This window comes from Meles meles, chromosome 1 (assembly GCF_922984935.1).
Source record: "Meles meles chromosome 1, mMelMel3.1 paternal haplotype, whole genome shotgun sequence".
NCBI lineage: Eukaryota > Metazoa > Chordata > Mammalia > Carnivora > Mustelidae > Meles > Meles meles.
Window position 1 is genome coordinate 184,013,553 of NC_060066.1, and position 278,293 is coordinate 184,291,845.

Below are 278,293 nucleotides of genomic sequence, written 5' to 3' on the forward strand. Positions count from 1 at the left end.
TTTTATCCTAGTTTCTACTTTCCAAACCTGTGCCTGACAAATCACCCGTGTTTAGCGAAACAGAAATTCTTACAATTAGAGGACGCATCCTCTTCGGGAAATAGAAGGCAATTATAAATAAATTTTTCTTCTGCAAACATCATTAACACAAAATGACTAAGTGGGGTTTGTCCATGAAGTCTTCCGGAGAAGCTTGTTGGAGTCAGCTTTTCAAGATGACAGCGGACACTGTACTTTGCAAGGCAGAGTATAAAGAAGACATTCAGGAGTTTGCTGATTGCCGGTTGCTGGCTGTCCTGGATGAACTCGGCTCTCAGAGCCAGGTAGAAGTTTATAGTTCTCAAGGGGCTTTCCCTCTCTCTCTCTTGCGACAAGGCTGCATGATTGCTTATCCCGCTGTCCACCAACCCCAGCCTTGTTCAGCTCTCATCATTAAAGACAGACGGGGGTTTTCTCAGCCTTTCCTAGCTCCTTAGCTGTTACTGACTGAATCAGCAATTCTGTTAGAAAACCTAACACCATCTTTCCTTCCTTCTCACATTAGGGTACACACTATGCTGTAGTAAGAGACCCCAAAGACGGTGACTCAATAAGAAATGTATTTCTCTCTCCTTCAGTAGTCCAGCAAAGGGGATGTCTGGGATGAGGTGGGTGCTCTGCTTTACAGGTTCATCCCAGGATCCAGGTTCCTTTCATCTTTAGTGTGCCACCTACCCCAGGGCGTGGCCATTGTTGGCATGTCTGAGGCTGGCTCTCTTGGCCACATCTGTGTTCTAGACCTCTGGAAGGAGACAGAGAGGAAAAAGAAAGTAGAGAAAGAGTGGCTTCCCTTGAATGCTGTAACATGCATGTTAGACTCCTAAATTCCATTCACACAAACTTCCATCCCAGGAACTTGGTGCCATGGTCCCATCTACTGCAAGGGAGGCTGGAGACTGTACTTCCTAACTGGGGGTGTATATTTCAGCTAAAACTCAGTGTGAAGAGAGAAGGGTTTCTATTACTAGAAGGAAGAGGAGAAATAGACATGAACATGGTTAATAGCTCCCACCATCCCTCCCTACCCCCTTGTGGGAAAAACATCTTAGCATGGTACAAGAGACTCTTGCCACTCAAGTAATATCCATTTCTTGAAATGCCCTGAATGTGCTTCTCCATGTCCCACCTCCATGACTGTTCATGGTAAATTGTTCTTACTTTTCCATGCCAGCTAGAATCAGCTCAACTAACATCTTCTCCAGGAAGTCTTCCTAAACCTTTGTTTAGGGTCAGGGACCCTTCTTTGTGCTCCCATAACACAGGATGCATTCCTCTCCTTTGGCACTCATCAAAGTCCTCCAGCATCTGCACACAATTGAGATCATCTTTTTATGCTCTTTCTCGATTTCTAGATTATAAGCAATTTGAAAGCAATTATGCTGTGTCTCAGTCATATTTGCACCCTTACTACCTAAACTGAGCAGAATTCCTTTTGCTTGCCGGTGGGTGAAGTAAGTTGCACCATTGCCTGAACCCCCCCTCCACCCACGCATGCCCACTGAGTTATAGCTCTCATCTTTAATGGCCAGGCTGGATAAGTGAACATTTCTTCTTCCCGTTTGGACAAAGTACTAGCCTGAAACCCCTGCTGGCCCAAGACCCTGATCCTCTTTTAGCTCTTTGCACTCCTGCTTCTGGGGAGCCCAGGACCTGTTCTTGTTACTTTCTAGGGGGTGACTGCCAACCTAGAACCAGGGTATAACTGCCATTTCCTGCCATTGATCTTGGACCCTTCAGGTGCTAGGCTTCACCTGCTATGTACCTCTTTGATACTGAGACCAGCTGGAACCAGTCCTGGCATGTTTTTTTCCTCAGGACATTAACAAATGACCCTTTAGTTAAGTCAGTTTTCCCCAGTTCTGCTCTTAGTGGGTTCTGGCCACTTTCCCCTGACTACTGGTCATCCTGGTAAAGTTCTGTCATGCCTGACCTATAGATGAATCTGTCCATGTTAGAATTAATAAGTACTATTGATACCTTCTGTTTGAAGTGAACTGGTCCAAGACAGGAATGGATTCTTAGCTTTGTGGCATATCGATAACTGGCACAAAATGATACATACTTTTTTCTTTATACAGCCTTTCTTTGGAAGAAAAAATCCCAAGTGTATAATATATTTTTTATTTATTTTATAATTTACATACTTATTATATAATAATTTACATTATAGAATAAATATTTTAATAAGTATATATATGTAGCTTAATATATAAATATTTGAGTATGCAAAACCAATGTATTGAACAGGTTACTCATTTTGCAAACATTTATCAGTAAAATCCTAGGAATTAATATGTCCCTCTTTTGGTCGAACTTTGGTGACTGTTCAGTGAGGAAGAATTCCCAGTTCAGATGGATGAGCTTTTTGTATACCAAAGCTTTTGGCATACCGTCGCTTTTGTATACCAAAGCGATGGGTCAGAAAGCAAGGGGATTGAACCATGAAAAAGTCAGGAATTTGGTCAAATCATCCAAAGACCTTGGTAATATCCAGGGAACAGAGAGGCAGGTAACTCTAGTGTCCTCAAGATGAAGATGCATTGGCAGTTTGATTTGTAATGAACTAAAGGTTCCCAACTCTAAAAGGTCACTTTAGAGTTAGAGATTGGTCTCACCTGTGTAGGTCAGGTGCTCAGAACCCTTCCAAATGTCCCTGCCTATATATGTTAGAAGCCATTCATTTATTAATGACAGAAATTCTATTTAAACTAACATAAGCAAAAAGGGAATGTGCTGGCAGCTTACAACCCCTAGAAGGAGTAGATTTCAGTCATGGCTGGATCTAGGGGACTTAAAAAAATACATTTTCTGGGTTGGTCTTTCTCACTCTTGCAATCCCTTTCCCTTCCTTTTTCTCACTCTCGCCCTGCTTCTTTCTTACATTGACCCCATTCTCTTCTACAAAAGAGATTCCTCTACACTGCAGAGAAGATGGCCCCCATTCACATTCTTTTTTTTTTTTTTTTAATATTTTATTTATTTGACAGAGAGAAATCACAACTAGGCAGAGAGGCAGGCAGAGAGAGAGGAGGAAGCAGGCTCCCTGTGGAGCAGAGAGCCCGATGTGGGGCTCGATCCCAGGACCCTGGGATCATGACCTGAGCCGAAGGCAAAGGCTTTAACCCACTGAGCCACCCAGGTGCCCCCCCCCCCCATTCACATTCTTAACGCTCTTTATCTGGAAAGCCAGATGACTTTTTTTCTACTCTCAATAAAAAAGCAATCCTCGGGAGCCTGGGTGGCTTAGTCTTTAAGTGTCTGCCTTCGGCTCAGGTCATGATCCCAGGGTCCTGGAATCGAGCCCCGTATCGGGATCCCTGCTTGGTGGGAAGTCTGCTTCTCCCTCTCCCAATTCCCTTGCTTGTATTCCCTCTCCTGCTGTCTTTCTCTCTGTCAAATAAATGAATAAAATCTTGAAATTAATTAATTAATTAATAAAAAAAAACAATCCTCCAGAAGAACTTGATTGACTGACCCCTGGGCTAATCATGGCTAAGGCCATTGGGGTTCCTTGGTTGGCTAGGTCCTCTGGCTGTGAAGTGGGGTTGTGGTCCTTGGCAGCCTCACCAGACTCACACAGGGCAAACAAAACAAGAAATACCACCACACTCTTCTTTTTAACACCTAAGAGTCCACTGTAAATATTTCAAGGGTTCCCACCAAACAGTCCAGGCTTCACTTCATACTTCTGACGTTTCTACTCAAAATGTTCCACACTGATCGCTGCTTGCCTGCTGTGTGGATCCCTGCTCCATGGTTCCCTCAGACTGCCTATCCCTTGTGCTGATACCACTTAGCCGGACCGTGGTGGGCCACACTCTGCTGCTCAGGCCAATGCCTGTGCTCTGTTTCTTTCCTGGACCTCCTCGCACTACTCTATTTGGAGATGTGTCCATGAGTTTCCCAGATGATTTGACAGGGGCCAGTGCATAGGGCTGTGCAGTTATGCACCGTTGTCTAAGTTGTTCAGTGCACAAGGGCACCGGTGAAGGCACACATGGGGACCAAAGTCTAGCACAAAATGTAATTCACTCCGGTTGAGCTACCCATCCACTCACATGTGTTCCCCAGGCAGAAGAAGCGCTTCTTCTAATTCTGCGAGGGTCCGGAGCCCTGCATCAGGAGCTGTGACTGCCCCAGGCCAGCACAAGCACAGCTCCACAGGTTTCTGAAAAGCGGAGGAACAGCTCCTTCTCTCTTTTGCCAGCATATCAGAGAGATGCCACTATCTTTATTTATTTATTTATTTATTTATTTATTTGACAGAGAGAGAGATCACAAGTAGGCAGAGAGGCAGGCAGAGAGAGAGGAGGAAGCAGGCTCCCTGCGGAGCAGAGAGCCCGATGCGGGGCTCGATCCCAGGACCCTGAGATCATGACCTGAGCTGAAGGCAGCGGCTTAATCCACTGAGCCACCCAGGCGCCCCGAGATGCCACTATCTTAAACATAATGGGGGTGGGAGGGTCACAGGATCCGCAGGGATCACAGGCTCACTCCACCCTGTCATCCAGCCATAACATCCTCATACGCCCTTCCAATATGCCAGAGTGAAAAATCATGAAAAACCATCACGAACGTGACAAGAGTTGTCAAAAGCACACAGACATCAGCTGCGAAAATTATAAAGCATTTTGGGTTCCATGGTTTCTGAAAAAGGCACACTTCTTATCAAGATAGAAAATAAAACCTAGGGGTGCCTGGGTGGCTCAGTCGATTAAGCATCTGCCTTTGGCTCAGGTCATGATCCCAGGGTCCTTGCTCAGTAGGGAGCCTGCTGCCCCCTCTCCCTCTGCTTTTCCCCCTGCTTGAGCACTTTCTCTCTGTCAAATAATAAATAAACTCTTAAAAAACAAAGGAAGGTAAAGAAAAAAAGAAAAGAAAACCGAAGAAAAGGAAAGAAAAGCCTAAGAAAAGACTGTGAGAACCATCTCAAGGTGATTCCCACCACCACTGCGTCAGAGTAAGCCATGTTCACATCTAGTCACACATTCGCATTGAGTCGGCTCTCCCACGTACCGAGGCAAGCCTTTCCACGTGACATGCAGCTCAAATGTGCCCCTCTCCGGCTCCCCAGAACATATGGAAGACACCTAGGGCGACTGGCTGCATTTGACAAGTGTTGGTAATAGCCGCCCGTTGGTCCCCGAACTCCCGTGCTAACCAGACCTGGAGCCCTGATGTTGCAGTTGGCTGTTGACCCCACACCCTTCCTGTCGTGAAGAAAGCTCTCCTAGGAATCTGGAGTCCCACCTGCTTTCCCCGAGCCCCTCAGACATAGAAAATGTGGCTATGGCTAGAGTTCTTTTCCTGGAAGGCTCCTCTGCAGTCAGGCAGCACGGGAGGCAACAGAAAAGTGGAGAAGGTGCCATCTCCCTGGACCCCAGCAATATCCAGATTTCACTTCTGTCCCAGTGGGCACTCGCTCTGGTTGGAATAGAAGGGGCTGTGGCCACTGTTGGCACCTGGTGTGTTCTTAGAGCAGTGACTCCGTGAATGCAAAGGTGGTCAAACACACGTGTACATTTCTCAACCTGCGTCTCTCTGCCGCTGCCCGAGCACTTTATTTTTTCGGTAGAAGATGCACGAGTGCTTTGTAATCGGCCACTCAGTCATTCTGTTGTTCCTCTTCTGTATTATCCTCAATAAGACGAAATCAGACAGGTCCTAGCCAACGACCGAGGCAGGTGTGGAAGGGAGGTCCTGTATTGTATTCCTGAATACATCAAAGAGAGTTAGAGGACACAACTCCAGAGACAGTGTGCGCAGTAGGAGAGACCCCGAAAACCTCAAGAGCTTCTATCTGACGGCTTAGATTCAGGAAAGTAACAAATCGAGGAGAAAGATCATTTCCGTCATGCGAGTGACACAGCTGTGAATAATTCCTTTTCCAACTGATCTGCCCGCAGAGAGCAGTCCTATGCCTCCTGAACTGAACCCCCAGTGAAAAGCAAAGCGACCTGAGTCACACCCATTACTTGGGAAAACTAAGAGTCATGGCCTCTGTCCCTTCTTGCCTGGGAAGCGGGCAGCTCACTGCGCGGTATTGATTTGGTCGTGTCTTGTGGCAGCCTTTAGATTGTATTATTTTTTTAAATCTTGATGCCAGCGAATGCATCAGATAATTTAGTCATGTTCAGTAGAGGAGAGAGTACTAGACACAGCAGATATGATGTGGAATATATGGGAGGCAGCACCAGGAGGAGGGAAAAAAAACCACTAAATGAGGAGACCCAAGTTCTTGTCCTACCTCACTAGCACTGCTGAGTAGCCAGCAATGGGATGTCAGAAAAGTCACCGCACCCTCACTAGCCTTATGTGCAAGATGAAAAATTTATATTAGAGACCCCTTAATTTAAATTAAATAACCTCTGGGGCACCTGGGTGGCTCTGTCAGTTAAGAGTCCCACTTTTCATTTGGCTCAGGTTGTGATCTCAGGATGGAGGTGGAGTCCCATGCCGGATTCTGGGCTCTGCGGGGAGTCTGCGGAATAGTCTCTCTCTCTCTCTCTCCCTCTGCCCCTCCCCCTCTAAAATAAATAACTAAATCTTTAGAAAAATTAATTAATGGGGAGCCTGGGTGACTCGGTCAGTTAAGCACCTGCCTTGGGCTCAGGTCATGATCCCAGGGTCCTGGGATGGAGCCCTGCGTTGGGTTCCCTGCTCAGCGGAGAGCCTGCTTCTCCCTTTGCCTGCCACTCCCCCTACTTGTGTTCTCTCCTGTGCTCTCTCTCTCTCTCTCCTAAATAAATAACTAATTTTAAATTGTTTAATTAATTAGTAACCTCTAAAGCCAGCTCTAAAATGCTATATTTCTGGGATGCCTGGCTGGCTCAGTCGTTGGAGTTTGGGGCTCTTGATCTCAGGTTGTGAATTTAAGCCCTGTAGTGGGTGTAGAGATGACGTAACATCTTTTTTTTTTTTAAGATTTTATTTATTCATTGGAGACAGAGAGATACAGAGAGAGAAAGAGAGAGAGAGGGAGAGAGAGCACATGAGCAGGGGTAGAGGGAGAGGAAGAAGAAGACTCCTGCTGAGCAGGGAGCCAATATGGGCCTCGATCCCAGAACTTGGAGATCATGGCCTGAACTGAAGGCAGACGCTTAACCATCTGAGCCACCCAGGCACCCCTGACTTAACATCTTTTAAAAATAAAATAAAATATTATAATTGCATAGTGTCATTGGAAGCATCACTAGGTATTCAAGAAACTCATAGATAAACACAAGGAGCCAAGAGTTAATGAACTGAACTGGGCCATCTACCAGGAGAAAACAAGCCCAAGCTGGTGAAGACCAGAGAGACAGCTGCAAAGTCTGCCCTTGTTTTCCTGGGAGGAGTGTGATGGCTGGGCACAGTGGCCATGACAGATGGTACTGGGAAAATACTTAGTCCCGGGTTCACTAAACGTTCCTCTCTGTCTAGGTGTGAGATTAAGATACATCTAAATATTATCTGTGATTTGCTTTTTTTGCCTTTTGTCTCTTATCTCCCCAGAGAAATCTGTCCAAAAAGACATAATCACACAGTCAAGTTCTTCATGTATCTATGGAGGCTGAGGTTGTACACAACATAACAGACCAGTGGTTAACACCAGCATAAAGAATTGTGTATTTGTAGCCATTCTAGATGTACCCAGATGTGGCCCAAAGGTTACTGGTTACCTCCCAGCCTTACTTGATCTATGGTACTATTCCTATTCATAAGATATGATCTGTGCTTTGCACAGATCCTATAGCACAGCTTGGGTTCCAAACGCCCCCACAGTTGTCTACAAGAATAGGAGAAGGATGCCTGGGTGGCTCAGTCGGTCTGACTCTGGATTTCAGCTCAGGTCATGATCTCAGGGTTGTGAGACCGAGCCCCACGTTGGGCTCCGTGCTGGGTGTAGAGCCTGCTTAAGAATTTCTCTCTCGGGGGGCGCCTGGGTGGCTCAGTGGATTAAGCCGCTGCTTTCGGCTCAGGTCATGATCTCAGGGTCCTGGGATCGAGTCCCACATCGGGCTCTCTGTTCAGCAGGGAGCCTGCTTCCTCCTCTCTCTCTGCCTGCCTCTCTGCCTACTTGTGACCTCTCTCTCTGTCAAATAAATAAACAAAATCTTTAAAAAAAAAAAAAAATTTCTCTCTCGGGGTGCCTGAGTGGCTCAGTGGGTTAAAGCCTCTGCCTTCGGTTCAGGTCATGATCCCAGGGTCCTGGGATCGAGCCCCGCATCTGGCTCTCTGCTCCACAGGGAGCCTGCTTCCTCCTCTCTCTCTGCCTGCCTTTCTGACTACTTGTGATCTCTCCCTGTCAAATAAATAAAATGTTTAAAAAAAAAAAAAAAGAATTTCTCTCTCCCTCTCCCAATGCCCCACCCCCTCCAAGCTCTATCTCTTAAAAAAAAAAAAAAAAGACACTTTTTCAGACTTACCTTGTTCTTGATGACCATCATTGTTTTCAGGACAATTGGTCAAGGTTTTTTTTTTGTTTTGTTTTTTGTTTTTTTGTTTTTAAGATTTTATTTTTTTAAGTAATCTTTGGACCCAACATGGGGCTCAGATTTACAACCACAGGATCAAGAGTGACATGCTCTACTAACTGAGCCAGCCAGATTATTGCCTTTTGGGAGGAAGACCACAGAGGTGAGGTTTGTTAAAAAAAAAACACACACACACACAATGCAACTGGGTAAATCTGATGATCTAATTCACTGTATTAACTGATTCATGAGTTGGGCAGCATCCCACCTAACAAGTAGGAGCTGGAAGGAGTGAAGGAGTTGTATGAAAGAGATTTTTGTAGGAAGGAGGGTGGGGCAAGGAAGTTATTAGCAAAAGAAAGAAAAGAGTGTTTCGGGTTAGGTCACTTTCCCTTGGGAGAAGAACAGGTAGTCTTACCAGGCAGGTTACCTCCAGCTTTCTTTGGGTGGTGGGGAGGAGGATGGAGAGGCCCAGGTGACAGATTATCTCGGGGCGCTTATCAGAAAAAAAATTTTAAGCAAGCTCTGTGCCCAACATTGGGCTTGAACTCAAAACCCAAGGATCAAAGAGTCTCATGCTCTACTGACTGAGCCAGCCAGGCACCTCAGAAGATACTTGACTGCATGTTGAGACGACATTTCTGGGGGAGGTTGAAACTGCAATTAGGTAAGGTATTAAGCCTGAGTTTGGTGAGTTGGCCTATTGGATCCACCATTTTGGATCTGTGGCTTTCTTTTTATTTTTTAAGATTTTCCTTATTCAAGAGAGAGAGAGACAGTTGGAGAGGGAACACAAGTAGGGGGAGCAGGAGAGGGAGAAGCAGGATTCCCGGAGAGCAAGGAGCTTAATGTGGTCTTGATCCCAAGACCCTGGGATCATGACCTAAGCCAAAGGCAGACGTTTAACCAACTGAGCCACCCAGGTGCCCCTGTGGTTTTCTTTTTAAACAGATGCCATTTTCCATCACATTAAATCAAGGGAATATACGATCAATATGACTTGTTACTACTGATGTTGACCTTGGTCACATGAGATAGTGTTTGTCAGGTTTTCTACTGTAAAATTACTCTTTACCCTCCCTTTCCATACTGTACTCTTTAGAAGGCTGTTACTCTGTGCAGCACACTCAGGGGGAGTTTAGTTCTACCTCCTGAAGGGCAGAACATCTACATAAATTATTTGGAATTTTTTTTTGCCTAGGACATTTGTCCCTTCTTCCCCTTTAACTTATTTATTCAATCATTGGTATCACTCAGGGACATCTTATATTCAACTGCTGTTCCTATCTGCAAAAGAAATGGAATTGTAGGTTTTTTTTTCTGGTCACATGCTCAGAATTTAAGAGAGAATCACACTGGATTCTCACGGATATTTGTTCTGTGCATGGGTTATAACCCAACACTAATTTGTTTATTTTGTTGCTTAAATTGTTCCAGCTTTGGCCATTAGAAGCTCTTTCAGGTGGTTCCTCTGTCTCTTTGATGTGTCTCCATCATGGTCTTACTGTTTTTTGTTTTGTTTTGTCTGTTAGCACCAAGATGCTTCAGGTTCAGGCTCAGGGTGCCTCGTGGCTCGGTTGGTTAAGCATCTGACCCTTGGTTTTGGTGGAGGTCACGATCTCATGGGTTGTGAGACTGAGCTCAGTGTGGGGCTCAGCACTCTCTAGGAGTCTGCCTGAAGAGTCTCTCTCCCTCCGCCCTTCCCCCTACTGTGTGCATGCGCTTTTCCTCCCTCTCTCTCTCTAAAACAAATAAATCTGATGCTTCAGGCTCATCTTGAATATTTCCTGTCCCAGTCCTAAATGGAATCAACTGTTCATCCAAGGAGCTAGAGTTCATTTCTGATTTGCATGTTTGTATCTAAAATGAACTCATTTGAAAGTGGTGACGGATGGCTCACCTGGGTGGCTCAGGTGGTTAAGTGTCTGCCTTTGGCTCAGGTCATGATCTCAGGGTCCTGCGATTGAGCCCTAAATCAGGTTCTCGGCTCATCAGGGTGTCTATTTCTCCCTCTGTGCTCTCTCTCTCTCTCAAATAAATAGATAAGATCTTTAATTAAAAACAAACAACAGGTTGTGCTGAGGGGGCCGTTGAGCTGTGCTGGGTTGAGGTCCCCGGCTCGTTGGTGACGCCCTTGCTCTGCTTTGTGGAGGCCGAGAAAATTAAGGCCATCCCCACCTCAGGTTTAGCCTTAGCATAAGTACAGCCATCTTAGCTCTGGCAGCCATCTCAGACCCCTGGGCCCAAAGGCTGAACTTTCCCCTACTTTACTTTAGTTCTAAGGACCCCCACCCTGCTTTAGTTCCAGAGACCCCCACCCTGCTTTAGTAACAGGAACCCATAAATACCCCTGCCTTAACTAAGCTCGGGGTCCAAGTCCCTACTCCGCTGTGGTGGGTATACTTGGGCCCAAGCTTAAGCTTGTTAAATAAACCCTCATGTGATTGCATCGCTATTGGCTCCTTGGTGTTCTCTCAGACGCGAAAACTGGGGTATAACATTTGGAGGTTCCACCGAGACCCGGGAGACTCCCAGGACCCCAACCCAGAGGGTCTTGCACCGGCTGGTGAGTGCACCCATTTTTATCTAATTGCGTGCATATTTTGGGAGCTCCAATCTGCATTTTTACCCGTAGGAATTCCAACTTGTATCTGGGTCGACATTGGCTCAAGTGGATGTGTGGCGGGCCGTCGACGGGGGGTCTTGGGAGAGGTCCCTTGCCCCCGCAGGGGGGTCGAGTCCCCCCGCCGTTTCAGGGGGTTAGAGTCCCCCTAAGTGGTCACCAGGGGGTTCGAGTCCCCCACCATTTCAGGGGGTTAGAGTCCCCTTAGGGGGTCACCAGGGGGTTCATGGTCCCCCAAGGCAGCCAGGGGGTTCGAGTCCCCCTAGGTGGTCAGACGTCTTGTTTTTGTTGCCAGTTGTGCTGTTTGTTAAATGTATGGCAATTTTGTCTGTTGTGCTGGTTGTTAAGTTTATGGGAATTTTTGGAAGAGGGGTCCCTTACTCCCACCTGGAAGACAAGATCCTCATCTGTGAGGAGAGCTGGCTGCTGTTGCGGTCGGATTCTCCCTTAACTTCCTTTCAGTTGTCTTCACGGCCGCGCCAGATCATTTGACTATGTGAGTGTGTTCTTGTTAATTGTTCTAAGTGTATGTGCCTTGTTGTGGACTGAAGGCGTGATGGGACAGACACAGACTACCCCTCTGTCCCTGATGATTAACCACTTCTCAGACGTCAGGGAGAGAGCTCATAATCTGAGCACAGATGTATGAAAGGGAAAGTTTCGGACTTTCTCCATGTCTGAGCGGCCAGCTTTTAATGTAAATGGCCCCAGGAGGGAAACTTTCAACTGCCTGTTATCCTACAGGTTTCTTCAGAGAAAAAACACACGGCCACCCTGACCAAATACCTTATATACAGGTCTGGCAAGACATGATAGAGAATCCTCCCTCCTGGCTTAAGCCTTTTCTCCCTCCCGAAGCAGGACCTACACCCAAGATCCTGGCCCCGTGGAAACAACTCCTAAGTCTAACAAGAAAGCAGAGTCCGAACCAAAGACTCCACTTTACCCGGTCTTCCAGGACACTCCCACGGAGGACCTGATTTTTCCACCACCCTACCAGGTCTCCCCCCTCCTCCCACCCCTCCAGCAGAGGCATCAGGGGCTGTCGAGGGAGTGCCACCCCCCTCCCAGATGGAAGGGCCCCCCTGCATGGGCTGGCGGCAGGGACACATGGATGGACCCATTGAGCGGCCCCAGCCTCAAGCCTGGGACCGGCCAATTCCACTGTCCTTCCTTTGCCCATGGGGCCCCCCAATGAAACAGGGGGACAACCAATGTTATATTGACCATTCTCTACTAGTGATTTATACAATTGGAGAACTCAACATGCAAAGTTCTCCGATAACCCTTTGGTCTTTTGGATTGGTGTTTTGGATACTGTTCTTTTCACCCATCAGCCACCTGGGATGACGGTCAGCAGCTCTTGCAGGTTCTCTTTACCACTGAGGAAAGAGCAAATGCAGATGGAAGCCAGGAAGTCCGTCCTGGGTGACAACAGACAGCCAACTCAGAACTCTGATCTCATAAATACAGCTTTCCCCTTGTTTCGCCCCACTTGGGACTACAACTCGGCAGAAGATAAGGAGAGGCTCGGGGTCTACCGCCAGACTCTAATGGCAGGTCTCAAGGCTGCAGCATGCAAGCCTACCAATCTGGCCAAGGTATATGATGTAAAACAGGGTAAAGATGAGAGTCCGGCAGCATTCCTAGAAAGGATCATAGAGGCGTTCAGACACTACACGCCTACGAATCCAGAGGCCCCAGAGACCAAAGCTGCCATAGTCATGGCTTTTGTTAACCAAGACGCTCCAGACATTAAAAGGAAATTACAGAGGGTAGAAAGACTAGGAGAGAAGAGCCTACAGGATCTGATAGTGGTGGCAGAATGACTCTACAATAATAGAGAGACCCTGGAGGAGCAACAGGCTAGGATAAGCGACCGTCAGACTCGGAACCTGGCTAAGATCCTACTGGCCACGACCATGGATGACCCACATGAAAAACAGAGACGTCTCAAGAAGCTGTCTTCAGGAGAAGGTAAGGGGGACGGTCCCTACCGAGAACACCCCAAACTGAATAGAAACCAGTGTGCTTATTGCAGGAAAGAAGGCCACTGGGCAAGGGTCTTCCCCTGGTTAAAGGAATCCCCCGACAAAAGACCAAAGGCCTCCACTACTATCTTGGAGGCCAAAGAGTTAGATGACTAGGGGAGTCAGGGTTCGGCACCCCTCCCCAGGCCCAGGGTAACCCTTAAAGTGGAGGGGCAACCAATTAAATTCCTAGTAGACACCGGGGCACAGCACTCTGTCTTGCTACAACCTCAAGGAAAGTTGGCAAATAAGACCTCATGGGTACAGAGGGCCACAGGCACTAAACAATATTCATGGACTACCCAATGAACAGTGGATCTCAGCATGGGCCAGGTAACCCACTCCTTCATGGTCATTCCTGAGTGCCCCTACTCCCTGTTAGGCCGAGACCTACTCACCAAGATGGGAGCCCAAATTAGTTTCCACCTTGAAGGAGCAAAGGTTCTGGATAAAGAGGGACACCTGATCTAGGTGCTTGTCATGAACCTGGAGGACGAATATCATCTTGACCAAATGCCCCCAGAACCAATGAACAACACTGACCACTGGTTTCAGGAGTTTCCCCAAGCATGGGCAAAAACAGGGGGAATGGGATTGGCCCAACATTGGCCAGCGATATACATTGAACTAAAGCCAGGAGCAGAACCAGTCAGAGTCTGCCAATACCCCATGCCTCTCACAACATGGATGGGGATCACCCCACACATCCAGTGACTGCTAGACTCAGGCATACTGTGGCCTTGTCAGTCGGCATGGAACACTCCCCTGCTGCCGGTACAAAAGCCACACTCTAATGATTATAGACTGGTCCAGGACTTGAGGGAAGTTAACCGACGGGTGATGGATATGCACCCTACGGTCCCAAACCCTACACCCTCCTCTCCACCTTGCCCCCAGACAAGACTTGGTATACAGTGCTAGACCTAAAGGATGCCTTTTTCAGCTTGTCCTTGGCCCCAAAGAGCCAAGACCTCTTCGCTTTTGAATGGGCGGACCCGGAGAAGGGCATCAATGTCCAACTCACCTGGACTCGACTTCCGCAAGGACTCAAGAATTCGCCCACCATCTTCAACGAGGCACTGCACGAAGACTTAGTGAGTTCTGTGCTGAACACCCTAATCTGACGCTATCACAATATGTAAATTATATCCTGTTGGCAGCAGAGGACCAGGAAACATGCCTACAAGGCATCAAGGACTTGCTCCAAATGATAGCAACTCTGGGATACCGGGCTTCAGCTAAGAAGGCCCAGATCTGCAGAGATTGCATCAGTGTTGGCTCCTTGGTGGTCTCTTGGACACGAAAGCTTGGGTATAACATGCTTCTCCTCACTGAGCTGCTGCCTGGTGAAAAAGAAGCCATGGTGCTCCAGGTCACCAGGAACACAAAAGTTAATGTTGAAAATACGGCGAAGATCAGCATGGCAGGCCCAAAACGCATGCCTCTGGCCATGACTGCGGCCTCCAAGCCTGGGCTGAGGCCAAGAACAGCCCTCGGAGACATTGGTAACAAAGTCAGCAAACAACCACAGGCCAAATTGCCTCTGAAAAAGGAAGCAAAAACTTTGGTTCCTGGAAAAGATATTGCTAAAAAAATACCTAAACCTCTGGAGAAGTCGCCCAAGCCTATGCCAGAACCTGGGCCAGAACCTGAGCCCGTTAAAGAAAAAAAAACTTTCTCCTGCGCTTATTTTGGTTGCTACTCCCTCTCCAAGCCCAATGGAAACATCTGGATGTGCTCCTGCAGAAGAATACCAGGGTACCTGGGTGGCTCAGTGGATTAAAGCCTCTGCCTTAGGCTCAGGTCATGATCCCAGGGTCCTGGGATCAAGCCCTGCAACGGGCTCTCTGCTCGGCAGGGATCCTGCTTCCTCCTCTCTCTGCCTACTTGTGATCTCTCTGTCAAATAAATAAATAAAATCTTTAAAAAAAAAAAGAAGAAGAAGAAGAAGAAGAATACCTGTGTCAGGCGTTCTCTGATGTAGTTCTTGCAGTGAATGATGTGAGTGCCGAAGATGGAGCTGATCCAAACCTTTGTAGCGAGTATGTGAAAGATATTTATGCTCATCTGAGACAACCTGAGGAAGAGCAAGCCATCGGACCACAATACCTACTGGGTGGCGAAGTCACTGGAAACGTGGGAGCTGTCCTTATTGACTGGGTAGTACAGGTTCAGATGAAGTTCAAGCTCCTTCAGGAGACCATGTACATGACCGTTTCCATTATTGATCGGTTCATGCAGAATAATCGTGTGCCCAAGAAGATGCTGCAGCTGGTTGGTGTCACTGCCATGTTTATTGCAAGCAAGTATGAAGAAATGTACCCTCCCGAAACTGGTGACTTTGCCTTCGTGACTGACAACACTTAACACTAAGCACCAAATCAAACAGATGGAAACGAAGACTCTAAGATCTTTAAATTTTGGTCTGGGCCAATCTTGCATCTAAGCTTGGAGAGGCTGATGTTGAGCAGTATCCTTTGGCCAAATCCCTGATGGAGCTAACTGTGTTGGGCCACGATATGGGGCACTTTCCTCCTTCTCAGACTGCAGCAGGAGCTTTTAGCTTAGCACTGAAAATTCTCGATAACGGTGAATGGACACCAGCTCTACAGCATTATCTATAATATTCTGAAGAGTCCCTTCTAAGTCTTATGCAACACCTGGCTAAGAAGATAGTCATGGTGAATGGTGGGCTTACAAAGCCCATGACCATCAAGAAAAGTATGCCACAGGTAAGCACGCGAAGGTCGGCACTCTGCCACAGCTAAATTCTGCACTAGTTCAAGATTTAGCCAAGGCTGTGGCAAAGATGTAACTTGTAAACATGCCTTGGAGTACTATAATAACTGCAAATGAAATTGACACCGTGGGCCATCTGTACATACTATATGTTACTTTTACTGACTTTCAATAAAGTTTGTAGTTCTTTTTACTTATATCTTAAACAAACAAACAAACAAAACAACAACAACACAAAAGGGCACCCGGGTGGCTCAGCTGGATGGGCAGCTGCCTTGGGTCAGGTCATGATCTCAGGGTCCTGGGATCAAGTCCCGCATTGGGCTCCCCACTCAGCAAGGAGTCTGCTTCTCCTCCCTCTGCCTTCTGCTCCCCCTGCTTGTACTCTCTCTCTCTGCATCAAATAAATAAATAAAATCTTAAAAAAACAAAAAGAAGAAAGTGCTGAGGGAGGCTGGGAATAGAATGAATGGACTCCACGTCTTCTTGATGCTTAACCCCAAGGAAAGTTTGACACCTATATTGGTTTCCAAATATAGCTATAACATGTAGTATTTCCTGTTGCTGCTGTAACAAATGACCATAAACTTAACATGAACTCTGTGGCTTGAAATAACACAAATTTATTGTTGTTATTATTATTATTATTTTAAGTAATCTCTACACCCAGCGTGGGGCTCAAACTCACAACCCTGAGGTCAAGAGTCGCATGCCCCACCAACTGAGCCAGCTAGGCACCCCACAAATTCATTATCTTATACTCCTACAGGTCAGAAGTCTCAAAATGGGCCTTTATGGTGCCAAAATCAAGTGCTGACAGGGCTTCACTCCTGAAAACTCAAGGGAGAATCAGTCCCTGGCCTGTTTTAGCTTCTAGGGGCAATCCACATTCCTTGCCTCACGGCCTCCACAGTGCCATATTAACAACAACCACTACAACATTTAAACTATTCTTACAGTAAATTTTTTTATTTTTAAAATTTTTTATTTTTTATTAACATATAATGTGTTATTAGCCCCAGGGGTACAGGTCCGTGAATCGCCAGGTTTACACACTTCACAGCACTCACCCTAGCACACACCCTCCCCGATGTCCATAACCCAATACCCCCCCAGCAACCCTCAGTTTGTTTTGTGAGATTAAGAGTCTCTTACGGTTTCTCTCCCTCCCGATCCCATCTTGTTTCATTTATTCCTTTCCTACCCCCCGAAACTATTCTTATTTTTAAACCTTTCATTTAATCACACTTACAAAACCCCTTCTGCCAAGTGAGGCGACATACCCGCAGGTCCCCGGGGTGAGAACATGAACATCTTTGGACGGTCATTCATTATTCCATCTACCACAAACCCCTACGATGAAAAAGTGACATCTGCTGACAAATCACAGTCTTCCTATTTCTTTTATACTACACAGGACATTCTGAATCCAAACATTGTGACAGCCTCAGACAATCATTTCTCCCTTTCTCAAAAGGAGATAGTAAGAAAATTCTCTAGTAAACCCTTTTAAGCAACTTGTGTCAACTTTCTAGTATTTTGCCCATAAAAAGGAGCACAATTTTCCTCACTAATTTTAGTGCTATTATTCCTAGGAGCAATTGGGAGCATGTGGGTTAAATAGTCCAGGTAGTTGATTTCCTAGCCTTTATCCAGGTTCACAGGGCCATAATGGCTCTCATAACATGTTCCTTTTCTGTGCTTTTCCATCCTGACAATATAAGGCCCTTCAGTCAATTATGTCCATCAGAGACTCTCCAACTCTGTGTCCCATAAGGTGGGCCCACCGTATTAGACTTAAAGTTAAATAATTTGGATTTTTTTCCAAATAGGAACAAAAGTTACAGTGATGAATAGATTATTATATATTTCAAAAAATGTTCCCCATTCATCTTCCTTAACACTGGTGCCTCCTACTGCTTGCCTGTCAGCACATGCTAGCTCACAACAAAAGGAATGAACAGGAAGGCAATTAAAATTAATAGAAAAAGTCAGAGATAAGGATAACAGATCATGCCTGGTTCGACAGCTCATGGAGCTCTTCTGTAATTGTATGTTCCATACATCGAACAGAGGAATATTTTGCTAACCAGATGCCTTATCACATCAAGGATTCTAGATGCAAAGGATAAATATCTTTCCCAAAATTATGATGGACCCCACCACTTTTCTTCATTGCATTGCAGAATCTTAACAAAAGCATGCCATTTTGTCTTGTAAAAGACTAATTTAATCCAGGACGGGCAAGAATATGGGCTTTAGAGCTCAGTAAATCTTGAGTGTCAACATCTTCCCAGCTGCATGACCGTGAATACATTCCTTAACTGAACAATTTGAGTTAGTTAAGAATTATATTTGGTGGCTTGTAGGTCATAAAGCAGCTGAAATGTGAAAGAGGCTGGTTTCTCCCTCAAAATAAGGAAGTTAGGTGGCTCAGGATTGAGATGGTGACTCCCTGATCATTACATTTCTAGGTTCTTCCTTTTGGCATGCCGCCATCATCTTTAGTACATTCTAGGTCACTCATGGTCTAATATGGCTTTTGAAGCTCCGGTCACCGGATCTGCTGTCTAACCAGCAGGAAGGACGAAAGGCGGAAGGACAGCAAATGCTTTCCTGGAAGCCCCCCACAGTGACATGTGTGTGCATCTCGTTGGTGGCTCCTATCTGCAGGGTAAGTGCGAAATGTAGTTTCTGCTCTGCACATGCTGCTCGGAATTTGGAAGGAAAGAATCATATTAGGTCCTGTGTAGAGAGCCCTAAACCATCTCCCGTGTCCATGATTCCATTCTTCTAGTGACGGATTCCCCACCATACCTCTCTACCACTAGTTTCCCCTTGGCATGTGGCCACTGAGTAGAGGTTATATTTTTCAGCCCCTCCAGCAGTCAGCTGTGGCCATGTGACGATAATCTTTCTGGACAGCAGGACACACACTGAAGGCTTTGTGTGGACTCTCCTTAAAGGAACTGCCTGTCCTTCATCCTCTCCTCCTCCTTCCCACAGGCTGTGGCGTGTGTGTGTAGTGGCGAGCCAGCTTTTACCAAATAGGTGAGGACAGAGCCTTGGATGATTCAATGGTGGAGGAATGAGACGGAAGGTCCGGGGTCCCTGGATAACTGAGGGAAGCAGAGACGGCTGCCCCCCTGGACTTTCTGCCTGTCTCTGTTGTGTTCTGTGAGAAATAAACCTGTAGCTTGTTCAAACCACTGTATTTTGTTGTCTCTTTGTTTCAGCAAGTTAGCCTGTATCCTAAGGAATACAGGCCATCTTTCTATGCCTCAATTTATTTTTCTGTAAAATGCCAATGGCATTATGTACTCCACTGGGTTGTATAATAAGAATTAAAAGTAATATAAAGGGGCACCTGCATGGCTCAGTTGGTTAAGCAGCTGCCTTTGGCTTAGGTCATGATCCCAGGGTCCTGGGATGGAGCCCCACACGTGGCTTCCTGCTCAGCAGAGAGCCTGCTTCTCTCTCTCCCTCTGCCTGCTGCTCTGCCTACTTGTGCTCTCTCTCTCTGCCAAATAAATAAATAAAATCTTAAAAAAAATGATATAAGGAAGGCACCTGGCAGGGCTTTTAGAAGTAAGGGTTATTAGCACAGGCTTCATGAGAGAATTCTGAGGAGCTGCGGATAGCACTTGGAGGAAATCGGCAGCTTGCTTCCCCACCAGTCTAATTGGGAACTATTCTGCGTGATTGGATTCTTGATTTAGCAACAAAAGCGTAAGAACCATAAATGTCTTGGATTTAAATGCAAGGATGCTAGTTAAAATGTTTAGAAAATACCTCCTGATGCATTTTTCCCTTCTTAATAATTTAGATTATTTCCCTGCCTAGGGAAAGTCCTGGCACAGGGAAGCCCAGAACACAGAGATGCTGGATCTCAGTAGTAGACATCAGAACAGTTCTGTAAAAGATAAGGTAAGACCAGCTGTTCCTCAGCGGGCTTGAATTGTGGGATCAGGGAAGGTCACAGGATAGTGTGGGGTTCCTCCCCTGCTGTCATGAGTGGGGGAAAAACAGCCAGCAGGGAGTATAATTCTGAATTGACTAAATTCAATTTGAACTCATAGAGACATAAACATAATTAAAAGGTTTTTTTCCCATGCTATTAGCAGAAGTAGAGGCTTCAATTTAAGACAGAATTAGTTGTAGAAAATAATGAACATTGTATTCTTTTTCACATCTGAGTCACAGTATGCAAATTTCTATCCTGCCGCATGATACTTACAAGGTCGGTACCAAAAAAGCACAAGTATAGTCAATTTCATTTATGAACAGAGATTCCATAATCTTAAATAAAACATTGACAAATTTAATCCATTAGGACAGTAAAAAGAATAATACATCACATCCAAGTAGCATTTAGCTCACAAATGCAAGTGTTAATAGGATTTTAAATTGGAAGTTTCAGCCAGTAACCCTAAGGCAGTAGATGTTAGATAACAAAGTTGTCAGCAGGCCATCTTGTAGGAGTCTCAAAGTAAACGGTCAAAAATGAGTTGCATATTTTCAGCTCCCTCACCCTCAGGGTATAAAGGTTGCTGTAAAACTTTGTGAAGAGGACTTTCCTGAAGAGAGCTAGGCTGTCTCTCTCCTTCCCTCTCTCAGGGAGCAGGGCTAGGGGATCCTTTCCCCTTCTCAAGTCAGGAGGGAACCATTTCAATGGGACCACCTGGAGACCTTTATCTGTAACTCCTCTAGGTAGTAGGTCAGTGTCTGCCTCGTGTCTACAACATGGGAAGAGTGGAGATGGGCTGGCTGGCTGTTCAGACCACCCGGGAGGAGGGAAAATGATTATGTCAAGAGGTCTGCATTCCAAGAGTTAGTCAGGGTGGAAGATTTCTTTGGAAGGAGAGCTGGCTTAACCCCTGTTAAATCTTGCCCAAGAGAATGACTTGGAAGAGTCATGGGACACCAACAGAAAAAGCCATGATGGGGTGCCTGGATGGCTCAGTGGGTTAAGCCTCTGCCTTTGGCTCAGGTCATGATCTCGGGGTCCTGGAATCGAGCCCTGCATCGGGCGGTCTGCTCAGTGGGGAGGCTGCTCCCCCCCGCCCCCCACCGGCCTCTCTGCCTACTTGTGATCTCTGTCTGTCAAATAAATAAATAAAATCCTTAAAAAAAAAAAAAAGACAGAGCCATGATGAAGTGGACCACCACAAGAGCTGAGATGGGAGCAGCCAATGGAAGAAAATGGTATTGCCTGCACTGTGGCAAGCACAACAGAAGGTATCTATCTACCAGGGACCTCTGCACAACCTGGAAACATAGCCGAGAAGGAAAGGGACAGTTTGACTATTTGCCAGTCCCGAAGAACCTGAAACTATTTAATGAAAGTGTTTCTTTCCCAAACCTGAGAGAAAGTTCTTCCTTGACTGTTCCAAACCCGAGAGAGCCACCTGGAAAAGGAGGTGATAACCTAGACAGAGAAAGAGAGCAGAACCATGCCCCTCCTTACTTCCCTCAGGTCCTGTTGTAAGTGTTCATGCAGAAAGTCCAAGTTAGAGGAGAGGAGTTTTGCCTTTAATAAAGTTTGGCACTTTGATTATTACCGGGAATTGGGCATTCCCATGCCTGAAGTAACACTGTCATTTATTGTGACCATGGGATCTTCTTATTATCTAAGAGTCACGTGAATGTCCGAGATTCCTCAGGACCAGAGCGGAAAGCTTCCCCAATGAATCACTTTTAAAGGCACATTACGAGTGAGATCCAAAATGCATGGAATTTTTAAAAATTGGTAAATTGGATCCCATCAACATTTAAAAATTTGGTGGTGTATCCACACAATGGAATGCTTATCGGCCATAAAAAGGTATGCACTCGTGATATGTACAAAAACACGGATGAATCTTACAAACATTATGCTCAGCAAAAAAAGCCAGAGACAAAGGAATACTTACTATATAATTTTATTGATATGAAAGTCTAGAAGGGGCGCCTGGGTGGCTCAGTGGGTTAAAGCCTCTGCCTTCGGCTCAGGTCATGATCTCAGGGTCCTGGGATCGAGCCCCACATCGGGCTCTCTGCTCAGTGGGGAGCCTGCTTCCTCCTCTCTCTCTGCCTGCCTCTCTGCCTACTTGTGATATCTCTCTCTCTCTCTCTGTCAAATAAATAAATAAAATATTAAAAAAAAAAGTCTAGAAAAGGGAATACTAACCTGCAGTGATGGGTAGCAGATTAGTGATTGCCTGGGGCCGTGATGCACATTGCAGCATTATTCATAATAACCCCAAAATGGAAGAAACCCAAATGTCCATCAACTGATGCGTAGATAAATAAAATGTGGTATTTGGGGGGTAATAAAAAGAAATGAAATACCGATACATTCTACAACTTGGATGATCCTTGAAACATGACGCTAAGTAAAAGCAGTTGGACACAAAGGACCACATGTTCTATGATCCCATTTATACAAACTGTCCAGAATAGGCAAATCTATAGAGATGGAAGGTAGATTAGTAGTTGTCTTGGACTGGGAGAAGGATTGGAGTGAAAAGCGGATGAGGTTTCTTCTGGGGATGATGAAAATGTCCCAAAATTGTATGATGATTGTACTACTCTGTGAATATATTAAAAACCATTGACATGTACATCTTATTTATTTTTAATTAAAATTTTAATTAAATTTATTTTTAATTTTAAATTAAATTTAAATTAGATTAGATTTAAATAATTAATTTTAAATATCAAAAATTTTTTTAAAGATTTTATTTTTAAGTAATCTCTATACCCAAAATGGGGCTTGAATTCACAACCCTGAGATCCAGAGTTGCATCCTCTACCAACTGAGCCAGCCTGGCATCCAAAAAACATACATTTCTGATTAATTAAAAACCTAAATATAAAAAATGCTATGAAATTATTAGAAAAAAACTATAGAAAAATGTTCTTGGCCTTCGGATTAAGGAAAATCTTGGTGAGGGAGATTCAAATAGAAAAAAAAAACCGTCAAAGAGAAGCGATACAGTTGACTATATCACTATTAAAAACTTCTGTAAAACAATAGATACCATAAGTAAAGCTAAAGGCAGCACACTGAGAAAATATATTTGTAGTATATGTATTAGGAAATTAAGGTTCATTGCGTATAAAGAACTCCTATACTTAATAAACAAACAAGAAAATAGGGTACCAACAATTTACAAATGGAAAAACACAAATGGCCAATATACATATTAAAACACACATTTGACCAATTCTCCTAGGAATCAGGGAAATTTGATTTAAAATAAATTTTGGGGGCGCCCAGCCGGCTCCATTAAAAGAGCATGAGCTCAGGATTGTGAATTTGAGCCCCATGTTGGGTGTAGAGATTATTTAAAAGTAAAATCTTTTTTTTTTTAATTTTTTTATTTATTTATTTGACAGAGAGAGATCACAAGTAGGCAGAGAGGCAGGCAGAGAGAGAGCGAGGGAAGCAGGCTCCCCGCTGAGCAGAGAGACCGATGCAGGACTCGATCCCAGGACCCTGAGATCATGACCTGAGCCGAAGGCAGCGGCTTAACCCACTGAGCCACCCAGGCGCCCCTAAAAGTAAAATCTTTTTTAAAAAATTTCACCTATTAGCAGAGTTTAAAAGATTGTTAATATTAAGTATCAGAAGGGATATGAAAAGTATTCACGAAGTTGAAATGCCTAATCCTCATAGAGGCTGCTGATAGGAATGTAAATTGGCACAGCCACTTACTTGGGAGGCCAGGTAGCAGCCATGACTGAAATTTTATTTTTATTTATTTATTTTTTCTTTCTGACTGAAATTTTAAATGTGTGTATACTATGACCTGGGAGCTCCCTCTCTCAGCATTTACCATAATGAAACACTTACAAGTGCACAAACTGGGGGCACATGGGTGGCTCAGTTAGTTAAGCATCTGCCTTTGGCTCAGGTCATGATCTCAGGGTCCTGGGATCGAGCCCCAGGTGTAGCTCCGCAGTCGTCAGTCATCATGGACTCTGCTTGTCCCTCTCTCCCTTCCCATTCCCATCTCTCCCCCTGCCCCTCCCTAGTTTGTACTCTCTCCGTCTCTCAAATAAATGAATAACAACTTTATTTATTTATTTTTAAAGATTTTATTTATTCGACAGAGAGACAGTGAGAGAGGGAACACAAGCAGGGGGAGTGGGAGAGGGAGAAGAAGGCTCCGCCGCTGAGCAAGGAGCCTGATGCTGGGCTCAATCCCAGGACCCTGGTCAAAAACCCTGGTCTTGACCCTGGTCAAGACCCTGAAGCTGAAGGCACATGCTTAAGGACTGAGCCACCCAGATTTTATTAAAGAATAAAATCTTTAAAACAAAACAGGGGCGCATGGGTGGCTCAGTTGGTTAAGCCTCTGCCTTTGGCTTGAGTCATGATCCCAGGGTCTATAGAATCAAGTCCTGCATGGGCCTCCTTGCTCAGCAAGAAGCCTGCTTCTCCCTCTCCTTCCCCTTCTCCCTCTCCTTCTGCTCCTCTTCTGCTTGTGTAATCTTTCTCTCCCTCAAATAAAGAAAATCTTAAAAAAAAAAAAACAAGTGGACAAGCTGCTCATATAAAAATGTTCATTGCAGCATTGCTCATCATAGGACAAATTGGGAAAAAATGTAAAGGTCTTAAGTTTTATCGGAAGCAGACTGCGTATGCACAATTTAAAAGAAAAGTTGATTTTTATGTGCAGAGAATGACTTTCAGGATTTATTCTTGGTGACAAAACAAAGTTGCCGACTAATAGGGTTGGTATGATATCATTTAGTAAAAACAACCTCACACAAAACAATGTTATCTGCAATGTGTATATTTAAGACATAAGAGTAAGAGCTGAGATCCTATCAAACTGAAAATAATAACCAATACTTGCATATTATTGAGTGCTTTCTACAGAACAACAACAACAACGAAACTGCTCTGAGCCCTTTGAAAGATTTTCCTTATTTAATCCTTACAATGACCCTGTAAGATATGTACCACTATCTTCTTCGTGATGGTGAACTGAAGCTGAGAGAGGTTAAATGACTTTTCAAGTCATGAGTAAGTTGCAGAATCAAGATTTGAGTTTGTAAATAATGTCTCTTATATGTAGAATCTAAAGTCGTCAAACCTATAGAAGAAGAGAAGAGTCCAGGATAGCAGGGCTGGGGGGAGAGGGAAACTGGAAGGTGATGGTCACAGAACACAAAATTTCAGTTATTCAAGATAAGTAAGTTCTGAAAATCTGTTCTACAGAATAGTGCCTATAGCTAGCTATATATATATTTTTTTAGATTTTTAAAAAAATTTATTTGACAGAGATCACAAGTAGGCAGAGAGGCAGATGGAGAGAGAGGAGGGAGCAGGCCCCCTGCAGAGCAGAGAGCCTGATGCGGGGCTTGATCCCAGGACCCTGAGATCACAACCGGACCCGAAGGCAGAGGCTTTAACCTACTGAGCCACCCAGGTGCCCCTTTATTTTACTTTTTAAAGAATGATTGGTTGATTGATTTGAGAGCGAGAGCAGAAGGGCAGAGGGAGAAGGAGAGAAGCAGACTTCCTGAGCGTGGAGCCCTACATGGGACTCAGTCCTGGGGACCCAGAGATCATGGGGTCCTGGGGACCTCAGAGAACCACACCAAGAATTGGTTGCTTAACCTCCTGAGCCACCCAGGAGCACCACCATATTGTATTTTACACTTAAATTTTGCTAAGAGGGGGCGCCTGGGTGGCTCAGTCATAAAGCATCTACCTTCGGCTCGGGTCATGATCCCGGGGTCCTGGGTCCCAGCCCTACATCGGGCTCCCTGCTGGGTAGGGAGCCTGCTTCTCCCTCTCTCACTCCCCCTGCTTGTATTTCCTCTCTTGCCGTCTCTCTCTCTGTCAAATAAATAAATAAAATCTTTAAAAAAGAATGTTTTTGGTAAGAGGGTAGATGCTATGTCAAATGTTCTTAACCCACAACAAAAATAATAATAAAGAGGAAGAAAGAGAAAACTTTGGGGGAGGATGGAAACATCTATGGGTTTGATGGTGGCGATGATTTCACAGGCATATATTTAATTCCAAACTCATTGAATTGTATGCATTAAAGATATATCTCTTTTTACATGTTAATCATACATCAATAAAGTGGTTCTTTTTTTTTTTTTAAGAGAAAAAAATCAAAACCCAAACCCAAACCCAAACCAACCAAACAAAAGATTTGAACTTGGACAATCTCGCTCCTTAGCCATAGGTCTTAACTTTGGTTATGTGTGGGGAAGAGGGGGGCACCTGTATTACTGTGGTTATACATGGGTGGTTCAGTCTGTTAGGTAACTGGCTCTTGATTTTCAGCTCAGGTCATGATCTCGGGATTGTGAGGTGGGGCCCTGCATCACATTCCACACTTGGTGGGGAGTCTACTTGAGGTTCTCTCCCCCTCTCCCCCCCCAAATAAATAAACAAATCTTTAAAAATTTTTAAAAATATATGTGGGGGAGAGGGAACTAGCATTGGGATGGTGGTAAAAGAAACCATGGCCTAATTTGTAATGTCTTTATTTTGTTTAAAGGCACATTACTTTTTTTTTTTTAAGATTTTATCTTTTTTACTTGAGGGAGAGCGAACCAGCAATAGAGAGCAGGGAACCCTACACAGAGCTTGCTTCCAAGACCCCAGAATCATAACCTGGGCTGAAGGCAGATACCTAACCGACTGAGCTACCTAGGCACGCTGTAAGAGTGTTTTAATTAAAAAAAAAAAATAAAGGTGCATTTCTTGGTGTCAAAATTTATTAAAAATAAATATAGCAATTTATTAATTATTATAGAAGCTGAAAGAGATAACTCCTATCCCACTGTGTTATTTTTATTTTTTATTTATTTATTTTTTAAATTTCATTTATTTGACAGAGACAGACACTGGGAGAGAGACACAAGCAGGGAGAGAGGGAGAGGGAGAAGCAGGCTTCCCGCTGAGCAGGGAACCCAGTGCGGGGCTCAATCCAAGGACCCTGGGATGACCTGAGCCTAAGGCAGATGCTTACAACTGAGCCACCCAGGTGCCTCTCCACTGTGTTATTTTTAGAAATGACATCAGCATAGGCTTTTCCGGAAGTGCTTAGAAACTACAGATGACCACTCTCTGAGCTGACAACTTAATATATGATGAATAAAATGCATTCAACCTTGAAACTGCAGTATGCTAAATTCGAAATTAAGACAAACTCAAGTACCTCTTTCTTTAGTCTCACCATAACCTATTTCAACTACTTTCCTGCTCCTAAACCTTCCAGAAGAAGAAATCCATGCTCTATTTCCTGGCCATGTTTTGCTAAATTTGCTCCCATTTTATCCTCTGCCCAAGATGCTTGTACCCGCACGTCCTTGGTTCACTCAGTTCTTCAGGGAGTCATCTGTACCTTGTTCCATGCATAGCACGGTGGCCTTTAATATGTGTTAACAGGCCTCGGAGTGATTACCGAAGAAGTCTTCTTATCCAACAGATCAGGAACAGAAAAGGAATAATTCTGTTAAAGAAAGAAAGCACAAAATGGGACCCATACTTACTTTAAATATTTCATTTTAACTTCAAACATATTTAGATATATTCACTCACGAATGTTTGACGTAAAGCAAGGTTGAGAATGAGTCCTCTGTTTGGAGCTCTGCATTATCTTTCTTAAGCAACCTACACCCACAACATGCATTTTGATGATTTCCATTTTGGGTTTCTTTTTTTTTTTTTTTCTGTTTCTTTCTTTCAATTTTTTTTTTTAAATAGGCTCCACACCCAATGTGGGACTTGAACTCAGGACCCTGAGGTCCAGAGTTGCATGCTACACAAACTAAGCCAGTCAGGTGCCCCCACTTTGGGTTTCTTTATAGCGGGGCAAGAACTTCAACGCATGTGATAAGGAAATATGTGTGCAGGACTTGAAATTACTGTGCTGTGAATTATTTACCCAACTTTTTACAATTGTTTGGCCCACACTTGTCTCAATGGTAGTTTTGGTTTTGTTTTTCTGTTTTTCCGTGACTCAGCTTTTACTGGATCTTTTCAAAGCATTCCACTTAGTTTAGGGGAAAAAAAAAACTCTAATGAAGTGTTGCAAACATGCAAGGAGAAAAACAGAAGGAACACCTGTGCCCACATTCAGCTGTATGAATGCTACCATTTTGCTAGAGTTGCTTCAGAGTTTTCAAAAAGGAATAAACATTACAGATAAGAGTTGAAACCTCCAGCAGGCCCTAGGCACTGATTTCATTTCTATTCCGCCCTCCCCATCCAGGACAACTGTCCTGAATTCAGCATTTACCTCACTCATATGTGGTTTTTGTTTGTTTGTTTGTTCACTTACTTGAGAGGGGGAGGGGAGGAAGGAGAGGGAGAGAGAGAATCCACAGCAGACTTCCCACGGACACAACCCTGAAATCAGCACCTGAGCTGAAATCAAGAATTGGACACTCAACCGACTACGCCATCCAGGCACCACCCCATATGGGTTCTTGTATGTATTACATACGTGTGCCAATAAGTACATGGCTTTGTTTGACGTATTTGGAATCTGTATGTAAATGGTGTCACATAGCATGATTCCGCAACTTGATTTTTTTCTTTCATTATCATGTGTTTGCGATTAATCCTGTTGCTATATAGAGCTCTAGTGAGTACATTTGCATTCAATTTATAAGATTTTGTCAATATAGCAAAACTTGTTTTTTTCTCTTGTTGAACATTTGAGTTATGTCCATTTTTTTCCCATTACAAACAATGACTGCAGCAGTCATTCCTTCATAAATCTCCTGGTAGATATATGTGGGAGTTTCTGTAGCCTAGAAAATATAATGGAAATGGAATCTGGGAGTCAAAGGGCACACATATCTTTAGAAGTATATCCTCAAATTCTTTACTTTTTACTTTTTTTTAAAGATTTTATTTATTTTTTTGACGGAGAAAGACACAGCGAGAGAGGGAAAAGAAGCAGGGGGAGTGGGAGAGGGAGAAGCAGGCTTGCCCCTGAGCAGGGAGCCCAATGCAGGGCTCGATCCCAGGACGCTGGGATCATGACCTGAGCCGAAGGCAGATGCTTAAAGACTCAGCCACCCAGGGCCCCTCAAATTATTTTCTAACATGGTTGTAGCCGTTAACACTCTGTCTAGCAGTGTGTGAGACTCCATTGCTCTATACCCAATACTCATCCTATCATTCTTCCGAGTTTTCTCCCAGATAGATAGGTGTGGGATGATATCACAAGTGATTTTAATTTGGCCAATCAGTAATGAGGTTCATTATCTTTTCATACATTTATTGGCCATCCAGAAGTCTTCTAGGAATTGCTTGTTTCTATCCTTTGCTCATTTCTCTGTTATCTTTTCTTCTTTTTTTTTTTTTAAGATTTTATTTATTTTTTGAGAGAGAGAAAGAGAGAGGGAGCATGAGCAGGGGGAGTGGGAGAGGGAGAAGCAGACTCCCCACTGAGTAGGGAGCTCAATGCTGGGCTCAACCCTGGGATCATGACCTGAGCCCCCAGGCACTCCTCTTTTAGTTTTGACTTATAAAAATTTTTGCTAAATTCCGTATATGTAGCCTCGTCGATTAAATGAATTGCAAATATCTTTCTCAGACTGCAGGTTTTAATTTATCTTTGTCCATGTCATCTTTTTTTTTTTTTTTTAAGATTTTTAAATAAAACTCTGCATCCAACATGGGGCTTGAACTCACAACCCCGAGATCAAGAATCACATAGTCCTCCCAACTGAGCCAGCCAGGTGCCCCTGTTCATGTCATCTTTTGTTGAATAAATGTTTCTAAATTATAGGTAATCACATTTATCAGTCTTTTCTGTCATGGTTTATCCTTTCAGATTTTAAGAAATACTTGCTTATTCTGAGAAAAAGTTTCTCCCAACATTCTTTTAAAAATGTTTTAAAGCTTTTTATTTCTAATTTTAGGTCTTTATTCGACTTTGATATGGTTTTCAGTATGGTGTGGGGTGGCTAGGGAGTTAGCTTTCTTTTTTTTGTATATACAACTGTCTTATGCCAGGTTCTCTGAAAAATAGAACTCTGGCACCCCCTCTTGCTAAAGTATTGAGAGGAGCAATCCCAGGGCAGTAAGAGTTAAGAAGGGAAATGGGGAGTAGAAGAAAGAAAACCAACTATCAGTTGATATGTTGCCACGCTGGCCATAACATCCCAAGGAAATCCAGCCTTGGTCCCCTAGGACAGCTTCCTGACATGTTCTATGTATGCACCATGCCTTAGAACAGTCCGTCAGAGAGAGGAAGAAGGGCAAACAATTTATCGGCTGGGTCTTCTTTTCTCCTCCCCGTTCACAGTTGAAATTTACTCCACTGGAATTTAACTCACTTCTGGGTTGAGTTGCACATTTTCTCTGGGTAGCCAGTGGATAAACCAGCGTCCAGCGCTGTTATATGGAGCTTGACGCTGTATCTGAGCCTGATGGTGATGGAAGAGACCTATCCTCCATAAGTCTGGTAAGGTGGGACCTGGGTCCCAGAACCAAGGTGTCTTCTGCGGTGTTGGGAACAAGAGTCCACACCAAAGCCAGTTCTCATTCTATGGTGAGAGTGAGACAACTAGAAGTATTAGAGGAAGAAACGTCAATAGCTTCTGGGGCTTCCCACTTGCTCCACCACTGGAGCAAGTGGATCCAGGTATATTATCTGAATTCTTTACAGCCGATTTTCTCATAATTGAATAGCTCATTCTCCACCCACCCATCCCCCATCATTGTAATGCCACTGTTGAATATATCAAGTCTGCATCTATTCCTAGACCTCTTTCCAGAGTCTCTTTTCTATTCACCAATGTGTCTATCCTCAGCCAGTATCATGCTGTGTTAACTATAACATGAAAATAAGTTGATACCTGGTGCAACGGTCTTCAAAACTGTCATCTTCAAAACTGTCTTATCCTTTTTCTCTCTTATATGAATTTTAAGACCAGTCTGTTTAGTTTCATAAATAGTCATATTTGGATTTTATTTAAACTTATATTGGATGTATGAACTAATTTGGGAAGAATTTACATGTTTTATATTAAATCTAAATTTACATGTTTATGACAGGTCTCTCTCTGTGTGTGTATGCACACGTGTTCTTCAATTTGTAATTTTCTCCACAATGATACTTTTTGTCAGATTAATTCCTGGTAATCTTATTTTTGTCCTTATTGTAGAGGGTATCTTTGTTCTTACCACAAGTTCTGATTATTTACTGATGTCGAAAGACTACTGATTCCTCCCCATTGATCCTGAATACAGCACGTTTGCTAAACTCCCTTATTAGTTTTAATAGATTCTATTCTGTGGATTATCTTGGGATTTTGTGTGTAATCAATCACATTATTTGTAAATAAGGACAATGGCCTTCTAGTCTCTACTCTAAAGATTTTTAGAAATCATTAATGAGTGTTAAATTTTGTGGATTTTTTTTATTGGAATGGTCAGGTTTTCTCCTTTAATCTGTTCACATGGTATCAGTAGATTTTAGGGTGTTGTACTTCCTCCTCTTTTTGGGATAACCAACTCAATCTTCATTGAAACAATTCTCTTTCTTTTGACATCCATATTACATTGCTATACATAACTTTAAATTAAATTATATTTTATAATTTAAGTACATCTGGCATCAACAGGTTATGAAATCAAATACAGCTGACCCTAGATAAGCATAAAATTCATGTGCACAGCAGCCCATTACCTACAAGGATTATACTTGTAAGCAAAGGTTCTTTTTTTTTTTTTAATTTTTTTTTAAAGATTTTATTTATTTATTTGACAGAGAGAGACACACAGAGAGAGGGAACACAGTCAGGGGGAGCAGAAGAGGGAGAAGTAGGCTTCCCTCTGAGTAGGGAGCCCAATGTGGGCCTTGATCTCAGGACCCTGGGATCATGACCCGAGTTGAAGACAGAGGCTTTAACTCACTGAGCCACCCAGATGCCCCTAAAGATTTTAAGTAATCTCTATACTCAACATGGGGCTCAAATTTATAACCCTGAGTCCAAGAGTTACATGCTCCACCAACTGAGCCAGCCCGGTGCCCTGCGCTGATTTTTTTTTTTTTTTTTTAAGATTTTATTTATTCGTTTGAGACAGAGAGATATGGGGAGACAGAGAGAGAGCAAGCATGAGCAGAGGGAGACAGGGGAGAGGGAGAAGTAGAATCATCCTCGCTGAGTTGACCCAGGAGCCCAATGTAAACCTTGATCCAAGGACCTGGAAATGATGACCTGAGCCAAAGGCAGATGCTTAACCATCTGAGCCACCCAGACACCCCAGATGGTTCTTTTGAAACAGAATGGAGAGTATCATTTAAGTGGAAGTCAATTTAGAAAGTGTCACTGGGTGCCTGGGTGACTCAGTTAAGTGTCTGCCTTCGGCTCAGGTCATGATCCCAGGGTCCTGGGATGGATGGAGTCCCATATCAGGCTCCTTGCTCAGCAGGGATCCTGCTTCTCCCTCTCTCTATGCCTACCGCTCCCCCTGCTTGCACACGCTCTCTCTCTCTCTCTCAAATGAATAAATAAAATCCTTTAAAATAAAAAAAGTAAAAAAAAAAGGGTTCACAGGTTAAGGACATCAGTCGTTCTGGTGACAAAGCACATGCTTTACAAGTCAACATGAGTTGTTTCAACTAAATTCAAGAAATCGTCATTGGGAAACTACACTAAGTACCATGTAAGGCATCAGGTGAAACACAAAGATGAAGGATTCCTGGGATGCCTGGCTGGCTTAGTCAGTAGACTGTGTGGCTCTTGATCTTGGGGTTGTGAGTTTAAGCCCCATGTTGGGTGTAGAGTTTACTTAAAAACAAAACAAAAACCCCAATAGTTCCTGTTCACAAAATATTTTCAACGTAGTAGAGGGGTTAAGACCAAGTACCTACATACATAATCATGATACAGAAAGAGTAAGACAGATGTTTAGGATGTACAAACACCGTCATGGAGGGGTGACGGAACTGGGAAAAAGGAGTGATCAGGAAAGGCGCCTTAGAGGAGATAGATTATGCAGTAAACTAAGAAAGGTGTTAGACCATTCATGTCCATACCACTGATGTCTCCATACCATCGATGACCATTGATGTCTGCTCCCTCTGTCAGTGGTTGCCTTGAAAGCCATCAGAGCTATCTGCCCTGATTACCATTTCTTTTCTTGTTAGCCTTGAACAAGATTGTTCCTCTCTGCCCAGCTTTTTTTCAGATGAAAAAAGTCCACACCCTAATCCCTGGAACCCGTATATGTGTCCTGTTACACACTAAGATTGAATATGGAAATAGATTTGCTAATCACCTCACCTCTAAATGGGGAGATTATCTGGATAATCCTGATCGGCCCAGGGTAATCACTAGAGAGCTCGGAAGTGAAAGAAGAAGTGGGAGAGTTAGTGCCAAAGAGATACAGCCTGAGAAAGACTTGACCTCTCATTGTTGGCTTTGAAGATGGAAGGGAGTCAGGAGCCCAAGGACGGAAGCCTCCAGAGGCTGGAAAAGGTAAGGAAATGGATTCTCACTTAGAGCCTCCAGAAGAAAATCCAGCCTGCAGACAACTTGATTTTAGCCCAGTGAATCCCATTTCACACTTTAGACCTACAGAACTTCAAGATGGTAAATCAGTGTTATTTTAAGCCACCAAGTTTGTGGTAATTTGTTACAGCAGCAATAAGAAAATAACACAAATTTTAATAAAGTTAATCAGGAGAAAGAACAGGTTTTGAAGGAAAGCTTCTGGCTTTGTTCTTGCAGAGGTAAGGAGCTGGTGGTTATTTGTGAAAGGGCCAGCAGAATTTCTGGCCATTGGAAATGTGGGTTTGGATCTCAGAAAAGAGGTTGGGATTTCGGATGCTAGAATCATCTCATAGAGGAGACACCTGATACCTAAAGCATGGGTGAGATGGCTGGAAAGAGAAAATTTAGAGCAGTGCTGCGCAGCAGAAAGATAACACAAACCATGAATATGAGCCACATTTGCAATTTAAATTTTTCAGTAACCATGTTAAATACATTAAAAAGAAACAGGTAAAATTAAATTTTAATAGCATATTTAGTTGTACTCAACATATCCAAATGATCATTTCAACATATAATTACTATAAAAATTATTAATGAGATATTCTATATTCTTTTGGTATGAAGTCAATAAAATCTGGTATGCATTTGATACTTTGAGCACATTTCACTTTAGTATATCTATAATTAATTTCAAGGGCTCTATAACCATCACATGGTTGGTGGCTACTCTATTGGGCAGTGCTCTTTAGGGAAAGAACAGACCCAAAGGATGGAGCCTTGAGCGATATCTGCATTTACGAGATCGGAGAAGGAAAAGACCCAGTGAATGAATAGACAGAAGTAGGAGGAGAATCAGGAAGTGCAATGTTTCAAAATCCAAAGGAATTTTACTTAGGGAAATGTGGAGGGTGAGGGGTGGCAAGCGTCATACGCTCTTTTTCTTCACTGTTCTGGCTCATTCAACTCTTTCATTTTAGAGGGTTCCCCTGTCTGTATTGAAACTCCATACTACAAGGCGTTTTCCTTTGCTCTCGCTTTAATGGTCTCATGAATATATCTAGCCATAAATTTAGGGGCTCACACATAAGTGGCTGGGGTAACAAGGTGACTAGGGAAAAAAGAAAGGAGCACTGAGGTGGCATGAGGTTGTTGGAGGATGTGATGATTTGGAACAGGTGCCTGGTGGGAGTAAGATGGAGATCATGTTACCATGACAACTGATTATTTCATTGGTCCAATGACCAGTTGCCATGGTGACAAAATCTTTGTGTCAGTGTGACATGGATCCCAAGGGAGAAGATGCTTGTGCAAAGGACCCTTTGCTCATTGGTAAAGCTTTTGTATTTGCAATAATTCCTGCATTGCTTGATGAAACCTCCCCCAGGAACTTCAATCAACATTGATGGCCCCCCTCCTCCTTCCTGTTCATGTATAGCAATCACTGCTTGCAAACTGCACACATTTTCATTGTTCATGTTCTATATAGTGTTTTCTTATCTGATAGTCTTTAATCGTTTTAGCAATTTATCTCTTTCTCCTACATAGATATAATCCTGTTGAAGGCAGGGATCATTTTTATAATTCAGTGTGTTTTCCAAGGACTGGAGGGGGTTAGTGGAAAAAAGGAGACCTTTGGGCCAGACAGACCTGCATACCACCTTTGTTTCTGTCATTTGCCAACTGTGCAAATGCAAAATGGCCTTAGGAAAGCCATTTTATCTTCTTGAAATTTCGTTTTCTTCTCTCAAATGGGGATAATAACACTTGTATTGCAGGGTTGTTGTGATGATTACAGATAGCCTAAGTAAAGTAGCTGGCCTGCAGTAGGGACTCAACAAAGAGTTCTAATTATTATAACACGACACCCAGCCCAGTCTTGGATGCTGTGTTTAGCACTTAGTAATACCTGATGAATAATGAGACGATGATGACAGATGATAGGATAACAGTAGGACCAGATTTAGTCTTCCGGGTCCTTAAAGATCGGTTGTCCTGTGATGGCCCAACTACACCTCAGCTGTGATTCTTTTCGTTTCTTTTTTTTTCCCCCCAGTTTAAAGGTTTCACATTTGTTACTGAACCAACCTACTGGTATAGAGGCATCACAACAGAAAAATCATTTCCCTGGTAAAAACATGTCTATTGGGGGCGCCTGGGTGGCTCAGTGGGTTTAGCCTCTGCCTTCAGCTCGGGTCATGATCTCAGGGTCCTGGGATCGAGCCCCGAATCGGGCTCTCTGCTCACTGGGGAGCCTGCTTCCCCTTCTCTCTCTGCCTGCCTCTCTGCCTACTTGTGATCTCTCTCTACTTGTGATCTCTCTCTCTCTCTCTGTCAAATAAATTAAAATCTTAAAAAAAACACACACACACACAAGAAAAACAAAACAAAAACGTGTCTATTGGCCAGGCAGGAGGGATGTTTACAGAGTGATAGGATGGGAACATAAGATCTTTATGCAGCTTAAATACATGTGCCAATTAGGTGTGTCGTCTCATGACATCTGATGCCTTAGAGACCCAGCTGGGCTCTTCTCCAGCGTCTCCTCCTGGGGTTGTACCTGATTGCATTACCACTTTTCATCTGAATCCACCAGGGAATGGGACGATTCTGCTTTTGTTTCTTGGCCAGGAATCGCTTGATTCGGAAAGTCTTGTGAGAAGACATGGCAAGGAACAGTCAGCCACGCACACCAGGATGGCGGTGGAAAAGGGAAAGCTCATCCGCAGTCCTTACCTTGAAGTCCAAGTTATGTTGATTTTAATTTCTTAGGAGAAAACCTTTTTAAGTTTTCATTAGAAAAAGGAGAGGAGAGATAACCAGTTATTTTATGCCTCCTTGGTAGGAGAATCTACTATCAATGAAGTAGTTCTGCAAAAAAAAAAAAAAAAAAAAAAAAGGTCACACATGAATACCTGATTCAGCCTCTAGACCCAAGTCCTGATTTATAGGAAACACAAAGGGCAGAGCACATGCTTAAAAAACCACCACAGGAAGGCAATCAACAAGATCCATATGGTGAGAAACACTACAGGAAAAATAGGGTAGTTTCTTCAACAAACACATTGCAAGAAAAAAAGGGGGGAGAAGTAACTTATAAATTAAAAAAGATTTAAGGGACAGATCATCCAATTTTCATATGGATATTACTTGAGCCTTGATTCAAACAAACACAATTTTAAGAAATTCATAGGGGGATTGGAAAGCTAAACATGGACAGGATGGAACAAAGATCTCTCTCTCTTCGTTTTTTTAAGATTTTATTTATTTATTTGTCGGAGAGTGTGCACAAGCAGGGGAGCTGCAGGCAGAGGGAAAAGCAGGCCCCCCACTGAGCAAGAAGTCTGATGTGGGGCTCAATCCCAGGACCCTAGGATCATGACCTAAGCTGAAGGCAAACACTTAACCAACTGAGACACCCAGGCATCCCAAAGATCTGTCTTAATATATGTCTTCATATGTTTATTTTCTGACTTCAGAAATTCCCATTAATTTTTAGATAAGATAGTGGTATGATGTGTGAAAATAGCAGTTCTTATCTTTTGGAGATTCCGTTTTAAGATATGTGTGTATTGATGAAGGACGGTATCTGGAATTTGCTTTAAAATAACACAGAAGGGGCAATGTGAGGGTGAGGGTAGGGACCTATCTAGAGGAAACAAGTTTGGCTACAACTCGATTACTGTCGGAGCTGGATGATGGGGGCGCCTGGGTGGCTCAGTGGGTTAAAGCCTCTGCCTTCGGCTCAGGTCATGATCTCAGGGTCCTGGGATTGAGCCCCATATTGGGCTCTCTGCTCAGCTGGGAGCCTGCTTCCCCCCTCTCTTCCTGTCTCTCTGCCTACTTGCGATCTCTCCCTGTCAAATAAATAAATAAAATCTTAAAAAAAAAAAAAAAGTTCCACGATGGGGAGGGATCAGTGTATTATTTGTCCGTTTGCATATGTTTGAAATTTTCTGCAGAAAATAGTTGGAAAAGATTAAGGAATTGTATTTAAAACAGTTAAGTCCAGGGGCGTGTGGGTGGCATAGTTGGTTGGGCATCTGACTCTTGGTTTTGGCTCAGGTTGTGGTCTCGGGGTGGTGAGACTGAGTCCTGTGTTGGGCTCCATGCTCAGTGTGGAGTCTGCTTGACATTCTCTCTCTCTGTGCCCCTCCCGCTTGTGCTCTCTCTCCTTCTCTCTCTAAATAAATAAATAAATAAATAAAGCTTTAAAAAAATCCAGTAAATCCATTTATCAAGACTGTATGCACAGCAAAGATGCTTCGATGTAAAGAAGTGCAGAATATTCCTTACTAGTGTTGGACGGCTGCATCATGTTGGTTTAACTAATACATTAATGTATACCTCCCCTAGCTGGCTCTCTGTAGTGAGGTTTCTACATTGTGCACACAGATAATACTTTTTCTATTTCAAATCACCATTAGTATCATTCATGATGTTGTAGGTTAAATTCTTTGAATAAACAGAGTCTGATAGGGAGTTTGTGGGCAAGAAGTTTTGGGGGAGGTGAAGTCAACAGGAACAGGCAGAGGAAGGAGTTGACCTGTGATATGGTAGCCAAAGAGATTTCATCTGATCGAGCACCCATACACCTAGCTCCTAAGGAGCTCACGAGATAGAAGGTCCTTCAAATATGTACAGCCAGGAGCACTGGGCCTTTTTACTTGAAATCACCCTCTGGCCTCCCTTGCCCCAACAAACTTGAACTACTCCTTCAAGGCTGATCTCAAATGTTTCTGTGTCTACACACTTCTCTTAAAACATCCAGCACCATGTTGCTGTCCAGTTTTCCCAGCATCATTTGTTGAAGAGCTACTCTTTTTCTCATTGGATAGTCTTTCCTGCTTTGTCGGAGATTAATTGACCATATAATTGTGGGTTCATTTCTGAGTTTTCTATTCTGTTCCATCGATCTGTCTATTTTTGTGCCGATTCCACACTGTTTTGATCATTACAGCTTTGTAATATAACTTGAAGTCTGGAATTGTGATGCTTCTAGATTTTTCTTTTTCAAGGTTGCTTTGGCTATTTGGGGTCTTTTGTGCTGCCACACAAGTTTTAGGATTGTTTGTTCCAGCTCTGTAAAAAAATGCTGTTGGTATTTCGATAGGGTGTGCATTAAATGTATAGATTGCTTTGGGTAGTATAGACATTTTAATCAGTTTCTTACACACTACCCCAAAATAAATTCAAAATGGATTAAAGATCTAAATGTGAGGCCTGAAGCCATAAAAATCCTAGAAGAGAACACAGCCAGTAAGTTCTTTAATATCAGTCATAGAAACTTCTTTCTAGATAGGTCTCCTTTTTTTTTTTTTTTAAAGATTTTATTTTTAAGTAATTTTTACACCCAAAGTGGGGCTTGAACTCACAACCCTGAGATCAAGAGTTGCAAACTCCACCAACTGAGCTGACCAGGCGCCCCTCTAGATATGTCTCCTGAGGCATGGGAAACAAAATCAAAATAAACTATTGAGACTTCATCAAAATAAAAAGTTTCTGCACAGTGAAGGAAACAATCAAAAAGCTAAAAGGCAAAGACAACATATAGATAGTTCATAGACTCATGAAAAAATGCTCAACATCACTCATCAGGCAAATGCAAGTCAAAATTACAATGAGATATCACTTCACACCTGTCAGGATGTCTAAAATTAACGACACAAGAAACAACGGGTGTTGGCAAGAATGTGGAGAAAGGGGAACCCTCTTGCACAGCTGATGGGAATGTAAACTGGTGCAGCCACTGTGGAAAACGGTATGGAGTTTCCTCAAAATGTTAAAAATAGAGCTACCCTATGAGCCAGCCATTGCACTACAGGGTATTTACCTAAGGAATACAAAAATACTAAATCAAAGGGATACATGCACCCTGATGTTTATAGCAGCATTATTTACAACGCCAAAATTCTGGAGACAACCCAAATAGTCATTGATTGGTGAATGGATAAAGAAGATGTGGTATATAGATACAATGGACTATTACTCAGCCATCAAAAAGAATGAAATCAGGGCACCTGGGTGGCTCAGTGGGTTAAAGCCTCTGCCTTCGGCTCAGGTCATGATCCCAGGGTCTTGGGATTGAGTCCCACATCAGGCTCTCTGCCCAGTGGGGAGCCTGCTTCTCCATCTCCCACTCCCCCTGCTTGTGTTCTCTCTCTCGCTGTCTCTCTCTGTCAAATAAATAAATAAATTTTTTTTTAAAAAAAGAATGAAATCTTGTCATTTGCAACAACGTGGATGGAGCTGGAGAGTATTATGCTAAGTGAAATGAGTCGGTCAGAGAAAGACAAACACAGTACAATGTTACTCATATGTAGAATTTAAGAAACAAACAAGCAAAGGGGAAGCAAAAGTGAAAGAGGCAAACCAAGAAACAGACTCTTGATTGTGGTGAACAAACTGGTTACCAGAAGGGAGGTGGGCAGCGGGAAGGAGGGAAATAGGTATGAGGATTAAGGAGTGCACTTGTGATGAGCACTGGATGATGTACGGAAGTGGTAACTCATTGTACGGTACACCTGAAATAATATTACACTGTATGTTAACTAATTGGAATTTAAATAAGAACTTAAAATTAAAAATCCACCCCCAGTCCAATCAACTTTCTTCTTCCACTCTCCTTCCTCTATGAACCCCACAGGGGAATAGAAAGAGCTCACATTTACAACACTTCTCAAGATCTAAGCACCACATCAAACTCTCTACAAGGGCATTGTTTCAGGTAAATTCAGAACAAAGCTATGCAGTCGGTACTATTATTATACCCATTTACAGATGAAGAAATTGAGGCACGGAGCAATTAAGCAATTTGCCCAACCACAGTTATTGAGCTACTTACGGAGTGGCAGGACTGGGATTTCACTCCAGGCAAGGGAGCCCCTACTTTCTTATCACTACTGCTTACTTATCACTACTACTACTCACTTAATCACTATTATGCTGTACTGCCCCCTAGCTATTGTTTTTATCTTTGTACTCTGAACCCTGAGCACAGGACCCAGCCTAGAGTCAGCATTTAATAAATGTTTACTGAACGAGTGGAGAGCCATCACAGCAAACTTTCTAGTAAATTTCATTTTAGAAACAGCTCAAATCCAAATGCAGTGTACAGGCACGAGGATGACAAATGTATTTCACGGTAGCAAGGAACAAACGCCGTTAAAAGGGTTACACTTGGCTCTACCTCACATGGCAGAAAAAGCAATTGGGTAGAGGAAGTGGGCACAGCAGGCCACAGACTAACTGCTAAGTTGTTGAAAAGGAAAAACTGTACTTCAGTACGTAAACATAAAGTTTGTGTTTATGTGTGTATATGTATGTGCTTGTGGACATTGTGGCATCTCTTGCTTTGAGAATCATTGCAAACATTCCCCCCCCCCCCCCGCCAAAAAAAAAACAAACATTCCAGGGCACCTGGGTGTCTCCGTCAGTTAAGTATCTGCTTTCCTCTCAGGTCATGATCCTGGAGTCCTGGGATCGAGCCCCGGCACCACATCAGGAGTCTGCTTCTCTCTCTCCCTCTATGCACCTCCCCACCCCCCACCACTCATGTGCTCTTTCTCTCAAGTAAATAAGATCTTTTTTTTTTTTTTAAATTCCATATTCATTCTGTGCTGAATAGTGGGAGTCAACCGGAGATGGATCATGAACTCAGATGTAATGAGATTCAAGCAACTTCATGAATCAGGATGTAATCAAAATAGCTGCTCAAACATGGAGATAAGGGTGTTGCCTGGCTGGCTCGGTAAAGCATCTGACTTTTGATTTTGAGGTCACAAGTTTGAGCCCCATGTTGGATATAGAGATTACTTATGAAAGAAAAAATGTGGAGATGAGAACTTATAATGAAAAGCGAAAGATATGAGAATTATAAATAAGTTTCCATTATACAGAAAAAACAACTCTTCTCCATTTCCAGTAAAATGTCAGAATCTGCGAAAACATATTTAGACAAGCACTGTGGAATATTAGCAAAAGGAAATATTTCGAAGTCATAAGACTGAGGCTCAAGTTCTTACATTGTCATTCACTAGGAATGTGACCTCAATTTTCTTTGCCTGTAAAGTGGGGACAATGATCTCCAACTTAGCAACTTACTGATTTAGTAAGGCAAACTATTACTTCCTTTTTCCACTCCCTGTGCCTGACAGGGAGCCATTGTTCCCTCCTCTGAACATCTATAGACATGAACATTTTGCCAGTCTCATTTCATGGGTCTCCTACACATTTTTTTTCCTGGAGTATTTAAAAGCAAATCCCAGACATTATTTAAATATTTCAGTTGCAAGGATTTCTGTTGTTTTATTCTATTTTTACCAAAATAAACCTCAATGTAGTCTCCTGGTTAAAAAATAAAATAAAGAGGGACGCCAGGGTGGCTCAGTGGGTTGAGCCTCTGCCTTCGGCTCGGGTCGTGACCTCGGGGTCCTGGGATCAAGCCCCACATCGGCCTCTCTGCTCAGTGGAGAGCCAGCTTCCCCCTCTCTCTCTGCCTGCTGCTCTGCCTACTTCTGATCTCTCTCTCTCTCTGTCAAATAAATAAATTAAATCTTTTTAAAAAATAAAATAAAATAAAGAATCTTGGGGCAGTTGCGTGGCTCAGTGGGCTAAGTGTTCAACTCTGGATTTCAGCTCAGGTCATGATCTCAGGGTTGTGAGATCAAGCCCCCTGTGGAGCCTGCTTAGGATTCCCTCTCTCCCTCTCCCTCTGCCTCTCCTCCCTGCTTTCTCCCTCTCTCTGGAAGGAAGGAAGGAGGAAAGGAAGGAAGAGAGGAAGAAAGAAAGAGAGAGAAAGAAAGAATCTCTTTGCATGTTACTCAATTTGGTTAATCTGCTCAGGTTAACCCAAGTAGGTTCCCTGGATAACTCTTCATTTCTCTGCTTTGCATTAGCCCTTTGAATATTCTAATTATGCTCATACACTGTTATAATTCATACTTCAGAATTAGATGTATATCCTATTTGCAGTGTCTTAGCTTTTTAAGTGAACGGTAGCAACAACAGATTGAATTTCTTCCTGGTTTTGAAGGACTGATCCACAGATCTGGGCAATCCTGATTCATTTTCAGGACTTTCTTCAATGCTTGCTTCTAGATGTTCTAAGAAAAGTTTTTCAGTTACTGCTCTGTTCTCTTTGAAGATACCTCAGGGCCCTGCACCTTTGTTTGTCTGAGTTTGATCCTCACCTGGATAGTCTCTTCGTCTGGTTCCATTAAAGAATTGATCCACAGTGCACTTCAAGCTACATTTCTCATTGCCAAGTCCCCTGGGCTCTTCAAGGTTTTCTATTCTTTGTAATTTACTCAGGGAGGTTTGCATGCCTTTACTGAGTGCCTACAAGGCTCCAGCCCCAAGATGTTAATGTTCTAGACATTTTTTATTTCTGTGGCATTTCAGATAAATGAAGTGCATATAAATTGTGGGGTATTATATAAAAATTTGCTAATAATATTACCATAAATATGATACCTAAAGCACCAACTACAAATAAACTACATCAAATTTCATCAAACTAGAAATTTCTGCACAGCAAAAGAAACCATGAACAAAGTGAAAAAAAAAAAAAAAAACACCTCCAGAGTGGGGAAAAAAAATATTTGCAAACCATCTATCTGATAAGGGGATAATATCCAAAATACACAAAAAACTCATACAAGTCAGTAGCAAAAGCCACAACCCAAGTCAAAAAATGGGCAGAGGACCTGAGTAGCCATTTCTCCAAAGAAGACATATGAAAGGCCAATAGGTATATGAAAAGATGCTTGACATCACTAGTCATCTGGGAAATGCAAATTAGAAACAATGACATATCTCTTCACACCGGTCAGAATGGCCATCATCAAAATGGCAAGAGACAAATGCTGGCATGGATATGAAGAAAAGGGAACCCTTCCACTCCATTGGTGGGATTGGAAATTGGCACAGCCACAGTGGAAAACCGTATGGAGAATCCTCAAAAAACTAAAAATAGAACTACCATATGATCCAGCAATTACACTTCTGGGAATATATCCAAAAAAACCCAAAAACACTAATTCAAAAGATATCTGCAATCCCATGTTCATTATCATATTATGTACAACAGCCAAGACATGGAAACAACCTAACTGCCCACTGATGGATGTATGGATAGAGAAGTTGTGGTATAGGGGGTGCTCGGCTGGCTCAGTCCGCAGAGCCTGTGACTCTGGACCTCAGGGTCGAGAGTTCAAGCCCCATGTTGAGTGTAGAGCTTACGTAAGGAAAAGAAAACAAAAAAGAAGCTGTGGTATCTATACATACAATGGAAAATTATTCAGCCATAAAAAAAATAAAACCAACACAAGGAAATCTACCATTTGGAGAAACATGACTAGATCTTGAAGGCATTATGGTAAGTAAAATAAGTCAGACTGAGAAAGACAAATACTGTATGATCTTACTTCTACAAGGAATCTAAAAATGAAAAAAAACTCATAGGAAAAGATCAGATTTGTTGCTAACAAAGGCAGAGGGTGGAGGGAGTGGGAATTGGAGGAAGGTGGCCCAAAGGTACAAACTTCTAATTATAAGATAAATAATATACAACATGAGTACAATTAACACTGCTGTATGATATATAGGAAGGATGTTAAAAGAATAAATCCTGACAGTTCTCATCACAAGGAAATTTTTTCTTTTTTCTTTTCCTTTTATTGTATGTGTATGAGAAGAAGACTGTTAGCTAAACTTATTGTGGTAATAATTTTACAATATATATAAATCAAACCATCATGCTATACACCTTAAATTTATACAGGGGTATATGTAAATTATTTCTCAGTAAAATTGGAAAAAAAAATATATTACCATAGCCTTCTCCTCCAAGATCCCTTAACCCAAGTGGGCAATACAAAACATAGGAAGAGCCTTTGTGGAAAGTTAAGACACACGAGTTATAATTCCAGATCATTTCACAGCATTAATTCAACAAAATTTTATAAAAATATATTGAGTGTGTAGGGAGAGGGTGGTTGGGTTATGGACATTGGGGAAGGTATGTGCTATGGTGAGTGCTGTAAAGTGTGTAAACCTGGTGATTCACAGACCTGTACCCCTGGGGCTAATAATGCATTATGTGTTAATAAAAAATAGAAAATTAAACTATATATATATATTGAGTGCTTTGTTGGTGCCACACACCTAGGGTGCTAGGTTTAAAAATGAATGTGAGAATAGCCAAACTATGGAAACAGTCCAGATATCCAGAGAAGATGTGGTATATATATACAATGAAATACTACTCAGCCATCAAAAAGGAATGAAATCTTGCCATTTTGAAACAACATGGATGGAACTAGAGGGCATTATGCTAAGTGAAATAAGTTAATCAGAGAAAGGCAATTACCATATGATCTCACTGTTATGTGGAATTTTTTTTTTTAAGATTTTATTTGTTTGACAGACAGAGATCACAAGTAGGCAGAGAGGCAGGCAGAGAGAGAGGGAGAAACAGGCTCCCCACTGAGCAGAGAGCCCGATGCGGGGCTCAATCCCAGGACCCTGAGACCACGACCTGAGCCGAAGGTAGAGGCTTTAAACCACTGAGCCACCCAGGTGCCCCTGTTACGTGGAATTTAAGAAACAAAATGGAAGATCATGAGGGAAAGGAGAGAAAAATAAAACAAGAGGAAATCAGTAACAAACTGAGGGGTACTAAAGGGGAGGGAGGTGGGGGGATAGGGTAACTGGGTGATGGGCATTAAGGAGGGCATGGGATACAATATAAGATTGATGAATCACTGAACTCTACCTCTGAAAATAATAATACATGATATATTAATTAATTGAATTTAAGTAAAAAAATAAAATTGTTTAAAAAAATGAATGTGAGGGGCGCCTGGGTGGCTCAGTGGTTTAAGCCTCTGCCTTCGGCTCAGGTCGTGGTCTCAGGGTCCTGGGATTGAGCCCCGCATCGGGCTCTCTGCTCAGTGGGGAGCCTGTTTCTCCCTCTCTCTCTGCCTGCCTCTCTGCCTACTTGTGACCTCTCTCTCTGTCAAATAAATAAATAAAATCCTCTAAAAAAAATTAAAAAAAAAATGAATGTGAGGGGGCACCTGGGTGGCTCAATGGGTTAAAGCCTCTGCCTTCGGCTTAGGTCATGATCCCAGGGTCCTGGGACTGAGTCCCGCATCGGGCTCTCTGCTCAGCAGGGGGCCTGCTTCCCCCTCGCTCTCTCTCTCTCTGTCTGCCTCTCTGCCTACTTGTGATCTCTGCCTGTCAAATAAATAAATTAAAAAAAAAATGAATGTGAGGATGGCTCTTATCTCAAGCACGAGACCATATCTTCTCAATCTCTGCAACTTCCTGTGGGACATGACATAGTCAGTGGAACTTATCTTATCCTATAAAGTCTTGTCTAAGCCCATAGATGAAGACTGAGTTTCAAGGGGCACCTGGGTGGCTCAGTGGTTGGGCCTCTGCCTTCGGCTTGGGTCATGATCTCAGGGTGCTGGGATCAAGCCCCGCGTCTGGCTCTCTGCTCGGCGGAGAGCCTGCTTCCCTGCTCTCTCTCTCTCTGCCTGCCTCTCTGCTACTTGTGATCTCTGTCTGACAAATAAATAAAGTCTTTTAAAAAACAAACAAAAAAAAAGATTGAGTTTCAAATCTTCTATTTTATGAGGCACCTGGCTGGCTCAGCCAGTGGAGTATGCTATTCTTGATCTCAAGATTGTGAGTTCGAGCCCTATGTTGGGTGTAGAGGTTACCTAAAAAAATTAAAATCTCAAAAAAAAAAAAAACCAAACCCTTCTATTTTAAAGATTTTATTTATTTATTTTGGGGAGGCGAAGGGGAGAGGGAGAGAGAATCTGATAGAGACTCTGCCCTGAGCAGAGAGCCTGATGCGGGGCTCGATCACACCACTGTGAGATCATGACCAGAGCCAAAACCAAGAGTCAGACACTTAACTGACTGAGCCACCCAGGTATTCCAAAAATATTTTATTTTAAACACTTTCACCACATTACATCAATCATTCAACTTCCTATGTTTTCTTTCATTTATTTATTTTTTTGACAGAAAGCTAGAGAACAAGCACAAGTAGGCAGTGTGGGAGGCAAAGGGGGAGAAAGAAGCGGTCTTCCCACTGAGCAGAGAGCCCGACACGGGGCTCAATCCCAGGACCCTGGGATCATGACGGGGCCGAAGGCAGGCACTTAACCAAATGAGCCACCCAGGTGCCCCTTTGCTATATTTTCTCAACCTTCCCAAACTGTCTTTTATACCCAGGGATGACACCAGAAATTTGGATCACCAAAGGGAAAAAATTCAGCAGGAGTCTACATGAGTCAGGATAGGCTCTGTTATACGATGGTAGTGACTCCCAAATTTCAATGACTCAATGAGCAAAAGTTGTTTTTTTTCCCTTAAGCTTTGTGTCTTTTCCAGGTCATCTGTAGCTTTGCTGTTTGTTGTCTTCACTCTGGGATTAGACAGCTCCATTAGCCTTCATCCTGAATGCTGCTGGTCGTCGGGGCAGCAGGGAAGGAAATCATAGCGAAGCACACTGACTCTTAAAGCTTCCATCTGAAGGTGGCTCGTACAGCCACTCACACATTTCATGGGCTAATGCAAGTCACGTAATCAAGCCTGCTGCCCAAGGAGGGAGGGAAGTACAGTCCATTCAGGATCTATCTGTGAGAGGCACAGTAAATGTTTGGGAACAATAAAACAGTCTACAACTGGTCTCTTGACCTTTTTTTTTTTTTTTTTTTTTTGGTTGCAAAACAGATTTTCAGCTACCTGCCCCCTCAGGCAGCAAAAACTATTTGCACTGTGTGCCTATAGAAAAAAATGAAGAGAATTCTTTGGGACTTTCTGTGTAGGTCCCAACCCCAACTGTTTCTAACAACATTTTTTATCTTTTATTTTTTTTTAATTTTAAAGATTTTATTTATGTATTTGAGAGAGAGAGACTGCATGAGCAGGGAGTGGGGGAGAGGGAGAAGCAGACTCCCCACTAAGCAGGAAGACTGATGTGGGGCTTGCTCAATCCCAGGACCCCAGAATCATGACCTGAGCTGAGAGCAGACGTTTAACTGACTGAGCCACCCAGGTGCCCCTCTAACAAGGTTTGAAAGCTTTCTTGAGGTTATACTTGGATGTAATATACTCTTGCGGTGGCTAGCACCCGGAAGTTTACAATTCTCCTATCTATGTAAACTGATGGTTTAGAGGGTCTTTGAAGTTAAGCCTAGAGCCAAGGAGTTCCGGGTTCAAATCCTAACTACCACTCTCACTACAGAGCCTTTATTTCTTCTTCTTTAAAAGGGGCATGGCCTGGTATCTGGCTGGCTCAGTATGTAGAGCATGTAACTCTTGATCTTGAGTTTGTGCGTTCCAGCCCCACGCTGGCTGTAGACATTACTCGAAAAAGTAAAATCTTTAGAAAAACAAATAAATAAAATGGGGATGACCACCTCATAGTTTTGCTCTACAGACTAAACTAAAAAGTATGAGAGGAGTCATCATGTTTCCAATCACACAAGGAACACTCAGTAATTATTAGCCACTCTCCCACCATGCTAGGATTTCTCGATTGTTCTTATTCAGCTCATTACACATGAAAAAGTCAATACTTCACAACTTGAAATCAAACAATTGTTTCTTTTTTTTTTAATTAACATACAATGTATTATTAGCCCCAGGGGTACAGGTCTGTGAATCATCAGGCTTACACACTTCACAGCACTCACCATAGCACATACCCTCCCCAATGTCCATAATCCAACCACGCTTTCCCTACCTCCCAACCCTCAATTTGTTTTGTGAGATTAAGAGTCTCTTACGGTTTGCTTCCCTCCCGATCCCATCTCAAATGATTGTTTCTTAACAACCATATTTGTACCCAGAGTTTCAGGCTCTTTTGAGCTGCAAACCTTGGCTTTCTTTTCTTGCTAACCAGGTTTTTCATTCAATCATTCCAAAAGATACTGCTAGCTAACTGGAAGAGAGGAGATTTCCTCTAATTCCATTCTATTTGAACATCTCCTGACTTACTCTTCCTAGTACCACCCAAATTTCTTCTACACCATTCCTTACACATAATGTAAATACTTTATTTAATCTAAATATGTGTTAATATTTGTTCAGCTGTCTCGATGCCCTTTTGTCTTTCATTCTGGTTTTCATTTTGGTGTTTAATGAGCTTGGTTGATTCTGAGTGGAGGCAAATCAAGGTTTGAGACAGGTGGTTACAAAGGAAGATGGAAGACGGTACCAGCTCAGGGCAGGGGTTACAGAGCAGGGAAGAAAGATGGTATGAGTGCACTTGAGCAAATGCATGGCTAGAACTTGAAATAAGTTTTGACTACTGCCTTCTGCTGGGGAGAAAGAGTCTAAGCTACTCCTTTCTTCTGCTGTACTGATAGAATAATCTGAAGTTAATACCAAGCTCCTAGAGAACAGGAATTCAAATTATAGATGGTTTACATACAATGATATGATATAGCTTTCTGAGCTAGTTATTCCCATCACTCACTCGTGTTTAATGACCACCCACACGACTGTAATTTCCATGACCTCTACTTTTCTCGTATTCACCCAACCTCTGACTTTATGCAAGCTGTCCTCTGCTACCCCAGATTTTCTTCCTCTACTCCAGCCTTACTTCTGTCTGTATACGGCAAACTCCTACTCATTTATTTAGACAGTCTTAACCTTAACATTAAGGGTGCGTTTTTTTGAGGGGGGGTGCCCTCATCCCCATCTAATCCGAGTTAAGCCTTGCTTCTTCTCTGTTTCCATGGCACAAGTACGCATCTCTACCCAATTGCATCGGAATTGTTTACATGTCTGCTTCTCCAGAAGCCTGGAGCACATTGAAAATAGAGAATTTATTTATTCCTTTTGACTCTCTAGTCTTCAGTCCAATGCAAGGTATAGAGTAAGGTCTCAGTAAATGATTCGTGAATGCTAGTTAAGTATGCACAGTGACCAACACCCAACTCCCAGGTGTTGTCTTTAAATAGCGTGTATGGGGGCGCCTGGGTGGCTCAGTGGGTTAAAGCCTCTGCCTTCGGCTCCGGTCATGATCCCAGGGTCCTGGGATGAAGCCCCGCATCGGGCTCTCTGCTCAGCATTGAGCCTGCTTCCTCCTCTCTCTGCCTGCCTCTCTGCCTACTTGTGATCTCTGTCTGTCAAATAAATAAATAAAATCTTAAAAAAAAAAATAGCGTGTGTGGTGCTGAGAGCTTGCCAGTGGCCTTTGTAAATAGGCTTTGCTGTTGTTTATTCAATACACGAAATATAAAGTATTATCTAAAGATATCCAGGGAATCGGGAAGAATCGTCCAGGGCTGGAAATAACAGGAGGGACTCTCTCATGTTTTTCTCTCTTCCTCTTGTAGGTCTTGGCTCATTTTAAATTCATTCCTCGTTTTCTGCTTTCCTCTGACAATACAGGAAGAGAGAGAAAAGAATCAGGTAAAGCCTCATTTGTCTAAGTGGCTGGGGGTCATGGGAAGCCTTGAACATCCTGCTGTTGAACCGCCCAGGCAGGTGAATCAAGGTTTTTGTAGGGCAATTGGAAGCCCAACTCGGGGCTGTATTTCTTTCAAGAAATTTATAATCCACATGAGGCTGGGAAAAGATTACAAGAAACACAAAACAATAAAACCTCTATCTCATTGCTGTGAGCCATCTGTTTCTCTTAAGGCTCTGTCCCCTGAGTTGATCTCGTCTTTGAGGGCGCTCCTGCTTCCCGTCCTGTGGGCCAGCCCACCCCACCTCCCAGGACTGTGTGAACTCCTTTCTTCTGTGCTGACCTCGTCCATCATCATGCCTCTCGGGGCCTTTATTTCTATTCATTTATTAATTATTATTTTAAAAATACATATATTTTTTAAAGATTTATTTATTTGAGAAGGTGGGAAGAAGGGGCAGAGGGAGAAAGAAACCCAAGCAGACTCCACGCTCAGCACACAGCTGGATGCCGGGCTTGATCTCATGATCTTAAGATCAAAGGAAGATGGAAGACTGTACCAGCTCAGGACAGGGGGAACCAGAGAGGAAATCAAGTCAGATACTTAACCCGCTGCGCCACCCAGGCACCCCTGGGGGTTTTTATTTATGGCAGCATGTGCATGGTCTCTTTTGCTAGGTAGCTATGATTCTTGTTTCCATTTAACAGACAAAAAATAGAGACTAAGTGAAACTAAACTGCTTGATACAGGCACACAGAAGTAAAGTATGGAAGACGCGCTTGAACCCAGGTCTGCCTTCCTAGTCTGAGCTTTAAGCTTTTCCTCCCCAGTCCTACCAAGTCCCAGAAGCCCACCATAGACCCTGCTGCTATGGTCATTACAACTTTTTCTGGAAGGGTCGGGGTGTGGGGGGAGCTCTTCCATCTTTGACATTCTGGGACTTGTGTTTCTTTCCTTCTCAAGGGCTGCTAATCCCCAAGCCCCCAACCCCATTCTGGCAGCTGTCCAGGTACAAGTCTTTCTATTCCTTTACACCGTCATCTAGCTGACCCCATCAAGTGACTCAGAAGAGTCTTCTGGTCTGGGACTTTGATGAACTCGATCCTGGTCTCAGGTTAAAACCTGGTGACTATGGGCCATAGTTTCTTCCTCTGACAAATGGGGATAATCTCAGTTTTCCCCATATTCTGAAGTGCGTGACCCAGACTGTTCTTTACAACCCTTCTGTCTCTAGCTCCACTCAGATGATGATGGATTTTGAGATCTGAAGGGGTGGGAAGAAGAAAAATTTTAGCCGTGTCATCAAGGATTCACCCAATGGCCCTAAAAAGAAGTAGAGACTTCCAATTCCCTTGGCAATTGGTAGAAGACCCATCTTCTACCATCTCTCAGAAAAGCTGGCAATAGTAGCTGCTTCTTCGGAATACTCTTTGTGTTATCACCATGTATTGTGATTGTCTAATCTATTTCTTTCCCACTGTACTGTGAGTTGTTAAAATACAGAGACTGTGTCCTATTTTTCCTACTCATTCTATCAGCCTGGTCCAAGTCCTGGTCTTGAACCCGGACAGTGGAGCCTCTGACTTGCGATGTTGTCTGTGCACTCTACTCTTAGCACCGTAGCTAGGGTGGTCTTTTGAATGCAAGAACTGCCTATCGCTCCTCTGTTCAGAGCCCTGTGGTGGTTTTATTTTAGTCAAGATCCTTACAATGGCCTTCAAGACCCCATTCTGACCTTATCTGCCCATTCCTCTTTCAGTTGCTCACCTGGTTCTGTGTGTCCCGGATTCTTCACGGTGTCTAACACTTCCAGGAATGCTTTCGCCTCCAGGCCTTTCTACTAGCTCTTGTTCTGCCTGGGACACTCCCAGACAAAGGCACCGCTCCCTCCCTCACCGTCTCTTCAAGTTTCTCATTAAAGTCACAGGAGGGATTGGGCTCTCCCTGATGGCTTTAAAATCCCAACCCCTGAAACCAGAACTGGGAGATTCTGAGTCTACCTTCATTTTTCTTCCCCTAAATCCTCTTTGCCACCCCTATTACTTTGCTCCACCTGTCTAGATGTTTTGATAAGTCCTCCCTCTCCTCTAAATATTTTCCTTTTCTCCCTCCCCTTTGCCCCAATGCCAGCCTAAGGCCATTCACCTAGATTAACGCATGAGTTTCCGTGATGAAAGAGGTGAGGTATAATGCAACAGAAACATACGACATCCCAGCTGAGGTGAAGCTAGAAAGGGAGTTGGACTCTGAAGACCTCAGATTTGAATCCTGGCTGTTTTTTCTCTCCTGAGACTCAGTTTCATTAGGGGCAAAGATGAGCATAGGAGTCCTTTCTCACAGACTTGCGAAAGCATTGCATGGGACACGGGAATGCACCTGGCACATGGTCTCCGCTAGCTGGGGAGTCCACTGGCTCAGAACTTTGGCTTGTTCTCCAGGAAGCCCCAGCACCTAACGCATGGTTTGGCTGATATTTGTTGAACAAATAAACCCATTATTGGTAAATAGACTGCTGTTGTTAAAAAAAAAAACAAAAAAACCCAAGCCCCACCCTCCTCCAGTTTTCTTCATACGCCTTACCCTACTCTATTTTCCCTCATAACACCAAATACCTTTTAACACACTAAATAATTTTGCTGTTAATCGCCTTTTCCCTCATAATAGATGAAAACTCCAAAAGGGAAGGATATGTTTTCTCCTTTCTTTCTACTGTTTGCTGATATATCCCAAGCACTAAAGTAGTGTCTAACAACCTTAGTAGTGACTGGCAAATATTTGTTGGACAAATGCTTGAATTAATCTTTTTATTTTCAGAATCTTGCTTTTTCTAAGATTTTTATTTATTTATTTGAGAGACAGAGAGAGCATGCGTGTGCCCAAGAGTAGGGGAGATGCAGAGGGAAAAAGAGAAGCAGACTCTGCTGAGCAGGGAGACTGATGTAGAACTTGATCCCAGGACCTGTGGTCATGACCTGAGCCAAAGGCAGAGGCTTTAACCAAACACTGAGCCACCTAGGTGCCCCTCTTGCTAGAGTCTTAAACAGAAAAGGAATAAATGCTTAGCAAATGGCAGGTGTTCAATCTGGGTACTGGGAAATGGGTACTCAGCTCTTTAACTACCTGACATCTTTAATTGATCTCTACCAGACTATGTCAAAAAAGGTTCCCAGGGTCAACTGGTTCAGGTCTCTTCTTTTTTCTTCATCCAGTCAACCTAGTATTCATCTAACATATCCGAGTATCCAAATATTGAACACCTACTGGGGGTTCAAAAGTATGGTTGGTTCTTGCTTATATATATGTGACTAACCTAATGAAGCAATAGCAAATTAGTGGTCTGAATGTAATTAAGTATGAAATTACAGGGCAGATTAGCAGTGCTAATAGTTTAGAGAATCAGTGAAGACTGACGTAGAAGGAAATTCCAAAGTTCACAGGTCTTCCGAACTACTCTTCAAAAGGTTCCACCTGTTGATAAGAAGGACCATAACCTGAACAACTATTTTAAATATTTTATGTATTTATTTGATAGAGATCACAAGTAGGCAGAGAGGCAGGCAGTGAGAGAGGAAGGGAAGCAGGTTCCCTGCTGAGCAGAGAGCCCGATGATCCCAGGACTCTGGAATCATGACCTGAGTCGAAGGGGCAGGCTTTAACACACTGAGCCACCCAGGTGCCCCCTGGGCAACTATTTTATAATCAGAAGGGCCTTTAGAGTCCCAGCAACTCTGTTTTAAAAAGGAAACTAAGGATAGGACCGAGTCAGGCCTCGGCAGATGGGCCTAAAACCCGGGACTTGTAAAGTTCTAAAAGGAAGGTCCCGAAGGGCCAAGGTGCCCTTATTTGGGGCCCGTAGAACCCGCTCTGTGCAAAGTTGGAAAAGGAGTCTGGTTTCCCCCGAGAGACTGGGGTGCCTGCCGCTACCAAAGGGGCGGGGGGTGGGAGGTCACGAAGCGCCATTCCTCCCGGGCGTGGGGCCTGAGGAATCCGTGGGCAGGGTCCAAGGCCAAAGGTCCCTGCTGTCAACTACGGGGTTGTCCCCTCCGTCCCCGCTTCCTAGCCGCCACTCGGAGGCGCAGGGACCCCAAAGCGCTCGGAACTCCAAAATACGGGCTGCGCTGAGGGCGCTACCCCGGAGTCCCCAGGCACTACTTGTCCCAGCGGAGGGATCCCGGGCGCGTAGCCGCGGCCTTGTCAGCGAAGGGGAGGGACGCCGCCGACGCCGTGCCGGTGGCGCAGAGACGTCGCGGGAGGCGGGGGCGACGGCGGGGGCGGGAGGGGAGCGGGTCGGGAAGTAGTTCCGGGTGCGCGGCCCCGGATGTTGGCTGCTCCCGCTGCTGCCGCCGCTTTCGGCGCTGCTCGGGGCCTCGGCCGCTCGCACCAGGCGCCGTTCGGACCTTTCCCGGGGGGCGGAGACGCACGCAGCGGCCGGGGGCTCGGCCGGGCCGTCCCGGCCTGCGCAGCCTGAGGTGAGTGCCTGCCGCCGGGGCGGTGGGGCCGAGGCTGCGGGCGAGGAGGCGGGGCTGGGGCATCTCCCGGGACGGAGGCAGGGGCTGCCCTCCGCGAGACGCCCTCTCCTTTCTCGGCCGCGGCGGCGGTGGGGGGTGGAGGGCGGGCGGGGCAGGGGGCCCGGGTTCCGCCTGGGGCCTGGCGGGAGGCAAGGGCTGGGTCCCTCCCTCCCCCGCGGCGTTTCTCCTCAGCTGCTGCTGCCTCTCAGCCGGGAAGCGGCGGCTCCGCGCCTCCCGCCCCTCCCCCAGGCGGGGCCCCGGGGGAGTCAGACGGGGTTCCCGGGGGCGCCGAGTCCGAGGACAGCGGCGGTCTCCTCCTCTCCGTGACCTGCCCCTTGGCCTGGGCTGGCCCCCTACCTCGGCACGATGCAGCTTCTTCCTTTCAAGCTTGGGGTGTTTTTCGGCCGGCGAGGCGGGCAGTACCTCCGGCCTCGGGGGAGCCCTTCGGGATGAGGCCCGTGCGAGGGGCCTCCGTTCCCACCCACCCTGACGCTGTGTCCTCTGCGGGCATTGGGGCAGAGGCAGCCGTTCCATGCGGACGTGTTGCTGTCCTGTGTGTGTTGCATCCTGCCCACGTGGTAGGGTGTCTCCCCCCTCCCCCCTCCATTTTTTGCAGCTGGTGAGGAGGGAGGTTTACGCGGTGGTTTTTCCTCTGTGATTTCCTCCCGTGGCGTGGAAGGTGTTAGGGGCAGTTTGCTTTGCTGAGACCGATTGTTGGTTAGCTGGGGAGAAGCAGGAGTTGTACTCTCTGAAATTGAGACCAACAGGAGACATGGCAGGGCTTAGTGTCATAGACATCGTTCCTCCTCTGCTTTTAGCTGTTCTCGTTCTTTTCTCTGTTGTTTGATCCAGAAGAGTGTGCCCTAGCTGCCGATGCACTGAGGTGTATAGTTCTCACTTCTCCGTTCTACTTTTCGTGTGTTTGGTTGGCAGAGGTTTTTCTTTTCTGTGTTGTGCGGTTCACGTCTCTGTTGCTTCTAGTGGGATTCCTGAATGAACTGAGTTGGGCCGGCCCGGGAGTTAGCGTCTGGTGGGCATCTTTTTTTTTTTTTTTTTTTTTTTCTGACCTGTGTTTTTTTCCTTCTATTTTGCTTCCCAGTGAAATGAGTGCATGTTATGGAAGTATTACATGCATGGCTCTTTACTTGGAACGCGGTACTAGAGTTTCACTGAGTCACTTATTTTGTGGTAGCTCTTTTATTTCACTTTTCCTCTTTTTCTGTTGAGTATCTTTGCGCTACTCTGTTTTTTAAGCTGGTTTGGAAACGTGTTTTGGGTAGTTTCTTTCCTTAATGTCCGTTCCAGGTTAAGCTTTCCAGCTTCCTGTGTTTCGCTCTTGGGTGACCACAGATTGCTCCCTTAACAGGGAGCAGGCTGCAGTAGCAGTGAGAGAAGGCTTATACCTCCTAGACCATAACAAATATTTATAGAAAAGCAGTAACTCCCTTCATTTTTCTGTTTGGGTGGCGTATATGGATGTGGTTGAATTTTTAAAGTTTTTTTTTTTTTTTAATTGTAAACCTAAGAATTTTTGTTTTCCTTTTGTGTCTCTTGGAGTTGAGGTGGATCTTGTTATTGGTTTTTGTGATACTGGGAACTTTTCCTACTTTTATGAGGTACTTGTTGGATGAGGTCAGGACATGTTTATTTTGTTTCTTTTTGGTTCATTAGTTTGGGTGAAATAAAATCTTACTATTTTGAAGTCACTTTTTAGATTCCAAGTTGGCTAGCATGCTCACTTTTTCTTGATTTGTTTTTTGCATTGTATGTTCTATTTGAGTGTATATATATATTCCTTTTGTGTGGTACAATTGTTCATATATTCTCCCATGCAAAATAAAGATTGAAGTACAGATTCTATCTGTTTTCATCATGCTGAGTATGGGTGGGGCAGTGGAAAATAGAGACTGTTTTTCTGATGTATTCTGAAACATATTTTTTCAGTAAGTCAGTCAGCATTTGTGTACTTTTGCAAAATACTGCGCTGTGTGTGAAGTAGTCTGTATGAGGAGACCCAAGGAATAAAATATGTGGTCTCTACAAATGCTTCAACTTCTTCCGGGAAACAACACATAACATACATATTCATAAATTACCAAGCAACATCAGACTCCTGGTTGGGATAACAATGCAGCCAACCTGAAAGGTGTAAGTGAGATTTGCAAAAGATAGGCATTTTCAGAGGAGCCGAGATGTATTCCAGGAGAATGAAGGAGTATTTACAGAGGTAAAGAAGTGACAGTGTATAAAAAGATACAGCAAGGGATACCTTGGCTCAGGTGCTGAAGCGTCTGCCTTCAGCTCAGGTCATGATCCTAGGGTCCTGGGATTTAGTCCCACATGGGGCTCCTTACTTAGCAGGGAGCCTGCTTCTCCCTCTGCCTGCTGTTCCCCCTGCTTGTACTCTCTTTCTCTCTGACAAGTAAATTAAATCCTTAAAAAAAAGATACAGGAAGTAGGTTGACCTGCACAGAGAATCTATATTGGTGAATAGTAATAAATGAATTCAGGATTGGTGAGTAGATATTGGTAGAGGACCTATCAAGGATGTAGGGTTTAGTTTGATGGGGTACCATATTGGGTTTTAAAGGCTGGTAGTAAGATAATGCATATAGTCTCTGACAAAGGTTTTTGTATTATCTGAGTGTTCTGGAGTGAGGAGACTGACTAGAATGGTCTTGGAGAATTTTATGAGTAAGATGAGAGTCTGGCATAAGGTAATGACTATGAAATTAAATAATAGCTAACATTTAATGAGCATCTCCTGCATACCAGGCATTGTTGTAAGCTCTTTACATGTATTTATCTCAAAATCCCCTCAAAGTTCTTACTATTCCCATGAAGAAACTGAGTTACAGAGAGGTTAAGTGACTTGCCCCAAATCCCACAGAGAGTAAGCTGCAGAGTGAGGATTTGAATCCAGGCAGTCTCATCTTTGAGCTTTTTGCATTAATCTTTAAATTGAACTGTTCTGAGGAAGAAGCATAGGGTATGTAAGAAGATCTATGTGTGAGTAAAGATTATTTTGAGCTTAGTGATGATTGTGGACAAAGGGAAGAAAACAAGCATTAAAAGATAAAAGCCTACAGCCCTGGGAGGATGACTGATAAGAGGAAATTAGGAAAGTATCACTGTGAAGGGAAATGAGCTAAGATTGGTTATGGGCAACATTAGATAGGGTTCAATCAGTTTTTCAATAGTAGGCTAGTTTTCTGCCAGTCCTGACGGCTTTTCTCCTTGCTGGCTTGACTGGAAATGAAGACTAGTATAAGCAAAACAATTAGAAAAACAGATCTATTCAGAAGAAAAAAATGTACCCCACATCGCAAAGCCACATAGAAACAGCAGGAATTATTTTGGTTGAGCCACACTACTGCTTGCCAACCTCAGTGAAGACAATGAAAAATTGACTAGAGTAGGATTGAAGTATCAGTACATTGTTAAAGGATTAAGAGAGATAAAAATGTAGATTGTTCACTGATCAGGGCTGTGTAGATGGTAGTAAAAAACAGGTGAGTAGATGAGTGATAGGAAGTTAGTAGTATGATGGTGAAAGAGCTTTGAGGTTTGGAATATGGGGTGACATTATAGAATAACAGGTAAACATTCTGAGAAGAACCAGGGAGAAGTATATCAGTGCTATAGAAGCCAAGGATAGGAGAGGTACTGGGGTTGATAGTATCAGAGGTAGTCTGGGAGTTCAGAAATAATCATCATGATGGAAAGACTATTTAGGATTGGGAAGTAATTTTTAACCTTAGAATTTTGAAAGGAAGGATAAGAATAGATATCCCATTTGTTTTCCTTTTTTTTTTTTTTTTTAAAGATTTTATTTATTTATTTGACAGAGAGAGGTCACAAGTAGATAGAGAGGCAGGCAGAGAGAGAGAGAGAGAGAGAGAGAGAGAGAGGGAGGCAGGCTCCCTGCTGAGCAGAGAGCCCGACGCGGGACTCGATCCCAGGACCCTGAGATCATGACCTGAGCCTAAGGCAGTGGCTTAACCCACTGAGCCACCCAGGCGCCCCTCCCATTTGTTTTCCACAGAAAGATCTGTAGAGACATTATGGTTCTGGGGTGATCAGTTTTTTTTTTTTTTTATGATTTATTTATTTTAGGGGTTATGGAAAGGGAGAGAAAGTCTTAAGCAGACTCTGCTCAGCGGGGAGACTGATGCAGGGCTCCATCTCCCAACCTGAGATCACGACCTGAGCCGAAACCAAGAATCAGACTCTTAAGCGAATGCACCACCCAGGCACCCCTGGTGTGGTAATTTTAAGTATTTTCTCCTAATTCTTCCACCAGTCTTTTTTGTCTACGTGTCAGAACTACTCAAATATCAGGAAACTCACTTTTTTTCTCTAAGAAAAAAACAAATGTTTTCTAAAGCCAGTGATTTTATACTTTAATGGTTTTCACAAACTTTTACTCTTTTTTCAAGGTTTTTTTGAGGTATAATTTATATACTGTATAGTTCATTCATTTAAAGTATATGGTTCAACAGTTTTTAGTAATTAAGTTGTACATCCATCACCACAATCATCTTTAGTCATTTTATCATCCCCCCAAAAATATACCCTGTTCTGGATATTTCATATAAATGGAATCATACACCATATGATCTTTTGTGTCTTAGCATGGTGTTTCAAGGGTTATCCATCTTGAGGTTTGTATCAGTATCTCATCCTTTTTTTATTGCTGAAGAATATTCCATTGTATGGCTATATTACCTTTTATTTATCCATTCATTAGTTGGATATTTGGGTTTCTTATTCTTGTAAAAAGCCTTTCCCTTACTTCATCTTAGTCCTCACCCTGTGAATTTCACTCCTATGGCTTTTCTTTTAGATTGTAACCTCTGCTATGCATTCCGCTAGGCACTGGGAATTAAAAATGAGTAAGACATGGCCCTTGAACATTCATGTAGTATTTCTGGTTTACATAAATTTTCTCATACATCATCTAATTTTGTATCATAACAGTTCCGTGATGTGGGCAAAGCATTTTTTAAGATGAGCAATTTGAAGTTTGATTAGATGACTTGCCCGAGATTGTACACCTAAATCCGTAATGGAGCTATTGGATCTCCTTAGTCCATGTTCATTGCTATTTCTACTACTCCCTGCTGGTCTTCTAAGTTAAAGAATTCCTATGTGAATTTCTGGGTAATTGGAGGGGCTGGGAAATCTCCTTACTTAGTCAATCAGTAATTTTTAATGTCTAATCTTCAGGACTTGAAGTGTGTGTGTGTGTGTGTGTGTGTGAGGACTTAAAAGGAAGTGTGTGTGTGTGTGTGTGTGTGTTTAACCAGATTCTGTGCTCTGTGATTTAGATAAGTGATTTCATATTCCTGCCTTTTCTTCAGAACATCAGTGGGTATTTATGTGATGATGGTAGTGGCATTTTCTGAAGCTTTAATATGGGTCCAAAAGTATTCTGAGTACTTAACGTTTATTATTCATATACTCCTCATAACAACTCTAACAGGTAGATTTTATTATTATCAATTTTACAGACACAGAGAGGAAACAGGCACAGAGAGATTAAGTAGCTTGTCTGAGGTTCTATAGCTAGGGATGGAAAGAGGCAGGGTTTGAATGCCTGTAGTCTATTTTCAGAACTCAGTGGCTGTTAATCACTACATTGTACTGCTTACTGGGCTATGAGTTAATAGAGGGTAATATTTCAAGTAAGGGCATGACAAGAATATGAAGGTTGGATTTTGAGTCTGTTGGGAAGCAAATAGCAAAATTAAAGTTGACATTGTGTCCACATATTTTAAAACTGAACCGGGTACCACAGTGTACAGAGATACATGTTGTTTGTTTTCGGGTAAACTTTTTGTTTGTCCTTCCTAATAGCCTTTCAACACAGAAATTGCATTTTTTTCGGTGCTTTTCACTGTTGGCTTTGTTACGCACTTAGCTTTCCACATTGCCGGTGTTTAGGAACCTTGGCTTGAGATAGCCAAAGCTCACTTTTACCTTTCCTCGGCCTTCTTATAACTGAATTTTTGTTTTCCATTATCAACAGTGTTTCAGTCCTAGGTAGAGATACTCTACCCTCCTTCACTTGAAAACTCAGAAAACACCACAGTGGCATTTTATAACTGTCAAAAAATTTGATCATCTTAATTGGCATAATTGGATTTTAGTGCACAAATAACAAGAACCAAAGCACAGTGTTTTGGTTAAAGAGATTGACTTATACTGAAATTGGAAAAGGCATCTGCTACACAGGATTTTGGATTTAATAGAATTTGTTATAACCAGATCAGCAAAGCATTATTACTGTGGGCCATCTGTTGGGATATGGAAATAGCTTTGTTATATGGAACCAGATGTTGTATTTATATTTATAACAATGGTATTCTATTTATTTTAAGTAGCCTTTTGTAGTTAGGTACCTTCAGCTTCTATTCTGCTTAACATATCAACTGATAACTTGAGAATGTGATGTCTTTCAAAATGGTTATTACTTTCTTATAGAATTGAGACAAAGCAACTGAAATGGAAAGAAGTGGGACTTATATATGGTGTCAAACTTTTGTACTGTAACAAGATAAAATATAGGATAAATAAGAATGTGATTTAGTTAGGACCATATTCAATAAGAACTCTTAATTTGACACATTTAATAAGCATAGATTCTGATAATTACTAAACCACTCTGGTTGCTTTAAGATTTTAGCATAAATCTGAAATGATTTTGTTTTGGTATAATCAGACCTACATTGGCACTGCCCTGTCAGACTTATTTCCCATCATCAATGGGTGAAGTAGTCTGTAATGGACTCATGCTTATGGAATGCAATAAGAGGAACTGTTGTCAGAACATAATCTTAGAGGTCTCTCTTCTGAATTGAATGCTAATAATTTAGGGGTGGGGAAAATCCTTCTGTGGGAGTTTTCAGAGAGAGTCTCTGTAACTTTGCATGTTGGCTGTCTTAGTTCATTTGGGCTGCTATAACAAAATACCACAGACGGGTAGCTTATAAGTAACAAAAATTTATTGCTCACAATTGTGGAGGCTGGAAAGTCTAGGAACAAGGCACCAGCATTGTTGCCTTTTGGTGAAGGCCTTACAGCTGGCACCTTAACATGTGGAAGGTGCAAGGGATCCTTCTGGAGCCTCTTTATGGGACACTAATCCCATTCATGAGGGCTCTACCCTCATGATCTAAGCACCTCTCAAAGACCTACTTCCTAATACCATCATTTTGGGGGCTTAGGATTTCAACATGTGGGTTTTAGTGGGGGCAGAAACATTCAAACTGTAGCATAGCATTGGCTGTTTTTTCACTCACATGTAGAGAGGATCATGGAGAGTTGGGTCACATATGGGAGAGGGTCACAGAACAGTTGGTCCACTTCCAGGATGATCCTATATTTGAAGGAGACTACCCAGTAAACTTTTAGCTAAACTCTTCTGGATTACAGAGGTAAAAGCTGTAATGGAATTTAACCTACTGGACAGTGTCCTGCCCAGTGGTATAGTGATACCAAGGAAATAAGATGGATCTGAATCATACAGTGCTGATGTTATCTTATTAGAGATCTTAGAAGTTGGGATTGGAATTTTTTTTTAAATATTTTTTTTGTTTGACACAAGACAGCAAGAGAGAGAATACAAGCAGGGGGAGCCAGAGAGGGAAAAGCAGGCCTCCTGCTGAGCAGGGGGGCTCGATTCCAGGACCCTGAGGTCATGACCTGAGCTCAAGGCAGATGCCTAATGACTAAGTCACCCAGGCACCCTGGGTTTGGAATTTTTCTTAAAGTAGAGATCTGTCCTTATTGAATGTTGACACAGATTTGTGAGGGAAATGGATTGGGGGGGGGGGACAGACTGTAAGAATTCACTAATAATTTCATACTGCTTACAGAGAGATTCGACTGAGGGGAGTGCAATATGGTAAAAATAAGTTACTGTTAAGATCCTAGATTTTGGTTGGTGGGTACATGGGTGCTTATTAAATTTGTTAAAAAATGACTAAAGTTTCTGTGGCTTGGCCGTAGAACTTTGGGAAATAGACACAACAGTCAAATATGCTGTAGTCAGGAGCAGGTTAACTGTCATTGTAGAAGATGAATAATGTATAGCATCAGTTTCTGCTAGTGTGGTTGGGTCTGCGAATCTATACTGTGCTCTCCCTGTCTACCCTGTGTAAGGTCTTGATGGTATTGTCCCGCTATGCGTATACATAGTAATCACCATTGGAAAAGGCATTTTGTTTATGTGGGAAGTCGTGTTTTATATTGTTTATTATAGGAGATGTGTGTTTTGGGAAAATAACCATCTTATATTTGAGTAATACTTTTTGAAAAGCATTTTCTCTGATCTGTTCGGTGTTGGAACTTCCCAACAGCCCAGTAATAGATGTGGGGCAAGTAATATGCCTACTGACAAATGGAGAAAATGAGATACAGGCTAAGACTTAGTATTACTCAAGTTGTTCAGTAGCGTAGAAACAGGAACTAAGATCGTGCATTCTGTTTCTGGTCTTGTACTCTTTATAGAAAACTGATTAAGGTTTTATGAAGAATATACTTTGGATTTTTGAGGTAGAAATTAAAGGCTATGGACCCCAAAGGACCTTGGCTGCTTGGAACAGAACTTGTGATAATATCAGACTAAGGTACATAAAACTATCTAGAACAACTTCTTGCCTTGTTAAATTTGGGTTCATTTCCAGTCATTGGATGTATTTTTACTTGAGTCTGCTTTCTTTGCCTTTTTAGAATTCTGGAGGCATGGAGGAGACAGACTCAGAAGGGATACTTTTAAGAATTAGAAAATTGCAGATTTGGTCTTATGTTATGGAAGTACACATCAATAACATGTAGACTCTTAAGAAAATGTACCTGGAACACGAATCTACTGAGGGAGCTAGGGTTACTGTCGTAGTGTGAGTCTATTGTTTCTTGCCCAGTGGATAGGAAGAATGATAGTATATAAAGAAGTTACAACTGCTTCGAAAAAAAGACTGTGAAAGAAAGCATCACAGTGGGTAGTCTTTATTTTCTCCTTTGAACCCATTTTATGTTTTACAGTGAGCTTATACCATTTTTATAATCAGAAAAATTAAACATGTATGAAAATTTAGAATGAGAATTTAGAAAAATGTGAATCATAACACTGGAAGAGCAGTTTAAACACTTGGTGTTGGGACACCTGGGTGGCTCAGTCGCTTAAGCATGGGCCTTGGGCTCAGGTCATGATCTCAGGATTCTGGGATTGAGTCCTGCTTCAGGCTCCTTGCTCAGCAGGGAGCCTGCTTCTCCCTCTCTCTGCTGCTCTCCCTGTTTGTGCTCACTCACTCGCTTGCTCTCTTTGACAAATAAGTAAATAAAATCTTTAAAAAAAAACCCTTGGTGCTATCAAAGTATTTTGCTTTCTAGGCAGTTACAATAATAAATCAGTTTGATAATTGTTTCATTATAATCTGTTGGTCAAATTGTGCGTGTAATAAGTGTTTTGGATTTTTCTTTGCATTTGAATTTGGTCATTTAGCTCTCCTGATTAAGGGATTAATTTTAGTTCCCTAGAAGCAACCAAGACCTTAGGTTTACTTAAGTAACTATTTATCAATAAGTGACCTAAAAATAGCACGCCAGTTTATAAAGAAAACTAGATATAAGATCTACTTTTATGCTGCCGTATCATTGGCAGGTTTCAAATAATAAAAACCATTTTTTAAAAAGATTTTATTTATTTATTTGACAGACAGAGATCACAAGTAGACAGAGAGGCAGACAGAGAGAGAAGAGGAAGCAGGCTCCCTGCCAAGCAGAGAGCCGGATGCGGGACTCGATCCCAGGACCTGGGATCATGACCTGAGCGGAAGGCAGAGGCTTTAGCCCACTGAGCCACCCAGGTGACCCTATTTGTGTGGTTTTTTTTTTTTTTTTTTTTTAAGGTAATTTTCATCCAGGGATTTTGGACTCATTAATTTCTCTCACTTGTTTGCTCATTTATTCACCATTTGCTGTGTCCTGGGCACTGAACTAAAAGCTGGGGACACAAGTAAAAGATAGGGTCCTTGCCAGCGAGGACTCCAACTTTTAGTTTGGGAGAGACACTGCAGAGGTAATCTGTGGCATATGGAGGTGTCCTGGAATTTCTTCTGTTTTCTGGTTGTTAACTAAAAAGGCAGAGGCTACTTTGTTTTTTGAAGAACTTAATGTATTTAGTGGTGTCAGTAGATGGCTTTAAGAGAAGCTAATGGCTTCATAGTTAATTCTCTACCTGCAAAATATTCAAAATCATTTATCTAAAGAATTTCTTTATCTAAGGAGCATTTCTTATTGAGGTAAATGACCTAGGCATTCAGATTTTCTTTGAGAGCAACCTTGTATTTACTCTTTCAGGATAGAGACAGCATCTTCTTGTTATTTATCCTCTATACTTAACACTGTAAATGACATTAACGGGCATATTATATATTCACTGTAGTTGTAAATGAAAGGCTATTTCATGTTTAATTTTAAGAACTTTTTTGGAAAGATTTTTGGAGAGCTTGAGCATGTGCTCAGGAAGGGTAGAAGGGAAGGGAGAAAGATTCTGAAGCAGACTCCACACTGAGTGGGGAGCCGACTTGGGGCTCGGTCCAGTGACCACTGTGAGATCATGGCCTGAACCAAAACCAAGAGTTGGACGCTTAACTGACTGAGCTACTCAGGTTCCCTTAGAATTTTAATATTGTTACAAATACATTGTTTTGAAAATTTCCTTTTGTCTGATATGGTGAGAAGTACAGTGGTTCCTAAATTTTAAGAGTTAATCATTCAGGCCAGCGAGATTTCCCACTAAAGCACTTGATATGCACTTACTTGGCTACTCTTAGAATGCCTATAGTCACAGATACCTATAAAGTAGACTGTCATTAGCTCGAATTGAGGTAAAATTCCTTTAACTTCATCTCCTTCTTCATCCTCTGTGGAACAGTAGAGACCTAGTTTGTGTTCTTTATCAAGATAATACTTCAAATATTTCAGTGATTATTCATTCAGCAAATACTTCTAGAACACCTGTGTGCTAGACACTGTCCTGGACATTGTGAGCGATGTGAAAGTAATTAAGAGGAATAGTCTGTTCATAGAGAACTGATACAGAGAAAGAGCCACCAGCTTGTTGAAAAGCAAGTTTTGCTTATGATCAGAAAAGCTTTGTGGAGATAATGTTTGAATTAAGATTAGTGGTGGACCTTCTAGGCTGGCAGCATAATAAGCCTAGAGATATGGAGCACAGTGCAAGTTTGAGGGGTAGCAAGAAACAGAGGATACTCTGTTTCACAAAGTATCCTCCAGAATATTAAAATATTCATTGTATCCCCAGCACGTGGAGGAATGTTTGGCCAATAATTGGGGCTTGGTGAATTTTTGTTGAATGAATGAATAAATGGTTCCTTTTGGGAAATACTGAATATCCTTCCTCAAGAATCGTGAAGCACATGAGGATATTGAACCCTTTGATAAGTCTGTTAGAGAAAAAATGTTTATCTCAGATTTATCTGACAATGGAATGCCTGTTAATGACTCTTGAAATCCTCTGGAAAGTACTACACCAGGGGTCTCTATGGTTGAGGTGACAAGGAAGGCTGGGAAGTGTTTTCTTCTCCACACTAAACACACCTACTTTTTTCAGACATTCCGCACTTGACATTTGGCTTCTAAACTCGTCACTAGTTTGATATCTCTCCCTGCAAACATTCTAGCTTGTAAGTGTTTTTAAAATGTGATGCTCGAAATAGAGCACAATACTCCAGTTGTGAACTAACTAGTAAAGAGTGCATGGGGCTGTTACCCTCCTTGATCTGGGTGCTATGCTTCTAGTGAAGTTTAAGATTGTATTTTGTTTCTTTTTAGCAGCTGAGTCACTCTCTTGGCTCATATTCAGTTCTCATATTAATTTACAAGAAGTTCTTTGAATAGATTCAGAGAGATTTCTTATTAGTAGAGCTAACAAATGAATGCTGGTTTTCTTCTGATTGAGTCTAGGCTGTTTTCTTCAGAAGTACTAGTCATTCTTAAGCTTCCTGAAATCTGAGAAAGAAAAGAAAAAGAATTAATTGTACGGTGCTAAACTTGACCAAGTAACAGGAAAGTCCACAAGTGCATTGCTGAGTATTTGTAAAAGCAGAGAAAATATAATGAATCCCTACATGCCCATCACAGATTTGACCATCATTAAGCTGTTTGCCACATATGCCTCAACTCTCTTTAAGTATTTAATTTTTAAAATTCAAAAAATAATTTTTTTAAAAAATTTTTACTTATTTGAGGAGAGAGAGAGAGAATGAATGAGCCAGGGAGGAGGAGAAGAGGCTGAGGGACAAGCAGCACTTGATCCCAGGACCTTGGGATCATGACCTGAGTAGAAGGCAGATGCTTAATGTACTGAGCCCTCCCCCGCCCCCCCAAAGGTTAGTTTGACATACCTGGCCCACTAAGAGCCAGTAGTCCAATGTTAGAGACAGACGCATACAAAATAATACAAAGCAGATTTTTTTGCCTTCCCGTGTCATGTCTTGATTGTTCCCCTGTTGTGGTCCCCCCCCAACCCCCCGAAAATGCTGTCAGGGGAATCTTAATTCATTATTGTAGTCATGTATTGATGAGACCCCCAGTTGATTCCCTCTTGAATCAACCTAAATTATACTGTTTTTTGCTTGGTACTCAGTCTTCCCACTACCTCCCACCTTTATCTAATGTGGAACTCAAGGCACAACCTTTTTTTTTTTTAAAGATTTATTTATTTATTTGACACAGAGAGAGAGAGAGAGAAAGAAAACGCAGCAGGGGGAGAGGGAGAAGGAGAAGCAGAAGCAGGCTTCTTGCTGAGAAGGGTGCCTGATGTGGGGCTTGATCCTAGGACCCTGGGTGACCTGAGCAGATGGCAGACACCTAACAACTGAGCCACCCAGGCAATCCCTTCTTTTTTTTTTTTTAACCAAATTTATATAATTGTGCAGAATTTTCATTTTTCAAACAAGATTATTGACATTCTGAGAGTAGAAGTCTTGTCTTTTTCTGTGTAATACTGGGAAGGTTTTTGGTTTTTTTTTTTTTGTTGTTTTTTTTTTTTAAAGATTTAATTTATTTATTTGACAGAGAGAGATCACAAGTAGACAGAGAGGCAGGCAGAGAGAGAGAGAGAGGGAAGCAGGCTCGCCGCTGAGCAGAGAGCCCGATGCGGGACTCGATCCCAGGACCCTGAGATCATGACCTGAGCCGAAGGCAGCGGCTTAACCCACTGAGCCACCCAGGCGCCCCGGTTTTTGTTTGTTTTAAAGATTTTATTTGAGAGAGAGAGGAAGAGAGAGGGAGGGAGAGCACGAGAAGGGAGAAGGTGAGAGGGAGAAGCAGACTCCCCTCGAAGCTGGGAGCTCGATGTGTGGGACTCTGTCCAGGGACTCCAAAATCATGACCTGAGCCGAAGGCAGTTGCTTAACCGACTGAGCCACCCAGGCGCCCTGTTCATTTTTAATTTTTTTTTTTTTTTTAATCTCTTAGAATGAGGGGGAGAGGGAGAGAGCATGAGGGAGGGCAGAGGGAGAGGGAGAAGCAGGCTTGAGCCCGAGACTTATCCCAGAACCCTGAGATTATTACCTGAATTGAAGGAGAATGCCTAACCAACTGGGCCACCCAGGTGCTCTTTTGTTTTGTTTTGTTTCTTTTTGTCTTTCTTTCTTTCTTTCTTTTTTTAAAAAAGATTTTATTTATTTGAGAGAGAAAGAAACTTAATAAGAACTTATGGAGAGTATTGGCACATATGCCAGTGGGCCTATTCTTGCTGCCTTCAGCCTTCTCAGAATCAGCCAAAGCTTTTGCCAGATAAAAGTAAATAATCCAGATCTAAGTCTTTTTTTCTCTTACCTCAGAAGCCTCCTTAAAAAAAAGCCCATTTAGTGGTCTGAATCACAGATGACAGATAACATGGTTTGCATGTGGCCACTTCCCCATCACTTTGTCGATGGCAAACTACTAATTACTGGTTGTTTTTAGACATGACCTCCTCAGTGAGTGTAGCCCTTCAGGTAGCTATTACCTATTGAGCATAGTTGGTAAATGATATGAAACCTTTCTGCTATCCTTGTCCTAAACCAGTAGTTCCTGAATTAAGTTGTGTATCAGAATCACCTGAGATACTTTATTTAGCAGATTCCCTAGGTTTCACCCAAGACTCTTGAGTCAGGATTTTCGGGAACAGGGCAGTTCTAGCAGTGGGAGACTGTAGCCTCCCATCTTTTGCAGTACAGCATGACATTCCTCTGGTAATCAGTACATTCTGATGTGTTCAGTTTACTTTTCAGGGATTTTGCAGGATCTCTTGCTTTGAATTACACCAGGCAAAGCACATGAATCAAATGACCAAGATAAAGATACAGGATCCAGAGAGTGGCATCTTGGCTTTCTAAATATAACTGAGTTTAAATTTAAAGCCTTAAAACCCTTCAGCCCTCTGGAAGCTTATTCTCTCTGTTTAGTGAATGAATACCTTTAAAAGTTTAAAATAGAAGAGTTCAACATTTTTGTAGTGAACAGTCTTTTGAATTTTTCGTATTTCATGTACATTGGGTAGAAGTGACAAGCATATGATATGATTTAATTTCACATATTTTTGTCAGATTTTCCCATAAAAACTAAGCTATGAATTGGGAAAAATTTCTTTATTAGACCACATAATATGATTTTGGGACCAGAAATTGTGGTTAAGTTATTGAGCAAAGTAGGGAGACTGAAGCTTCAGGATTATCCAGTGGGTTAATGACAGACCTAGAAATAGAATCTTGTGTTACTTGCTTAGGTTATGATTTGGTTTGAAGAGGTGGCCTGTGATCTGTTTACATAAATTGCAGGAAGTAAGGTTTGGGGTTTGGAAGAATCTATAGCTCTGTGATGTTTGGCCAAGAATCTCCTCTCCCCCCACATTTACCACCTGTTTGATTGACCCCAGACCTAAACTATGAAGGGGCATATGAAAGAGGCAGTTAGTTTAGACTCTTTAGTCTTAAAACAGTCTTAAAAAGCTAAAGCTGATTGCTTGGCATGCATTTTTCATCTTCTGTTATTAGAGAATAACCTGGGTTTGGTGTTGTTTTAGGAGGAGAGAGGTATAACCTAAGTAGTTGATTTGTAGATACTAGTAGAATGTTCTTCTGTAGAATTTTGTACAGAATTTTTTTAATGACCCATAAGAGTTATTAAATATGTTTAATTAATAGGTGGTGGAAATAGTGGAACTCAAGAAAAGAAACTTTACTGAACCACTAATGGTTCAGGGGGCTTATAGATTTGAAGATCCTGCTGTAGTAGCATAGCTTTCTGGTGAAGTCATTACTTTTACTCTCCCTTTCCTGTTCCAGTTTGGGGGTGGGGGTGGCTCCTGTGGCACTGGTGAGGGAAGAAGCAGGAACTTAACAAGAACATTTGTGTGATGGAGTTGTAAACTTGCTTTTTTTTTTTTAAGCTTTATTGAGATAGAATTCATATGCTGTACAGTTGACCGATTTTAAGTGTGAAATTTAATGTGTTTTAATGTATTCAAAGGGTTGTGTAACTATCACTGCAGTCTAATTTTAGAACATTTTCCTCTCACTGAAAGAAACCCCATCCATACCCAGTCAGTCCCCTTTACTTCCCCACTCCTCAGACTCTAAGAAACTAATCTAATTTAATGTAGCTATTAATCCGTGGTCTAACTACTAATATAAATTTGCCTGTTTTGGACATTTGATGTAAATGGAATCATGTAGTCTTGTGACTGGCTTCTTTCACTTAGCATGTTTTCAGGGGTCATGTTGTAGCATATATCATCCCTTTTTTATTGCTAACTCTTCCACTGTGGATATAGTACAACTTATTTATCCATTCATCAGCTAGTGGCATTTGGATTGTTTTCATTTTTTTCTTTTTTTTAAGATTTTATTTATTTATTTGACAGAGATCACAAGTAGGCTGAGAGGCAGGCGGGGGCGGGGAGAGGGGGGTCCGCAGAAAGCAGGCTCCCTGCTGAGCAGAGAAGCCCGATGCCGGGGCTGGATCCCAGTAACCTGAAATCATGACCTGAACTGAAGGCAGAGGCTTAACCCACTGAGCCACCCAGGTGCTCTTCACTTTTTTTCTATTATTTAATGCCGCTGTGAACATTTGTTTATAGATTTTTGTGTGGATGAATGTTTTCATTTCTTCTGTATATACTCTAGGAGTAGAATGGCTGTGTCATATGGTAACTGTTTAACTCTTTAGTAAACTGCTTAACTTTTTCTGAAGTGGCTACACTGTTTTACATTTCCACTAGCAATATATAAGTTTCAGTTTCTCCATACCTTTGCAACAATTGTTATTGTCAGTTCTTTTTCTTTTTCTTACAGTTATCCTAGTGGGTATGAAGTGATATCTCATTGTGGTTTTGATTTGCATTTCCCTGATGACTAATCTTTTCATGTGCTTATTGGACATATGTAGATCTTAGTAACTTTTATCTTTGCCCATTTTTTGCAGTCAAATGCTGTACCCATGAGCTATATCTCCAGATCTTTCCCCACTTTTAAATTGGGTTATCTTTTTATTATTGAGTTTTAAGAATTCTTCAATATTCTGGATACTTAACTTGCTCTTCTAACTACAGATTGGTTTTAAATTATTTTTGCCTTGAGGTAGGGAGAAGTATTTGATGGGTGCAAAGACTGTATTTAAAAGGTCTGGTGAGGGGGCACCTGGGTGGCTCAGTGGGTTAAAGCCTCTGCCTTCGGCTCAAGTCATGATCTTAGGGTCCTGAGATGGAATCCCGCATCGGGCTCTCTGCTCGGCAGGGACCCTGCTTCCTCCTCTCTCTGCCTGCTTTTCTGCCTACTTGTGATCTCTGTCAAATAAATAAATAAATAATCTTAAAAAAAAAAGAGGTCTGGTGAGTTTTCCATCAAATCTTGTTCTTATTTGAAGTGTACTCTTTTTCAGCTCTTAAGGAACCTGGTTTACTCATATATTGTTTGGGGATGTAACTGAATGAAACAGACTTTTATCTGTATTCCAGTGGAGGAGAACCAGACAGTAAAACAGAAGTCATATTGTTGGTGACAAGAGTTGTGAAGAAGAAATCAGAGTAGTGGGGGGGATACAGTGTAATGAACACTCTTAACATTCTTTACCTTTGATTTCTTAATCTGTTCCTTTCTGCTTGACCTTATTGTACTTCCTATTTATTTTCTTTCTTTTTTTTTTTTACAGAAAACATCTGTAATTTATTAAAAATTGCAAGAGCACCAACATGAAGACAGACTTTTCTCTCTGGTGCCTATGTTTCTTTCACCTGGTGTATGTTTGGGTTCCATCCCGAGAACTAGAGATCTCTCACTGTACCAAAGAAGGCCCAGAAGTTCTAGAGTAGTACAGGTGATCATGAAGTGTCCCTGGCAAAGGCCAGGCAACAATGATCTTGACCACTGTACAGCCTGATGCCACGTTTATAATGAAAAATACCTTTCGTGGGGCGCTGGGGTGGCTCAGTTGGTTAAGCCCTATTTATTTTCATTTTATACAATTTGTAGCTAAATCTCTATTTCTCTCCCCTAGTTCTTATTCCTTTCCAGTCTGGTTTTTTTTTTTTTTTGCTTTTACTAGGACACAAAACACACCCTCTATACTGTTAATGATCTTCTAATAAAAGTCAATATTCTCTTTTCAGTGTGTGTCTATCTTAATCGACATGTTGCCTTTCTGTGCATTAAATCACTTGCAGCCATCTCCAGTACAATTTTCTTAAGTTATTTTTATTTTAAACTAGTTCCTCTTCTCTTAATTATCTATTAGAGTCCTCCAAAGTTTAAGTTTGGCCTCTCATCTTCCATTAATTCTCCCTTGGTGAACTGATCATTCTCACATGATTTTAATTGCTTTGTGAGAGCATAGGACTCTCAGATCTCACCTTTTAGCCCAAGCTGTGTCACTGCCTTTAGGTGTAGCTAGTCGAGGTAAGATGAGTTGGTGATTGCTGCTCACTCAGCAGGATTCTTTTCCCCTTACTCCTTCCTGTGGTAGATTTCTTCTGTTCTGGCTGATTAAGACAGGTCATTTCTTTGACTGCTTTAATAATTACCTGTGACTAATGGTGTAACAAGTCATAGTGCTCAGTTAAGTAACATGAGTCAAAAGGGTTGTTCCTTCATGGATGCTAGTGAATTTTATACTCTCAAGTCTTTTGAAAGACAGGTCTAAGTTCAGAAGTTTAAAAAGGAAAAAAAAAAAAAAAAGGAATAGTTTCTAATCTCTAGTCCTGTAGCCTTTATTTTCAACCAGCTTGTAGTTCTTTTCCTAATATTATGCTGATGCTTTCATTCAAGCTGTGGTCCCTGTAACTGAGGCATGGATGGATCTTCTCTTTTGTGGAAAGGAGGGAATTAAGACTTAGTGAAGTTTAACAGTATACCTAAGGTCATAATTGGGGTTCCAATCTAGGTCTTGACTCAAGGTCATGAATGTTGGTAAGTTCTTTGTAAACTATAAAGCATTATATTCCTGTGTTGGTGGGAGAGGAGAATAAGAATTAATATAAGAATTACTTGGGAGCAGGGCGCCTGGGTGGCTTTGTGGGTTAAAGCCTCTGCCTTTGGCTCAGATCATGATCCCAGGGTCCTGGGATCAAGCCCTGCATCGGACTCTCTGCTCAGCAGAGAACCTGCTTCCCTTCCTCTCTGCCTGCCTCTCTGCCTGCTTGTGATCTCTGTCAAATAAATAAAACCTTAAAAAAAAATCTTACTTGGGAGCTTTTTCAAAATACTTTGTCCCATTTCACCTCCTGCTCCCAAATAATACATTATTATACAACGGTTAGTTTATTAAACATCTGCTTCCTAAATGTAAATAGTTTATAACTCTCTTATTTTATTAAAAATTTCCAAATTTTTCGAGCCTACCATGGGGCTTGAACTTACAACCCTGAGATCAAGAGTCGCATACTTAACTGACTGAGCCAGTCAGGTGCCTCTGTAACTCAGTTTAATATACTCTTGAAGACTGCTTATATTACTAAGAGGAATTCCATATTCTTGTGTTGGTGATGGTGTATAGGACAGTTGCTTCTACTGGAGCATATTCATCAGTGAGTGACTGGTTTTTAGTACCCGTATTCTGGTGCCATTTTACACAAACTTTCTTATATGTTGGGTTTTAAAGGATTTGGAGAAAATTCTTCAAGGTGCTTTTTGCACCAACTCAAACTGTATAAATTATGGATATAATTGAATGAGTTAATATAATTATTCAACTATAGTTGGCTTCAGAAGTGTGAGTTTGTAATTCAGAGGACACTGAGACTTTCCCAACTGAACTGTGAACTTTAGCCTTCTTTTGTGAGATTTCCATGTTGCTGGTCATGTATTTGTTGGGTAGGGAGAAGATTGGCAGATGTTTGTTCTTTCAGTTAACCAGCCTGGGGTTCACCATTTAGGAGCAGTAGTCAAGATTAAAAATGGAGAAAACTGAAACTAAGGCATTGAGGCTAAAGCAGATTAGAAAGATACCTGGGAGCCAGAGTTGGTAGTAAATGGTAAGTAATTGGGGGTCCTAAGGGTTTTGATGTCTGGGGGACTCAAAATATAAAATCCTTTTCCCTTGCCTAAGTTCTGAACTGAAGAATTTAACAAGAACCAACAGATGAAAAAATATTACTACTTTTAAAATTATTTTTTAATTGAGATACAGATCCACATACTGTAAAGTTTACCATTTTAAGGCATGTAATTTGGTTTTATACTGAAGGGTTTTTTTTTTTTTTTTTTTTTTTTTTAACTGAAGGGTTTTTTTTTTTTTTTTTTTTTTTTTTTAAGATTTTTATTTAGGGATTCCTGGGTGGCTCAGTTGGTTTGGTCTTTGGCTCAGGTCATAATCCTAGGGTCCTGGGATCGAGTCCCATATAGGGTTCCTTGCTTGGCAGGGAGCCTGCTTCTCCCTCTGCCTGTCATTCCCCCTGCTTGTGCTTGCTCACTGATTTTCTCTAATACATAAGTGAATAAAATCTTTAAAGAAAAATTGTTTATTTATTTGGGAGAAAGTCAGAGTGAGCACAAGTTGGGGGAAGAGCAGAGGGAGAGGGACAAGCACACTCTGCTGAGTGTGGAGTCAAACGTAGGGCTTGATCCCATGACACGGAGATCATGACTGAGCCGAAACCAAGAGTCGGATGCTCAAGTGACTGAGCCACCCAGGTGCCCCTGTAGTAAGTGTTTTTGTACAACTGTCACTGCTATCTAGTGCCAGAACACTTTAATCATTCCGGAAAAAAACCTCATAGAAATCACTCCCTTTCCCCCCATCTTTTAGTTACTACTAATCAATTTTCCAAATATGTGGTCATTTGTGTCTGACTTTGACTTAGCATGAGGCTTTCAAGGTTCAGCTATGGTATAGCATGTAACAGGACTTCATTCCTTTTTGTGGCTGAATAATAATATTGTATATTATGGATAGTGTGTATATATGCCACATTTTGTGTATCCAGTCATAAGGTTTTCTTTTTTTAAGATTTTATTTATTTGACAGACAGAGATCACAAGTAGGCAGAGAAGCAGGCAGAGGGGGGAGGGGGAAGCAGGCTCCCTGCTGAGCAGAGAGCCCGATGCTGGGCTCCATCTCAGGACCCCAGGATCATGACCTGAGCTGAAGGCAGAGGCTTTAACCCCCTGAGCCACCCAGGTGCCCCTCCATTCATAAGTTTAACATTTGATTTTATTTAACTTTTTGGCCATTTATAAATAATACTGCTGTGAATATTTATGTGCAAGTTTTGTGAACATATGTTTTAAATTATCTTGGGTATGCATACACATGTACCTGTGTGTGTGTGTGTGTCCGTCTCTCCAGAGGATAGAGGAGACACACACACACACACGTATACACATAGACACATGTGTGTAGGATTGAGTTGCTGGATAATATGGTAGATTTTGGAGGAGTTATCTTTGTTTTTGCTGAAGCTGATACTGTAGAATCTAGATTGTGATTTAGATTTAAAAGTCAAATGGGCGGGCGCCTGGGTGGCTCAGTGGTTTAAGCCCTGCCTTCGGCTCAGGTCATGATCTCAGGGTCCTGGGATCGAGTCCCGCGTCGGGCTCTCTGCTCGGCAGGGAGCCTGCTTCCTCTCACTCTCTCTGCCTACCTCTCTGCCTACTTGTGATCTCTCTCTGTCAAGTAAATAAATAAAATCTTAAAAAAAAAAAAAAGTCAAATGGGCTAACTCACTCTCCACATTCTCTTATCCCCACCCTTCCAATCTAGACCATGGGCCAGCCTTCCTGATATGTAGATTGTCAGGGTCAACAGAGCAGGTGCATCCAGATCACTGCCTGTACAGTCCTGATGTAGGTCCCGAGTTAGCTTAGTTATACAGTAACCAATTTACTTACCTCTTTGATGAGGAGTGGCCTAAGAGCCTAGGCGTGTTTAGAGAAGTCATTCCTCATAGAAATCAAGAATTGGAAAGAAGTGTTCTATTTTAACAAGGGCAAAGGAAGGAGTTAGGCTAGAAGACCATTCTTTTTTTTTTTTTTTTTTTTATTTGACAGACAGAGAGCACTATTAGGCAGAGAGGCAGGCAGAGAGAGAGAGGGGGAAGCAGGCTCCCCACCAAAGCAGAGAGCCCGATGCGGGACTCAATCCCAAGACCCTGGGATCACGACCTGAGCCAAAGGCAGCAGATTAACCCACTGAGCCACCCAGGCGCCCCTAGAAGACCATTCTTAGATAAAAGGACTGTGTCATTTTATGATAGTAAATACATTAAGAAGATGATGAATTTTGTTTTGGAATGATAGATTTGGGTTTTCCAGGATGGAATGTTAGATATTTATGTTTGGAGATTGATTGCTGTTAGAGACACAAATTTGAGATTCATACAGGTAATTGAAATAGGAGTAGTTAAATCACCCATAAAGTAAAGCAGTAAAGTGTCTAGTAATTAAGTAATTACCATACCTGGAAATCTTTTTGAGGTTTTGATTCTGCAAACTGATGTTTCAGCTATATCTTTCTCTGAGTGCTTGTTTCCTTCTGGGTTTTGTGATTTTTGATTATGAATTTACTTATTTTTATTTTTAAAATTTATTTTTTAAGATTTTATTAGAAAGTGCTCACGTGAGAGAGCACAAGTAGGAAGGAGAGAAGTAAGCAGGCTCCCCACAAGCAGGGAGCCCACTATGGGGCTCAGTCCCAGGATTCTGGGATCTTAACCTGAGCTAAAGGCAGACGTGTAACTGACTGAGTCACCCAGGCACCCATGAAGTTATTTATTTTGGTACCAGATAAGTGAGAATAATTCTAGGCCTAGATCAAAGGCAGATTCCCCAGAGGATTTGCATTTGCTTTCTCAAGGATGGGTGGGGAATACTACCATTCTAGGACTACCATAAACAGAATTCTAAGTATGAATCTTTTTAAACCGTAGTCTAGGTGAGAGTCAGCTTATGGTTATGAATATTGGGGGGATACTGTTTTACTGCAGTCACTGTCCCATCTCCTTGTTGGCACTCAGTGGCCAAGGTTAAGAAAAATTTTTCCTTGCTATCTCTTGGGTAACACCTGGACTTTGCCTTTTGAACCTTGAGCCCCATTGGTCTTCTGAGCGCAAGCTGAAATTCATAGGGTTTGGCAAAATGCCTTGAAGGTGAATGAAAGCTGGTTTCAGTACCCTGCATACTTATTTAGTTTCTCTGTTATATTTAGTTTTTGGCCTTGATCAGATGTTATTTTCCTTCAGGATTATTGATTAATTTATAAAGACTAAGATTTTATAAGATTTTATCCAGTGTTTGTAATTTACAGTGACATGTTGATTAAGCTATCTATTCTGTCATTCTAGCAGAAGTAGAAGTGTCTTGTCTGTCTCATGTGCTTGCAGGAACAATTAGATGCTGGGAATTCATTCAGCCTCTAGGTTAAAGTTTGTAAACTTAGGACAGAATCTGATGTTTTGTTTGGTCCACATAGTATTTAGAAAAGAAAAATCAGGAGATTTCAAATAAAATTTTGTGTATCTTGCTTCTCCTGAAAAATTGGTTCTTAGAATATTGGGTTTGTAATCCTGCTTAGCAGCAGTTAGCTGGAACCAGACTAGCAGCCAATCCATCCCCTTCAGTATGAACATGTTTTCTTCAGTTGTACAGTCTCCACCATTTGCACAGTATATGCATATGTATGTGCTTATGCCCATTCCAACTTCTCCCATTCATGTTATGTGTAGACAATTGTGGATCATCCTTGTGCCAGGTAGTAGTGCTAATAGACCATTTTACATTTGTTCATTGATTTATTTAATTCTAGTAACAAACCTGCAATTTGTCCCTAATGAGTAAATAAAATTATATAGGCAGTATTTATCGCCAAGTTACAGATGAAGAATTTGAGGTTCAGTGAGGCTACATAAATTCTTCAAGGTCTCGTAGTGTCATAGTTGAATTCGAAGCTAGAGCTTCTTATTCAAAATTCCTTCTGTTTGAATGCTGTTCTTCACATGAAGTCTTAGTGAATTCTGGTATATAAAATCAATAAAGGTAGCACTGTTTTGATTGAAGAGTAGATGAAGTAGGGGACAATTATGTGGGGATGGGAACCTGCATACTCAGCTCTTTAGTCTCCTTTAGGCACTTCTCCCAGATCAGTAGGATTCTGCTAAATAGTTGGGACACACTGTCTCTATAACAAGCATAACAATTTGTTAAATTTTATGAGTTTTCAGCTCCTTTGGATATTACAGTTATAGTGTTAATCTGTTTCTCTTATGCCTCCTGTTATGTCTGTCTTCAGTATAATTCCTCTTACTGTTTAATAGCATTTTTGATTCAGATAGTGGTGAATCTTTTAGCCTTCTATTTCTTTTCAGAGTGTTTTAATTAGAAATGAATCTTATTTATAGTTTAACTTACTTTGGAGCTTCTGATAACTAACTCTTCTTTACTTTTCAGATTTTCTTTGTGGCCAGATGGGTTTGTATGGACAGGCTTGTCCATCTGTAACTTCGTTAAGGTGAGTGCTATTTTTTTTCTTTATTGGGACATGTAACGTTTTAAAAGTTACGCTGGTCAGGTCATATTAGAATGAATTTCAAGGTAAGGCTCATAATAAAATACTTTTGTTTTGTTGGGTGGTGCTGTTTGATGGATTGGGAGATATTTTTGCCTGCAGAGAAATTTGTGGTAGTGGGATTTGGATTTTAATTTCCACTTAGTGAATTTACATATGTTCTTGTATATGGAATAACAAAATTTTTATACTTCATTTCTTTTTAAAAATATTCTGCTTTCTACTTGTTTTAATTAAAAAATACACAGTAAACTTTACTGCTTTTGTAGCAGAATAAGACTCAGTGCTAGTTTTTATCTCTTTCTAAATGATATAAACATGATACCTAGGTTATCCTCATTTACAGTAAATAAGTAAAGCTTAAAAAGTAGGAACTAAATTGTATACAGCCCAGTAGTCTTAGATTTTTTTGAAGTTGCTAAATCTTTTCTACAAATTAAATCTTACGTGAAATCCTATGAATAGAACAGATAAATACAGGACTTTTCTGCTTGCTTATTAGGCTTTCATGTTCTACCCTCAAATTGCCCGTGAGGGATTGTTGCAGTTCCCAGGGCACGGTTTGAAAAAATAACCCAAATTTAATCTGTTAATTGAAATCTTTCAGACTAGAACATGAAATGTTGATGGCAGTATCTACTGATTACATGTAACTGCTGCAGCTAGGTGCATGTTGAGCACCTAATGTGTTGTTAGGCACTATTCTAAATGCTAGGACTGTAGCAGTGAACATAACAGATAAAAATCCTATAATCACGGAGCTATATTCTGGTGAAGGGACAATTAAACAAGAAATATCTGTTAGTCTATATGGTGCCAAAGGGAGCACAAGAAGTATGTTAGTGACAGTGATGAGGGCTAAGGTGAAGAATAAAATAGAGAAGGGGAATGGGAAATATAGGGGTTTATGTTATTTTAGCCAAGGAAAGCTTTACTGAAATGGTGACATTTGAAAACCTGAAAGAGTAATGGACTCTTCCATTTTGGGTTTGTGGACTATGAGCATTCCAGGCAGAAGGAATCTGGGAAACGATAAGGGAGGAGACTTGCCTTATGTATTGGAGGAACAATGAGAAAGTCAATATGGCTAGAACAGAGTAAATGATGAAGAGAGTTGGGATTACCCAGTTTTAGAGGGCAGAAGAAGATCAAGGAGGGATAGAAAGTTGTTAGAGCCATGAATGTGAAGTCAAGGAATTGTAATGCTTGAAAGCAATTCTGGTTGTCTAGAATGCCAGAGAAGAAAAATGAATTTGCATTTTTAAATACTTGAATTTTTAGCAGGCCGAGGCTGGCTATCTTCTGTCCTCAGTAGAAAAGCTTTTACTTTGTGTCATTATGGCACGTCTTTTCCTGAAAATGTGTCTCCAGCTTATTATGGAAATAGATGGAGAGATGGCGTTTCTACTTTGCTAGAGTCCATGTGTCCTCTGTCCCTAACTCCAAACAAGGGACAGCTATATAGCTCTGAAAAGAACCTATTAAAAAAAAGAGAAAGTTAAAAAAAAAAAAAAAAGACTATTATCATTTCTTTAATTCCAAAGCTGCTGTGGAGCTAATTGACTTAATAGTGATTACTGCCCAGTATGATGGGAAGAGTCATTTTACCCTTTTTTAATTTTTTAATATTTAAAGCTTTGGATGTGGTTACATTGGGACATATTGCAGACTTTGATCTACTGATTAGACTTCTTTAAAGATTTTTTAGTTGTGGGATATACTGAAATAATGCTATACTAAAGTCATTGAGATTTTAAACTTTGAGTATTTATGTTTAGATTTAAGCTTATATGTGACATTGGGTTAGGAATCATGTATATCTAGCTTTTGTGCTTGGTAGAAGTTACAGAATTGGAAGGGATGATGAAAGAAAAGAGTTAACCATAACTTATTTGATAATTTGTAACTTATAATTCTTGTACATAATATTCTAGAATCAAAATTTTTTGTGCATAAAGCTATACAGTTAGCATTTAACTAGTACTCTGTGGTGTCTGAGTTGGGTTACTTAGTATTCTTACATACATCTTTTAGTTCTGTAATATTCTATATGGTCCATCTTTATAAAGCAGGTCCATCTTTATTTATTCTTAAATGTGTGGGTAGAAAACCATTGTTTGTCACTGCCTTTTTTTTTTCTTTTCTTTTTTTTTGTAACTGGAAGCAAGCATTGAGTTTGATATAAGAAAGAGGAGAAAAGAATGGCTATTTTTTTGATGGTGGTGGTGGGGGAGAAACCTGGATTACTTGAAACCACAATAAATTTTAGTCTACTTTCCCAGTCTTCCCCAAACCAGAAATGACCTCCCCAACAACACTGTCCAAATAGGAATAGAGCCGGAACTCTTAACTCAAGCCCACTGACAAATGCTTGTTTGCCATACCTCTGCTGTATGTACTGCCTTTATATTTCATGTTACAGTATCTGTATATTCACAAAATGGTTAGATTGAAAATAGGCAGTATATGAGTTGGTGGAGAACTGAATTTGTGGCTGGGAATGAGAAATGGGTAGGCAGGTAGGGACTTGTAGGCCTAGGTAAGAGTGGGAGTGAACATTTTTGAGTAAATGAAGGTGGGGGCGAAATGGAAGTATGTGACATTTAAAACTTTGTTGGGTAGGAAAGAGAGTTAGTAAATTGGATTAAATCCCCCTCCACCCTTAAATATTTAGGCTAATAAACAAGTATTGTTTTTTTGTAAATGATACTAGATATTTAATCAATGTTAGAATTATTTTCAAAATTGCACTTGCTGTATTTTATGTATTGTTAAGACAGCTGTCATTAATGTCTTTATATCATGTAATTCTATACCAGTAGATACTATGTAGAATTAGAAAAAGGCACCCCAGGGGTGCCTGGGTGCCTCAGTGGGTTAAGCCTCTGCCTTCAGCTCAGGTCGTGGTCTCAGGATCCTGGGATTGAGCCCCACATCAGGCTGTCTGCTCAGTGGGGAGCCTGCTTCCCCCCTCTCTCTGCCTACCTCTCTGCCTGCTTGTGATCTCTCTCTGTCAAATAAATAAAATCTTAAAAAAAAGTCACTCCATATTTTCTTTAAAAGCATGATTGCATGCCTGGGTGGCTCAGTAGGTTAAAGCCTCTGCATCCAGCTCAGGTCATGATCCCAGGGTCCTGGGATCGAGCCCTGCATCGGGCTCTCTGCTTGGCAGGGGGCCTGCTTCCTCCTCTCTCTCTCTCTCTCTCTCTCTCTCTGCCGGCTTCTCTGCCTACTTGTGATCTCTCTCTGTCAAATAAATAAATAAAAAATCTTAAAAAAAAAAAAAAGAATGATTGCAAAAGATTTTGTAGTAATAGTAAGATATGCTCTTTAAACAAGTTGCTTTTAATTGACACTTTTTCTTTGCTTGTTAGTATAAATGTCTTTATAACACGTAATTCTATGCCAGTAGATATTATGTGTGAATTAGAAAAAGATACTCCATATTTTCTTTAAAAGAATGATTGCAAAAGATTTCGTAGTGATAGATATACTCTAAGTTACTTTTAATTGACACTTTGTTTTTCTTTGCTTGTTGGTATATGTGGCATTGAATTTTAGCAGAACTTACTGTAACAATATTCTATATAATGAGACTTTTAATTTTTTAATCAGGACCCTGTCAGGGGGCAGAAATCACACCACTTGTTTGAACAGAGATATTTTAATAGAATCATTAATTATGTACTAAGTTGTTAAGTAGGTAGCAGAAGGGAGAAAAATAAAATAAGCATCATGGAGGGAGACACTTCAAGAAGCATCTACCAGCCCCAAGGGCTTAGAGACCAAAGGGAAAACCTAGAGACTTAGGAGGAAGGGTCATATAGAACCAAAACTCAGACTTTGAGGAGAAGGCACTACATGGCTAGTGCTGGTGTCTGAACTCAAAAGAGGGGTCTCATGGGTTTGAGACTCATACCCATGAGGAATGGGTATTGACTGGTCTTTGTGTCTTTCCCTGGGGTAGATGAAGATAGTTCTACAAGTCTAAAAAACTATAAACTGGATTCACTTACTACTATAGAAGGATCTCCTGTTGTGGGGATAGAGAGAGAAATTTTTGCTGGGGTAATGCTCTAATGACGCCCAAAGACTAGACAGGAAGGCACCAGTATCTTTTTCCTTCTTCAGGATTTCAGTCCATCTTTAAATGTTTCCTCTTGGCAGAGTCTTAGAGGAAACCACCTGGCAAAGCACAGATGTGGTTTGCAGAGTCCCAGTTTTCAGCATCATTAAGGCAGATTGGGAAAGTAGGGGTGGGGGTTTGGAGCTGAGAGGCAATGACTTAGTAACTTGTTCCAACAGCCTACTAAGTAGGGTGTAAAAAGATGTTTTTTAAGATCTGTTTTGTATCCAGTGTTTATGTGGTTTTAGTAGAATACTAACATGTTGCTAGAAGAAAAAACAATCCCAAATTTGGTAAATCATGTGAATTTATATTAAAAATTATTATAAGATTCACAGATATTCCTTGCAATCTGAATTTATTGCATTCATATCCTGAGTTTGGATGGTGAGAATCTAGGTAGTGAATAGTCAGTCCTCTAATTTTTTTCAGTTCCTCTGTTTTGAATAATAATGAGAGTTCAGTTAAATGAGTGATATGGTTTCTAGCATATAAGAAAATCTTAAAAATTTAGCAGAACTGCTTGGTTCCTGAGTTTGTATAAGATGAATTTGAATCCCAAGATGTACCTGTATTTTATTTATTTCCATGTACAGATTCAGAAAGAGCAAAAGCTTACCAAAAAAAGTAGAAACTGTCTTTGAACATTTGTTTTCTATCGACAAGTAAACATACATGTCTATATAACCTACTTCTTTCACATGTTGTAGCAATAGACTTGTTATGATTTGGTTTGATTAAAGCAAAATACAATCTTATGTTTCTTTAGACTTGTTCAGATGAGGACTTTTCTGCATTTCTACATTGCCTGATATTTTTAAGAGGATTGATTTTACAGTTCACATGTATATAAACCCTGGGATACTGGAGGTTATCAGTAGCACTATAGGTAGTTTCTGGTGACACTCACTACCTTCTACCTGATATTTCTTTCTTTTGTTGTTGTTGTTTTTCTATTTTTACTCCATTTTGCACTTGCTTTTTCCTTTTTGTTATGCTTCTCCCTTTAAAACTTTATTTATTTATTTATTTTAGAGGGTGCCTGCACACCCCCCCCCAACCATGCCTGTGACCTGGGGGAGGGGCAGAGGGAGAGGAAATCCTCAAGCAGATTCCCCACTGAGCCCAACATGGGGCTCTGTCCCACAACCCTGATACCATGACCAAGCCAAAATCAACTTGGCGTTTTAACTGAATGAGCCACATCGGTGACCCTATTATGCTTCTCCCTTAAAGATACCTTTTATTATTGATCCAGTCTGTCTGTTTAGGATATACTAGGAAACACATAGGGATGTTTAACGCCAGAGAAGCTCATGAGTTAGTGTCCCAGATGAATTTCCTGTCCATCTGTTTCCTCATTTCCCTTTTCATGATAATGATGACCCTGCTATTTGGGATGACCAGAGAAGGGTGGATTTATTTTAAGACCTCTTGTTGCCTTGTTTTGTGTAACAGCCTTGGTATTGTAAAGGCAGCTCTGGTATGTAATCTTAGAATTAGGTAGATACAGGTTTAAATCTCTGCCACATATTACCCATATGATCTTAGAAAGTTACTCACTTTTTCCAATTTTACAGCAATAGGATTGTTAATGCTTACCTCACTGGTCTGTTAGGATTCATGGGATTAAATATATACATAAGTCACCTGGCGTATTTTTTTCCTCTTTTCTCTTTTTCAATGGTAGAAAGCAAAAGGGAATAAAAGAGGACAGATTTGTGTCCTTTGCTCTCAGCTCAAGAGCATGGGGATTTGTTTTCTCACTTCTGTTTCCCTTTCACTCTGAATTCTTAGATTCTAGGTTATCTACCAGTAGTGTTCAGGTTTGCAGCTGGCCTTCAGGCCAAGGATGTTGCTGATGTTGAATATTACATGTTTATTATATTCATAGTTTTATGCTATTAGGTCTCTCCCACACTGTGGCAAAATAGCTTTTGCATTATCATGCCGTAGTTATCATTGTTACCATGTTTATCAAGCTTTTGGGGGGAATTGATAGAATCTATTAATTTGCATGTCTAGGTGTGTCATATTCCGATTAAATAAAGAGTAATGAGAGACCCTCTTAATTTTGACAATTTCAGAACATTTTCTGAACATATTTTGAACTTTTCTGACTTATCTTGTAAAACTTTATTGTCTGATATATTTGCCATTAGCCTCATGTAAATTAATTAAAAATAAAAACAAAAATTCAGTTTCTTAGTTACACTAGCCACATTTTAAGTGCTCAGTAGCCACACATGGCTAATGGCAATCATACCGTATATCACACATACATTTCCATTGTTGCAGAAAGTTCTGGGCAGTGCTGGCTTAGAGCATCCTAAATGTCATTTAATTTTTTGATTTTGGATGACCAAATGCCCTAGCACTTCCATTTCAGAATATTAGGTATTGAAGAGTAATGTTGATTAGTCATTGACTTAAGGACATGTTATTAAAAGTCACTTTGTGACTAAATACTGACTTTGATATCTACCGTTTATGGTGTTCTCACTACTAGACCAGACATTATTTAAACATTTTAAAGTATATTAATTAAATCCCTTCAATAGCTTCATAACTTTGGTACCATTGTTATCTTCATTTCATGAATGAGGAAATAGGTACAAAAATTAAGCTTAGCTGAAGGACATACAGTGAATAAAGGGACAGAGCTGGTGTTTATATGTAGGCCTTTCTCCAGTGCCCATGCTCTTAATCACGAAGTTCTTCTTGACTGTCAGTAGTCATCATAATCTGAGGTGTTTTCTTAAAATGAGGGATGTCGAAAATATTCCACTTAATTGAGGACATTATAGAAAATAATTAGAAAAGGGAAATAATGCTGGAAACAGGAAAAAGGGGATAGAAAACTAGTGATTTACTTCTGAAATATGTTCTCTAAAATTGGAAAAAATCTTACTATGCAAGAAAGCAGCTTTTTTTATGGGGAGATGGTAGAGAAATTTGAGTTGCCATGAATTCATATATGTGGGGGAAATAATATCAGGTAATAGGGAATAAAAAGCATCACTGGGTGTGTTGGCAAAGTAAAAGAGGAGTTAAATATAAAATCTGTGCCTGTCAGCAGTGTATAAGGTATAAAATAATACTGAAAAGTAAAAAAGTGTTATGATTTGATTTAGTTAAACTTATTTTAGTCAAGCTTTACTTGGCTCCAAGTAAAGGAAATGTATGTATGTACAAGGAAATGGATGTATCAAACAAAACAGAAAAGGAATTTATTTGTGGCGAATACTGGGGTATTTCACAGAACTGAGAGATGGCTGGATCTCTTGAGGGGATAGAACTTAGGTTCTTAGGAACCTAGGCAGTATACTCCTCTGTTGATTTTCTCTGATTATAATTTATTTCTTCATTTCTACAAACCAGCTTTCTTTACCTTTCTGACACATGGCCATCCAGTACCTCTTGGGTTCATAGCTTCTTCATTCAGGAGACCAGCCCAAACCATTTCATTCTTAATTCTGAATTCCTAATGAACAATTTAGGTCAGGTGTCAGCCCTGGTTCTCATCCTTTAATTTGTTGTAGTACTCGCATAGCTGGTATAATAAGACTTTCAAGGCCCTGGGGATGGAGACAACTCTGAGAAAGGGCATGGTCAGCTAGTCAGAAGTTCTGATAAAATCAGCATGTACCCAGTGTTGGGTGAGAAGAGTTAGGATTTTAAGAGAGGATATTTCTTTAGGATTCAGACCCTTTCCTTGTAGTCATATGGGTAGTGCATGGGAGACTTGATTCTCACCTTCCTTTTGGAATTGTGGATTTGGAATCGGACTCTTGTTCCAGTCATTTTTAGTTTGACAGATAGATAATACATACCCATTATGTCCTTACTAGCCTTCAAGATTCTCATAGAAACAACAAAAGAAAAGGACAACAGAGAGCGCCGAATCCTAACCACTAGACCACCAGGGAGGTTGAAAAGGACAACAGAAAGATTATTTTGCCCCATACCACTGATGCTTGAGAGCCTAAAGGGTAGGTCTTATGGACAGGTCCCTGTTGAAGGTTATGCTGAATGGAGATTTTTAAGGATAGGAACAGCGCTCTTTGCAATTAAGACTCTTTTCTACCATCTCCCTACGTATATTTGGAACTTGGAAAGTGATCTATTAGCTATGTAAAAAAGTAGAATTGGAGGTTATGGGACAATGAGACTTCGAATTAGTAGAGCCTGAGAAAAAGATAATGCTTCTTTATTACAAGTAGGCCTATAGATAATTTAAAAAATAAAACCCCAAGAAGCCCATGCAATGCAATCAGAGGATCACGGGATTGGAAGCCATATAAAATGGGGATAATCATTCATGCTTTTCCTTATAGCACAAATGTAGTTATTTTTGTCATTGATACCAAGACAAAACTATGGAGTTTAAATTCATAAAGGAAGATATTGCTGGTTTTCAGATTGATTTGAACATTTTAATGGGTATCACTGTGATTTTAATTTGTCTTTCCCTGTTGACTAATGATGTTGTACTTCTTTTCATGTGCTTATTGACTACCTATATGTCTTTATTCAAATCTTTTGTGCATTTTGAAACCCCGACCCCCGCCTGCCTCTCTGCCTACTTGTGATCTCTCTCTCTCTTTCAAATAAATAAAATCTAAAAAAAAAAATTATTTATTTATATGACAGCGAGATACACAGTGAGAGAGGGAGCACAAGCAGGGGGAGTGGAGAGGGAGAAGCAGGCTTCCTTCTGAGCAGGGAGCCGGATGCAGGGGCTCTATCCGAATTGGGGGTCTAACTGGAGCCAAAGGCAGATGCTTAATGACTGAGCTACCCAGGCACCCCCAGTTTTTTGTTAGAGCAAAAAAGTTTAAAAATATTTGGTTTCAATTTCTTTTTTCTTTTTATGTCTTAGCTGAGAAATCCTAACTACTCCAAATCCCCCCCCATATTTAAAACAGCTTAAAAAAAACTTTATTGAGATGTAATTGACATGGTTTGATGTGGTAAGTCCCCCCACCCCCATGAAATTACTACCACAATATATCCATCATTCTCAAAAGTTTCCTGGTGTTGCTGTGTGATTCTTCCCTCTCGTTACTTTCTGCAAGGAATCAACTGATCTGCTTTTTTGCCTCTGAATGTATGTTTGCATTTTCTCAAGCTGTATAGAACTGGAACTGTACAGTATGTATTCTTTGTCCAGCTTCTTTCATTTAGCATAATTACCTTGAGGGTCACTGATGCATCAATAGTTAATACTTTTTTGTTCCATTAGGTATATGTGCAACATTTACCTGCTGGTGCATTTTTGGATTGTTCTCTTGTGTTACCTCTTACAAGTAAAAATGCAATGAACATTTATATGTATGTCTTTGTGTGGACATATGATTTATTTTGGGTGAATACTCGGGAATGAAATGATTGGATCATATGGTAGGTTTATGTTTAACTTTTTAAAAAAAGTGTCAAAATGTTTTTGAAAGTGGTGTACCATTTTACGTTCCCATTAGCAGTATGTGAGAGTTCTAGTTGCTCCATATTTTTGACAATGCTGGGTCCAGTTAGTTCTGGTAGGTATGTAGCATTACCTCTGTATAATTTTAATTTGTGATTTTTTTTTTAAATATTTTATTTATTTGACAGAAATCACAACTAGGCAGAGAGGCAGGCAGAGAGAGAGGAGGAAGCAGGCTCCCCGCGGAGCAGAGAGCCCGATGTGGGGCTCGATCCCAGGACCCTGAGATCATGACCTGAGCCGAAGGCAGAGGCTTTAACCCACTGAGCCACCCAGGCGCCCCTAATTTGTGATTTTTTAAAATCACTAATGATCTTGAGCATCTTTTCATGTGCTTCTTTAGCATCATATATTTTCTTGTTGAAGTATCTGTTCAGATCTTTTGCCCATTTTAAAAAATTGGGTGTTTTTTATTATTAAGTTTTGGGAATACAAAGGACTTGAGATACAAGTCCTTCTTAAAATACCCTCTTTGCATCCACTTTTCTTCCAGTCGGTGACTTGTCCTTTCATTCTCCTAGTGGTGTCTTTTGAAGGGCAGAAGTTTTTAATTTTGTTAAAGTCCAGCTTACCAATTGTTTTCTTTTATGAACTGTGATTTTTTTTTTTTTTTTTTAATGTCCTATCTGGGAAATATTTGCTTAACCAAATGTTACAAAGATTTTCTCTTATGATTTCTTCTAGATGTCTTCTAGTTTTAGCTTTTACTTTCTGTAATTCACTTTGCAGGGTTTGTATATGATATGAGATAAGGGATATTGTTTATGTTTTTCTCATATAGATAGCCAGTTGTTTCAGCATCATTTTTTGGAAGGTCTTTCCTAACATGGCACCTTTATCAAAAGTCAGTTGACCAGTGAAGTAAGTGAAAAGGATTAAGAGGTGTAGAATTCCAGTTATAAAATAAGTAAGTCATAGAAATGAAAAGTATAGCATAGGAAATATAGATAGTAATATTGCAGTAATGTTATTACTGGTGACTGTATTTATTGTGGTGAGCATTGAATAACATTGAATTGTGGAATCAGTATGTTGTACATCTGAAACTAATAAAACATTGTATGTCAATGATGCTTTAATAAGAATAATTATAATAATAAATCAGTTGACTATACATGGGTGGGTTCATTTTTGGACCCTGTCCTGTTGATTTATATGTCTATCCTTGTACTAAAACCACTTGTGTTGGTTATCGTAAGTCTTAAAATCTGGTGGGCACAAGTACTCTGTTCTCTTCAAGTTGAGAAAAGAACCTGATAATCAAGTATCTGTTTAGTGGCGGGTTGAAAGTTGAAGTAAAAAAAAACTCATAAACTGCAAAGTAAATTTTTGGAAGATAGTAAAGAATGTGAGCACTGGGAGGAAATAGGTCATTTCATTAAGAAAAGATAGTGATGATTTATAGAAGAAGTTGCTGTGCTTGATGAGAAGAAAAAGGGTAAAGTCTGATAAAAACAGCAAAGCTGAGAAACTTTGAAGTGATGAAGACAAGAAACAAGAAATAGAAGCAAAAATGTGGGGTCTTTAGGAGCCAACAGTAGAACGAGCAGAATAAATCTCTAGGCTGAGAGACTTCCTTAGGGTCTGCTAAGTTTAAGCTGAGCAGCTTTTTATAGATTACTAGTAAATGTTCTATCCTAAATAGCACTGGGATTTCTATGGAAGTTAGTCTTCTTCAGACCTTTTCACACCATGGAATGATAATCAGTATTGATGTGTTATGTAAACTGATAATGAGTGATGTGCTTTTAGAACGGAAGGTCTGTTCATTTAGATTTTGATCGTATGGTCAGTTGACTCATGGTGAAATTCCTTCAGAGTCTGAGAATGAGACTCAGAGTCAGAGAATGAGTTTAACTCATTCCCACTTATTTTTTTGGGATTAATGAATATACCTTTGGAATAGTTCTGTAGTTTTTCTCTCTTTCAGTGATTACCGTTTTAAAGTTTAGAATTGAGTGTCTAATTCTAGACACTCAATTACTGAGTGTCCACCCAGATCCCTCCCTCCCTACTCACTCTTTAAAATTTTTGGTCCATTTCTTATGAAAACTTAAAGTCTATTTAGTGTAATAGACTGAATTCGGTCTAATTTTTTTTTTTAACTTAGCCATACTTGAAATTGTAACAAGGAATCTAAGAGTAGACGTTATATGAAACTTTGAGAACAACTGTGACTCAAGTAATTTATACATATTACAGACATTCTGTATTATTAAATAGCTGTATATCAGATTGCCTATTTAAGATGACTTAAAGGAAATTAAGAGGTTGATTTTTGGCCTTTTCAGATTCTGTGCACCTCATGAAAAGCCTGATGTTAGTTATCTACTTCTTGTGGCCAGGGAAACGTAAATGATACCGAATTTTATTTATTTATTTATTTTTAAAGATTTTAGTTATTACCCGAGAGAGAGTGAGAAAGAGCAAGCATGAGCTGGGGGAGAGGAAAAAGGAGGCTTTTGGGGGTGGTGGGGGCTTGATCCCAGGGTCCCGGGATCACAACCTGAGCCAACGGCAGACACTTAACTGAGCCACATAGGTGTTCCACAATGTGGAACCCATTTTGTTGTATGCTCTATACTGTGGAGACTTCATTGACAAAGGAGAAAACAAGCAAGCATATCTTTTTTTTTTGGTAAGATTTTTATTTATTTGACAGAGACACAGTGAGAGAGGGAACACAAGCAGGTGGAGTGGGAGAGGGAGAAGCAGGCTTCCCGATGAGCAGGGAGCCGAATGTGGGTCTCGATTCCAGGACCCTGTGCTTATGACCTAAGCCCAAGGCAGACACTTAACAACTGAGCCATCCAGGCACCCTATTTTTTTTTTTTAAAGGTGTCTAATAGTTGTAATTTTTGAATGTCTACTCTGTGCCAGACATTAACTCTGTATTATGGTGTTCCACATTTACTACTCACAGCAGATCTGTTTGTTAGCCTTGTCTAGGGATGCATTTAATAAGTGGGAGAGTGAGAATTCAAGCTTTTTGAGTGACTCAGAAGCCCTTACTCTTCATTACTTGTACTGTACTGGAAACTGTAATCTTTGGCCTTTGAGTTGATGAGTTATTGTAACATGGTTCTTAAATTTTTTGGTCTCAAAAATTACTTAGTATCCAAGGAGCTTTTGTTTATGTGTTGTATCTATTAAAATGTATTGCATTAGTAATTAAAACTAAGAAGAAATTAAAATACTTATTAATTTACATAGAAATGACAGCAAACCCATAATATGTTAACAAAGACATGTTTTATGAAACATTAGCTATATTTTCCAAAACAAAACAAAGTAAGATTAGCATTGCTTTACATTTTTGCAAATTAAAAAAATTTTTTTTTTATTTTTTAAAGATTTTATTTATTTGCCAGAGAGAGAGAGAGAGAATGCAAACAGGTGAGTGGCAGGCAGAGGGAGAAATAGGCTCCATGCTGAGCCAGGATCCTGATGTGCGACTCGATACCAGGACCCTGGAATCATGACCTGAACCGAAGACAGATGCTTAACTGACTGAGCCACCAGGGATCCCAACATTTTTGCAAATTTTAAAAAATGATTTAATAGAGCTGGATTCTCACTCTGCCTCTGCATTCAGTCTGATGTGATAACACCCATCACATAGCATGTGCAGAGCTCCACTGTACACTTAACAGAGGAGTAGAGTGGAAAAGGCAGATAACATCTTACTATGAAAATTGTTTTGACCCTTGGGATTCCCTGAAAGAGTTTCTGGATCACATTTTGAGGACAACTGAATCCTAGACATCACATGTAGAGTTTAAGCTGTTTAGCATTTTCTGTGCATCATACTTAACCCTAAAAAGACAGGATTACCTTCAATGAATGTTAGCTTCTGCCAGCACTGATGCCAGACTACTGGTATAATGTGTAGTGAGTAGGATTGTAGAGAGGTTAGTATAGACACTTTAATGAGATAGGATGAACCAGTGGCTATGTGTTACTCAGAGGACTTTTATTATATGTATATTATACATACCTGTATTTTAAACTAGGTATAAGGCGTATTAATAGCAGATTCTGGGTTTTTAACCTTGTTTTTGAAGATTTTTATTTATTTATTTGAGAGAGAGCAGCCCAGAGAGAAAGCAGGAGGAGAGAAGCAGACTCCCCACTGAGCAGGGAACCCGACATGGCACTCAGTCCCAGAAGCCTGGAATCATGACCTGAGCAGAAGGTAGAATTTAACCAACCAAGCCACCCAGGTGCCCCAGGGTTTTTAACTTTTTGTTTAAGAGAGAGTGAGCACACCCACGGTGCACATGAGTGGGGTGAGGGAGGGTGGGGGGGGTGGGCAGAGGCAGAGAAAGAATCCTGAGAAGGCTCAAAGCTCAGCAGCACAGAGCCCAACACAGGGTTTAATCCCAGGACCCTGAGCCAAAATCAAGAGTCGAACACACACACAAAAAAAGAGTCAAACGCTTAGCTGTCTGAGCCACTTAGGTACCCCTCTGTGTTTTTAAGTAACAGCTACAAAGATGGCTTTGAGTGTTCTTGTGTTAAAGGAACTAGTGTTCATCAGTTTTTCCAGCTACTCAGAGACAGATTCCAGTAGGTGAGATTTAAATGTAAAGTACAGTATTTACGGGCGCCTGGGTGACTCAGTGGGTTAAAGCCTCTGCCTTCGGCTCAGGTCATGATCCCAGGATCCTGGGATCGAGCCCCGCATCGGGCTCTCTGCTCAGCAGGGAGCCTGCTTCCCTTCCTCTCTCTCTGCCTGCCTCTCTGCCTACTTGTGATCTCTGTCTGTCAAATAAATAAATAAAATCTTTAAAAAAAAAAAGTATAGTATTTACTTGATGACAGAATACAGTTGAGTGGTTAATGCCCCAGAGATGTTTATTTTTTCCTTCCAACATTATGGAACAAAAGATACCTAAGATGAGAATTACACATACAGGTGTGAAAATATCTTTTGACCACATGATCCCTAAGTTTGTAGCCTGAATGGAGTTTTAAGTAGGAATATGGCTTGTATGAACTTAGAATACAGTTTTATGAATCTAAGATTATATGTAGAGTAATTTGGAGAGAATCTAGAAAAGAGCAGTTAATATATTAGGGTTCCAAATTCAGATCCTGTTGGAGAAGTTCTGGACTTTAAACTTACAGAAAACAGAATCCAAGCTGTGTTAATATTGTAAAATATGTGAAGCATCATTATGAATAGAACTCTGACCAGTTCTCATTTTCAAAGAGAGAATTTAAAGAAATTTTCTTCATAGCAAGGGAGATCTAGATTAGCCAGTTAAAACTTTTAATCTTGAGGCATCTGGGTGGCTCAGTGGGTTAAGCCTCTGCCTTCGGCTCAGGTCATGATCTCAGGGTCCTGGGATCGAGGCCCGCATTAGGCTCTCTGCTTGGCAGGGAGCCTGCTTCCTCCTCTCTCTCTCTGTTTGCCTCTCTGCCTACTTGTGATCTCTTGTCTGTCAAATAAATATATAAAATTAAAAAAAAAAGCACCAAACTTTTAATCTTTTAAAAAATTATTTATTTTAAAAATAATCTCTGTGCCCAAGATGGGGCTCAAATTCATGACCCCAAGATCAAGAGTTGTGTGCTTTATCAGCTGAGCCAGCCAGGTGTCCCCCTGGCCAGTTAAACCTTTTTTTAAAAAAAAACACATACCTTAGGGGCTCCTGGGTGGCACAGACGCAAAAGCGTCTGCCTTTGGCTCAGGTCATGATCCCAGGGTCCTGGGATCAAGCCCCGCATTGGGCTCACTGCTCCCTAGGAAGCCTGCTTTTCCTTCTCTACTCTGCCTGCTATGTTCCCTCTCTCGCTGTGTTTCTCCCTGTCAGATAAATAAAATCTTAAAAAAAACCAAAAACCGAAAACCAAACAAAAAACCCCAACACATACCTTAGAGTTATATACCTTAGAACAGATTCAGTAAGTTGTGAACTTTTCTTCACTTGGAGATCTTAAAGAATATTGTTAGTCTTCAAAATAGGTAATACCAGGACTTTAGAAAATGACTGAATGAGGTTCTTTTTCATCTCTGATTTTATGATAAATAGCTCTGCTATCACAGTAGTTTTATAAATGATTTCTCACTAAATCTCCCAGATTTTTCTGTTTTTATTTTTTTGAAAGATTCATATTTATTTGAGAGAGAGAGAGAGAGTATGAGAGAGGCGAGGGTTGAGGGAGAAGCAGACTGTCTGCTGAGCAGGGAAGCTGGATGGGGACTTGATCCCAGGACTGTGGGATCATAACCTAAACTGAAGGCAGTTGCTTAACCAACTGAGCCACCCAGGTGCCCTAAATCTGCCAGATTTTTGCATTAGCTGTGTTATGACTATTCTTGGAATTTTAGGGGGGAAGAGAACTTGTGAAAGTCAAAAGGTTTGAAGAGTGACCTACTATCTGTGTATTGGATTTCTTCTCCTAAATTACGATTCTTCTACCTTTTTTTTTTCACTTCAAACCAGTGAGGATTTTTCAGGTTATTTTTTTAAAAGTTCGTTGCTTATAGGAAGTTTAAAAGGCTCAGTTATTCATACCTTCGTGGAGATTAGTTTGATGCTACTTCAGGAATCATCATATCATCTCACTCTATGGGGAAAGGCATGTTCTTAGTTCTCATATATAGTCTACAAACAAAATCTTAAAACCTAATCCTTTCTCGGTCACTTTAGTCATTACCATTGAGGCTGCTAAACAGTTACTGTGTCATTTAGGACATGAAAGTTTAAAGCCACTTAGAGTGACAGCCATTTAAAATTTGGAAAATTCTGGGAGCCTGGCTGGCTCATTTGGTAGAGTGCAGCAACTCTTCATCTTTTCCCAAGGGAGACAACCCAAAGTTTCATCCAGTTATGATAATTAGCTGAAAATCTCAGCTCTTGAGGTAGTGTCTCTTTCATCAGATGCTGGTGTGGCTTCTTGTGGTTCAAAGATCTATAAACCAAAACTGAGTTATTTACATTCTACCTAATATATAGTGGTGGAGAAAGAATTAGGATAACAGCAATAAAAGGTAATATTCAGAAAAGGGGATAATGGGAAACACTCAATAGTCATTAACTCATTATAGAATCTTACTGGGTAGGAGTGACAGTGACTCCTTGACAATGAAGTAAGTTCCTTAATTTTGCTCTTTGGTAGGCCTTCCATTGTCTCCTATGCCTTCTGAAAGGTCTACCTTGTCCATTATCTTTCATGGCCACATCTGAGATGGATATTAGTGAAGATGCCCTTTCTGGGAAATGTACAGCTTTTATAGCTCACTTCTTGTTGATGAGCTTGGGTATTACTTTGGAAACTTAAGAAGCCTTTGCAGTGTAGTCTCTTTCTCTCCCCCCACCTTCCATACAATTATCTTAAAATACTTAGTTTCTAGACTTTTTGCTGCTTTGATCCGGAATGCCTGCCCAGACAGAATTTTTCAGTGTGAAGACTGTGCCCTTTGTGCTCCATTTACCCCAGGAATTTCCAGTCTTGTTTTGGTGCCATGGAAGTCCTTCCACAGTCCGGTGAAACCTGTGGATCCGTCTCAGGATAATGTCTCAAAATTCACAAAATAAAGTACTTAGGATTACAAAGGAAACCAATTATATTGAAATATGGTTAGCAAAATATTAACTTTGAAACACAGTAATGTTAAACATTAAATAACATTAAATAAAAGATCTAGTGGCAAATCTAATACACTAGCATAATTTTTAAGTAGTTAAGTTTAAAAGTTGAGATTCTGTAACATCTGCATGTGAGAAGACTACATTTGTGATTTTTATTGCTGGCAAAGTCGCAAGTTCTGTTAGTGCTATGATGTGTTGTCTAGTTTCATAATTAAAGGAAATGCTAAATTTCGGTTACAAGTTAGTGGAAATAAAGAGTATTTTTTCCCCATCCAAGTTCATTGACCTCTTCTGGCTTCTAAGGGAAAGATGGTTCTGATGAGGCCATTTGAAACAATGGTGGAAAACATGGGTGGAAAGAAAGCAACGTTATGACATTGCTTTGTGTGGCAAGGTACCAGTCAGTCTTTTCTACTGCCAAGGCTGCAGTTTTGCAGCTACCATTTAGTTACTTCAGTTTGCTGCTTCAGAAGCAGTTGGTGTTTTTTCAGCTATGCAAGGCTTTAAATTATAGGACTGTTAGCTTAAATTGCAGGCCATAGGCAGAGAGTTACCACCCTTAGCAAATCTGCATTTTCTCCCTCTGCTTGCAGCTCTAATCGCAGTTTGTTTTTCTCTCAGGACTTTGTTTTAAGTGACAAGAAGGAGCCAACGCATGCCAACATTCTAAATTTTTTCTGTATTTCTCTTCTTGGGATAGCTTTAGCTGGCCGGTGGTTTGCTTTCACGTATGTAGATGGCCAGATTTGACCAAATACTGTCACTCTTTGTCAGTCTTTGTCACTGCAGTATCTGAGTTATCAACCTCTCCTTTAAGAGTGTCTTACTTTAGGTTTTCTTGTATTACCCCACTTCCATATTGCCAGATTTGACTTTTGTTAAGAATTGCATTCACCCGCTGGTGATATCTTTTTATGGTAGTTAAGCACATAAGTCTGGAAGGTGAGCAATTCAGGGCTCAGATGGCAGCTTCACAATTGCTTCACAAAAGACTCAGGGACCCAGATTCCTTCTCTCTGCTCCTCTATTCTCAGTGTATGGCTTCCATTTTCAAAGATCACCTTATGATGCAAGATGATGCTGAGCAGTAGCTATTGTGTCTTCAGAGAGCCAGAACGGAAAGAGGCACAATGCCATCCAGAATGAAATTGAGATTGTATTCCTCAGGAAGAAGGTAAAAACGGATGTTAGGTGGCAGTTAGTGGTTTCTGCCATAGACCTACTTCTGGTTGCCTTGGGTGCTAAGATTCTGTAACAGAAGTTATATATTTAAAAAAGTGTGTGTGTATATATATATATATATATGGGTGCCTTGGTGGCTCAGTCAGTTAAGCGTCCAACTCTTTGTTTTGGCTCAGATCATGTGAGATGGAGTCCAGTATCAGTCTCGCACTGGGCATGGACCCTGCCTAAGATTCTTCTCTTTTCTTCTGGTCCTACCCCCTCCCTCTCAAGAAAAAAAAAAAAGTGGGGTGTGTGTATGTGTTTCCTTGGGATGCATGCGATCAGAATTACTGCTGTGGTAATTATAAGGATTTCTTTTTGAGTTTTCAGTTGCTCAGTTTTTCTTACGAGTCTTACGATGAATCTTTCTTGTGATGAATTTTTCTTAAGTCTTCTAAGGTGCCAAAATTTTAAAATGCCAAATGCCAGGAATAGAGTGGGAGGATTCAGGAATACCTTGGTCACAACATCATTATCCTCATTATTCTTATTTTCCTTGATGTTTTCTTCTTACCTTTATTTAGGAAGCCAACAGTATCTCAGCAGTATCTCCCCCCCACCCCCTTTGATACCTGTTGAAAACTCAAAAACTTTCTGAGTAATCTTGGTTACTTGTTGGGAGTCAAGGAGGTTGCAGAGGGAGGCCCAAGCAATGTGTTAAAGTATGTAGAAAGCTTATTTGGGGTCCTGTTAGTGGCACTGTTCCAAAAAGTGGGATTAGAACCCCCGACCCTCTCCCCATCTCATGCCTTAAGGTTGAGTTCTTATATCTTGGTGCTGTTTACATTTTCATGTTATACAGAGAAGATTCCTCATGAAACTTTTTTTTAGCAGTAAATATCATCATAGATTTAAGACGTGAGTTTCCAATCCCTGTTTTCTACCATAAGTAATGTTATCTTTTTATCTTTGCTTCTATCTTCCAGTTTTTCTCTGCTATTCCAAACTGTTTCTGTTCCCGGGTAGTGCTACTTGTCAGTCTGAGTCATACTTTTTTCTATTTCATAAAGGACTTCAATCCTGTGATTATCCTTACCTCATGCTGTTGAGTCCTTTTTTCTTTTGCCTCTTCCTTTTAGCTTGTCAGTGTGTATAGTTTCACTTGTTTGGGAAGGATCACACCCACACCTTCATTGGCTAGTAACTGTTTCAGTCATTTAACCATTATTTATTGACCCTTCACCTACTATGTTCTTAGGCATTAGAGAAAAGAATAAGAAAGTTTCTTTTTCCAAAGAGCTCATGCTCTCTGGAGAGATAGATAAAGATAGTTATAAGCCTGTATAAATCTTGGGATAGAGGTGTTTATATGCTACTGTGGGATTGGGACCTAGTTTAGTTTAGGAGATGGAAGATAAGAGTGGATTGATGGGGCTTTCTGGAGGGGGAAGTATTTGGTCTGAGTCTTGGAAAAAAGTAGAAGCCAGCTAGGCAGTGTTAAGACATTCCAGAACGGAGTGTTTTTAAACCAAATACTGTGTTGTTTTTCAGATAACATGTACCTGGCACGGTGTTTGGTAGGATCTGAAATATTAGTTTTATGGTCACTGTTCTCAATGGGAAGGTGGGGTAAGAGGGAGTGAGGTAAGCTTAGGTGTATGATGCAATTATACTTATGCAACAGCATTGTAAATGCCAAATTGAGGTTATAATTGCTCCAGGAATTTAGAGAAGGATTAAAAAAGATTAATAAAAATTAAAGTAGTTGAAAATGAGTTTAGATTTAGTATAATAGGAGAAAGGGAACCGTTGAAAGTTATGGGGCACAATGACATGAAAACAATGGTGACATATTTCTCTTGGGGTGTATGCATGTACTCAGGAGGTGATTAGCAGAGAGGAGTGGTAAGAAATCAGAGGCTAGGAGGCCAGCTAGGAAGCTTTTGGAATGAGGTGAGGTAATGAGGGCCTGACATTTCTTAACCAGATTTCCACAACCAGATTCCTCAGAGCCTCCCATGCTGTTTTTAAATTTACCACCATCTGTTCTCTTATACAAGTGGACTTCTGTCATCACCATTCCATTAAGAGGTTTCTTTCTAAAGTTACTGATGATCTGGTCATATCTAATGGTCATTTTTTGTGTTCTTCATGCTTAATGGAGAACCTCTGTGGTGTCCAGGTGACACCCCCAACGATGGAAGCACTTTTTACCTTATTACCAAGAATATATAAAATTTCATAAATAGCAAACAGAAGCCCCGCTTTTTCAGAGTTTAAATTTAAGATAGATATTTTATAGTTAGTTTAAATTTGATCTAGCAGAACTGATGAAGATAAGCACAGCAGTGGAGTGATTTTTACTCATGGTGTCTTTGATGACTAGGGACCATTTTCTTTCTAGCCTGTTGAGATCTTCACTTTCTTCAGATCTTAATGGAAGTTCTTCCTTCTCTGCCTCTGAAGGCTGCAGTCCATGTGGTCCTCTCCCTTCAGCCTTCCTTTCTTCTTCAGTTCTTCCTTATTTTTGACCTTCCTAATTGGACTGCAGTTTCCTGGAGGACAGGAATTTTATCATACTTTGTTGTGCGTGTGTACACAAAGTTTTATAGCCCTGTACATGTGTAGTTATAAATTCTTAACTGATATATTAAGTACTTAATTATATTTTTACATTATATTGCTGAGACTCTCATAGTCTCAGTTAATGGCAAAGTGGTGAAGGAAATAGAAATTAAAGTTGGTTCTCAGTAGGGGCATCTGCAGTATCAGTTATGTTCCAGTTTGGAATGTGCATTTTTTTTTTTTTTTTTAAGATTTTATTTATTTATTTGACAGAGAGAGAATACAAGTAGAGAGAGTAGCAGGCAGAAGGAGAGGGCAAAGCAAGCTCCCCACCGAGCAGGGAGCCTGATGCAGGGCTTGATCCCAGGACTCTGGGGTCATGACCTGAGCCGAAGGCCAGTGGCTCAACCGACTGAGCCACCCAGGCATCCCTGGAATGTGTATTTATTTTAACTTTGAAAATGTGTGTGCCTGGCTCCTTTGGGAATTTGAACAAAATAAAGCTACTTAGTCGAGCCTTAATTGAGATAAATAGGATGACAGCATGGAATAATAATTGCCAGTGGTTTTAGAATGAAATATGAGTAATAATAATAGCAACTACTATTTAGCATAACCACCACCACCAGTAGCTAACATTTTTTGAATGGTTACTATTTGCGAGTCACTGTTCTCAGTACTTTACATCAGTGAGGTAGGTACTGTTATGCTCATTTTACAGATGATGTATGGTAAAAAACAAAACAAAACAAACCAAAAAAAAAAAAAAAACCTGGTAGTTTGAGAGCATTGGGAGACCTGGTTTTACTTCTACTGTTAACTGCCTTTTGTGAATTTGGACAAATCTTTAACTTCAGTAGACCTTAGTTTTTCATCTTTAAATTGAAATGATTGGCTCCTGATCTCGAGGGTACTTTACCCACTCATTTGACAACAGGTGATGTGTAAATTACATTGTTTTCTTGAATTTAAAAAAAAATTTCTTTCAGAGAGAGAGAGAAGACATGAAAAGGGGGAGGGGCATAGGGGGCGGGAGAAGCAGGTTTCCTGTTGAGCAAGGAGCCCACGCAGGGTTCCATCCCAGGATCTTGGGATCATAACCTGCGTGGAAGGCAGCCGCTTAACCAACTGAGCCACCCAGGTGCCCCTACATTGTTTTCTTTATTCCATAAGTTCCTGTAACTTACTTCATGCTAGCAATGAGCATTTAATCTAATGCTGAGATTATAGAGCACAATAGTAAGGGTTTTGTTTGTTTGTTTTGTTTTTGTTTTTGTTTTTTAAAGATTTTATTTATTTATTTGACAGACAGAGATCACAGGTAGGCAGAGAGGCAGGCAGAGAGAGAGGAAAGGAACCAGGCTCCCCGCTGGGCAGAGAGCCCGATGTGGGGCTCAATCCCAGGACCCTGGGATCATGACCTGAGCCAAAGGCAGAGGCTTTAACCCACTGAACCACCCAGACGCCCCGTTGTTTTTGTTTTTTGATCTCTGAAGCTACTGTATAGAGAATGTAAAGTTCAGATTTCAGAGAAATTATGAAGTAGAGATGGAGGGAATTTGAGAAAGTGAAAAAGGTAAAACTGGATCAAAATAGATCTAAGAGGAAGATAATAGGACTCTACTGGCATTGTAGATAAAATCCTCATGGCTGTCTCTTGATCTATAATTGCTGTTGCTTAATCTGGTTTACTTTATAGTGCTTTAGTACCCTTGCCAGATAATCCTGGAGTAATATTATTAACTAATACTTAACGGATCTTTCTTCTGTATATATACTACCATATTTAATTCTCAAAGTAATATTCTAATTTTTAAAAAATTTATCTGAGAGTGCTTGCGAGAGCGAACATGCTGTGGTGGGAATGAGGGGGTTTGGGGGAAGGGAGAAGCAGATTCTCTGCTGAGCAGATAGCCTGATGCAGAGCTCCATCCTAAGATCCTGATTGAGATCATGACCTGAGCTGAAGTCAGATGCTTAGCTGACTGAGCACCGAGGTGGCGCCCTCAAATTAATATTTATTTATTTATTTTAAAAACTTATTTTACTTATTTATTTGAGAGAGAGAAAACGAGAGAGCGAGAGGAGGGAGATCAGAGGGAGAAGCAGACTCTCTGCCAAGCATAGAGCCCGATGTGGGACTCTGTCCAAGGACTCCAGGATCATGACCTGAGCCGAAGGCAGTTGCTTAACCAACTGAGCCACCCAGGCACCCTCAAATTAATATTTTAACTCTAGGAACTATTATTGTTTCATTTTACAGATGAGAAAGCTGGAGTTTATTTATTTATTTAAAAGGTTTTATTTATTTGTCAGAGAGAAAGAGTGTGTGTGTGTGTGTGTGCGCGTGCGCGCACACACACGCTACAGAGCACAAGCCAGAGGGGAGCAGCAGGCAGAGGGAGAAGTAGGCTCCCTGCTGAGCCAGAAGCCTGATGCGGGGGCTCAATTTCAGGTCCCTGGGATCATAACCTGAGCCAAAGGCAGACACTCAATGGACTGAGCCCCCAAGGCGTCCCTAGAGAAAACTAGAGTTTAGATAATTAATAATAATTAACATTTTCATTTCCTGCAGCTAGTAACTAGAGAATCAGTGCTTGAACTCTTGATCTGCCTGACTTGAGAGCCTATGTTCTTATCAGTCTTGTATTGCCTCCCAGAAGTTCATATCCAAAGCACGAATTGCAGGCTGCTCTTTGCCTGTAGCCGTTTGGGATGAGGGCCTATATTGGATTTTATTTGCCCCAAGTTTTTTCTTTTCACTGAAGTACTTTAGGTTTTTCGTTTTCTTTTTTCTCGTTAGTTTGATATCACTTAGAAGTCTTCATTCTTCTCTGCTTTATTGTTGGGGTCATTGTTCCTGTTTCTTTGATCCCATGGTAGGAAAAGTTTATATCCTCAGCTGGAAGCTAGCAATTCCAGTATGAAGTGTCAAGCTTTGTTTCTATATTTTTATCTTCAATTCTTTGAGCAGCTTTTCCCTTCTCCAGAAAATGTGTTAACCTGGCAGATTTTGTTTTTCTTTTTTCTTTCTCTGGGTTGTAACAGTCTGAATTTTTCAGCCTTGGAGAGAAATATGTTACAGAATCCAGATCACTGGATGTTTGCATTAGACTGCCCTGAGTTTTTACTGCTTCTTGCTGTCAGTTTATATGATTTAATCTCATCTATCCTACACTCCCAGATTTTTAGTTTTCTTAAGCTTGTTCCTTGTGGATTTTGTGGATTTTTATTATTTTTTTAACTGCCTGGGTGCTGCCTATCTTCCTCTTGTTCATCAGTATCCTTGAGTTTGCATTCTTCTTTTGGGTCAGGTCCCCCAGCTAGCTTGTCTACTTACTGTTCTTGTCTACCCTGCTTGTTTTTCCTACCTCCCACCTGCTCAGCTCTACCTTCTTTCCTCCTTGCAAATTCCTGTGCCTGTTTCTCAGTCACTTCTTTGACCTCTTCACTTTGGGTATTCTTTGGCTTGTATGACTCCCCTAAAATTTGTGTAAAAGAAATGCCAGTCTTAAGTTTTAAAGGGCCTATGGTGTTGGTGAGTAAAGAGCTGGACTGCAGACTTATTTTTCATACTATGATCCTGTTGCCCTATTTAAAGTGATAGTCTTTTTAAGAAACATTGGCATTGGGATCACTTTGTATGTATGTATTGTTCTGTATCTTAAACATTTTAAAACATTATTTGTTGTGTTTAGGAGAGGAAAAAATTTAAAAAGATTGGAAATGTTGAGCCCTTAAATATTTGGTTTGGTCATTAACATACTCAATCTTTTTCCTCCAGATTTAACTCAGGCTTTCCCTCACTTTGGAACTCCTAGATTTGTGAATATTGGATATTTTGAGAAGCAGGGGTTCTTTCCTTGATACTGACTAAGGAGTCTATTTACCTTCAGGATGACATCTGAACTGGAGAGCAGCCTAACATCTATGGACTGGTTACCACAGCTCACCATGAGAGCAGCCATCCAAAAATCTGATGCTACACAAAATGCACATGGAACAGGAATTTCCAAGAAGAATGCACTCCTTGACCCAAATACAACACTGGACCAGGAAGAAGTCCAACAGCACAAAGATGGGAAACCTCCATACAGTTATGCCAGCCTCATTACATTTGCAATTAATAGCTCACCCAAAAAGAAAATGACTCTAAGTGAGATATACCAGTGGATTTGTGATAACTTCCCATATTATAGAGAGGCTGGCAGTGGTTGGAAGGTAAGGATTTTATTTAAATTATTGTTTGTATGCTATAAACAAAAAATAATAGTAGCTTCTTTGAAGATAAAGCTTTGTGGGGCTTCTATATTTAAAAAGTGAAATTCTGATTATCAGTCATTTTTAAGATGTCAGAAAAGGAAATTAAATGTTTTTATTTAGTGATTAATTTTATTTTTGGTAGAATACCAATTTGTTAAAGCTTTATTATGTTACATGACTGATGGAACATAAGAACAGAGATAATGTACCATTCACTGGAAAATAATACCTGCAGTTCAGGTAAGTTGATAGTAAGTCTTTGGTTAAAAAAAGTATTAAACTAGTATTGTTCTCATCATCTAAGTTTTTTTTTTTTTAAAGATTTTATTTATTTATTTATTTGAGAGACAGAGATCACAAGTAGGCAGAGAGGCAGACAGAGAGAGAGGAAGGGAAGCAGGCTCCCTGCTGAGCAGAGAGCCCGATCTGGGGCTCGATCCCAGGACCCTGGGATCATGACCTGAGCTGAAGGCAGAGGCTTTAACCCACTGAGCCACCCAGGTGCCCCACCATCTAAGATTTTTAACTTTTATTTTGAAAGATTTTAGATTTATAGAAGAGTTATATAAATAGTCCAAAGGGTTCCCTTATGTCCTTTATTCACTTCTTCTCTGTTAACGTCTTATTAAGCATAGTACAGTGATTAAAAACTGAGAAATTTATGTTATAAAGTACTTTTTGAGTAAGTAGTACAGATTAGTTTCTCTTTTAGTGTCAGGATCTAGTCCAGGATCCTGCATTTACATTTAGTTGTCATGTCTCTTTAGTCTCCTCTCATCTGTGGTAGTTCCTCAGTCTTTTCTTGTCTTTTATGACCTTGACACTTTGGAAGAGTACTTGTCAGGTATTTTGTAGAATGGTATTGTATGGTATGTTTTATAGTTAGGTATGTCTGATATTTTCTTATGGTTAGACTGAGGCAATGCATTTTGGGGAAGCATAATGCAGAGATGATGTGCCCATCTCTGTATGTCATATCGAGAGGTACTTGATGTTACTGTGTCTTTTAACTGGTAGCATTAACCTGGTTCTTTGGTTAAGGGGATGTCTTCCAGGTTTCTCCATTATAAAATTACAGTGTACCACTTTGTAAATTATAAAACATTTTGGGGAGCTACTTTGAGGGTATGTAAGTACCCTGTTCTTAAACTTTCGTTCATTAATTTTAGCATTTGTATAGCAGTTTTTATTGTTTTCTAGTGGTGATCTTTTTTCTTTTCTTCATTACCTCTCTATTAATTGGGATTCTTCAGTGCGGAAGTCTTATTCTTTCTTCCCCTTTATTTATTTTTTCCGTCATTTATTTGTGTTGGGTGGACTCATGGACATTTATTCTTTGTGCTGTCATTAGTTGTTAATCACATTGTTGCAGCTTTGGCCATCAGGAGCTCTTACAAGTTGGCTCCCTTGCCCTTTTGTCATGGCCCTATTATTTTGTTTGTTTAGCAGTTTTTAACTTTCTGGCATAACAAGATGTTCCAGGCTCATCTTGTATCATTCCTGTCCAGTCCTAGAATCAACCAGATCTTTAAGAAGCCCTAGTTCCTTAACTAAGCTTTTTGATGAACAGCTAGATTACTTTCCTACCTATGTTCTACAACAAATAATTCAGTTTAACTTTCTTTTGTGTCTGTACCTGTTATGTTTTTATTCTCATACAGGAATTACCCAGTCGTATGCTATGGAGGGTGTGTGCATGTACATGTGGAAGAAGGGAATTCAGAGAGCTTTAGATGGTAGTTACTCTTGTTTCTCTTAAGCCTTCATGTCTTAACACCTTTGTCTTTTGTGTTTGTTTAGATTATTAAAGATGTTTACCGACTCAGTATACATTGATGATGTGCTATACACCATGCCAAATGGTCAAGTGTCTCAAGGGAAGGGATTTTTTTTTTTTGAAGATTTTATTTTTTTATTTGTCAGAGAGAGAGCGTGCATATAAGCAGGGGAAGAGGTAAGCAGAGGGAGAAGCAGGCTCCCCGCTGAGCAAGGAGCCCAATGCAGGACTTGATCCCAGGACGCTGGGATCATGGCCTGAGCTGAAGGCAGATGCTTTACTGCCTGAGCCACGCAGGTGTCCCAAGGAATTTTTTTTTAAAAGATTTTATTTATTTGAGAGTGAAAGAGAGTGTATTTGAGCCAGGGGAGTGGTGGAGAAGCAGACTCCCCGCTGAGCAGGGAACTTGATGTGGGACTCATCCTAGGACTCTGGGATCATGATCTGAGCCAAAGGCAAACGTTTAACCAGCTGAACCATCCAGGCACCTGGGAAAGATTTTCTATATATCCACCTCTTTTCCATGTCCTAGCACAGTGCTTCCATTTAGTAAATCTAGTAAATGTGGTTTGGGTGAATCTCCCCGCTGCTTAAACCCCCCCCCCCCCCCCCCCCCCCAGTTCAGCCTACTACCTGTCCCTGGAAGTAAAATCTGTGATTTTATTCTTGCTTTTGTTTGTCTCTTACTTGTCCTTGAACTTTCTCTCTTCTGCCTTTTCTCTAGTTGGCATTATCCTATTTTTCTTTCAGCTCGTATGTTACCTCTCTCCTCCCTATAGAACTAATCTCTTTGTGTTTCCATATGCTTGATTAATAATAGTATCTAGACTTTTAGATTTTTATCCAGATATCTATCTTGTTTCATTAGTTTTTTATTTCTATACTCAAATACTTAAATGATAGTTGCTTTTATTATTTTCTGTGTGTTAGGTGCTATATGCCTAAGTGCCTTCTTATGTTTTTGTCTTTTTCAGTCACACAACAGTCTTAGGAAATAAGTACCGTTACTGTCCAGATTAGAAGAAAACTGAAGTATAGAGAAGTAACTTTGCAGTTTCTCAGAGAATGGAGGAGCTAAGATTTGGTATCAGACTCGGTAGATTTGGAGATTTCAAATCTTGTGCCTTAACCATTACATAAGGCCTATAATTTTGCAAACACTATAAATATTTATTGAATTTAATTTACCAGGATGAACTGTTTCTTAGCTGGCCAACTCAGTATGAGAAGTGATTGTTAACAGTATAATATGAATAAGAATCTACTCTAACAATATTTCAGTGGAGGAAGTGTATAATAAAATTTGATTCATGAATAAAAAAAAAAACCTCATTCTAACCAAGTAGTAGTGATCCATCTGAGCTGTGTGTTTTGGCATTACCACTAGGCACTGCTATTCAGTAGAATCCTTTGGTCAAGATTTAGGATGAGGGAAGGCTAGCAGGTTCTGATAAACATGGTTAGCATTGGAAAAACATGGTGGCTATGGACTAGACATGCTCCAGATTTGATTAAGTGTCTTGGAAAGCCCATCAGGGATTCATGGGTCTGTATCACTGATTGTAAACGTACATATTTGCACAGACCAGACAGGTGACGTAAATGAGTAAAGCAAAAATGATGACTACCTCAAGAGTGCATGTCCAATGTAGAGCAGCTGTGCTCTAGGCACTTGTAGTGTTTTAGGGCATATGGCAGATCTTACAATCCCCCCCACCCCCAAGAAAATTCATATGTCTGGATTTTATGTGCTGTTCCCCGATTTTTAAATGTTAATTTCGGTTTTCTTAAATGCAGTGCAGGTCAAACATAAGTCTGTTGGCCGAATTCATTCTGTGGACCACAAATTTCCAGTCTCTGATTTAGATTACATCCTCTTGTTTTCAGCCAATTTAGTCTTCCATTCATTAATTTGAAAAAGATTTTATTTACTGTATATTCTTATGAGCAGTATATTTGGCTTTGGCAGTACTAAGAAACTTAGGACAGGGCCCCTAAGGAAGCTTATAATCTTTAGTGGTTAAGGGAGATACTCATAAATAAGTAATTATGATGTTATATCAACAGGTCTGTAATACAGAAATACAGAGTGCTATGCTATGATGGGTTGGCTAGTTGGGCACACCCTGTGTGTGTAAGCCATAATAATATTCAGCATATATGTAACTTAGTAAAGAGTGTTAAATGAAGGGTGAAGTTAATAAGTGCTGTGAGAATTTAGAAGAGCTTATAGGAAGTGTGAAGAGGTTCTAAGGTGAGTGACAAAAAGATAGTGCTAGGAGAGTACAGGAAGGGTGAATCAATAGAAACTATTGAAGAAGTGTAATTGAGCTTTATTTTGAAGATGAGTAAGATTTAGGAGGGTGTTTTTTTATAACAAACACTTAGGAAATAGTTTCTTGTAGGAGTTCTTGGTAGAGAGCAGCGATAGTTGGGATAGGGCCATAATGCAGAGATTTCATGAATATATGAATGCGAAGATGAAGAAGAGCTTCTTCCAGATTTGGTAGTGAATAGTACATGAAGGTCAATTATATACCTCATTTACTTTCTGAGCTCAGCTCAAGTAAGTCCACCTGAGGGTACCTGATCCATTCTGCTGAATTTCATGCCACTGGCCAGCCCAGCTCATGGTCTGAAACTGGTTTGGAAGTAATTGATAACAGTTTCAACTGGAAGATACAATGGTTTAGATATCATGAGGAAAGAAGGGGAAAGGGGAGAAATGGGAATAGGTGGAGGATTATATTGCTCTTAGAACCCAAGAGATTATGTGTTCCAGTCTCTTGCTTTAGGCAGATCTTTAATATTTCGAGGGATTGCTGTCTCACGTTTATTCTTTTCTTTCTTTTTTTCCTAAGTTTGATTTTATTTATTTTATTTTTAAAGATTTTACTTATTTATTGTAAGATTGATAGAGACACAGCGAGAGAGGGGGAGTAGGAGAGGGAGAAGCAGGCTTCCCGCCGAGCAGGGATTCCAGGACCCTAGGATCATGATCATGACCTGAGCCGAAGGCAGACGGTTAACTACTGAGTCATCCAGGTGCCCCTCATGTTTATTCTTTTTTTTTTTTTTTAGATTTTATTTATTTGTTTGATAGAGACGCAGCGAGTGGGATTGGGAGAGGGAGAAGCAGGCTTCCCGCAGAGCAGGAAGCCCCATGCAGGGCTCTATCCCAGGACCCTGGGACCATGACCTGAGCCGAAGGCAGACGCCCAACGTCTGAGCCACCCAGGCACCCCATTTTATTCTTCTAAAAAGGTCTCTTCCTCCTAATTTTAGGTGCTTAAAACTTGTCAGGATTGTTTCTAATTTTTATTTTTGTAAACTGAGAAATAGTTTAAACATTGCAAATGGAGACAAACGGTAACTGGTTTATCTTCTCCTTTGCTCAGGTCTTAACTCTGTTTTACAATTTGCTGTCCTTAGATTTGTTTTGCACACTTCTACCATCTGCTACTCACTATTTCTTCTGTCACCCAGAGGAGAAAATGTTGCCGTGGTCATATGAAAGGTTCAAATTGAACTTTAATTTTTAGGTAAAACTCCCTTTCATTTTGTGCTAAGGTGTAGAAAGGAGATTACATACTAAAAATAACTCTTTGAATATTCCAGAAAAGTTTAAAAAACACTCTTTAAATTTCTATGATGGGATGATTTTGTAATCTGAAGTAGAGGAAAAGGAATTAAAATTTTTGTGCTATTCATTTTACTAAAGAGAATTAACCTTTACTAGGGTTTAGGGTAGTAAAAAGAAAAATACAGAAGAATTCTATGTGTATATTGGCGTGTATTACACTACTTTTTATGTGGGCAGAAAAAGAAAAATATATATTTATTATTTTAAAAACAAACTTAGGAATAATAAATTAGAAATGTAGTGAACATAGTTACCTATAGGGGTTGGATGGAACTGAAGCAGAAGGAATATAGGAGAGAATAAGATTTTGAGTATACTTTTTAAAGTAAGTGTTTTACACATTCAGTACACACACACACACACACAGGATGGGAAAAGGAAACTTTAGAACTGAATATAAGCAGAAACAAATAAGTCATATATCATATCAAATGGATAACATAATCACACAGAAAAAAATTCAAACTTTGAAAAGAGCATTCTCTTATTTTCATGGGATACATACTAAGATAGAAAAGAAATGCAAAGAAGTTATGACCTTTACTTAATAGATTTGTCTAGTGGTTTTTCACTAGAGACAGCCTCTACCTCCAGTAACACCAAGAAGAGAAGTTAGGAAGTTGGGAGTATTCTGAAACTATTTTATGTGCATGATAGGGTAGAACACATGAATACATATATTGATGTGGGGTAACCAAGGATCTCACAGTGGGAAAAGAGATGCAGGTAGGATTGTGGTGGTTAATTTGAATTGGAGGTGCCAGTTTAAACTCAAGTTTAAAATAAAAATCACTTAGAATGTTTTTAAAATTTAGACTCCTGGGTCACAATTCCAGAGATTTTGAATTAGTCATCTTGGATGGAGCCAAGAAATTGGCATTAAAATGCATTTTAATTGATTCTAATCCAAGTAGATTGTACTTTTGAGAAACCACTTTTGGGGCTGGGGTTTCTAAGGCCAAGCAATATGCCTTGATCAGTTATTTAACTTGGTTCATTTTTCTCCAGGGGAACCTAGACCATTTAAAATTATGTCTACCCCTCTATTCTCCTAACTTCTTTTCTTAGAGTTATTAGAGGTAAGGTCTGGCCAAAATGTGAGGTGTGAAGTTACCTCTTTTCTTAATTTTGTGTATGTGTGTATATATATATTCATGTTTTGACTTTTGTATCTCTCTAGGTATTTAGAAAACTTAAAAAAAATATTTATTTATTTGAGAGAGAGAGATTGTGCATGCACACATGCAGGAGGAGGGGGAGAGAGAGACGGAGAGGGAGATTCTTAAGCAAGCTACACATGGAGCCTGATGCAGGACCTTGAGATGATGACCTAAGCTGAAACCAACAGTTGGATGCTTAACCTACTGTGCCACTCAGGCACCCCTTTCTCTGGGTATTTTAATTTTCTAAATATGCTTTTGGTATTTTTTTCAACAGAATAATGATTACTGTATGAAAAGCATTCTATTCTAGGTTCTGAGTTGATAGGGGCCCCCACCTCACTGAAATTTTGGTATAGGATGCAATATATGGGAAGAACACCGTTAAACAAATAATTACAAATGTAGTAAGAAATCCAGGGTGATAAGGAAGTTTATTACAATGAGACCTAGCCTATGGAGAAGCCAGAAAGGACTTCCCTAAAGGACTGATGTTTAAGCCAAGAATGAATTGAAAGTTGAGTAGACTCAGTTCTGTTAAAGGAATCGAGTAACGTGGGGGACAATTATATTTGCAGAGGGAGCAACACAGGGAAGGCCTAGAGGTGAGAAAGAAAATTGGAGGGCTTGAGTATAGACAATAAGGGAGGTTGGGTCAGATCATGAAGGGTCTTTGGAAGCTTTGTTAAGAATTTTGGATTTTCATTGGGGAGGGTATGTGCTATCGTGAGTGCTGTGAAGTGTGTAAACCTGGCGATTCACAGACCTGTACCCCTGGGGATAAAAATACATTATATGTTTATACAAAAAAAAAAAAAATTGGTAGGGGAGGCGAACCATAAGAGACTATGGACTCTGAAAAACAACCTGAGGGTTTTGAAGGGTCGGGGGTGGGAGGTTGGGGGAACAGGTGGTGGGTAATAGGGAGGGCATGTATTGCATGGAGCACTGGGTGTTGTGCAAAAACAATGAATACTGTTACGCTGAAAAAAATAAATAAATTTAAACTATTAAAAAAAAAGAATTTTGGATTTTATCCTAAGTAAAATAGGACATCATTGAAAAATTTTAAGTGAGGGGGGTAATAATGAATTTACCTTGTGAAGAGATCACTGCCCTCAGGGTAGAGCATGGTGGAGGAGGGACAAAGAGAGCAAGGTGGTGGGTGACACCAGTTAGGAAGCTGTTGTACTATTTTTGGTGAGAATGATGTCCTGTACTGAGATAGTGACAGAAGAGAAGGAATAAAGTAAGTAGATCAAAGGTAGACTTAGGATCTGGTTTAACAGATTTATTTTAGATGGTAAAGAAGAGAGAAGAATTAAGGATGTCTTAAAGCTTTCTGGTTGGAGCTGTTAACATGAATAATTGTCTTTAACCTGAGAAGAAAAAACTGGAAGATCACACTGGGGATAAAGATTGAGCTTAACTTTAAACATAATTGGGGTTAAGGTGTTTCTGGAGATGTCTAGTAGATTGTTGAAAATATATGTTAGAAACTCAGGAGACAGGTGTAGTTTGGGGTCTAGATTGTTACAGATTGTCATTGAAGCTATGGCTGTAGATGAGATTACATAGGCAGCAAATGTGTAAATGAAAAAGGGGCTTAGGGCATAATCTTTATGATTTCCAACATTAAAGCTTTTTGTAGAGGAGGAAGCCCCAAGGAGAGATGTGTCCTTCCCCTGAGGCCACTTAGAAAAAAAAGTGACCATCTCGATCCCCACCTTTTCTCCCCGTCTTTAACTTTTAAGGTGGGTAGATGAACTCCGGTTTATTAGTTCTTTGTTCCCTTGTGTTTTTTTTAGATTTGGGCTATTTCTGGATTCCATTCTATCTCTGCTGTTATTTTCTTAGTTATACCGCTTTCTAAATTTTAGTGACTGCACGGAGGGTTTATCACATGTATCTTTATCTTATCACAGTATGCCTTCAAATATACCATTTTATGGGGGGCGCCTGGGTGGCTCAGTGGTTTAGGCCACTGCCTTCGGCTCAGGTCGTGATCTCAGGGTCCTGGGATCGAGTCCCGCGTCGGAGAGCCTGCTTCCCTCTCACTCTCTCTGCTTGCCTCTCTGCCTACTTGTGATCTCTCTCTGTCAAATAAATAAATAAAATCTTTAAAAAAAATATATACCATTTTATGTATAGTAAAAGAACTTGATATATCTTAAATTTCTAATTCTTTTGACCCATCCTTTGTGCTGTTGTTGTCAGTTTTCCTTTATATGTTATAAACCACATAATTGATATATATTCTTTAGTCTATTATATTTTAAAGGTGTTATAAATAAATATTTTTAAAATTTACCTTTTTTTTTTTTTTTTAAAGATTTTACTTATTTATTTGACAGAGATCACAAGTAGGCAGAGAGGCAGGCAGAGAGAGGGGGAAGCAGGCTCCCTGCTGAGCAGAGAGCCCGATGCGCTTGATCCCAGGACCCTGGGACCATGACCTGAGCCAAAGGCAGAGGCTTTAACCCACGGAGCCACCTAGGCACCCCAGAATTTACCTTCATTTTTATAATTTCTGGAACTCTGTTTCCTTTTGTAGATCCAAGTTTCTGTTTGTTATACTTTTGCCTGAAGAACTTCCGTATAATATTAAGCCAACTGGCACTACAAGGAATAAATTCTTTTAGCCTTTGCTTTCCTGGAAGTCTTTATTTTGTCTTAATTTTTGAGAGATATTTTCACTGCATATAGAATACTTTTTTTTCTTTTAGTATTTTGGAGATGTCATTCTTTTGTCTTCTAACTTGCAGTTTTTGAGATGTCTGCTATAATTTATATCTTTATTCCACTGTTCATAATTTTTTTCCTCTTGCTGCTTTCATGATATTCTCTTCATTTTGATTTTCACCATTTTGACCTATAATGAGTATAGTGTGTGAATTTTTAATTTCTTCTGTTTTGTGTTCTCTGAAATTTTTGCATCTGTGATTTGATGTCTTGCATTATTTTCATAAGATTCTTTGCTGTTCCTTCTTCACATTTTTCTTCTCCATGCCTTTTCTCTTTTCCTTGTGGGACTCCCATTACATATATTGTTCTACGGTTCTTGAGTGATAGTGTGTGTGTGTATTTTTAAAGTATTTGTGCATGCTTGTGTGTCAGTTTGGATAATTTCCGTTGATCTGTCCTCAGAATATCTGAGGCTTTTCCTGGTTGTGTCCAGTCTACTGATGAACCCATTTAGGGAGTTCTTTATCTTTGATCATGTTTTTAAATTCTGTCATTTACATTTGACTCTTAGAGTTTCCATATTACTGTTGAAGTTCCCCATCTCTCTATGCAAGTTTCCACTTTTTCTACTTGGTACTTGAACATATTAGCCATAGTTACTTCAAAGTTCTGGTCTGATAGTTCTAACACCTTTCATTTGGATATTGATAATTTTATCTCTTGACGGATTTTTTTTGGGCATTTCTAATATGTCTTGCAGTTTTTGTCTGAGTGTTAGATATATGTGTAGAAGAATGTTAGAGATTGTGATAAATGGTATCAAGCTACTGAGTGTGGTTGGGGGTGGGGGCTGGGCAGGGGAGATAGAGGGAAAAGGGAGAAAGAGGATTTTAGGCAGGTTCCATGACCAGCGTGGATCTCACAACACTGAGATTATGATGTGAAAGAGTCAATGCTTAAGCAACTGAGCCAGCCAGGCACCCCAAGATAAATGGTATTTATACACGTAGATAGATAAGCATCTTTTTTCCCCAGTCCATTTGTTTGCCAATTATTGACAATAAATTTGTCAATAATTAAGTTGGATTTGGGTTTTGTTGTTGGTATCTTTTCCTTCAGTATACCACAGAGTTTTTATTCCTCCAGTCGTAGGCTCTTATTACCTGTTCTTGGAAATGAGGTGTTTGGGGACTGTAGAATTTCTCAGGTTTTTTTTTGTTTTGTTTTGTTTTCCTTTAGATTTTAGTTGTCTCTGCTTACCTTGCTACAGATGGGGCTCTCTCCATGTTCCTGCCCTTCCTTTCTCAGGAGGCTGTTAATGCTTGTTACTCGCTGCTAGGCTGTGGGTTTTCTCTGTTTTCTTTCCTCCTTCATTTTATTTTTATTTTTAAGTAATACTATGGCCAGCATGGGGCTCGAACTATACGACTTTTAAGATAAAGAGTCACAGGCTCTACCCACTGAGCCAGCCAGGTATCCCTCTGTTTTCCTGAGTGAGCCTCAGTCTTACTCAGGCCGTTGTACTTAGGGTTGGGCTTTTTCAGTGTTTCTTTCCTTCAGCCATACTAGCCTGTTTCTGTAGTTGCTTTTGATGTAGGGTTCTGGGTCCAACGTAGTTTCTAGCAGTTGTCCCAGAGGTAAAGGAGTTTTGCTTCTACTCTTCCTCTACCAGCCAGCAGTAGATCTTTGCTTGTATTTTGGGAAGGGTTTTTGTTTCCATTCTTCCCTCAGAATCAGTCTTTGCCAGAGTCCTGTGGGTGAGAAGTTTTGCTGCTCCTACCTCACTGTTAAAGTTGCTTTGTGAGGTCTGTTTAAGGTGGTAGGGCTTTGTTTACCACTATAGCTATCTATTACCTCCTTTCTGCTTATGCTACAAAGGAGACTCTGTTTTCCTTTCCCATCCCCATTCTTTTTTGTGAGTATATAGTAAAGGCTCATGGAGAAGAGCTTGAAGAGCGAGTGGGAACTTCCCTTTCTTATGTTTGGGGGCCTTGCTATTCTAAACTGACACACCAACCCATGCTTGACCTTAAAAATTTTAGCTAGTTTCTTGGATGCTTGGATGATGGCCACTTCTTTCTTCCATACTCTGCCAAAAAGGTGAGACAGTTTGTCTGCTTTGTCCTTGAATGGGCTTGTCATTCTTAGGAATTTAATTTGTTGGGCTGCCTTGCAGCTTCAGCTCTCTGATGTGGCTCAAAAATAGTTTTGTTTTGTTTTGTTTTGGCTTACTCATTGTTTTCTCATTGTTTGGGAGGGATTGTTAGTCTCTGTAGCTATTTATATCCTAGGCAGAGGTAGAACTCCCATTCATAAGTTTATAATTGATGTTTGGTAATAAGATAGGCTTGACTTTATATTCTGTTGTCATTTTTATAAAAAAAGATTTTATTTATTTATTTGACAGAGAGATCACAAGTAGGCAGAGAGGCAGTCAGAGAGAGAAGGGGAAGCAGGCTCCCTGCGAAGTGGGGCTCAATCCCAGGACTCTGGGATCATGACCTGAGCTGAAGGCAGAGGCTTAACCCACTGAGCCACCCAGGTGTTCCTCCAAGTGCATTTTTCTTGCAATTTAGGATGGTTTTCTTTATTGCTACATTGATAAACCTAGATGTTCTTGCTAGTCCTCTGTAGCCAGTGTCTTTTCATGTGTTTTCTTACAGATTGAAGTAACCTAATTGGCTTCTATATATTCTTGTAATGGAGCAGTGAAATTTTTTTTGTTTAAACATTCTTTTATCTCATTAGAAAAAGATAATACATGTGCCTTGTAGATCATTTAAACATTACAGGAAAGAAAAGTTATCACCTATAATTCAGAAAAATAACTGTTAGCATTTTGCATTCTGGCTTATTCTGGGATTGAATGAATGGGGGTCACCTGGTTGGCTCAGTGGTAGAGCATGCAGTCTTGATCTCAGAGTCGTGGTTTAAGCCCTACCTTGGGCATAGAGCCTACTTTAATGAATTAATAAATTCATTTATTGATATAAATTCATTTAATGAATTAATTAAAAAGTACATACCACAATTAAAGTCGTAATGTGTATACAATTTTATATTTGGTATATATTTAAATCAGTCATAGACATCTTCCTATGATTCGATCTTCCTTAATCTTAATAAACATTTAAAATAGGATATATATTTCATTATTTGGAGTTTGTAAAGTCTACTAGAAGCTGTCTTTCCCAATAGCTTCTTTTCTTTGCAATATTCATAATTTGAAAATCAGAAAGGTTTAAATTTGAAGTTCATTTAAAAACCTTATTCCTTGGAATTGTATTCTAGCGCATAGACATATTTAGGCTTCTGATTCTGTTTCTAAAGGTGAGTTTTGTTTTTTGGATTCCAAATGACCTTGTGGCTTTTCTTCTTTAATTTCAGAATTCCATACGACATAATCTGTCACTGAACAAGTGTTTCCTTAAAGTGCCTCGATCAAAGGATGACCCTGGAAAGGTAGGATTCATTATCTTAAGATAAAATAATTGGATTCTTCATTTTATCTGTTGTTATGTTTGTATCTGAGTAATTTCTGTTATATATAAAGAAAATTGGGATGAGAGCACTCAGAACTTGTCTAGTTCATTGTTCAGGAACCTTCCTGATCCTCCTTCACCTCACCCCATCTTATCCCCATTTTAGTTGGTAATCTTCAAGGACCAACCAGGCAGAGAGCTTCCTTTTAAAGCTTTGGGAAGTTAGCTAGTATAGAGCTTGTCCTTTGTAATAGTTTGCTGCTTTTAATAAATATAAATAATTAATATAAAAACCAAATTTTTATATTCGGTTATTTTCTTAAGTACTGTGTATTAAGTTAAATTTGGTTTTTGAACTGCGTGTCAGGAGCCACAATTTATTAGTTATTGCATATAAGAGGTAGCTTTGGTAGATCTTGACACAAGTGCAAGTAATTCTTCCCCTGAAATAAAATTCCCTATTATTTCCCTATTTTCTTAGTCACTATGTTTTCTCTTTTCACCATTTACCTGCTGCCACCGTTACACTTTTAGTATTTTATCTACAGAGACTTCCCTTCTTTTTTGTTTTAATAGCCACATCAATTGTAGTGTGGCCTGCACTTGGTCCTAGTTACTTGGTTTCTAAAGCTCATAGTAATTTTTTGGACCATAATTTGATTGTCATGATGAATTATTAGATTAGGACTTTGAGATAGTGTATCTGTTGGCAAATGTGTTGTTGTTTAGCTGGTTAGACTTTTAACCACCCAGAAGAGACTTTTAAGCTCACCATCCCTGGAAGAACGTTATAAAAGGAAAGCTGGTTATGTCATTACCCTGCTTAAAAGTACTCCCCAGTGTCTTGGAAATGTTTCCATGTATTATCAAATACTCTTCTTTGCTTTTCCTCAATCTACCTTTCTAGCTGTGATTCACATTCAAGACCCACTGTGAGGATCTACTTGAAGTTTCCCAAGTATGCCTTTCATATGATTTTCTCTTACTGCACAAACTCCCTTTCTCTACTTGTCTGGCCTACTCTTTGGGTCTTTTAAGGTTGAGCTGCAACATTACTTCTCTGAAGCTTTTTTGTTTCCACATACTTTAGCTGAGTTTGTTGTTCCCTCTTTTGATTTCCTCTTACTTTGTCATCATTGCAGTGGCTCCTAACTGGTCTATCCTTGGGTTACTACCTCCAATTTATAGTAACTTTCATGTAGAAGCCAGTGCTGTCTTTCAAAAATGTTAACCTAATTACACATTCTCCTTGTTTAAAATCTTTATTATCTACTGTCCTTAGATTAAAGTCTAAACTTAAGAGGGTGGGATTATATATATATAGTTCACTTTTTAGTTCTAGTTGCTTGCACAGTGGCTGGTGTCACTGAGGAGACACTCTTGTTGCATGAATGAATGAATTGTATCCTCTGCTAGATGGATAACTTCTTGAGGTTAGAGATGGAGAGTTACTCATTTCCATTGTAAAGAAGGCACTCTTAAATAATGGATATTTTATACTACCTTCTGTGATGTGCCCCATCAAGTTGGTTCTCAATAAGATTGAATAGATTTTTATTATAGTCTTCTTATTTGACCCAGTTTATTGTTTGTCTATGTTCATAATTCTCCAAGGTTGTGTTTCTTTTCTTTAAAGCAGGCTTATTAAAAAAAAAAAAAAAAGAAATAGAACTTTTTATATTTGCTTCACTACAGTTTCTGATAGGCAGTGAGTGTATATGAACCTGACTGAAAATGTTCTTCAATGGATCGAAAGATTATTAGAGTTCTTTGAGAGCACTAATTGAATACTATAAATAGTTGGTTTAATTTTTAAAATTTTTACATGAGTTTTAAATCATTAAAAAAATAAACCAACATACCTGAATGTTTTTTTTTTTTTTTTTTTTTTTTTACCTGAATGTTTTAATGTTAACCAATTGGAGATCTATTTAAAAAAATTTGTGCTGTCAGGTTTTCTTTAGTGCAGAACCCAAAACTTTTCTCCACCTTTAATTAAATAGTATCTGGGATAAGGCATATGTGGAAAACATATGCTACTCTTTGCAGCTATCCTTTTTGAATCAGGATTGTCTTAACTAATGTGCAAACAAAACAAAATACAGAAATAAATAGAATCCTGAGGTTAATAACAGATTTCAACTTTTACCATTAGTTTCCTGTTTTAAAATTTTGTTTTAATCGAAGTACATCATTGTTATCATTAATTTTGGTCATAATAGTAAATACCGTACATTTAAAGTACATTATACTAATAGAGACATTTTTATTTCCAGTCTCAGGGTTAGATTTAAGTATCCATTGTTCTTATTTATTTTAGTCAGAATTAAATGTAAATCGAATCTTAATGAAATACATTTATGTGAATAAAGCCATTTTTTGATATCATAATACGACTTTTATTTTAAAAACCCCATTGCCTAAAAAACACGTTGAAAAACTCTCAGATCCATTTGATAAAAAAGGAAACTAAAGCCAGTAAATGAGGAATGACTTGTCCAGGTTCAGTGTGGAATTAGAACCCAAGTATATTGGCGAGACTTAGTTGCAGTCACAGAAACCCATTACAGACCAACTTAAGGGAGAAAATACCTATAGGAAAAACTGGAGCCTGATTCTTAAATTATGTGACCAGGAATGTCTCTCTTTAGTCTACTAAAGTCCCTTAGTTCTACTAGCTTCTCTAATGGCTTCTTTTTTCAGCCTACTTAATGGCAGAGATGACCATCATCAGCTTCTGGCTTAGGTTTTACTAGTTTACTAACCCTTAGCAGAAAGGGAGTGTTTGATGTCCTCCCCTACCAAGTAACCTGGAATATAGCAAACATCTTAGAATGAATGCTGAACAAGCAGAATACACTTGATTTCTTGGTTCCTTGGTTTCTAGACTAATGCTTTTTCCACTATACCAATCTTCCTTAAGAGGGAGGCCAAAATGTTAGTTAAGTTTTGGTACTTATGAATTGTTTTTTCTTTTTGTATTACAGTGTTTCCTGGCATTTGAGGAGCTTTTCCAAAACCACCCTCACCACAGTGGGAGAAAACCATTGAGCCAAGGTGGGGTGGGAGTAGTTTTTGGTCTTGGGTATGGGGTGGACTTTTAACCCCTTAGGATTTTACTAGCTGCTGCCATGACTCACATGGGTCCAGGAGATAGAGGTAGAAGTAGCACATCCAGTATTTTCTTCCCTGTATTTTTGTTTGTATAGCTTCCTGTTGACTGTGTCACCAGAGAGGTATGAAGGCCAGCCTAAACTTGGAAGAGTATTGTTGAATTACAGTTGTATTTATATGACTATTTATTCCTGACTCAATCCTTAATTTTCTAGAAGTCTTTGTCATAAAATCCCTTAGTATTTTAATCCCTCCGATGTACATTAATGGGCTGAAATCAGTCTTCTTATGTTTCTGAAACTAGTTTCAAATAGCCACGTTATTGCTTTCTTTAAAAAGAAACACAAAATGAAATTCATTTTGGATCCATAACTCTGCTTCCTGTTTTGGGGCAGATTTTTTTTTTCTTTTCCTGATTATAACTCTGTTTCTGCATATTACAGTCTATCTCCATTTCTTTTTATTACTGTCTTTTATCTTTTCTCTTATTAGCTTTATTTTCTGTATTTCTGTTTTGTGATCTAATTGTTGTTGTTAAAGTTTCTTATCCCACCTTTTATTCACACATGCCTCTTAGTTATCTTAAAGGAAGGTATACTTTCACATTACGGAAAAACAAATCCTGTCAGCTAAATTCACTGAAAAAAAAATAGAGTTCTCTTTCTTTACTTTCTTTCTTCGTGTTTCCTCAACTCTTTTCCCTCTTCTTGAGCTTAGAAAAATGAATCTTTGATTTTAAAGGAAAGAAAAGATTATAGGAAGTTATTTCCTATTGTATAATTAGCAGCAGTAGGTTCTAATAGAACTGAGGTGGCAGCTAAGAAAACCCCACGATAGCCCCACGATAGCCACCTGGGAGAGATAACTTCAGTGAATTCATAGTAAGAAGAGCTTTTTGGGGCAGAGGGTGAGGAATGCTTTTTCTTGCCTAGGGATGGGTAGGTGGTAAAGGCTTGGTGGCTGTGAAAATCAGAGTGGTTTGTAAGGAAACAAAAAATCCCACCCCTAGGGAATTAACTTTTGGAATATATGAGACTGTAATTTTTTTTCAGTTCTTGTCCTCTGTCGTAGTATGGGGACCATAGCATAGTTGACTGATCTCTGTTTTTAGGGTTTTCTTTTTGGCCATGTTAGTATTGTGTTATATTTATTTATAAATTGTTTTTTATTCATTGGTATCCTGTTTTGGTCACTTTGTTAGAAGATGTAGAAAAGCTGGAGAGGTTTGAAAGTACATAAAATATAACATTAAGTGATTAACAGTGTTGCAGAAATCACAGTATGTACCCTGAAGAAGGAAGATAAGAGTGTAGTTTTAATAGTAGTCTTAAAGTAGATGCATGATTCTTTTTTTTTTTTTTTTAAAGATTTTATTTGTTTACTTGACACAGAGAGAATGAGCACAAGGATGGGGAGCAGTAGAGAGAGAGAGAAGCAGGCTCCCCCCTGAACAGGGAGCCCAATGCGGGACCCGATCCCAGGATCCTGGGATTATGACCCGAGCCAAAGGCAGACACCTAATGACTGAGCCGCCCAGTTGCCCCTAGATGCATGATTCTTGTGAAGAATTTGACCTCTTTGTCTTTGTGTAAAACCAAATAGGAAATGAGATTTAAAGACAAGAGCAAGAGTTTGGTTAGGCAAAAATAAGGACATCTTATTTACTTGATTGAAGAAACACTGGTTGGGTTCCGAGGGATGTTTTAGAGTTTGCCACTTCTGAAGCACCCTAAGGATAGAGAAAATTAATAACCTTTGTGGTATTAACTCATGGTAGGTGAGAGACCCACTTGAAGGCTGAGAAGAAGACATGATCAAGTTGAGCTGGGGGACCAATGAGAACAAAATTGGGATAGAATCAGGAATTGCTTTGTGGGTTATGTTAAATATAGGTGAGCATTCTGCTCTCTTGGAAATCAGTCCTGATAAAGTAAAGCCTTATTTTTCTCCAACTTAAAAATAATTTCCAAAAGGACTAAGCTAAGGCACTGATGATTTAAAAACAAGATATGGCCAACTGTTAATCACTTAATAGAATGTACTGCTTTTAAGTATCCTTAACATTGAAGGACTTGTTTACTACAATCAATGTGTTAATTATGTATGACTTTTAATCCAGTGATTAAGAGTAGATTCCTTAACAGTCTTTCCTGAGTAACACTTAGCTTAATTTGATAATCAGAATGTTTAAATATAAGTAATACAAGCCTGCATTTGTTTAAGAAGAATGCTCCAAGGACCTGAGTTGGCATTGGGATAGTTTTGTCCAAACATTTCATTGAGCCAGCTACACAGCCAAGCTGTCTGCCTTTGAGTATATTTGACTGTTCCTGACTATTTTTATGGTCTGAGTAGAGTGACTGTTTAACTTTCCTAATTATGCTTAGGCAATAGGTATAAACTAAGAGTAAAACTGGGACATATGTTCACTCTATATAGTACATGCAAATGCTCTATCATCGAGCTGTGGGCAGTTACCAGCATCCTAAGATGTTGGAAGGTTAAAAAACAAACAAAACAAAACAAACAAAACAAACCTTTTAAATTGGATTGGCACATCTAAACTGGGAGAGAAATCAAACAATGAGACATGATATGAAGCCAAAGAAGTCAGGGACAGAAAGGATTCAGTATTGTATCTGAGGCTCCTGATGATGTGCACTGAGAATTAAGGATGAGCAGGGAATAGTCTATGATGATTCACTTTACCAGTAAACATGTGTATTTGGCAGTAGGGTTAGTTAAAACCAAAAACATAAAATTCACAGATTTAGCCATTTAGAATGGTTAGTAATTTATGATAGGCACTGCTTTACCTTGAAATGTGAAATAAATAGTAACTTCTTGGGTTTATATTTAGTCAGATAGTGTTTTTTTTTTTTTTAATTATTTATTCATTTGAGATAGAGAGCATGAGTTGGGGGTAATGCAGAAGGAGAGGGAGAAGCAGGCTCCCAGCTGAGCAGGGAGCTCCATGTGGGGCTTGATACCAGGACCTCAGGATCATGACCAGAGCCGAAGCATGACCAGAGCCGAAGGCAGACGATCAACCCACTGAGCCATTCAGGCACCCCAGTGGCTTTTTTTTTTTTTTTAAATTAGTCTTTATATAGAGTGTGGGGCTCAAACTTACAACCTGAGATCATAAATCTCAATACTGCCCAACTGAGCCAGCAAGATGCCCCAGATCATGGCATTTTTATTAGGCTGTTTTTAATTTGAAGGCTATGAAAGAAAGGTCAAATTAGTGTTTGATAGAGCAGGGTACTTCTTATTTGACATAAAATTTCAATCATAAATAATTAGGACAGTTGTACTTTAAGTGATAATTATTTTGTAATGAGGAAAATAAAGGTTAAGTCCGTTGCTGGTCTTTGATGTACCTTTATTTCTAATGTCACTCCCGTGCCCCCCCCCCCCCCCAGAGTTAATCTTTGTTTTAGGATGGATATATGTACATTTTAAGTTTATTATTATGTTTTAGTAATCTCTACACCCAACATGGGGCTTAAACTTCAGCACCGAGATCAGAAGAGTTGCACACTTTTCCAACAGAGCCAGCCAGGGGCCTTATGTTTTAGGATATCTTGAAGTTGGCAGTTAATTCATTTTTGGAAGATGTGTTCAAAGCTGTAAAATTCTAATTTGTGATCTTTGGGATTGTGCACCCTAGGACATTGCAGTCTTCTCCCCTGGGAGGACATTAACATGCTGTATCAGAATTGTTGATATGAATTAATAATGTCTACATTTGTACACTGCTTTACATATTAGGGAGTTATTTTACATGTATTATCTCAATCTTTACAACAAGCTCCAATTTTAGATTGTGATCTTTAAGTGCATAATAGAGTGTCCATAGTAGCTTAGTTTGCATAAAACTCACATAATAGAACTTCACATAAGTAGAATCATTAAGTATACAGTTTTTTGACCCTTAAAAATAAGGTTTCAACTGCATAGATCTACTTATTTTTCCCTCTAGCTTACTCTGTTGTAAGAATACAATGTATATGCAATAGCCAAACTGTGGAAAGAATCTAGATGTCCATCAGCAGATGAATGGATAAAGAAGATGTTGTGTATATATACAGTGGAATACCATGCAGCCATCAGAAGAAATGAAATCTTGCCATTTGCAACAACATGGATGGAACTAGAGGGTATTATGCTGAATGAGTCAAGTCAGTCAGAGAAAGACAATTATTATATGATCTCTCTGATATGAAGAATTTGAGAGGCAGGGTAGGGGTTGTGGGGGGTAGGGAAGGAAAAAATGAAATAAAATGGGATCAGGAGGGAGACAAACCATAAGGGACTCTTAATCTCATGAAACAAACTGAGGGTTGCTGAGGGGTGTAAGGGTAAGGATAGGGTGGCTGGGTGATGGACATTGGGGAGGGTATGTGTTGTGGTGAGTGTTGTGAAATGTGTAAGCCTGATAATTCACAGACCTGTACCCTTGGGGCTAATAATAATACATTATATGTTAATAATAATAATACAGTGTATAATACATATAACACAAAGTATGTATTAATTGACTTTTTATGCTATCAGTAAGGCTTCTGGTCTCTAGTAGGCTAGTAGTAATTAAGGTTTGGGGTAGTAAAAGATTACATGTAGATTTTACCAGGGGGAGAGGGTGTCACTGCCCCCAAGCATGTTCTTGGGTCAGCTGTACCCTCTGTTTATATCTGACTTCTTTCAGTATGATGTTTGTGATGCTTTGTATATGTCAGTGGTTTGTTTCTTCTTATCGTTAAGTAGTATTCCATTTATTCATTGATCTGTTGATAGACATTTGGGTTGTTTTAATATGGGGACTATTAGAAACAAGCTACTACGGAATTCTCATATACGCTTTCTATGGACATATGCCTTCATTTTTCTAGAATAACATAGCATTTGCACTGTCAGAGGGTAGGTGGAAGATTATAAGAAACTGCCAAATCTTTTTCCAGAGTCGTCGTGTATTTTAAATTTCTGATAGCAGTGCATGAGAATTCCAGTAGCTCCACATCTTGGTCAACAGTTGATATCTCCTATCTTTGATTAAGTCACTTTAGTGGGTATAGATTGGTATCTCATTACGTTTTTATCTAGAATTTTCCATGGTGAGCATCTTTCCATATGTTTACTAGTCATTTGTATATACTCTCTTCTGGAGTTTCTTATAAAGTCCTTTGCCCCTTTTTTCTTTTTAAAAATTGGTTGTCATTATTACTGAGTTGTAAGGTTTTTTTGGTTTAATGAGCCCAACAGGCTTTTTTTTCCCCTCTGAGATAGAGAGCACGTGTGAGTGTGGTTGGGAGAGAGGGAGAGAATCTTTTAAATTTCACTTATTTGACAGAGAAATATCACAAGTAGGCGGGGGGGGGGGGGGGGCGGGGAGCAGGCTCTCTGTTGAGTAGAGAGCCCGATGTGGGGCTCGATCCCAGGACCCTGAGATCATGACCTGAGCTGAAGGCAGAGGCTTAACCCACTGAGCCACCCAGACACCCCAAGGGAGAGAATCTTAAGCAGGCTCCACATTCAGCATAGAACCTGAAACAGGGCTTGATCTCAACAACCCTTATTACATCATGACCTGAGCCATAATCACAAGTTGACTTGATTGACTTAATTGACTGAGCCACCCAGGCTCCCTGTAGGTTTTTATTTTTATTTATATTAGTATTTTTTCAGACTGAGGTTTGCCTTTTTAAAATAAGAGTGTCTTTTTTTCACATTTTTATATCTTTATTGCTGAATGTATTAATAGGTACTCAATTTTTTTTTTTTTTTTTTTTTTTGGTTTCAGATGTAGAGTTTCGTGATTCATCAGTTTCATATAACCCCCAGTGTTCCTTACATCATGTGTCCTTCTTAATGCCCATCCCCCAGTTAGCCCTTTCCCCCACCTACCTCCTTTCCAGCAACCCTCTATTTTCTAGGTTTCACTGTTTCTTATGGTTTGCCTCTCTGTTTTTAACTTATTTTTTCCTTCCCTTCCCCTGTGTTCATCTGTTTTGTTTCTTAAATTCCTTATATGAGTGAAATCATATGGTATTTGTCTTTCTCTATTTTGCTTAGCATAATACCCTCTAGTTCTATCCACATTGTTGCAAATGGTGAGCTTTTTTTTGATGGCTGAGTAATATTCCACTGTGTGTGCACGCCTGCATGCGCACACACCTACACACCACTTTTCTTTATCCATTCATCTGTTGATGGGCATCTGGGCTCTTAACCATATTTTGGCTCTTGTGGATATTGTTGCTTAAACATTGGGTTACACGTGCCCCTTCGAATCACTGTGTTTGTATCCTTTGAATAAATACCTTGTAGTGCAGTTGCTGAGTCATTGGGTAGTTCTAGTTTTACCTTTTGAGGAACTTCCATTCTGTCTTCCGGAGTGGCTGCACCAGTTTGCATTTCCACCAACAGTGTAAGAGGGTTACCGTTCCTCTGCATCCTTGTGGAGACATCTGTTGTTTCCTGGGTTGTTAATTTTAGCCATTCTTACAGTGTGAGGTGGTACATCATTGTAGTTTTGATATAATAGTGTCTTAAAATGAGTAGACATTTTGGATTTTGATGAAGTCTAATGAATAGGAACTTCTGTGTCCTGTCCAGGAAATCAGCCAAGGTCATAATGATTTTCTCCTCTGTTTTCTTCTGTAGATCTTAATGTTTCATTTATTTTTATTTATTAATTTTTTAAAGTAGTCTTTATGCCCATTGTGGGACTTGAACTAAGGACCCCAAGATCAGGAGTTGCATAGTCTTCTGACTTTTCCAGCAAGGTGCAACAGATTCTGTAGTTTCAGATTTCAGAGAGGTCTGTGTGACCTAAATATAAAATATAAAGTAATTTCAAATTAATATTTGTGCATATGCAGCCTTCCTGTTGACTTGTTCTTTTTATTCTTTTATCTTTATGAAATGTTCTTCTTAAAATATTCTTTGTTTTGAAGCTACTTTTTCTTCTTCTAAGATAGCCACTACAGCTTTAAGTAGCTTCATAGTATATATCTTCTAGTATTTTGATGTTAGTCTTATACATGCTTTTATAAAGTATGTCTCTTATAAACAGCATAGAGCCAATGGCTATATTTAAATTCACTCTAACAATCTGTGCCTTCTAATTGGGTTGCTTAGTCCATATTTAATATGATTATTCATATGGTTACAACTTGTTTTTCTTTTGTTCCTTTGTTGCTTCATTTCTGCAAACTTTGGGATTAATCAGATAGTTTAAAGTACTTTTATTTCCTCGATTGACTTCTTAGCTGTGCCCCTTTTATTTTTTAGTTGTCATGCAAGAGCTTAATATGTAATACTACCTTATCAAAGTTTATTTAGAGGTAATGTACCACCTTTCACTTCATATGTCACACTTCCTACCACTTACCACGTTTACCTTTTCCCACCCATTTCACGAATGTAATAATCTTAAAATAGTACAGTTCTGTTTATCTACCCATCCCTTTTTTTGTGCTGTGGTCCTATCTTATATATACTTCTATTTGTATCACAAATCTCACTTTAGGATTGGTTTCTTTGCTTTAGACAGTTGTGTTTTAAGGCAATTATGTTGAAGAAGATGTTTTCCCTAATGATTTACCTTTTCCAATGTTCTTTTCTTTAAATCTAAGTTTCAAACTGGTATCTTTCCCCTTTAGCTCCTAAAGAATGTTTGCTTTGGCATTTCTTATAGTGCAGGTCTGCAGAAAACAACATTTTGTTGGGGTCTTATTTACCTGAAAATGTTTTTATTTCATCCTTTGAAAACTTTTTTTCTGGATGTGGAATCTTGAGTTTGCATGGTTTTCCCCCACCTTTCAGAACTTCGAAGATGTTCTTTTGTCTTTGGCCTCCATTATTTCTGGTGAAAAGTCAGCTGTTCTTATTCCCTTGTTCTTAGAGTTTATTCCCCTGTCCTTAGAGTGGAACTGTCTTATCTGTGGATTTGCTTTCAACAGTTTGAGTTACCTGTGGTTAGCTGTGATTCCAAAGCAGAAGATCTTCCTTCTGACATTATGTCAGAAGGTCAGTAGTAACCTAATGCTGTTGTCATAATGCTTACATCATCCACCTCACTTCATTTCATCACACAGGCATTTTACGATCTCAGAAGCTTTTTATCATTTCACATCATCATAGGAAGAAGGGTGAGTACAATAAGATATTTCAAGAGAGACCATGTTCATGTAACTTCGTAGTGTTATAATTGTTCTATTTTATTATGAGCTTATTGTTAATCTCTTATTATGCCTAATTTTTAAATTAAGCTTTATCATAGGTATGTGTATATAGGAAAAAACATACTACGTATAGGGTTTGGTACTATCCACAGTTTCAGGCATCCACTGTAGGGTCTTAGAACGTATGTCATGTGGATAAGGAGGACTACTGTAATGTGCCCCCTTGCTCCCTCTCTCCCTCTTTTGTGGTTTCTAAGATTTTTCTCTTTAATTTTAAATTGAGGGAGTTTGTGCCTCAGTGTAGTTTTCTTTGTATTCATTCTGCTTGGAATTTGCTAATCATCTAGGATCTGTAGAGAGAGGTTTTCATTCATAATTTGGGATATTTTGGTCATTAATTCTTTTTAAAAAATTAGGGTTCCATTTTCTCTCTTCTTAGCATCCCATTAAAGCATAGACTGACATTGTTTCACAGGTCATTGAGGCTTTAGTTTCACTTTTTTTCCTTTTGATTCCTCGTATTTGGTAATTTTTACTGATCTGTCTCCAAGATTTCTCTTTCACTCTGTCCTATCTGTTGTTAAGCATGTTTGGTGAACTTTTTATTTCAGTTACTGGATTTTTTTATTTGTAGAATTTCCATTGGTCTTTTTTGTGTATATTAAGAGATAATTGGTGAAAGGAGTTCAACCAAGTGCTCTGATGCTGAAACATTAGGACATTTTTGTTAGTCTCAGCCAGTTCCTGGACACGAGATATGCCCAGGAGTCTCTGCTTCACTGTTTTTTGTTTGTTTGGTTGGTTTTTGTTTTTGTGTTTTAAATAATAAGAAGGTATGTAGTACCATCCTGATCTGTGTAGGGTTTAGGAAATCCATAAACCTAATTTTTTTTTTTAAGATTTTATTCATCTGTTTATTTGCAAGAGTAAGAGAGCATGAGTGGGAGCAGGGAGAGTGAGAGGGAGAAGCAGGCTCCCTACTGAGCAGGGACTCCTGCCCCCCCCCACCCCCACCCCACGGGACTTGATCCCAGGACCCCAGGATCATTACCTGAGCCGAAGGCAAATGCATAATTGACTGAGCCATCCAGGCATCCCAAGCTTAATTTATTTTTTCGTCTGATTCCTTCTATCATCATTAATGTTTTGAGATCCTGGGTTTTTATATTTAAAACCGTTATTAGAAGAAATAGATTTTTTTTTTAAGATTTTATTTATTTATTTGACAGACAGATCACAGGTAGGCAGAGAGGCAGGTAGAGAGAGAGGGGGAAGCAGGCTCCCTGCTAAGCAGAGATCCCGATGCAGGGCTCGATCCCAGGACCCCGAGATCATGACCTGAGCCGAAGACAGAGGCTTAACCCCACTGAACCACCTAAGTGCCCCAAAGAGATAAAATGTTTAAGAAATAAATTTATTCTTCTTTATTTAGACAACTTGGATTACTATGTCATCTCTAACTGGTCTCCTTCCTCTGTGTTTCCCTTTGCTCTGTCTTCTACAGTGCTGCCTTTAGGTATGATAAACAAAACCACAAACCTGTCTCTCTTGCCATATTTTCATTTCTAGCCCTCATCTTCATGCCCTAAACTATTTATTCAAGCTGTACTGCATTATTTTTCTTGCATTTATGATGCAGTTTTATATCTTATTTTTGAAGATCTTCATTGTATTTAAAATAGTCTTATATCTTATTCATCCTTTGGTGGCTAGCCCAAATATCAGCATTACTCTGAAAGAAGGTATAGTCCTTTTTCTCCCTCCTTTACTTTTTCTTTCCTTTTCCCCTATTTTCACCTCTCTTTTTATTACCATAGCTCTTTGAGCATATCACTATTACTGTTCTTGAATGATGTAGCCATCCATGTTATGATCTGTTCTAAATCTCTTGTGAGTGTTTTTTGTCGAACAGGATTGGGTCTTTGAGGGCCTCCTGATTGGCTCAGTTGGAGGAGCATGGGACTCTTGATTTCGGGGTCATGAGTTCGAGCTCTGCATTGGGTATGAAGATTGCTTAAATAAAACTTAAGAAGAAAAAAAGATTGGGTCTTTGATATCTTCATACTTTCATAGCAGCTAGCATAGTAACTGTACATAGTAGATGCTTAAATGTTTATCACAAGAATCTTTGTCTTTTCATGGTTAAGAAGTTGCTGTTGTATTCTGTCTTTCTTTTTTTTTTTTTTAAAGATTTACTTATTTTTAGAGAGAGAGATTGAGAGTGTATGCAAGCAGGAGGAGGGGCAAAGGCAAAGAATCTCAAGTAGGTTCCCTGCTGAGTGTGGAGCATGGAAAGAGGGCTCAGTCTCACCACACTGCAATTATGACCTGAGCTGAAATCAGGTTGGATGTTTAGTTGACTGAGCCACCCAGGTGCCCTGCTGTTGTGTTCTTCTTCTTCTTTTTTTTTTTTTTTTAAGATTTTATTTATTTATTTGACAGAGAGAGAGATCACAAGTAGGCAGAGAGGGAGGCAGAGAGGCAGGCAGAGAGAGAGGAGGAAGCAGGCTCTCTGCGGAGCAGAGAGCCCGATGCGGGGCTCGATCCCAGGACCCTGAGATCATGACCTGATCCGAAGGCCAGCGGCTTAATCCACTGAGCCACCCAGGCGCCCCGCTGTTGTGTTCTTCTTAAGGAAACTTTTCTAATTATACACTAATTCTTTTTCCATTTTCAATTAAGGCTGTTTAGGAATTGTCACTTTGGGATGCCTGGATGGCTCGGTCAGTTAAGCGTCTGTCTGTCTTTGGCTCAGGTCATGATCCTGGGATTCTGGAATCGAGTCCTGCATGGGGCTTCTTGCTCCGTGGGGAGCCTGTTTCTCCCTCCGCCTGCTGTTCCCCCTGCTTGTGTGCACATGCGCTCTCTCTGACAAATAAGAAAATAAAATCTTTAAAAAAAAAAAAAAAAAGAAAGAATTGTCACTATGCTTCTTTTTTACTCTTTTGATCAGTAAGGCAGGGTCAAGACAATTTATTTCACTTAACATTAATTCACTTTGAATTTGAGAGAACCTGGAGTTCTTATTCTTTAAGTAGGTGAACTGCTTGACTTTCTGTGACATTAATGACTGTTTAGAACTTTTATCAAAGACTGACATGGTCCAAAGGAAAGCCACATAAGAGCTACAAATCGAGATTTCAGTTCTTTCTGGGCAATACCCCTGACTTTGTTTCTTAAAGTGTCTTTTGGCTGTGCTGGGCATACTGCTGTATTAGATTAGAGTTCTTTGACTCCTGTTTTTTCTTAATTAAGAAAATATATTTTTTTAAATTCACATACCATAAAATTTACCCTTTAAACACATATGATTCAGTGGTTTTTTAGTATATTTGCAGAGTTGTGGGACCATTACCACTGTCTAATTCCAGGACATACATACATACATTTATTTATTTATTTATTTATTTATTTTTAATGAAAATATTCTATATTTATTTTATTTTATTTTATTTTTTATTTGTTTATTTTCAGCGTAACAGTGTTCATTGTTTTTGCACCACACCCAGTGCTCCATGCAGTACGTGCCCTCCCTATTACCCACCACCTGGTTCCTCAACCTCCCACCCCCAGGACATTTTTTATTTTATTACCTCAGAAGAAACCTTGTCCTCATTAGTAGTCATTTCCCTTTCACTCTCCATTTCTATGGATTTGCCTGTTTTGGACATTTTATATAAATGGAGTCATATAATTTGTGGCCTTTTGTGTCTGACTTCTTTAATTTAGTGTAAGATTTTCTTTGTTGTAGCATGTAGCAGTATTTCATCTCTTTTTTGTGGCTGAATGATAACTCCATTTTTTGGAATTTTATTTATATTTTTTATCTGTTTTTATCTATTCATCAGTTGATGGATATTTCGGTTGTTTCCATTTTGGCTACTATGAAAATTCTGTTGTGATCATTTTTGCAAGCTTTTGTATGAACATAATGTTTTCATTTTTATAGGAGTGCAATTGCTGGGTCATATGTTTAATCTTTTGAGTAACTGCCATACCTTTCCATAGGAGCTACACTATTTTACATTCTTAAAATTGTAAGACTTCCATTTTTTTTTTTTTTACACCCATGCCAACCCTTTTTAATTTTTTTTTATTATAACCATCCCAGTGGGTGTGAAGTGGTATCTCATTCTGAGTTTGATTTGCATTGCTCTAATGGGAAATGATGATGATCATTTTTCATGTGTGTATTGGCTATTTATATATCTCTTTGGGGGAAATGCCTGTTCAGATTCTTTGGCCATTTTTTAATGAAGTTGTCTTTTTGAGTGAGCTTTATATGTTCTTTATATATTTTATTTTATTTTTTATTTTTTTTTAAAGATTTTATTTATTTGACAGAGAGAAATCACAAGAGAGGCAGGCAGAGAGAGAGGAAGGGAAGCAGGCTCTCCGCTGAGCAGAGAGCCCGATGCGGGACTCGATCCCAGGACCCTGAGATCATGACCTGAGCTGAAGGCAGCGGCTTAACCCACTGAGCCACCCAGGCGCCCCTGTTCTTTATATATTTTAGATACAAGTCCTGTATCTCATGTTTTGTGGATTTCCTTCCATTGTGCAGGCTGTGTTTTCACTTTCTTGAGAAGGTCCATTGATGAAATAGGTTTTAGATTTTGATAAATTTATCAATTTTTCTTTGGTTGCTTGTGCTTTTGGTGTCATATATAAGAAGTCATTGACTAATCCGAGGTCATGAAGATTTACAGCTATTTTCTAAGGGTTTTATAGTTTTATTCCTTACATTTAGGTCTCTGGTCCACTTTGGATTTTTTTTAATGTATGGTATGAAGAGGCCCAATTCATACTTTTGCATGGGGGTATCCAGTTTTGCCAGGACCATTTATTAGAAGGACTATTCTTTCCCCGTTGGGGAAAGTCTGTGAAAAACCACTTGACCATAAAATATACTTATTTTATTTCTAGACTCTTAATTCAAATTACCATAATTTCATAGTAAGTTTTTAAATTAAGAGATGTGAATATTCCAACTTTGTTCTTCTTTTTCAAGATTGTTTTGACTATGCTAGGTCAAATGCGTATTTATTTTAAGATCAACTTGTCAGTTTCTACAAATAAACTAATTTTTTAAAAAGGTTTTTATTTATTTATTTGGGAGAGGGAGAGAGAGAACATAGAGGGAGAGGTAGAAACAGACTCCCCATTGAGCAGAGAGCCTGATGTGGGTCTTGATCCCAGGACCCTGAGATGACCTGAGCTGAAGGCAGATGCTTAACTGACTGAGCCAGCCAGGCACCCCTGACTGCAAGTTTAATAAATCTTCCAGTCCGTGAGCACAGGATATCTTTACATCCTTTATTACCTTTAACTTAAAGAGTAAAATGTTGGGTATGTATAAAAGCAAGTTAGAGCTTCGGTATCTCAGTCCCATGTGGCTCTGGATGTTCTGAATATTTTCATTATTTTAATAATTTCAGTGTATCTTCAAATAAGACATTTATTGGAGTTAAGTATGGAAGTCATTTGTATATATTAAATATATATAATTATAACTTTATGCTATTAAGTTTGGCTTTATAGATATAAGGATGAATAAGAGATCACTACCATTAAAACTTCTGGTCTAGGGAAGAAATCACTTATAAACTGAGAATTTCATAGGTTCAGAGATAAAGATTTTTTTGAAAGTTGTTGGCCAGTCTTCACTGTGTAAAGATTTCACTACATAAAAAAGTGATTATAGGGGCTCCTGGATGGCTCAGTGGATTAAGCCGCTGCCTTTGGCTCAGGTCATGATTTCAGGGTCCTGGGATCGAGTCCTGCATCGGGCTTCACCTTCTTTCTCTGCCTGACTCTCTGCCTACTTGTGATCTCTCTATCATCATTCTTTTTCTTAAAAAAAAAAAAAAAGTGATTATAAATTGTGTATTAGCACTTTTTTCAGTGTTGCCTACTTGTGATAGCTTATGGAAAAGTTAAAAAATAAGTACTTTAAAGGCTCTTAAGACTTTGAGTTTTGGATGAGTTAATATCAGTAATACATTTTTAATGAATTTTCAGCATTTATGAATTAATAACTACAAGAAAACTTAGAATCAGCATGCCGTATAAATACTGAAGGGAATAAATAGCATTCAAGTAAAGCAAAAGAAAAATTTAAAAAAATTCTCTTCAGCTATCTGAACTCATACTTTACCAAGGCCTTTTTTCTTTTTTTAACCTAATCAAACGAACAGATTCTTCAGTTTCTTATTCACTCTTACAGATCTGTGACTTTTACCAGAATTCTCTGCATGGTTTATGCCATGGTTTCATTGGGGAGTTCTTTTGAAGCCTGGAAACTCACTTTCAGAATAGTTTTAAATGTTTAAGTTAGAATATACCGGCTTAAAAAGATACCCAGTTATATTAAAATAGTTACAAAAAATATAACAAATTTATGATACAATAATCTACATGGTTCCTTAGTAACATTAAACAACAAAATTGAATGTGATAGCATATTACTATTTTTCAATGTGGTAGCATATTAAATAACAAAAGAAGAAAGAAGTAATGAGTAGTAATGACATTTTTAGACAAAAACTATTAATGTGACAGGAATCAAAGTGATTTTTAGATATTCCTAATATTGTCATTTGTTCCTTATATCCATAGTAGAAGGAAATACTGAATTTCAGCATTTTCACCTTACCGGATTTTATAAAGTCCCTGAGTCCTATGCATAGACCCTCTGGAAGTTCACGAATACCAGGTTAAAAATGCTAATTGAGGTATTTCCTCTGCATAAAATTGTTTTTGCCCCCACCCCCCCTTCCTTCTACCACAGCTGAACTTGATTATTCTGAGTTTCAGCTTAGTTCTCTCACTTAGCACTTGCTAATTATTTACTTGCCTTCTATGTGCTAGTTATGATTCTAAGTATTTGGAATACATAAGGAAACAAAAGACAAAAATCTAGTGCTCATAAGGAACTTACAGCCTTATGGGAGAATAACAAATAACAAATTATATAGAATAATAAGCAAGGTAAGTCCATTGGGAGAGTGACTTTTGAGCAAGGACATGAAAGTGGTAGGAGTTAATTATCCAGGTATCTTTTCTGTCCCCTTCCCCACAGTTGAGGACTAAGACTTCTTTTTATTTCTATTCCTGATACTAGCATTGTGACTAACATGATCAACCCTTCATGAACTGTCATTAAGAGAAAGGTGGTTTACCTTTCTGGTATCTGCCCGTAGTTTGAGAAGTTTAGCAAGTTTGGGTGATTCAATATGTGTTATTTTCCCAGTGGTGGGTTAGATAAATATTCAGGTTATGTCCAGGTAAGCTTGTTCTTATATTTACTTTCTGATACTAAGCTTCACTAAATATATTTTGGCTGTTGTTATTAATATTTTGTCTTTTGTGCGAAGCAGGAATAAAATAAATATTAAGTGAAACTTGGGTGCTTAGTCCGTTAAGTATCAACTCTTGATTTCAGCTCTGGTCCTTATCCCAGGTCCTGAGATTGAGCCTGGTGTCAGGGTCCACGCTCAGTGGGAGTCTGCTTTTCCCTTCCCTCCCCAGCTAAATAAAGTGGAAAATAATTTTTTTTTAGAATTTAACTTTTGTAAGCATAACTCTCTTTGGCAGTCAAATAAAAGTTGTAGTAGAAAAGCCCTGAAAATTTAAGATTTGACAAATATTTTTGTGCATCTCTCTTAAGTTGAAATTGTAGGAGATGAAGAGTATTAGAAAATTAATACGAAACAGTATGTGATCAAATGCTGGAGGAAGAAATTCTTCATATATATTTTATTTAGTCCTTGATATACCCTCAGGTCCATTGGATCCAATTCAGTTTTCGAGTATCTATTTTGAGCATTGCTAATTTGTAAAGATGATTATTTTATTACTTTTATTCTTTCTTAGATATCTTCTAAAGAACAAATAGGAAATTTATGTGTTTTATTTATTTTTTTTTTAAAGATTTATTTATTTATTTGACAGACATCAAAAGTAGATAGAGAGGCAGGCAGAGAGAGAGGAGGAAGCAGACTCCCTGCTGAGCAAAGGGCCCGATGGGGGGCTCGATCCTAGGACCCTGGGATCATGACCTGAGCCGAAAGCTGAGGCTTTAACCCACTGAGCCACCCAGGTGCCCTGGAAATTTATGTATTTTTAAAAAAGAATAAAACTTACTCTATCTTGCAATTACCATATGATTCCTTTATAAATCTAACATGCATTATGGGATTTTGTTAATCTTATTTTTCTTAAATCTTGACATGATTATATCACCTTCTTTCATCATTGCCCATCAGTTTTTCTCCATGATGTACAAACATTAAAATCACAAGAATACAAAAGAATGATTGAATAACCTAGAAGGATGATATAGTAATGAAATCATCATAGTTATACTTCACTTTTTTTGCTATTGTCAAAAACACTTTCCAGAATGTATAATGAAAGTATGTAGAAGCCTTTTTAAATCTTTTTTTTTTTCTTTTAACTTTCATTGAATAAAGTTGAGAGTGGGGGGTTTTTTCCTACCCATAAGGACGAAGGTGAAAAATGACAGAGGAAAATGGTTTACTTTTATCTGTAGAATCAGAAAATGAATACAAAGACAGCAACACTTTAGACTCTAATTGTCATGTTGATAATCATCATCTAATGATGATATCTTAGATTAATCTTCCCAAATCCAAGAAATACTGAGTTACTGATATATTTCTAAGGACAAAAAGATAATTCAATATTCTTATCCCTTTAGTCATTCAAGAAGAAAGTCTTCATCATGTAGTGTTTTGCGACTAGTATCAAAATCAAGCTGTTTTTTCTGGAAAATCTTGTGACGTATTTTTCATCTTTTATAATATTTCTGCACCAGAATTCACTTGATATCCTAAGAGGACAAATCCTGAATTCTTTTTTTTTTTTTTTAAGATTTTATTTAAAGATTAAAAAAAAATAATAAAGATTAACAGAGAGAGTGAGCATGAGCCAGGGGAGAGGCAGAGGGAGAAGCGTACTCCCTGCTGAGCATGGAGCTGGACTCAGGGCCCTGTGATCATGACATGAGCTGAAGGCAGACGTCCAATCCGCTGAGCCACCTGGGTGTCCCCAAATCCTGAATTCTGATATGTATACAAAAGTGCTTGTGAGGAAATAGATGATACAGAAATGAAAAAGCTAATCAGGGTCCTCATTTGGTTTGGTGTTTATAAACCAAGTATGAGAATGTGTTTTACAGTTTTGGAGTAGAGATGGCCATCCTTCACCAAAATTCTGAGCCATCAAAAATTTCAAAAGTACTGGACTTTGTAAGTGCAAGAAGAACCAGAAGTGATAATATGTTAGTCTATTAAATATGTATTTGAAATCTTAATTGTCTTCTGGTAGTAAAATACAAGTTAAAGAACCAGAAGTAATAAAAAGAACATTTGAGAGATTGGAAGATGTTTGTTTTAGTTCTGTGCATGACAGTTGATGAGTAATTAGTTGTATTCAGGAGATGTTGACCATTTTGGTGTGTAATTTTCAAAACCAGGAAAACCTGAATATAATAAATACAGTATGTATTGCACACATTTTAGAAAATCTGGGATTACTAACTTAAATTCCTATTAAAACAGCTCATAAATTTGTTTGCCACTGTTCTTTTTATTATTTATCCTATAAGTTATAACATCTCTGTCCCATGGACACTTCTTATTTATAGTTAAATAGTAATAACTAGATTTCCTAGTATATATTTAGTGCTAATTGTCACAGTAACTCTATGAAATAGATATGAGGAAAGTAGATCAAAGGTTTGGTAACTTGTTCAGATTCTTGAACCAGATCTGGGGTTTGAATCCAGGTATGTGGATTGATAGATGTTCTCTTTAGGGTATCGGGTGATCTTTTAAATATTGTAGTACTTATGTTGGAATTCAGCTTTGTGCATTACTCGGAAAAATTCATGGAGAACTTGCCTAAAAGGGTAGGAAATAAAAGAGACTGGTGTCAGTATGTCAGAAAGAGTTGGAGTTATCTCAGCTCTTCAGTCAGGGGAACAAGTGGCCCAGAGAGTGGATTTAGTAGACACAAATTTCAAAGCAGCTACTGTAAGTATGTTGAAAGAATCAAAATAACGTATATTCAAATAATGAATGGATGAACAGATTGGGAATTTCAGTACAGAGATGGAAACTATGAAAAGAACCAAATGAAAAGGTATAGCTGAAAAGAACTCTAACTAAATGGATAATTCGCTGAGTAGCCTTAACAGCATATTATATAGATAGCAGAAGGAAAGACCTATGTCTCAGGAGTACCTAAGAATTGTAAATGTGTGTACCTCAAAAAACAGCTTCTTGGGGTGCCTGGCTAGCTCAGTTGGTGGAGCATGGGACTCTTGATATCGAGGTTGTGAGTTCAATCCTGCACTGGGTGGAGATTACTTAAAGATAAAATCTTTAAAAAAAAAAAAAAATCGGAAACTAAATCCCACAAAACTAGAACTTCCAAAAAAAAAAAAAATAAAGAAAAACTGTCAACAACCAAAAAGAAATAGAGCCGTAATTATAGAAAAGGATTTTTGACGCATTTCTCTCAGCAAATAATAGACCAATTAGACAAGTATTTAAGGATCTGAATTCTACATTCCTCAAAAGCAGAATTACATTCTTTTCAAAGGCACAGTAAATATTCACCAGGATATACCACGTGCTGGGCCAGAAAACAAGTTATAGTAGATCACTAGAGGGTGGATTTTTTTTTTTTTTAAGATTTTATTTACTTATTTGACAGAGAGAGTGCAAGAGAGCATAGCAGAGGAAGGGGCAGAGAGAGAGGGAGAGGGAGAAGCAGATTCCCCATTGAGCAGGGAACCAGATTCAGGAGCTAGATCCCAGGATCCCGGGATCATGACCTGAGCTCAAGACAGGTGCTTAACCCACTGAGCCAGCTAGGCGCCCCTAGAGGGTGAAATTTTACAGAGTATGTTTTCTGACTAGTAGAATTAAATTTGAAATTAGTAACAAAATAAATATTTTTAAAAACCCCAAATGTCTAGAAATGAAATGATGCATTTTTAAAGTACCTTTGGGGTCAAAGGCAAAATCGTAGGGGTATTAGAAAGTATTTTGAATTGAGTGGTAATGAGAGTGGAATATATAAAAATCTGTGACATGTAGCCTGTGCATTGTTTAGGAAGAAGCTTACAGGTTTAAATTAGAAAAATTAGAAGAGTCTGAAATCAGTTATGTAAGCATTTACCTTAAGTTAGGAAAATAAGAGCAAATTGAATCCAAAGTAAGTGGAAGGAAACAATAAAAGTAAGATTAGAAATCAGTAAACTAGAAAATGAACAAACAAAAGCAATGAAACCAGAAGCTGAAATACTTTAAGGAAAAAGCAATGCCAATTTTCCAGAAAGTTAAAAAAAAAAAGTGGATGAAGAAGTAGTTTACATAGCTCATTTCATGAGTTCAGCATCACTGTGGTACCAAAGTCAGGCAAAGAAATAATCAGAAAACTACAGACCAATATCCTTTGTGAACATAGGCCCAAAGATCTTTAACAAAATATTACCGAATTAAATTCATTGATATATAAAAAGGAGACTATATCGTGATCAGGTAGGATTTGTTCCAGGAATGCACTGCAGGTTAAAATTAGAAAACCAATTGATATATATAATTCACTAAGGAGTAGAAGAAAACAGAAAAATCATATATTAAGTGTAGAAAAAAATTGAAACTCATTCAGCACGCTAGGAATAAAAAGGAATTTCCTTAATTTGATTAACAAGTCACCTATTGAAAAGAATTTACGGGAGCGCCTGCGTGACTCAGTGGGTTAAGCCTCTGCCTTTGGCTCAGGTTGTGATCTAGGGGTCCTGGGATCCAGCCCTGCGTTGGCCCTCTGCTCAGCGGGGAGCTTGCTTCCCCACCACCCCCGCTTGCCTCTCTGCCAACTTGTGATCTCTGTCAAATAAATAAATAAAATCTTAAATTAAATAAAAAGAATTTACATTGTATTTAATGATGAGAAAGTGGATGCTTTCCTCTCTGAGATTGAGAACAAACAAGGGTGCTTGCACTCACTTTTACGAAACATTCCATTAGAGGGCCAAGCCAGTGGAATAAGGGAAGAAGAAGAAAAGCCATCCAGGTTGAAAAATACTAACTGAAACTTGTCTTGTTTTGCAAACAACAATATTGCGTATGTAGAAAATCCTAAAGAAGCTATGGAAAAGCCCCTAGAACTAATAAATGAGTTTAGTAAAGTCACAAGATACAAGGACCGTGTAATTTTTTTAAACTACCAAGGAACAACCATGGTTAACAAAAGCAGTTCTATTTGCAGTTGCATGCAAAACAGTGAAATACTTTAGGGATACATTTTAACAAAATAAATACAGATGTCTTCCCTGAAAACTGTAAAACATTACCAAGAAGAATAAAAGACTCAAGTAAATGGAGAGCTATATAGCATGTTTATGGGTTTGTGGAATAGAGGACTCATGCTGGATGTCAGTCTTCTCCAAATTGATTTATAGAGTTAATGCAATCAAAAGAAAAATCCTAACAGATTTTTTTTTTAAAAGAAACTGACAAGGGGGGCGCCTGGGTGGCTCAGTGGGTTAAGCCGCTGCCTTTGGCTCAGGTCATGATCTCAGGTCCTGGGATCGAGTCCCACATCAGGTTCTCTGCTCAGCAGGGAGCCTGCTTCCCTTTCTCTCTCTCTCTCTCTCTCTGCCTGCCTCTCTGTCTACTTGTGATCTCTCTCTGTCAAATAAATAAAATTAAAAAAAAAAAAAAAGAAACTGACAAGCTGGTTCTCATAGTTATGTGGAAATGCAAAGGACCTAGAATAGGCAAAACAATTTTGAAAAAACTGAAGTTGTAGGACTTGTGGTGCCTGATTTCAAGGCGTTTTATACAACAAGAGTAATCAAGACACAGTGTTACTGGTATAAGGATAGACAAGTAGATCAATGGAACAGAATAGAGTTCAGAAATAGAGCCATGTATATATTCAGCTGACTTTTGAGAGAGTTAACCCTAAGTGAATCAGAGACCTTAATATAAAGGTTAAGACTATTTTATGAAACATCTAGAAGAAAACATGGGTGAGAAGATAGGGGTGCCTGGGTGGTTGGTTGGACATCTGCCTTTGGCTCAGGTCATGATCCCAGAGTCCTGGGATCAAGCCCCACAGGGAGCCCATTTCTGCCCCTCCCCCCTTCTAATATGCGCATGCTCTCTCTGTCTCTTGGTCTGTCATAAATAAATAAATAAATTCTTGAATTTGGGCATCTGAGGTTTTTTGAGTACTTCCTGAAGAGTTAAGTTTATGAACAATTTTTTTCTTTGTTGTTGATGTATTTGTAAAAAGCCACAGCCAATCATATTTTGTGTGGAAGAATGGATAATTTTTATGGTTTTATTAAATGTTTAATAAATCAGTCTGATGTCTGGACAGTGAACTGTTTCCCCAGATTAACACACAAATACACACACACACCCATGAAAACAACACTAAACACTGGAATTTGTCATTTCCATGAACGGAGGATTTTAAACTATTATCTGATGAGTGTTGGTATTTTTCTTCCCACTTTATTTTTCAATTTGTGTATTAACTGAGTATAAGACCTTTTTCCTTCTTCATTTATTTTGAAACTTGGTAGCTGAACCTACTCATAAAATCATTGTTTTTATTTTTAGTGCTTAATTTCTGCAGCATGTATATTTTACATGGTTCTTGGGAAGTTTACATCAGGTCCGGTAGTCTAATTAGCTGAAACTGCAATGACTACTTAGAAAAGATACCATGGAAGAATCCTTCAATAATGGCTGGGTGATGAAATGAGTGCTAAGTTCAGATACCTGCATAAACTAGGATCTGGGAAGGCCTGGTATCATACCCTGTACTCAACATTGTTGGCACAGTTTGTTCAAATGCTTTTCTTCCCATTTCAAGAAGTATTTATTGAATACTTGCTATGTGTCTGATATTGTGCCGGGTACAGTGGATATATGAATGAGTTTCTGCTATTAAGGAACTCAGCCCAGAAAAGATTCAGGCCTATAAATATGTTTATAAATGTTAAGTGCAGTCAATAGCCTGGATGTATAAAATGCATGGAGATCTTACAGAGGGATAGAGTGATGAATTCTTAAGGACAGTGGGAGGATCAGAGGAAGGATTCCTTTAGATAAGATCTGAGCTAAATTTTGAAGGTGGAATGTGAGATTGTCAGTGGTAGGGTGAATATTATAGGCAGGAGATCACCACGTAGGGCAAGGGATAGCTGTGTGAAAGGACATGGTATGCTTAAAGAACTCTAAGCAGATAATTCATGTTGGATGCAAGTTTGAGGATTGATAGTTGAGTGCTTTATTTCCCCTTACTGTTAAATACTACTTGAAAAGGAGCCAGGGAAGCTGAAATGTGTATCTTTCTCCCTTCTTTTCCTTTTCTCTATCCTTCATTCCTTGCCCCCCTCCCTAAATATATGTGTGTGTGTGTGTGTGTGTGTGTGTGTGTGTGTGTGTGTGTAAACAAGTTGAGGAAGAAGGGAAGCAAGACCTTGATTCTGGTCCTAGTTCTCATACCCTTGGTTGAACAAATCACTTCTCTTTTTGAGCTTTGGTTTTTTCATCTGTATAATAATCTGTAAATGGTATGATCTATACTTTTCAGATATTTTTTAAAGGAGTCACAGTTTTTGAGTGCCTGGAACACAGTAGGTACTAAATATGTATTTTCAAATGAGTGGTGAGAGAACTTGTGTCTGAGAGAGGATAAATGGTTAAAAAGTTGTGACAGAATAAGCAATAAAATACTTGTTTACAGACTACTGCTTCCCAGGACGTATTTATTATATAGAATGCGTTCAAGCAGTTTCTTTCTAAAGTGTTTCGCTTAACCATTTAGATTTGTGAGGTCCTAGAGTATAGAAATTATAGTATCTTTATACATAAAACCCTATTAGACTTTAAAAGTCCTGTGCTGTTGTAGTTACCATTTATGTCCGATTAAGAACCAGTATATGTTTTGAAAGTGTGTTCAGTTGAACACTGCACTTTACTTTGGCTGTGGCAGAAGTTCTTGGACCTTATACTACTTCAGATTGTGATTTTTTTTCTTTTTTAATAATCTAGTTGTAAATGAACTTTGCTTCTAATATAAACTTTACTTTTCTCAGTGCAGAGCTAGTGTATCTTCTCATGCTGTTTTTCCACTGTTGTATCTGCAGAATGTTTGCTTTTGGAGCAGAGGATTATAAAAATCCATTCTTGATGGTATAGAGTTGCTGTAATATACTCTAATATAATTTCTTTCTTCACTTTTAGGGGTCCTATTGGGCAATAGACACCAATCCGAAAGAAGATGCGCTGCCTACTCGGCCAAAGAAGAGAGCACGATCTGTAGAACGGGTAAAAAGCTCTTTATTGCAAATTTAGTATGAGAGTTTATGTCAGCAATACAGATTTTTAAAGTTTATTTCTAATATAAGTACAAGCTTAATGAAGGTAGTATTTTATTTGTATAGCATTTCTGTTTTTTCACAGCACTTTCAGACTCATTTTATTTGATCTTAATAACCCTTGAATGAGGTAAGCAGTTTAGGAATTAAGTAAAAAGTTTGTTGTGTAATTAGGGTATAGCTACTGTCTGAGACTTGAATCCAAGTCTCCTGGATTTTAATTTGGTCTTCATTCCTCTGTATCTACAGCATTGAAGACTGGTTTTATGTAACAGAGCTCTTCCCTTTCACTGCAGATAATCAGTCTGATGACATTGAATTTTCCTGATTGTCTTCGCAATGCTTTTTCCTGCTTCCAACCATGTAGTAATAATTTCGTATACCAAATCCTGTGTGTATGTGTTGTTTATAAGATCATTCTTATGAATTTACGGTTAAAATTAATTTATAAGAATGAAAGAGAAATGGAGCTCTAGTTGATGTCCTGTTATTTGTTGGAATATACTTTTAGTCAACACTTTGGCTGTCATCAGACAGTAACTTTACCTTTTAGCTTTCCCCATTCTGTATTTTCATTATCTCAACTAAAACACACATATACACACCATTATACCCTATTCTTCTTTAAGGCTCATTTCATATGTTAACTACATTATGAAACTTTCCCTCACTTTGTGTTCATATAGAATGTTTACAAAGTTCTTTTATAGTATTTCTCACATTTTATAGAAATTATTTTTCTCTATATTTGACTCCTTTGCTGGACTGTGATCCCTTAAGAACTGAGAAATATATTTGTATCTCTAGAGCTAGTATTTTTCACAGCTTATAGTAAGTATCATTAAATGTTTGCAGAAAAAAGCAGGGCAAAGGGAATAAGATAAGAGAAGCTGGGTAATTGTTTGGTCAAATAAATTTTTTTATGGCGGTTCCTGGTAGAGAGATAAAACTTCTTCCTGGTGGAGCGATAAAACTTCTGATTCTCAAAGATAAGGACATTAAGCTCTGTTTAAGTTGGGGTCAGGTAAGCTATGAAGTGTAGCAGCAACGGGATTTAGTGAGGCAGATTTATGGAGCCAGCAGAGGGAATTCAGTATTCCATTTCCCAAGCTATATAGAGTTAGAGGTGAACTCTTGGGCCAGAACACATTTTAGTTCTACACATACCAAAGTTTAAGAAATAAAGGAAATGAAAGAAATGAAAGTTTAGGGGCACCTGGGTGGCTCACTTGGGTAAGCATCTGCCTTCAGCTCAGGTCATGAGCCCAGGGTCCTAGGATTAAGCCCGACGTTGGGCTCCCTGTTCAGTGGAGAGCCTGCTTCTCCCTCCTGCTGCTCTCCCTGCTTGTAGTGTGCTCTCTCTCCCTCTCTCTCAAATAAATAAAATTTTTAAAAAGAAGGTTTAGTATTGGTGGGATGGCCTTCTGGTAAGTTTTAAGACAGATGATGGTGAGAGCTATGTATGTAATGTATGTATGTAAACCATATGTAATGGTTTGAGAAGGAATGAACCTCAGTTCCTGCCCTCCACCTTCTTTTAAAAGAGACTTAGCAATTGGACTTTAATTGTGTGAGGATATGGAATACAGAACATTTAGCATTTATTGCCAGAATTTGAAGGAAGGGGAGAGCTATCCACATTGTTAACCCAGAGCATCAGCAAGGATATATATCTTGGAAGGCTGAGGAATCGTGATCTTCTCTCCCATTTGTTCTCTACTGAAGTTTCTGGAACTTAAATTATTTCTGGAAATTTACATCGGTAGTTGGTTTGACAGCTGTGCATTCCTTTGGATATCAACCCTGAATTTTATTGTTACCTTGTTGCATAGTCTTAGAGCAGTCACTCTTTATTTTTGAGAGTCTTGTTTTTTTCCTGAAGACCACATTGTCTGTTTTACAGTGGAAGTTTGTAGAAATAAAGGATTCATATTACAGATTATGTATGTTTTACATACAAAGCATATGTTCTTCGGTGTGTATTTTGGGCACGTATTTTCTATATTTTCTACTATTTATCCTTTTTTTTAAAATTAATAATTTATTTGACAGAGAGAGAGAGATCACAAGTAGGCAGAGAGGCAGGCAGAGAGAGAGGAGGAAGCAGGCTCCCTGCAGAGCAGAGAGCCGGATGTGGGGCTTGATCCCAGGACCCTGATGAGATCATGACCTGAGCCGAAGGCAGCGGCTTAATCCACTGAGCCATCCAGGCGCCCCTATTTATCCTTTTATCTTCATTTTAAGTTAATTTAAGTTAAAAAGCATGTAAAAGCTTCAGCAACTTAACTTTGTAGTGTAGTTCCATAAAAGAGCCAGAGTCTTTTGGTTAATACTATTGATAATTATTTTGGCCTGAGCTATGTGTTGGTTGCTACTGTAGGAGAGGAACTATATAGAAAGATTCTAGCTGTAAGAAGACTACATATAATCAGGAGACAGATACTGTTTTAACAAATACTCTGAAAGATAGTCTTCATACAAAATATAATTTCTTGCTCTGAGAAACTAGTTATGTCTCTTTTTCATTTAGAGGTTTTTTGGGGGGAGTTGAAGGGAGGTAGTATTTTTATTAGAACAGTTTGTATTTTTTTAAAATTTTTAAAAATATTTTATTTATTTGACAGACAGAGATCACAAGTAGGCAGAGAGAGAGGGGGAAACAGGTTCCCTGCTGAACAGAGAGCCCGATATGGGGTTCGACCCAGGACCCTGAGATCATGACCTGAGACAAAGGCAGAGGCTTAACCCACTGAGCCACCCAGGAGCCCCAACAGTTTGTATTTTAAATGACCATTGGGTTCTCTCTAAGGAAACACATAAGATAGTCAAATAGCGATGGTTCTGAATATGATATTTATATGTTTAAAGTTTTCTCAAAAACTAAACATGACCCATAAATTAAAACTTTTAAAAAGATTTGAGCAATTAATTAATTAACATTGTGAACTTAGGTAGTCTGCCTTTACAGTTCACACTGTTTACAACTATCCTTTCCTGCCACTAGTATTTATTATGTTGAAGACCACAACACTGAATCATATTTCTTTTTATATATGCATATCTTGTGTGAGCTAATGGTCCATGATTTTAGAAGAGAACCTCCACATTGAACATAAGTATATATAAAGTTTACATATATATATATATATATATATATATATACATACACACACACACACAAAGAGAGAGAGACACACACATACATGATTAGGGACATAAATATGATTATAAGTGACAGCACACGTACTAACTAATAAGTCTGTTAGACCAGGTAAGGATGACTAAAGTGACTCAAAATAGATAATGCTGCCCTCAGAAGGCCTCTGGGCAGAGTAATGAAGCTTTGCATGTAACTTTTTTTAATTGAAATGGTAAAGGATGTTGTTCCACTTGGAGAAAACAGTGTGCATGGTTAACAGGGCAAGAAATACAGGTGGGCATACTGTAGAACCTTTTTAACTGTAGTGAAGAGTTTAGACTAGAGTGTGGACATTTAGATAAGGAGTGGAATCAAAACAGTTGAGAAAGATACTTCTCTTTATATAATACTCCTTGTAAGAGGAAAATGCTATAGGGGAGAAAAGCAGTTTTCCCTCTACCTTCTAGGTTCTTGGGTGAGGACCCCCTCCCCCCCAAATAATAAAAAGGCATATTAATAGGAGAAAAACAAATTTAATTACATATGTACATATGGGAGTCCCACAAAGATATGAGACTCAGTGGCAGCCAGCCATTTGAGGTTTGTATTACCATCATGAGCTGAGGAAGGGGGTGTGGGTCTGGGGCTTCAGAGAGGAAGAAGGCAGTTCACAAGAAGGTGGGAGAAGAGCAAATGTTTGGTAAATAAATGTTTGTCCTGCCATGCAGATGAGTCAGATATAATCGACATGCCAAAGTGGCATGTTCTGGCATGGCTTGTTCCGAACCCCATCAGTGCTGAGTAGGTGGAGCTGCCATTGTGAAATGATGGTTACCTGAGCTAGGGATATATGCATGAATAAGTAAGTTCTCTAGAAAATCAGCATGGTATCTGGTCTCTTAATATGTACTCATAGTTGTGTGAAATGATGCCATTTTACCAGTTTCATTTGACGTATCTTAGTTTTCTAGATACTGTGTGTCAGGCATTGTGCTAAAATGTTATGTGTATACCAAGTACAATGACACATAGTGAAACATAATTCTAGCACAAGGACAAAGTGTGTAAAGTATTATAAGAAAGATATGACACATTACTGTGTGCAGAAGAAGGAGACATTGTTTTACTGGGACTATCTGGAATGGCTTCATGTGGGTTTTGTGACTTAGCTTTCAGGTGGAGATAGGCAAGGCAAGATGAAAGGCAGCATTCACTGAGCACACAGTTCTCAAGTGCTGCATGCCAGCTTTAGGCAGCGCTTTAGGTGCTGGGGAAACATTTAACGAAACAGACATTCTCTGCTCTCCCGAAGTTTATATTCTGATTGGAGGGGCTTTAGATAGGGAGGCAAGAGATAAGAGGTCGTGATCAAAGATACCATATGGCCTGGAATAGTATCAGGATTTGGGAGAGTACAGAGCAGTTCATTTTATCTGGATGAGTTTTTCCTCTTTTACATTAATTTGCATTATTCATGCCATTCATTGAGAGAGAGGTGGGGAGAGGCCCTGCACCAGCAGAAGAAACCTTTTACACATACCTTTTACATTTTAAGCCTAGAGCTACAAGAACTGGAGGAATAGTGGTAGGCAAGACAGACTCCTCATGAAGCTCTTACTTAAGTAGGAAATCTAAACTGATAATTCATAATATTGCTTGCTGTCTCAGCATAATTAATAGTACCCTATTTGTTCTCAAAGCAGCATTTGGATGATATATTATGTGGTCACTCTAAAGATGAGGGTCTTGAGAACTTTGGGCCCATATAGCAGAGAACTGGTGTTTCAGTGAAGCCTGTTGAATGAACAGAAATAAGGCAAATGGGGGGTGATTGGCAGTGTGAAAGAGTGAAGGGGAATTACATGTACAAGCCTAGTCATTTAAAAAAAAAAAGTACCCTTGGGGCACCTGGGTGGCTCAGTGGGTTAAGTCTCTGCCTTCGGCTCAGGTCATGATCTCAGGGTCCTGGGATCAAGCCCCACATCGGGCTCTCTGCTCAACAGGGAGCCTGCTTCCCCCTCTCTCTCTCTGCCTGCCTCTCTGCCTACTTGTGATCTCTGTCTGTCCAATAGATAAATAAAATCTTAAAAAAAAAAAAAAAAAAAAAAGTACCCAAAGGGACACCTGGGTGGCTCATGTGGTTGAGCAACTGACTCTTAATTTCATGATCTCAGGATCATGAGGATGAGCCCTGCCTTGGGCTCAGGTGGAGTCATTTTATTCCTCTCTCTCTCCAACACCCCCACCCCCTACTCACAAGTGTGTGCACCTCCCCCCATTTCATTTTTCCTGTCCTATTAGTTTCTGTTTTTTTATTGATCAATTTCTCTTTCAACCTTTTGCATATATTTTGCTTTTTAATTTGGCTTTGCTGTTCAGTTCAACCAAAGGGTAAATTGAAAAGCACCCTGTCTACTGGAAGCTGCTTAGGGTAGAAAAAAGCAAAAATAGCTGGATATTACCTATGGAGATTTTTTTGAAGACTAGAAAACTGAAACTATTTCAAGGGAACTGAATGTTATAGGAATAGAAAAGGGAACTCTGGTTTTAAGCAGTTCTTTGTTGAAAAAAAGTGCTTGAGAGAATGAGTGCTTCAGATTAGTATAGTTTATCTCTTTTATCAAGTTGATAATCACAGAAATATATTCTTCTCTATTCATTCTTCGATTGGTCCCTCCCCACCCCAGCTTAAATCATGTATCTTGGTTATTTTGTAGTGTTATTCTTTGCTTATTGGAATCTATTAAAAACAGTGTGAGGCCCATTCAGGGGCGTCCATGGGGTCAAAATTGTGTTCATAATACTAAAGTGTTCTTTACCTTTTTTACTTGTAATTTTTCAGAGGTTATATGGCCTGTGAATTTGCCATAGATTGAATCTAGAGGTCTTCTATTAAGCAGAGCATTAAAGCAGTTTGTTTAAAACTGTAAAACAATGCCACTCTTCTTATTATTTCTTTTTTCTTTTGGAGACTATATTTTTCATACAAAACAGTATTTATGTTAACATGCAATGTTTCATTGTTTTAAATAAATTTTGTCTCAGTTTAAAATTCTAATAGATAAATATAAATAGATATGTCACATAAATAAAAGCTCTTTGGAAACCTCAGTAACTTTTAGTATAAGTGCAGAGGAGATTAAAATTTTGAGGACTGTTGTGCTAAAGGAAGATTTCCTGTCTTTTCCAGGAGACGTTATTTTTGAGAAAAGAAGATCCCTGTCATTTGAGTTCTACTATAAATAGACAAAGAACTGAGTGCAGGTAGTTTGAGGGGGGATACTAGGAAAGTGGGGCAATTATCAAGTCAGTTACCACTGTATGGACTGGCTCAGTCAAACTAGGAAATGCTGGGAGGTGGTTTAGAACTCTGGGCAGCAAGCTTTCTGTCTGTCAGCTCTTCACCTTCATTGGGGTGATGCTGCTGCTGGGGACATTACGTTTTCTGCACTTCTGGCCAGATCTACACAAAGCCAAATCATGCTCCTCGACTGGGGGAAGAAAATGCTCAGGTGGAGACGTAGAGGTGTTTGTAGGAAACAGGGTAGAGACTAACACAGATGGTAATGTGGTTGCTACGTGTCTTCTCTTCTGTTGGTGGACTGTGTTTGTGTGTTTTCAGATCTGTGCACCTTTTGTTTGTTTTTTATAGCCTCTTGCATTTTCAGTCTTTATTTCTTAAATTGGATCCAATCCAGGAAATCCTTTAAAAAATATTTTGTCTCTTCAAGATGTGTATGGGTACAGCTGTTAAATCAGTAGACTGAAGGTGTTTCTTTTTGAGTATATTGTTTCTTGTAATTGAAAGAGACTCTTCCTGGTCACTGGTTAGTGTTTGCCTCAGTGCCTCTTTCAGGGTTTTGAAATAAGTGGACAAATTCAGTATTGTTATAGAAAAAGTTGAAATGGTTGTATGTAACTTTTATGGATAGTGAGGACACAGTTTACTGTGTTTTCTCTTGTATGCTTGGCACAGGTAAGGTGCTTTGAAAACATGTTTACTGTGTTTCTGTTGTATGCTTGGCACAGGTAAGATGCTTTGAAAGAATTCTGCATAGGAAATAATGCCCCTAGGGTGATGCCAGTGGTAGGAAATAGAAATTCTAAAAACAAAAACTCTAAAAATTCTAAAAACAAAAAAACTCCTATAGTTTGTGTTATATTTTAGCAGCATTTAATCATCCAGAGTTCTTCTGTTTAAGAACATAGTAAAATTATGAGCAAAATCAAGTCATGTTACAAAGTCATGAAGGGTCACCTTTTTTTTTTTTTTTTTTTAAATGAAGGGTCACTTTTATTAATTACAAGATTTAGGGGAAGTAGAACTCTGCCAGGAAGTTAGGAGACCTAGTTTTAAAGTTATTGTTTTATAACTTAGGTGTTTAATTTTTCTGACTGTAGTTTCTTTATATATAAATGTAAGTAGATTGTCAGCTCTATAGTCCCTGAAAATCCCACAAGTGCAAAGGCTCCAAGGCAGAAACATGCCTGGGATTTTGAGAAACAACAAGGAGGTCCCTGTGGCTCTTCTAGTGTGTGGAAGAGGGAAGAGTAATAGTGATGTGGTTTGGAATATAGGTGAGTTCGGTGGGGTGAGGTCCGGAGCCGACCACCAAGAAAGAATTCTTGAGATGTCTTTGGTGCAAAATGATAATTTATTAAAGCACGAGGACAGGACACGTGGGCGGACATAGCTGCTGTACTGGGGTTGTGAGGAGTGACTGATTATATACCTGCGAGTTTGGGAGGTAAGGAAAAGGGATGTTTCAAAAGGATTTTCATGTTAAAGAAGACTCACTGGATATGGGTACTTGAGGCCTTGCTATTGTCAAGCTAAGATGGTTTTTTCTCCTGGCAAGGCGTTAACATTAAGATTAACATTAAGATAGTTGGGAGCTTCCTGGAGTAACATTACACTTTGCCTGCTTCAAGTTATCTGTCAATGGGCTGCAGGTTGTAAGGACATTTAAGTACCTGCATTTTATTCTGGAAGGTAGGTTATTTATAGAAGTACTTTTGTTCTTGTAAATTGCTAAGACATTTGTAAACTGAGGGAGGCTCATGTCTTGCAGGATTGTGATCTCTGTAAGTTAACATTTATTTTTCCTTTCTTTAGTTTTAGGGCAGCTAGGAGTGCCAGAGGAATGTCACATATATCCCATGGAGGGTGTTTTGGGGTGTCACTTTCTGCTTTGTCCTCAGCTTGCCTTCTATTTCCTGGTCAGTAGGACTTGACATCAGAGAAGTAAATGGTGGGAGCAGGATGTACATTATGTAGAGCCTTGTGTGCCTTTATAAAGACTTGGGTTTTACTCTAAGGGAGGAGTAGAAAGCCATTGGAGGGCTAAGCAAAGTAGTGACATAATGTGACTTATATTTTAGCAGGAACCTTGTAGCGGCTATAGAACAATGGTAGAAGCAGGGAGATAGGAAATTGCTATGGATAGTTTTGCTAAAAGCTTCTGATGCATTGCTGTGGAAATTATTTGATACATAGAATACATAAACTCACTATCTTAAACATGTTGGCCTTTGCAACAACAACAACAAAACTCAAAAGAACCCTACTACTCTGCAGTTATCCACATTGGATATTGGAACAGAAATGAGGGCATACACATTACTTTTACTTGAAGTTGTGTGTGACAGTTTGAGGTTGATTACAGGTTTAATTAGGAAGATAATGAGGGTGGATGGATAAATAGAAAAGAGGACATTCTTCTATGCAGAATATTCTACATTTACTGCATATCTGAGGTTATTGTCATTTTGTGACTTGGATTTTGTCATTGTTATGCTGTGTGGTTTTATTAAGTGTTCCCCCGTTGTGTGCTTTTTTGGGGGTGGGGTGGGGGTATCTCTAAGCCTGAGTTTGAGTAAGGGGGATTCAGTTAAAGGTCTAAGTGAGCAGAGAAAGGAGGGTAGTCTACATTCCTACTCTTAGAACTCCTAGAACTGGGGAGAAAAAAAAACCCCAAAAGCCATTTATTTCATTTATTTCAATTGGGTGAACATGTACTGAGTGTACATTATGTAGGAGGAACGGTATGTTGCCTCCAAGAGGTAGGTATGAATAGAATTTTCTGGGGGTCATAAAGTTAGAGAAATCGTATCCAGTGAGGGATTGTAAACCAGGAAGTCTTGTTATGAGGATTCATTTGGATGAATGGGTAGGATTTAGGTGTTTGTTTGTTGTGTTTTTTTTTTAAATAGTACTATTGAGAGATTGTTTATTTACAATTCATCAAATAAAGTTTGCAATTTGAGAAGTTTTTACAGGTGAAATTACCAGCAGTGTCAAACGAACATTTTAGTCACCACCAAAAGTTTCCTCATGCCCCCTTTGTTATTCATGCCTTGCTCCTTTCTCATTTCCAGGCAGCCCTGATCTGGGGGCAGGAATTGATATCTTAATGGTATTGATTATTCCATGCCATGAAAATGTTGTATCTTTTCATTTATTAGGTCTCTAATTTCTGTCAGGAATGTTTTTTAGTTTTCTGTGTAGGGGACTTGGATATTTCCAGTTAGATTTAATCCTGAATATTTTGTTTTTGGAAGCTGTGTATTTTAAAATCAGTTTTCCAGTTGCTTGCTGCTAGTATATAAAAACTTAATTTTTATATATTAACTTTGTATCCTATAATTTGTTAGATTTGGAAGTTATTTTATAGTGCCTTGGGATTTTCCATATAAACAGTTATTTGACAGTTTTCCTCTCCCTCTTACTCTTCTATCCCCCCCCCCCCCATTATAGTAAACTAGAATCTCCAGTATAGTGTTAAATAGAAGTGGTCATCTTTCCCTTATTTCCATTTTTAGGAGGAAAGTGTTCAGTGTTTTACCCCTAAATGTGACATATCTAAAGGGCTCTTTGTAGGTATCCTTTATTAGATTGAGGAAGTTCTTTAGTACGCCTAGTTTGCTGAGTTTTAAATCATGAATAAGTGTAGGATTTTATCAGATGGTTTTTCTGTGCCTACTGAAATGATCATACGGCTTTTCTTTACTCTGTTAGCATGTTGAAATATACTGTTTGCAATTAGAATGTTAAACCTTGCATTCCTTGGATAAACCTTACGAGTCATGATATAGTATCCCTTTCATATATTGTTGGATTCAGTTTGCTCTGCTTTGTTACAAGATTTCTACATCTGTGTTCATTAAGGATATGGATTTATAATTTTCTTCTTTTGTAATGTCTGTCAGGTTTTGGTGTTAGGATTATTTTGGCCTCCTATTGGTAGTATCTTTCCTCTGTTTTCGGAAAAAGTTTTTGTAGATTGGTATATCTTTCTTTAATGTTTGAGCAAATTCATTAGTGAAGCCATTGGCCTTGTACGTTTTTTTGTGGGTATGTTTTTGATGTTTAATTTACTTGATACGGGACTATCCAAATTTACTTTTTTTAATGCCACTTTGGACAAATTATATTCTTAAAGGAATTTGTCGCTTTCATCTGAGTTGTTGAATTTGTTGTATAAAGTGGTTCATCATATTCTCTTTTAATATTTATAGAATCTATAGTAATAACTCCTCTTTCATTCTTGAAATTGAGGATATATATTTTCTTTTTTTCCATTATTGCTGTTTTTTATTAGTCTTTTCAAAGAAAGAGGTTTTGTCTTTGCTAATTTTTTTCTGTTGTCTGTTTTCTATTTGTTTATTTCTGTATTTATCTTTATCAGTTACTTCCTTCTACTTATTAATTTGTTCACTTACTGATATTTCTAGTTTTTTGTTTCCAGCTTGGGTAATTAATTGGTTTGAAACCTTTCCCCCTTGTGATATAAGAATTTAAAGCCATAGGTTTACCTCTAAGGCTGTGTTAACTGTATCTAACAAATTTTGGTATGTTGCATTTTTTTAATCATTTAGTTCAAAATATTTTAAAAATTCTTTTGTGAGTCTTACCTGACCCATGAATTATTTATATAAATGTGTTAATTTCCATGTATTCCACATGTTGGGTTTTCCTAGATATCTTATTTTTTTATAATACAATTTTTTTTGTTTCAGTCTTTATATATTTATTAAGACTTGTTTTGTGACTCAACATGTGCTATATCTTTGTAAATATATGTGCACTTGAATATGTATTTTACAGTTTGGTATGGTGTTCTTTTATTTTTTTTTTTTAATAAAGATTTTATTTATTTATTTGACAAAGACAGAGATAGGCAGAGAGACAAGTAGGCAGAGAGGCAGGCAGAGAGAGAGAGAGAGGAGGAAGCAGGCTCCCTGCCAAGCAGAGAGCCGGATGCGGGGCTTGATCCCAGGACCCTGGGATCATGACCTGAGCCGAAGGCAGAGGCTTTAACTTACTGAGCCACCCAGGCGCCCCTGGCATAGTGTTCTTTAATATCAGTTAGATCAAGGCATTTGGTAATATAGCCCAGTGTTCTTTTTTTTTTTTAACTGATTTTTAATTGTCAGTTTTTTGTTTCATGTATTTTGAAACTCTGTTATTCGTCACATTTACAATTGTTATGTCTTCATCAATTCTTTTATCAGATGTTTTTTAAATGTCTTATATACTCTGTCTTAACATCTGTTTTTATCTGATATTAATATAGTCATTTTATCCTTATGCTTACTGTTTGCAATGTATACATCTTCCCATGTATTACTTTCAACTCATCTGTGTCTATATGTTTGAAGTTGTGATTATTGTAGGCTGCAGTTTGCTGAGTCTTTTTTAGTATCTCTCACAATCTGTCTTTTTATTGAAGGGTTTAGATTATTAACATTAATGTTAACTAACATTAATGTAATTACATTATTATATTATGTAGTTAATTACATTAATGTTAACTAAATTAACATTAGTTAATGATCTTGTTAGATTTAGGTCTGTACTTTATTTTCTGTTTGACTTCTGTGTTTTTAGTTCCTTTCTTTCCCCCTTTCTTGGCACCTTTTAGATTACTTAGATACATTTTATTTTTATTTATTTATTTATTTATTTGTCAAAGAGAGAGAGGGAGAAAGAGAGCACACAGGCAGGCAGAGTGGTAGGCAGAGGTGAAGAGAGAAGCAGGTTCCCCACTGAGCAAGGAGCCTGATGCAGGACTCGATCCCAGGACTCCGGGATTATGACCTGAGCCGAAGGCAGCGGCTCAACCAACTGAGCTATCCAGGCATCCCTACTTAGATACATTTTAGGATTCTATTTTATCTGTTGGCTTTTTTTTTTTTTTTTCTTTTTTTAATTTGACAGAGAGAAATCAACTAGGCAGAGAGGCAGAGAGAGAGGAGGAAGCAGGCTCCCTGCCGAGCAGAGAGCCGGATGCAGGCCTCGATCCCAGGACCCTGGGATCATGACCTGAGCCAAAGGCAGAGGTTTTAACCCACTGAGCCACCCAGGCGCCCCTGTTGGCTTTTTAACTATAGATTGGGATTTGCAGTCTTCTCAGAGTGAATATTTTACCATTTCACATAAAATGCAGAAATCTTCCAACAATATGTGTCCCTTTTGCCTCTTTCCTCATCATTCCTTCTAGTTGTAATATGTGTGCTAATCTGCATGTATTGGAAGTCTTGGCAAGGCAGTGTTACAAGTTTTGCCTTAAATAATCATATGTGGCTCTTAAAACCTAAGAGGAAAGCAGCAGTCTTTTATATTTACCCAGATGTTTACCATTTCTAGTGCTTTATTTAACTCATTCGTTAAGGTCCAAGTTTCCCTGTGCTATAATTTCCCTTTAGCTTAATGAACTTTCTGTAATATGTGCAGGTCTCCTGGCACCAGATTCTCTTAGTTTTTCTTTCTCTGAAAATGTCTTTCTTTTAGGAATGAAGATTCCTAAAGAATATTTTCATTTGATACACAGTCTAGACTGGAAGTTTTTTTTCTAAGATGTTTACTGTCTAATGACCTCCATCATTTTTTTTTAAAGATTTATTTATTTATTTGAGAGAGAGAGAATGAGCAAGAGGAGGGGCAGTGGGGGAGAGAGATGGAATCCACAAGCACACTCCCCACTGAGCACTGATCCCAACTTGGTGCCTGACCCCAAGCTCTGAGATCATGACCTAAGCCTAAATGAAGAGTCATCCCCTTAACTAACTAAGCCACCTAGGCATCCTGGGCCTCCATCATTTTTATGAGAAATCTGATCATTTCCAATCAGTGTTCTTCTGTAGGTGAAATGCCATTTTTCTTTGGCTGCTTTCTGTCTTCATTTTTTAACAGTTCAGTAATGATGTATACAAGTGGGATTTCTTTTTAATTGATCCTGATGTAGGTTCACTGTGAGATTCTCAAATCTGTACATTTGTCTTTAAATAAATTTCTGAAGTTTTCAGTCATCAGTCCTTTCATATTTTTTCTGCTATTGTTTCTCTTTCCTCTCCTTTTGGAACTCTAAATATGTTAGACTGTTTGAGTTTATCCCATAACTTTCTGATGCTCTGATACTTTCTTTGCCCAGAATGCCTTTTGGATGCAATAATAACAGTTTGAGGATACGTTTTGGGATACCTAGATCCTCTGGCTTTTCTAATCAGAAAATTTATTGTCTATTAATAATGTAGAATCAGGGCACCTGGGTGGCTCACTTGGTTGGGCGACTGCCTTCGGCTCAGGTCATGATCCTGGAGTCCTGGGATTGAGTGTCACATCAGGCTCCCAGCTCCACAGAGAGTCGTCTTCTCCCTCTGACCTTTTCCCTTCTCATGCTCTCTTTCTCTCTTAAATGGATAAATAAAATCTTTAAAAAAAAAAAATCAGTGTGCCTATAACTAAAAATATGTACCATATTATTGAGCACATCAAAGCATGTAAAGAGAATGTTGTTTATTCTTTTGATTGAACCAGACTGAAGTATCCGTAAAGAATATCTAATTAAAAGATTTTAAAAATTTACCATCTAATTTATAATAGCAGAAGCTATGAATCTGGCTTTGTAGGAAAATAGTGTCTCATATCAAATCTGTGTCTTTTCTCATTACTCACTATTAAATGTCCCTCTGTATCAGAGATCCTCAGCATCGATAACAGGTATGTTCTAGTAGTCGTCATAGCAGCTAGCTCTCACTGTGCATTTCAGGTACCATGCTGAGAGCTTTGCGTAAATCATTTCATTAATGCTCTTGATAGACCTCTAAAGAAAGTGACATAATCCTCATTTTTATTGGGTAAAAGAGCATAAAGGTTGAGTAATTTACATACCATCACACAACACAGGCTTTCCTCTTCCTACTAGTGGGGAGGAGTGAGAAATAGTGAAGTGAGTGAGAAATAGTAGTTGGGATGGAGATGACTCAGTTGAGTTAGAGGAACATGAGATTTGCAGGTTTGTTTGTTTTTTTATATATATATATATATAAAGATTTAATCATTTACTTGACAGAGATCACAGGTAAGCAGAGGCAGGCAGCAAGAGAGGGGGAAGCAGGCTCCCAGTTGAACAGAGAGCCCAATGCGGGGTTTGATCTCAGGGCCCTGAGACTATGACCTGAGCTGAAGGCAGAAGTTTAACCCTCTGAGCCACCCAGGCGCCCGAGATTTGCAGTGTTCTAAAGCAATCTTGTGTGTTAATTTAGGTTTAGCTAAGTTGGACTGGCACCAAAATTGAGGCATAGACAAAGTTGTCTTTGTAGTTCTTCCATTTGAATTTCTGAAGCCCTTTGCCACTTTTGCCTTACTCTCAATGTGTACCTAGTACATAAGTGCTAGATTCTATCTTTCAGGGGGTAGGGTGGGGAGGTGACCCTTGTCTTTTTCTCTTTTTACATTTCAATCAAGCTGCCTGTTCCTTACCTTTGTAGGTTATCTGATGAAAGAAATTCATGGTGAGGATTAAGTGATAAATAGATCAATCTTAGAAATGGGTCTCATTGAAATTACTCTCTTTTTCATTCAGTGTGATCTTTTAAAAATGCATCTTCACTTGGGACCGTATGGCACAGGTTAGGTTGTTTTTGCTAGAAGAGGAATATACATGGAACTAGTATCATAGCCACAAATTATTCCTATCTGTCCTTTGTTAGTTTTCAGCATTTGAAGTTGAACATTCTTGAGTTCTCAACAAAGCCATAAACACCATCTCTTATGAACCAAGGAGGAGTTATCACTATTTATATCCCTGATTATAATACAGAATTTTGACTCCCATATTAGCTCTATAAACTGTGTGTGTGAAGTTGTGTTATTCAGTACTGTTCAGTTGCACTAATAGACGAAGGAAGAAAACCTTAAATCAGATTTATTTCTCTTTCAAGTAGAAGTTTGAGCTGTTAAATTTAACAGATAGCCAGGTGTGTTCCACAGGTTCATTCAGATGTCCATGTTCCTTCTTATCTTGTCTTTTCAGTGTTCCCTAGAGTATTACCCTTGATTTTTTGGTTAAGCAAGATTACCACCACTGTGTCTGTGTCCCAGCCTGCCATAATAGGGAAAGACAGAGTAGAGGACAAGCAGGTTCTTTTCAAAGACATGATCCAGAAGTTGCACATATCTTGCTCACATCTCCTTGACACAAGTTAGTTACATGGCCACATACACCTAGTCACATGGCCACAGCTACTTTCAGATGAAGCTGGAAAAGGTAGTATTTAGCTGGGCTGTCATAAGTCGATAACTATAGGGTTTTCTTACTAAAAGGGAGAAGAGAGGAAATGGATATTAGTGGACCGTTAACAGTCTCTGTTTTTGCTCGACTGTCCCGTAGTCATTTAAAAGAACTGGTAAGAAGTAGCCAAACCAAGGGACTTTGTGATACCAAGTCAGTGCCATATTAAAATATAGTATAAGAGATTTCAGTAGGAATTTAAATTCATGTTTTCAGAAACAAAACACAAAACTGGATGTTGGAAAATTTGATGAAATACCTTCAAATTATGTTAAAGTTGCTGGATATATGAGCTAATAATTATTATTTTGTTCTTGTATTTTAGGCCTCAACTCCATATAGCATAGATTCAGATTCTTTGGGAATGGAGTGTATTATTTCGGGAAGTGCCTCTCCAACTCTGGCAATCAACACTGTGACTAACAAAGTAATTCCGTTTTTTTTTTTAAAACACTTTTTGAAATGTTATTGAATAATACATTTAATTTGTCTTTATGATAACAATAGCGTTCTATATGATTGAGTTTAAAGATGACATACATTTGGCTAGCCTATAATGGCAGCTTGAAAGCTTGAATCCACAATGTTTTGAGGTATACACAAATTAGAAGAAAATATTTCTCTAAAGAAGTTGGAGGATGTTTATTGGGAAGCTCTATTTAATTTAAATTCTTTTTTTTTTTTTTTTTTTTAATCTTTTTTTTTTTTTTTAAGATTTTTTATTTATTTATTTGACAGAGAGAGAGATCACAAGTAGACAGAGAGGCAGGCAGAGAGAGAGAGAGAGAAGCAGGCTTGCCGCTGAGCAGAAAGCCTGATGTGGGGCTCGATCCCAGGACCCTGAGATCATGACCCGAGCCGAAGGCAGCGGCTTAACCCACTGAGCCACCCAGGCGCCCCTTAATTTAAATTCTTGACAGTGCCAGTTCCCATTGATGGAATTTTTGAGTTAGTATTTTATTGAATCAGTTTGTTTCAAAAACCATTGATTATCCCTCTAAATATATGCTTGAAAAAAAATTTTCAGATTCCCAAGGGGTAAACAGAATCTAGTAAAATGAATAATTTGGACAAACTCATAGAGTTCTTTGAATGATGGTCAACCTGTTTCATAATATTCAAGTGTAGGTGCATATCGAGAAATAGTATGTAGTAGTCTGCTTTCTTATCCTTCCCTTCCTTCCTTCCACTTCCTTTTCTCCTCTTACCCCTTCCCATCCCTTCCCCTTTTCTTTCTTTTTTAAGCAAGGGTCAGAACTTCAAAATTTCATGCCAAGTCATTAGATACCAGTGGAATACAAGTGTTTTTTTCTCTACAACGTTATTTCTTAAGCTCATATCTCAAAACCCTAAAAAGTCTCTGGGAGATTCATGAAGTAACTAAGTTCTGTGAATGTATTTCCTCCCTTACTAGACCATGAGCACTTGAAGCCTTGTGCTGCTACTCTCTTTCAGTCTCACTTTGAGATCTTGCTTTTTTACCCTCTTCTCCTTTCTCCCTTGCTTTCACTTGTTCTTGCTTTATTTCTTCTACTTTATCATGCACACACATAAACACACACTTATATACATATAATTATACTGATATATATAGGATCTTTTTATTTGTAGAAAGATAATAAACCAATAGAAGCAGACTATCATTGGTGACTGATCAGATTTACAATTTAGAAAGGCAACTGGTAGCTGAGGTATAGAGTACTGATTTTTCCCAGATACTAATCCATGGAATGTTTCCATCAGAATCACTTAGGGGAGGTGTATGTGGGTGCATGTGTGCAAGTGTGTATTTAGTGGTGTTGGTGATAATTCCAAGGTATTATTGCAGGCCTGCCAAATCATTTATTTTATACTTACAGATAAGGTTCAGAAATCTGTACTTTAAGAAGTCATCCCTGTGTGCCTGGGTGGCTCGGTTAGTTAAGCATCTACCTTCTGCTCAGGTTGTGATCCAAGGTCCAGGGATCGAGCCCCACATTGGGCTTCCTGCTCAGTGGGGAGCCTGCCTCTCCCTCTCCCTCTGCCATTCCCCTGACTTGTGCTCTCTCTCTCTGTCAAATAAATAAATAAAATCTTTATATAAAAAAAGAAAAGATACTATCCCTCTTCGTGCCCAACTAAACTTGAGAATTTCTAGTGAGGCATGTGATCTAGAATCAGAAATATCCAGTACTGTTCTTTGCAGTAGTCCAAGTAGGAGATACTAAGGCCTAAATTTAGATAGTTGTAGCTTTTAGGAAACAGGAAATAGTAATGCTGGACTTCATGATGAAATAATATGGGGGTCAAAGAAGCTGGAGTTCTTGGACTTACGCTTCTAGATGTGATGGAATAGCTAGTATTAGATTAATCCTTCTTTCTATATAAAATATCACCATCCCCGACTAACAATAAAAAAGAGGGAAGAGGCATTTGAGCACAGAAAAGACAGGAATTCAGGGCTAAAGATTACAGGAAAAACAGAAATATATTGAGATAAACCATGAATATTTCCCTTGGGACATTTCTCAGTTCTCAATGCATGGCATAGAGGCTAAACAAAAACCAGAAGAATTTCTTGAGAACTTCAAGAAGAATTAATGAAAAATCCTTATTAGCTACCCTCCCCCCAAATCGAGCTGCTAAAAACAAGGATGAACAAATCTTAAAATCAGAGCAAAACCAGGCAACTTCAAAGGAATAATAGTAAGCCAGGCACTGACTTCTGAGTAGAAATGATAAAAACCAGACACGAGAATGAAACCTGTATACTGCTGAAAGGTAATAACTGCTAATCCAGATTTCTACAGTTAAAATTTCTATGAAAAATGAAGGTTAAATCATTAGGTTTCTACAGAAACAAAATCAGAGAGAATATGTTACTAGTACACCAGTATTATAGAGGGAATTTTTCAGATAGAAGGAAATTATCTAAATTATCTTGTGCAGGAAAGAATGAAGAACACCAAAAGAGTATGTCTGTTGGTAAATCTAAGTGTGTATTGAGTGTTTACAAAAATACAACAATAGCAGTTCTGTTATGTAACACAATGCCTTTGAGTCTAAAATACTATAGAAGTTAAAAGACATGACAGTATAAGGATAAGGCAGGAAGAAATATGGTTGACCCTAGAACAGTGTGTAGTTTAGGGGTGCCGATGCTGCTGCTTCCCGCACAGTTGAAAATCTCTGTCTCTGCCTTTGACTTCCCCAAAATCTAACCAATAATCTGCTGTTGACCAGAAGCCTTACTGATATCCTAAATAGTTCATTAATACATGTTGTGTTATGTTACATGCATTATATACTATTTTCTCCAGAAAAAAGCTAGAGAAAAGAAAATGTTAAGAAAATCTTAAGGAAGAGAAAAATACTTTTACAGTACCGTACTGTATGTTTATTTATTTTTAAAGATTTTTATTAATTTGAGAGAGAGAGAACATGCATGAGTGTGATATAGGGAGAAGCAGAGGGAGGGGGACAAGCAGACTCCCAGCCTGATGGTGGGGTTCAGTCCCAGGATCCCAATCATGACCCAAGCTGAAGTCAGACACTCAAATGACCAAGCTACCCAATCACACCTATTTATATATATTTTTAAATCAAACTCTCTGCCCAACATGGGGCTTGAACTCAAAATACTGAGATTGAGTTGCATGCTCTACCTACTGAACCAGCCAGGCACCCCAGTAACTGTGCTATGTTTATCTTTTTTTCTTAGGTTTTTTTTTTTTTTTTTTTAGTGGGAGGAGAGGCTGGGGGAGAGGGAGAGAGAGAATCTTTAAGCAGGGTTCATGCCCAACCCTGAGATCATGGCCTGAAACTGACTGAGCCATCTAGGTGTCCCTGTGCTGTGTTTATTGAAAAAATTCTATATATAAGTGGATCCATGTGGTTCAAAGCCATGATGTGAAGGACCAACTATATATACAGTTAAAGTCTTTGCATTGCACTGGAAGTGGTGAAAGTACTAAGTCAAGAACATATTATAATATTTAGGGCAGTGGTTCTTTTTATACATCAGCATTTGTCACAATAAGTAGGAGGTCTTGTTAAAACCCAAATTGCTGGGCCTCACCTGAGAATTTCCGGTTTTAGTACGTTGAATTGGGGTCTGAAAATTTGAATTTCTTTGTTTTTGTTTTGTTTTGTTTTGGGTTTTTCTTAAGGATTTAAAATAATCTCCACACCAGTGTAGGGCTTGAGCTCAACCCTGAGATCAAGTCCCATGCTCCACTGACTGAGCCAGCCAGGTGCCCCAAAGATTTTATTTTTTTGAGTAATCTCTACACCCAGCATGGGGCTTGAATTCCTAACTCTAGGATGAAGAGTCACACACTCTACCAACTGAGCCAGCCAGGCACCCCTGAAAATTTTCTAACAATACTCAAGATACTGGTAATATTATTATTTCCTACAAGAATAGTAAAAGAATATAAAGTAAATAAGGAGGGGTGTCTGGGTGGCTCAGTTGGTTAAGTGGCTGCCATCACCTCAGGTCATGATTCCAGGGTCCTTGGATCAAGCCTCACATCGGGCTCCCTGCTCGGCAGAGGGCCTGCATCTCCCTCTCCCTTTGCCTGCTGCTCTGCCTACTTCTGGTCTCTCTCCATCTCTCTAATAAATAAATAGAATCTTTAAAAAAAAAAAAGTAAATAAGGAAAAATAATATATCCAAAAGTAGACAAGAAAGGAGGAAAGAAATGAATAAAGAAGTGAGAGGGAAAACAGGAAAACAAATATGTACTTAAATTGGGTTATATTGGTCTCCTGGGTGGTTCAGTTGGTTAACCTCCCTTTGGTTCAGGTCATGATCCCAGGGTCCTGGGATGAAGTTCCACATCAAGCTTCTCTGCTTCTTCCTCTCCCTCTTTCTGTCTCTTTCTCTCTCTCTCAAATAAATAAATAAATTAAAAAAAAAAAAAAAGATTGAGTTCTGTTAGGAAATAAATGTAAATGTACAGAATTTTCCATTTAAAAATCAAAGATTATCAGACTGGATGAAAAATAAAATTCAGCCGTGTGCCGCTTACAAGAGATATATCTTAAAGAATTAGACACGCACACACTTAAAGATTTTATTTATTTATTTTAGAGACAGAGAGTTGTGGAGGGGAGCAGAGGAGAGGGAGAGAGAGCCAGAAAGAACCTCAAGCAGACTCTGGGAGCCCAATGTGAGGCTCGATCTCACAACCCTGAGATCATGACCTGAGCCAAGAGTCAGACACTTAACCAACTGAGCCACCCAGGCACCCCACCCCACCAGAGATACAGCTTAAAGCACAAGACATGTTACTGAAAACAAAGATATTTTATTATGCAAAAGGATCATTTCAATAAGAAATAATACTAAATTTATATATGCTTCAAGTGCTGACAAAACTCAAAGGAGAAATGGACAAGTCCTCAACCAAAGAGGAAGATTTTAACAAATATGTCTCTTTATAACTCATAGAAGCAAATCAGAATCAAAACATAATTATACAAATCCCATTAAATATATAGAAGATTTGAACCAGGAAATTAGGAAGTTTGTTCTACTTGAGACATATATGTACATACACATACATATACATACATACACATACTTAACAATTGCAGAATATGCTTTTTTAAAACAGGATTTATTTTAGAGAGCGAGCGGGAGAGTGTGGGGGAGAGGGGCAGAGGAGGGAGAGTCTAAAGCAGACTGCTGAGTGTGGAGCCTTTCTTGGTTCAATCTCTTGACCTTGAGATCATGATTTGAGCCAAAACCAAGAGTTGGACACTCAACTGACTGTACACCCAGGCATCCCCCGAATATACCCTTTTTATGTGCACATGGCATATTTACCAAAATTGATCATGTAATACTGATTTATGCTAGACCATAAAGGAAGTCTCAGCAAACTTTGGAAGACCAACACCATATAGTATATATTTTCCAGCACAGTGGAATTAAGGTAGAAATAATAGCATATAGATGATCAGATAATTACCCAAAGTTTGCATATTAAGCAGTATAGTTATAAATAACCCAGGGATCAAGAAGAAATCCTAATAGAAAATACTTTGAATTGATGACAAATAGAAATATGAATTATGAAAGCCTGTAGAAGGCGTACAGTTGAAGTATTTTTTTAAAAGATTTTATTTATTTACTTGACAGAGATCACAAGTAGGCAGAGAAGCAGGCAGAGAGAGAGGAGGAAGCAGGCTCCCCACCGAGCAGAGAGCCCGATGCGGGACTCGATCCCAGGACCCTGGGATCATGACCTGAGCCAAAGTCAGAGGCTTTAACCCACTGAGCCACCCAGGCACCCACAGTTGAAGTATTAACCTTAAATGTGTATACTAGAATAGAAGAAGAATTGAGTATTAATGATTTAAGCATCTAGATAAAGAGCAAGACAAATCTGAAGAAGACAAAGGTAGTAAAAAAAATAAGTCAACAAAAAGAAGCTGGTTCTTTGTAAAGATTTGTTGGTTCTGGCCAACATGGAATAACAGGGCCTAAATTTACTCCACTACCCGAAACAACTGACAAAGTAGACAAAATATATGAAACAGTGGTTTTCAAGAGATTGGGCCATAACACAGACCTCCCTGAGAAATTGTGAACAAATAAGGTCAACCCTATGATTGTCCTAGCTTACTGTTTAGAGAAAGTTTCTAAAGCCCAGAGGTCTCACTGAGTGGAGCCAGGTTGGGAGATCATGGAATCGCCGAGGTGGCTAGAGTTCACAGGGCACCATATTAGAGAGGAGAAAGCTACACCAAGAGAGAATTCCAGGGATATACTGAGGATGCCCCCTGAGTCTTCAGTTGGTATTTATAGTGCATGAGTAAGGAAGGCTAGGGAAAGAACCACCTGCAAGGATTAGTGTAGAAAATTACTGATACTTCTGGAGGGCCAGGCATACTTACTGTTCAAAAGTGAAGGTCTTCATAATTCACAGGTCATTAAGTAAAGTACTCGGGATTTTGATTCAGTAGTGGAATAAAATTAACTCTAGACTAAAATTGTGCTCTGGTCCTATCTACATACCTTCAAAGCAAAACTCAAAAGGATTGGTCTGTTTTCAAGTAATTCTAATTTTTAAATTTGATTTGAAGTTTCTTAGATGTAATTCAGAGACCATTATAAAATTTCCCCTTTTAAAGTTACAGTTAGTGGTTTTGGTATATTTACAAGGGTGTGCAACCATGAACCACCATGTAATTCCGGAATATTTTCATCACCCACCCTGGAAAGAAAAGCCTGTACCCATTACCATTGATTTCCTATTCATCCATTTCTTGTAACCGTTAATTTACTTTTTAATTCTGTGGATTTTCCTATTCTGGACATTTCATATAAATGGGATCATATAATATGTAACTTGTTATGTCTGACTTCTTTCACTAAGCACATTTTTCAAGGTTCAGCCATGTTACAGCATGTATCAGTATTTTATGCCTGTTATCAAATAATTTAACTGTTGTTCCAGAATAAAGCTCAAGAAGGTTTATAGAAATACAAAAATATCTAGCACTTATCAGTGTAAAATTAACAATGGTCTGGCACCCAATAAAAAATTACCAGGCTGGCAAAGAAGTAGTTAAAAAAAAAAAGTTAAAAAAAAGAACAAAAAACAACCGTAATGAGGAGAAAATTAATCAAAACTGACCCAGAAATAACACAGATGATAGAATTAGTATAAAGCAACATAAACAATTATCATAAGCCAAGATATAGAAATAACCTATCATTGGATGAATGGGTAATGAAACTGGGGGGTACGTGTGTGCGTGCATGCATGTGCACGCACACACAGAATGGAATATTATTTAGCCATGAGAAGAAAACCCTGCCATTCGAGACAATGTTGAATGGACCTTGAGGGTATTATGCCAAGTGAAATGTCAGGCAGGAAAAGACAAATACTGTATGATATCTTTTATATATGGAATCTTAAAAGGCCTAATTCATAGAAAGTAGAATGGTAGTTACCAGGGGCTATGGGACAGGAAAAATGGAGAAATGTTAGTCTCAAAAGGTATAAACTTTTCAGTTATAAGATGATTAAGTTTGGGGAATCTTTTGTATAGCATGGTGATTATTGTTAACAATATTGTATACATGTATACATGAAAGTTATTAGGTAAGTAGATCTTAAAAGGAAATGGTAATTATGTGAGGTGATGGAGGTGTTAAAGCTATGGTGATATTTAATTTGCAGTGTATAAGTGTATCAAATGAACACATTGTATACCTTAAACTTACATGTTAATTATATTTTAGTAAAGTTGGGAAAAGCCCAGTTTTTATAACTGTATTCCATAGAGGAGTAAAAGGATATGTTGAACATTTATGTAGACATATGAAAGATACTCTTTTAAAATCCAAATCACACTTCTTGGAGATACAAATTATGTCTGATTTGAAAAATACGGTGGGTGGAATGAACAACAGATTAGACATTGTAGAAGGAAAGACTATTGAAGATAAAAAGTTAGACAAAATGAAACATGGAAAGACTAAAAAAGTTATGTAGAATATTCGTGTGCTGTGGTAACAACTAGAAATCTGGATCTACAGAAAAGAATTAGGGACCAGAAATGGTAACTATGTAGGTAAATATAAAGCATTTTTAAAAAAATTTAAATCTCTTTAAAAGATAATATACTGCTTAAAGCAAAAATAACAAACATATTGTGGGTGTATAACATTTAGAAGTAAAATACAGGACAACAATAGTATTCAGGCAGGTAGAGGAGAAATGGAAGTATTACCAAACAAATGTTAAACATAAACTTTAAGAAAGAAACCTAGCTATCATTCATAAGTGATAGGATTTTTTATGTGGAAAATTCAAAAGAAATCTACAGATAAACTCTTAGAATTCATGAATGAACTTAAGTTCTTAATAGAAGATCAGTGTTTGACTTTAGAAATCAATAGCATTTCTGTGTATAAGTCAGACAATTAGAAAATAAGAATAAAGAGATAATAAAACTTACGTTAGCATTCAAAAACATTAAATACCTAGGATTAAGTGGAAGATGAACTCTACACATAAAATTATAAAAAGTTACTGAGAGAAAATGAATATATAAATAAATAGATACATAATTTTTCATAGGGAAGATTATTGTAAAGAAGTCAGTTTTTCCTCAGTTTATCTACAGATTTAATATCCCAGTCAGAGGTCCACAATGCTTTTTTGGGGGAAGAGACGGGAATAGAAAATGACCAGGTTTTCTTAAAATATAAATGAGAATATGGGGCCCCTGGGTGGCTCAGTGGTTTAAGCCGCTGCCTTCGGCTCGGGTCATGATCTCAGGGTCCTGGGATCGAGCCCCGCATCGGGCTCTCTGCTTGGCAGGGAGCCTGCTTCCCTCTCACTCTCTCTGCCTGTCTCTCTGCCTACTTGTGATCTCTCTCTGTCAAACAAATAAATAAAATCTTTAAAAAATATATATATATAAATGAGAATCCAAGTGGCAGATGGTAGTTGAAGATAATGTTGAAAGAAAAGGTACCGTAGCAGGGTGCCTGGGTGGCGTAGTCGTTAGGTGGCTGCTTTAGCTCCAGTCATGATCCCAGAGTCCTGGGATCAAGCCCAGCATCGGGCTCCCTGCTCAGCGGGAAACCTGCTCCTCCTTCTCCCACTCCCCCTGCTTATGTTCCCTCTCTTGCTGTGTCTTTCTCTCTGTTAAATAAGTAAATAAAATCTTTAAAAAAAGAAAAGGTATGGTAGAGGATTTATACTTCTAGTTATCAAGAGTAAACCTACAATAATTGAAAGAGTGGTATTGGCATAAGACCAATAGACTTCCGGAACACAACTCAGTGGTGTCTCTCAACAAATAGTGCTGCATTACAAAGGAATTAAAGATGTAAGAGCAGATATTAGTGTAAAGCTTTGTGTAATCTTTTAGCTGATTTTACTGTAAAAGGACAGAAAAGGATATACATTGTATGATTCCATTTATTTATTTTTTTAAAAAAGATTTTATTTATTTATTTGACAGAGAGAGATGACAAGCAGACAGAGAGGCAGGCAGAGAGAGAGGGGGAAGCAGGTTTCCTGCTGAGCAGAGAGCCCGATGTGGGGCTAGATCGCAGGACCCTGAGACCATGACCTGAGCTGAAGGCAGAGGCTTAACCCACTGAGCCACCCAAGCACCCTGTATGATTCCATTTATACTTAGTTCAGAAAACAGATAAACTAACCAATAGTGGCGGAAGTTTGGTATAATGGGTGCCTATGTCTGAGAGGGGGATGGGTAATGACTAGCTGGTTAATGATTGGGAGAGCACATGAACTGGCCTAAGGAGTGCTGGTTGTGTTGTGTATCAGAGGTTCTGTGGTCTGTGGACACCTAGGTAACTAAGACCCTTTTTAGGGATTCCATGAGGTCAGACTATTTTAATGATAATACTAAAATATTATTTGACTTTTCCTTTATTTTTATATTTTCGTTGATGCAGCATAAGCAGTAGTAAATGTTAGCACAAATCAAGGCAGTGACCCTGAAGTGTCACTAATGACAGTATAATATACTGTCATTATATTCTTCACTGCCAACATGCCTCAGGATGAAAAAAAATACTAGTTGTTAAACTTAATGATATCCTTGGTGAAGCAGGAAAAATAGTTTCATCAAGTTGTGACCTTTGAATACATGTCTTTTTAATATTCTCTGTGATGAAATGGGAAGTATGCATAAAACACTTAGACTACATGCTGAACTACATTGGTTGCTTCAAGGAAGAACAGCCTTCTTCATGTGGTGTTTAAGTTGGATGTGGAGCTAGCTGCTTGGATCATTGTTTTTACGTGAAAGAAAAACTGACACTGATTATTCAGATTTGGCAGATGTTTTCTTGATAATAAACAAAGGGAGTTTGTCACCTCAAGGAAAACAATTGTCAGTATCCTTTGCCAGTGATAAAATTTGAACTTTTAAGCAAAAATGGAAGTTTGGAAAACTTTTATCCACCACAGCGAATATGATAGGAGATTTTAAAGACTACTTCTTTAAAGAGATCATTGGTGATATTAACAAGTATGGTGTTTTAATGTTGTATAATGAAATGTGTCAGTATTTGGAAGATCTGTATAATTTAGTGAACCAGTATTTTCCAGATGTCCAGTGCATGTTATAAAATCATGCTTGGATGAATGATCCCTTCACAGTACAAGGTGGAACAGAGGATTTCAATGTGACAGTATGAAAAATTTATTGGTATGTTTTTTCAGATCCACATTGCAACTAATCTTTAAAAAAATTTTTCACTTGTCATGTTTTGGTGTAGTATCAAAAAAGACCATCCACAATAATCTGAAAGTCTGTTAAAATATTCTTCCCTTTTCCAAATACATATATGTGTGATGCTGGGTTTTCTTTGTATTGTTCCACCTAAACACTGTACTACAGCAGATGGAATACAGAAGTAGATAAGAAAATCCAGCTGTTTCTGTTAAGCCAGGCATTGAGATTTACAAGAATGTAAAATAAGGGAACTCTAATTGTGTTTATTGGGAGAAAATATTTCTTATGTTACCATTTTAGCTGGGTTTATAATTGTTATTTTTAAATTAATAATACATTTTAATATATATTCCAATTATTATTTGGGGGGACATAATATGCCAATTATTAATAGATGTATCAGCACAAACAAGCTCCTTGACTCTTTGGTTTTTAAGACTGCGAAAGTGTTCTAGGATCAAAGTTTGAGAATAGGTCTATACTTTGTTCTAGATGGTGATTACATAAGTATGCCCATTGTAATAAACTAGTAATTTTTATTAAGATGTTTATCCTCTTTCCAGATAAAAATAGGGTATTAAGATTTTGTTCAAGATTTCTGACTTGAGTGGTACGTAACTGAGCATGGACAGGAGAGAGTGTGAGTGGCTAAGAAAATTACCATAGGGTGCTTGTAATTTGTTGGCTAGGAGCCCATAAGCTTGATTTTTTAAATTATTTTTATTAACATATAATACATTATTTGCCCCAGGGGTTCAGGTCTGTGAATCATCAGGCTTACACATGATTTTTTTTTTTTTAATGAAATTTATGTTGGAAATGTTTGCCAGAGTTTCCTTTATTTCCTCTTAGATTATCTTTTATTCTTTTCCCTGATTAGTTCCTAGGCATGTTACTGTTTCTAGCTGATGTGAATGGGGGACAGTTTGGTTTTGCCCTCAGTATAGAGGGATACATGCTTAGTTTTCTACATGTTTGGCCTCTTTTGGCAGATGTTTGTAGCCTTTAGCATGATCCCATTCTTAGCACAAACAGAAGGATGGTGATAGCTCAATTGGTTATTCAGTCAGCAAATATTAATTGTGTACTGAGTAGAAAGCACTATGTTGGTTATGATTACTTACTGGGGACTCAAGGAGCTAACAGTCTAGTAGTGGGTAAAAATTAGTTTTACCATAAAGCTAAATGTATTGTGCCATGGAAGTAGCAGCATTGAAAGGAAAGTTGGTTGTACCATCTGAATAGAAGCTTGAGGGATAATAAGGCTAGTTATCTGTTTTAAAAATATTCTTTGTTTCTAATTAAAAATTATAAGTCTTCAGAAATGCCTAGCCTCCTACTGGTTAATAGTTGTTAACAGTTTGATTTATAGTCCTTAGCATCCGATGTGTGTGTGTTAGCATCTTATTTTTGTTTAAAAGATTTGTTTAGAGAGAAAGAGCGTGGTGGGGGAAGGGCAGAGGGAGAGAAAGAGAGAATCTCAAATAGACTCTGTGCTGAGCTTGGAGCCTGATGTGGGACTTGATTCCACAACCCTGAGATCATGACCTGAGCTGATACCATGGGTCGGATATTTAACCAACTAAGCCACCTAGGTGCCCTATAATTGTTGCTATTTTTTTTTTTTTAAAGATTTCATTTATTTATTTGACAGAGAGAAATCACAACAAGGCAGAGAGGCAGGCAGAGAGAGAGAGAGGGAAGCAGGCTCCCCGCTGAGCAGAGAGCCCGATGCGGGACTCGATCCCAGGACCCTGAGATCATAACCTGAGCCGAAGGCAGCGGCTTAACCCACTGAGCCACCCAGGCGCCCAATTGTTGCTATTTTTAAAAATTAGATCACATACATATGATTTTGCAAGTACATTGTGGACAATTGAGTGTCCATTTTCAATAATATAACTACTATGATGCCTGTGATTTTTAAAAATTCCTTTTTTGTGTTCTTTTCAATGCCTAGTATTTTGATAGAAGAGAATAACAGTTTTCTTTAAAGCTTGAGTAAAAATAAATTTATACATTGTAGAAATACCTGTAATCTCCTTATTAAATGTTGATGAAAAAATTACACCTGATAGTATATTGAAGTTATGAACCTCTGGATAGGATATTTTTCAGTTTGAGAGTAATTTATTTCATAGTAAACGTGGAGTTAGCAGTTAAGGTCATGGAGTTGGGGTAGGAAAGACTACTAACATTTTGTCTTTCTGCTATATACCAACCCAATTTTTTTTTTTTTTTTTTTTTTTTGGTAGAGTTGCTTAGAAAGTACTCTTTACAGTGAGAACTTCTTATGCAGTATTTTTCTTTTCTAGGTAACACTGTACAACACTGATCAGGATGGTAGTGATAGCCCACGCAGCAGCCTTAACAACAGTCTCTCAGACCAGAGTTTGGCATCTGTTAATTTGAACAGTGTTGGAAGTGTGCATAGTTATACACCGGTAAGTCTTGATGAAGTTAACTTCTTTATTGAGTATTCCATTAGTGCTTAAAACTAAGACAGATATCATTGAAGTGTAAATAAAAAGTGAAGATGTGTATTTTTCACTAATCAATTCATTTAGCTTAGATAAGTAGAGCAGATTCCTACCTTGATAGTGTTTTAATTGGGTACTTATATTTTAATAGCTTAGCTACAGATAGGTGGTTATACTGTGTTTTATTATTTTGGTCTACTTTATCTGTTTTCTGTTCAAGTGAAAAGTAATTGGAATAGGGAAAAAAAAGTTGTATTTTAGTCTAGCAAAGCTATATTTGATGATACTTCACAGTCCTTGGTAAGAGTTTACAGAATGTGTATATCACCTTGTTTTCCATCTGTAGATCTGAGAAAGGAGTTCTACAAACCTCAAAGGTTAGGGTGACTTGGTACCCAATTGTTAACCAGTCTTGTGTTTTTAATTTTGGTGTGGTAAACAAAGCTATACTATAAAGGGACCTGTGTGTGCTGATTTCGTTACCTATTATAAGAACATGACCCTTGTGTTATCTGATACCTCTTTTCAAATCATCTGGCAACTGTCCTCCCTAGAAGACTTAGAGGCCAGGAGCCATATACTGCCACTGTACATTGGTTTAAATTTGATCCCACCAGATCACTCCCTGTTGCAGGATGAGTAAATAGGTAAAACCTTACACAGGACAAAGATATGTAAGGGAAGGGAATCTTAAATAAGAAAATAACACAAGGGAAACCAAAACTTAGGGAGCAGAATTAAAATTCACATTGAATGTAGGAAAACAAAAGGTGGCTCTTCAAAACTGTTATCAGTGCTCTGGGGGAAAAGACCTACTATATTCTTTCAGAATGCAGAAGTATCAGATAGAGCAATAACAGTTAATGTCAGAGAAGAAAATAGATCTGGAGAATTAAGAATTACAGGTTTCCCTGAAGAAGAAGCTAGAACAGTTGGTACAGAAGCAGTTTTCAAAGAAATAGAGATTATAAAAGTGTTACTGAGTTATAGGAAAAGTTGATGGGGGGGGAAACCTATATTTAGACCCATCACAATAAATTTTAAAATTTCAAAAGTAATCATCTATATAAATACTCTTGTAGAAGAAATTAGATGCATTCAAAGAAACACAGATCATACTTCTCTTCTATAATGCTAAATACCAGAGGATAATGGAATGATACTGCACATAGAGTTTTGAGAGAATAGATTTGGATTTATAAATATTATGTCCAGCCAAATTTGCATTCATATGTGAAATAAAGAGAAAGACGTTCCTTGATACACAGAGCTTAAAAAGCTTGCTACCTTTGTTTTCATGTGCCCTTCTGAAAAGCTTACCTTGTGGATCAAGAGGTAAACTAAAAGTACTCAGAAATGATGAAATCGTAATATAAAAGGACTAGTTGGAGCCATTGAAGCAAACTAAGCAGAGATTTAATGATTTTAAGTCATTTTTAAAATAATGCGAATGTAGAAAATCTTAACACCAAGAGTCCTGTATCACAAAATATAATACAAAGGAAAAAATTTGTAGAACTAGGTAACAGAAGAAAGAACAAAAATGTCTCTAATGCCAGTATGTGTAGGAAGGTTAAACTACTTTGAAAAGCTGGACATCACATACTGTGCTTTGTCCTTTAATGATGTCAAGTGGTCATCGAAGACTCTGTGAGCAGCAGGACAACACCAGCTGCTGTTCGGGCTTGCCACATGTGTATAGGTTGATCCTATCAGGACACATTGAGCCCAAATGTACAGAGACATTGTTTTTACTTATGTATAAGCCAGATGGATATGGTGCCTGCTCCCCACATCCCACAGGATGACACTGAACTGGAGAAGCCAGATGACAGACTTCACAAGTGGTGGGTCACTATAGTGAAGGGACAAATTCCATATTGCAGCTAAGCAGTTGTGACTCCCAGCTGTACCCTAAGAGAAAAAAGTAGAAAGTCCCCTGCCTCTCTGGAAATAGGGAGACAGTTAAGAAACTGACTCTTGGCAACTTCCTGTGGGTTAGACAGGTAGATGAGAAGCTGCCCCATGGCTGCCCCCTACAGAATAGAAAGGCAGATGAGAAATGGATGAGAATTTACTCCTCATAAGACCACTCACATTCCATGTTCCAGGATAATCACCAAGGCTTAGGTCATTCTGCCATTGAGCCTGGCCTGCAATGGCCTGTGTGGAGATGTGTAAGGTGCTGTGGTGGAGCCCTTTCCCTACACAAAATTCATTTATTTCTGTTACTGCAGATTTCTTATAAGCATCATTTTGAATGGCTGCATAAATTTTATACTGAGTATTCATATTTTAATTTTTCAAAGCACTAAATAAATGGCAGTTTACCACCCCTTGATATAATCTTTAAGATAGATACTGCTTATCTTTTTTTTTATTTCTAGTTGTGCTGCCTTCAGTGATAATTCTTATTTTTTAGGTATTTAGGGTGCTTTTTTTTTTCCTTCGCATAGTTCAAAGCCATGCTTTCTTGTTTTTCTCTGAATCTTCTTAATCTGTTACCCTCATTCCTCATTTCCCCTCAGTTTCATTAAAAAGTTTTGTGTGTTTTTTTTCCCTCTAGAAATGAAGAGTTAGGTGTATTGAAGCTCCTTGCGGCTTTGGACAGCACCATGCAACCTGACTCACAATACTCAGCAGTATTTGAGTTTAAATACTTAAAGATTAATTGAATAAATGAATGAGAAATGTTAGTAATATCACAGTAGAGTGGAGTTTGAGATGAAATTGCTTCAGTAGAAATCAAGATGCAGATTCTGCAGAAACTGGGAGGGTTCCACACCTAGCCTACCATTTATTTGTATGATCTTGGAAAGGTCATTTAAATTCTTTGAACTCTTTACCTCTTCTGTGAAATGTGGAGGTTGGGTTAGAGTTCTGTGGTTCTTCAGAATCCAAGTTAACACTTTTGTGGTCTTGTCTGTCATGTGTGCCTATCTTAACAGAAGATGGGAAAGCCAAGGGCAGGGACATTATTTCCCTTGGATTCTAGAAACTATTCTAATATTTTCAGTTATATATTTTATATAACAGACCAATTCTGATATATACAGCTAGTAAATTAGTAGTATTTTCTTTTAATGTTAGGTGACAAACCATCCAGAACCAGTCTCTCAGTCATTAACTCCTCAACAGCAGCCACAGTACAACCTTCCAGAACGAGACAAACAGCTGCTTTTCTCAGAATATAATTTTGAAGATCTCAGTGCCTCATTTCGGAGCCTTTATAAGTCAGTTTTTGAGCAGTCACTTAGTCAACAAGGTGAGTATTTTCTTGGGGGTGGGGGATTGTTTTTGTTTAATTGTAGTGTAATTGACATATATATTCTATTAATTTCAACTGGAGTTTTTAAAATACTGTTTTGAAAAGTAAATTTTTATTGAAAAATTTTTAAGAATTATTTTCACATAGCAGCTGTTTATTTCTTGAATTGAACAGCATCATTGTGGTGAGGATTGAATACTCTTTGTGCCTTCACTATACCCTGTATATATTCATATAATAATACAAAAATGCAGATAAATTTCATCTTGCGTACCCTATTCACTTACTAGTGGTGTCCTGGAGGAGTATGTATTGAAGAATTCTGACACTGCATCTGTGCCATGTAGGAAATACTGCCATGGTTAATTAGTAATGTCTGGCATGTGAAGTGTTTGAGTGGCAAATGTTGCACTACAGGAACAGATGTGCCTTTTCTGTCTGAATGGACTGTTACTAGCAAAGAGATAGCTGGTGGAATATGGTAGCACCAGATTTGCAATTTCATGCATGGTGCTTGTAAGTGAACATACTGGTTAGTGGGAAGCTCTTGGTCACTGTTACATACAACATAGTTAAAACAGATTTTAACAACTAAAAGTGATTTTGGTTGAGATGCCCTGTTACATCTCAATCAGATGCCAGATTGTTGCTATTATGTGTTACTGTCCTTAAGCTGCTGGTTTTATTTTAGTCAGAGTCTTATGATAGGATTAAGATGTTGTATTGTCCTTCCCCCATAAAATACTAATCAGAAATTGTTGGGAACTCTACTATTAAAGCACTTCCTGATTGCTTTGTTTGGCAGACTTTTTCTACCCCAACTCAAGGGAGTTTATCTGTTCACAGTAGTGATAAAAATTCTGTGTTTATAGAGTTTACATTTTAATACTTATTGTCAGATAATACAAAAGTTAATGTTATATACAAGTGTTATATTATATACATTTACTCATATTATATATATATTGTATATATATATCAAATGACTATCAGTAACTTGTACAGGAAGTTGGTTTTTCTGGTTAAAGTAAGATTCATGTATTATTCTCAAATTTATTTTGGATTTTCCATCTATGGAAGTACAAAAAGGACTAATGCAGGACTTTGCTAAAGAGATCCAGATGTGATCAAAATAGAAAAATACTGGCTTTGAAATAGAAATGACAACAATTTCTGAAGCTCTTAATGATTTATCATCACACATTAAAGTTTTTAAAGATTTATTTACTTATTTGAGAGCAGGGAGGGGCAGAGGGAGGGAGAGAATCCCTAGCACAATCTCTGCCAAGTGCAGAGCCTGACAATAGGGATCAGTCCCATAACCCTGAGATCATGAGATGAGCCAAAACCAAGAGTTGGATGCCCAACCAGTTGAGCCACCCAGGCACCCCTTAATTTTTATTCTAAAAACAGCTTGAGATGGGGGATGCCTGGGTGGCTTAGTTGGTTGAGTTGTCCAACTCTTGATTTCTGCTCAGATCTTGATATTAGGGTTGTGAGTTTGGGTCCTATGTTACGCTCTGTGCTGGACATGGAGTCTACTTTAAAAAAAAAAGTGGGATTGAAAAGGTTTGTTTAGATCATGTCTGGGTTTCCTTTTAAAATGCTAGGACTTTACTGGAAATAGACAATGAAATAACTGCTTTTTTTCATCTTACTGAAAAAACCTTATAGATTCTCTCCAAGTGACAGTTTTCCAGGGCCAAGGCAAGAACTTTTATTAAGCCTTCTACCTAAAAAAATACCTTAACTTACTAGGTTTTATGATTATCTTACAATGTACTTGAATACAGTTTTGCTGTTAATAGGCAGTGTGAGAATATTTTCATTTAAAAGGTTTGATTCTTTTATTAACTGATACTATGCTACAGGATTTTATTTTTCATTTAATAAAATTTGCTGTGTTTTGGTTCAGTAAAACATGGTATGTGCCATCCTTTGGGATATGAAAATAGCCTAGTTATGTCTAACCAAATATTGCAGTAAGATTTATTAAAGTGAGCATTTACCTGCAAACCAAGAGTACATTATTTTTAACATTAGGTACTTCTGGTCGAATCATTATTACCATCATAGCAGCTCATTCACATCCTGTACTTGCACCACGGCATTTAATCCTCACAACAGTTCTGCAAAATAGATATATCCATACCCATCTATAATTGAGGTAATTTTGACTTGCAGAGGTTAATCACTTCCCCAAGTTACCAGGTGTGCAGATGGTAGTACAGAGATTTTAATCCTTACATTCTAGTCCTGTAAATTATGCAGTCTTAACCCCTAAAGTGTATGTGTCTCAAGAATATCCTGTAAGTCGAACGAAAAGGCAGTGGAGGTGGCTATTCTGTTTTGTTTAGTCTTTTTTTTTTTTTTTTTTTTTTTAATTTTTATTTGAGGGAGAACAGCAGTGTGTTGGGGGAGAGAGGGAGGACAGGAGAGAGAGAGAGAGAGGGAGAAAGAGAGCACAGATGGAGAAGTGGACTCCTGCTGAGCAGAGAGCCCAATGCAGGGCTCTATCCCACCAGGACCCTGAGATCATGATCTGAGCCAAAGGCAGACACTTAACCAACTGAACCACCCAGGCGCCAATGTTGTGTTAGTCTTAAGAATTCTTGGCACCTTTGACTTAAAAGTTTTTGGAGTTGTCAAAGAAAGAGTTCAGAAATAACTGGACCTTACTTCTCTTCTCCACCTGTCAAATCCTTGGTCTTTAGGCCTATAGCGAAGCATCTGGAATGTGACCCAGCATTCACACACTTTCTCCCCTTAACGTTTACTCAGTCTTTCAAGACTTCTTCAGATACTGCCTTTTCTCTATTTTTTCTTTTCTTTTTCTTTTTCTTTTCATTTCTTTCTTTTTCTTTTTTTCTTTTTTCCTTTTCTCTTTCCCTTTCCTTTTGTCTGTGAGAGGGAGGAGAGCAGAGAGAGAGGGAGAGGGAGAGAATCTTAAGCAGGCTCTATGCTGAGACATGGGGTTCAGTCTCACAACCCTGAGATCATGACCTGAGCCAAAAATCAAGTCAGATGCTTAACTCATTGAGCCACTTAGGCACTGCAGATAACTGCCTTTCAGTGATGGCTTTTCCAAATTCTAGCCCCTTCCTAGCTGAATAGGCAGTAAGCATTGTTCCTGAATGCCCCCGTATACTTTCTGCCTTAGTACTTACATTACTGGACATAATCTCCTTAAGTGTCTGTCCCTTCTACTAGACCATGAGCTACTGGAGGGCAAAGGGTGGTGTTTCTTACTCTTCTCAGTGATCCCAGAGACTGGTGTGTGGTGGATATTCCGTGGACACTTTTTCAGCTGAGTTAGTGTTGCTTCCTGACAATGTATACCTCTGCTCCATTAATAATTTTGTAAGTGTGTTATAAAATATAACTGAAATCTGACTCTGAGTGCTCTTGCTTCTCTGACTGTGTCTAGGTTTGATGACCATCCCTTCTGAATCTTCCCAGCCGTCCCACACCTCGTGTTCGTATCAGCACTCTCCTAGCAGCACAGTGAGCTCTCACCCACACAGCAACCAAAGCAGCCTGTCCAACAATCATGGCGGTGGCCTCAGCACCACAGGCAGTAATTCGGTTGCACAGGTCTCACTGCCCCACTCCCAGATGCACACACAGCCGTCTCCACATCCGTCCCATCGACCGCATGGTTTACCACAGCATCCGCAGCGTCCCCAGCACCCAGCATCGCACCCACAGCAACACAGCCAGCTCCAGCCTCCTCACCCCCAGCACCCTTCTCCACATCAGCACATACAGCATCATCCGAACCATCAGCATCAGACGTTAACACATCAGGCACCCCCACCCCCACAACAGGTATCCTGTAATTCTGGTAAGTTTGTGTCTCCTGACTTGCATTTAGCTGTGGATTATTATCTGTTCTTTGTTATCTGAGGCTTGTGTATATTTACTACCGAAACCCTTCTCATCTGTCTCCCTTTTGTGTTTCCTTGTTGTAATCCTATACTTGTAACTCATTCAGTCTATACATTGATCTGGATTTTTTTTTTTTTTTTTAAGATTTTCTTTATTGGGGGGAAGAGAGAGAGAGAGCACAAGAGGGGAAAGGGTCAGAGGGAGAAGCAGACTCTCCACTGAACAGGGAGCCTGATGCAGGACTCAATCCTGGGACTCCAGGAACATGACCTGAGCTGAAGGCAGTTGCTTAACCAACTGAGCCACCCAGATGCACTGGAGATTTTCCTGATTAAAATTTATTGTTAATAGCATAGGCAAACTCAACAGCCTTTGTAGGTTTTGGTGTCAACTCTCATTTTGTCTTTCTGGAAAACCAGTGTTTTGTGAGCATTTGAAAGAAGAGTGAGATGCACAGTCTGTTTGCAATCTATTATGATTGTGTGGTATAGAAGAAAGAGTACATAGGTTATGTCAGAAAAACCTGTATTTGAATCCTCATTATGATTCATATGACCTTTCATGCATTATTTCTTTTAGTCTTATTATTTTCTCATCTATAAAAATGGAACTAAAATGCGCTAGTATACAGTGTTGTTATGAGGATTGCACTGAAAATGCAAATAGGAAATGCCTCATCCGGTATCCTTTAAGTATTCAGAAAATGTTCCCACTCTTCCTTCCTTCCTTCCCACTCTTCTTTTCATTTCTCATTTTAGAAAGATAGATTGCAAAGGAAGAAAACATTCTTCATATCCTGGTTTTTAAAAAAAAATCTGTTGCTCTTAAGTTAGATCTTGATGGTTTCTGGTGAGATGCTTAATTGACGTTGCTCACAGACCAGGTATCTGCACTGCAGAACTCCCATGGGTGCCCCTAACACAGACTGCAAGGTGAATGTGTCCCTTTGAAGTTGTGCAGATACAGATCCTTCCCTTAGCTTACCTGGCTGTCCACTTACCAACCAAATCACTGACGAGATTTTTATCCTGGAGGGACAGTTTCTAAATGCTAAATGATACTAGTTCTTACCAATTAAAATTGATCCTCATTTCAGGCAATTAAACTACTGTCAGGGAAATGACTTTAGAGAGTGCATACTGTCTCTTGTATTCTGACTGCTATAAAGCTTACGTTTTTCTGAAACGATTTACTGTTTTGCAAAGTGGAAAAAGAATATATTTTGGGGAGAATTACACAAGGTACAGAAATGCAGAGTAGGGTACTTGAAATTTTAGTAAGTTCCTTTTCACAATTGATTTTGTTTTCCCAGTTAATAATTCTAAGTACTTTCCAGAATAAATTTGAAAATTGGGTGTAGTTCTTTTTTTTTTTTTTTTTTTAAGATTTTATTTATTTGACAGAGGGAGAGAGATCACAAGTAGGCAGAGCAGCAGGCAGAGAGAGAGGGGGAAACAGATTCCTTGATGAACAGAGAGCCCGATGCGGGGCTCGATCCCAGGACCCTGAGATCATGACCTGGGTTGAGGGCAGAGGCTTAACCCACTGAGCCAACCAGGCACCCCAGAAAATTGGGTATAGTTCTTGATGGACTGTCTCCTAAAACATCTTGAAATTATTTTTAGGTTTATGCCTAGAGAAAAAGGTGTGAGTATAGCCCCCTTTTCCTATTCTTCGCGTTATTCACTGAAGTTATTCACTTCGCGTTATTCACCTTTAAAAAAATGTTTTTAAATTTTTTTTAATTTAAGTGTAGTTGATGTGTAATGTTATGTTAGTTTCAGATGTACAACACAGTGATCCAGCAGCTCTATACTTTATGCTGTGTAGCTACTATCTGTCACCATAATACCACTGACTCTATTTCTTATGCTATACCTTCCATACCGGTGACTTACTAATTCCATCACTAGAGGCCTGTACTTCCCATTCCCCTTCACCCATTTGCCTGTCTCCTCCTGCCTCCAACTTGCTTGTTCTGTGTATTTAAAAATGGGATTGTTTCTTTTTTTTGTTTTGTTTTCAGATTCCACATATAAGTGAGATCATATGATGTTTGGCTTTCTCTGACTTAGATCACTTACACTACTGCCTACCTTTTAATGTCAATACATTCTTCAGAAAGTTAAACTTGTTCTTAATATGATTTTAAGGACTGACTGATGTTTGTAGATTTGGTGTCAGTAGAAGTCTGTGATGCTTGGGTCATACTTTTCTATTTACTCTAATGATTGCCGGGGAGAAAAAAGTACTATTACAGCTGAAAACAGTCCATCATGTGCTCTTAGTGGCCTGTTGTTATACCAGTGGTAGCTTGCCAGAGAAGGAAAATGGCTTTTTACCTGGGGGGATTAGGAATAATCATTGTGGCTGTGATAATCTGTTTGAGTTAAAGTTTCTAAGATGAGACTAAGCAAGTTGTCTTTAATAGGGAAGGAATGGAAGAAACTAAGAGTTTTTTGAGTTCTGATTATGTGATAGGTAATTAGATATATTATTTCATATTATTCTACCAGATCAACTATAAATTACCACATTTAATAGATAGGAAAAGTGTAACTCAAAGAAGTTAAGCTGTTTGCTCAAGATCAGAGCTAATAAGTAGTATTAGAATTTATATCCTGGCCTGTCAGAACTTCAAAGCCTGTAACACCAGTAATTCCAAAAGGACTAAAATCAGTAAACATTTACTGAGTGGGTCTTGCAGATTGCTTTGTATTGCCAAGTCAACATTTATTATAAGTGATGGACTTGAAAGTTTCATAGACTTCAGTGTGGCTCACTGGAGCATTATGTATTTTTCCCCAACAGATTTCTCCTAGATTATGAGTTGCCTGGGGGCAGAGTCAAGTTGTCTCTGTCTGGTTCATTGTTTATTTGAAAAATATCCTAAATTGGCAGATTTTTGTAAATCGGGTAACCAGTAGTTAATACAGAGTTATCTGTGATGTAGCAAAAAATCGTTTTTATTAGTTCTTACCTTCATCCATCCAGGGCTGATTCTGATAACAGAATAATTTGTGCAGCAGTCACTGAATGGGGGATTTTCTTCTCTGCTCAGCACTGTCTCTTTGAATACAGCTCAAGCCCCATGCCCCTGAATGGTGACCACTTTGCTGACATACAGACTCTGGAGTCTTAACCCTCCTGATGATACCACATCAGAGGATACTATTCCTGACTAGAAATGCCCTGGTTTGGATTCAGCAGCATTTCTTAGAGATGTCTCAGCCCTTTGTTTTGCTACTTTGCCAGGAGGACTGTGCTAAGGCATTTCTCTTTCTTAAGGTTGTCTTGTAAGACATTTGTCCTCTTGCTGTACAGTCTAATTTATCTCTTAAGTCAGTGCTTTAAATTCTACTGTGTGTTACATCTAAATGTGAACCTGCCTCTGAGTTATAAAGAACATACCTCTTTATGTCATAACAGGACAGGAAAATGAACAGGATGTGTTGATTTGCCTGACTTGCGCTGCCTGGTCATTCATTTGTACTGTACAAATGTAAAACACGGTAATCAAGTGTGATGTTTATAAGGTGATAGGGCAGTTTGTAAGCTGTCAGACTAGACCTTAGAAATACAAGTTCAAGGTTTAGATATATCGTAGTGACCTTGCTAAGTTTTGCCACCTCTCTGGTGTTTAGTTTCTTTTTATTTATGAAATGAAGAGAAATACGACCCCTCTTCCTGTTTCACAGCACATGAAATGATGGGTGTGAATCCATTTGTAAAACTGGTTGGGGATCTACCAATGTTAGGAATAAGCCCAGCCCATTGTCTTTCCCCTAGTATATACTTCAAACTTTCACTATCCAAGATTTATAGTATTGTCGACATTATTTTTATAGGTGTTTCAAATGATTGGTATGCAACACTTGATATGTTAAAAGAAAGTTGTCGAATTGCCAGCAGTGTTAATTGGTCAGATGTAGACCTTTCACAGTTCCAAGGTGAGTATGGCTTCTTTCTGATAAACAACCAGAAATATATGATCTTGTTTTCTCTCACAGATAGTTTTCTTTGTAGTAGAAATAAGTATCTCCTTATGTAGTGTTTCTTTTGCCTTTGGTAGTACACTTAAAAACAACACTGCAACATTTCATGATTAAGCCTTTCAGTCAGTTGATATAGCGGAGGATCAGAGACAGGAGTTTTGAAAGACGTTTGGCCACATTTGGAAATAATTAGGCTTTGAATAATTTTTAACTGTCATTCTTCATTGCATGGTAAATCATTACCAGTGGGAATTTTGAGGGCTGGAAAAAAACTCGTGTCTTGCTATTTTCCTTGCAGTGTTTGCAGAACAAACTATGCTAACTGTATTTCTAATGCTTTCTTCATAGGTTTGATGGAGAGTATGAGACAGGCAGATCTCAAGAACTGGTCTTTGGATCAGGTTCAGTTTGCTGATCTCTGTTCTTCTCTTAATCAGTTCTTTACACAAACTGGCCTTATCCACTCACAGAGTAATGTTCAACAAAATGTCTGTCACAGTGCCATGCATCCAACAAAACCTTCCCAACACATTGGAACAGGTATGGGTTTAATTATCTTCTCAATTTTCTCTTTCTCATTTGTGTGAAATTTAATGCAGTTTGGTATGTTGTTAATGGTGACTGATCTGTTTCTTTTATTTCTAAGAAATGAAGTAAAGTAATTTATATATATAAAAGGTGTAGTTTCGAGAAATTGAGGTAAAGAGACTGTTTTTCTATCATTTATAGGATTATTTTATTGTTTACAATTAACTTTCCTTTGTGATCTTTATTTAACCTTCTAAGTTGTCAAGGATTAAGTGTTTCAAAGATACATTTTTGTAAGAACATCGTTATGAAATGATATCAGTTTACATTTGTGTAGATTTGCAGTGAAAATCATTATGTCTTATTTTATATATCTTCTAAGAATGTTAAGATTAAAATTCAAAGTTTACTTGATGAGTACAGTAATGGTAAATAGTCTTGATGGTGTTTTTTACTCTGGACTTTTGAGATTCGTTGTCTATATTTTTCATCTCACTTTCTTCCTTTCATCTTTACCCTTGTAGCCATCTCATTTTCTCTGATTGCAGCGCCTTTTCATTCTGGAGGTGTTTAATATCCAAGTGCTTTCTTCATTTAATTTCTTGCAACCTTTTATCTCCAAGTTGACTTCGTTTCTGTTCATTATTTTGGCTTTACATTTTGATGCATTTTTAAAAAGTCTTTTCAATCCTGAGTGGCTTTCTTCAACCATTATTCTAGCTTACTTCACATATTTGGTCTTTCCATATTCTCAGGATCCCCAGCCAGACTGTATCTTTCTTTTTGTGAAATCTTTATTTCTCTGTCTTTGTTTCTTTGTTTTGTTTTTTTTTTTAAGATCTATTTATTTATTTTAGAGTAAGAGTGTGCAAGCAGAGGGGAGGGGCAGGGAAGAGGGAGAATCTCAAGCAGACACCCTGCTGAGCATGGAGCTTGACTCAGGGCTCAATCCCACAACCCTGAGATCATGACCCGAGCCAAAGTCAAGAGTTAGGCACTTAACTGGCTGAACCACTTCTGTGTCTTTTGATAGAAATCTTCCATCATTTTTGCTTCTTCTATTTGAATAGTTTATGTAACTTGAAACCCTCGGTGGCTGTTTGAATTTGATGACTTACTCATTTCATAAATTATATCCTTGCAAGAACCTCATTCATTGCTTCATGTATAGGAGGTACTTAATAGTATTAGACGAATTTGTTGAGTGCTTGGAATGTGCCTGACAACTAAGCTTTATTTTTTGATGACTCTTTAACTCCTGTCTCCCTCCCTCTCTCTCTCTTTCACTTCCTTTTTGATATCTTTCGGATATATACCCTTTGAAAAAAATTTTTCAAAGGCTATATATCCTTAAGTATATAGTTCAGTGGCAATTAAATATATTCATAATGTGCAGCTGTCATCATCATCCATCTCCATAACTCTTTTCATCTTGTAAAGTGGATATTCTGTATTCATTAAATAATACCTCCTCTCAATCCCCCTGACCCTCCACCAAGCCCCTGGCCACCACCAGTCTACTTTCTGTTTCTGATTTTTGACTACTCCTAAGTATCGCATGTAATTGAAATCCTACAGTATTTGTCTTTTTGTGGCTGACTGGCTTCATTTAGCATGTCTTCATCCATGTCGTGGCATATGTTAGAATTTCCTTCCTTTTTATGGCTGTGTACTAGCCCTTTGTATATATGTATCATATTTGCTTATCTACTCATCTGTTGATGAACACTTGGGATGATTTCATGTTTTAGCTATTGTGGATAATATTGCTATGAACATGGGTGTACCAATATTTTTTCAAGGCCCTGCTTTCAGTTCTTTTGGATATATACCCAGAACTGGAATTGCTGGATCATATGGTAATTCTGTGTTTCATTTTTTGAGGACCCACCATACTGTTTTTGATGGTGTCTTATACCATTTTACATCCCCACTAACAGTGCATAAGGGTTCTAGTTTTTTGACATCCTTGCCAACATTTTTTTTTCTTTTCTTTCTTTAAAAAAAAAAGTAGCTATTTTACTGGGTGTGAGATGGTATCTCATTTTAGTTTTTATTTGCATTCCTTGATGATTAGTGATATTGAATATCTTTTCATCTACTTACTGGCCATTTTCTTATCATCTTTGGAGAAATGTGTGTTCAGGTCCTTTGCCCAGTTTTTAATCTGGTTTGGTTTATTGCTGAGTTTTAGGAGTTCTCTGTTTTTTTTTTTGAATATTAACCCTTTCATCAGATTCATGATTTGTGAACATTTTCTTTAATTCTCTTGTTTTCTTTTTTACTGTGTTGTGTCTTTTGATGCACAATTTTTTAATTTTTCAGGAAGTCTAATTCTTCCATTCTTTTGTTGCCTAGGAGTTCTGTATCCTACCCAAGAAATCATTGCCAAATCCAGTGTCATGAAGCTCTTGCCATGTGTTTTCATCTAAGAATTTTATAGTTTACATTTTAGTCTTTAACCCATCTTAAGTTACTTTTTGTATATGGTGTTAGATACAGGTCCAATTTCATGGTTTTGCATATGGAATCCAGTTTTCCCAGCACCATTTGCTGAAAAGACTGTCCATTCCCCCACAGAATGGTTTTGACACCCTTGTCAAGAGTCACTTAATCAGGGGCGCCTGGGTGGCTCAGTGGATTAAGCCGCTGCCTTCGACTCAGGTCATGATCTCAGGGTCCTGGGATCGAGTCCCATAGGTCATGATCTCAGGGTCCTGGGATCGAGTCCCATATCGGGCTCTCAGCTCAGCAAGGAGCCTGCTTCCTCCTCTCTCTCTCTCTGTCTGCCTCTCTGCCTACTTGTGATCTCTGTCTGTCAAATAAATAAAATCTTAAAAAAAAAAAAAAAAAAGTCACTTAATCAGGGGCACCTGTGGGTTAAAGCCTCTGCCTTCGGCTCAGGTCATGATCTCAGGGTCCTGGGATTGAACGCTGAATCGGGCTCTCTGTTCAGCAGGAAAACTATTTCCCGCCCCGACACCTCTGCCTGACTCTCTGCCTACTTGTGATCTCTGTCTGTCAAATAAATAAATAAAATCTTTAAAAAAAAAAAGTCATTTGATCATAAATGCAAAATTTCATTCCTGGGTCCTCTGTTCCATTGCAGTGTTCATAGTATATTTGTCTTTATGCCATTAGCACACTGTTTTAAATACTGTAATTTTTGTAGTAAGTTTTAAAATCAAGATGTGTGAGTCTCCCTGCTTTGTTGTTCTTGTTCAAGATAATTTTAGCTCTTCAGGGCCTCTTGAGATTCCCTATACATTTTAGGATGGGATTTTCTGTTTTGCCCCCCCCCCCCTTAACTGGAATTTTTTAAATGGATTACATTGAATCTGTAGATCACTTTGGAGAGTATTGACATTTCAACAATAATTGTCTTTCAGTCCCTGAACATGAGATGTATTTCCATGTATTTATGTTGTCTTAAATTTCTTTCAGCAGTGTTTTGGTAGTTTTAACTATACAAGTCTTTCACCTCTGTAGTTAGTTCCTAAGTATTTTTTATTGCCATTGTAAATGGAATTGTTGTTGTAATTTCCTTTTCAGATTATTCATTATGTAAAATGACTTTGTATCCTTCTACTTTGCTGAATTTACTTACTCTAATAATTTGTGTATGTTTGGGGTGGAGTTTTTGGAACTTTCTTCATATAAGATGATATCTGTGAACAGAGATAAATATACTTTTTTCTTTCTGATTTGGATGCCTTTTATTTCTTTTTCTTGCCTAATTGCTCTGGCTAGAACTTGCAGTATGTTGAATAGAAATGGAGATCCTTTCTTTGTTCATGATCATAGAAAAGCTTTCAAGTTTTTCACCATTGAGCATGATGTTTGCCACAGGATCTTAATAAATGGCTCTTTATGTTTAAGTAGTTTTCTTCTATTCCTAATTTATTGAGTGTTTTTAATTATGAAAGGGTGTTGACTTTGTCAGTTACTTTTTCTTCATCGGTTGAGATGAACATGTAGGTTTTTTTCCCTTTCCTTCTGTTAATGTGGTGTATTACATTGATCATATTTCATATGTTGAACCACCTTTTTATATTCCAGGAGTAAATCTCACTTGATCATCATGTTTAATCCTTTTAATACAGTATTGAATTAATTTTGCTAGTATTTTGTTTGGGATTTTTGGATTGGTGTTCATAAGGGGAATTGGTCTCTAGTTTCCTTTTAGATGCCGGTGTCTTCTTTGGTATCGGGCTGATTTTGGCCTCATAGGATGAGTTAGGAAGTGCTTTCTCTCTTTCAGTTTTTTGAAAAAGTTTGAGAAGATTGGTGTTCTCAAACTTTGTCTTCTTTGGTATCGGGCTGATTTTGGCCTCATAGGATGAGTTAGGAAGTGCTTTCTCTCTTTCAGTTTTTTGAAAAAGTTTGAGAAGATTGGTGTTAGTTCTTTAAATTCACCAGTGAAGCCATCAGGTCCTGCAGGGGCTTTTCTTAGTTGGGAGATTTTTGATTACTGATTCAATCTTACTAGTTTTAGGTGTATTCAGATTTTCCACTTTGCAAATTTCTCTCGGTGGCTTTATGTTTCTAGGAATTTGTTCATTTCATCTAGGTTATCTAGTATGTTGGTGTGCAGTTGCTCATAGTACTCCTATGATCCTGTTTCCTTCCTTTTTGGGGGAGGTCCTGTTTTTTTGTAGACTCAGTTATAGCATGCTCACTTTCATTTCAATTTTAGTTATTCTCTACTTCATTTATCTCAGCCCTAATCTTTATAATGTCCTTCTTTCTGCTAGCTTTGGATTGTTCTTTTTGTAGGTCTTTAAGTTGTAAAGTTAGGTTGTTGATTGAGATATTTCTTGTTTTTTTTTTAATGTATTTATAGCTATAAATTTCCCCCGTGACACTGCTTTTGCTGTTTTCCCTATGTTTTCATATGTTACGTTTTGATTACTTCTGTCTCTAAGTATTTTCTAAATTTCTTTGTGATTTTTTTTTTTCTTTGACCCATTGGCTGTTTGTATTTAATTTCCACAAATTTGAGAACCTTCCAGTTTTACTTCTGTTACTGATTTCTGACTTCATCCTCTTGTGATCAGAGAAGATATTTTGTGTATCTATCATTTAAAATCTGTTAAGACTTAAATTTGGAACCTGACATACATGGTCTATCCTGGGAAATATCCTCTGTGCATTTGAGAAGAATGTGTATTTTGTTGTTGGGTAGAATGTTCTGTATTTGTCTGTTAGATGTAGTTGGTTTATTCTGTTAAATCCTGTTTCCTTACTTCTCTCTGGTGGTTCTTTCCATTTTTGAGTGTCAGGTATTTATATCACCAGCTATCATTGTAGAGTTGTTCGTTTCTTTCAGTTCTGTTGGTTTGTGTTTCTTGTTTTGCTGCAATTTGTTATTAAATGTATAAGTGTTTATAAGTATCTTTTTTCTGTATTGAACCTTTTATTGATATGTAGTGTCTTTCTTTGTCTTTGTAACCTTTTGATTTAAAGTCTATTTTGTCTGATATTAGTATAGCAGTCCCTACTCCCTTTGGGTTACTTTTTCCATTCTTTCACTTCTCATTCTATTTGTGTCTTTGGATCTAAAGTGAGGGTCTTACAGATATGTGTTCTTACTCATTCTGTCAATCTCTTTTGATTGGAGAATTTAATCTGTTTACATGTAAAGTAGTTACAGATAAGGAGTGATTTCTGTCATTTTGCTGTTTTTTTTTCTGTCTAGTTTTTGTCCCTTATTTTTTGCATTGCTGTTGTCTTTTGTGTTTTGTTGACTTTCTGTAGTGAAATGTTTGAATTCCTTTTGTCTATATTGCATAGCTCTTTGTAGTTACCATGGGGATTGGGTTTACCATAACATTCTAATTTGAATTTATATCAGTACAACTTTTATAACATAAAGAAGCTCTCCTGCTTTACAGCTCCATCTCTACCCCTTTTGATTGTTGATGTCACAAAATCACATCTTTATGCACAGTGTGCCCCAAAACGTATATTAATAATGCCTTTAAATGCATTAGTCTCTTAAATTATATAAAAAACATGTGGAGTTACAAGTGGAAGTTATAATACTTGTGTCTAAACTAATCACTTTTAGAAAATATATTAGTCTTTCTAGTCCTGTATAAAAGAAAAAGTGGAGTTCTGAATTGTTGCCACAGTAATATTAGCTCTTTTGATTGCTTTTATAATAACCTTTATTGATATCTTTATTTCTCCATAAAGCTTTGAGTTACTGTCTAGTGTCCTTTTATTTCATCCTGCAGGACTCCTTTAAGGATTTCTTGAAGGGCAGGGCTAATGGTAACAAACTCCTTTAGCTTTTGCTTATCTGGAACCATCTTAATTTCTCCCTCACTCTTGAAAAGGACAGTTTTGTTGGGTATAGCAGTTCTTGGTTGATACTTTTTCTTTTTAGCATTTTGAATAGCTTGGCCCATTGTCTTCTAACTCCTAGAGTCTACCATGAGAAATCTGCTGATAATCTTATTGGGGTTCCCTTGTGTGTGACAAGTCACTTATCTTGCTCCTTTCAAAATAGTCTGTTTATCTTTGGCTTTTGAAAACTTGATTATAATATGTTCCTCGGTGTGGGTCTCTTGTGGATCTCATCTTACTAAAGTCTGTTGAACTTCTTGGATGTTCTCATTCTTTGTTCAACCATTATTTTTTCAAATATTCTCTCTGTCCCATTCCTCCTCCTTCTGGGACTCCCACAATGCATAGTTGGTTTGCTTGTTAGTGTCCCCCAGGTGCCTTAGTCTCTGTTTTTTTTCAGTCTTTTCTTTCTGTTACTTACCCTTGATAATTTTCATTTTCCTATTTTCACATTCACTGATTCTTTCTTCTGCCCACTCAAATTTTTCTTTGAATCCTATAGTGAATTTTTCATTTCAATTGTAATTTTTAGTTCTAGAATTTCTTTTTTATTTCTTTTTAGGTTTTCTCTCTCTTTATTGATATTTCCAGTTTATTCATACATTGTGATTATGAATTTTTTCACATCTTCCTTTAGTCTTTGAGCATCTTTAAGACACTTGTTTTAAAGTCTTTGTAGTGGATGTGCCATCAGATCTTTTTCAAGGACAAGTTTTGTTGATTTGTTTTTGCTTTGAATAGGGCATACTTATCTGTTTATTTGTATGCTTTGTGATTTTGTAGTTGAAAACTAGACACTTGAATCTAAGAATATGCTACCTATGGAAACTAGATTCTGTTCCTTCCCTGGGTTTGCTGTTTTCAATTATTTTGTCTTCTGTTTTTGTTTTCTTGATGGCTGCAAGGTATCCTTATGCTAAGGTTCGTCCTAAGGTCTTCTCATGTCTTCTCTGTGTCTGTACTTTTCTCTTGGCAGAGGTGGTCACTTTCTAATTTTCCCAGTATATGTGGTTGTTTTTCAGTGTCCTGGCTTTTAATGTCTGCCTCCTCAAAGAGTAAAAAGAGAAAAATGAAAGAGGGGGAAAGGAGGTTAGTAGCCCCCTTATAACCCCTGGAAATTAGTTCATTTGGAGGGGAGGTGCTTTGCATCATTGGTAGAATGTGCAACCGTGGCCACCCTCCTTTATATCTGCATCTCTGTAATCAGAGTACAGATCTGCAGTATTTGGGGAACAGAGGACTCTTTGCCTACAGTGATTCTTGCAAGCTGTGTGAGTTGTTCCAAGAACACATGCACAACTACCTGCCATCAGGTAGGGATGAGAGATAGGTAGCTGCTGTTGGGCTAAGAGCTGGAATTGACCAAAAATAACTGCAATTAATTATATAAGCCTTCCTCTATGCGTTGCAAACTCAGTAGACTTCAGAGTTCCAAATTCTCCAGTGTTTTCTGTGGTATCAGACAGTCTACCAGTGTAATTTTATCTAGGTTGGAAGACAGATTCCTGGTGCTTCCCACTCCACCATCTTCTCAGAATCCTCCCTTTATTCCTTTTTAATTGTCAAGATCTGTATAATTTGGCATGCATTTTCACTTATTTGCCTTCTTCCATTTCATCTTTTTATCTCTTCTTGTAGATGGACAGCTCATCTTCTTTGATCCTCTGGTAGGTTTCAGACCCATAGTTTTTCCCTTCCAGGATACATCACTTTTACCTTTCCATCTTGCATTAAATCCCAGAGGTGTACCATCCCTTTTGTTCTCTGTCCCTTGGTTTTTCTTTCCTTTTTTATTTCCTGTCTAACCAAAATAAATCATGAAGTTAGCTCTTCCAAGTGCTGCCATACTCTCTGCCAAATACTCTCAAATCATTTCAGCCAGCTTTAAAATGCTAAGGGTGGGGGTGGGTACCTATATTGCTTACAAATTATTGCCTGCGGCAGATTAGAAAGTTCTAGGAAGATAAGTAGAAGAAGGTGTGGTCAGTCTTAAAGAGAGAACTGTTTGAAGGGCCATTGTGCATGTAAGCCAGTAGCTCCCCTCTTCTGGAATTTCAAAGTTTATATGGTGAAACAAGATTTTCTTCAGTTTTGTGACCTAAATTTCTAAGTAAGGTCCAAGTGTACCTTCTGGTTTGGGAACTTGGCACTCTTGGTCATGGAAAAAGTACTAACTGTCTGCTGCTGCTGTCCCATGTGAGAGTGGCCAAGCACCACTTCTGTATTCTTTATAGACTGAGATCATGGGTTATTTCTCAGAGCCCTTTGTTACGCCATGGTCATTTCTTCTTGACCTTTGACCTGGATTTATTTGGATCTGGTACTCTGATTGTTTTAATTTTTTCTGCCATCTTTCCTTTTTATTGCCATCACCTTCCTTCTCTAAGGTCCCCACAACTCACTTGATTCTCAGTGCTACTCCACTCACAGCCTATTAAAAAAGCAGAAGATCTATCATTTTTTCTCATTTTTTTCCTTTCCCAACTCCCCTTCCCCTTTGTCTTTTCCTTCTGAGTCAAAAGAACTTTATCCAGCCTTGGCCTGCCAAGCCATGTTGGCTTTTGTCAACACTTCTCTGATCAGTGCTAGATCTCCAGGTGTTTGTCACCTTGTACCCATTGATGTCTTCTCATAGACACTCAGGTTTTTTACATGCCCAGCCTGCTTCCTTTTTAAGTCTAAGCCTTTTTCTATCATTATTTTATTCTCCTTCTCACAGCCCTCTGTATCAGATCCATTCAGATATTATCCCACTTCCTGTCTTTCTACCCCCCAGCACAACTTTGCCACAAATTCAAAATGGAATGTAAGAGGGGACTTAAGAGAGCTGTTAATTTTATCCTTTTATCTAACAGATAAAAACTGTTAACTGAAACTGAGACCAGAGAGATAAAAAGCAACTTGCCTAAAATTACAAAGTTCATTTGGGTATAGATCTTGACTCCCTGAATATAGTCTGTCCATATCCTTCAAACTTTCCCTTTCACTTCTCCCTTCAAGATTCACCTTCTGGTAAATACCTCTTTGGGCTCCCTAGAGATGCTGTAATGTGTTAGCGTGGAAGAGAGAAGGTAAGGAGAAAAGGATGTTATAGTACACAGTGTCTCTCCTTTCTAAATCATTTTACCTGTGTTTACAATTTGTCTTGTCCAGTAATGTTTAAGTCCTCTAGCTGTGCTGTTCTTAATGAGGGCTCAGCTTAAAGGTCATTAAATAAGGGTAGGTGTACATTTCATACAGATATTTACTTAAACTTTTTCTGTGCCTGACTGTGTATCAGGCAGTAGGGATGAAAAATATGAGTCCGGACATCCCCTAATCTCAAGGAGATCATAGTCTGGTATGATGAAGACTGCACTTCTGCCATAGAACAGTGGGAGTAAGAAAACGGGGCTTAACTGTCTTGGAGATAGAAAAACTTCCCAGAGGAAAACAGCTTGAAGCTGGCTTTGCAGGATAAATGGGATTTTTATAAGACACAGATATCTGATCACTTCTGTGCTCAAAATCTTTCATTGGTGCCCAGTTTTCTTAGTAAAAAACAAAGTCTTTTTGTGGCCTATCTAATGTCACTCAATCTGGTCCCCCATTACTCTCTGACCTTGTATCCTAATGCCCTCCCCTCAGCTCTCTGCTCCCATACCCATGGCCTCCTTTGTATTCTTTGAACATACCAGGCACACTCCACCTACCTCAGAGCCTTTTTTGTAGCTGTTTTTTCCTTTGTGTGGTCTTCTCCCAGATAGATACATGGCTCACTCATGTCCTTAATCTTGTTCCTTTTTTTTTCTTTATAAACACCTCCTCAAGTGGTGCCTTCCCTGACCATTCTATTTAAATGGCACTTATGTCCAGCACTCCTTGTCCCCTCTCCCTGCTTTATTTTTTTCTGTAGTGTGCATAACATATTAAGTTACTTTGTTTGCTGCCTTCAGCCTGAGAATATGCTTCAAAAAGAAGGAGTTTATTGGGGCACCAGATTGGCTCTGTTGGTAGAGCATGCAACTCTTGATCTTGGGGTCGATGAGTTCAAACCCCAGGTTAAGTGTGGAGCTTACTTAAAAAAAAAAAAAAAGGAAAAGGAAAAAAGATAGGAAGTTTGTTTATTCATTTCTACATACCCAGTGCCTAGAGCAAGCCTATAACATAAATAACTTCTTGAATGAATGAATGGTCATTCAACAAGAGTCTACTTCCAATAAATGTGATTAGATTTTTAAATTCTCCTATGTTCTAAATGTTGTAGGATCTCAGAAGTCCTTGAAAAAAGTACAGTGGAAGTTATTTTTTTGTTTAGCAGGTCCAGGTTGACTCATTATTTAGAATAGAATGAGAACATGAGAAAAAAAGAGGAATAATGAGAATTTCTTTATGAAAATAAAAGTGTTAGGAATGTGACAATTTCAAAAAGTCTATTTAATGTGGGTGACATGTTTATTCCTGTGGTCCTTGTTTATTCCTCTAATTCTTTTCTCGTTGTTACCTCACTCCCCTTTTAAGTTAAGAATTACTAAGCCAAAAACAATACATACACAGAATTTCCATAAAAATCAGTTGTCTTTTGATTGTGATTTGAGCTCTTGCGGATGAGTAGAAAGAGAACTAAGATTTTATAACACAGGCTGAGAAGTCACTGATGAACCAGTGAGTGAGTTACTGAGAGTGGCGTGGCCTCTCCAGCCTGCTGCAGTTTTAGGTGTGCTGGCCACTCATGTGAAAGCTGATCAGCACTTGGGGGTGGGTTTTTTTCCTCTAAGAATATCCCAGAGCTACAGGTTAGTGTAACTCTTCTATCTTTCCTTCCTAAATCTTCAGTATGGTAAATTGGTCAGAGAGCTTAGTTCTGACTGTAAACTTCACCTATTAAAAGGCATGTCGTCTTGGGAGGCAATGGCTGGAAGTCAGAAGCACTGGGTTCTGTTCCTGGTTCTGTCTCATTTTCTCTCTAGTTTTATGTCCTCATATGCATGAACAGAGGTAGGCCTGAATTAGGCTGTCTCAGAGGCTGTTCTAAGCGTGGACAGTCTTGACATTCTGGTGACAGGTAAAAACTTGTGAGTAGCCAAATAGTGTTTTCCTGCCTTGAGTCTCTTTTTAGTTGCCTCTGGGAGAATGGTTGCTGTTTACTAGTTTGATTACAGTATTGTTAGATGCAGTTATAATTTGTGTGATACAAGGGATACCTAAAGGAGAAATAGCCTTTCCAGTATTCCAGATGTTCCATACAGTGTGAGCCAGTGTTATGCTGCTTCTTCCCCAGGAGCAGTTGGGGGTAGGCATGTGATGTTTGCTCTCTTCCCTTTGACTTTGCATTAGGATGCAGTGTAATTGACATTTTAGAGCTGTTCTATTTAATGGCTCCTGTCGACAAAAATACATTAATTTAAGAATCTTCAGAAAAGCCATTCAAATGAGATGTTTCCCATCTTCTCACTTTTTTTTTTTTTTTAAGATTTTATTTATTTATTTGACAGACAGAGATCACAGGTAGGCAGAGAGACAGGCAGAGAGAGAGAGGGAGAAACAGGCTTCATGCTGAGCAGAGAGCCTGATGTGGGGCTCAATCCCAGGATCCTGGGAGCATGACCTGAGCAGAAGGCAGAGGCTTAACCCACTGAGCCACCCAGGCACCTTGCCACCTTCTCACTTCTAAATAATACTTTTTTCATCACCTTTACTTGGTATAGCTCTTTTAAATTTGTGCAAATCTTTCCTGTCACTTTGTGCCTCCGTTCATTTTGTTAATCAGCTAGGGTACACAGAGGTAAGTCTATTTTGAAAGTGAGAAAATCAGGGAGAGAGGTACAGTGGTTAGTAGAAAGAGCCTATGATCTAGCAGAACTGAATGCTAGTGCTAACCCTGTCAAACTGATGTGCCTTTGGGCACATCAGCTTAGTCTTTCTGAGCCTCAGTTGCCTCATCCATAAAATGGGGATAATCCCTGTCTTGCCCTCATTTTGGACTTAGTGGGAGGCTCAGATGATAAAACCATTATGAAAATGCTTTTGAACTGTTATGAAGTGTGTAACAGCAACAGTAAAGATGACTGGAGGCTTCCAGACAGAAAGAGGCAGTGCCAGAATTAGCATCAGTGTACTCACACTCAGCATGGTACCACCTTTGGTGTTAGCATCTGAAAGGAGTAATTTTTCTTTTCCTTTTCTTGCCTTACCTGCTTAATTTAGTTCTAGGTAATAATTTTATTAAGGTTTTAATGTTTGACTTGTTTTATTTATGTAAGTATGTTTTCCTTCATTCTGCTTTTCATTCTGATTAGGAAATTTGTATATAGACTCCAGGCAAAATCTCCCTCCTTCAGTGATGCCGCCCCCTGGTTACCCTCACATCCCACAGGCACTCAGCACTCCAGGAACGACAATTGCAGGTAATTTGGGGTGTGTTGCAGTTGGTACTCAGAGAGTAATATTAAAAAGACTTTAGCTGTCCCATTGTGAGCGAGTCTGTTCAGGAGGGAGTGAACTCCTGGGTAAGGGAGGATAGGGTGACAATCTTACAGTTACTTGGCTTCAGTGACAGGTGAAGGGATTCAAGTGTCATTTGGTGTTTGGACCATATGACCTGAGTCTCTCTGATGTTGTGATTCTCATTATTATCCTGCCTCTCTAAAGTGGTCCAGGGGCATTAGAGCTTGTCCTGGGGTCTTAGGGATCTCTGTGGCTTTTTGACTCTGACGCAGCTTGAGTAGGCTTAAGAACCCGCTTTGGTTAGCTTCTGTATATTCTGCTCCATTCCTTCTGATATCCCCCCAGCTCTCATTTCTGAGGAAGTCTCTTACAGAGGAGTAAGTTGCAGGAGTTGCTGCTAGTTCATAAACTGTTCCCCCTGGGTTTCTGAATGCAGGATAAGTTATATTTTCAGGACAGCAAAGGCAGGCACATGGTTAGAGATAGAAGGTAGCTTAAGGATGATCTAGATGAGGAAGTGCCAGCTCAGGAGTAGAGATACCTTGCCCAGAGCTGCCAGTTTGCTATAACCAAACCAAGACTCAAGTCTTGATATCTGGATTTAGAGTTCGTTGTTGATTTTTCTTATGTACCATGCTGCCCTTCACGTGGGCTGCTCAGGGAACAGAAAGGTCATGTGCAGATGTGAATTTAAAACCTCCAGAGAAGTGTGTGCCAGGTAGTATGGAGGAAGACTTGTGACCAAGTAACCTGTTCTTTGTTGGCCAAGGAGGAATAAGTATTATCTGTCCTCAGCACTCACCAGGAACTTGTAGGTGGCAAGATCTGGTAGTTCAGACTCTGGAACCAGATTCTCAGGGTTTGCCTTCTGGTGCTTTGCCACTTGATAGCTGCCTTAACCCTCCTGGCTCATGAGGCCTCTTTGTCTGTTAATGGGAACTTACAACATTGCCTAACTCCTAGGGTTGTTAAGAGAATTAAATGAGGATTAGATGTAGGACACTTAAATTTAGCACCTGGTGCATAGCAAGGAATTTATAAGTTAAAAAATAAATATAGGCATTTCTTCTATACTGCAATATATTGAAAATCTTAGCATTTTATAAAATGATGCATTAAAAATTACAGGGCTTATAAGAAAAATGAAATTAGCAGCAGATTGCTTGAAACTTTGTAATCGGATCAAGCAAATCAAAGAAAACTGTAATAATCCAATGAAAATTCCACATTAAAAGGATATGTTTAATTCCTAATAGAAGAATGAATTCTGCAAATAAATAGAGGTTATTACTTGAGAAAAAAGTCTGGTTTGGAAGGGGGTTTGTCAAAGCTGTGGAGACAAGGGCACAATGCACCAAAATTGGGGAGCATGAGCTGTACACGACCACAGTAACCTAAGGAGAGTGTGGAGAGGGTGGGCAACCTGTTCTCCACTCTGATCTACCGTGGCTTCCCTGCACTCAGCTGTTTTGATGTTCTCTGTGTTCACCCACTATTACTTGACTGCCCAAAAGTTAACTTGCTAGTGAGAATTCAGGATGACCCAGTGTGACTTCACTGGTACACTACATCATTCTCCCTTTACCATTCTCATGGGAGCCAGTTCTTGTTACTGAAACGTACTGATGCAGGACAGACAAAGGGCTGCATCAGCGTTTGGGCACCCTAGTATTCTTTCTGTGCCCTCCTTGCTACCTCCTGGTGGAATCAAAACGGGTGTGGATTTTGGAATCAAGGGAACTGAATTCAAATCTCTTCCCCTTACTAATTGTATGACCTTGGGTAACTTGCTCCATTCTCTTTAACCTCTGCCCTGTTGTTCATAAAATGAGGGTCATAAGAGCTACATCGGTGAAGGCTTCTGGGTAGATTAGGAAGATAATAGGCACCGAGTGCCTGGCACAAAGGAAGTGCTCAGTAGGCGTTCATTTGTTCCTTTCTTCATTACCCAAGTCACTGCTGACATTGCTTCCTTCTTCCAGGCCATCACGGAGCCATGAACCAGCAGCACATGATGCCTTCCCAAGCCTTCCAGATGCGGCGCTCTCTGCCTCCGGATGACATCCAGGATGACTTTGATTGGGATTCAATTGTGTAGAGCTTGTTTCTGCAAGGCACCAGACCCCAGCATCACCTTTCTGTGCAGTGAAGGGGAAAGGTTTAAGAGAATCCAGTTGAGAAAACAAAGTTGCTAATCACTTTACCGATGTTATCAAAATTTCTTTTGAAGACAATCAAAAAGATTTTAGCTGGATAACTTACTGCTTTTATCTGACCCAAACAAGTACTACATGTTTGTCTCCCTGCCAGCTGCCCTACGTAGCTCCTAACTGTTGTGTGATTTGAACGGCTTTTGCATATTTGTGTCAGTTTGATGTTGACCACAAGTGCCAGACTGATTTTTCAGACGGAGCCTATTTTGCTGCAAGCAGTTTATAGATACAAATGTGTAAATACATGTACAAAAATTACTGAAAGGCTTCAGTTTTTCTAATTGGATTACTATGTCTTGAAAAGAAAGTTACTGTGAGTTTTTATTCCTTGTTAGGCTATTTTCTGCAGGATGCATTTAACTGATAGAGGGAACTGAAAGGAAATAGATTTTTTTCAAAGCCCCGTTCCCCTTATTTAATCTTTTTCAGAAATGTGGGTATTGAGTTCTATTCAGTAAGTCAAAGAACCCAGAGTTTGATACTCTCCAAACAATCCAGAGGGGCATGTTGTTCCTGAGCAGCATAAAGGACTGACCAAATTTGTTTTGATGTTTGGGGAATTACAGAATTTATGTTGTACCTTGTCAATGTCTGTTTTCCTAAATCTGCATTAACAGTTCTGAAATGTATTGGATCGGTTAGCAGCTGGGTATTGCTTGGCTCTTTAACAAAATCATTGCCTCCATATTCACTCATGTATTTATTATTCAAAAGTGTTATTTTAATATTTATTGCTACCTTCTGTGAATGCTCAGCTCCTGTATGGTTCATTAAGGAGAAGTGTGGTGTCTGAAAGCACAGAATTGTTTTACTTAAGAGTTTACAGACAAGACAATCAGAGATTGTGTCGTTCTCTTTATCGTCGTTCCTTTTACCATGTGAGTATATTTCTCTATCTTAGCATTCCTGCTGATTGAGATGTATAAGCGATATAGAATTTTTCTGGAATTCGAATCAGTTCATTTGGGCAATAGAACAGCAGGGCACTGTTGATAACGCGAGTTTCCTCACTCATTCTGTTTCCATTTAGGAAGCACTGAAAGGAGGATAGAGCCACACACAGATTTTATTTGCCTCAGTCTTCAGTGCAGATACCCTTAAGCCGTCTGCTGTTTCTGTTGTCCTGTGTCTGTGTACGTATGACGTTGGGTTACTTTGAAATACAGCGTGCCTCCTTGGGGTTTTTATTAGTTGTTTCTTGTTTTGTTTCATATTGTATCATAGTTACTTTGCATAGATTGATTGTCTTAGTTTTATAATAAAAGTAACAGAAATGAGATTTTTTTTAAATGAATAGATTTTAAATTGGTTCTTTAGACCATAAAAAAGGCAGAATTTCTTTCAGTTATAATGGGGGAATGATATGTTCCATCAAATCAAGTAGTAACTGTTCACTGGTTGCTTTTTAGCATCTCTCATCTCTGTCAGCCATGCTTTAAGTCACTTTAATTAGCCATAGTGATAATGTGGTTGAGTGTTCTCTACTTGAACTAAACAGATAGACATCTTTGTTTCTGTATGTGTGTATGTGAGAGTGTTTGTCAGCGTGTGTGGATTTTTTTTTAATGGAATGTTGCCTTTAATGAATCACTGGGAAGCCAGTCATAGTAAAGGCTGGTGAGGTTGGGGAGAAAGGAAGGGCTTTATGTTCTTTTGTTTGGACCCTGCTTGGAATGAGAAAAGAAGCTCAGTTCCAGCCCCTTGGATCAGTGAAAATCGGGAGGATTCTGGCAAGGCAGCCAACAGGCCCCTTAAACAGATCAGAGGCAAGATGAGATAGCAGCCTGCAGAGCAAAAACTTGAAAAAATTGGGGGGGGGGGAGGTTGGATTTTCAATAGCCTGCTCAAGTCACTGTTTTCTGGATACCAAAATAGCTGTTTTGAAACTTTAAATTGCTTGGGTAGCAATGTGCACTTTAAACAATTTGGGTATTGGAATGCAGTCTTACCTTGAATGATTTGAATAGAAACCACTGATGAAGATTTTACAAATTTTGTGAAGCGAATTTCCTATTTGGCAATCATTTACTGATTTGCAGTGATCAATATTTCTATGAGAATTTAAACTTACCACAAATGGCCCTGGAGGCAGAGCCTCCACTCAGACCCATCACACTTTTGATTCTGGGGGCCCAAGAGCCTAAGACAGGCCTTCTGATGGGCTCCAGCCAGCCCAAGCCATCTGGTGGGGTGCAGAGCATCCCCTCTAGTGGCTGTTTCAGTTGGTGGTTGTTCATGCAGAGCAAGTTCTGTTTTGGGTCTAAATTGACTGAAGACTTTTGGGGAAAAGAATAATAAATGCATATAATCAAATGGGGGTACTCTGTCCAGGAAAATAATCCGACTGGCATTTGTGGCAGTTTTTGAAATGTAAATGTATTCATGTGTGTTCTTGTAAATACATGTCTCTCAGATGTCCTTTGAAGTGGGAGGGAATCAATCCGGGGATTATTTCAAATGGAATAGAGTATTTTGATATTGTTCATTCAGAGGGTGATGTGTACATATCTATATTGTATATATGTGATGAAAATGCATTGGCTTTTTGTGCAAACACAATCTGCTCTCTGTACTGCTGTTGGACAGTCAGTGTTTTAATGTTTCTACAGTTTTGCTATTGCACGATTTCATATTTTGCCTCTATGATGAACGGCACCCATTCTTTGTAACTGTTTAGTGCTGTAAAGAAATACCCAAGTGTCATTAGGATTGTTGCTGCCAGAACTGATATGCATGAATGGCACTTAAAATAAATATATTATGTTAACTCTATCTACAACACCAGTTGGTCTGTGTCATTTGCTACAATTGAGGGAACAAGATTGGAGCCAGATCCGATGCAGAAACTTGCAGACAGTCCTTGTGGTCTTGGAGATCGTGTCCCGTGTGTTGTTGCCTTTAGGAGTATCTCACTAGCTCTGTGAACTTTTCAGTGCCTTCAAAACGAGCATAATACCTATCTCCTAGAGTTGTAGTGGGAGTAAATTAATTCATGCATTTAAACATTTAAAATAGTACCTGGAACATGAAGAAATACTCAGCATGTGCCAGGTGCTGTGCTAAGTAGATACTGTTATCCTCATTTTACAGTGTGGTTACAACTCGGAGGTACCGTGGCTTACCCAGATCCTTTATTGGGAGTGACAGAACTGAGTTTGAACCAGGTCGTTTGATTCCAGTGCCATGTTCTTTTACACCAGCCTCTGTTAGTTTCAGGAAATTCCCTGCCCTACCCATATGCTTGACCCCATTCTTGCCCCCACATCAGCCTTCCCAGGAGAAAGCCACAACTCCTGCCCCTTTAGCGAGTGCAGACTTACCCAGGACAGCCAACAGACACCAGCTCATGCGGACAGCACAGGGGAGCCGCTCTGAAGGTATACCCTGGCAAGGCAAGGTTCTGGCGGTGAGGAGTCGGGTTATGCTGAGGGCTGAGGCAGTGGTCGCAGGAGGGCCTCAGCCTGGCATGGGCTACTTAAGTTGAGTGTTGAAAGGGTCCTGGACAGACAGGAGGTTTTTCCATTTATACCACTGCTCTGAGCCAGGCACAGAAGCTAGATTAGCATAGGAGTGGGGATCACAGCGGAAGTGATGGTTTTGCTGGTAAAGACCCAAGCACAGCAATCCTGTGATAAGTGGTGGGGTTCCAACTTGACTGATAGGGAAACAGGTTCAGAGGCTAAGTACTGAACAGACCAACAATACTGCTGGAAGTAGATGTGAAGCTGCAGTCTGCCTAATTCAAGAATGGGAGGGCTTCCTACCAATCCCATAATCCTGCTCAGAGCCTCTTCCTGCTTCTAACTGTGAACCTGTATTATCATTTCCAGGAAAAGCTATTTATTGCAATTTACCACTGGGGAAACTGAGGCTCAGAAAGTTTAACTTGCTTAAGTTCTCATAGCCAATAGAGGACTTGGGATAATTCAGTCTGGCTCCAAGTCTCCTTTCTTTCTTTTTTTTTTTTTTCTTTTTTTTTTAAAGATTTTTATTTATTTTAGAGAGGGACAGTGAGAGAGCATGAGAGGGGGGAAGGTCAGAGGGAGAAGCAGACTCTCCATGGAGTTGGGCCAAGGCTCATTTCTTTTTACCTCATTGCCTTCCAAAAGGGAATTTTCCCAAAGCCAGAGATAATGTCTACCCACCAGTGTCTGTGTGTCTCTGGGAGGGAGGAGCTCTGTTTTCCTCCCATTATAGGTAAATCGTGGTCATTAGCAATGCCTCGGAAAGGCTGTAGTAGGGGCTCTAGTAGGGGCTCGGTTATATCTAGTCACTTTGTGCTGATTCAGGCACAGCTGAAGTGCAACTTTGGGCTAATGAAATGAAAAAAGTAAACAAGATCATTAAGATGCATGTTTAGTTCTCAAGGCTTTGACATGTTCCAGTGTGCAAAGGGCTGCTATTTATAGATGTGCACTTACCAGCTGGATGAAGCAGTCCCATGAAAGCCACGGAAGCATCGTTCGCATTCACGTAAGGCTTGACTGCATCTAAACACCCTAGAGTCATAAGTATCTTGAAGGCCTCAAGCTAGAAGCAGCCTTTGAAATCATTTAAGACAGTCCCTGCATTTTGCTGTTGAGAACACAGACCCAGAGAGGGAAGTGGCTTGCTCAACGTCACATATCCAGAGGAAACTTTGGGGAAGGGAGGAGTCACCTACTTGGCAGGAATTTAAAACTCCTACGCACGTCGTCTTACTTGACCTATGCAGGGACCCGACTTGGTGTTACTAACCCCATTTTACAGAAGAGAGGCGGGCACCGCACTGCTGCCTCCTGAGCATTCGTTTGAAGCTCTCCAAGGCAGTTGTGCACAGCCGGCCAACAAGAGAGACTGGGAACACTGACTATCCACTGCAGTGAGTGTGGGGCCCTCTGTGGATGTGAGGTGGCCGCCGAACCTGAGACTGTAACCCATAGCTGCTTCCCTGTCCTCCTGCCCGCGTGAGCACTGCATCCGCACCAAGCACAATCCATCCGCCAGTGGGTTCTGTGTGACCGGGCCTTTGGATGCAAGTCAGCCACCTCAAAGGCAGACTTGAACCAAGAATTAGAAAAACTGGCCATGTTGGCCTTATTCAGACTTGGCGTCTTCATCCCCAAACTGCCAAGGGCATTTTCTAGAGCGATTTTGAACTTCCCTCCCTTTGGGTCTCCCTCCGTGTATGATGTGTAACTGGCCAGCACGTGCAGAGCGCAGACCTGGTGGGCGGCTGCGGCAGAGCCAGAATGCAGCCCCGACTCAGGGCCGTCTCCAGCCTCCCACTCACAAGCAGTGTCCCTAAGTAATGCTGACCCTGTAGTACAGAATAGGACAGCTACCTCTACTTGTTAGTTAATATCATTTCTCCCAAGCCCCGTGGAGATGGTATTTACTCTCTGAAACAGCTGTGTGGTAGTTAGTATTCTCAACCTCAAGTTGTAAATAAATCTGAACCATAAAGTGAGTAAGTCACTTTGGCTAGGGTCATCCAGCTCGTAAGCAGTAGAAATGATGGTGGTAATAATAATAATAGCAGTAGTAGTAGTAGTGGCAGCAGCAGCAGTGACAGAGCTGGGATTTCATACGTAGGGCTCCCAGCCACCCTCTTCACCACAGTGTGTTGTCAGTTACCCGCTGTCCTGTCCTTCCCCGCTGTGCCCGCTGCTGCGGGGGCAGAGCACGGGAGCCTTAGAACAAAGCAGTCAGGCTGCAGTGAGCACGGAGGCCACCAGAGGGCGCAGGGCTGACAGCTGTGTGCCTTTTCCGTTTCTGAAGGTCGCCTTTCCCACTGGGGGCTCTGCTCTCTTTCTCCACAACCCCCAGGGCCGGGGCCTCCCAAAGACAGGTAGGGAGCCCAGTGGCGAGCCCCCAGAATCTCCTCCCACATCAGAGGTTGCTAGAGGGAGCCAAGGAGCCCCTATAGTTCTCATCACTAAACATACTGGTGGGGCTCACTGCAGAGCTCAACTGCCGAGCTGCCTCTGAGCCTGCTGCCCTCCTCCAGGCTCCCAGGGCAGAGTGGGAGAGGTCACCCCACCTCCAACTACAAACTCTGAGTGTCCTGAGGCTCTGCCTTTCTGGGAGCCGCCGACGCTGGAGGCTGGCAGTGTTTTGGCCGGTGCAGAGAGGGCTGTGGCCTGGCCAGCCACATACCTTGCCCTCTCAGCCCTGCCTCAGCCTAAGCTGGCTTTGGCGTCCCCACACACTCACGCTCTCCTGCGGCTGGCACAAACATTGTGGGTATCGCCCGCCATTTGCCAGGCCCCCTACCTGTATTTGAGCCATTATCTGAGTTAACAACCCCCGCTACTTTGGAGGCCAAGTCTTTGTCTCCCTTTTACGGCAGGATGGTGCTGTTGAGAGACATGAAGTCATCTGCCCAAGGTCACAGCCCAGTGAGACAGGCCGGTGACAGAACAGGAAGCCAGCTCCTCCTCCTTCCAGTCTGTTCTTCCCACTGAGGTATGCTCTCTCTTCCACAAAACTCGCCTGGTGCCCTTGACCTCTCTCAAGGCTAGTCACCACACCCATCCCGCCCCACCCTACCCCAGCACAGGATCCAAGCTGACGTCATGGAGGGTGAAGATGCCCCTCTCTTAACGCAGCCCCAAAAGGTCAGAGGGGCAACTTCCTGTCCTGGACAATGGCAATAAAGACATCTGAGGACACTTCCCACCCTTCCCGGGCTTGATGACGTTCACAGGCAGAGGCTTCCCTGGGAACAGTCCTCTGGTTCCGTGTGAGTGAAAGCACACAAACTGTGTGACTCTGGCCTCCTTGTAAGTCCCGTACCTGGGTGACTAAGGTGACCAGATGGCCATGTGACAGATGGTGCCCACGGGGCCTTATGTGTGTGTGAGACTACTCATGAGCAAGTCCTTCCTTGCGTGTGTGTGCTCGTGTGTGATTGTGTGACTGTGTGCTCTGTGTATCCGCATGCTCATCGGGGCAGATAGAGAAAGCATGCTGGGGGCGGGGAGATAACACCTTGCTCAAATTCTGCCTCCCTCCTCCCTTCTGAGCCTTCTTAGCCACTTGAGTGCCTCCAGGGGCCCAGGTCCCAGGGGACACTTGCCTGGGAGAGAGCTGGGTTCCCAGGCACTGTCAGGGTTGGGGACTGTGGGTGCGGTGCTGGTGAATTTTCCCCTTCCCTCAGCTCTACCTTGCCCCTGTGGCGGCTCCTCCCTACTGATCTGAGCTGGATTTCCGATCTAGCTCTACCTGCCCTACCCCACCCAGAGCTACCAGGCCAGGCCGGAACCTGGTTCCTCCCGAGCTGCTGGCCTGTGGCTGAGCATGTTCCCTGTAGGCCCCAAAGGCCAGAAAAATACAGCAGTCAATGGAAAGAACATAGATTCTGCAATCAGAAGAAGCTGGAATTCCATCTGGGCAACACGTCCTTTCTGAGCCTCAGTTTACTTATTTGTAAAATGGAGATGAAATGTCTTACCTCGAAGTGTTGAGGAGAAGTCAGATGGAAGGCAGCCAGCCCGGGCCCTGGCACACCACCGTCCCCAAGACCACTCTGCCCGGTCTGCCTCCCTCCTCTCCCACATGCAGTCTCTCGCTGCACTGCCCGACCGGCTGCCTCTCCGGCACACGTCCTCACCCTCCGGGAGCACGGGCAGGAGTGGAATGCTTTCCTTTGCAGGACTGGTACCGCACCATACCTAGGCAGCCCGCTCCCACCCCTAGTGCCGCGACAGTCGTTTGAAAGTGATACTCTTCCCACGGTCTTACCCTGCTCTGATAGGCTTCCCACTGTCTCAAGGTGAAGGGCAAATGTCTCAGCCTGGTGTTTAAAGCCTCCTTCCCTGGCTGTCGCCCGCAGCACCTCTTGACACATTTTCTGCTTCAGCACCCCCTCCCCCAACTCCCTTCCCCTCCATGCTTCCCGCTGCCCTCCCTTTGCCCCACAGCCCCCATCTCTGTGGGTCCAAATCTGCCCATTGATCAAGGCTCAGTTCAAATGCCACCTCGGCTGGCAAGCATTCTCATACCTGGCCCCACGGGAACTTCTCTCATGGCTCTCAGTCCGCTTCCCACAGGTCCTGTCCTCTCTCTAGCCTGGGGCCTCGGGGGAATGTGGCCAGCGCTCCAGCTGTGCCTCTTTCCTTCCTGACAGTCTTCGGGGAGGTGGGGTGTTTCTGTGGCCGACACCCAGAGTAGACTGAGGGCTGAGGGGACAGGAGGCAGCTGCGGGTGCCACCGTGGCCTCATTCTGGCCAGGCTACAGGGATGTGACATGAAAAGCCAACAGCCGCCTGGAGCCTGGAGGAAAGAGCCTGCCTCCCAGGGCCTGGGGGAGGGGAGGGCGCCCTCCAGCCCAACCCCGCAAGGCTCAAAAGATTGAGCATCCTTGGGGGAGGGGAGGGCGCCCTCCAGCCCAACCCAGCAAGGCTCAAAAGATTGAGCATCCTTCAAGGCAGTCCCACACCTCATGCAGGTCCACTCTAAGGAGGGAATGTGGAGGTATGCAATGCACGCCTCCTGAGGTGTCAGGAAGGCCATGGGTGATGGCAAGGCTGCCGGCATTGGGGTTGCATTATGGGAGGGCTTCATTTAAAAGGAAAGGGTGGTGGTGCCCTGGGGGATTTGGGGCACCAATTTTCAGCTTTGTGATTCTAGCTGCTGCCAAGTGCACCTGGCAATGAATGTGAAAAGTTGTGCCTTCCCCTAGGCCTAGGTAGCCACATGGCTTGTGTCCACAGTGATCCTCTTGTTGGCTGGGTGCCCTGTGCAGTGTGCTACCAATACAACTGTACCTGGCTCCTGTGTATTACACACCCTTGGGAAAGTCATGGCCTCTCAACCTCTCTGGGCTTCTGAACTTCAGTTTAGCCATCGATAAAATGGGCTTCTCTAGTTATTTCTGACGTAAATAGTAAAAATGAATGTTAGAGGCGGGTGGAACCCAGAGGAGGTGGAGATGGTCTTAAGCCAGACTTGCTGGAGCTGGGCATCAGGGAGGCAACTTTTCTAGACAGTATGAAATTCACAAAGTAGTTCTTGTCTCCATCTTTCAGATGTGGAAACAGATTCTGGGAAAGGCCACACAGCTGTTCCCTGAAGGAGCTGGGACTCTGACCCAGGGCTGCCTCACTTCAAAGCTGGAGCTCTGTCACCTCAGCAGGTCTGGGCCCTTCTTCCCAGTTTACTCCTAGGAGCACTTTTGGGATCCTGGTGGAAGGGTGGGCAGAGGCTGACCATGAAGGGCCTTGAATGCCAGGCCAGGGCGTCTGGGCTTTCTTCTGAAGGTCTGGGGCAGCCGATGGTGGATTTTCAGGTGGGGTGGCAGGTCGTAGTGGTGGCACAGCTTGGAAGGCTACAGAGGAGCCAGAGTTTGCCAGAAGGGGTGGCCTTGGATGTGGGCAGCCCCGCAATCCCAGCCCCACCTGCAGCCGATAAGGAATGAAGAGGGCTATGGGATCCTGGGGACCAATGCCCCAGAACTCAGGTGGGGACCTAGGGTTCTAGAAGGGCCCCAGCTGCTCACAGGAGCACATCGAGGGGGCCTGCATGCACACCTGGGCTGGGGCTGGGCTGGGAACTGAGAGGGTACGGGAAGGGGAGTTGGTTCCCATTTCCCAGGGCAGACGTCAGAGGTGGTTAGTAGGGCAGGGCCCAAAGATCTGAGGCCTAGGAGCCATTTCCTCTTTCCCACAGCATGAACCATGTCACTCCCGCAAACCCCCAACCCATTCGTTCCAGTTCTGCCTCACACCAGGTAGGCCCTGACTAGGGGGCTGGGGAGAAAGAGGCTTTAGGAAGCAAAGCCACCCCCACCCCCCGCGCCCAGTCCCTCTGTAGCTGGGGAGGGGAAAGACTGAAGACCAAAGTCAGCCAGATACAGGGCTCTTCCAGGCCACAGCAGCCCTGCCCAAGCCCCATCCTTAATGTTGAACTCTATTTCATTTCACTTGAGCCCCACACTGACCAGCCTTGATCCTAAACCTGACCCTAACCAGCCTCCACGTCATTTGCAATCCCAACATCAACCCAGTCACAGCGGCTCCCCGATTCCAGACCCAGCTCTGACATCCCATCCTGCCCTCAGCTCCATTCTAACCCTGCCTCGGACTCAAACCCCACTTCGAGTCCCGATTTGACCTCCTGCCACTAACTGCTCCTCCATCTTGCCCCAGCTTAGCCCCAACCCCAATCCAGAACCTCAGGCTGACCCTAAGCAGCTTTCACCCTAACCCAGCTCCACTGCACCCACCCCAGTTCAGTCCTAGGACCAGCCTCAGCTGTACTCCAGATTGGTACCTGGTGGTTCACCTCCATCCCCATCACAGCAAACTCTACCCTTCAGCCTGGACTCCATAACCCCACCAGAGCCTGTCCCATCCCTCCCCCTTCCCATGCACACTCCCACTCAGTGGTCAGCGAATGGAGGCCACCATGCAGCTGGACCAGACGAGCAGACCCCGGTGTGGGCACGTGCATGGGCGCACGCGCGCACACACACACAGGAGAGGGGAGGGAAGTCCAGTCCAGCTGTGAGGACTGGCCTGGGAGAGCAGGTAGGGCAAGTGTTTCCTCCTCCCTTAGGCAGAAACCCTTTGCAGTTCCCTCCCTGCCAGGTTCTGCTCCTCCAGTTCCTTCTTCAGTACTAACTCTCTCCACCCAGGGATTCTGGCCTCTGTTCCCTACCTGAAAGCTGTCCTGGCTTCTGGCCTGGTTTGTTTGTAGATTAGAGCGATGGAGTGCCCAGGGCTTTCCTTCTTCTGTGTCCTGGGGGCCTTGCTCACAACAGAAGCAAGGGCCATGCACTGAGCTGGAGGGTCCAAGCCTAGAGGGGCAGAAACACACACTCAGGTAATCCTACCCAACAAGACCCCAGGGAGGGGAATGCATCTGGTTCTGTGGGAACTAAAAGGGGTTATTTAGCTGGGGATACAGTGGGGGGATAGTCGGTCTGGGCCTTCAAGTCTGAGCAGGAGTTCACCTACTGACGAGGATGGAAAGGCCTTCCAGACAGATAAAACAGCATGTTCAAAGGCAGGGACGCATGTTCAGGAAGGTTGGGGGAGGTGAACCAGTTAAGAAAAGTCAGGTTGGGGAGATTAGGTTGGTCTAGTTCGGGAAGAAGGGGAGAAGAGGAGGGAACATGTGGTGGGGATGGTAGTTGGAACGCAGCAACAGCAGAACTCAGGAGGTTAGGAAGCATGGGCAAGGGTGTGGGGAGGAGTTCATTCTGGGACACTCTGAGGTTGAAGGACAGGCAAGTCAGTGCCGAATGAGGACAGGCTGTGGCTCAGGTGGTCACCAGAGAGGTCAAGAGGAACCAGAGCTGCTGCTATTGGTGAAAATAATAATAATGGGATGAACCCTTCACTGAGTGATTCCTGTGTGCCAGGCGCTGAGCTAAGCATTTTTACATCATCTAATCCTCAGAATAAGTCTACAAGGTAGGTGTTAGTAGTGGCCTTGATCCACAAGGGGTGCTGAGGCTCAGAGAGGAGAAACAATTCGCTCAAGTTCATAGATATTAAAATCATGTGGTAGGTAGCCCTTGAACCCAGGCCCATGGGACAGCAGAGCTGAGTCCTTCCTCAAAGTCACAGTGGCCAAACCTAGTACCTGCCTTGGTCTACAACTCATCTCTTGTCCTTTGAAGCTCCCTTGTAACCCCCCTCTCCACCCAGGCTGAACTACTCACACTTCCCTGAATATTCCAGACCTGTTTACCTCCCACTTGTTCCACAGGTAGCATCTCTGCAAGAAATGGCCTACTCCTGGCCCCCTTTTCTTTTTTTAAGATTTTATTATTTATTTGACAGACGGAGATCACAAGTAGGCAGAGAAGCAGGCACAGAGAGAGGAGGAAGCAGGCTCCCTGCTGAGCAGAGAGCCCAGATTGGGGGCTCGATCCCAAGACCCTGGGATCATGACCTGAGCGGAAGGCAGAGGCTTTAACCCACTGAGCCACCCAGGTGCCCCCCCCCCCCCCCCGCCCCCGGCCCCTTTTCTAAGAAAATTCCACTTTCTCCAGAACTCAGTGCTGACACAAGCTCCTTTGGGAAATGTTCCTGAACTCCCCACCCCTGGGCTGGATGGGAAAGCTCCTCCATCCATCCACACCCCCCCCCCACAACGCCCACTCCCCTAATCACCTCCCATTACCACTGTTTGTGCCTGCCTCCTTCAGGGCTGGGCTGGGTCTGCAGCCCCACCCCATCACCCCACCTGGCGGGGAGACCAGGTGTCAGGGAGTGTGTGTGGCTGGTGAATGAATGCAGGACCCAGCCTGGCTGGGGGGGGGGGGGGGAGGGGGATGTTAAAGTGGGAGCCCAGGGAGGGGTCAGAGTTCTGCAGAGCTGCTTGGGGGGACTGATCTTTCTCTTATCTGCCAGGGCTGTCGGGTGCCTTATCTGATTAGCCCAAAGTTGACAAGCAAGCCGAAGAGATGCTGATAAGGCTTCCTAGTTACTCAGTAACCATGCCCTCGTTAAAAGTCTCACTGTTTCCCTTTGGCATCCAGAACCAACCATTCCTCCCCTGTGGCAGCTGCTGCCATGGACACCTTCCTGCTCTCTGCACTGTGCCTCCTTGGGACCTGGGCTGTCCTGGCAGGGGGAGTCACCGTGCAGGTAAATTCTTTGGCCCCGCAGGCTCTCTGCCCCCAGTGCCCAGGGCCTGTCCTCTGAGACAGCACTCTCCTTGGGCCTGGAGCAGAGGGTGCATCTCGGGTGTGGCTCTTTCTCAGGAGCGGGTCTCAGCCCTGCCTCCTACCCTTTCCCCTTCAAACTTCCAGAGAGAAGAGAAATCACCATCAGGGAAAGGGAGGTGATGAGCCAGTTTACTGAGTGCCTGCCTGGAGTCAGGTTCCTCCCACCGTCGCCCTGCGAAAATGGGATTATTAGGCCCGTTCTCCGAGGAGAACAGCCTCAGAGAAGTTTTTAACTGGCCCTAGGGACGTGGCTGGGAAGTGAAGGTGCTAGATTCAATTCTAGACCTTCCACCTCAGTCCGGTCTGTAGCCAGAGCCCCGGCCTGGGTCTTGGGAGTCCTGCGGACATCCTGGAGGGATCTGCAGGCTGACCTCACACTCTGTGCATGTCCCTCTCAGGATGGAAAGTTGTCTTTTCCTCTGGAGTCAGTGAAGAAGCTCAAGGACCTCCGGGAGCTCCAGGAGCCCCGCACCAGGAAGAGTGGTGGGCTCGCAGTTCCCCAAGTCTGCAGCCACCAGAAGTTTCCAGAAGAACTCAAACCCCTCTGCAAGGAGACCAACGCCCGGGAGATCCTCCATAGGCTGGGTGAGTAGCTTCCTTTCTGGTGGGTGGGGCCTGGAAAGTCCCTGATTGGTGGCCCCGGAGGGAGAGATGTGCTCTGATTGGTGAGTCCGCGGAACCCTTTCTAAGTTGTAATTGGCGAAGCTTACTTTTGAAAGATCCTCGCTCTGGCCGGTGATTGGTTGGTGTTCTGGGTCTCCGCCCTCTGGCCTTCGCTATTGCTCCTCCTGGGTGGAATCCCCACTCTGACTGGCTGGCTTGAGTGGTACCAGTTTGGGGAGGAAAGACCAGTGGGTGGGCGGGGACAGGCCTGGGTTTCTCCTGGGGACTCCGGCGCAAAGGAAGTTGGAGGTTCTGACCCTTCAGCACCCCATCTCTTCTGCTCAGAGGCCATCGCGGAGGACCCGAGTTCGTGCGAGATCTGTGCCTTCGCAGCCTGTGCGGGGTGCTAGGACAGCCGGCTCGTGGCCCCCTGGCCCTCCCCCGGAGGATGCTCCCACTCCTGCAGCAGCTGCCTCCAGGGGAAGAGTGAAGAGTGGGTGGCCGGGGGCGGCCTGGGGAGGTCCAGCCCGTGACCCATCCGAGTTGCTGGTGCTTCCCAAGATCCACTGCTTCCCTCCGCTAATAAACCAGTTCCCAGAGTCATCCTGGTGTCGCTTCCTTCCTGCCTTCATTTGCCAGTGGACTTGGAAGCCAGCTTTCTAAGAGTGCCTACCCTGCCCGGCAAGCTCCGGGTTTAGTGTGCGCCTCCCCCCCCCCCCCCCCCATGAAGCTGCCCCCCGCCCAGGGGTTGTCACCACACACAGGCACTGAGGGGACCTCACCCCCCAGACCACCCGTGGTGCAGATGGAATTTGTGCTTTTCTTCCACATCTCCTGGGACACTGCAGACGCTGGGCCCTGAGTGAGTGCAGGAGTCTGCCAGCGTGGATGTCCCACACAGCTTGTGGGGTGGTGAGACTGGCCCCGGGCTCTGGAGTGTTCAAGGTCCCGCAGGCCCTGGCCCCCATGGACCACAGCAGTGTAGCGTTCTCCGCAGGGACCACACCTCAAGACCGGCCCTCACCCCTTCTTCTCTGCTCCCCTCACCTGTGCTCTGCTCCTCTTCCCACACTCCTAGCCAGATAAAGTCCTCCCTGAGGCCCCAAGGCTGTGCTCCCATGGCCTCTTCTCCTCAGATGCCCCTCCCAGGAGGGGCTTTGTGTTCCCACTCTGTCCCTGGTGCCCTGTGGGCACTTTGATCAGCTGTACCCCTTGTATTGCTCTGGCCCACCGTGCTAGAGTGGCTTCTGTGCCTGGGGAGGTCTTTCTGTCCCCCAGGGCAGGTGGAACCCACCACACTGATGACTGTGGGAGGACACAGCCGAGGGCAGGGGGAAAGCCAGAGCGACACAGGCCGGCTTCAGGTCTTGCATATACTGTGTGATGCTAGGAAAGTCGCTTTCCCTCTCTGTGCCTCAGTGTCTTACCCTATAAAACTGGGACTGTGATAGAACCTGCCTCCCAGGCTGGGTGAAATACTGTAAATGTGTATGTCATGCAGGTAAAGTTCAGGCCATGTACAAACAGAGAACCAATAAATGATAAAAACAAACAAACAGAAAATGGGGAACCAGGGCCAGGCTGAGACTGGTTCAGAGAAGGGTGAGGAGGTGAGGCACAGAGGGCCGCTTGTTAGCAAAGTTAGAGGGAAGGGGGAAAGAGGAGTGACCAGGGCATTTCTTGGGGAGTTGGTTGGAGGGGAAGAGACATAGGGTGATTCAGGTAGAATTTCCTGGGCTGCAGAATTGGAATTCGCAGGGTGCGGTGTCTTCAGGTCAGAAGAGGCTTTGTGAAGGGGGCCGGGAGGCAGGCATTTACATGAGTGCTTGGAATATGCACTGGGGTAGATGGACATTGAAAACCAATCTGGAGGTAGGAAGGCGGAGGGCATTCTAGAAGGTGGAGTAGGTGTGGGCACAGCATGGGGAAGGTCCGAGGCACTGGAAGGGTCCGGTAGGGACAGGGTGGGTCCTGGGAGGCACATGGGGCTGGGTTTGAACCTGCCGGTGTCACTTACACGTTGTGAAGCCCTCTCTGAGACTTGGTTTCTTCATCCGAAAATGGGAATGTTAGCAGACCCCAGCGCCCAGCGTTGCAGGGGGATTTGAGGAGGCGCAGGGTGGGGCAGGGTCATTTAATGCTCCTACTCTGGACCTGGATTCGGGCGGGGTCGGGGGGTGGATCCTGGCTCTGCTGTTAGCAGCTGCGTGACTGTGGCCAGGACTCAGCCTCTTCTCCTCTCAGGCTCCTCATCCGTAAAATAGGGATGACAAGAATCCCTACTTTGTGAGGTTGAGCGAAGATTAAATGAGGTGACACAGGAAAAGCTCTTATAGCCCCACTGGGCGCACAGTGGGCCCTCTGCTGGTGCCGCCTGCATTGTCTGCGTGGTGGCTCAGCCTGAGCCTGGCACGTAGTAGTAGCCCCGTGAGTGGCCGTTCCCTTCACCGCCTCCTCCCCAGGCAGGTGGGGACTCAGCATAGCTGAGGGGAGCAGTGAGAGCCGAGGCCAGACGGTGCTTGGGCTCAGTTTAGATGTGAGAGTGGGTACTAGGGAGCCACAGAAGGTTAAGGGACCCCATCAGAGCAGTTCCTCTGGCATGCTGGGCACCAGAGACACAGCAGGTGCTTCGAAGGGCCCAGCTGTGGAGAAGGGAGAGGAAAGAACTAGAGCTCTGGGGTTTGTGGCCTGGTGGAGGGGGAGACTGCAGGGCTCATGAGCAGAACTGGGCCGTCGGGAGGGGCAGCTGGTCTGGGGGGAGTTCGCCATGGCCTTGGCTCTGGGTGAACTGAGCTCAGAGACCACGGCCCCCTCTGTGTTTGGCTCTCCTCTCTGGTTGACAGGACAGGGGCTGTGGAGGAGCCCAGCATGTGGAAAGGCTCAGAAGTTGGTGGCAGCTGTGAGAACACAGGGGCCCCTCTGTGAGGCAGCATCAGTGTGGCCCCGGGCCACAGGGAGCCGCTAATGTGGTGGTTGAGAGCATGGGGTCTGTCCCGGCCTGCCATTCTGCCACTTCGCTGAGCCAGTCATCCTGGATGAGCCTGTCACCCTGGACTAGTTGGGTCTCTCTCTGTACGTGGGTCTCTTTATTTGTAAAGCAGAGTGGTTATTGAACAGTACCCGCTTCATTAGACTGTTTCCAGGACTCCGTGAGTTTAGAATAGGGCCTAGGGTACAGCAAATGATCAACAGACTGTTCATTTTTCAAAAAATTTTATTTATTTGAGAGAGGGAGAGATAGCGAGAAGGAGCACACAAGCAGAAGGAGAGGGAAAGGGAGAAGCAGGCTTCCTGCCGAGCAGGGAGCCCGATGTGGGGCTCAATCCCAGGACCCCGGGATCATGACCTGAGCCAGAGGGGAATGGTTAACAACTGAGCCATCAGGTCACCCAGGCACCGTGACATTGGTTATTATTATTATTATTATTATTCCTTAGGGTCGCCAGGATGGAGGGAAGGAGGAAAGGTCTCCCTTCTGGAGCTGGCCAGATGGTACTAGCGAGCCTGAGAAGGGAGGGAGCTCAGGAAGGTAAGGGTGAAGGTCAAGGCCCATCTTCTCAGGAGCCCCAGGGCAGAGGCAGCCCAGACGCCTGGCCTGAGGAGGGGACACCGTGTGATTTTTCCCTGTATCCCCCCAGTCGGTACAGCCCCACCTCCAGGGGAAGCTCTCTGCCCCCTCCAACTCCCCTGCATCCCGGGCTGGAGCACAGTTTGGGCTCTGCAGCTGGGCCGGGCCTGGAGCTCAACTTGTGGGGTCAGATGGGTCTAGACACTCTGCAGCGTCTAAGCTCTGTGATTTTGGGGGACTCATTCTACACCCCAGCCCCGCCAGCCTCCCTCTTCCTGTGTGAAACAGGGCTCACTGATCCAACTCCTCAGGCGCTGGAAACTGAGAAACCTCTGCCTGTGTCCTGAGATCAGCACACTCAGCTTCCCAAGCAGCTCCGCTGGGGGCTCTGAGGGATGGACACATGGACGCCAGACTCAGGGTGTAGGTAGTTGGGCATCTTTATTAGGCAGCAAGGCTGCCTTGGGCCAGACTCCTCTCCAACCATGTGTCCAACCGCCTTGTGCCATGTCCAACCACTCGGGCCTCGGACCGGTGATGGTGATGCGTGCAGGGGCCTCGAACCGGGGGTGTGGGCTGGGAAGGCAGCAGGCTGGGGGCAGCGTGTGCGCGGGCTCAGGGCAGCCAGCCCCGTCAGAGGCAGCCAGTGCAGGCGACATTCACACACAGCTCGCAGTCGTCGTTAGCAATGCTCTCTGGGCAGGGGACAAGACCAGTGAGCAGCTGCCCACGAGGCACGGGGGCCGGGGCAGCCGGAGAAGGCCGGCTCTGGAGAGGGCCTGACCTTGTCACCAGCGTCTCTCTCAGGGGTCCGGAGCCTCAAGTTTCAACAGCAGAGAGTGGCCTGGGGCCGAGTCCCAGGCCTCCCCTGCCTCCTGGTGCCTGGGCCAGCCCCTTACACCCTTGGGGCTGGGGATATCCCTGTTGGGGGCCGGGCACAGGGCCGGGCACGGGCCTGACGCTTCATGGGTGTCACACTCGCTGGCCAGCTCTGCTCCCTCACATTTTGGCTTAGATGTCACCTCCTCTTGGAAGCCTTTTAGACCCCTTATGGGACCCCAGACGTGAGCCATCTCCCCTCGGTCCCCTGTGCTTCCCCCATTGCCCCCCGGCACCCTCCCCCCCACCCCCCCACCCCCCGTATTGCGGTCCTTGCTTACAGCTGGCCCAGGCCTCCCTTCCTTCCCACCTGTGAAGTCCTCTAGGACCATCAGCGGTCCGGGGTGTTGGGGACCGAGAGGTTCCTGGTGTGTCTGACTTGTGGTGCCCAGAAAGGGAAGGCCAGAGGCTGAGCTTGACTCTCCCTGTCCCAGGCACTGGGTGCTTACTAGAAAGAACAGGAAGTGGCAGGGGTGGGGAGGGGTGGGGCAGGAAGCTCCGCGGGGGTGAGGATACTCACTCAAGGCCTGGAAGACGCGGACAGCTTCCTTGGATGCGCAGACGGGCTGGAGGTCCGGCGGCAGGGCCGGGTGGTGACACACGGAAGGCACAAGGCTCTGGGCCTGGAGTCTGGAGACACTGGAGGGGTTGGGCCCCCTCTGCTCCTCGAGGTCCCTCAGCTTCTTCACTGATTCCAACTGGACCTGGAAGCCTTGGTACTGGAGGGCCCGAGGGGACAGGAGGTGAGAGGGTATCAAAACCCGGGCCGGGATGCCAGAGCTCCTCAGACCCCGCAGAGCCTTCCCTGTTCTCATGGGGGGTGCTGGGAGCAGGGACTGCCTGGGAGGTGGGGAGCTGGTGCCTGATACATCACACCCCACCATGTTACAGGCCCCCCATTACTGTACATGAGGTCACAGCGAGGCTGGGGAGCAAGTGATTCAAGGTATGGGCTTTGGGGACCCGCGGAACCCCAGTTCAAATCCCGGTTCTTCACAACTGGCCTCCTGTCTCTTCCGGACTTGGGGCCTCAGCAGATGCATGCAAATCCCTAGTGCCTGGCACCTGGGCCACACTCGGTAACAGGGTGATCTCCCCTGAACGGACATGGCACAGTGACACCCCCCAGCTGGCCGGTTCTAAGGCCAGAGCTGCAGGGGGAAGCTGCCTCCCCCCCGCCCCCAAAAAGGAGGCCCCACCAGAAGTCACGAATGTGTTGGACTCCCAGGGCCACAGATGTCCCCCTCCTTGCTGGCCCCTGGCATCCTGGCACCCCATGGGCAGGCCCTGGAAGGAGCCCCGGGCCCCCTGCTGACTTCGCTCTGAGCCTTTGTGTATACTGAGCCCTCTGCCCCCAGCGGTCCACATCCTCTGTGCCCTGCTGCCTCCTGCTCAGCCTGCAAGGTCAGCTGTCACCTGCCAGGGAACCTTTTTCTGGTGACTCTCTCCCACCCACCCGTACATGAGCGACCAGAGAGACTCCTCTCCTCTGGGGCTCCTTAAGGGCGGGGACCACATCTTGTTCCAGCTTCTGACCTCTGACCAGGATGTGCCTTCTGAGAGAGCAGGGGTGACTAGCGGTGGTTTATTATTGCTGTCATCACCATGTCATTGCCATCGGCCCTCCGGCTGCCCCCACCCACCTGCTATCTTGGTCCCTGGGTTGTGATTAAGTGTTGGGGTGAGCCCTGGGCGCTTGCTTCCCCGTATCCCATGAATTTCCTAGCGTCCCCTCGTCATCCCAGCCCCTCCCCTTGGGGACCTTTCGGCGAAGGGCACAGTGGCCAGAGGGACTCACCTGAATGGAGACTGAGTGTGTGTCCTGCAGCAGCAGGAGGAAGACCACAGCCACCCCGGGCAGGAGCCCCAACACCATCCTGCCACTCATCTCACCCTGTCTGTATCCCACTGCCCCAGTCCGCCGACTCCCATCCGCTTCCCCGGTGAGGAGCTCTTTATAGGCCGGGCTCCAGGTCCCTGGTCACTTATTAACTGGCTGGCTGGGGTGGGGCTGACAGCTGAATGGCTCTCCGACAAGCCTGAACCCATTCCCAGGAAGGGGGCTGCGCGCGATAAGGGCAGGGAGGCCCAGAGCTCCTAGGAGGAGGCACCTGGGGTGGGGGGAGGGGGCTCTGTGGGAGGGCCTTGGACACACCACTTACCTTAGCTCCAGAAGACACCTAGTCAAGCGCAATGATGGAGAGACCATGCTACAGACTGAGAAAGTGAGGCTCAAGAGGTGACGTAACATGCCCCAGGTCACCCAGCCAGTCGATGGCAAGAGCAGGGACTCAAGTGTCTTTGACTCAGGTCCGCCGATGGTTCTTTCTTCACAGCCTTGGAGACAGAAGGACTTGGTCTCAAATCCTGGTCCTGCTGCTGCTGTGGGAGTTTGGACAAGTCACACCAGCTCTGACGAGCCCGTTTGGCTCTCCCATCAAGTGGGCATAGTGACAAAATCTGCTGCACGAGGTCCCTGTGGGGATGACGGGGCCAGGCCCTCTTGAGTCCCCGGGGAACAGGAGCTCCTTAACCTCCCTCTAGGCAGTGCCTAACCCCCTAGCCCAAGGGCTGATCGTTGGTCAGACAGAGGAGGGCAAAGTCCCCAAGGGTGTCATCGCTGCTTCCACCCGGCAGCTGTTGCCAGTGCTCGAGTGTTACCACCTCTGCTGGGCAGGGAGCCCGGCACGGGACGGGCACCCCACTCACGACACTCCGTTGAGGCCCAGGTGGCCCAGCTAGGCTCACTCTCCAACCTGTAGCTAAAATTTGACCTCATCACGCCCTGATACCCTGCTTGCCCACAGCTTTGCTGATGAATTTCACCTGCCTGAAATGCCCGTCTCCCCCTTTTCCTTATCTTGGGATGGAATGGGAAAGGGCCCGGGTGAGCTCTGGCACTTCCTATGTCTGGCTTTGAATCCAGACTTCAGCCTTTACTCTTCAGAGTGTGAAGGAATGAATGGACTCTGACATGCTTTTTCAGCTGAAAACAGAGAATAATCACCCGTAACCATAGCTTTGTTTCTTGAACGGGCACCACGAGCGAGCTAAGCACAGTGCTGGTTTATGAGAGTGATTCCATCCGATCCTGTAGGAGAGGGGTAATGGTGGTCTCCATTTTCCAGATGAGTAACCCAAGGCCCAACAAGGTCAAGGACTGTGTGGGTAAACAGGGACAGCCAGCCTTCGCTCTGTTCAGCTGACTGTTCTAGAAAAAGGAGCATAGACCTTGGAGGCAAGAAGATCTCTGTGCTTCTCAGCCATGTGACTTTGGGTACCTTACTTAGCTTCTCTGAGCCTCTGTTTCTTCATCAGTAAGTGGAGGACATTGTGAATAATTTCACAGCGGCTGTCATGAGCAAACACAGAGCAGGGCCGTCCCAGAGGAGCCCAGGACTCTCTCCCTGTCCCCAAGCTGACCGTTTCCCCAGCTGGCAGCCACGCAGTCTGCGGAGGCCCCTTCCCTGCCTTCTGGCTCCTCCAGCCACGGCCCATCATATGTTACTCTTTTCCTGGGAATGAGCTGTGACTTCCCTATCTGCCTACCGTGACTCAAATTCCCATCTCGGCCCAGGTCCTCCTAATCACGTCACGAATGACCCTCCATCCATCAAAAGTAACTGAGTCACAGTTGCAAACCCATGCTGCCGCCCGCGATCAGCCGGAGTGCTCTGACATTTCCCAGGGTGCTCTGATCTTCCTCGGACCATCACACCAGCCTGGACTCTGGTCTCTGTGTGGAAGCTTCAGACCGCCACAGCGGAGTGAGTGACGGTTCGCCTGTGTGTGTGTGTGTGTGTGTGTGTGTGTTCAGGCTCTCCTCTCTCCAAACTGGGTTTCCAGCCCAGGGCCCACCTCCGCGGAGCCCTGGCACCTGTGACCCACCCTGCCCCTAAAGGGACCACTTCCCGAGCAGCACTTACCACCACTGACCACTCTGTCTCTCTTAGAATAAAGCATTTTCTCCACTTGCCTTCTGGGATGTACGTTCTCCAATCTCATGGGCCCATCTCCTCGGGCTTCTTTGTTGGTGGTTCCTTCTCTTTTTGACCTCTGATCCCTTCTCTTTGACCTCTGGACTTCAGAATGCTCCAGGGGCTCCAGCACTCAATCCTGGGACCACTCTTCTGGTCTGATCACCAGTGAGCTTATCTTGTCTCAGTAACTTCAGCCATGGTTCCCGATTCTCCCCCTAACCTGACCTCTCCCCTCAGTTCCAGACTCCTTTGTTTACTGGCTCAGCCTCTCCCATAACAGCCCATGGTACTGCCAGTCCCTGGTTGCTCAGGCTGAAAATCTGAGAGTCATTCTTGATGCTGCTTTTTTCTTTTTTCTTTTCTTCCTTTCCTTCCCTTCCCTTCCCTTTCCTTTTCCTTCCTTCCTTCCTTCCTTGCTTTCTTTTTTTTCCCCACAATTCAATCCATCAGCAAATCCAGTTGGCTCTACCTTTAAAATATTTCTAGACACTAACCATGACTCACTGTCTCCACCGCTACTCAAGGTCCAAGCTATTGATCATTGGTCCAAGCTATTGATCAAGGTCCAAGAGTTGATCATTGATCTCATGGATTATTGCAACAGCCTTTTATTAGTCAGAGTTCCAGAGAAACAGAACCAATTAGAATATATATATATATAACATCGGCTACTTTCCCAAAGTTGATCCTCTCAAGGTCACCAGCCACTTCCATGTTGCCATGCTGAGGACAGTACTCAGTCTTCATCTTACCAGAGCTCACTACAGCATCTGACCCAGGGAATTACGCACTGGTGTCTGAAACACTTTCTTCATTTGACTTTGAAGACACCACTCTCGTGCTGGTCTCTCTACTACTGCTCCTTCGCCTTCGCTGGGCTGCTGTGCTGGTTCCTGCCTCTCTGCCTTACTTCCAAATGTCGCAATGTCCTCTTAGGGTTCCATCTTGGGGCCTCTCCCCTTCTCCATCCAGTCACTCCCCCAATCCAGCGTCAGAAATCAACGAATCACATACTCCCTCATGATTTTACATACATATATATTTTTCTCTCCTTTTTTTTTTTTTTTTAAGATTTTATTTATTTATTTGACAGGCAGAGATCACAAGTAGGCAGAGAGGCAGGCAGAGAGAGAGGAGGGAGCAGGCTTCCTGCGGAGCAGAGAGCCTAATGCGGGGCTCGATCCCAGAACCCTGGGATCATGACCTGAGCTGAAGGCAGAGGCTTTAACCCACTGAGACACCCAGGCGCCCCTCCTCTCTTTCTTCTACCTACCTATCATCTATCAATCATCTCATCTATGCCTGTCTATCTAATCTAGATTTATTTTAAGAAACTGGCTTATTTAATTGTGGAGCTGGCAAGTCTGAAATCTGTAGGGCAGAGTGCAGACCGGTGGGCTGGAAATTCAGGTAAGAGTTGATGTTGCGGTCTTGAATCTGAGACCTATGAGGCAGGCAAGCAAGTGCCAAGGGCAGATTGGGCCTTTATGTTGCAGTCTTGGGGCAGAATTCCCTCTTCTTCGGGAAATCTCAGTCTTCGCTCTTAAGGCCTTCAGCTCAGTGGGAGAAGCCCATTCCCATTATTCACTCCAGGTCTGCTGACTGCAAATGTTAATCACATCTGAAAAATTATCTTCACAGCAACATCCAGGCTGTTGTTTGAACAAACAGCTGTGCACCACAGCCTGGCCAAGAGAGGCCTTCAACCAGATCTCTCTGTATCCATCCTTGCCCCTCGTCAGGAGCCTTCTCCACAAGGCAGCCAGAGTGATCCTTTCACAGTCTAAGTCAGACTATGCCCCTCCTTGGCTCTCATCTGCTAACAGCTTCCCATTTTACTCAGGGGAAACCCAAAGGCTTCCAATGTTCTACAAAGTCCCTTTGGCACCCCTCCAAAGATTTTGATCTTATCTCCAAAGAGTCTGCCCTTCACTCTGTAAGTTCTGGCCACACTGGCTTCCTTGCTGTCACCCAAACTCACCAAAGGCTGCTCACTTCGGGGTCTTTGCTCTTCTCCCACACATTAACATGGCTCACCTGTCATTTCACCCGGGTATCTGCTCAAATGCCACTTCCCCAGAGAGCTCTTTCCTGCCCGTCCTCCCTTGTTTCCTTGCTTTCTTATAGCACCGGTCCTATGTATACATTTCGTTTCTCCCATTTCCCTCCCTCCTAGATGGTAAGCTCTATTCGAGTAAGGAATTTGTCTGTTTTGTTCTCCCAAAACAATATCTGGCACATGGCTGTGCCCAACCAATAGCTGATGAGTTGAGTGAATGAATGTGTTGGAAATACCGACTCCAGGAACCACCAGATGTTTGGCGTGGATGGTTTCCTACTCTCTGAGCCTCATCCATCACATCTAGCACCTTCTGGACACAAGGAAGGGGCCTGGCCCATGCCGTGTGTTCATAAAAAATGCTGGTTATTATTTTTTTCATAGTTGTGAAATTATTTATCAAGAAACAATCCTTTTGTGTCTTAGGTATATAGCAAACTCTAAGGCATTCAATCATGTAACCAATATTTACTGATGGCCTACCATATGACGAGCACCGTTCTAGGCACAAGAGATAAAACAGTCAACATAATGAGCGAAGTCACTGCCCATCATGCGTGCTGGTGGCTTGCACAGGGAGTCAGAATCGAGATGTGAGCAGGTGTTGGATTCTAGAGATTCTTCGAAGTGGGAGCCACAGGATTATTTTCCGTTACCTTGGAGGTCAAGCATGAAGGAAGAGAGGAGTCAAAGTCAACTCTAAGGTTGTCCCAAGTCAAGCAGTGCTGCCCTCTGTTGAGACGGGAAACAAATGAGCAGTTCCAGTGAGGGTATCAAGAGTTCTGATTGGACTTGTTAACTTTGAGATGCCTGTTTGACATCTGTAAAGATGAGGCCACAGACATACAAGCTGTGGTCATGAGGGAGTGTATGATCGATTCGTTGAGTTCTGACACTGAATTGGGGGAGTGACTGAATGGAGGAGAGGAGAGGTCCCAAGATGGAACCCTAAGAGGACATTGCAACATTTGGAGGTAGGGCAGAGAGGCAGGAACCAGCACAGCAGAAGGAGAAGGAGCAGTAGTAGGAGAAGGAGAAGGAGCAGTAGTAGATAGAGACCAGCAAGAGAGTGGTGTCTTCAAAGCCAAATGAAGAAAGTGTTTCAGACACCAGTGAGTAATTCCCTGGGTCAGATGCTGTGGTGAGCTCTGGTAAGATGAAGACTGAGAACTGCTCTCTGGGTTTGGCAGAGTTGAGAGGATCAACTTTGGGAAAATAGTGGCTATAAAGTTGAGTGGAGTGGGATGGAGAAAGGAAGGTAGGGAGTGGACCTAGTGGGGGTACAGTACGGCTCCAGAGCTAGAGTTTTTAGCTGTCACTTTCAATTAAAGGTTGAAATGGAAAGATGACAGATTTAAAGAAGGATCAGCATAATGGGTTCCACACATGAGCAGAGTTGATCTGGAAGGCCCTGATCGGGGAGCTCATTAAACCAGGGTGCAGTGGATTTCCCAGCAGACTCCCAAATGAAATTTTGGCCTGTCCCTGGAAAAGTGGGTGACCTAGCGAGTGGTTCTATTTTTGCTGTAGCCAGCAAGAAACTTAGAACCAAATGTGTACCCCAATATTAGTAACCAACTGAATCTCATTCTGTCTATGTCTTCTCCTTTGGCTCTTTCCCAGCCTATTCATATGGTACGGATTGCTCTGCACACCCCCACCCACATCCCCACTCACATACAATACCCCACTGATCCGTGCACACACACCCCCACCCTCCCACACACACCCACGCGCCCACCCCCACCCCATCCACATCCACACACCCCACCCCACCCCCACACACGCACCCATATCCACCCTCCATCCCCTCCTCTCCCCCGCACCCCTATCGGGTTTGTTTATAGTTTGGCCAGCTTCATTGTTTTTATGGACTGGGGGTTGGGTTGTGTTTAAACACAAATAAGTGAATCAGGGTTGCCCCCTGGTGGTGGGCAGCTGACACTGCAGGCAGAGAAAACCGAGTGGCTCTTAGCCTCCTCTTTCTGAGCCAGTTCTTGAGAGTTAATGGGAGAGCAAATAGGTGAACATTTATTCTCTCTGATTTGAGGGGCAGTGGGAAGCCTCTGTCCCCATGTCCACGCCTGGGGCGGGGGGGTATCCTATCAGGGTGATCACGATGGTCACCGTCAGTGATGCTCCTTGGAGATGCCAGAAAGGGAAATGCGTGAGGTTGTTTTAGAAGAGTCCCTGCTTGCTGGCTGTTGCCCGAGTCCTGTGGTCTCCATACAGTAGAGGCTGAGGTGAACAAAGAGGCTGAAATGGAGGGGAGAGGCCGGAGAAGTTCAGGCCATGGGGGTGGGGCGGTGGCACTGAAATCAGGTCTCGGGGGCCGCCAAGGGGCAGCTGAAGCTGCAAGAGAAATGGAGGATGAGACGTGGCTTCCAGAGACCGGCATGGCCGAGCTGGGCTGCTCTGGGAGGAGGACATGGTGTGTGCTTCTGACCCTGGCTTCTTTTTTTCTTAAAGAGTTTATTTATTTATTTGACAGAAAGAGACACAGTGAGAGAGGGAAGACAAGCAGGGGGAGTGGGAGAGGGGGAAACATACTTCCTGCTGAGCAGAGAGCCTGATGCAGGGCTTGATCCCAGGACCCTGAGATCATGACCTGAGCCGTAGGCAGACACTGAACCGACTGAGCTGCCTAGGCGCCCTCTGACCCTAACTTCTGCTGGCATTTCTGACTTCTGCCCCTGCAGTCAAAGGCAGGCACAGCAAGGGTGTGTGTGTACACGTGCACATCCACACCCTTGTACGTGCATGTGTGCAAGCGTGCACACATGTGTGTGTTGTGCATCTGCGCGTGGATGGGTGAGTGTTGTAAGTGTGCACGTATGAGTGTGTTTGTGCATGTGCGTGCATGTGTGAGAGTAGTGTTTGGTAGTGGGTGCTCTATGTGTCTGTGTATTGGCAGGTGTGAGAGGTGGCTGTGTGTGTATATAAGTGCGTGTGTCCAAGTGTGAGTAGGCATGTGCCTGTGAGCATAAGTGTGAGCAGATGTGCGTGTGAGTGCAGTAATGGAGCATGAGTCTGTGTGAGTATGTGCAGGGGGTGTGTGTGAGTGTGTGTTGGGTGTTGGAAGGGAGGCCTGGTGTTTGGCTCTGGAGAGTGGCTGGAAGGTTCTGTCTGATGCAGATGGGCCCTGGGGAGCCAGCAGGTGCGGAGGACTCCAGGCGAGGCGCAGGGGGTGGGGGGGGGGGGCGCGGGCGGGCTGGAGCCAGGGGAGGCGGTCGATAGCAGCTGCCTCGAAGCTGGGGAGTGAATGGAGGAGCCGGGAAGGTGTCCAGCCCTCGGCAACCATAGCAGAACGTTTTCGCCTCTTCCACTCCCCGCTCCCACCAGCAGCCAGCAGAATGCTGTGGCTCTGAAGTCAGGCAGAGTGCGGTCTGGGGCTCACCCACATTCCTGAGGGTCTGCCCTCAGCTGGGAGGCGGGACCAGTACCCTGGGGGACCGAGTGGGGGCCCGGAGGGCAAAGGAGAGCTGCGGTGCCTGGAGCGCTCCAGGGAGCCAAGGAGGGCCCAGGCCCGCAGGGAAGAGCCTTGCACCTGCAAACACGTGGCTTCCTCACATGACCCTGCACCCACCTTTTAAGGGGCAGAGCCCCCAAGCTGACCTAGCACCATGCACCCAGCCCGCGGGGGCAGCACGGGGTTCTAGAGCATGCCTACCCATGCTGGGCCGTGCCTCGTCCCCTCCACTCTCTGTCCCCTCCACTCTCTGCCCCCTCCACCCTCTGTCCTTCCAGAGGTTCAAGGGAATGACACAGGGAAAGAAGGTATCCTCATCATGTCCCTGGGGAGCACTACCTCGTGGCAGATGTTCTTGGGTTCCTGGAATTCTGGTCACTCAAAGAACAGACACGGATGTCAGTTCATGTACCAGCGTCATTGGCAGCAAGACAGCAACGACATAGGGCGAGTGTACGGCAGAGTCAGGCGTGAGTCTTCATCTGACCAACAAACATTTATTAGGCACCAACCAGGGCCTGGAAATGGCCAAGACAGCTGGTGTCTGCAAAGGGCCCACAGTCAGTAAGAACAGAGGAGGACCATGTGTCAGATGCAGGGAGCGGGGAGGCTCAGGGGGAGGGGGGCACCCCCTGCCTCCAGGGAGGAAGTGGGGGAAGTGGTCAGGCTTCACCAGCCCTTTGCTCCCATTCATGCCCGGGGTGCCCCTCTGCCCTCTCCTACCCTGCTAGGTCACCAGCCCAGATCCCAGCCCTCCCTCCTCTCCTCTTCTGAGGGATTCCTGCAGCCCTTGTCTCCCTGCCATGGAATCGAGTGTCTGCTGGCTTTATCATTTGGTTTCTAGTGCAAGGGACTCCACCGTCAGACTGTGTCTCCTCCAGGGCACAGGCTCAATTTCACATTCCTCAGACACGTATGGCCTAGGCTGGGACATACTCATCTTTGTGATGCTTAAGCTGGGGTGAGGGGGAGTCCTTTGTCTGCGCCCCGACCCCACCCCATCCCCACCCCCTCCCGGGCTAAACCACAGAGGAAATCCTAAGTGCTGAGTCAGGTCCCAGCCTTGGCAAGCAGGATGGCATCTCATTAAATGGGGACGGGACACAGACTCCCCGCAGCATTCATGGGATCGATGTCCAAGGCGCAGCTGCCATGTAGGTTCCAAAAATTTGCAGTTGGGATCATTGTGAAACTTGATTGCTCTGTCTTGGGGACTTCTTGAAGTCCAACTCCACAATAAAGCCAATCAGACTCAACCATCAAATGTCAAATAGGAGCTAATGAACCATTCACGGGCTTGGGAGAGAAATCAGGCAATCTCTTATTTCACGATCATCCCTTCCAAATATTGAATCTGAACTGTAAGCAGAATTCGCCGTAATTGCATCCCCCTCCTGTCGGGCGTGGGGGATCGTTGGCATTCAGGGCATGTCCCCGCTTTCTGGAGAGAGGCTTGACGAGCCAACCCACTGCCTTCCAGAGGCACGTGCTTCTGGGGCATCGCGCTGACAGGCAGCAGGCAGGGAGCGCCGGGATTCCTCTGAGCCTTGTGGTTGAGCTTGTCAAGCTTGGTGTTGGCTAGGCGGGCGTCCCGAGTACTCACAAGGCATCCTCTTCGTGGGGAAGGACATCTGCGTGGAGGGAGGGGGACCCCCTCACAGAAGCCCCTCTGGGAGCTTGGGTGAACTTCAAGAGGGTGGGTGGGGCCAGGGACAATGTCATGTGTCTGGTCCCTGTCTCTCTGTCAGCTGCGTCAGGGTCTGCAAAGACTGGCGTCTTGGCCCACCTGATGGCCCAGTACGTTCGCTGTTCCTGTGCCCGTCTCAAACATCCGGCTGGGTGATGAGGGTATGTTGTCTCCTTTACTTGGAGCAGTGCTATGATGCAGGACGTGATCCCTCTCACTGTCATTCCCGCAGGAAGTCACGGTAGCACAGCGGCGAGTCATTCCCTGTATTGGAGACGGCTGGTTGCGCACCGAAGTTCACTCTCCCCTCCCAAACCGTACAGTCATGGCTGGAAAGCCGCTGCGGAGCGGGGGACAGGCAGCCAGGCTTGGTCAGGTAACTAGCTCCCATCACTGGAATGTGTGAGGATGTGACGTGGGCCACTTGTTGTTCAAGGCTCTGGAGAGGCAACGTGCCTCCTCCCACGTTGTTTTCCTCTTTTGCTGTTTAGTTGCCAATGATGACAAGCCTTTCCAAGATGGCGGAGTCCCAAGATGGAAGGGGTGAGGGTCCTTCCACGGACACCTTCAGGATAAGGGCTGTGGTGGACAGAGTGCCCTGAAGAGTTCCACTTCTTGTCCCTCCGAGCATCTTCCTGTGATGTGAACTCACAATTCCCCCCCACAAAGGTGGAGCGTACTGCTCCCATTGGTGGAATGAGGGAGCGGTAAAATGGGGCAAAAGTCCCAAGTCGAAATGTCAGAAGACCCTGCATGTTTCTCTGTGTTTGTTTGTCTCTCTGCCATCTGCACCTGAGCATTCCTGGCTCGTCTGCCGCTGGAGTTTTGGGGTTGCTTGTTACGCAGCGTTAGGACGATAGGTAACAGACACAGCGGTCTACTAACTGGGAAGGACTCTACCTCGGACTGTGATGGGAGAGAGGAATTTCTGTGCTCCATTTTGGGGTTGACTTGTCCTAGCCGTTTGGCTTACCCTGATTAAAAGGCCCCACTACTTCTCTGCACCCCCCGCCATCACCTCAGGGTGAAGGGTCCAGAAAAATCTGGCTGCTGAATGCCTCTCCAGCTCCACCGAGCACATCTCTCCCCTCCCCTTCTACACACTACCTGCACTGGCTTTTCCCCGGGAGCCCAGATGCTGCAGACAACCTCCAACATTATGACCTTATCTTGTGTTTTTCCCTCTGCTTGAAACACCCCTCCTCCCGACTTGGAGTAACGCTCAGCTACAACCGGCCTCCTTCTGGCAAACTTGTCCTTCTTCTCAGAGGAGGTTGGTCCCTGGTAAGATGGTCCCCAATCTCTCGGTACTTCCTCACGGGCACTCGGTGCCTTGATGACTCCCACCTGGGTGTGTCTTCTCGAACTTCTCCATCTTCTCCATCTCTTCTCCATCTCCCGTGTGGTGTGCCTCCCATGTGCACGTACCTGACGCATCGCACCTGCTTACTGAGTATTTCTTGAATCTATGGGCGACACAAGCGGTGGAGGTGACATTCTCTAGACTAGGGTTACCCAGCTTTTCTAGCAGACACCTCTAGCCTGGGAGAACGTATTAGGGACCCCCTTCTGCACCTGTTGCCCAGCTGGATGTTCATTTCCTTCTGAACCTTATTCCCCAGCTGAAGCTTTCCAGTGGCTGTTCAGTGGGGCGGATGGGCTCTGCTGCCAGTCCGCCTGGGTCCAAGGCCGGGCTCTACTCCTTAGTGACTGTGACATCTCCAGCAAGCTTCTTGATACCTCCCTGCCTCAGTTTCCTCATCTGTAAAGTGGGGATCGTGAGAGTACCCTTCTCATAGGATTGCTCGGAGGAATACACCAGCACATTAGGTACAAGTTATAAAAGCGTACGCGATGATGGTTCAAAGGCAAGGACTGTCTTTTATCATTATCGTATCTCCCTCATGCTGGCAGAAAGAATGTGCTCAATAAATACCTTAAAAAAAAAATCCCAGAGGTCTTTAAACACACACACACACACACTTTTTTTTAAAGAGCAGTTTTAGGTTTGCAACACAACTGAGGCCCCCCACGTGTGCACCGCCTCCCGTCACCAACACCGCTCACCACCATAGTGTTTTTTATTAACCAAGGACGAACTCATAATGGCACATCATAACCACCCAAAGTTAAAGTTTATAGTTTATCTTAGGGTTCACTCTTGGCGCGGAATATTCCGTGGGTTTGGACAAATGTAGAATGATGTAGATCCATCATTTTTAACGTCACACAAAGTCCCTTCCCTGCCCTCCTCCTCCTTCTTTTCCTTTTTTTTTTTGCCCCCATCATGCCCTGAACCTGGGCTCCTTTCCACTGGGTCTCGTAAGCGTGCCTCTCTGGGTGGAGAGGCTGGTGTCGGTTGAACGGTCTTTTTCTGATCGTTTTCCTCCAGGCCTTTCAGGAAGCCAGCTCGGTTCTTAGAGTGCTCGATGCGGTCGATATACACACGAGTCCTCTTGGCAAGAGCCTTGCCGTCACTTGTGGACGACAACGCCAGCGGCAGCGTACCAGGCAACACGGACCCTTCCGGTTTTGCTGTAGTGACGCTGACAGGACGTTCTTTTCCTGTGTGAACAGTGCCCCATTGCCTGCACTCCTCGACATACCTTCTTTGCAGACTTGCACGGAACAACTCTGTGTTTTCCAGAAGGCCTGCCTCCCCTCTTCCCCTTGGTGTTTGTCATTTTGGCAGATTACCGGGAGGCGGTGGTTCCCAGAGAAAGGCGGTAAACGCCTTTTGAGTGAGAGAATCAGAAGAAGTCGTGGAAATAGTATGGAGAAGAAAAGATCAGAATGTAGACCTTGAAACGGCCATTCAGCTCCAGACCCGGCTCCTATCCTGTGATGACCACCGTGTTTCCCTTGCTCAGTCTGGGCTGGAAACAATCATCAGAGAGAATGAATTTCAGGGTGTTCCTTTTGCACTTTATTTGGACTCCACATGGCACCCCAGCTTGGTCCCCTACTTCCTTCCCTTGTCACTTGCTACTCCCAGGGCTCCTGAAGAAATGGCACAGGAATCGTCAGTGATTGGAATTCTCTGAGCTTCGCTGAACACCCAGAGTGGTGCATTTGAATGACAGCGTTCATTGCTCTATGTTCTGACCCGTTCAATCAAAAATCCATCGTGTTATTTTTTAAAACTATTTTATTTATTTGTCAGAGAGAGAGAGGGAGAGAGAGCACAAGCAGGGGAGAAGCAGGTTCTCTGCTGAGCAAGGGGCCCGAAATGGGGCTCAATCCCAGGACCCTGGGATCATGACCTGAGCCGAAGGCAGACGCTTAATGACTGAGTGGCCCAGGCGCCCCTCCACGGTGTTATTGATACCGACATCTCCCACTGTCATTCTTCTTTCTCCCATGATTCGGGAAAGACTTGGCAGCAATTTGGGAGGTTGTGACCTTCCTGGAAACTGTCACCATCACATCAACTCTCGGCAGCGAAGGAATGCTTCGTTTCTGCCCAGTGGTCTGTGTTTTACCTGCATTCTCTCACTGATTCCTCACAACACCTCCGTGAGGTGGTTCCGCCCCATGTCGAGATGCAGAAAGGGAGGCTCTGAGAGATGATGTGCCCAGGGTGGCAGAGACAGGATCCCTGACTGCAGAACACACCTGGGACAGGTGTGGGACCTCCCCGGGGGTCACAGGTGTCATCCTGAACAGGCTTGGCACACAGTGCCCTGGGAGACCTGCATGACAGCCCGTTCCTTCAAAAACAGTTGTGCAGATGTTTTGCCCCGTGATGGTATATTTGGCTCACGTGGACGTCCTTAGCAGGAAGTCGTGGTGCCAGGTGACACGTCGGTAGCACTTACTAAGTGTGGGGCGTGGTTGTAAGACCTTGGCAGGTGTGAGCCAGTTTAATGCTGACATCAACCTTATGACGTGGTATTAATGACCGTCTCCATGGTGCAGATGAGAAAACGGAGGCACAGAGAGGTCTCCCCCAGACATCTCTCGGGGGCCCCAGATGGCTGCAGGCTGCTTCTCAAGAGGAGGCTTTGGTTTCAGACGGAGAGTACTCTACACGCTCTGCGAAAGAGCCCTGACGGATCCCCCAGCATCCATGAAACGTCTTCACAATCAGGTGAGTCTTTTTTTTTTTTTTAAATAAAAAAATAAGAACTCTTGTCCTTCAAAAGACACTGTTAAGAGAGTGAAAAGGTGATTACTGGCCTGGAAGAAGATATCTGCAAATCACATATCCATAGAAGGTTTGAAACCAGACGATATGAAAAACTCTCAAAAGCAACAACAAGAAAATAAACAACCCAATTTTTCCCAAATAACCCAATTTTTAAAAATGGGCAAAGTTTGGGGTGCCTGGGTGGCTCAGTGGGTTGAGCCTCTGCCTTCAGCTCAGGTCATGATCTCAGGGTCGGGATCGAGCCCCACATCGGGCTCTCTGCTCAGCAGGGAGCCTGCTTCCCCCTCTCTCTCTGTCTCTCTGTCTACTTGTGATCTCTGTCTATCAAATAAATAAATAAAATCTTTAAAAAAATGGGCAAAGTTTGACGCCTAGATTCCTTTCTTCCTTCCTTCCTCCCTCCTTCGCTCCCTCCCTCTTCTTCCTTCCTTCCTTTCTTTTCTTTCTTTCTTTCTTTTTCTTTTTCCCTTTCCTTCCTTCCTTCCTTCCTCTCCCACTCCTTCCTTCCTTCCTTCCTTTTCTTTCTTTCTTTCTCATTATGTTCAGTTAGCCAACTTGGCTAGCACTTGGTTTAGCACTTGGCTCTAAGGTAAACTAGATGAGTGATTATTCTTAAGCTTGTTATCTGTAAAAGAAGGACAATGTGACCAAATTCCCCGAGTTGCTAAAAAAGAAAATATTACAATACAAATGGAACTATACTCTGAAAAAAAAAATGAAAAATGGGCAAAAGAGTTAAACAGACACTTCAACCAAGAAGTTCAATGGACGGCAAATAAACAAGTGAAAACGTGCTCAACTGTCATGGTTTGAGGCAGATTCCGTCCATGTGGAGCTAATCGGCACTGATCCGAAGAGCGGCAGTGTAGGAGACGGGGCTCCCACGTGTTAGCAAGAATGGGGAGGAATCGGACCCTCCTCCACTGCTGGCGGGAACACGAAGCAGTAAACCCATTTTGGAAGACAATTTGGCAGTTTTGGAAAAAGCTAGACTTACATGTATCTTAGGATCCCAGCTATTGCTAGGTAAATCCTCCTTGGTGTTTATCCAAGAGAAATGGAAGTGCATCTCCGTGGGAAAACTTGAACGTGAATGTTCAGAGGAGCTTTATTTGTAAGAGCCCATCCAATGCATGGATAAGCAACTTTTGGGATATAAAATAGATGAAATTAGAGGAAATGCAGTCACATCCCTATCGACAGAAAGCAGATGGGCTGTTGCCTGGGGATGACGGATGAGGAGTGAAGGGGGCAGACTTCAAAGGGGCGTGAGGAAATTTGAGGAGGGATGGAGAAGTTTACTCTCTGGGGTGGCGGTGGCTTCACAGGTGTGAACATTCCCCCAGACTTACCCATTGCAGGCTTTAGAGATCTTCAATTTTTGTCTGTCAGTTACACCTCAATAGAACCATGGAAAATGAGATTCATAGGTGAAGGCGGGGTTTGTGAGAGCTGTTGGAGGCCCTGAGTGGTTCAACTCTGGCTCCCTCTAGGTTATTGCTTAATAAAAAACTATTTTTAAAAATGAAATCTCCAATAGAGGCCTGGCCCTCCCCGTTCTAAGCACTTGCATTTCATCTTCTCGGGATTTGGGAGGAGCGTGGGCAAGCAGGTGTCCCCCAAAAGAGCATGGGGTGGAGCAGGGCTTCGGAAAACCCCTTCCCATCTCCATTCAGCTTTCAGCTTTACAGGTGTGTTGTCCTGGCCCTTTTAGAAAGCGAGTTCCGTGGAGTATTTCCCTAGACCTCCTTCTAGATGCTGGGGTTGGGGGGGAGGTGAAGATCAGTGTGTTTGAGGGAGGCCGGCAGCTGGCTGTGCCAGCCTCCTGGCTGAGAGCTAAGCTGGGGATAGGGGTCTCGGGGGGGCAAGTCCCTGGGTGTTTGCTCTGTGTGTTCGTCATCTTCCAGCTCCCTGGGGAGGTGGGGCTGTCTCATGCATATCGCAGCCTGTCTCCGGTGAAGGCAGAGTCGCAGGCAGACAGGGCTCGGCAGAGACAATGCGTCTGTTCACGGTCTGGTGCTCCTGCCCTCCCTGCACCAACTCAAGTGAGGATTTTTAATGATGCTCAGACATGGTTTGAAATGGAAATCACCACCGGATCCCACCCCCAGCCTCTTGGGGTGTGTGTGTGTGTGTGTGTGTGCGCGCGTGCGTGTAGGATACAAACCCAAGGCAGATACCACTTGGCTCCCAACCCACCTCTAAGGGCAGCTGGGTAAGTTCCCCTCTTCTGGCTCGCCAGTCCTTGGAATTTCCTGCCGGACGGATGGACAAAGGCAGGCTCAGCAGGAGCTGAGTTGTGAGTCTCCAGCCGGACCAGCTGACAGTGTAGACAGTAGAAGGAATGGGCTCTGAAGGCAGGAGGGAATGAGGGACTGACGAAATGAGCATGTGTGTCCTTGGCCTTCCTTGGCCTCCACCTCACGGACGCCAGCAGCATTGACCACCCTGCTCCCCCCACCAAAGTCAGGACAACCAAAACTGTCCCCAGGCATTGCCAAATGTCCCCTGGGGGAGGGATCATCCCGGTTGAGAGCCACTGGACTAACCACTTTGGACCCCAGCTGCATCGCCTGTGAAATGGCCACAGTGAACCTCCTTGAGGGCAGAAGGTTGGGCTAGACCTGCGCTGTCCAATATGGCAGCCATGAGTCACAGGGGGCTCCCGAACACTTGAAATGTGGCTCGTGTGGCAGAGATGTCCTACGTGGGTAAAACACAGGCTGCATTTGGAAGACTGGGTATGATGAAAATCATGCAAAAAATCTCATTCATAATTTTCACATGGCTTCCATGTTGAAATGATATTTTGGATGTTAAATATATATAAACTAAAATATATTAAAATGAATTTCACCAGTTCCTTTTTACTTTTTAAAATGTGGCCCCGAGGAAATCTACGATGACTTACGTGTCTCACACCACACGTCTCTCAGGCAGTGTTGGTGTAGAGAAGAGACAAATGTGAATCAAGGAGTCACCAGGGAGAGCTGCCAAGAGGACGTGTTGCTCATAAGGGCGGGGAGGACACCGTGCTGGGAGTGGTGGAAGACACTGATAAGGAACGCGTGTGGTAGAAGGGAGCGCTGACTGGGGGATGCCGAGGGTCAGGGGCCTGGGCTCAGGGAAGGCTCTTCTGAGGAACTGAGGCCACAGAGGAGCTCTGAGGGAGGAGGAGGAGGAGGAGGAAAAGCAGCTGGTGCAGATGGACAGCTAACCCCAAAGCGCCGAGCTGGGTCGGAACACGGCACAGCTGGGACAGCATGGTAGGGAGCAGGGCAGACCATGCAGGGCTTCCTGGGCTGGGGCGGGAGCCGGTCTCCAACCTGAAAACAGTGGGAAACTGCCAAAGGGATTTTAAACAGTGGGCAGACCTGATCTGATTTGCATTTTATTTATTTATTTATTTATTTTTAATTTATTTGAGAGAGAGAGATCATAAGTAGGCAGAGAGGCAGGCAGAGAGAGAGGAGGAAGCAGGCTCCCTGCGGAGCAGAGAGCCCTATGCGGGGCTCGATCCCAGGACCCTGAGATCATGACCTGGGCCGAAGGCAGAGGCTTAACCCACTGAGCCACCCAGGCGCCCCTGATTTGTATTTTAAATACACACTCTATCTTTGCCATTTTACCTCCTCTCCTAAGAGGTCACAGAAGGTTCTGGAACAGGCTGCTGGGTCCAAATCTGAGTTCCGTCACTTGCTGCCTCTGTAATTGTGGGTAAGTAACTTAAACTCCCAATGCCTCATTTCCACATCTGTAAAATGAGGCTGATGATGATAACAGCATTTACTTCGTGAGGCTGGGATGTTTAAATTATTATGTGGAGAACACGTAGAGCAGGGCTGGGCACCATAACCACTTGGTGTTATTTGATAGTAAATTTCTGAGGGGAAACCCTCAACCTTAGAAGACTTGACTTTCCTTGTTCTGAGCACACAGTGAGAGAGAACTCCACCAAAGACCGTGATCCCACGTTCTCTCCCATGGCGGAATTCCTTGCAGTTCCTCCTGGCACTGCTTCCTTTTAAAGCCAGTCTGAATAGAGAGGAGGAAGGAGAAGAAAAATGAGCTTCTCTTGGCTCTTGCCCTCCCCCCCCCCCCCGCCCCCGCAAAGTGCCCCAAGCTGCCAGCCCAAGGCGGGGAGAAGGCACAGCTTTCACAACTTCATGCACGTATTTGGAAAAGTCCTTGATTGGTAAGTTCTTGGACCACATTCAAGAACCCAGCAGTACCTCCTCGGAGGGGGACCCCTGGGAGCCAAGACCAGTCTAGGATACGTTGAGAATTGCCCAAGTCTTTACAGCAACTTTGGCAGCATGACATGTATACGTAAGAGTTCAAAATCTTGAAAATCCATCTGGGTACTGAGCTGAGGACCTCCAGATCTCCGCATGCTAATTCAAGCAGAAGCTTCATAGCCATGTCTTAGCCTGACTTGCCATAAGTGGAGAGCTTTGGGCAACTCTCCTTTGTGCCCGTCCCCTGGGAGGATAAAGTTCATGCTGTGTGCGCCAGTGGCGGGGGAAGAGAGGCTCCTGTCAGCGCTGACCCAGGGAGACCCGGACTTGTCCATTCATCTTCTCATTCCCTGTACAACCAAGAACTAAATTTGGTCTAGCTTGCTTAGGAATTTTGCTCACCCTGAGATGGACCTTGGGAGCTTAGTCCTTTGGGGTCCCAAGGGATTCTGGATCAACTTCTTTCTCTCTAAAGGATAGCCTGGGGGTGGCATGATGCTGTGTGCTGGGGCAGCTCTGGGCACAGGCTCCCTATATGACTGTTTCCCAAGCAGAGGGGAAAGGGTTGTGGACAGACCTCTTTGCGTGCTGTGATAGGATAAAAAATAGATTACCTTCTCTGCTCCTGTCACAGAGTTCTTCAAACCATTGTAACTTCCTAAGGGGTGCTAGGTCTGTGACCCTGGGTCCTGACATAAGAGCTTCTAATACGCTTGGAATCTCCAGGGTGATAAGAGTGTCTTTTTGGGCGCGCCTGGGTGGCTCAGTGGGTTAAAGCCTCTGCCTTCGGTTCAGGTCATGATCCCAGGCTCATGGGATCGAGCCTCCCGGGGATCTCTGCTCTGCGGGGAGCCTGCTTCCCTCCCTCTCTCTCTCTCTGCCCACCTCTCTGCCTACTTGTGATCTCTCTCTGTCAAACAAATAAAACCTTTAAAAAAAAAAGAGTGTCTTTTTGTATGTTAATGAGATGACTGGTGTCTGGGGGCCCCCAGATAGCGCAGGGATGGGGGCTGGTCCCTGGACGGGTGGGCCGGCCACCAGAAAGACCCAGCCATGATTAGAAGCTGGGAATTTTCAGCCCCGCCTCTAACCTCCAGGGAGGGACAAGGGGCTGCTGATGGAGTTAATAATAGATTATGGCTACGTGATGAGGGCCCCATAGCAATCTCTAACCTACAGAGTTCAGAGAGCACCTGGGCTGGAGAGCGGGTGAGGTGTGGGCAGGATGGCACACCTGGAGAATGAACGGAAACCCCACGCTTCCTCCCCACACCTTGTTCTGTGCATCTCTTCCTCTGGCTGGTCACCTGTATCCATCGTAATGTTCTTTGTAAGAAATCCGTAAACATCAGTAAATGTGTCCCTGAATTCTGTGAGCCATTCTAGCAAATTATGAAACTCAGAGAGGGTTCTAGAACATTTTCTAGCCAGCCAGTCAGAAGGACGGGTGACAACCTGAGACTTGCAAGTGAATCCGGACTGGGGGGCAGCCCTGTAGGACTGAGCCCTAATTCCAGGCAAACAGTGTCAGATCGGAGTTCAGCTGCAGGATGCCCATCTCAGCGTCCACTGAGAACGGGAGAATTGCTTGACGTGGGGAGGCCGGTGCATCTGGTGTCGGAAGTGTTCTGAGAGCAGGCAGCTTTCTTTTTTCCCTGTGCTCCGTCATCAGAGAACTTTCCCTAAAGTGCCCGGCAGACCTTGTCTTGTGTCTGTTGGTCAGAGCTGTGTCACCAGCACACCCTAAAGCAATCCCTGGTGTTAGGATGCCGTGGCTGGGTTAGACCAGCCATGACCCAGGCCCTGGGGCCAGCCGAGCTCTGGTGGCAAGGAGGATGTGGAGAATGGATGCTGGTAGGAAGTCTGTTGTCCGCAGAGCCTTTATCCTGAGAGCAACGGGGAGCCATTGTAGGGTTGGGAGCAGCAGCATGACACGATCAGATTTGGAGAGCGGAGAATGGGTTGAAAGGAGGCAAGAACAGAAGTGGGAAGATTAGATCCAAGCTGTCTCCAGGCTTTTATAACAATGAATAAAGTCAGATAGGATTTCATTCTATATGCTATAAATATTTTTTGTTAAGACTTTACTATGTCGCAGGATAATGCTTGGAAGAACCTCCTGATAGGTTTTCCCTTCTTGGCATTCTACTTTTTGCTCTCTTGCTGCCCTTAAAACTGGGATAGAAGACCAAGCTCACTGCCCAGGAAAGAGGAGAGAGTCCACTACCTACGGCAAAGAAATCACGGCTTGTCCTAAGTTTCAAACTAGACTTTCTAAGTCTGGAAGAACAATGATCTAGAACGGGGGTCAGCAAACTATGGTGTGCAGGTCAAATCCTAAAAGATTTACCCTCTGGCCCTTTACGGAAATACTTTTGTCGTCCTTGTAGAAAGGCAGACTTTGGAGAGAGGAGGCATTTTCTTGGAACATCTAAAGCTGACTTTTTTACATCAAGAGCCACAGCTTGGCAGGCTTACCACAGAGCAGGAGGAACAAGGATCTATATATTTTTTCTTTTTAATTAATTAATTTGAGAGAGAGACACATACACATAGAGGACAAGCAGAGGGAGCAGCAGGCAGAGGGAGAAGCAGGCTCCGGGCTGAGCAAGGAGCCCGATGTGGGACACTAGATCCCACCTGGGCACGTATCTGGGGAAACATCAAGGCATCCATTCGCATGTTTGTGGTGCGGCTCAGTGTGGCTCAGAGATAGCAGAGGTAAGTGGCTGGGGGAGACTCCTTGGAAAGGCAGGCCTCCAAGCAGCCTCACCTAATCCCACACACTCTGGTCTCTGGACAACTTCCACGTTTCAGGAAGGCCTTGTCCGATCCGCCCTCTTTTATTCCACGAAGCTAGCTCCCCGTTACAGACTTACAAAGAGCTCCAGGCTCCCACTTTCATGATGCTCGTCACACCTGTAATTATTCACTCTCCATTTAGCCGAGCAGACCTTTAGTCCTATGAGACGGGCAGTGTGACTTGTTTGTGGTTTTATCCTTTTCCTGTAACTCAGTGATATCTGACATGGTGTGCGAAGGAAGGAAGGAAGGAAGGAAGGAATGACAGGTTAAAAAATACAAAAAGGAAAAGACAATAATCTTGACAAGTTTTTACTCAAATCAGTGAATAATAGTAAACAACAGCACTTGTTTCGTGTTCCATGAGGGCCGGGTGCTCAGCCGAATGCTTGGCCTGCATTTTCTTGTTGAATCTTGAGAATGGCCCTGTGAGTTATTGATCCCTGATTGGAAAACTAGGTGATGAACACTGCTTGTAGGAAACATTGTCCAGGCCCTGAGACAGAGCAGCAAGCAAGGGAAACAAGGGTCTGTCCCCAGGCAGCTCACACACCAGTGGATAGGCACCCATATCAGCCCCAAACTGTAATTAAAAAACAAAACAAAACACAGAGGTTCTGTGTAAGTCCTGTTTCCGGTAATCGATCAGGACAGGATTCATTTCCAGAAGTCTCTGACTCCAAAACTCCTAACCACTGGGACGTGCTTCTTCCGTCGCGTTGACTCTCCACAAGAGTCATGCAAACAACTCTCTAGACCCACTCAGGAGTTCTTCTGGCTGTTGTAAGACGGACAGGTTATTTTTAGTTATTTTTAAAGCAGTAAAGTTTCGTGTCACGGCAGAGTTTGAGGCTGGGTGGATTGAGGGACTCTGACGTTGTTATGAGGACGTCCCTCAGCGCCCTGCTATCCTTGGTGTCAGCACCCACCTCTGGCAGGAGCTCCCCACGGCAGCCCCAGACTTGCATGACCCCTAGGGCTGGCATACCTCTTTCCTCGGCTCTGGCACAAATCAGGACCGTGTCTGGCTTGGGACATGTACCTTGCCTAGAATGAACTACTCAAAAGACCAAGGGTATGAGTATTCTTTTTATAATTTTATTTGTTCTTTGAATATGTTATATAGTCATATGGCACAAAATTCAAGGTAAAAAGGAAAAGGCCACAATGGAAAGGCACCCCCCCCCAACCCTGTCCCCTCAGCACCCAGCTTTCCTTCCTGGAGGTCCTTGTTCTTTGTGTACACAGATGGAAAACACTCGAAGACAGAGGGAGTGGAGGCTTCCCTGGCTGGCCCTGATTTGTAGAGAAAGAAAGGTGGTGGGGCTTAGCCTGAGCCTCCAACACTGCGCTGTTCAAGTGTGATGTGTACTTGCCCATCAGACTGAGGCCACCTTTCTGTGAGCTGCCTTCTGTGCCATGAGGCCTTCATTCCAGAACCTCGGAGAAGCCAGGCCAGTGATTGGAAATAGTCCCCTCAGGAGACAAGTACATTGATGTTCTGGGTCAAGTTCTTGGGTCTTGTGATTTGGTTTCCTGAAAGCCCACTGTGGGGCTGGTGCTGAGACAAGAGTGTCCCTGAAAGGCACAAGACAAGCACTATGTTCCCTCAGCTCCTATGAGTTCTCCTCACGCTTGGTGCCTGTTTCTCTCTAATGATTTTTTTTCCCCAAAAGATTATTTATTTATTTATTTATTTATTTGTCAGAGAGAGAGACAGAGTGAGCACACAAGCAGGAGGAGCAGTATGCAGACTCCCCGCTGATCAAGGAGCCTGATGCGGGACTCGATCTCAGGACCCTGGGATCATGACCTGAGCTGAAGGCAGATGCCCAACTGACTGAGCCACCCGAGCATCCCTCTAATGACGTTTTCAATGACTTTTCAAAATACCCTAGTTCTCTCCTATCCAGTTCCTATGCAGGTAAGAGACATTTGAAACATTGAGCTATCGGTTTTAAGAACAGGCAGAGTGATTAGTCCGAATCTTCGGTGAGAAGAAGCAGATCGACTCTGGTCACCAGCAATAGGCCATGTTCTGGAGATGAGTGGGCCAGTGTGCCTTCCACAAGCTCACTACGGGGGCTGACTTAGTGTGACGGTCCAGGCATTTGGCAGGTCAAGATCATTATTTCCAACGTCTGCTGAATGTATCTCTTCCCCCAGCTTCAAAAGGACCAAGAATATATTAGAATTAGATACTTCTTGACTGTCCTTTTGAGATCATGCCTAGTATTTTTAACTCCAACATACAATGAAATAGATATTCAAGGTCATAAAGTTAGCATGCTGTTTTGTTTTCTCTTTTATTTAAGTGGATGTTTTCCTTTGCAATGAAACATTTTGTTGCCAAAGACCTTTTGGCTCGGTTTCCATGCTGGCCCCAGTCAAGTTCTCCAGACTCTTGCTAACCCAGAATCTTTTTAAATAAATCACAAGCATATTGGCATTCTATGGGAACTGGGGTCACAAAAAAAGCTGCCCATTTTCTTCTTGTGTCAATCCTTCAAACACTCTAAATTCTCTGCCCATGGCTATAAGCTGTTAACAAAAGAGCGTGAGGGTTGGCACATAGCAAGAGTGGGTGACAGGTCAGATGCTGACCTATTCCAGCATTCGCCAGGCAAGAACCAATCAATGTCTGAGATCAGAATTATTCAGAGACTGGCTAGAGAGCACGGACTCTTACAGGGTTGGCTGAAGAGTGCCGGCAGTGGAGCATGGAGAAAATTCAACACGTTGCGTTCAGAACGGAACACAAAGATGGTTGACGTGTGGTCCCATATGGGGACCCTATGGTCTAGGATGGGAGATGGAGGTTCATTGAGGAAATGTTTACGGCACATCTACGATGTACCAAGGACTGAGGAGACAGAGATAAGATGGAGGCCCATGGGCTTGTAGCCCATAACTTGGAGGGAGACAGAAATGGAAACAGAGATCTGTGACCCCAAATGGGAAGTGAGTACCAAGGGCTCTTGGGAGAACGGATGGGGGGCATGAAGGATCAGAGGTTCACGGAGGAGGTGACAGAAACTTTGATAGAGGAAAAGGAATTTGCCAGGCACATGAGATAGGAAGGGCATGGGATAGACAGAAGACGCTGGGAGGGGAAAGCATGGGGAAATAGTGATTGGGAATGTTCAGGAATAAGAGTAATAATGAAAATACTAGCCGACATTTATGGAGCGCCAACACCGGGCACCTTAGATTTCAGGGATACTGGCCCCCTCCGTCCTCACGCCCAGATGAGGCTGGGCCACGTGCCTGTGATCACAGAGTTTACTACACAGAGTTTCCTGGGACTCAGACTCTAGCAGGCTGGCTCTGGAGTCCATGCTCTGCTCCACCACGCTCTGTCACCAAGGGCCCTGAGCCCGTGACATGGGGGCAGAGGGAAGCCATGGTGGTGAGATCAGCACGTACATCAGAGCTGTACGGTGGTGAGCGTTGTCTGCCATCTGCCAGAGCTGAGACTTTGCTCTGTAGCATAGAAGGCGTCCGCATGGGAGAGCTTACAACCAGAGCTGTGCTGGGGACCCGTCACCCTGGCGTCTGGGATGGTGACCGAGAGCCGAGGAACCTGCAGATTGGCTTGAGGCAGCTGGGCAGGGTCAGACCGGTGATAGCTGAAGGGCAAGAGCTTCTTGAGGAATAAAATGTCCAGGTTTAGGGGAACAACTGGATACAGAGAGGGGACAGGCGGTGTCCCAGGCTGAGGCTTAGAGCTCAGGAGCCATTTTCAGCTGCCCGCTCTGAGCTGCTTCTCTGGGCTGCAGCCATGTGGGGATTCCATTCTGCCACTGACATGCTGCTCCCCCTCAACCCCCCCAGACTGTCCCAGTGTGGACCAGTTAGCTCCCTTTAGCTAGTAACAAAGGAGCGGAGACCTGCGTGTCACGGAGGAATCAGAGCCCAGGGTAAGCTGTGTCCTCTCAGGGGGTCTGAAGCTCTTCCCACTGCAGAGTCTGCTAAACCCAGATCCTCTCTCCCCCACCCCGAGTCTTGGGGCCCCAAATCCCCACTTCCTCCCACCCGAGAAAGCAAAAATACAGTTGGCATCATTCTAACTTCAGCACCCCAGGAACACGCAGCATTTTCTGGCAACACAAGTGTCTCTTTGCTGTTTTGACATCTCCTTCCAGACTAATTCCTTAGCCTCACCTCTGCATACCCAAGAGGCACATTAAAGCATTTCCCAAACAAGAAAGCGAATCTCTCCCAAAGACGGATTTCGCGGGCTCCCCTAGAATGCAAAAAAAGCCACAGGCATCTCTGAAAACGGCGATGGTTTCATTCCTCCCCTAATATTAAATATTACAAAAAAGCCAAGGACAGAGACCATCTGATTGATGGCGTGTCTCAGCCAACAAACACTTACCGAGGGAGAATTTCCACCTCTCGTAATAGAGAGGCAATCTTCTTGCTAAAGACGGTGAGAAACACTGGACAAACCAGAAAAAGCTCTGTTGTATTGAGAGCTCGGCCAGCTCTGGTCCAGGCTGCAGCCCAGCTCCAGACCACGTGGGTGCCCCAGAGAAATCTCACTTCCTGTAGCTGATTTGAGATGGTTCTGGATTGCTAGTGCCCCCGCCCTTCCGCCTCCACGCCCGGAGCACCGGCAATAGCCAACACAAATCTTCTCTGGTGGAAGAGGGTCATCCTCTGAAGCCTCAAGTTGTGCGTACAGACGATATCTTTTTTTTAAAGATTATATTTATTTGTTTGAGAGAGAGACACCGAGAGAGAGAGCATGAGAGGGGAGAAGGTCAGAGGGAGAACCTGACTCCCCGCAGAGCTGGAAGCCCGATGCGGAACACGATCCCGGGACTCCGGGCACCCCAGACGATTTTTCAAATACATCATCCAACATTCAAATCAAAGTAAACCAGGCATATTGTGGAGTAAACATGGTAATATGGCCGACATCCGTCAGAAAGAAAGACAAGAGCAATACAGAAGTTCAGATATAAAAATGATCAGAAACAAATCTAAAATGGTTTTTGAGGGAGCACCTGTGTGGTGTAGGCAGTTAGGCATCCAACTCTTGGTTTCAGCTCAGGTCTTGATCTCAGGGTCACTGGGCTCCACTCTCAACGTGGAGTCTTCTTGAGACTCTCTCTCTCCCTCTCCTCTTGCCCCTCCCCCCCAATAAAAATCAACCTTAAAAAAAATAGTTTTTTTTTCAGTATTTAAATTTATTTATTTTTTCAGCGTAACAGTATTCATTGTTTTTGCACAACACCCAGTGCTCCATGCAATACGTGCCCTCCCTATTACCCACCACCTGTTCCCCCAACCTCCCACCCCCGACCCTTCAAAACCCTCAGGTTGTTTTTCAGAGTCCATAGTCTCTTATGGTTTGCCTCCCCTTCCAATTTTTTTTTTATAAACATATAATGTATTTTTATCCCCAGGGGTACAGGTCTGTGAATCACCAGGTTCACAGCACTCACGATAACACATACCCTCCCCAATGTCCATAACCCCCTCCCCCTCTCCCAACCCCACCTCCCCCCAGCAACCCCCAGTTTGTTTTGTGAGATTAAGAGTCATTTATGGTTTTTCTCCCTCCCAATCCCATCTTGTTTCATTTATTCATCTCCTATCCCCCTAACCCCCCATGTTGGATCTCCATGTCCTCATATCAGGGAGATCATATGATAGTTGTCTTTCTCCGATTGACTTATTTCACTAAGCATGATACACTCTAGTTCCACCCACGTCGTCGCAAATGGCAAGATTTCATTTCTTTTGATGGCTGCATAGTATTCCATTGTGTATATATACCACATCTTCTTTATCCATTCATCTGTGGATGGACATCTAGGTTCTTTCCATAGTTTGGCTATTGTAGACATTGCTGCTATAAACATTCGGGTACACGTGCCCCTTTGGATCACTGCGTTTGTATCTTTAGGGTAAATACCCAGTAGTGCAATTGCTGGGTCATAGGGTAGTTCTATTTTCAACATTTTGAGGAACTTCCATGCTGTTTTCCAGAGTGGTTTCACCAGCTTGCATTCCCACCAACAGTGTAGGAGGGTTCCCCTTTCTCCGCATCCTCGCCAGCATCTCTCATTTCCTGACTTGTTAATTTTAGCCATTCTGACTGGTGTGAGGTGATATCTCATTGTGGTTTTGATTTGTATTTCCCTGATGCTGAGTGATGTGGAGCACTTTTTCATGTGTCCGTTGGCCATCTGGATGTCTTCTTTGCAGAAATGTCTGTTCATGTACTCTGCCCATTTCTTGATTGGATTGTTTGTTCTTTGGGTGTTGAGTTTGCTAAGTTCCTTATTTGGATTAGATTTTGGATACTAGCCCTTTATCTGATATGTCATTTGCAAATATCTTCTCCCATTCTGTCAGTTGTCTTTTGGTTTTGTTAACTGTTTCCTTTGCTGTGCAAAAGCTTTTGATCTTGATGAAATCCCAATAGTTCATTTTTGCCCTTGCTTCCCTTGCCTTTGCCGTTGTTCCTAGGAAGATGTTGCTGCGGCTGAGGTCGAAGAGGTTGCTGCCTGCGTTCTCCTCAAGGATTTTGATGGATTCCTTTCTCACATTGAGGTCCTTCATCCATTTTGAGTCTATTTTCGTGTGTGGCGTAAGGAAGTGGTCCAATTTCATTTTTCTGCACGTGGCTGTCCAATTTTCCCAGCACCATTTATTGAAGAGGCTGTCTTTTTTCCACTGGACATTCTTTCCTGCTTTGTCGAAGATTAGTTGACCATAGAGTTGAGGGTCTATTTCTGGGCTCTCTATTCTGTTCCATTGATCTATGTGTCTGTTTTTGTGCCAGTACCATGCTGTCTTGATGATGACAGCTTTGTAATAGAGCTTGAAGTCCGGAACTGTGATGCCACCCACTTTGGCTTTCTTTTTCAATATTCCTTTGGCTATTCAAGGTCTTTTCTGGTTCCATATAAATTTGAGGATTATTTGTTCCATTTCTTTGAAAAAAATGGATGGTATTTTGATAGGGATTGCATTAAATGTGTAGATTGCTTTAGGTAGCATAGATATTTTCACAATATTTATTCTTCCAATCCAGGAGCATGGAACATTTTTCCATTTCTTTGTGTCTTCCTCAATTTCTTTCATGAGTACTTTATAGTTTTCTGCATGTAGATTCTTAGCCTCTTTAGTTAGGTTTATTCCTAGGTATTGTATAGTTTTGGGTGCAATTGTAAATGGGATTGACTCCTTAATTTCTCTTTCTTCTGTCTTCTTGTTGGTGTACAGAAATGCAACTGATTTTTGTGCATTGATTTTATATCCTGACACTTTACTGAATTCCTGTACAAGTTCTAGCAGTTTTGGAGTGGAGTCTTTTGGGTTTTCCACATATAGTATCATATCATCTGCGAAGAGTGATAGTTTGACTTCTTCTTTACCAATTTGGATGCCTTTAATTTCTTTTTGTTGTCTGATTGCTAAGGCTAGGACTTCTAGTACTATGTTGAATAGCAGTGGTGATAATGGACATCCCTGCCATGTTCCTGACCTTAACGGAAAAGCTTTCAGTTTTTCTCCATTGAGAATGAAATTTGCGGTGGGTTTTTCATAGATGGCTTTGATAATATTGAGGTATGTGCCCTCTATCCCTACACTTTGAAGAGTTTTGATCAGGAAGGGATGCTGTACTTTGTCAAATGCTTTTTCAGCATCTATTGGGAGTATCATTTGGTTCTTGTTCTTTCTTTTATTAATGTGTTGTATCACATTGATTGATTTGCGGATGTTGAACCAACCCTGCAACCCTGGAATAAATCCCACTTGATCATGGTGAATAATCCTTTTAATGTACTGTTGAATCCTATTGGCTAGTATTTTGGTGAGAATTTTTGCATTTGTGTTCATCAAGGATATTGGTCTGTAGTTCTCTTTTTTGGCGGGATCCTTGTCTGGTTTTGGGATCAAGGTGATGCTGGCCTCATAAAATGAGTTTGGAAGTTTTCCTTCCATTTCTATTTTTTGGAACAGTTTCAGGAGAATAGGAATGAGTTCTTCTTTAAATGTTTGGTAGAATTCCCCTGGGAAGCCGTCTGGCCCTGGGCTTTTGTTTGTTTGGAGATTTTTGATGACTGTTTCAATCTCCTTACTGGTTATGGGCCTGTTCAGGTTTTCTATTTCTTCCTGGTTCAGTTGTGGTAGTTTATATGTCTCTAGGAATGCATCCATTTCTTCCAGATTGTCAAATTTGTTGGCTTAGAGTTGCACATAGTATGTTCTTATAATTGTCTGTATTTCTTTGATGTTAGTTGTGATCTCTCCTCTTTCATTCATGATTTTATTTATTTGGGTCCTTTCTCTTTTCTTTTTGATGAGTCTGGCCAGGAGTTTATCAATCTTATTGATTCTTTCAAAGAACCAGCTCCTAGTTTCATTGATTTTTTCTATTGTTTTTTTGGTTTCTATTTCATTGATTTCTGCTCTGATCTTTATAATTTCTCTTCTCCTGCTGGGTTTAGGGTTTCTTTCTTGTTCTTTCTCCAGCTCCTTTACGTGTAGGGTTAGGTTGTGTACTTGAGACCTTTCTTGTTTCTTGAGAAAGGCTTGTACCACTATATATTTTCCTCTCAGGACTGCCTTTGCTGTGTCCCACGATTTTGAACCGTTGTGTTTTCATTATCATTTGTTTCCATGAATTTTTTCAATTCTTCTTTAATTTCCTGGTTGACCCATTCATTCTTTAGAAGGATGCTCTTTAGTCTCCATGTATTTGGGTTCTTTCCAGCTTTCCTCTTGTGATTGAGTTCTAGCTTCAGAGCATTGTGGTCTGAAAATATGCAGGGAATGATCCTAATCTTTTGATACTGGTTGAGACCTGATTTGTGACCCAGGATGTGATCTATTCTGGAGAAGGTTCTATGTGCACTAGAAAAGAATGTGTATTCTGTTGCTTTGGGATGAAATGTTCTGAATATATCTGTGATGTCCATCTGGTCCAGTGTGTCATTTAAGGCCTTTATTTCCTTGTTGATCTTTTGCTTGGATGATCTGTCCATTTCAGTGAGGGGAGTGTTAAAGTCCCCTACTATTATTTTATTATTATTGATGTGTTTCTTTGATTTTGTTATTAATTGGTTTACATAGTTGGCTGCTCCCACGTTAGGGGCATAGATATTTAAAATTGTTAGATCTTCTTGTTGGACAGACCCTTTGAGTAGGATATAGTGTCCTTCCTCATCTCTTATTATAGTCTTTGGCTTAAAATCTAATTGATCTGATATAAGGATTGCACCCCAGCTTTCTTCTGATGCCCATTAGCATGGTAAATTGTTTTCCACCCCCTCACTTTAAATCTGGAGGTGTCTTCGTGTCTAAAATGAGTTTCTTGTAGGCAACATACTGATGGGTTTTGTTTTTTTATCCATTCTGATACCCTGTGTCTTTTGATTGGGGCATTTAGCCCATTAACATTCAGGGCAACTATTGAGAGATATGAATTTAGTGCCATTATTAGTCTGTAAGGTGACTGTTACTGTATATTGTCTCTGTACCTTTCTGATCTACTACTTTTAGGCTCTCTCTTTGCTTAGAGGACCCCTTTCAATATTTCCTGTAGAGCTGGTTTGGTGTTTGCAAATTCTTTCAGTTTTTGTTTGTCCTGGAAGCTTTTTATCTCTCCTTCTATTTTCAATGATAGCCTAGCTGGATAGAGTATTCTTGGCTGCATGTTTTTCTCGTTCAGTGCTCTGAATATATCATGCCAGCTCTTTCTGGCCTGCCAGGTCTCTGTGGATAAGTCTGCTACCAATCTAATATTTTTACCATTGTATGTTATAGACTTCTTTTCCCGGGCTGCTTTCAGGATTTTCTCTTTGTCACTAAGACTTGTAAATTTTACTATTAGGTGACGGGGTGTGGACCTATTCTTGTTGACTTTGAGGGGGGTTCTCTGCATCTCCTGGATTTTGATGCTTGTTCCCTTTGCCATATTAGGGAAATTCTCTCCAATAATTCTCTTGAATAGACCTTCTGCTCCCCTCTCTCTTTCTTCTTCTTCTGGAATCCCAATTATTCTAATGTTGTTTTGTCTTATGGTGTCACTTATCTCTCGAATTCTCCCCTCGTGGTCCAGTAGCTGTTTGTCCCTCTTTTGCTCGGCTTCTTTAGTCTCTGTCATTTGGTCTTCTATATCACTAATTCTTTCTTCTGCCTCGTTTATCCTAGCAGTGAGAGCCTCCATTTTTGATTACACCTCATTAATAGCTTTTTTGATTTCTACTTGGTTAGATTTTAGTTCTTTAATTTCTCCAGAAAGGGCTTTTATATCTCCAGAGAGGGTTTCTCTAATATCTTCCATGCCTTTTTCGAGCCCAGCTAGAATGTTCAGAGTCGTCATTCTGAACTCTTGATCTGACATATTACCAATGTCTGTGTTGATTAGGTCCCTAGTCTTCGGTACTACCTCTTGTTCTTTTGTTTGTGGTGATTTTTTCCGCCTTGTCATTTTGTCCAGATAAGAGGATATGAAGGAGCAAATAAAATACTAAAAGGCTGGCAAAGACCCCAGAAAAATGCGCTGTAACCAAATCAGAAGAGACCCCAAATTTTGGGGGGGATAAAGGGGATAAAAAGAGGTTCAGAAAAAAAATTTTTTTTAAATAAAACAAATAAAGAAAAAATACAAAAAAGAAAGAAAAATATATATATTTAGATAAACTAGACAAAAAACGTTAAAAAAGAAAAGGGTAAAAGTTTTAAAAAATGTAGCAGAAGAAGAAAAAAAATTGAAGAAAGAAAAAAAAATTGAATTAACCGCAAGACTAAAGAATCATGGGGAGAAAGCCATGAGTTCTGTGCTTTGCTTTCTCTTCCTCTGGAATTCTGCTGCTGTCTTAGGAATTGAACCTGCTTTCCTTGATAGATGAACTTCGTCCTGGCTGGATATTTTGTTGATCTTCTGGGGGAGGGGCCTGTTGTAGTGACTCTCAAGTGTCTTTGCCCGAGGCGGGATTGCACCGCCCTTACCGGGGGCCGGACTAAGTAATCGGCTCGGGTTCGCTTTTGGGAGCTTCTGTTCCCTGAACGCTTTCCGTAGAGTTCCGGAGGACGGGAATGAAAATGGCGGCCTCCTAGTCTCCGGCCTGGAGGAGCCGAGAGCCCGGGGCCCCACTCCTCAGTGCGCCCCCAGAGGACAGCACCCAATCACTCCCGTATCCCCAGCCTCTAGCCCCGCTCCGAGCTCACCCAGCCCGTGACCGGTTCAAGGTAACCCCGAGCTGAGAGCTCAGTCCTCGGCTCTGTCTCTGCAGCTGGCTTCTCCGTTCTAATACCTGCGAGCTCTGCGACACTCTGACACCCCCGATCCTTCTGTGACCCTGCGGGACCTGGGGCCACACTGACCCCGTGTGGGCTTCACCCCAGTTTAGCCTCTGGAGCAATGTCCCTCAGTGGAACAGACTTTTAAAAGTCCTGATTTTGTGCTCCATTGCTCCGTCGCTTGCCAGGAGCCGGCCCCTCCCCCCGCAGTCTATCTTCCCGTTGCTTTGGATTCACTTCTCCGCCAGTCCTACCTTCCAGAAAGTGGTTGATTTTCTGTTTCTAGAATTGCTGTTCTTCTCTTCGATCTCCCGTTGGATTTGTAGGTGTTTGCAATGTTTAGATAAGCTATTGAGCTGATCTCCTGCTACCTGATGTAGTCTCAGCCTGCTACTTCTCCGCCATCTTGACTCCTCAGAATAGTTTTTAAGTAATTATTTTATGTGAGGTTTTCATGCTAGGCATAGGGGATAAAATAGGGAGCAAACAAAACATAATTCTTGCCCTTATAGTGCTTCATGGCCTCCTCGGGGAGACAGACGTTTATCAAATAAATCAACCTGTGGTGGATTGATGGCAAAGCTGGGTCCAGTTCTGAATGCACAGTGGTGACTGTGGTTACTGTGGAAAACCATGTGGGAGGTTCCTCAAAAAATTAAAAATAGAAACACTATATGACCCAGCCATTCCACTTCTGGGTGTATACCCCAAATAATGGAAAGCAGGGTCTCAAAGAAATATTTCCACATCCATATTCTAGTGGCTTTACTCACAATAGCTAAAATGTGGAAGCCATCCAACTGTCCATTGGCAGGTGGACGAATACACAAAATGGGGTAGATACGTGAAGTGGAATATTATTCAGCCTTAAAGAGGAAGGAAACTGGGGCAGCTGGGTGGCTCAGTGGGTTGAGCCTCTGCCTTTGGCTCAGGTCGTGATCTCAGGGTCCTGGGATTGAGTCCCACATCAGCGGGGAGCCTGCTTCCCCCTTTCTCTCTGCCTGCCTCTCTGCCTGCTTGTGATCTTTCTCTGTGTGTCAAATAAATAAATAAAATCTTTAAAGAAAAAAAGGGAGGAAACTCTAACATGCTATAACGTGGATGAAACTCGAAGACATTTTGCTATGTGAAATAAGGCAGTCACAAAAAGACAAACACCATATGATTCCACTTGCATGAGGTACATAGATAGATAGAAGTACACAGATAGAAAGGAGAAGGGTGTTTGGCCAGGGCAGTGGGAGGGAAGAATGAGAGGTGTTGTTTAATAGGTGTAGACTTTCTGCTTTACGGATGAAGTGAGTTCTGGAGACAAATGGTAGTGATGGTTGCACAACAATAGTAATATATTTAATACCCCTGAGCTGTATGTACTCTTAATAACGGTTAAGATGGTACATTTTATGTTAGGTGTCTATTTTTAAAAGATTTTATTTATTTGAGGGAAAGGGGGGGGGGGGGAGAGAAGCAGACTCCCTGCTGAGCAGGCTCCCCGACCCAACCAGGCTCGATCCCAGGACCCTGGGATCATGACCTGAGTGGAAGGCAGATGCTTGACGTACTGAGCCAGCCAGGTGCCCCATATATTAAGTGTGTTTTAACACAGTAAAAAAGAAAAAAGAAGACAATGGACCCATCCCACTCTTCCTGCCTCCATGCCTTTTGTGATATGAGTCTGCAGCTCTCCCAAGAGGTAAAGAGTTTCCCCTTCCTCCATTCTGAGCTAGCAATGCATTTGCTTCAGCAATAGAATGAGGCCAAAGTTCTTAGAGTTTTCTGATCATTTCAATTCCAGAAGTATTTGTGGGTTTTGTTCTGATGGTATCTGTTGGTTTGACTCACTGATTTTTGTTTATGCTCTTATTTATCTATGATTATGTGCTGCTCAATGTCCTCAGGCATGGGCAAAGATTGGCAAAATGCTTCCGTAAAGAACTTTATAAGTATTTTAGGCTTTGCCGGTGATATACTGTCTCTGCCACTTCTTTTCTTTCTCTTCCTCCTCCTCATCCTCCTCTTCCTCCTTGTAACAACTGTTAAACATATAAAAACTATTTTAGTTTGTGAGTCTTACAAAAACAGGCTGCAGCTCAGATTGGCAGATTGGCCTAAGGGCTATAGTTTGCAAATGTGTGGCCTAGGAAATCTTTCTCCAGAGAGTTTTGTGTTTCTTTCAAGTGTGTAGGGGCATTATCAGTCTGGAACTACTTTAATTAAATTGATGGCTTTTTTTTTTTAACCCTAGTATAGTTAATGTACAGTGTTATATTAGTTTTAGTTGTACAATATAGTGATTCAACAGTTCTGTACATTACTCAGTGCTCATCATGATACATGTACTCTTTTTAAAAAAAAAGATTTTATTTGTTCATTTTAAAGAGAAACAGCATGAGCAGGGAAAGAGCAGAGGGGGAAGGAGAGAGTCCCCAGGAGACCCTGCACTGAGCATGGAGCCCAATGCGGGCCTCCATCCCAGGACCCTGAGATCATGACCTGAGCTGAAACCAAGAGTTGAATGCTTGACCAATTGAGCCATCCAGGTGCCCCATGATAAGTGTACTCTTAATCCCCTTCATCTAATTCACCCATCCTCTTACCTCCTCTCTGGTAACCATCAGTTTGTTCTCTGTATTTTTTTAAGGGTTTTTATTTATTTATTTATTTATTTATTTGACAGAGAGAGTGAGATCACAAGTAGGCAGAGAGGCAGGCAGAGAGAAAGAGAGAGAGAGAGAGAAGCAGACTCCCTGCTGAGCAGAGAGCCCGATGTGGGGCTTGATCCCAGGACCCTGAGATCATGACCTTAGCCAAAGGCACAGGCTTAACCCACTGAGCCACCCAAATGCTCTGTTCTCTGTATTTAAGAATCTATTTTATTGTCTTTTTATATTGTTGTTCATTTTGTTTCTTAAATTCCACATATGAGTGAAATCATTTGGTATTTATCTTTCTCTGTCTATTTTACTTAGCATTGTACCTTCTAGGTCCCTCCATACTGTTGCAAATGGCAAGATCTCATTCTTTTTTATGACTGAGTAGTATTCCATTCTATGTATACCATGTCTTTATCCATTCATCTATGGATGGACACAGGCTACTTCCATATATTGGCTATTACAAATAATGCTGTAATAAACATAGGGGTGCACATTTTTTTTGAGTTAGTGTTTTTATTTTCTTTGAGCACACACCCAATAGTAGAATTACTGAATCCTATGGTTGTTCTATTTTTAATTTCTTGAGGAACATCCATATGTTTTCCACACTGGCGGCACCAATTTACATTCCAACCACTAGTGCATGAGGGTTCCTTTTTCTCCACACCCTCACCAACACTTGTTTCTTGTGTTTTTGATTTTAGCCATTCTGACAGGTGTGAGGTGATATCTCATCATGGTTTTGATTTGCATTTCCCTGATGATGAGTGATGGTGAGCATCTTTTCATGTGTCTGTTGGGCATCTGTAGGTCTTCTTTGGAAAAACGTCTATTTACATCCTCAGGGGAAGTTTACTTTGGTTCAGCCTTACCTTGAGGATGTAGTCCTTTGAGAGTCCTGCCAGGTATGTAAAGGATCTCTGATCAGACACCCTGCCTCAGGTGTGTTTGGTTTCTGACCTCTTGCCCTCAAAGCTGTCAAAACCAAAATTCAAGTTTGCAAGGATTTGAAATAGTCTGGGAAACTTAGTTACTTCCCTGGGTGCCTGCATTCACTCTCATTTTGGCCTGATAATTCCTTAGTCTTGCTGGCTCTATAGTCCTTTAAGGAAGTTTTAAGAAATCTTTTACTCATTACTTTTGGTTGTTTGTAGCCAGAAGGACAGTCCAAATAACCTATCCTGCTATAATGAAAACAGAAGTGTTTATTTTTTATTTATTTGACAGAGAGAAATCACAACTAGGCAGAGAGGCAGGCAGAGAGAGAGGAGGAAGCAGGCTCCCCGCGGAGCAGAGAGCCTGATGTGGGGCTCGATCCCAGGACCCTGGGATCATGACCTGAGCTGAAGGCAGAGGCTTTAACCCACTGAGCCACCCAGGCGCCCCTATGTTAGTAAGTCTTAATGGAGAATGAAACACGGTGTCATTAGGAGAGGGGTGCACAGTGAATGAATGCTGAAAAAAAATCAATCTGAATTTATGACCTTAAAAAAGAATCTTTCAAGCTCTGTTACTAAAAGTGACCTAACAGTAGCAGAAGCACAGGGCCATGAAGTATGGTTTTGCATATTTGAAACCTACTAAGGGAGTAGATTTTTAAGAATTCTCATCACAGGGAAGAAAATTGTAGCTCTGTGTGGTGACGGGTGTGAACTAGACTTATTGTGATCATCTCGCCATGTATACAAATATCCAGTCCTTACACTGCACACCTGAAACTGACATGCTGTTATATGTCTGTTATACCTCAAGAAAACGAACGGACAAACCAGGGAAATCTCAACCTAGCATCCAGATTTTGGTGAACGAGCATCATTCTCTGCTTGAAGAAGTGGGAAAGATCAGAATGATTCTGGAAAATTCCAGAAGCAAGGATAATTTCTGATATGTTTGGGTCGAAAGGACTTAAAGATGCTCTTTCTCAAGAAGTTGTGACGATCTGAGCATAAAGAACAGAAATAATTATGACTGTAACTGTTGGGAAAAAATTCAATACGCGGAAGTCCGCAAGTTCCTCGTGACACTCAAAAGACAAAAGTTAATATAAAATGTACAGGAAAGTAGTCATAGTACAAAAGAAAGGATGGGTGTAAGCAAATACACTTTATTTTCATTCCTAACAGGAGCATGGGAATCTTAATATTTAGAGTTTTGGGTGCTTTTTAACTACATGTTGGGTTATTAAACAAGTACATTTAGTGTTTTAATCTATGTAAGTAAGAAAGAATGAACACAAACATGCAGATGAACCAAGAATCCTGGAAATAAATCAGAAGGGGACCAAGACCAAGAAGGAATGTTTGAAATCATGGCCCCATCAAAAGAACCAAGTTGATAAGGGCTCAGCAATTTTTCCACATCAGTGGTCATTTCCAGTAGAACCGACAAGAGCTCCAGGCTGATAAATTGGCCAAGTTTCCCCAGGAGGAGAAATGATTGCACAGACAGATGCTGTCATGTAGGTGTTCTTGCTAATTATACGGAGAATCTGACGAGGCCCACTTAAATATTTCAATAATCCCAACAGAGTAGGTCATTAGATCACAATGATAATCATTTAATTAGGTAACTCTGAACTTGTGAAACTTAAGGAGTGTATCATATCTGGGAAAGAGAGGAAGTGTCACAAGTCTGAATTTTTCATGAAATCAATTCCCATTGATGTAGGGAGTGAAATTTTATTCTGAAAGAAGCCCAGGCCAAAGACTAGGGACCCAGGTTTGAATCTCCTTAGACCATGCAACCAGGTTCCATGTTTCAACCAAAAGCTAATAGGTTGATTTGCACACCCCAGACTGTGTAAATTTAGCTTCTCTGAAGCAGTATTTGTTTCCTTATTTGAGTCTAATAAAAGAGGACTAAAACCCAAAGAAAGTATGGACCAGTTGTATCCAAAAGAAACATCTAAAGTGGTGGAAATATTCTGTATCAATGCTCCCCACGTACTAGCCACCAGCTCCACGTAGCTACTGAGCACCTGACATGTGGCTAATGAGAACTGAATTTTAAATTAAATTAAATTTAAATTAAATTAAAGTTAACAGCCATATGTGGTTACTGGCTCCTATATTGGACAAAGCAGGTAAAGATATTATATCCTGCAAAATTATTAAAGTCATAGGCTGTGACCACAGGAAAGGGGCACATTATTAAAATTTAAATCAGTGGTATTAGTATTTTAAAAATGTGTTTCAATATACCAGTAAAAGTCAGATTGTGCACGCACATGATAATTTGGGGGTGTTTCAGATTGTTCAGAAAATCTGATAGGAGAGCTACCATCTTAAACTCTTAGAAGAAAGATTAAATGAGGCAGCGATCCGTTTTTTCATGTTTGTGTAAACCTCATTTTGATAAATCCATCTGTTGTGATTTGTGTTTTGTGCAAGTCCTGTGTGATTGAGAGGAATGCCAATGGTTTCAATGTATTAAAAGATCCTAAGTGCTTTGCAGAATTGGAAGATCAATAAGCTGGATATTAAACAAAGTTCAGGGAGTAGTGAGTGTTCCTCTAAAAACTCCTGGACATGTTTCTTCCTTCGGATTTTCCTATCCCAACCCTTACTTTTTGTGTTTCTAAATATAGATGTGCTTAGCTTGGGGAACACTCAGGATGGGGCTCTGTGACTTCCCACCTTGCAGTTCCCTCCCAGAATTATAAATGTTTTCAGGAAGGTCCAGTGTTTTTAAGAAGAGAGTATCCCTCTATTCCTTCTGCTTAGCCTTGGTAAATGTCCCGGTTTTGTCCACCTGGAGCTCACCCTACCAGGAAGTTCTGCTGAAGATTCCATCACCATCCCATAGGCATTTCCCCACTCACAGGCCGGAGGCTCACTCCAGAGCAGGGATTCTGGAGCCAGACAGATGGAAGGTTGAATCCCAGCTTTCCCCTTCAATCTATGTGACCTATGGCTAATGATTCTGAGCTTGGTGATAATGATAAAAATAGCTACTTCTTAATGGGTTTTGTTGGGATTAAATGACCTAGTTAATGTAAAGCGCTCGGCATGATTATTGATTTCTCAATACATATCTGAACTCTGTGTACTCTGTAAATCAGCTCAGATCCTATCTCCACCCACAAGAATCATCCTTATGGCCCCTATTGTCTGACTGAACCAAAAATCATGCACCACTTTTCACTCCGACGGAGAGTGTCCAACTCTGCCCTTCTTTTTGCAAACTGGAAATTGCAAATGCGGACTGTGTATTAAGCCTACTGTCCCCACGTTCAGTTAGTGAGATTCCTCCCCAGGCTGTGACTTCTCTGTCCTCGAGCCCTAGCCCTGGTAGGTGAACCCACTATCAGAGAAAACAAACCACCAGAAGAAACTTCTGCGGACATCCCTTGCCACCATGGGCACCTTCCAGCATCTGTGGTCCTGGCCTCTGCCCACCCCTCCATTCTGTGGAGGTAGGCCTTGTGCCACTGTCTCTGGCAATCCATGCAAACACTTCTGGCTCCTTAGCTTATCTCCCCTCCCTCTGGCATCCAACCCATGTTCCCGTTTCATCATTCCCAGTGGCCAGCATGTGTGGAAATATGTCACTTCTCTGCTCCCCATTACCGCAGAACTCCTTAAAGAGTAAGATGTTGTCTCCACTTCCTCTTCTCCCCTGAGCTCTCGAAACCTCTCTAATCAGGCGAAAACCCCATGGTCATGACTCTCACCAAGGTCATCATTGACCTCCCCACTGCCATAGCCCAAGGTCAGACCTCACTATTGTCATACTTGACCCTTTAGGGGGTGTTGGCGCAGCCGATCTCTCCCTTCTCCAGAAGTGTTTCTCCCCCTGCCTCCAGGACACTTTGGTCTCTCCGTCTCCCACAGGCCCCCCATTCTCAGTCTCCCTCTCTGGTCCTCTGCATCCCCCAGCCTCTAAATGCCATGGGGGTCCAGGGCTCAGGCTTGGAGCTCTTCTTTCTTCTCCACTTGCTTGGTGGTTGCATCCAGGAAAGTTTCAAATGCCCTGGGCACAGGGACAACTCCCGTCTCGCCTCCCACTCAGGCCTCTCTCCTGGTGTCTGCCTTAGGGCCCAGCTACCTATGGAAAGATTCGACAAGGCTGGCGTCTCAAATGTAGAATGTCCCAAGTGAACTCTGGATCTAGCCCCTGAAGCCCCCTCTTTCTCATCCGAGTGAAGGCTTACTCCATTCTTTCGAGTGCTCAGGCCCATTCCCGTGGAGCATCGGCTGCCCCTGGCTTTCTCTCACCTCACGTCCAGTGCTTGAGTAAATCCCCTAGTCTCTACCTTCAAACATACCCAGATGTGACCACCGTTCTCCAGGTACCCCCCTGTCCCTCCAGCCCGCTACAGTCTGTTGGGCATTGTCCTGCGTGAGCCTCTTTCCACACTTGCTCCCTAGCATAGAGGCTGGGAGGGGGGCTAGTTAGGACCTAACCCAGACCTCATCATTCCCATTTAGAGCCCTCCATGGCTCCTGTCTCATGTGGAGTGACAGCCAAAGTCCAGGCTGTGGTCTCTGTAGCTCTGCACGGCCGGGACCTGCTGCTCTCTGACCCCATCTGCTATCTCTCCCCAAACCCCTCTGCCTTTTTTTTTTTTTTTTTTTTTAAATAAGGGAATCTTATGGTATCTTTATTCTTCTTAGGATACATAGAAAAGGTGATGTGCTGATGGTTTGGGTAGTTAACATTATACGGGAGGACCAAGTCCACACTTTGTCCTGCATCGTTGGCCGCCACGGAAGTCTTCTCCATTGTCACTTGCATCCACGGTGACAGAATAGGTCCCTGGGGATACCTCTACTGTAGTGGTCCTTAGACAGGGGTTCTCAGTTGACTGGGACACCTCTAGAGCACACTGTGAGGCTTGAGAGATGCCTCCAAGACCAGGGGATGTGTCTTTATTCTGACCATTCCCAATGACCGAGCTCAGCTCCAACTTTTGTCTGTGACCACCATAAATATGGTCGCCCCTCTTTCCGTCCCCCCAGGAGAGGGCGCTTGGGGCTGGCTGCCAGCCATCTTTCTTGGTAGGGAAGGTCCAGGGGAAAGCACTCTGGAACTGCCCTGGGCCTCCCTGCTTCTCTTGACCGTGTAGGAGAAGCTCCTTTCTGGGGCTTGCCTCTCTGACTCATCACTCCAGCTCCCTTCCCTGCGCCTCTGCTCCGTGTGTGTTGGCTTGCTTCTTGGCTGTTTCTTTAACATGCCAATCTCACTCCCACCTCAGGGCCTTTGCACTTGCAAATTTTGTACCTTTGCAGATTTTTGGTCTCAGTGAGGCTTTACCTGACCCCTGTCTTTAAAATTAGAACTCTTATATCCTGATACTTGCTGTTGTCTTTTACTGCATTACTTGTTTATCCATTTCTCTCAACTCCCGTCCCTGTTGGAAGGTAAGCTCCACGAGGGTTAAGATTTTCCAAATCCCTGTATGTTTTAAAAATAATAATTTCTAAAACCAAGGCATATATCAGGCACTCAAAATACTCAGTGAATAAAGAATGAATGACGTTAACTGAGCTTAGTCTTTGTGACAGGCAGGAATTCTTTGCAATACAATTATTTTCAATTAACTGGTTAAAAGCAGAGTTTTAAAAGCCGTTTTTAGTGTTTGGTATAATTAGTGTTTCTTTTTGACAAAGCCTTGTATAATAGAAAAGATCACATTTTTGTGAGATTAAAAAAAAAAGGCTGAAAAAAAAACACTTTTAATTTTAAGTGGATGAAATAAGACTCTTTCCTCTCTCTTCCAAGTCCTGTATAGATCTCAAATTGTTTTAAGAGGAGAATCACAAAATTAACATTTCTTTTGAATTCCTGCAGCCAGACACACAGTGGCACAAAAAAATCATTGTAGCTTGAGTACGTTGTGACAGGTTCAAGCTCTCTCACAGCGGAAAAATGACTTGACTGAGGTCATATTTTCAGGCAAAACCACTGGGTGGTGGGCATCACTGAACCTCAGAGGTAGGCAGTTGGGGTGGGGGCTCCCCCTTTCACTTGGGGAAAAACGAAGTTCAAAGAGGGTCACTCCCAAAGTCATTCTCTAGTAAATGGAAGAGTTGGGATTTGAATGCAGGGTCTGAGCTTTTCCCAGAAGTCTCAAACTGACGTCCAGCCTCATATGGATCTTGCTGACATTGCCAGGGAACTGACAGGCAGAGAAGAGGGAAGCTCTGTCCAGGGTCTGAAGGAAGAGAGATCCCAGTGATCCCGTCCCCCTGGTCACCTTCCTCAAGAGTGTCTCTGCCATCTGGCAGAGCTGGTCTGTCTTCTAACTTCCAAAATGGCCTTCACTTTTTTTGCTTTTCGTGGCTTCAAATACAAGAATACATTCCCAAATAATTCAGAAAGAGATTCCATCCGAAGTGATAGTTCCCCATAATGTCCCTTCTTTTTTATTTATTTATTTATTTATTTATTTATTTATTTATTTGACAGAGAGAGATCACAAGTCAGAGAGGCAGGCAGAGAGAGAGGAAGGGAAGCAGGCTCTCGGTGAGCAGAGAGCCCGATGTGGGACTCGATCCCAGGAACCTGAGATCATGACCTGAGCCGAAGGCAGCGGCCTAACCCACTGAGCCACCCAGGCGCCCCTAATGTCCCTTCTAAAGAAAGCATCGACATCTGCTTGAAATCACCCTCTCTGTGTGTTTGCTCTAAATACATACAGACCCACACTGACACGAGTCACATGCATCATTTGCTGACCTCCTATTTGCCCTTTCTGGTATCTTCTGGGAATCTTTTCATGTCAATAAATGGTACAACTTTATTCTAACTGTGGCACATGATTCCACATAGGAAGGTACCATGTGCCATGCTTTATTGAACTAATCCCCTCCTAATGGACATGTAGGTTGTTTCTTTAGGATACATTTCTATAGACTGTCCTTGAAATGTGCTTTCAATTTTTTGTTTTCACCAAGATGTAGACAGAGCCCAGTTCCTCAACTTCTCCCTAGTAATGTGTTTGGACATCTTTTCTTTCCAGTGGGCAGAGAATCAGGACTCAGGATCAGCCTGGCTCAGGAGGGTCAAGGAGCTCACGTGACTCAGCAGGCAGGCCGGGACACAATGGGCCGAGCACTCAAGAAAGAGTGTGAGGATGATGGAAACACCACCAGTTCTAGATTCTTTTCACATGGTAACTCACGGCTCTCCCCTGCTTAAAATCCTCTAGTGGCCCATTGCTTTATCTAAAGACCTTCCTTTACGGGGTCTACGAGGCCCGCTAATGTGGCCTCTATCCCTCCATCCTTACTTTGCACCAGAGTTCCGTCCCATGTTCCAGAGTTCCATTTCTCCAGTGGGTGCACTGGGCAGGTGTTACCACTTCCCAGTCCCATCCCAGTGCCGGTAGGGGTTCTGCCTTTTATCTGATCCCAGGTCCCTCTGTGAGTCAGAAACACCACGCTGTGTTTGGAGATTATGCATGACCTGGCTTCTTGACCAAAGGCCAGCTCCAGTGACACTCAGCACAACTCTGGGGTCCAGATACTTCTGTACGATCATGGGTCACCTGCAGGAAGCTGTCATTGAAGGCTCCTTGCCAGGAATGGTGATGACACTGTTTATGTGGCCTAGGTCTCTGAGCCTTGGCTTGGCTTCCACGCTGCCTTGCCCTTGCCCAGGACCCACCAGCGTCCTCCATGGAGGATGGCTCCCAGTTCATCTCCTCTCCCCCACTCGGTGCCCGGGAAAGGTGTGATTGATCTTTTCTCACCTCTCTCCAATCCACAGCTAAGGTTTGAGTTCTGCATCCTTTCCTTTTGATGCCTCAAGAGGGACTCTTTTTTCTCCCAGTGAAACCCCAATTCTTGCAAATAAAAAACTTCAGCTTTCAAAACTATGGTTTCTGACCTGGGATTCAACACAGAAACCTATTTTAAGAAGTTGAAAACCAGAGCATGAAATATTTGCTTTTGCGTTCCTGATATAAAAATTCCAATTATTTTTGCAGCAACCAGGATGCTTCTGATGGGTTTTTGAAACCTTTACAGGTAAGGAAATACGGAAAATAAAAGGACACGAGTGATTATGTCTATACATTATCATGTGACAGGCAACTTTTGTCTTACTGCAGGGCCTTTGCACATGCTCTGGCCTCTGGCTTGAATAATTTTCTTCTCCCTCCGCATGATGAGGCTCCAAAGCTTCCTCCAGATCTTAGTGCAGTGATCACTCCCTCAGGCAAGCTGACTCTGCCTATCCTCTGATTCCGTGACCTCCTAGCACCATAAACTCCCCTTCCTTGACATTTATTAGAGTTATAATTTTGCATTTGTTTTCATGGTTTTGTGATTAAATGTCTGTCTCACCACTAGACTGAACCGCTAGAGGATGAGGACCAAGTCTCTTTTCCCTTCCGATGGATCCCCAGTACTTATTTAGCACAATGCCTGGTGTATTCTCCATATAAGAAAGAATAAATGAATAAGAACAGTCACAAACTTCGCCTGTGCTATACCCAGCGGTGCACTGGATCTGGCTCAGGCCTAGTGGCAGAGCTGTCCGTGCATGTCTGTCCCCAGCTGCACATCCCCAGATGTCACGACGGCCACGGAATCAGCCCTCGTGGCAGTATTTAGACCACAGCAATCAGCCAATGCTACGAGCCAGATCTCCCGGGCTCCTCCTCACCCTCCATCTGTTAGATGTTTACCAGCTCACCACAGGTGCATCTGATTTCTGGAAGTTTTTCTCCTTGACTTCCAGAGTCACTTCCACATGTGTGACTCACTGATATCACCTTCATTTGCCTACGGTCAATTCTTCATCAGATTGTCTTCTAATGAACAAGCATTCTTAAGTCTGTGGAGGCGTGCTCTGTAAAGTCAGCCCGAATTGAAACGTGTGATAGATGAATGGCTGCCCTTGTAGAACCTATAGATTTTGCTGTAGATCGTTCCACCAAAGCGTGTGTTTCAGGGTATGTGGAGGCAGAAGGCAGACGTCCCCATTTTCTCTGCTGAGGAACTATAGGCATGTTTATCTGGTGGTGGCAGGAGGACACGAGACAGTGCGCGGAGGAGAGCTCCGTTGTGCCCTGTTCCACTGTGTCAGCTCGGCTGTGCAGCTCTGGGAAGTGCCCTAGTCTCTGGTCCTGGTTTCCCAATGATCAGGTGGGGTGGAATGTTTCAATGAAAGGCTTTGCTGAAAACAGGTGTGGGCGAGGTGAAGTAGCCTCCAGGTGGAGAAGCATTGAAGGGGAACTGCCTGCGGGACGCCAGAGCACAGGTGGGAAAGGCATCCCTCTGCCCACATTCCCCTGAGTTCTTGGGAGCAGGTGCAGGGTGCTGGGTGTGGGGAGGGGGTGTAAGTGCGGTGCGGGGAGGAGGGACCCGCCACCTGCCAAACTCCCAGCCCCATGCTTTGCTTCTTAACTCCCTCAAAATACTCCTGCCCCCGAGGTTATTCTCTCCGGGATGGGAGTAGGAGATTCAGGAAGGGGGACTGGAGCTTGATGTGAGGTTGACAGCCTGGTAAATTGGAAGTTTAAACTGATGCACCAAGATACATTTCATAGTGAGGGGCCAGTCCCAGATGTTGCTTTTCAACGGGGATATGGTAAACCTGGCTGGATGACTCTTAGTGCCCTCGCCCGTGTCCGGTGTCCTGAAACGCCAGACTGCAACCCCTGGTGGAGAGGACTTCCAGAGAGAGCTGTAGGTGGGCTGTAAGGAGCCCCCCAGCACGAGGGGGGAGAAGTGTGGGTACTTGGAGGTGTATGGGGAGTGGTCTGCCCCAGCGGGAGAAGTATTTAGAAGTGAAGGACGTCTGAGGGTTTTGTGCACACGTGGTTGGGGTACGTGCACAGGGGGCTGCAGACGGAGTCATGAGAGGTCCCACCTGACAGGTCTGCTGGAGGAGCAAACACCCTGGGGATGCTCGACTGAGGGAGAGAATGGCAGGTGAGCGTCCCTCTCTGCGATGGGGATGGGTCGGGGGTCAATCCGAAGAAACTGCAGAAACACTCATCAAAGGAAGGGTCAACTTTAAACACCTGGCTGCCCCAGACAGCCCCGAAGCCGTAGCTGCATGCACCATGCCCACCAAACAAGACCTTTTCTGTCTCTTCCTAACCTCCTCCCTTCCCACCTCCCCTCCCACACAGCCGACCTTGGTGGGGATGGGGAGTCAATACTAGCAGCTAGCGCGGGTGGGGGAGGGCAGAGCGGAAAGAAGCCTGCCTGGGGTTATTGTATTCCCAGAGTTCGTACCATAAAGAAGGTTGGATTTTGTCAAATGCCCTTTCTGTGTCAAATGAGATGGTTGTGTGGGTTTTTTCCTCTTTGTTTTATTAATGTGATGATATTACATTGAGTAATTTTCTTAATGTTGCACCACCCTTGCATTCCTTGGATAAATCCCTCTCGGTCATGGGAAATAATCCTTTTAATGCTGTTGGATTGGATTTGCTATTTTGTGTTAAAGATTTTTGCATCTATAGTCATAATGGCATTTGTCTGTAGCTTCCTTTTTTTTTTTTTTTGGATGCCTTGGCTTTGGTATCAAGGTCATGCTGGCCTCATAGAATGAATTAGGAAGTGTTCCTCCTCTTGAATTTTTGGAAGAGTTTGAGAAGGATTGGCATTAATTCTTTAAATCTTTTGTGGAGTTAACCAGTAAATTAATTTGGGCCTGTGCTTTTCTCTGTGGGAAGTTGTCTTTTTTTTTGTTTTGAAGTGTTTATTACTAATTTAATATCTTTACTTGTTACAGGTTTATTCAGATATTTTGTTTCTTCTTGAGTCAGTTTTGGCAGTTTGTGTTTTGGGATTTGCCCATTTCATCTGGTTTGTCCTGAAATTTAGCCAATTACTCGGTCATTTAAAATGACCCCGTGAACAAGTATGTAATGATAGGGAAAAATGTTCACAGTGTACTGTTAAGTGAAAAAATTATGTTTCAAAATGCTATTGCATCTGATTCCAGGTTTGTAGAACATACACAGTATATATGTATATATGCTTAGAAACAAACAGCCCAGAAGACTATGTTCAGGGAGATTAGCAAGGGGTGGTGGGATCATTGGTGGGTTTTTGTTGTTGTTGTTGTTTGTTTGTTTGTTTGTAACAGGGTGATATTTATAATCTTCTTTGGGTTTCTCTGTATTTTAAAAAATTTCTCAGTTAAATATGCCACTTTTGTCCTATGAAATAAATGATAAAATTTTGTTTTTAAATTTATTTCAACTGAAGTTCATTAATTCCAACCAATTTTCGGGCTGCGAGCCCTCAGCTTGGTAGAGCTGTAGTCTGTTAAATAACTAAATGTCACCTTGGAAAGATGTGAGTGGGACAGCATGGTCCTGAGAGAAACGGTCTGGCCAGGATGTGTTAGTTGTTTTCTGTTTGTTTGTTTGTTTAGAAGGGGGAGAGGCAGAGGGAGAGAGAGAATCTCAAGCAGACTCCCACTGGGCGTGGAGCCCCATGCGAGGCCTGAGCCAAAGTCAAGAGTCAGTCACTCAATGACGGAGCCACCAGGTACCCCTGGTATGTATGTATGTATGTATGTATGTATGTTTGTATGTATGTATGTATTTTGTATTTTTAGGTAATCTCTACATCCAGTGTGGGGCTGGAACTCAGAACCCTGAAATCAGGGGTCACTCACTCCACTGATGGAGCCAGCCAGGCACCCCTGGATTGGTTTTGAGGAGGGAATTGGAAAGGACAGTGGCTTTCCTGTATGGCTGAGGGAGCAGGCCTGAGCTTGACCTTGGCAAGGACTGGGAGTTTGAAGCCGAGACAGTGGGGTGGAAAGGGGCAGTGGGAGAAGGACTTTCCACCTTCGTTAACAATTGTCCTAACATCAGTGCAAGTCCAGAATTTGTGGGTCCTGAGTTTATACAATCTAGGGAGCCCTCTTTCAGAAAAATGACTCATGAATATAAAGTTGAGTACTGAAGTATTTTCTTAGAAGGATAAAAAAAGAAATCACAGCAAATTGCTGGGTCCAGGAGCTCTAGGATCCTTTCTTCTGGGAGTTCTTTCAGTCACTGACCAGAACTGCATGTATATTGTTTCTGATTACCACCTGGCTTCCCCTCTCCTTCTGGAACCTTCCATCACTCCCAACACCTCCAGCTCACACAGGGATTTACCCACCTGAGGGGCCCTGGAATACCACTCTGAGTAGCTTCATGGGAACTCTGCTTCGACTGGTCTTTCTCACTGCAAGCCCTTTCAAGCCTTCTCCTGGTTACCTCCTGTACTTGCTAGTGAAGCTACAGGACGCAGGGACTGAATTCTTGTAGGCTTATCCTATCTGTGGGCTGCTCAACCCTCAAGCTGTTCCCTTCTCTTAAATCGGTGACTTTTATTTCTTTCTTGCTCTTTCTGGAAGAAGGAGGGAAGCTGAAACTAGGATTTGCTAATGAGGAGTTCTACAGTTCTGTCCAAAACAAAGGCTGTGGAAACTAGGTAAATTGTATTACTTCCTTTTTTCCTTCTGTCTGATATTATGCTGGGCAATTCAGAATGTATTCCAACTGTCAAATCTTGATTTCTCAAGTGAGGAAATTGTAGATCAAGGGGTCACACAGATAGGCCCAGATTTTTTTTTTTTTTTTTCAATATTTAGATGAAATACGGAGCTTAGCCTTCCTGGTGCTCAGGGAAGGTATCACTACAAAATCTATTTCCCTGGATGATAGATTGCCAAGTAATACTGAGTATCATGTGTTATTTTTTTTTAATCTGAGAAATTCAACATGTAGAGCAAACATTTATTACTTAAGCATCATATCATTTCTGCGGAGAAGGTTCAGCAAACATTATCTTGGTTGCACAGGTGGGAGAAAAAGAAGCATGATGAGGTTTGGAGGGAGATACGTCAGGCTTGTAGAGTGAAGCTGGGCTCTCAGGGAGGCTCCTGGCAGTCACACCCTCTTCTCCCTTCCCCGTTCAGTTGCTCAGGAGAGAAAGTGTGAGGATGGTTGCGGAAGCAGCTCCTTTGTCCAGTTCATTCATGCTGCCTGCCACCTTCTGTGTGTGCTCTTCGTGGGCTAGAAAAGTCCGTGGCACTCTCTAGGCTGTGAGGAACAGACATCCAGGTGAGTAAGCAGGACCTGGAAAAGGGGGGACTTTGCTAGAAGATGCTTAAGGGTGACCCACGGACGTCCAGAGTGGGAACATAGGCACCTCAGGAGGAAGTGAGTAGGGGAGCTGGAAGGGGTCTGGACGTTCTTTCCCTCCATCCCTCACCTCTGTTTTGGTCTTTATCGCTGGGTACACACATTTTCTATCTCTTCCATTCACGGAAGAGAGCCTGGCTTCTGACTTTTAGTGACAGGTGGGGACGAACTCACTGGGCTTCTTTGTGCCAGTGCGAGAGAATCTGATCGCCCCAGGGATAGGTGCTTTCCCTGGTCCCATCCCATACCATCACACGGTCCCAATGTGGCTGCCAGCAGCTTGCCCTGGGGGATTGGAGGCAGTTCCAAGAAAAAGGAGGTTGTTTTGGTTCCTCAAAGTGCTTCAACACTAACTGCCTTCAGCAATAGTAGCCTGGAGAGGCTGGGCAAGATTCTTTGAAAAACTTCATAAGAAAGCAGAATTTAATTATTAATTCTCCTAATAAATACTGCTGAGGCATGGGGATGCAATAAGGGATAAGATATCACCCCTGCCATCAAAGAAAGCAGTCTATTGGGGGTAAAACAGGTGCACAAGGAGGTAATTAACATACAGCATGGCAGGTGCGAGGACGGAAGGGGGTCTGTGGGGAAGGGAGGAGGGAGGGGCCTGGGGGAACACTGCAGAGGGGTTCATCACCATCAGACTTGGGCTGAGGGGCATGACTTGGAGAGAAGGGGGAGAACCATGCCCTGGTGGTTATGGGGCAGTTTCTGAGAAGTGAGAGTATCTGAGCTGAGTCTTGAAGGACACAGAGGATTTCCGGGTCAATGAGGACAGAGAAGAGAATGGCTTTGAGAGTAAGTCAGAGAAATAGGACTAACCCCACAAAAAGGCACACACAGGTAGCTTTTAGTATAGGTAAGTCCATCCTTTATGCTTAGGAAATTTGCTGATAGACACACTGTCAAGTGGGTACACACACGCACACACACACACACACTTAGCCAAGTGGGTGAAGGAAATTAGGGTCAAGGCCAGACCTTAAGAACCTTGAATTCTATTTGTGCTCTGATTATATTTTCTTGAGAGAAAATGTGGTCATCTCATCCAGTTCATCTTAAAATTGTAAGTAAAAATGGGCTTGGTATTTTTGAAAGGCTATTGTTTGGTTAGCGTGATGGTTAATTTTATATGTCAGCTTGCCTAGATACCCATGGCATATGGATATTTTGTCAAATACCAGTGCGGATGTGCTGTGAATGTTTTCTACATGAGATTAATATTTAAGTAGGTAGACTTTGAGTGAAGCAGATTACCCTACCATGATGTGGGTGGGCATTATCCAATCAGTTGAAGGCCTTTAGAGAAAGAGACCGAGGTTCCCCCAAGGAAGAAACAGTCTCCTCTCCAGAGAGCTTTCAGACTGAAGCTGCATCGTCGGCTCTCCCTTTGGCCTCCAGCCTGTTGGCTTACCCTGCAGAGTTTGGACATGTGTCAGTCTCCAGTTCCTTATAATCAGTCTCTGTCCAATTAGTTCTGCTTCTTTCGAGAACTCTTGACTCATATAGTCATATAGTGTGTCTACTTGTATCCTGCAAGGTTTTATTTTTATTTATATGTCTTAAAGAAGACGTCCATGCTGCCTACTGTACTGTCTTATGTATAACTAAAGAAAGAGGCCAGAAAGTGGAATTTGAAGTCAGTCTCCAACAGTTGTGACCTGTACAGGCTGTAATGCAGGGAGTCGCTCTGGGGAAGTTTTGAACTGAGCTGCTCACACTGTTTGGTGTATCTTCTTCTTGCTTCTCTTACTGCCCATTCATAGCTTCACTTAAACACTTGCCCACATTGTCCTAAAGAATGGAGTTTTTCTCTTGTTGTTCCTTCTTACCTCTCTCCGCCTCCCTCCTATGCACAGATAACCCATGTTACTTTCATGATCGTATACAGTTATACATATGCACATAATATTTTTGTCTTTATGGTTTTTATTATATAATCTCTAGATCTTGCTTCCCCTACTTAGTAGTGCTGCCTGGAAATCTCTCCAAAGATGTGGGCAGAGATGAAGCCTACGTCTTATTTGCTGCATTACACACCAACATGTGCAAGTGACAACACTTCTTCAACCAGTTCCCAGTGACAACCTTCCGCTCCATTTTGAATTTTTTTTGCCTACACAATGCTGCAAAGAACATCCTTGTACATATGTCCCTGCAAGTTTTACTACCACTTAATTACTTCCAAAATATGCCCCAACTAACCTGCTTTGGTAGAAAAAACAAAATGTGCTGTGATTTTTAATAAAACACCATTTAATGAATCCCCCTGAGAACAGATTGGGCTTTCAATATCTTTATTTATATTTTATTTCTCATATTTTGGCATCTCTCAATATGTTCCTCTTGTACCTAATGAGAGCTACAGGAGCCCGCAGCACGATGTTATTAAAAACTCAACTTTCAAGAAGTTTATAATAATTTAGATTTAAAAAATAAAATGTTTCCCCTTGCCCTCCCCCCCATTTGGAACATAGTTTTAGGATGCGCACATTTCAAGGGTACGACAATGACATGAGTTGTTTCTAATTATATATCTAATTATATAGCATTTGATAAACCGTTGTCTCAGATCATCATTTTATTTTATTATTGTTATTCAAGGACACTTGGCGTACAGCATTATATTCGCTTCAGGTGTATGACGTATTGATAGAACAAGTCTACACATTGCTCAGTGCTCATCATGATAAGTGTGGTCACTGTCTGTCGCCATGCAACACTGTTACAATACCATTGACTATATTCCCTATGCTTTGCTTGAATCTCAGATCATCTTTTAGAAAATTTTATAAACTGTGCGAAACAGGCACCTGTCAATGGGATTCTTACACCAGTCACAAAGGTTATAATTAAGGATAACCTTTTAGGGGGAGAGTAGGATTCAGTAGCTACTGCTGCAGAATTCCAGCTGAAGTCCTGAGGTGCCATAGGAGACAGAAGCAGCAAGGTCGGTTTGGGGAAGTAATTCATGGAAAGGGTCCTGCTCCCAAACAGGAAATCCCAGTTCTAAAATCATTCAAAATACAAAAACAACAACAACAACAACAACTTTTTTCACAAAGTTTTTGTTATAGATTTTTACGTATATCACTTGAAAGAAACCTAACTGTCCAATAATAGGAGAAAGTTGAAATGATGAGAGGAAGGACCGCATAGTGATATTGACTTAGCAGAAGAATGCAGACCGCAGAGTTACGTGTGCAAATTGGTTACAACCGCATGAAAACATACACATGCATAAAAGGCTAGTGAGAGTTAGAATAGGTAAGTGTATGGCATTTTGGGGAGAGGAGAGTTTTCAGTGATTACTATTTCCCAAATTTTCTATAATTGTGTTAGAGTACTTTTATACTTTGTTTTTCCAACCATTTAATCAGTATCTATGAAGAAAGAGCTCCTTAAGAGCCCACTAAGTGGTAAGACCCCCTTCAATCTAGCCTCTTCTAGTCAAGAAAGTTTATTCTGCCAGCTTCCCATCATTTTCTGGGTTATTTACACTGATGTGAGTGTTGTCTAGTTGTTTCCAAAGGATGAGGTGAGCCTAGGGTCCTCCCACTTTGCTGTCTTCCCCGGAAGTCTCTTACTTCTATACCTCTTTTAAAAAGATTTTATTTATTTATTTGAGAGAGAGAGAGAGAGTGAGGGAGGGAGGGATGGAGCAGAGGGAGAGGGACGAACAGACTCTGTGCTGAGCGTGGAGTCTAACATAGGGCTCGATCCCATGACCCTGAGACCATGAAATCAGGAGTCGGTTGCTGAACTGACTGAGCCACCCAGGTGCCCCTATACTTTTTTTTTTTTTTTTGAGAAAAGGAGAACCAATTAAGAAAATAGATTTCTGATGAGATTACAAATTCATCCTTATGAACCAGTGAGAAATCTTTCGATTTGAAGTGACATAATGAGGCAACAATACAGGTTTTCATAGCAACAGCGTCTTTTGAAGACAATATTTGAGAACAGATAGTACAAGAAGGATTTTGACTTTTTTGTTTGTTTTTTTCAATTTATTAACTCAGAATTAATTCAATTGTACACTATCACAATCTACAAAGAGAAGGTGGGAGAGGATGGGGGTTAGCTGTGCTGAAAAAATTATTTTTTTTCTGTTGAAGATTTTATTTATTTATTTGAGAGAGAGAAAGAGAGCACAAGCAGGAGGAACAGCAGGCAGAGAGAGAGAGGGAGGAACAGACTACCAGCTGAGCAGGGAGCCCTATGCAGGTCTCGATCCCAGGACCCTGAGATCATCAGCTAAGCTGAAGGAAGATGCTTAACCCAGTGAACCACCCAGGCGCCCCGTGCTGAAAAAATTATGATGAAATGCAGAAAAACATGGAGTGTGACAGCAAGGACCTGTGCACCTTCCACCCAGCTCTGGCAAGACCTCGTATTTCCCTTTTTTCGCTTATGACAAAAAAATTTAAAGATTGAGTTGGAGCCCCTAAAAACTTCTTCTTTATCCCATTTCTCCTTTTCCTTGTCCATAGAGAATCAACAATTTTAGGTTTTATCATCCCCATGCATATTTTAATGTAATCACTACATTTGTGCATATCTGAATTATAGATTGCCTGATTTTCAAACTCATTGCCAACGTTATCATGCCCAAGCACGCCGTTATGCAACTTGCTTTTCTACTCACTGTCCACCATCATGTCTTAACATTTATGGACATATGTAGCGTTAGTTTATCTGTTTGCCTGTTATAGAGTAGTGTACTGAAGAGGCGTGTCATGATGGGGCCAATAACACATTATATATTAATAAAAAAAATTAAAAAAAATGAAGTGTGTCACTATTCATTCTTTCTTCTATTTACGGACATTTAGGTTCTTTCCATTGTATACTTGCATTACAATGTTGCAGGGAACATTCTTTTTTTAGATTGGGGTAGTTATCATTATTATTTAAATTCCAGCATAATTAACACACAGTGTTATATTAGTTCCAGGTGTACAACATAGTGATTCGACATTTCCATACGACACCCAGTGCTCATCGTGAGAAGTGGACTCTTAATCCCCTTCTCCTATCTCATCCATCCCTCTCCCCCTCTCCCCTCTGGTCACCATCATCTTGTTCTCTATAGTTAAGAGTCTGTGTTTGGTTTGTCTCTTTTTTTCTTTGTTCATTAGTTTTGTTTCTTAAAGTCCGCATACGTGTGAAATCATATGGTATTTGTCTTTGTCGGACTGACTTATTTCGCTTAGCATTATACCCCCTAGATCCACGCATGTTGTTACAAATGGCAAGATTTCATTCTTTTTTATGGCTAGGTACATTCCGTATATTATATAACATATATATTGTACATTAGATATATAATATTATACATGTGTATATATCTCACATCTTCTTTATCTGTAATTGACATCCTTGTCTGCTTCCACACACGTGTGAGTTGCTCTGCAGTATACACCCAAGAGTGAAATGTCTCGGTTGCAGAGTAGCTTCAACAAGATAAGGTCAGGTTATTCTCCAAAGTGGGTTGTACCAGTTTATCCTTCCATAAACAGTATGTGGGAGTTCCATTCTTGTAGCTAGCTATAAATAGTCCCCACTGCTCTGTATTAACACTTTTTTCAAACTGAAGGATCTTGACTTACCATGTTATGTTAGTTTCTGGTATACAACATAGGGATTTCACAGTTGTATGCATTACTCCATGCTCCACCACGATAATGCCGTCAACACCTGTCACCAGACCATGTTATTACAGTATTATTGACGATATTGCCTATGCTGTACTTCTCATCTCCATGACTTAGTTTTTTTTGTTTGTTTGTTTGTTTTGTTTGTTTTTGGGGTTTTTTGGTGAAACATTCTCAAATCCATGAGTTTTTTTTTTAATTTTTAATTTTTTTTAACATGTAATGTATTATTAGCCCCAGGGGTACAGGTCTGTGAATCGCCAGGTTTACACACTTCATAGCACATACATTCCCCAATGTCCATAACCCCACCACCCTCTCCCTACCCCCTACCCCTGGCAACCCTCAGTTTGTTTTGTGAGATTAAGAGTCTCTTATGGTTTGTATGACTTAGTTATTTTATAATTGGAAGTTTGAGACTCGTAACCCCCTTCACCTATTTCACAAATAAAATTTTTAATTTTCACAATCTGGTGTTGTAAAATGTTATGTACTTTGCAACTTTCTGATATCCAGTGTGCTCATTCATTTTTTCACAGATTATGGTCCACTCAGGTTTGCTCTTCTATGAATTGTCTGTGAGGTCCTTTTCTCATTTTCTCATTGTATGGTTTGTCATTTTGTTATCAAACTGTAGACTTTCTGTATGAATTTTGGACATGAATCCTTTGTCAACTTATATGCCTCACAAACATTACCTTTCATTTTACATCTTTAACTTTGTTCATGATAACTTTTGTTGGACCTAACAGTTAATTTTTAATGACAAATATATCAGTTTTTACATTGTGGTTAGTCCTTTTTGCTTCTTATTTAAGAAATCTTTTTTTAAATACTTCTTTCTTCACAACCTTTAATGTATTCCATATATATTTTTTTTTAATTTTGAAGTTTTAATTTTAAGTCTTTACCTGGAATTTATCTCATATAATGTGAGTTAATGATTAAATTTTAATTTTTTTCTTTTGGGCCTGTCACAGCATAAATTATTAAACAGCCCTTCCTTTCTGCATTGGTTACAATGCTACCTCTGCCATAGGTGGTTTTCACACGTGTGTTAGTCTGTTTCTACACTCTGTCTCACTCCATTGATGAAGTTGTATATTTTAGGCCAATTCCACCTTGTCTTGGTCATTATGGCTTCAGATAAACATAGCTTTCTGATAGGCAAGATCTCCAGCCTTCTTCTTTTTCAAAAATTATCCCAGTTATCCAGGTCCTCTAACTCTTCCAGATGAATTTCAGGATCAATATTTTTCTGTTGGGATTTTGATTGGAATTTTATTCAATATCAGAGTATTTTAGAGAAAACTACCACCTTCACCATATTAGATCTTCATCATCCTTAAACATGTTATGCCTCTCCATTGATTTTGGTCTTCCTTGTATCTTTTACAATGTTTTATAGTATTCTTTATAAGGCTATGCACATCTTTCAGTAGATTCATTCCTAGGTGATTTATGTTTTTGTTGCTGTTATGAATGATGACTTTGTCTATTACATTTTCTAATTGATTATTACTGGTATTTAGGAAAAAAATTTTTAAGATTTGTTTATTTATTTTAGAGAGAGAGAGAGTGCAGGGAGGGCAAAGGGAGAGGGAGAAGGAGAGGAAAAGAATCTTAAGCAGACTTCCTGCTGAGGGCAGAGCCCTATGTGGGGCTCCATCCCATGACCCTGAGGTCATGACCCAAGCCAAGATCAAGAGTCGGATGCTTAACCTACTGAGCCACCCATGTGCCTCTAGGAAAATTAGTAGTTTATTATCCTTGTGTTTGGAACATTTCTGGCCTCTCTTATTACTACTAAAGTTTGTAGACCCTCTTATATTTTCTATTCAGGTAACAAATCAGTTGCAACTGGTTTGAGTTAGCCTTTCAAACTCATACACCTCTTGATTCTTTTTCCCTTTTTGTGAATTGACTTTGATCTCTGGTACGATCTGGAATAGAAGTGTTTATACAAACATCCTTGCTTGTTCCAATTTGTGTGCTTCGTGGTTTCACCATTGTATACACTATTTACTTCAGGTTGAAAAGAAGGTGTAACTGTTACTTGTTGGAGGCACAACTCTGTATGTTTATAAGATCTGTGTTTTGTAAATTGTAGGCCCCAATCCATTCTTGGGTTGTGAAATCAATTTAGTTGGCTGCCACTCACATTTTTTAAACAAATGAAATAGAACAGAATGAAACAAATTGTATCAGAATCTATCACTTGTATTAAAGGTGAATATTGTTTGTAGAATTTATCTATCATCTATCTATGTACCACCTATCTACCTGTATATGTGTGCACTTGTGTGCATTTTATAGGGTTTGGCATAAAATAATATATTTTATATTTCTTAAAGGGACAATGTTACAAACATTTGGAAAATTTTTTTTAAATTTTGTTCTTCATATTTACCATCATCTTACTAAATTTTTGCCGGCTTGATCTATCTGTGTTTAATAGAAGTGTTTCAAAAATTTTGGACTCTGATTATGGATCTGTCCATTTCCCTCTAATTCTATTTTGCTTTACCTATTTGGAAGCTATGTTTTAGATGCATATAAATTCACAATTTTTCTATCTTCCTGGTACACTGTTATTGTTATGTAATCCCCCTCCCCTTTAATTCCCATTAACCTTTTGCAGTAAATTAACATCATCTCATCAGCTTTATTTGGAGATAGACATATTTTTCATTTCTTTACTTTCAATCCATCCAATCCTATATGTTAATCTCTGTTTTGTAATAAATGCATTTAGTACAGTTGCACTTATGGTGATTTCTGATATACTTCAACTTATTTTGTATTTTCTCTTTATTGGCATTTTCTTTGTGTTCTTCCTTACCCACCTCCAGTCCTTTTTGATTACTTATTCAGCTGGCAAGTTACTTTTTAAATATTTCCTTTATTTTTTTCTTCTGTTGATAGTTAATCCCGTCTTCGAATTTTCCTACAATTTTAACATATCCCATTTGAATAAAAAATATTCTAACAAACCATTGTTCTTTAGCATTTCTCTCCTTAACCGTAGCATATGCATGGCCAATACTTAATTAAGCATAAGAGCATATTTTGTGAATTCTTTCTCACTGTTATTTCATTGTTTCTTCTATCTCCAACCTCTGCTGTAGTTTCATGGCTCTTTTGACTGAAATGCATCCTTTACTAAGTATGTAAATGTGAAGCTGTATGTGGGAGGACTCATTTAATCTCTGTGCCTTCTGCAGCGTCGTTTTTGTCCCCACTCTTAAATAATAATTTACCTGCATAGAAAATTTTAGGCTGACAGCCGTTTTCCTTCAGCACATGAAGGATGTTACTACCTTGTCTTGTGGTCACAATTGTTGCTGAAAATAAATCGCTGTCAGCTTACTGGTTTCTTATGGGTATTTTTGTTTGTTTGTTTGTTTTTTTCTCTCTCTGGTAGCTTTTAGGGTTTTCTTCTTATCACCAGTGATCTGCACTTTCACTGTCATGTGTCATGCTCTGTCCACAGAGTGTCCTTTCCATCAAAGGACACATGTCTTTTGCAATTAAGAATATCTTCAGGTCTCATCTCTTCAGATACCACTTTTCCCTCATTCTCTTCATCCTCTTCTCTTGGAACATCTCTCTGATATAGGATGGAGCCACTTAAGGTACCTTTCACGTCTGCCCACTACTACAATAAAAATGAGCTTGTCAGCGCTCAGCACTAAGTTCCGTGTGTGTGTTTCGCAACTATTTCCCAACTCCGCACTCTCTGGAGCTACCCTAGCGTTTATCTTGTCTTCTGAGTTTTTTATTTTGGTAACCACATTCTTTTAGTTCCACAAATATATATTTGTGTGTTTTTTTTTAAATTTATTTATTTATTTTCAGCGTAAAAGTTATTTGTGTTTTCTTAATACCTGCTTGGTTTTCTTTATGTCTCTTTTGTGTTTCAGGTTTCTTACTCATTATTAATGGATGCTTTATCTTGGCTTGTGCTTTTGAACATTTCAGACATACTTATTTTAAAGTTGTTGTTAGGCTGTTTCATAAAATCAATTTTACCTCTAGGCATTTCATGTTTCAGTGGATGATTTTGATGGTTCTGCAGGCGTTCTTCTTTGGTATTAGATTTCTTCATTTGTTATGACCCTCACATTTTGAATGTGTGTGTGTGTGTGAGAGAGAGAGAGAGTGTGTGTGTGTGTGTGTGTGTGTGTGTCTGTTTCTCTCATCCTGTTTGTCCAGTACTTTGGGGATTTGTAGTCGCCTCCATCTGACTCTCCTCCACGTCCCCAGTACAGCACCAGGTGGAATTCGCTCTGCAGGGATGTTGGGGCTATCACAGATGCGGTCATGGGGCAGCAGGTGGCTGGCTCTGTTCCTGGCCAGGAAGTTGTATCTACAGCCTGCTTTCTGAGCCAAGAATCCCCTGTACAACTATAGTCTCAGGAAGTAAGCTGATAATTGCTTTTTCTTAACAGACTCCTTCCTGGAGAGGGAGGAGCCCAATCCAGCGTCTGGCTTCAAGCAGCGAGCCTAGCTCTGTCCCTCTATTGTGCACGAAGCACTGTTAGTTCCCATTACGTGGTGGGAGCCAAAATTCGAGCGGCCATTATGTGTTTGCGGACTTGGAACAGACTTGTGGCTTCAAACCCACTCGCCACTTTGTAATTCATTGCCAGCTCTGGTCAATGGAGATGTTTATCTTTTTTCCTGCTCTTCTGATATTTTATCAATCATTGCAATGTGTTTGGAGCAAAGGGGGTGGATCAAAGCCTTCGTCTTTGGTGCTTCCTCTCGATTGGAAGTCTAATCTTCCTTGTAAAGTTTTTCATTTTGTCTGAAAATCCATTTAATTGTAGTTTCTGAAAGCTACACATTATAGCTCTATCATTCCACACTGAAAAGAATATTTTTATTAAATAATTTAACTTTTATTTATTGTAAAAAATTCCCCAAATTTATAAGCATTTTTATTGTCCCAGACAAAATAAAGCAACTTGAAAGTCTTGCTTTTGATGGGGATTTTTGGGCTCTTCTTGCAAGTGTGGCACCATCCTCAACCAAACCAACTCGAAAATTCTGTGATTCAACTGTAGTGACTGGATGGAAAAAGTGCACAACCGATTTGTTGATAGAAGTCAGCCTGGTGTGGTGGCTAAGAGGATTGGGACTCCCTGGGAATCCTTCAGTCTTGGCTTTAAGTCCCAGAGTCACTGATGACTAGTTGTATGACTCTGGGGAACGCATACACCTTTTACATGTCATTTTCCTCATGCTCAAGGTGTTGGTAAATAATACAAATGAATAGGATTGCTTGAGGATTGAAAGACATAATACATCTGACATATTTATGTGCAGCGCCTGGCACA

General features: G+C 41.7%; 4 protein-coding genes, 1 long non-coding RNA gene and 1 pseudogene across 9 annotated transcripts; 4 read left to right on the forward strand and 2 right to left on the reverse strand.

Annotated features, from left to right (window-relative positions):
* Positions 1-14,508: 14,508 nt before the first annotated feature.
* LOC123926632 lies at positions 14,509-15,963 on the forward strand (annotated as a pseudogene).
* Positions 15,964-35,841: 19,878 nt separating this feature from the next.
* LOC123945027 (60S ribosomal protein L39-like) lies at positions 35,842-54,962 on the reverse strand. 3 transcript variants are annotated; one of them, XM_046010443.1, is made up of 2 exons: positions 54,676-54,962; positions 35,842-36,233 (listed from the first exon to the last, which is right to left on the reverse strand). In XM_046010443.1, the coding sequence occupies exon 2, from the start codon at positions 36,027-36,029 to the stop codon at positions 35,874-35,876; it is 156 nt and encodes a 51-aa protein (XP_045866399.1). In that variant the 5' UTR covers positions 36,030-36,233; positions 54,676-54,962; the 3' UTR covers positions 35,842-35,873. The 3 variants fall into 3 exon arrangements, with proteins under 3 accessions (XP_045866399.1, XP_045866400.1, XP_045866398.1); XM_046010444.1 differs by lacking the exon at positions 54,676-54,962 and adding an exon at positions 40,207-40,257; XM_046010442.1 differs by lacking the exon at positions 35,842-36,233 and adding an exon at positions 53,959-54,313.
* Positions 54,152-201,923, forward strand: FOXJ3 (forkhead box J3). 3 transcript variants are annotated; one of them, XM_046010439.1, is made up of 13 exons: positions 54,152-54,279; positions 78,270-78,330; positions 103,225-103,549; positions 116,244-116,318; positions 142,941-143,024; positions 159,114-159,215; positions 172,324-172,452; positions 175,579-175,753; positions 179,184-179,600; positions 183,493-183,594; positions 183,988-184,179; positions 196,797-196,904; positions 198,927-201,923. In XM_046010439.1, the coding sequence occupies exons 2-13, from the start codon at positions 78,287-78,289 to the stop codon at positions 199,040-199,042; spliced, it is 1,869 nt and encodes a 622-aa protein (XP_045866395.1). In that variant the 5' UTR covers positions 54,152-54,279; positions 78,270-78,286; the 3' UTR covers positions 199,043-201,923. The 3 variants fall into 3 exon arrangements, with proteins under 3 accessions (XP_045866395.1, XP_045866397.1, XP_045866396.1); XM_046010440.1 differs by having other exon boundaries at positions 54,208-54,279; positions 103,113-103,549; XM_046010441.1 differs by lacking the exon at positions 159,114-159,215.
* A 9,662-nt stretch (positions 201,924-211,585) lies between these two features.
* Positions 211,586-213,024, forward strand: GUCA2A (guanylate cyclase activator 2A). Its single transcript, XM_046017954.1, has 3 exons — positions 211,586-211,738; positions 212,217-212,403; positions 212,767-213,024. Exons 1-3 carry the CDS (start codon positions 211,664-211,666, stop codon positions 212,829-212,831), a joined length of 327 nt encoding a protein of 108 aa, XP_045873910.1. The 5' UTR covers positions 211,586-211,663; the 3' UTR covers positions 212,832-213,024.
* Positions 213,025-216,413: 3,389 nt separating this feature from the next.
* On the reverse strand, positions 216,414-218,824 carry GUCA2B (guanylate cyclase activator 2B). Its single transcript, XM_045981351.1, has 3 exons — positions 218,667-218,824; positions 217,389-217,587; positions 216,414-216,684 (listed from the first exon to the last, which is right to left on the reverse strand). Exons 1-3 carry the CDS (start codon positions 218,754-218,756, stop codon positions 216,623-216,625), a joined length of 351 nt encoding a protein of 116 aa, XP_045837307.1. The 5' UTR covers positions 218,757-218,824; the 3' UTR covers positions 216,414-216,622.
* LOC123926957 lies at positions 217,479-229,281 on the forward strand. The gene is made up of 3 exons (XR_006815339.1): positions 217,479-217,611; positions 228,296-228,439; positions 228,555-229,281. It is a non-coding gene; the product is annotated as an uncharacterized LOC123926957 (long non-coding RNA).
* The last annotated feature ends 49,012 nt before the right edge of the window (positions 229,282-278,293 follow it).

Coding starts and splice junctions, on each gene's coding strand:
- LOC123945027 (XM_046010442.1), bottom strand. CDS start 54,884: ATGCAACACACACAGGACAGCAACACGTCCGCATGGAACGGCTGCCTC. Junction 54,314..54,675: donor AGAAGCTGCATCGTGCCGAG/GTAGGGGGCCAG, acceptor CCTCGCCCGCAG/CCTCGGCCCCACCGCCCCGG.
- FOXJ3 (XM_046010439.1), top strand. CDS start 78,287: ATGGGTTTGTATGGACAGGCTTGTCCATCTGTAACTTCGTTAAG. Junction 116,319..142,940: donor CAAAGGATGACCCTGGAAAG/GTAGGATTCATT, acceptor CTTCACTTTTAG/GGGTCCTATTGGGCAATAGA. Junction 184,180..196,796: donor TTCCCAACACATTGGAACAG/GTATGGGTTTAA, acceptor CATTCTGATTAG/GAAATTTGTATATAGACTCC.
- GUCA2A (XM_046017954.1), top strand. CDS start 211,664: ATGGACACCTTCCTGCTCTCTGCACTGTGCCTCCTTGGGACCTGGGCT. Junction 211,739..212,216: donor CAGGGGGAGTCACCGTGCAG/GTAAATTCTTTG, acceptor TGTCCCTCTCAG/GATGGAAAGTTGTCTTTTCC. Junction 212,404..212,766: donor GGAGATCCTCCATAGGCTGG/GTGAGTAGCTTC, acceptor TCTTCTGCTCAG/AGGCCATCGCGGAGGACCCG.
- GUCA2B (XM_045981351.1), bottom strand. CDS start 218,756: ATGAGTGGCAGGATGGTGTTGGGGCTCCTGCCCGGGGTGGCTGTGGTC. Junction 217,588..218,666: donor CACACTCAGTCTCCATTCAG/GTGAGTCCCTCT, acceptor CGGGCCCTCCAG/TACCAAGGCTTCCAGGTCCA. Junction 216,685..217,388: donor CCGCGTCTTCCAGGCCTTGA/GTGAGTATCCTC, acceptor TCCCCTGCCCAG/AGAGCATTGCTAACGACGAC.